This window comes from Anolis carolinensis, unplaced genomic scaffold (assembly GCF_035594765.1).
Source record: "Anolis carolinensis isolate JA03-04 unplaced genomic scaffold, rAnoCar3.1.pri scaffold_8, whole genome shotgun sequence".
NCBI lineage: Eukaryota > Metazoa > Chordata > Lepidosauria > Squamata > Dactyloidae > Anolis > Anolis carolinensis.
Genome location: NW_026943819.1, coordinates 3,435,745 through 3,684,397, shown reverse-complemented (window position 1 = coordinate 3,684,397; position 248,653 = coordinate 3,435,745). Strand labels below are relative to the sequence as shown.

General features: G+C 43.3%; 1 protein-coding gene across 1 annotated transcript; it reads left to right on the top strand.

Annotated features, from left to right (window-relative positions):
* The first annotated feature begins 27,890 nt into the window (after nucleotides 1-27,890).
* zbtb16 (zinc finger and BTB domain containing 16) lies at nucleotides 27,891-239,448 on the top strand. The gene is made up of 7 exons (XM_062961416.1): nucleotides 27,891-28,119; nucleotides 34,286-35,536; nucleotides 109,806-109,903; nucleotides 156,029-156,115; nucleotides 213,532-213,702; nucleotides 224,749-224,916; nucleotides 229,039-239,448. The coding sequence occupies exons 2-7, from the start codon at nucleotides 34,365-34,367 to the stop codon at nucleotides 229,266-229,268; spliced, it is 1,926 nt and encodes a 641-aa protein (XP_062817486.1). The 5' UTR covers nucleotides 27,891-28,119; nucleotides 34,286-34,364; the 3' UTR covers nucleotides 229,269-239,448.
* The last annotated feature ends 9,205 nt before the right edge of the window (nucleotides 239,449-248,653 follow it).

Below are 248,653 nucleotides of genomic sequence, written 5' to 3'. Positions count from 1 at the left end.
GGAATAGCGTCTAGATCCAGGGAAGTCCTGCTCCCCCTTATTCTATTCTGCCTTGGTCAGACCACACCTGGAATCACACTGCGTCCAATTCTGGGCACCACAGTTGAAGGGAGATGTTGACAAGCTGGAAAGCGTCCAGAGGAGGGCGACTAAAATGATTAAGGGTCTGGAGAACAAGCCCTATGAGGAGCGGCTTAAAGAGCTGGGCATGTTTAGCCTGCAGAAGAGAAGGCTGAGAGGAGACATGATAGCCATGGACAAATACGTGAAGGGAAGTCATAGGGAGGAGGGAGGGAGCTTGTTTTCTGCTGCCCTGCAGACTAGGACACGGAACAATGGCTTCAAACTACAGGAAAGGAGATTCCACCTGAACCTCAGGAAGAACTTCCTCACTGTGAGAGCTGTTCGACAGTGGAACTCTCTCCCCGGGCCGTGGTGGAGGCTCCTTCCTTGGAGGCTTTTAAGCAGAGGCTGGATGGCCATCTGTCGGGGGTGCTTTGAAAGCGATTTCCTGCTTCTTAGCAGGGGGTTGGACTAGATGGCCCATGTGGTCTCTTCCAACTCTACTATTCTATGATTCTATGATTCTATGATTCTATGAAGACTGGTGGCCTCTGGGCAGGAGGAGGTACCAGGGACGTAATGGTCAAGGCCTATGGAAAAGGGAAGAGAATTATGGTTACTAGGTATACATGAACAAAAATTAGAAAAGAATAAAGATAAACTTCTGTTCTTATTATCAACAGCAGCAAGAATATGTTACGCGAAGGTATGGAAAAGCAATGAAATCCCAAAGAAAGAAGACTGGCGGAAAAAAATTCAAGAAATTAAAAATATGGACAGGCTTACCTTCCTACTCGCAAAAAGTAAGGGAAAACCAATAAAGGAGACAGATTGGGACAGTGTAACAAAATACTTAGGAGGAGAACAGAAGATAAAGAAATAAATAAATAAGAAGAATAAAAAACAATAATAATAACAACAAAAATAAAGATTGGAAAAACAGTTGCTAAATAAAACAAATAAATAACAATAAAAATAATAACAATAATAACATATAGAGATAGGATAATATGAGGGAATAGAATAAAAAACAAATTGTAGGGAAAGAGAAGGGAAACTATCACCAGAAAAGGAAAAAGAGAAAGAAGACAAGGAGAAAGAGAAAGAGAGAAGAATGGAAGAAGGAAGAAAAGGAAGAAAACCTCCAGAAGATGCCCAGAAGTCAAAACTATACAAATCTTTTTTTTTAAATAGTGATTTTAAACCTCTTTTTTCTTTTTCTTTTTTCTTTTTCTTTTTTCTTCTTCTTCTTCCCCCCCCCCCCCCCCTTCTTTCCTGCCTGGACCACTCTTCTCCTATCCTTCTTTTTCGTCTAGTTTGTGCATTCTTTCTTTTCATTTTTTTTCTTCTCTTTCTTTTCTTTTCTTAGTATTTTAATATGTATATCGGAAAAAGCCTTAATAAAGATTATATTTAAAAGAAAAGAAAAGGGAAGAGATCGGATTTTGGCACTGCCCCGGTGAAAGAGGCCAGGATAAATAAAGGTCTTCAAGACATGTCCAACTTATGGTGACCCTCATATGAGGGCTTTCTCACCGAGGAACATGCAACTTATCATTACAATGGAATTATAAATACATTTGTTCTCTTATTTGTGTTCCTATTGACGTTATCTTTGGCTTGGCCAAACACGTCCATGGGTGATGAGTGTAAGTGCCTTTGAATTAAAGAACACTTACTTCAGAGTAGACATGGGAACTCTGGGCCTCAGCATCCCCTCCACATAGTGATGGTTCTCCCTCCCTTCCTCTCCCTCTCTTCCTTTCCTTTTCCTTCCTTCCTTCTCTCCCTCCCTCCTTTTTTCTTTCTCTCCTCCCTCCCTCCTCCCTTTTTCTTTCTTTATCTATCTTTCTTTCTTCTCTCCCTCCCTCCCTCCTTTTTTCTTTCTCTCCACCCTGCCTCCCTCCCTATCTATCTATCTATCTATCTATCTATCATCTATCTATCTTTCTTCACTCCCTTCCTTCCCTTTTTCTTTAACTCCTTCCTTCCCTCCCTCCCTCCTTTTTTCTTTCTCTCCTCCCTCCCTCCCTCCCTCCCTCCTTCCTTCCTTCCTTCCTTCCCTCCCTCCCTCCCTCCCTCCCTCCTTCCTTCCTTTCTTCTCTCCCTCCTTCCTTCCTTCCTTCCTTCCTTCCTTCCTTCCTTCCTTCCTTCCTTCCTTCCTTCCCTCCCTCCTTTTTTCTTTCTCTCCTCCCTCCCTTTCTCCCTTTTTCTTTCTTTCTTTCTTTCTTTCTTTCTTTCTTTCTTTCTTTCTTTCTTTCTTTTTCTTTCTTCTCTCCCTCCTTCCTTCCTTTTTCTTTCACACCTTCCTTCCTTCTTTCCCTTTCTCTCTTTCTTCCTTCCTTCCCACCCTCCCTCCCTCCTTTTTTCTTTCTCTCCTCCCTCCCTCCCTCCCTCCCTCCTTCCTTCCTTCCTTCCTTCCCTCCCTCCCTCCCTCCCTCCCTCCTTCCTTCCTTTCTTCTCTCCCTCCTTCCTTCCTTCCTTCCTTCCTTCCTTCCTTCCTTCCTTCCTTCCTTCCTTCCCTCCCTCCTTTTTTCTTTCTCTCCTCCCTCCCTTTCTCCCTTTTTCTTTCTTTCTTTCTTTCTTTCTTTCTTTCTTTCTTTCTTTCTTTCTTTTTCTTTCTTCTCTCCCTCCTTCCTTCCTTTTTCTTTCACACCTTCCTTCCTTCTTTCCCTTTCTCTCTTTCTTCCTTCCTTCCCACCCTCCCTCCCTCCTTTTTTCTTTCTCTCCTCCCTCCCTCCTTTCTCCCTCCTTTCTTTCTTTCTTTTTTATCTTTCTTCTCTCCCTCCTTCCTTTTTTCTTTCTCTCCTCCCTCCCTTTCTCCCTTTTTCTTTCTTTCTTTCTTTCTTTCTTTCTTTTTTATCTTTCTTCTCTCCCTCCTTCCTTTTTTCTTTCACTCCTTCCTTCCCTCCCTCCCTCCCTCCCTCCCTCCCTCCCTCCTTTTACCTCTCTCTCTTCCTTCCTTCCTTTACTTCCTTCCTTCCTTTTTGCTTTCTCTCCTCCCTCCCTCCTTTCTCTTTCTTTCTTTCTTTCTTTCTTTCTCTTTCTTCTTTCCCTCCTTCCTTTTTTCTTTCACTCCTTCCTTCCTTCACTGCCTCCCTCCTTTTACCTTTCTCTCTCTCTCTTCCTTCCTTTATTTCCTTCCTTCCTTTTTGCTTTCTCTCCTCCCTCCCTTCCCTTTCTTTCTCTTTCTTTCTTTCTGTCTTTATTTTTCTTCTCTCCCTCCTTCCTTTTTTTCTTTCACTCCTTCCTTCCTTCCCTCCCTCCCTCCTTTTACCTCTCTCTCTCTCTTCCTTCCTTTATTTCCTTCCTTCCTTTTTGCTTTCTCTCCTCCCTCCCTTCTCTTTCTTTCTCTTTCTTTCTTTCTGTCTTTCTTTATTTTTCTTCTCTCCCTCCTTCCTTTTTTCTTTCACTCCTTCCTTCCTTCCTTCGCTCCCTCCCTCCTTTTACCTTTCTCTCTCTCTTCCTTCCTTTATTTCCTTCCTTCCTTTTTGCTTTCTCTCCTCCCTCCCTTCTCTTTCTTTCTCTTTTTTTCTTTCTGTCTTTCTTTATTTTTCTTCTCTCCCTCCTTCCTTTTTTCTTTTACTCCTTCCTTCCTTCCTTCCTTCCCTCCCTCCCTCCTTTTACCTTTCTCTCTCTCTCTTCCTTCCTTCCTTTATTTCCTTCCTTCCTTCCTTCTTTCACTCCTTCCTTCCTTCCTTCCTTCCTTCCTTCCTTCCTTCCTTCCTTCCTTCCTGTCCTCAAAAAGGAAACAAGAAACCATGTCAATCCTTCCAGAACTGAAGGGCTTTTGGAGGGGTCGGATCAGAGTCCTAGAGACCTCATGGGCCACCCAGTCCAACCCCATTCTGCTAAGAAGCAGGAAAGTGACATTCAAAGCACCCCCGGCAGATGGCCGCCCAGCCTCTGTTTCAAAGGCTCTTTCCCTAAGACAAACTTGTCCTCAACCAATCCACACTCTTTACTCACCCAACACATTTTCAGGAGTCCTGTTCGTTCCAAACCTTTGTCTTCTCTATCCTTTCTTCTTCTTCTTCCCGGATTATTTTCCTTACTGTCTGCAGGGAGAAACGCGCAGAAAGTCTTCTCAACAGCAGCTGTATTTACCCAAGAAGTAGGTTGGGCCGAGGAAGCACATGGGATATTTTATTTGGGAGCCGAGCAAAGCTTAAGGTCATATGGCCATTGGCATGACTGCATGGAGCACTGTTACCTTCCCGCCGGAGTGGTACCTATTGATCTACTCACATTGGCATGTTTTCGAACTGCTAGGTTGGCAGAAGCTGGGGCTAACAGCAGGCGCTCATTCCGCTCCTGGGATTTGAACCTGGGACCTTTTGGTCCGCAAGTTCAGCAGCTCAGCGCTTTAACACACGGTCCCGCGGATACAGGGTCTCACTTATCCAACATTCACTTATCCAACATTCTCCAAAGCAGTTTGCCTTCCACCCCGATCCACAGCTGTTTCTCTAGGCAGCAAGTATTGAATTTTTATGGATTTAATTTCCAACAATGTGGCTACTGTAAGTCCATTTTATGCAATTCCTTCTTTACTTGTAGTCAATTTGTTGGTAGCCAATGTTTTTTAGGCAATGTTTTCAATATATTGCGATGTTTTGGTGGTAAATTCATAAATAGAGTAGAGTCTCACTTATCCAAGCTAAACGGGCTGGCAGAAGCTTGGATAAGTGAATATCTTGGATAATAAGGAGGGATTAAGGAAAAGCCTATTAAACATCAAATTAGGTTATGATTTTACAAATTAAGCACCAAAACATCATGTTATACAATAAATTTGACAGAAAAAGTAGTTGAATACACAGTAATGTTATGTTGTAATTACTGTATTTACGAATTTAGCACCAAAATATCATGATACATTGAAAACATTGACTACAAAAATGGCTTGGATAATCCAGAAGCTTGGGTAAGCGAGGCTTGGATAAGTGAGACTCTACTGTACAATGATTACTACGTAACGTTACCATCCCTTGGACTGCTTTTTCTGCCGATTTGTTGTAAAACACGATGTTTTTGGTGCTTAATTTGTAAAATCATAACATAATTTAACGTTTAATAGGCTTTTCCTTAATCCCTCCTTATTATCCAACACTTTCGCTTATCCAATGTTCTGCTGGCCTGTTTATGTGGGACAAGTGGGACTCTACTGTATTCCATAATGGATCAGTAAAGTAAGGGAACTAAGGCGGAGTTACTTACCTGTGCAACTAGATTGAATTAGATTATATGGCAGTGTAGGTAAAGGTAAAGTTTTCCCCTGACATTAAGTCTAGTAATGTCCGAGATTCCACCTGAACATTAGGAAGAACTTCCTCACAGTGAGGGCTGTTCGGCAGTGGAACTCTCTCCCCCGGACTGTGGTGGAGGCTCCTTCTTTGGAGGCTTTTAAACAGAGGCTGGATGGCCATCTGTCAGGGGTGCTTTGAATGCGACTTCCTGCTTCTTGGCAGGGGGTTGGACTGGATGGCCCATGAGGTCTCTTCCAACTCTACTATTCTATGATTCTATGACTCTGGGGGTTTGTGCTCATCTCCATTTCTAAGCCGAAGAGCCGGCGTTGTCCGTAGACACCTCCAAGGTCATGTGGCCACTGGCATGAATCCATGGAGTGTTGTTACTTTCCCACCGGAGCGGTACCTATCGATCTACTCACATTTGCATGTTTTCAAACTGCTAGGTTGGCAGAAGCTGGAGCTAACAGTGGGAGCTCACCCTGCACCCCGGATTTGAACCACTGACCAGCAAGTTCAGCAGCTCAGCAGTTTAACTCACTGCACCATCGAGGACTTCTTAAAAGAGTAGATCCACTTAAAAAGGGTTTTTCTGAAAAGTTCTTTTTTTCTCTGGCTCTACTTCAATTAAGATGCTTAGCTGTGCATATGGAAGGCAGGGTGTAACTGTCATGTTATGCCTTCACTGAGCACAAATCATTAACCCATCGCATGAGTGAGATGCAGGCATGCCTGATTTCATTTGTAATAAGGAAATGAAAACAGAACTCTGGTCCCAACCTGGGAGTGGCTCTGTACATAGAACAGGTTATTGTGCCTGTTGCAGGGACAATTTCGACTCTTTTATGCCTGCTTTTCACCTTGACGTGCCTATAAGAGAAACTGTGGAAGCAGATCACACCTCTTTTTATTGGGATCATGTATTCCCATAAAACTTCAGTATGGAATTATTGTAGTTCAACCTGCCATAAAAGTCACAGTTGTCTTTTGCAATGGCTCGCACTAGATGGTGCTAAAGGATAAACTCTGATTGGAGTGGTGTGCATTTGGAACAGCTGGAAAGCAAACTGTAGCAGGTCCGTTGATATCCCAGCGGCAAGTAGAGATGGCAAACCGGTCCTAGGATTTCAGGTATAGTAGTGATGGGACCCACTGGCTGTAGACTTGACTCACCTGCAAGGGCTATTTAGAGACCAAGAAAAGAACCCAATCTGACACTGAAGGACATTGAGAAAAGTTCTTCCAGGTCAAACAACAGCTTCCAGAAGTCCTCTAAAGCAATAGCTGGACATGACAAGTGGTGATCTGGCACCAAAGGACACTCAGGAAAGTTCTCCCAAGTCAAGCAACAGCTTCTGGAAGTCCTTCCAAAGCAATGGCTGGGCAAGTGGTGACTTGACACCAGAGGACATTCAACAAAGTTCTCCCAGGTCAAGCAATATTTTCTGGACATCCTCCAAAGCAATGGCTGGATAGGTGGTGATCTGGCACACGAGGACATTAAGGAAAGTTCTCCCAGGTCAATCAATAGTCTCAGACATCCTCCAAAGCAATGGTTAGACAATGAGCTACCAAGTGATTGTAGTTCTCCAAAGACTTATTTGGAAGAAGGGGATTTAAGCCAAGTCAGTCCTATATATTATGGGTGGAAACGTGTTGCTGAACTACAACTCTAACTTTTCTGCATACCACTTGCCATCTGAAGCTTCAACTATCCATTTGCCGCATTCCAAATACTTCCCATCCTTCTAAAACCCAACTGGAAAAAGGCAGGATATGAAACAGAGCCGGCCCTAGGTATTTTTCAAGTGTAGGCGAACAGAATTTTGGTGCCCCCCCCCCCCACAAGCAATCACTGAAAAATAAAAGCATTGGATAAGCGAAAATGTTGGATAATAAGGAGGGGTTAAGGAAAAGCCTATTAGACATCAAATTACATTAAGATTTTACAAATTAAGCACCAAAACATCATGTTTTACAACAAATCAACAGAAAAAAGTAGTTCAATACATGGTAATGTTATGTAGGAATTACTATATTTGCGAATTTAACACCAAACATTGAACAGGGATATAGGTTAGTGTGGACTTAGATAACCCAGATAGCCGCCGGTATTTAAAAAACTCTAAAATCAGGACAATAAATAAAGAACAACACTCTGAAAACAGGAGAAATCCAGACATTCGTTCTCGCCAGGAAGGCGTTCGGGGCTTTGGGGAGCAGAGAAGCAGCGCTTCTCTGCTCCCCAAACCGCCGAACGCCTTCCTGGCAAGGCCTTCCTGGCAAGGCCTCGCCAGGAAGGCCTTGCCAGGAAGGCGTTCAGCAGCTTCTCTGCTCTGCAAAGCCCTGAATATCTTCCTGGCAAGAAGGAAGGCCTTCGGGGCTTTGAGGAGCAGAGAAGAGCGCTGCTTCTCTGCTCCCCAAAGCGGCGACCTCAGCTCCTTCCTTGCGGAGGGAGGCGCGGCAACAGAAGCAGGCCGCAGGAGACAGGAGTTGCCTCAATGGCGCCCCCAACAAGATGGCGCCACAGGCAACTGCCTAGTTGGCCTGGTGGTTGAACCGCCTCTGATATGAAAGAACAACAACAACAGGATTTTGGACTCAGACCACATCATCCAGAATCCCCAAGAGACATTGTTACTACTGGTCACATTTGTAGAAAAGGGGATTCTGGAGACTATAGCTTCCCAAAGTAATATTTCCAAGCTCTGGTGCAAACCAAAGCTAAGTTATACAATGTGGTTGGGAGAAACCACCTTCCGCATCACAGCTGAAGTGCAGAAGAACTAAATGTGGTCTTGAGTTATTAATACTCATAAGTGTAGCTAAAAGTTTCTTTAAAATCCAACGTTTCCATTAATTTCACCTTGGGGAGAAAGAGGAGACAAGCGGCTCCTGAGTTGAGTACTCATGCTTAACTCGCTAAAAAAAACCAAAATGAGACAATGGAGCTTTTAAAGGCTGAAATCCATTTTATTTTCTCTCAAATTCTTCCTCAGGGATTTGACAAAAGCCTGTGGGTATCTAATGATAGGACCTGGTGGAGAGCAACGTGCATCCCTTTACTGTTTGCAGAGAGGCCTCTTTTTAAGAACAGAAGACTAATTTGGAGATACAAGTATTGGGCAACAATATTGAAGAATGCCAATGATTTAATGTGCAATTTAAGTTGTGGGTCCTATGGATGTGATGTATTCAGTAAATATAGTCCTGCACATTAAAAAAATACATACATCTACACTGAAGTTGACCAGCATTGAATTTTTAGCCTGTTTTTTTTTTTTGTCTCCACAATTTAGGTTTTCAAGGAGGAGGAGGAGAAAAAATAAGAGAAGAAAGAAGAAAAAGACAAGGAGTGAGGGCGGAGGAGGAAAGGAAAAAGGAAGAGGAGAAGAAAAGGAAGAGAACGAGGATGATGAGTACAAAGGTTGGAAGTAGGAACAGGAGAGAAAGAAGAAAAGGTAGAGAAGGAGGAGGCTTTGTTACATTACTGTTTTTCAAACCTGTCTCTGCAGTAACAATAAACCAATAATTTACTCTCAAGAGATGGGGTTTTTACTACGGCACGGAAGGAACCTTTTACCCACTCTGTTTCAAATCCCCCCTTTTCTCCTTTTTATTCCTAGTTTTCAGGAGTATAAAATTTTACCACGTTTGTTGCAAACCTCCCTACTTTGCTGTGGTGTTTACGACTCCCACAGCAGACATTGCTTACACAAAAACTAGAGTTTCATGTCTCGAGTGGCTCTGAGCAGTTTTGTGAACAGAACCGTGCCCATAAATTCTCCTGCCAGTCATATCACAGCTCAGGGTCTGTAAGATCTAGACCAGGCATGGGCAAACTTGGGTCCTCCGGATGTTTTGGACTTCAACTCCCACCATTCCTAACAGCCTCAGGCCCCTTCCTTTCCCCCGTCAGCCGCTTAAGCGGCTGACGGGGGAAAGGAAAGGGCCTGAGGCTGTTAGGAATGGTGGGAGTTGAAGTCCAAAACACCTGGAAGGAGGTCCCAAGTTTGCCCGTGCCCGGACTAGACAATGGAAGATGTTGGGGAGAAACTATGGTTGACACTTAGGGTTGACAGGTCTCAGTGCTGCCCAAGATCTGAGTAAACTGCCCTACTTTGCTAGGCACAGACCCCATAATGAGCCACCCTAAGCCCATCCTACCACTAGACTTGGAAGCTGAGTCCAGTGATGGGACAACATTGGACTAGCAAAACTATGCAGTTCAGGAATAATCCATCAGAAGACCCCTAAATGATCCAGCACGCAGTGGACTAAAGCCTCGTGACTTGAAGGTTGGGTTGCTGACCTGAAAGCTGCCAGGTTCGAATCCCACCCGAGGAGAGCGTGGATGAGCTCCCTCTATCAGCTCCAGCTCCATGCGGGGACATGAGAGAAGCCTCCCACAAGGATGGTAAAAACATCAAAACATCCGGGCGTCCCCTGGGCAACGTCCTTGCAGACGGCCAATTCTCTCACTCCAGAAGCGACTCAAGTTGCTCCTGACACGGAAAAAAAAAAGTGGTGAGTCCGTCGCTGTTGCAGAGCCCTCCCAGGAATAAACACTGACTGCAATCTTTCCCTTCACATTTACTGGGGAATAAGTGATACTGAACATCATAAGTATTCAGGATGCCTGTGACAGTCTTCGCATTGTAGGACACTGCCCATCTCCGACTGATAGATAACATTAATAATAATTTGCATGTTGAGGACGACTAATTAAAAAAAATTTTGGGGTTCTGGTCTATGGGCTTCTAATGGGCAGGTAAATTGCAGGGCAAGCAGAAGTGGAAAATATTTATGTTTTTGGCATGTGGGTGGCTGTAAAGCAGACATAGGCAAACTTGGACCTTCCAGGTGTTTTGGACTTCAACTCCCACAATTCCTAACAGCCAGTCAGTCCTGCTGTAAACTCTAGACAGTAGACACCCATTTCTATCCATTGATAGCTATTCAAAGTCAGAATTGTGATTCGTGCCCATTCTTTTGGCACAATGTGTACCTGCGGGGAGAGTGTGTCCTGAAGTTGCTGGGTTTTCTTAGGCAAGGCATCCTCAGAGGGATTTTTAACAGCCATTCCTCTGAAACAGAGCTTGGGGTTCTCTGGAAGTCCTTCCAGGCTTTCCCATGTGCCAAATTTGCTAGGCCAATTGCATTTCCAGAGACAACTGGAGAACGTGGAGAACCTGTCCCTTGGTGTCAGACCCCTGTCTTTGAAATCTCAGGGAATAGGATGATGTTGACTTGGTCACTTCTGCCCTAGGGACATCAATATTTGAGTTGCCATTTTTGTTTTTGTTTTAATCACCCTAAGAAAGCCTATATCCTTTCTTTGCAAGCCAAGTCTCTTCTTCTACTTATCTAGTATTCGTCATCAATTCAGCTGTGTTGACTGTGGCATTCAAAGAACTGTATTCCCTCCCCACAAAAAGGAAGTTCTCACTTTACCCATAGTTTGGGAAGTAGAGTGGGGAATGAACCTTTGGGACTCCAACTCCCAGTATCCTCCAGTCAACAAAGTCTTTGATAGGAGCACCTATTTTCTTTTCAGCCCCTTGAGAATAAAGGCTCGGACCACCTGCCATTGCTGCCAATGTCCTTCCTTTCCAAAGTGTGCTGCTTAGCTGACATGTTCCAAAGGCATTCTTCATTTACAGCATCCGCTCCAACAGCAGAGTATTGAGTTATAAGGCTGTGCTCATCCAACTATGCGAGGAGTAAGAACAGGTTGCACACCTACCTTTTCACTTAAAGCCTCCTGACACGGCCTTCTGGAAGGCGTCTCAACACACTCTCGGCTTTGTTTACCAAGAGGCAGACTCACTTCTCTCTCGCTTGGCAGAAGAAGTCAATATAAATTCCTACGGCTGCCTGATCCCAGGATAGAGCTGTTCACCTTGTTGCAACACAATTGGAGTTCTGAAAGCTGGACAGCAATCTGCCCCTCCCATTTTGCTCCCACACATCATGGAAAGACTTTGCTAACAATGACGGAGGTTTCACCAGGAGGAACAGGTAAGATCCAGAGGAAAGGAGGAAGCACGCGGCTCATGGAGATTTTTTTCCAGTGATCGACTCTCTAGATCAGGCATGGGTGAACTTTAGCTCTCCCGCCAGGTGGTTTGTGGACTTCAACTCCCACAATTCCCGTGGAGTCCAAAACACATGGAGTTGAAATCCAAAACACTTGGGGGGGGGGGCAAAGTTTGCCCATGCCTAGACTAGATGGTTATCTGTCAAGAGGGCTTTGATGGTATTTTCCTGCCTGGCAGAATGGGGTTAGGCTGGATGGCCCCTGGGGTCCCTTCTGACTCTTGCATTGTTCAAAACGTGTTGCATCCAAACTTGAATACAAAAACCTGGCGCTCCAGAGAATCCAAGCAATTGTTTGGAGACTTTGGCTCAATGACTGAGCGAAACAAACACTGACATCCAGAGGATTTCTCCACAGTATATTCTCTTTGTATTCCAATGTCTCAATGTGATATAGGGGGATTATTCTGCAGGGAAAAACATGTATGGTTTTTGCATTTTCTGCACAGAAAGCCCATATTCTGCAGAGAAAACAGTAGGACTTTGCACATGCACATTTCCTTCTGCTGATGATTCCTCAATAACAAGTCAGAAAATTTGAATATCAGCAGAACATTGCCCCACATTTCTTTCTGACCTTATATCCTTCCCAACAGAGTTTCCTTGTTATTTTTCAACCTGGGGAGGAATAATTACAAATGTTTGTTCCAATCCCTTTACCAGACACGTTTGCTAGGACTCCCAACTCCATGACCATCAGTCGCTTTGCAAGGCCAACAAATCAGCTTCTAAACCTTAGAATATACAACATCCAGGGTTATAGGGGGAGATGTGGGGAGAGTACACCCCTCTCTGGAAATTGCCTTGCTGCAAATATGAACCGTTCTGGCAAATGGGGTCCCAGGAAGATAAAACTCCAGCAGCCAGGATGTTGCCCAATGATCTTGCACAGATGGTGGAGAGATAAATGGTGCCGTCTTTTTACTGGAGAGCTTGAGCCATAATTCGCACCAGACATTTATGAGGCGCACTCTTCTCCCTCCCTCCCTCCATCACTGCTTTTTTGTGCACTTTTCTCTCTCTTTCTCTCCCTTTTTTGCAGAGAGCGAGGTAGGAAATGGGACCCCGCGTTAATAATGTGGCCCCGCACTTTGGCCCCTCTCCATTTCTCTCCTCCTAATTTCTCTCCAGCGGCAATTGATAGGTCAGTTTGATTCTCAAAGAGCTCGGTCTGTTTCGGTAATATGTATTCTCTGTAAGTATTCCCTGCTGTGGCGTATCCTAAGAGAACTCCATCAAATAATTATCTCTCCCCTCCTCCTTTTTTTTTATTCACAGCCTTTTCACTTGATCTGCATGACTATAAAATATTTCAATGGTCGCTCCCTCCTCCCTCTTGCAACTGCTCTGTCGTCGCACATAGCCTCCCTCTGATTGTAAAGAGTATTTATGTACAATGTTAAATCCACCCAATGCAATCCTTTATCTTGGCTCTTTCGGTCCTGCGATGCTTCAAGCCGGTCCTTCTTGGCTGTCTTCCATCTCAGCAGCAATGCTTGGTATGCTTAGTGCATGGGCATCACACATTTGGCTTCACAAAGACACAAGTTTGTACAATTTTGGGGCATGAAAAGGAGTTAGAGTGATATTTTCTTGTATTTTTTCAGCCCATAGTTTGCTGGCAGTACTTGTTGTGATTAGTTGTTAGGTCAGGACTATCCAAGGTCCAAAAATCTGACATTTCAGGACCATCCTTTGTGACGTCGCAAGGCAGGACCTCACAAAGGAAGATCTAAATTGAGTCCATTGCTTTTATTTACGTGATGACATACCATTCAACTGTTGATTGATTCCGTCTACTCAAGTTGAAAATAACCAACAGGTTGCCAACTGCTGGAGATGTCATTGAGGAGCATCCATTAAAAGTATCAACCATTGTTGAATTGCAACGGAGACAAATGTAAGGTACTACATTTAAGCAGGGAAAATAGAAACCTAATGGTAACCTAAAAGGCTAATGCAATTCTGGGGTGTATCAAGAGGTATATAATGCTCAGATTGAGGGAAGTTAGAGCTGTCAGTATGGTTAGCTTTGGTCAGATTTCACCTGGAATAATGTTTTTCCTATCTCTGAGCATTACCATTCAAGAAGGATATTGAAAAGCTGGAAAATGTCTATAGAAAAGCAACCAAGATGGTCAAAATCCTTGAAACCAAGCTTTTTGAGGAACAACTTAGAGAGTTGGAGAAGATGGACCAAACTTGCCTTCTACTGCTCCAGAGGCCCAAAAATATACCAATGTGTTAAAATTACAAGAAAAGGGATTCCACTGAAACATTGGGAATAATTGTTGTGGTCAGTGGAACAGATTGTCTCAGAGGGTTGTGGACTTCCATCTTTGGAGGTCTTTCAACAAAGCGTGGATGGGCATCTGGACATCTTTCAGGGGTGCTGTGTTTATATCTTCCTGAATGGCAGAAAGGGCTGAGTCTAGATGTCCCTTGAAGTCCTTTCCAATGCTGAGATTCTGTCATTCCAACCAGTCATTGAAGCCACACTTTGCCACCAGAACAGAAGAATATCTCTTGCTTTGGCGACTTGTCTCTGAGTCTGAGGTTGAGATTTGTGGGGCGATGAAATAAACACCCAATTCACCCCTGCGGAGAAGGCTCTAGCAAAGGGTTAACCGTGTGTATAAAATGGATTGCAATTTTTTAGTGATTCAGTATAATCACAGCCTAGCAGCAGGTTGCTTTTCCAGCAGGAGGGTTTGGAATTATTTTCTGGAGTTTGCAATATAGAACTTAAATTAAGCCTCAGAAGTCAGGGGAGCGCCCGCGCATCCCTGATGCGGTGCTAAATTCTCAGCAGCGCGGGGCTTTTGTGTTAAAGCCTTTCGCTGGCAATTAGGTTCATTAACTATCACAATACTTTATTTATGGCTCCGCGTGCCATATGGTTCCTCAGCTAAAGAATGGCGCCCGCTCTAGCGCAGACCATTTGGCATCATAAAAATGTGAACAAATAACGTTACAGCACTCTCTTGCTCTGGGGTTTTGGGGTGGGGGGGGGGAAGAGTCAAAAGGGCTCCTCAGGTTGGGGGTCAGGATCAAGGAGAAGAAGGAGACATTGCCCCCCCCTTTCTTTTCCATCTCCTTGTCTTCTAAGGAGGACACAGAGAGCTTCTCCAATGGGTGGGTGACTACAGTGGGTGACTATAATGGACCTAAATATCCTGAAGGCACCAATGGTCTGAAGACTGGCAAGGTCAAGGGCCACCAAAATGGCTTCAGAAGTCACTTGGGACCTCAACTCCACACTTTGGCCATCCCAATGGTCGGGGATGACTTCCTTCCTTGCCCGCTCCTTTTGTGGCCCATCCAAGGTGGCCTCCACAAGTACATTGTATACAAGTGCAGCATTTTTTATGAATGAAGCAGATTTTTTAAAGATTGGGACATTTGTAGGGATATCAAGATGCTAGTTTAAAGAACTGTTGTTCTTCCAAGTCTATTGTACAAAACATGGATTCGTTACAAACATCACTCTTGACTTCTGGAATTGTTCCATCAGTGTTGCCTTCAAAAAATCCTTCAAATCTCTGGGGAAGAAGACAGTTGGATAAACATCAGTGTCTGTTGCACCCCAAGATAGCGCGAGCACCCGAAAACCAGGCAGGAGCCAATATAACACACAAGCTGTTTATTGAAGCAGAGTATATATGTCTATGCGCATTTAAGGTGGAAAGTTAGAGTAAGAAATAGTCCATAATATATAATCTATTGCCATTCAGAAAGAGTTCATCAATGTCCAATTTGTAATCCACAAGTGAAGCTCGATATCTTCCTTTAAGAAATCAAAGTTTGTCCATGAAACAATAGCAGGAACAAGGCGCTACAAATCCACTTGAAAAGTCCCGTAGCAAAATCAAGGAAGCAAGGTAAACAAAGCATAGTCAATCTCGATTCAGGAACAAGGAAGTCGCGGTAACAAGGCAAGGTCTACTTGGGAGTCACGGCTCGACGTGGCTCACCTGGAACTGGGAACTCAACACGGATTCAGGAGACAAGGCAAGCAGCTGGAAACTGGAACCTCTTCCGAGGAAAGGCAAAGTTGACACCGTAATGGGAATAGAGTGAGAAGCACTTTTAACAGAAGCCCAAGTCTGCAAGAATTAGGGAGTACAGGACTCACAGAGTTCTCATGGGAAAATTAATCATTATCCAATTTGAGAGCGAGTCTCCGACTTCTTCTCATTCCCTGTTTCTTGCTCCTATCTTTTGTAACAAAATCTCTCCGATTAAAAGTTCCATTCTGTACCATCTGGTATGGGTAACACTGGAGAGATTTCAGAATGTTAGTCAATTAGCGGATCCTGTGATGCCACAATATCCGGCACCTGCAAGGCCATGGGGCCTGGAACTGAAGCAGAAATGTCCTCGAATTCCATCGCCTCATCTGTTTCTAAGTCTCGATGAAACCTGGGCCATGATGGCTGAGCCACAACAGTGTCCTGGAAGAAGAAGTAAAGACCACCAGGATTGAAGTGGTGCTCCTCCACCATCTACTTCGCCGGACTGAATGCCACATTGCCCAAATGCCTGATCTCCATCTTCCAAAACGTTTACTTTATTCTCAGTTCAAGAATGGAAAACGGAATGTTGGCGAACAGCAAAAGAGATTCAAAGATGGGCTTCAAGCAAAACGTTACAATGTGGAATAAACACTGAGAGAGAACTGGGAAGCTCTGGCCCTGGAATGTTGCAACTGAAGGTCAGCTGTGATCAAGAATGCTGTGGATTCTGAAGAGGCACAAATAGAGGGCGGAAGGCAGAAATAGGCCGAGAGGAAGAAGGCGCCACAAGCAAACCCTTGTCGGACTTCCTTCCATCTGGAAATCTATGTCCGTATTGTGATAGACCATAATGTGGATCCAGAATAGGCCTCTAGTCACTTAGAGACCCACTGCCAAGACTCTTCTTTTGGAATACAATCATATTATGATAGCCTATGATGCATGAATTAAAGGTTCTGGCTTCAGAAAGGAGTTCTGTCCTCTAGTGTACAGCTCAAAGAAGCCCTTGAGAAAGCCAGGAGAAGAACGCCTCCATGCCTCAAAGAGGTTGACCATCAAACGTGGCATGTGGTCCTCCTAAGTTCTCCAGAGGGACCACTAGAGGTCAGCAATGACCGTCTAGAAGGGAGCAATGGAGAGAAGCACACTCCAGAGTTTTCTCTTTGTTCTGTGCCTAACTTGGCATTTGGAAACCACAGGTTTCTTCACTTTGGCAAAGAGCCTCATGAGCAACTAGAGCTTTAGGCAGGAGGCCAAAAAGAATGGAGGGAAATTAGCTGCTGTTTCTTTTTGGGGGGTAAAGATGGATTTAAAAATAAAAGGACCCACTTTTATTATCCTTCCACTCCCCTCTAGTTTAAAAATAAGCAGGTGTTGGAAAGTCAGAAGAGTTCAGTTTGCAGAAGGAGTGCAGAAGCAAGAAGAATAGGGCCCATCTTGGGGGTTAAAGGCATCTGCCAAGGTCAGTTGAGATCACAGCAACAGAACCCAGCTGGGAACTGACCCAGGCTTGGCTGCGTTCCCTCCATTTATCCCTCCTTCTTTCTGGCTGCCAGCTTAAATGGGTGGAAGGAGTCGCTCCGAGGCACCCAAATTGCTCCGTTGCCATTTGCAAAAGTGTCCTCAGGTGTCGCTGGCCAAATGGGAGGCAGGGAACGGAGACTGAGAGCCACCTTTGCAACTGAAAAGGCTATTTTTAAACATCCCTTTAATCTGAGTACTCCTGTTCCATGCTCTGTTGTGGGATCCTGGGTTAGATGGAACTACAGTAGAGTCTCACTTATCCAAGCTAAACGGGCTGGCAGAACCTTGGATAATCGAATATCTTGGATAATGAGGGATTAAGGAAAAGCCTATTAAACATCAAATTAGGTTATGATTTTACAAATTAAGCACCAAAACATCATGTTATACAACAAATTTGATAGAAAAACGAGTTCAATACTCAGTAATGCTATGTAGTAATTACTGTGTTTACGAATTTAGCACCAAAATATCACGATATATTTAAAACATTGACTACAAGAATGCCTTGGATATTCCAGAACCTTGGATAAGTGAGTCTTGGATAAGTGAGACTCTATTGTAGTCCAATGCAAATTGGAGATAGTTCCATCTCAAAACCCTAAATAAGTTCAACAAGATCAAAACTCATTAAAGAAGGCAGTAGATAACATCACTCTGGAAGCTACAGCATCATGGGCTCATCCACATAACAGAATTATAGTGCTATTATTCCATTTTAACTGCTATGGTTCAGTCCATTGGGATTGTACAGGGAAAAGTACTTTGACTCCTAAAACAGAGAGTTCTAGTGCTTTGCCAAACTATTGATCCCAGTATTTCAGAAGATGGAGCCAGAGCAGTTAAAGTGCAATTTCGGCGCTGTAACTGTGTAGTGTGAATGGGCCACTTCTAATAATAATAATAATAATAATAATAATAATAACAATAATAATGCCTCAAGTACCACCTTTCAGCAGCAAATAACTGGTGGGATCACAAACCTGCAAAGGTCGTGGAAAATGAACACACAAAGATACTGTGGGACTTCCGAATCCAGACTGACAAAGTTCTGGAACACAACACACCAGACATCACAGTTGTGGAAAAGAACAAGGTTTGGATCATTGATGTTGCCATCCCAGGTGACAGTCACATTGACGAAAAACAACAGGAAAAACTCAGCCGCTATCAGGACCTCAAGATTGAACTGCAAAGACTCTGATAGAAACCAGTGCAGGTGGTCCCGGTGGTGATGGGCACACTGGGTGCCGTGCCAAAAGATCTCAGCCGGCATTTGGAAACAATAGACATTGACAAAATTACGATCTGCCAACTGCAAAAGGCCACCCGACTGGGATCTGCGCGCATCATCCGAAAATACATCACACAGTCCTAGACACTTGGGAAGTGTTCGACTTGTGGTTTTGTGAAACGAAATCCAGCATATCTATCTTGATTGCTGTGTCATACAACGTCGTTGTGTCGATAATAATAATAATAATAATAATAATAATAATAATAATAATAATAATAACTTCATTCTTATACCCCGCCCATCTCCCCAAAGGGACTCGGGGCGGCTTACATGGGGCCATGCCCAACACAACAATATAACAACAACAGCAAGACAATAAAACAAATATCCCAACAATAAAACATCAGCATCAATAAAACAGTCATAAAAATCAACATACAAAATAAAATGTTAAAAACAGGAGACGAATGCACGGATCTGGGCCAAAGTGCAGAATATTTCAGAATCGGGAAGAGGTAGTTTCACAGCTAAAATAGTCAATAAAGTGCTAATATAATACTGAGAAGGCATCACCGGTGGGGCTATTGTTAAGTAGGCAGATAAATCGAACCTACAACGATTAATCATCGAAGGCCTTTTGGAAGAGCCAGGTTTTCAGGCTCTTCTGCGTTTTGAAATGAGCCCAAGCCATGTTTGGACTTGGTGCCAGAAGGAAACCATTGTTGGCCCTTGTCACACTTTCAAGGGAAAGCCATTCTGCAATTGGAATGCTTTCTAAATTTTTGCACATTTTGTATTGCACATGGATAGACATTTGTCATGTGTGCGTCGTTACAATCCTCTATCTAGGAAGCAATGCGAAATTCTGTGAGAATCAAGTTATGCTCCATTGCCTTGGTGCAACAACTCAGCCAGTGTTACATAACAGAAGCTTAAGGTTTTTGGGGGCAGCAATGGAGGAGGAAGAGAGCTTGTGCTTCAGGCATCATGAATCCAAGTATCACGACATCCCTTTTCCATATATAAGCGTTGGATGGTCGGCACCTAGGAAAAGCCTGTAAGCAATAGGAAGCCAAGGCTTGGCTCACTTTAGCATTCAAGGCCAGCCGCCCTGCATTCCAGGACTTTATTTCATCCTCAGCTCAGGAGAAGAAAATAAGAAATATTATCCACAGTGACTCAGCGGCAAAATGGGCATCCGAGCAAGGAGCTGTCATGTTTTGTTCTCCTTCTGCTTCTCCTTCGCCCTGACAAGGCATGGTTTGGTCCTGTAATTGCATTAAAATGTCTCCTCTCACCATTTGTGATCTAATAATCTCTGCGGCGCCTATATTTAGACCCTCTCTCTTCTTCTACTCTGGAGCTCTTGATGTCTTAATGAACACAAGGAACACACACACACACTCTTTGTTTGTGTGTCTGTTGTTGGCCCGATTGCCTGCCCAACGATTTATTTTTCCACCTCTCCTTCCCCTTCCTTTACTTTCTCCTCTCTTAAAAGGTTGGCTGCTCTTGCCAAGAAGGTAACCGCGAACCTGATTCAGCCTCCATCTCACCTACGTTTTGGGGCAGCTTCCAATTTTAGGCGGTAAGAGGAGACGGCCGGCCTCGCGCGAAGTTGGCAGGGGAAAGTGGCATCAATTAGAAGCACAAGGATACATTAATTCAATTAAAAATAGCTCAGCGGCAGGGAGAAAGGAGGAGAGAGGGAGGAAGGGAGAAGAGATACTCCTGGTATATATGCTCCTCTCTCCCCCACTGACTTTTTGGGAGGAATAAATGATTGGTTTTAGGAAGAATTTCACTTCGGGGGGCCATATAGTGGGCATGGTTTTTTTGGGAAATGTGGGCAAACAAGGTAAGAAAGAGAAGATGGAGGAGGAGGAGAAGGAAGACGAGGAGGAGAAGAATGAAGAAGAGGAAGGAGAGATGGAGAAAGGAGGAGGAGAAGAAGGAAGAGGAGAAGAATGAAGAAGAGGAAGGAGAGAAGGAGAAAGAGGAGGTGAAGCAGAAGAAGGAAGAGGAGGAGGAAAAGAATGAAGAAGGAAGAGAAGAAGGAAGAGGAGGGGGAGAATGAAGAAGAGGAAGTAGAGAAGGAGGAGGGGGAGAAGAATGAAGAAGGGAAGGAGCGAAGGAAAAAGGAGGAGGAGGAGAGGAGGAGAATGAAGAAGAGGAAGATGAGAAAGGAGTAGGAGGAGAAGAAGGAAGAGGAGGAGGAGAATGAAGAAGAGGACGGAGAGAAGGAGAAAGGAGGAGGAGAAGGAAGAGGAGGAGGAGAGAAGGAGAAAGAGGAGGTGAAGCAGAAGAAGGAAGAGGAGGAAAAGAATGAAGAGAAGGAGGAAGAGAAGAAGGAAGAGGAGGAGAAGAATGAAGAAGCGGAAGGAGAGGAGGAGGAAGAGAATGAGAAAAAGGAAGAAGAGGAGGAATAAGAAGATGATCGGAAGAGGAAGAGGAAGAGGAGAAGAATGAAAAGGAGGAGAAGAAAGAGGACAAGAAGAGAAGGAGGAGGAAGAAGGAAACGAGGACAAGGAGAGAAGGAAGAGGAAGAAGAGGAAGAGGGATAAAAAGAAGAGAAAAGGAGAAGGAGAGGAGGAGAACAGGAGGAAGAAAAAAGTAAACGATAAGCTAAAGCATGACACTCCTGAATAACCCATCTTCATCAGTGTGGGCAACAATTTAGTCCATCTATATGCCAATTTTGCTAAAAGGAAGCTGAGGTTTTCCTTTCACGACACCTCTCTGGGGTAGGACAGGTTGACATGTAGGATCATTCCACACCCAAGCTAGTCACCAGCTCAGGACCACTGCTTCCTTCCTTGAATGAATCCACCTTCCCATTTCCCTGCTGACTTCTGATGTCAACCCATGACGCGTCCAAACTACGACAGCCTCAACTTGCCCATCTTGATTTCTAGAGAGATTTCCAACTTCCCTTGTTCTGGGGCCCATGGATTTGTCTCTTTGGGTCACTATCTGCACAGAGCTCTCCTCTAACACCATTTCAAATGAGTTCATCGTCTTCCTACCTGCATTCTTCACCTTCCACAATCAAACACTGAAACCAGAACCAGGTAAAATGGGGGCAGATTGCACTTTCTGTGCGGCCGATTCCTCAGTCTGTTCATTGGCCACAGGAGCCAAGGGCCAGCATTTGGATGGTGATCTAATAGCCGTTTCTTCCAGCTGAATGAACGTCATTATCATTTGGTCCCTGAATCCATTCAACCCCATTATAATTATCTGCACACTTTCCCTCCGCGGATTATACTCGCCCTGGGGCTGCTCTCGCCTTACTGAGTTTCCTCTATTTTAACAAAAAATAATATTGGGCTGTGGCTCATTTGGAGCTTATGAAGGAAAAGAGCAGAGAAGAGACGACTCTTTCTCTTTCACGGCTTTCCTCTCCTTCTCTCCATCCATCTATCCCTCTGTCTCTCTTTCTTTCTCTTCTTCCTTTCTCTTGGTCTTCCTTTCCACCCCCTTTCACTCCCTCTCCTTCTTTCTCTCTTTCGCTCCTTCCATTTCTTTCACCTTTTCCTCTTCCCCTCCTTCATTGTCTCCTTCTTTTCTTCTTTCTCTCATTTGCTTCCATCTTTCTCTTTCTCTTTTCCTCTCTCTTCCTCCCTCTCCTTCTTTCTCTCTTTCGCTCCTTCCATTTCTTTCACCTTTTCCTCTTCCCCTCCTTCATTGTCTCCTTCTTTTCTTCTTTCTCTCATTTGCTTCCATCTTTCTCTTTCTCTTTTCCTCTCTCTTCCTCCCTCTCCTTCTTTCTCTCTTTCGCTCCTTCCATTTCTTTCACCTTTTCCTCTTCCCCTCCTTCATTGTCTCCTTCTTTTCTTCTTTCTCTCATTTGCTTCCATCTTTCTCTTTCTCTTTTCCTCTCTCTTCCTCCCTCTCCTTCTTTCTCTCTTTCGCTCCTTCCATTTCTTTCACCTTTTCCTCTTCCCCTCCTTCATTGTCTCCTTCTTTTCTTCTTTCTCTCATTTGCTTCCATCTTTCTCTTTCTCTTTTCCTCTCTCTTCCTCCCTCTCCTTCTTTCTCTCTTTCGCTCCTTCCATTTCTTTCACCTTTTCCTCTTCCCCTCCTTCATTGTCTCCTTCTTTTCTTCTTTCTCTCATTTGCTTCCATCTTTCTCTTTTCCTCTCTCTTCCTCCCTCTCCTTCTTTCTTTGTTTCGCTCCTTCCATTTCTTTCACCTTTTCCTCTTCCCCTCCTTCATTGTCTCCTTCCTTCTTTCTCTCTCTCATTTGCTTCCACCCCTTCTCTTTTTCTCTCTCTTCCTCCCCTGCCTCTCCTATTTTCCTTCTCTCTTTCTCTCCATCCATCCATCTATCCCTCTCTTTCTTTCTCTTCTTCCTTTCTCTTTCACTCCCTCTCTCCTACTTCCTCATTTGCTCCATTTCTTTCTTCTTCTTTTCTCTCTTCCTCCCTTCTTCCTTCTGTTTCCTTCTTTTTCTATCTCTCCTTTTCTCTCTTCTTCCTTAATTCTCTCCCTTTCCTTCTTTCCTTCTCTTTTCCTCCCTCTTTTTCCGTCATTCCACCCCTCCTTCCCTTTCTTTCTGCCCTTCTCTTCTGCCTTTCCTTCTCTCTTTCTCTTTCCACCCCTCTTTCACTCCCTCTTTCTTTCTCTCACTCTCTTGCATCCCTCTCTCTTTCTCTCCTTTTCTCTCTTCCCCTCTGTTTCACTCCCTTACTCTCCTTCTTTCTCTTCTTCCTTTTCTCTCTTCCCCCCTCCTTCATTCCTGCCTCATCCTTTCCTTCTTTCTCTCCCTATCCATCTATCCCTCCCTCCCTCTTTTTCTCTTCTTCCTTTCTCTCACTCTTTCACTCCCTCTCCTTCTTTCTCTCTTTCATTCTCTCCTTTTCTCTCTTCCCCTCTGTTTCACTCCCTTACTCTCCTTCTTTCCTTCTTTCTCTCGCTCCCTTTCTCTCTTCCTCCCGCTCTCTTCCTCTTTCCTTCTCTTTCTCTCCCTCTTTCTGTCCATCCCTTTCTCCTTCTTCTCTTCTACCTTTCCCTCTTGCTTTCTCTTTTCGACCCTCTTTCACTCCCTCTCTTTCTTTCTCTTTCACTCTCTTGCACCCCTCTCTCTTTCTCTCCCTTTCTCTCTTCCTCTGTTTCACTCCCTGCCTCTCCTTCCTTCCTTCTTTCTCTCTTTCGCTTCCTCTCTTTCCCTTTCTTCTTCACCCTTCCTCTCTCCTTCATTCCCACCTCCTTCTTTCCTTCTTTCTTTCCCTATCCATCTATCCCTCCCTCCCTCCCTTTTTCTCTTCTTCTTTTCTCTCACTCTTTCTCTTTCACTCTCTCCCTTTTTCCTTCTCCTCCTCCTTTTTTCTGCCTTCCTCCTTCATTCTGTCTCCTTTCCTTCTTTCTCTCATTCCGTTTCTCTCTTCCTCTCTCGTTAATTCCCTCCCTTTCTTCCTCTTTCTCTGTCTTTCCATCCCTTTCTCCTTCTCTTCTGCCTTTCGCTCTTTCTCTTTCCACCGCTCCCTCGTTCTCTTTCTTTCCTTCTTTTTCCTCTCCTTTCTCCTTCTCTTTCTTCCCGCGTGGGGGCGCCCAAGAGCATTGCCAAAGTAGGTTCACCAGCCTATATACACAAACACGTGTATATTGGAGAGAGAATCCCGCGTGGGTCGGGAGCAGAGAAGGTGCCTCTGTTGCCATTGGGAAGGGTCTGTGCTGGGGAGGGGTCTCTCTTTTTATTCTTTCTCTTTTCTTCGGGGACTTTGGAGAAGCAGCAGCAGCAGCAGGTGCCTGTCGGGGGCGTGGCTGAGTCAGGAGGGGGCGTGGCTTCCCCTCCCTCCCGTCTATCAGCCGAAGCCGCCTCTGCCTCCATGTTGGATCCGGGCAGAAGCTGAAAAGCGCTGTCCAGCAGAGGACCACGCTTCTTCATCCCTTCAGTAGCTGAAACCATCAAGTTCTATACTCTGTGGAAAGTTCCCACTCAAGCAGAGACATAGAACTGGATGATACAATCCCACATCATCTTTGGAAGGAGATGGACCAGAGGAAGGCCACTCTTATGACCAAAGGCCTGGAGACCACGCATCATCCCTTCGAGGATCTGGAGATGTCCATCCTGCAGAAGAGAAGGCTGAGAACAGACATTAAGAATCATAGAATCATAGAACTGTAGAGTTAGAAGAGACCTCATGGGCCATCCAGTCCAACCCCATTCTGCCAAGAAGCAGGAAATCGCATTCAAAGCACCCCCGACAGAGGGCCATCCAGCCTATGCTTAAAAGCCTCCAAAGAAAGAGCCTCCACCACACTCCGCGGCAGAGAGTTCCACTGCTGAACAGCTCTCTCACACAGTTAGGAAGTTCTTCCTGATGTTCAGGTGGAATCTCCTTTCCTGGAGTTTGAAGCCCTTGTTCCCTTGCGTCTGCTCCCTCCTCCCTATGACTTCCCTTCACGTATTTGTACATGGCTATCATGCCTCCTCTCAGCCTTCTCTCCTGCAGGCTAAACATGCCCAGTTCTTTAAGCCGCTCCTCATGGGGCTTGTTCTCCAGACCTTTGATCATTTTATTTGCCCTCCTCTGGACGCTTTCCAGCTTGTCAACATCTCCCTTCAATTGTGGTGCCCAGAACTGGACACAGTGGGATTCCAGGTGTGGTCTGACCAAGGCATGACTTCCCTGGATCTAGACGCTATTCCCCTATTGATGCAGGCCAGAATCCCATTGGCTTTTTTCGCCACCGCATCACATTGTTGGCTCATGTTTAACTTGTTGTCCACAAGGACTCCAAGGTCTTTTTCACACGTCCTGCTGTCGAGCCAGGCATCGTCCCCCATTCTGTATCTTTGATTTCCATTTTTTCTGCCAAAGTGAAGTATCTTGCATTTGTCCCTGTTGAACTTCATTTTGTTAGTTTCGGCCCATCTCTCTAGTCTGTCAAGATTGTTTTGAATTCTGCTCCTGTCTTCTGGAGTGTTAGCTATCCCTCCCAGTTTGGTGTCATCTGCAAACTTGATGACCGTGTTTAAAGGATGTCCTAAGGAAGAGGGAGCAGGCCTTCCTTTCTGGAGGCTGGGACTCAATGGAGCCATGCTTTCGAATGACAAGAAAGGAGATCTCACCTGAAGATGGAGAACTTCCTGGCTGTAAGGCAGTGGTACTCAACCTGGGGTCCCCATATGTTTTTGGCCTACAACTCCCAGAAATCCCAGCCAGTTTACCCGCTGTTAGGATTTCTGGGAGTTGAAGGCCAATAACATCTGGGGACCCCAGGTTGAGAACACTGCTGTAAGGAGAGCTGTTCAACAGTGGAACTCTCTGCCTCAGAGTGAAGTGGAGGCTTCTTCTTTGGAAGTGTTTAAACAGAGGCTGTGTTGTGCTTTCCTTTATAGAATCATAGAATAATAGAGTTGGAAGAGACACCATGGGTCATCTAGTCCAACCCCATTCTGCCATGCAGGAAAAGCACCATCAAAACACCCCTGATGGATGGCCATCCAGCCTCAATAATAATAATAATAATAATAATAATAATAATAATAATAATAATAATACAGTAATAATAATACAGTTAGATGAGACTCCATTGGCTATCTAATCCAACCTCATTCCACCTGGCAAGAAAAGCACCATCAAAATACCCCTGACAGATGGCCATCAATCCTCAAGAACAGCAATAATAATAGAGTTGAAGAGACTCTACTGGCCAGCTAGTCCAACTCCTTTCTGTCTAGCAGGAAAAGCACCATCAAAGTACCCTCGACAGATGGCCATCCAGCCTCAATAATAGTAATAATAATAGAGTTGGAAGAGACCGCATGGGTGATCTAGTCCAACCACCTGCCATGCAAGAAAAGCACCATAAAACTACCCCTGACAGATGTCCATATAGTCTCTGAAAGCCTCCGAGGAAGGACTCTGAGGCAGAGTGTTCCACTGTTGAAGAGCTCTTCTTACAGTCAGGAGGTTCTTCCTCGTGTTCAGTTGGCAGAAGAGGGTTGGGATGGATAACCTCGATGAAGAGCTTCCTGACTGCAGGAAAGCACCCAGAGGCTGGACGTTCCTCTGTCAGGAGGGCTTAGATTGAGGAGGAGGAAGAAGAGGAGGAAGAGGAGGAGGAAGAAGACGAGGAGGAGGAGGAGAGGAGAGGAAGAAGAACGAAGTTCAACAGGGATAAATGCAAGATACTTCACTTTGGCAGAAAAAATGGAATGCAAAGATACAGAATGGGGGACACCTGGCTAGACAGCAGTACATGTGAAAAAGACCTTGGAGTCCTCGTGGACAACAAGTTAAACATGAGCCAGCAATGTGATGCGGCTGCTAAGAAAGCCAACGGGATTCTGGCCTGCATCAATAGGGGAATAGCGTCTAGATCCAGGGAAGTCCTGCTCCCCTTTATTCTATTCTGCCTTGGTCAGACCACACCTGGAATCACACTGTGTCCAATTCTGGGCACCACAGTTGAAGGGAGATGTTGACAAGCTGGAAAGCGTCCAGAGGAGGGCGACTAAAATGATCAAGGGTCTGGAGAACAAGCCCTATGAGGAGCGGCTTAAAGAACTGGGCATGTTTAGCCTGCAGAAGAGAAGGCTGAGAGGAGACATGATAGGGCCATGTACAAATATGTGAGGGGAAGTCATAGGGAGGAGGGAGGGAGCTTATTTTCTGCTGCCCTGCAGACTAGGACGCAAGGGAACAAGGGCTTCAAACTACAGGAAAGGAAGGAGATTCCACCTGAACATCAGGAAGAACTTCCTCACTGTGAGAAGAGCTGTTCAAAAGTGGAACTCTCTCCCCCGGACTGTGGTGGAGGCTCCTTCTTTGGAGGCTTTTAAACAGAGGCTGGATGGCCATCTGTCGGGGGTGCTTTGAATGCGATTTCCTGCTTCTTGGCAGAATGGGGTTGGACTGGATGGCCCATGAGGTCTCTTCCAACTCTACTATTCTATGATTCTATGATTCTTCTTTGGAAGTGTTTAAACCAAGGCTGTGTTGTGCTTTCCTTTATAGAATCACTAGCTGTGCCCGGCCACGCGTTGCTGTGGCGAAGTCTGGTGGTATGGGAAATAAAGTATTGAGGAATTGGTGGTAGTTAAGGTCAAGGGTAAAGGTTTTCCCCTGACATTAAGTTCATTATAAATGGCTTATATAGTTGTGTGGAAGGGCCTTGAGTCTACACTGCCATATAATCTAGTTAAAATCAGATAATCAGTATTTTATAGGCAGTGTGGAAGTGGCCTAAGTGAGGCCTAACTCTGCCTGTCCCCTGGGCTGAGTGGGTTGCTAGGAGACCAAGTGGGCAGAGCTTAGCCTTCTAACTGGCAGCAATTGGATAAAAATAATTCTTCCTCTCCCTCTAATTAGGACTTTATTTTTCTTTTCTTTTTGTTGTATGAACGTAGAGGCATGGATGAGGGGTTGTGCTGCCAGGTTTAGTGTTTCTGGGATGTGTAGTTTTGTTGTTTTGTCCTAGGCCGAAATTTCATTACCCTTTTATATATATAGATAGAGGAGGAGAGGCAGAGGAGGAAGAAGAAGAAGAAGAGGAGGAAGAAGAGGAAGAGGAGGAGGAGGGAAAACCAGAACAAGGCTGCATGGCAACTCAGGTCCCTTCCAAACTCTGGTCTGCTTCGCCTTCCCTTCGTGCCCAAAGTGAGTGCCAGGAGCCAAGATGGAGCCTGGGCTGGGCTTGGGAGGGGGCGTGTCGGGGGCGTGGCTTGGGAGGGGGCGTCTCCGCTGGGCTCGGTTCCTCGTCGGCGGCTGCTTGCCCTCCTCCCTCGCCGCCCGCCCGGCCAGAGACGCGCGGAGCCAGCCGGCGCTGCCAACTCGCGGGCGATGCTGCTCCTCCGCCCGCCGCCGCGTCTTCCTCTTCCTCCTCCTCCTCCTCCTCCTTCATCCTCCTCTTCCTCCGGTCCTTCCGAGACCCTCTCCAGCCTCCTCCGCCCGGGGGGCAGCTCCCCAAACCGGTGAGTCTCCGCCGAGCCGAGCCCGAAGCGAACTCTTACTCTGGGTGCTCTTGGTGCGTAATTACGCACGAGGCAGACCTAGCTCGCTCTCCTCTTTGCGCGCCTTCTTTCTTCCAAGGACCTGTTTGGTCTTTTCTCCTTCCACAACTGGCTTGAGTTGTTGCCTTGGGTCTTCCCTTCCCTTCAGAAGGCAGTTTTACAGGTTGTGTCCCCGGGAAAAGAGGGCAAAGAGCATGTGCAGAGGGCGAAGAGAGCAAGGAGAGCAAGGCGAGGCGCAGCGTTTGCTCCAAACGGGAGCGAATAGAGAGAACCCGAAAAGCAGGAATAGTCTTGGGAGAGTAGCAATGACAAGGACGGCGAGGGATAGTAAAATAGTCGGAGGAGTAGCAACAACAAGGACGGGGAGGATGGGATTTGTTCTCCTTGCAAAGAGAGGGAAAAGATTCACAAACACAGAGGAGGCGTTTGGAGCCTTTTCTTTCCCAAACAAGATGATGATAGTGAGAATAAAACGGCTTGTAAGGAGTGATATTCAGTCTCCCAATAGTAAGGATTCTGGGTGGGTTGCTGTGCCTTTTCCAGGCTGTATGAAGCATTCTCTCCCGACGTTTCGCCCACATCTGTGGCAGGCATCCTCTGAGGCTGTGAGGTCTGTTGGAAACGAGTCAAGCGGGAAATATGTTTATATCTCTGCGGAATGATGTCCTAGATGGGAAAAGGAAAGAACTCTTGTCTGCTTGAGGCAGGTGAGAATGTTTTAGTTCACCACCATGATTAGCATTGAATAGCCTTGCAGCTGCTTCCTTTTTAGGGGAATCCTTTGTTGGGAGGTGTTAGCTGAAACCTGATTGATTCATGTCTGGAATTGCCCCGTTTTCTCAGTGCTGCTCTTTATTTACTGTCCTGATTTTAGAGTTTTTTTAAAATACTGGTACAGTAGAGTCTCACTTATCCAACGTTCTGGATTATCCAACACATTTTTGTAGTCAATGTTTTCAAAACATCGTGATATTTTGGTGCTAAATTCATAAATACAGTAATGACTACATAGCATTATTGTGTATTGAACTACTTTTTCTGTAAAATTTGTTGTATAATATAATATAATGCGATTTCCTACTTCCTGGCAGGGGGTTGGACTGGATGGCCCATGAGGTCTCTTCCAACTCTACTATACTATGATTCTATTATGATGGTGCTTAATTTGTAAAATCATAACCTAATTTGATGTTTATAGCCTTTTCCTTAATCCCTCCTTATTATCCAACATATTCACTTATCCAAGCTTCTGCCGGCCCATTTATGTTGGATAAGTGAGACTCTACTGTAGTTTTTTTTTTCATGTCAGGAGCAACTTGAGTCGCTTCTAGAGTGAGAGAACTGGCCGTCTGCAAGGACGTTGCCCCGGGGGCACCTGGATGTTTTTGATGTTTTTACCACCCTTGTGGGAGGCTTCTCTCATGTCCCCCATGGAGCTGGAGCTGATCGAGGGAGCTCATCCACACTCTCCCCGGGTGGGATTCGAACCTGGCAGCTTTCAGATCAGCAACCCAACCTTCAAGTCACAAGACTTTAATCCACTACGCCACCGGGGGCTCCTAAATACTGGTAGTGCCAACTTAGCAGTTTGAAAACATGCAAATGTGAGTAGATCAATAGGTACCGCTCCGGCGGGAAAGTAATGGCACTCCATGCAGTCATGCCAGTGGCCACATGACCTTGGAGGTGTCTGTGGACAACGCCGGCTCTTCATCTTAGAAATGGAGATGAGCACCAACCCCCAGAGTCGGACACGACTGGAAAACCTTTACCTTTACGTTGCCACATTGTGTTCATTTTCATGGTTTCCTCCTTTCTGTTGAAATTGTCCCCACGCTTGTGGATTTCAGTGGCTTCTCTGTGTTGTCAGACATGGTGGTTGTCAGAGTAGTTCAGCATTTCTGTCTTCTCCGATAATATCTTGTGTCCAGGTTGGTCCATGAAGTGCTCGGCTATGGCTGACTTCTCTGGTTGGGTTAGTCTGCAGTGTCTTTCATGTTCCTTGATTCATAAAAATGAATATAATCTGGCTACCAGTATTTAAAAAATCCTCTAAAATCAGGACAGTAAATAAAGAATGACCTTCAGAAAGCAAAAAATTCCAGACATGAATCAATCAAGGCCAGCTAACACCTCCCAACAAAGGATTCCCCCAGGCAGTAAATAGACAGACCTTGAAACTGCAATGCTAATCAAGGAGGCCAATTGCAACATTCACAGACAAGAGTTCTTTCTTTCTCCCACCCTGGACATCATTCCACAGAGATATCAACCCCACTTGCCTCGTTTCCAACAGACCTCACAACCTCTGAGGATGCCTGCCATAGATGTGGGTGAAACGTCAGGAGAGAATGCTTCTGGAACATGGCCAGACTGCCCGGAAAACTCACAGCAACCCGGAGATGCCGCTGTTTGGCGCCTTTTCTTTCCCAAACAGTCAGGTTCAAGAGAAAGATCAGGACAACAGTACTGATGATAGTCAGGATAACGGGGCTTGTCAGGATGAGATTCAAGATACTAATAGTGAGGATGCTGGGTGGATTTGTTGGGAAGAGCTTTGGGCCTGAGGCTGTTAGGAATGGTGGGAGTTGGAGTCCAAAACACCTGAATGACCCAACTTTGCCTATGCCTGGTATAGAGCAATGTAAGGTGGCATTTTCAAAACACCTTTCTTGATTTTGTTAAGAAATCCATGCAAAGAGTGAAGCTCATAGATCCCAAACAACCCACAAATCGAGCCAAATCCCTAGGACCCTAAGTCATCGAGAAGGGGGATTTCTGGGACTGATTTTTTAAAGTGAAATGGAGTGGCCAAACCAATTCTGAGTGTCCCATATCCAATCCATGGAATTGAAAGAGTCTCCATAAGTCAAGCGCTGACTTGGAGGCAACCTACATGGCTTTGTAACTGTGCTTTTTAATAAGATCGGTTGCTTTCCTTCAAGTTTGGAGTTTTTGTGTCTTTCTCCCTTGCGTTTGTGAAAGTCGGATAGAGAAAGAGGCTGGGGAAAAAATCCTTCCCCTTCCTTAGTGCACCTTTCCAAGCGCAGTCCGATTTGAGAAGTGTTTATGTGTGGACAGAGGGAGCAAAAAGAGTCTGCGGTCCTGTTAGCTCCCCAAAAAGAACTGATTTAACTCTTTGGAGTCCTGCTTTTTGGAAGGAAGACGCTTGGAGCGGTGTTTGCAGATATGTTGTCTATCTTAAGCAGTGTCTCCATGTTCCCTTCATTGTTCTTGCAAAAATAAGGAGTGGAACAAAAGCACCCAATAATTCATTTCGGGGAGGTCTTTAAGGAAAGGGTGCCCTCCCCAAGGAACTGGAAATCTATGTTCTCTTAAAAAGGGAGTTATATATTTGTGCTTATATGTAACCTCAAACTTCTAAAAGCCCAGCAGACTGGTGCTTTGATCCCGAAAGGTATTTGTGCATGTGTTGTCTTGGCTGGAGGCAAGGAGGAGAGGAAGGACAAGATTGCACATTTGCCTCAGAATGAATTCAGTTTGCCACATCTTTAACTGCCATCATGGGATCTGGAGCATGGAGCGGCAAAATCCAAGGAGGCAGAAGGCCTGGCAAAACTTTGGCAACTCTGAGGATTCCATGCATTGAGCCACTGCAGTTAAAAGTGCATTCATTCCAGTGTAACACACCTTTCTTCAAACTACAGCTCACATGATTCCATAGCATTGAGCCATGGCAGTTCCAAGTTCCAGTTCCAACTGCATTTCAATGTATATTGGACAATCCATTTGACGTTGTTTGTTATTACTGTGAATTTAAACAGTATAACTAATTTGCCAGACATATTGTTTACTGAACTGGTTTATTTTCAATTGTGTATAGAGTAGGTCATTTGTGGTGAATTCCAAGTGGTAGCAAACTGCATGCATTTTAGTTGCCACGAGTTGGGGCAACTCTGCCTTGTCTCTCCTCAAATCGCTTTTTGGAGCCAGCATTGCTTTTGCTGCTTTCTCGCACCCATAGATTGTAAGCTTCCTCCAGTCACATTGGTGCATCTACACTCTAGAATTAATGCGGTGTGACACTAATTTAACCGCCATGGGATCCTAGGTGTTCACATCGATGAGACACCAGCACTCTTTGTCAGAGAAGGCTTAAGGCAATTTCATAACAGTTAAAGGGGTGTTAAAGCGCTGAGCTGCTGAACTTGTGGACTGAAAGGTCCCAGGTTCAAATCCCGGGAGCGGAATGAGCGCCCGCTGTTAGCTCCAGCTCCTGCCAACCTAGCAGTTCGAAAACATGCAAATGTGAGTAGATCAATAGGTACCGCTCTGGCGGGAAGGTAACGGTGCTCCATGCAGTCATGCCAGTGGCCACATGACCTTTGAGGTGTCTATGGACAACGCCGGCTCTTCAGCTTAGAAACTGAGATGAGCACCAACCCCCAGAGTCGGTCACGACTGGACTTAACGTCAGGGGAAAACCTTTACCTTTATAATATTAATGCCGGCTACATGATCTTGGAGGTGTCTACGGACAATGCCAGATCTTTGGCTTAGAAATGGAGATGAGCACCAACCTCCAGAGTCGGTCACAATTGGACTTAACGTCAGGGGAAAACCTTTACTTTTACTAAAGGGGTGTCGAACCATTCACGCTACAGTGGAAACGCAACCTGAGATTGCATGACCGGGAAAATGTGCAAAAGTGTGCTCTGGGGGTGCATTTGCCACCCTAGTTTTTGGAGGACCCAAATCTGAGGAAGGTCTACATATGGCCAGTGCTTGAACCTTCTTGGTGCTTGACTTCAACTCAAGCAGTGGCTTTTTCCCCGCTCCATGCACACAAAGAGGGAAAGCACAACTTCTCTTTGGCACGTGCATGGGAACACTTGGGGACCCGTTGTGCTCCAGTCTGTATTCTCCGTAGGTTGTGTGAGTCTTAGTTTAGAATCCCAGCTTCTTTTTCCTCCGTCTTTTTAAAGCAGCAGTGCCATGCTGTTTGGAAAACTGGGATGGAGGTGGTGGGAGGGTTTGCCATCTCTCTTTCACTCGGATTGCCTCTCCTTCCCCCATTTACAGCATGTCCAGTCTCACCAACTTCTCTGTCCCCATTCAGGTCCCCACTCCAGCCCTGGCTTCCATTGTCTCTGTCTGTCAAAGGGGGGTTTGTTGGACAGAGGTTGGAAGCAAAGGGTGGGAGGCCTCACCCTCCTGATCAACACTTCTCTTTCGAGTCCCTGGAGACAGCAACACACAGTCACACAGATACACACATGTCTAATCCACACATTACTGACATGTCTTTCTTGGACATACTTGTGATCATTTCATCATCTTGGGCTTTTAGAGGAGGAAAAAGCAGAATTGGAGAATTTCACCGGTTTGGCGTTTTCATGCCATTTTGTTTGGCTTGCGAAAGGCAGCTGTTTTGTTTAATTGACGGTTAGTCTTTCTTCCAGGATGGGACCCAAGGCGGGTCACGAAATAGGCACAAACAAACGATGGCAAACGACATTAAGAACCAACAGCATGCGTGAAATGAATTGTAAAATACTTGGGAAGTGTTTTAAACAGAACAGTGGGAATGAAAGTGTGGCAACCTTATTAAAAGACACTTTGTGACAACAGGGAGTGTGTTGTCGAAGGCTTTCATGGCCGGGATCACAGGGTTGTTGTATGTTTTCCGGGCTGTAAGGCCATGTTCTAGAAATATTGCTGAAATAATAATAAAAAGTGTATTGCTGAAATAATAATAAAAAGGTTTCTGGCATGGAATCAACCAGTTGGAGGGAGTTCCACAGCCTAGAAAGTGGTTATTCACTAGGATATTGATCAAGAGGACAGTTTAGTTGTGTAAAGTTGGTGCACAATATCCCAACCTATGGTGATCCTAAGGCAACCCTATCAAAAGATTTCTTCAGAGGGTTTTGCCATTACTTTCTGAGGCTGAGAAAGTGTGACTCAGTGGTGGGTTTCCAAGGCTTAGAAGGGATTGAAACCCTTCTCTCCAGAGTCTAATGCTCAAATCACTACATCATGCTGGCTCTCAATAATGTTGCTTAACTGACAATGTTCCCAATGCTTAATATACATGTGTAATGTATATATTCCTTAAGCCAACCAGGCATCAAAGACCCAACCTCTCTTTCCTTTTTTTGGACAGAGACCTGGTCCACGAAGACACTGGTTCCGTGTGGTGCACCGGACAGTCTCCCTGATGCCTACTAGACCTTGGGAGCGTTATGGATTTGACTAAGATGGGGACAATCCAGCTCCAGAACCCCAGCCATGCCACGGGGCTTCTGCAGAAGGCCAACCAGATGCGGCTGGCCGGGACCTTGTGCGACGTGGTCATCCTGGTGGACAGCCAGGAGTTCCACGCCCACCGGACCGTCTTGGCTTGCACCAGCAAGATGTTCGAGATCCTCTTCCACCGCAGCAGCCAGCATTACACCTTGGACTTCCTCTCGCCAAAGACCTTCCAGCAGATCCTGGAGTATGCCTACACGGCCACGTTGCAGGCGAAAGTGGAAGACCTGGATGACCTCCTTTACGCCGCCGAGATCTTGGAGATCGAGTATTTAGAGGAGCAGTGCTTGAAGATCCTGGAGACCATCCAGGCCTCGGAAGACAACGACGGAAGCGCGGCGGAAGAGGAAGAGGACCGGAAGGCCAAATACGCGAAAAATATCCTCATCTCCAAGCATTCCAGTGAAGAGAGCGGCTACTCCAGCCTGGCCGGACCTTTGGTGGAGCAAAGCCCTTCCGTCTCCACCTCCTTCGGCCTCTCCGCCATGAGTCCCACCAAGGCCGCGGTGGACAGCCTGATGACTATTGGCCAGTCGCTGCTCCAAGGAGCCTTGCAGCACGGCGTTTCTGAGGACTTGCAAGTTGGTGGCCACCACTCTTGTTCCACGGAAGCCATGCAAGTGGAGGAGGCCTCCAGCCATGAAAGCCCCCGGGCGTCCGATTCTGGCGGGGACCGAGCCGAGGACAAAGGCAAACAAGGGCCCGGCACCCCGACGCGCAACAGCGTCATCACCAGCGCCCGGGAGCTCCATTATCCCCGCGACGACAACCCCGACCAGCCCTCCGAGGCGGGCCACGGCACGCCCCCGTCCACGGGGGGCTCGGAGAAGCTGATGGGGGTCTATTCCATGTTGCCGAACCACAAGGCCGAGTCCATGCTGGGTCTCCCCTCCGCCATGGCCCCCTCCTTGCAGGTGCAGCCGGCCCTGGCCGTCTCCATGGACTTCGGGGCCTACGGGGGTCTCCTCCCGCAGGGCTTCATCCAGAGGGAGCTCTTCAGCAAACTCGGGGAACTGGCTGTGGGGATCAAGAGCGAGAGCCGGGCCGAGCAGTGCAGCGTCTGTGGGGCCGAGCTGCTGGACAACGAGGCGGTAGAGCAGCACCGGTAAGCAAGAGCAAAGCCTCCTTCTTCCTTTGGTCTCTGGGCTTCACAACCTGTCTATACCCTCTTCCATACTAGGCCAGGCATGCACAAATTTTGGCTCTCCCTCCAGGTGTTTTGGACTCCAACTCCCACAATTCCTAACAGCCGGTAGGCTGTTAGGAATTGTGGAAGTTGGAGTCCAAAACACCTGGAGGGAGAGCCAAAATTTGCCTGCGATTTCCTTGTATTTCTCCAAATGGGTTTATCTCCAACATCCTAGGGCTTTGTGGGTCATGTTTGCGTAGTCGTTATTATTTTTGGCAGCGGGCCATTTTGTAATTGAAATGCTGCTTCGCATGTGTGGGAGTCGGATTTCTCGATTATTATTATTTGTTTGCTTCTTCTAAGCGGCTTTCGGCCGGCGGAGGGGGATTTAATTTTGTGCCGTTTGCCTTTTGAGAAAATTCACGTTCTTCAGACTCATATCCGAGTCCCGGTAGAGTTGGTTGGTGACGCTTCTCAGAATTTTGGCATAATGCTTTTAATGATTCATATCCAGATGATGATGCTAGGTTTAATTCTACGTATACATTGATAGTCTTTAGGTTTTAATTTTGGATATTGCATTGTTTTGACCATTGTTTGCAACGTTGAGTCTAAGAGAGAAAAAGTGGTATATAAATAAATATAATAATAAGAAATATATAAAATTATATAAAATAATATACAATAATATTAGTATTATATTATACTGGCTGTGCCCGGCCACGTGTTGCTGCGACTTTATTTTTCTAGGTTTATTTTTGTTTGAATGACATGGATTGGATGACTATGTCTTTAGTGGCCAAATTTGGTGTGATTTGGTTCAGTAGTTTTGTTTTTTACTCAGTCCTACAAACATACATTACATTTTTATATATATATATATATATATATATATATATATATATATATATATAGTGTTAGAGAACTCATATATATACTAGCTGTGCCCGGCCACACGTTGCTGTGGCGAAGTCTGGTGGTATGGGAAATAAAGTATTGAGGAATTGGTGGTAGTTAAGGTAAAGGGTAAAGGTTTTCCCCTGACATTAAGTCCATTATAAATGGGTTATATAGCTGTGTGGAAGGGTCTTGAGACTACACTGCCATATAATCCAGTTCAAATCAGATAATCTGTATTTTATAGGCAGTGTGGAAGAGGCCTAAGTGAGGCCTAACTCCGCTTGTCCCCTGGGCTGAGTGGGTTGCTAGGAGACCAAGTGGGCGGAGCTTAGCCTTCTAACTGGCAGCAATTGGATAAAAACAATTATTCCCCTCCCTCTAATTAGGACTTAATTTTTCATTTCTTTTTGTTGTATGAACGTAGAGGCATGGATGAGGGGTTGTGCTGCCAGGTTTAGTGTTTCTGGAATGTGTAGTTTTGTTGTTTTGTGCTAGGCCGAAATTTCAATACCCTTTTATATATATAGATGTGTGTGTGTGTGTGTGTGTACTTACTTAGGCGATCCCTCGATGTCCGAGTATGATGGCCTTCTAAGTGTAGTGTCTTCGCCGTGGATACATAGGTGACAGTGGAGGATACATAGGTGACTATTCTTGACCTGCATGCTATTCCACAGTGTGTATGTGTATAAAAGGTAAAGGTTTTCCCCTGACGTATATGTGTATGTATATATGTATATGTATACACATATATAATATTGGGGGTATGGAAGAAAGTCAGAAAACTGAATGAAAACAGTAACAGAGTTCCGTATGAAGGAAAATGGCTTGCACAAATGACATCTATGTAAACTTCCATAGAAAACCTATATATCTAGGGAAGCGAAATGTACCTAAAAGGTTCACACATTTCCATGCAGGTCTTAGAAAAAGCGATAATGTGGGTTTGGGGGAATAAATGGGAAATAAGGAGAAACCCTGACGGGTGAGGTTGGGCCAAATCCGGATGAAAAACTCAATTAAAAACATGATTTCTTATGCTCCCTTGTGCTGCTTCCTTGCTTACAAATCCATTGTCTTTTTTGGACCTGTTGATTGCTTCTTGTTCCTCTGAAGACTAAAAAAGGGTCGGCGTTCCATTGAAAGAGATTAGTGCATTAAAAGTGCATTGAATTGTTAAGCATTTCAAGGCTGTCATCGAAGAGAGGTGGAAATGAGTGAAAATACGGTGATCTTTACTAATCACCCAATGCCATCAATCAGGATCAAGTCCCACTGAGTTCAGTGTGGCTTATTCCCTAATGAATAGGAAATATTCCAGTGGGTTGGTGTGAGTTTTACGGGCAGTCTGGCCATGTTCCAGAAGCATTCTCTCCTGACGTTTCACCCACATCTATGGCAGGCATCCTCAGAGGTTGGGAGTTCTTTTGGAAACTGGGCAAGTGGAATGTTAGGGTGGGAGAAAGAACTCTTGTTTGTTTGAGGCAAGTGTGAATGGTGCTATTGGTCAGCTTGAATAGCACTGAATAGCCTTGCAGCTTCAGAATCTGGCTGCTTCCTGCCTGGGGGAATCCTTTGTTGGAAGGTGTTAGCTGGCCCTGATCGTTTCCTGTCTTGATTTTTAAAATCAGGACAATAAATAAAGGAGAACACTCAGAAAACAGAGGGATAACAGACAGGAAACAATCAGGGCCAGCTAACACTCCCAACAAAGGATTCCCCCAGGTAGGAAGCAGCCAGGCTTGGAAGCTGCAAGGCTATTCAATGCTAATCAAGCTGGCCAATTGCAAGGGTTCTTTCTCCCACCTTGGACATCATTCTACAAATAGAATGTAGTTTCCAACAGACCTCACAACCTCTGAGGATGCCTGCCATAGATGTGGGTGAAACATTAGGACATGGCCATACAGCCCAGAAAACTCACAGCAAGTCAGTGACTCCCGCCATAAAAGCCCTTGACTACACAATGTTCCAATGGTTTTGGATCCATGTCAATATTATCCAGTTCCTTGAAACCAAGGCTTTTGTTTCCATTGTCCCTCCTTATGTTTCCTCTTTTCGGTGATTTAATTCTCCTGTAACAATTTTAGTGAATTAATGCTTCTAGACCTTTGCCCATAATTGATCTTTTGTGTTTCTTGAGCAAACGCAGAGGGACACCTTTGGGGACGGACCTCCGGAAATAAATCCTTGCAAAGCACAACACCTTTGTTGAGATGTCTTTTCTCCCCTTCTGGGTATTCGTGTCTCATTTTCTTGCAGACTGTGCGACACGGGACCCTAGGCGTTGTGCAAGAAAACCGAAACTTTTGCCTCTGGTTGAGCCTTGTGCAAACATTTGGCTTGGATCCTATGGAGGGAAGCGTATTCCTGGTCCGTCTTAACACTGTGTCAACATATTTACAGGGCTGCTCACTAATGGGATTCGGAGAAACATTACGGGATATGCTCTGGAGTGTTTTAATGAACCGAACAGCTTTCATAGCAATATCATGTATAGGATGGTCTCTCTCTTGTTCTTGTTTGCAATTTCTTGGAAGTCTTTGCAGTTGTTTTCATGCAATTTCCGGTCCCAAAAGCAACGTAAAAAAACAAAATGGGGCCAACCAGAGGTTGTGCGCATGTGCTCCTTTCTATCTAGAAGTGCATGTACACTCTTGAATTAAGGCACTTAAGTACCATGATTAAATGTTATGGAATGAAAGATTGGATATCAGACTCTGATGCCTTTTTTGGATATTACATCCCTTAGAGAGTTCTCAAGTCATTTGTGTTTCGTAAAGTACTCTAGTGGTTCCCAACCTATGGTCCGTGGACCACCAGTCCACGGACCATAGAATGAAAATATGGTCTACGACGGATAATAACGCGGCCCAACCAGAATAAAAACATTCTTGGTGTCTTTGTTTGTAGGTCTGTTCCTGTGATTATTTGGAGTGCTAATTCACAAAATTGCATTGAATAGACCATAAGGTAAAGGTAAAGGTTTCCCCTGACGTTAAGTCCAGTCGTGACCGACTCTGGGGGTTGGTGCTCATCTCCATTTTTAAGCCAAAGAGCCCGCGTTGTCCGTAGACGCCTCCAAGGTCATGTGGCCACTGGCATGACTGCCTGGAGCGCTGTTACCTTCCCGCCAGAGCGGTACCTATTGATCTACTCACATTTGCATGTTTTCAAATTGCTAGGTTGGCAGGAGCTGGGGCTAACAGCGGACGCTCATTCCGCTCCTGGGATTTGAACCTGGGACCTTTTGGTCCACAAGTTCAACATCTCAGCGCTTTAACACACTGTGCCATCAGGGGCCCCTGGATAGACCATGTCAACTCTAGATTATTAAATATGGTTTTCTGTGGATGAGCAGATGGTGACTACTGGGTGGCATGTTCTCTGTATCAGAAACCAGAGCTGATGTGGTCTAGCCAATGCCATTTTCTGAATAAGCACCCCAAGTAACCAAACCGAATCTGAAGTTGACTAAAAACTTATTCGTAACCCTTTTGGTAGTAATGCTGGAGAGTGGTCCTTGGTCAAAGTGAGCTTGGTCAAGTGGTCCCTGGTCAAAAAAAGGTTGGGAACCACTCTATTTTATTCCGTTCCAAACTCCCCATCTGAATTATCAAATGCTTTTTCTACATCTGTGAACACCAAGGCTGTTTTCTTTTCATTCTGTTTATCCAGCAGCATCCAGGACGAATTTCAAATTGTCCCGGATTTGCCTTTTTGAAGGTTGTTGCACCTTTTCCTGATCTAGAATTAATGCACTTTGGCATCGTGTGAAACTGCCGTGGTGGAATGCTATGGAATCCTGGGAGATGTAGGTCCCTATATCCAGGATCTGATCCCAGATTTTATGCTTTTCCCAGTATAGACTCATAGAATCCAGTTCAAAGTAGATAATCCAGGACCAGATCCTGGGATACAGGACTGTGTATGGTTTACTTTAGCCTTTTCTACCAATGTGTAGTGGCGCTTCACCAAACTATGTCTTTCATGATGCCCGGGCTGTGGCGCAGGCGGGAGAGCAAGCTAGTTGCAATTAACTGCAGTGAATCACTCTGACCGGGAGGTCATGAGTTCGAACCCCGCTCGGAGCCTATGTTTGTTTGTCTTTGTTCTATGTTAAAAGGCATTGAAGGTTTGCCTATATGTGTAATGTGATCCGCCCTGAGTCCCCTTCGGGGTGAGAAAGAAGGGCGGAATATAAATGCTGTAAATAAATAATAAATAATAAATACTTAGTATTGGACCATGGTGGTTAAAGTGGGACCAAACTGCATTCACTCTACAGTGTAGATCTGGCATGGGCAAGCTTGGGCCATCCGGGTGTTTTGGACTTCAACTCCCACAATTCCTAACAGTCTACCAGCTGTTAGGAATTGTGGGAGTTGGAGTCCAAAACACCCGGACGGCCCAAGTTTGCTCATGGGTGGTGTAGATGTAGCCATGCTTGCCCTTCAATGTCTCCAATTGCCTTCTGCTGGATCAGGCCCTTCACACTATGTAAGAAACGGCTGCATCTATCTGTCTTATGTGTATTTTTTTTTTGCCAAGGAAACCACCCAGGCTCTGTTAAGAGCTTCATGAATAAATAATCCTGACAGCTACAGTTGTTACTCCGATTGCGTCGAAAAGAACACAGAACAGAGAGCTTTTACCAAAAACTGGGGAGGAAGGGAGGCTTTTTAAGGCTGGAAATATTGCCACTTCACTCAGTCATTCACATTGAGTTTGGAGAAATGAAGACAATCTCGGCCGTAACGGTGAGGAGAAGAAAATCTATTACTGGACAGTTTTGGCCAGCTCTACGATTCGAATCTCTTAACCACAAACTTTGCCAAGTTCCCTAAGACAGGGCACGCTAGTCAAGGTAAATAAAAGCTCTTGAAATGAAAGGAAACAAAACAGAGACAAGGCGAGATGCTACTTAGCAACAAAGGGAAAGAGGCAGAGCTGCCATTAACATTCCAGGGAAGGTTCAAAGCATCACCTCTCCAAAAGCGACAACGTTCTCTTTTATCGCACCCAAGGCGTTCTTCATAATTTCCAGCACACTTTGAACCAATGCTTTTGCATTTTTTCTCTCTCCATTGAAGCTGGTTTTGTGTTTCCATTTCCACAATGGAGCAACTGGGTCCAAGGCGCATCCAGATGTTGGCATGTCCTAAACACGCATCCTATAGCGCAATACACAAGTGTCAACTGCATGTTGATGCATCCCTAGGGACAAGTCCAAGCACCTAATTTGTGTCAATGTTTCTGCAATGATATTGAACAGGATAAATATTCATACACACACATATATAAAGGAAGACAGAGCTGAACGAGACCCAACAATACAGTTGGCCAAAGAGTCAAGCCAAGCCTTGGCCATGGTTCAACCTTTTATGCCTGCTTGGTGATAAAGTGCTTGCTTAATTTCCTTCCCCTTAAATCAATTGGACTTAAAAGGTGCTCAGCATTGTCAGGATCAAGCCCTTGCTTCTGCATAATGCACCCATTAAGTTGCTTGGATTTACCGTATATACTCGAGTATAAGCCGACCTGAATATAAGCCGAGGCACCTAATTTTACCACGAAAAAACCTGGGAAAACATTGACTCCAGTATAAGCCGAGATACCAATAAAATTACATTAAATGAGGCATCAGTAGTTTAAATGTTTTTGAATCTTTCCTAGACAGTCCTAGACACTTGGCAAGTGTTCAACTTGTGATTTTGTGAAACGAAATCCAGCATGTCTATCTTGTTTGCTGTGTCATACAATAATAATAATAATAATAATAATAATAATAATAATAATAATAATAATAATAATAATAAATCACACAGTCCTAGACACTTGGCAAGTGTTCGACTTGTGATTTTGTGAAATGAAATCCAGCATATCTATCTTGTTTGCTGTGTCATACAATAATAATAATACAGTAGAGTCTCACTTATCCAAGCTAAACGGGCCGGCAGAAGCTTGGATAAGCGAATATCTTGGATAATAAGGAGGGATTAAGGAAAAGCCTATTAAACATCCAATTAGATTATGATTTTACAAATTAAGCACCAAAACATCATGTTATACAACAAATTTGACAGAAAAAGTAGTTCAATACGGAGTAATGTTATGTTGTAATTACTGTATTTACGAATTTAGCACCAAAATATCACGATATATTGAAAACATTTACTACAAAAATGGCTTGGATTATCCAGAAGCTTGGATAAGCGAAGCTTGGATAAGTGAGACTCTACTGTAATAATAATAATAATAATAATAATAATAATAATAATAATAATAATAATAATAAATCACACAGTCCTAGACACTTGGGAAGTGTTCGACTTGTGATTTTGTGATACGAAATCCAGTATATCTATCATGTTTGCTGTGTCATACAATAAAATAATAATAATAAACTGAGGATAAATGTGCATGCCATTCCTTTCCGTGGGACCAAAGCTGGAGGGTGTCGCTTTCACAGCAGGCGCAAAGTGAACCTGTGGATAAGCGGAAATGCCAATATCGGTTCTGTGGATACTGGAGTTGTAGTGTGCAATCAAGGCATCCTTTTGAGGAGGTTTGCAGGAGTCCGTTGCATTATCCCACCCAAGGCATGAATTCCTTGCAGCTTCAAACTTTGAGCTGAACTCTGAAGTCAGGAAGAAAAAAAAACCCCGATGGGAGCCCCTTTGGGGCCTGATTGCTTCCAGAGCCTGCTGCCCGCTTTTTCTTTTTTTTTTTGGGGGGGGTGGGGGTCTTATTAGTGGCACCTGGCATCGTAACCCGCTAATGGGAACCAGCCTCTCCGGGTGACAAGTCGCCCTGTCCAAGCCGGGGAAGTCCTGATTAGCTTTATGGCCCCCTTCCCTGCCAAATCCAGGAAATGAAGGCTGCCGAGAAGGTTGCCGGCCCTGACCCCAATCGGGTAACCTGTGGGACCCCTCCTCAGGAAGTGTGGCGGCCGAAAGGCCCTCTCTGGTTCTTGTCACCGGGGAGAAAGAAAGAAAGAAAGAAAGAAAGAAAGAAAGAAAGAAAGACAGAAAGAGGGAGCGAGGAGGGAGGGGGGAGGCTGCCTTGGACCTTTGGGGTGGACACATCCCCCCATGTGTGTTTGGGGGGGGCTTTAACCCTTTCCATGCATGGAACGGAGGGCTTTGTGGTCCTGTGACCACTTTAGTGTGGCATTCAAGGAGGTTTTGTCCTTCTGAGGAGGGGGAACAGGGCGAGAGTGCAAACCCTTTCCATCGTTGCCAATCAGTAACCTTAAAGATGCCATGCCTGATCTACACTGTGGAATGAATGCAGTTTTGCAACCACTTGAACCACCTCAGGAGCCCCGGTGGCGAAGTGCGTTAAAGCGCTGAGCTGCTGAACTTGCAAACCGAAAAGTCCCAGGTTCAAATCCCAGGAGCGGAAAGAGCGCCCGCTGTTAGTCCCAGCTTCTACCAACTTAACAGTTCGAAAACATGCAAATGTGAGTAGATCAATAGGTACCGCTCCGGCAGGAAGGTAACAACGCTCCATGCAGTCCTGCCAGTGGCCACGTGACCTTGGAGGTGTCTACGGACAACGCCGACTCTTTGGCTTAGAAATGGAGATGAGCACCAACCCCTAGAGTTGGACAAGACTGGACTTAACGTCAGGGGAAACCTTTACCTTTATAATATTAATGCCGGCCACATGATCTTGGAGGTGTCTACGGACAATGCCGGCTCTTTGGCTTAGAAATGGAGATGAGCACCAACCCCCAGAGTCGGTCACGACTGGACTTAACGTCAGGACTTTACCTTTACCTTTACCTTGAACCACCTTGGCTCAATGCTATGGAATCCTGGGAGGTGTAATTTCTCGATGTTGAAGACTTCGCAAAACTATAATTCCCAGGACTCCCTGGCATTGAAAATGGGGCCAAACTGCAAATGTTTGAATAATGCCAAATGCCAAATTTCCAAGCATAGTAAAGGTAAAGGTTTCCCCTGACGTTAAGTCCAGTCGTGATCGACTCCGGGGGTTGGTGCTCATCTCCATTTCTAAGCAAAAGAGCCAGCATTGTCTGTAGACACCACCAAGGTCATGTGGCCGGCATGACTGCATGGAGCACCGTTATCTTCCCACCAGAGCAGTACCTATTGATCTACTCACACTCTGAGGGCTGGTGCTCATCTCCATTTCTAAGCCAAAGAGCTGGTGTGGTCCGCAGACATCTCCAAGGTCATGTGGCCACTGGCATGACTGCATGGAGCACCGTTACCTTCCTGTCAGAGCAGTACCTATTGACCTACTCACATTCTGGGGGTTGGTACTCATCTCCATTTCTAAACCAAAGAGCCAGCGCTGTCCATAGACACCTCCAAGGTCATGTGGCTGGCATGACTGCATGGAGCACCGTTATCTTCCCAGCAGAGCAGTACCTATTGATCTACTCACACTCTGGAGGTGGTGCTCATCTCCATTTCTAAGCCGAAGAGCCGGCGTTGTCCGTAGACACTTCCAAGGTCATGTGGCCATAGGCATGACTGCATGGAGCACTGTTACCTTCCTGGTGGAGCAGTACCTATTGATCTACTCACACTCTGGAGGTGGTGCTCATCTCCATTTCTAAGCCGAAGAGCCGGCATTGTCCGTAGACACTTCCAAGGTCATGTGGCCATAGGCATGACTGCATGGAGCGCCGTTACCTTCCCGCTGGAGTGGTACCTATTAATCTACTCACATTTGCATATTTTCGAACTTCTAGGTTGGCAGAAGCTGGAGCTAACAGCAGGCGCTCGCGCCGCTCCCCGGATTTGAACCTGGGACCTTTCAGTCTGCAAGTTCAGCAGCTCAGTGCTTTAACACACTTCGGCTCCTATATCTTTCCAAGCATACCTGTATCTATATCTAGCCATTCATTCATTCTCTCAGGCTGTGAGTAGTTTTATTTGCAACGTGTAAGATGAGCAACAATCTCCTTTTTATTCTGCTTTGAACCCATCCAGAAATGACACCTGAAGAAGGAGTCATTGCTCAAGATTGCCCATCAATCAAACACAATGTGTGTTCATTTTTGTTTCGGCATTGCCTGCTTCTGAATGAATATATATATATATATATATATCTGTTTGGAGTTAATTTTAGTGGCACGCCGATCATGTTAACGGTGCGTAATTGCTTCCAGACACGGCTGAGGTTTTTGTGTGTCGGGGATGAAGGGTCTGGTAAGTGCCGACTTCCTGTGTAAATTAGCTTGTCCCATTTAGACCAACCAGACCTGGATTGTGTCACGGTTGCCACAATTGCGCTCTCAAGGCTAGGATTCCTCCTTTTTTTGGGTGTAATGTGTGCATTCTTGTGCATACATTGTGCGAATCCGGCTCCTGGTTTTGTGGGTGGCCTGGTCTAAATGATCTCTGGTGGACCCAATCTCAATGTGTATGGCCTCCTAATTCCCAATAATAATAATAATAATAATAATAATAATAATAATAATAATAATAATAATAATAATTTGTTACCCTCTTCTCCTCAAGGTGGGTTATAACCAAGTCTGTATACAATTTGAACTGCATTATATGACTATGTAAATCCAGTCACCATTTAAAAACATGTGTTAAAAGACATAGCCTGGATTTACACAGTTATATATTGCAGTCCAACAGTGTTAAACTATCTTATATGGTCCTATACTGATCATATAATACAGTTCCAAGTTGCATTATATGGCAGTATAGACCCAGCCATTGGCCACCTAGAATGAAAGCAGTTTGACACTACTTTCTCTGCCTTGGCTCAGTGCTATGGTATCCTGGGAGTTGTAGTTTGGTAAGGCCCTTTGGTCAAGAGGAAGTGGTGTCAAGCTGCATTCATTTGACTGTGTAAATCAGTGATTCTCAACCTTTTTTTTATTATCAGGGACCACTTTGACCAGGGACCACTTGGTGTTCATAGATGTAGAAAAAGCATTTGATAATTTAAATGGGGAGTTTGGGAGGGAACAGAATTTGGACCCAACATAATAACATTGAGTGGTTTCCAACTGTTTTTTTGATCAGGGACCACTTTGACCAGGGACCAGTTGGTGTTCATAGATGTAGAAAAAGCATTTGATAATTTAAATGGGGAGTTTGGGAGGGAACAGAATTTGGAACCAACATAATAACATTGAGTGGTTTCCAACTGTTTTTTTGATCAGGGACCACTTTGACCAGGGACCAGTTGGTGTTCATAGATGTAGAAAAAGCATTTGATAATTTAAATGGGGAGTTTGGGAGGGAACAGAATTTGGAACTAACATAATAACATTGAGTGTTTTCCAACTGTTTTTTTTAATCAGGGACCACTTTGACCAGGGACCAGTTGGTGTTCATAGATGTAGAAAAAGCATTTGATAATTTAAATGGGGAGTTTGGGAGGGAACAGAATTTGGAACTAACATAATAACATTGAGTGTTTTCCAACTGTTTTTTTAATCAGGGACCACTTTGACCAGGGACCACTTGGTGTTCATAGATGTAGAAAAAGCATTTGATAATGTAGATGGGGAGTTTGGTTGAGAACGGAATTTGGAACTAACGTAATAACATTGAGTGTTTTCCAACTGTTTTTTTTTTTATCAGGGACCACTTTGACCAGGGACCAGTTGGTGTTCATAGATGTAGAAAAAGCATTTGATAATTCAAATGGGGAATTTGGGAGGGAACAGAATTTGGAACTAACATAATAACATTGAGAGTTTTCCAACTGTTTTTTTTTAAATCAGGGACCACTTTGACCAGGGACCACTTGGTGTTCATAGATGTAGAAAAAGCATTTGATAATTTAAATGGGGAGTTTTGGGAGGGAACGGAATTTGGAACCAACGTAATAACACTGAGTGGTTTCCAACTGTTTTTTGATCAGGGACCACTGTCCAACATTAGTACCAAAACGGTTACGAATCAGTTTTTGGTCAACTTTAGATTTGGTTTGGTTATTTGGGGTACTGATTCAGAAAATTGCATTGGATAGACCACATCAGCTCTAATTTTTGATACAGAACATATTCCATCCAGTTGTCACCATCTGCTCGCTCAAGAAAACCATATTTAATAATCTAGAGCTGATGAAGTCTATCCAATGCAATTTTGTGAATCAGTACTCCAAATAATCCCAGGAACAGGACTAAAAAATGAAGACATCAAGAATTTTTTTTGGTTGGGCTGTGTTAATATTCATAGTAGTAATAATGAGGCCGTGGACCATATTTTAGTTCTTGTGGACTATTGGTGGTCCACTGACCACAGGTTGGGAACCCCTGGTGTAGATGCATCCCTCGTTTTGCTTTCCCCAAGCATTTTATTCCTGTTTTCCAGGGCAGAGATGAGAATATTTGGCTTATATTCAGCCACGATGTTTAGAGCAGGGGTTAGGGAGACATAGCACTCTTCCTGAATAGCGTGTCGGTACACGCGGTTTGCTGTTCTTATCGGCGTATATCTCAGTTGGACTGATAACCTTGCGGTCTGTTTAGCGATGTATGAGAAGGCGGTTATCTCTTTTCAAAACTTCTGATACACGGAGGCGAACCATCGGGCGGAGGCAGGGTTTGATTTCAGATAAAGGAAAATATTTGCAGATTGGCAGAACAGGCAAGAATTGGGCAAAACTTACTCAAAACTTATTGTCTGCCTAATAAATAAGTACGCAAAGCATCCTGTGTGTGACTTAGCGGAGCATTTCTCATCTGGAATTGATGTACTGCTCTGGCTCAATGCTATGGAATCCTGGAAGTTGTAGTTTTACAGGATCGTGACCCTTTTCTGCCAAAGAGAGCTGGTGCCTCCCTGCACTACAAATCCCAGGAATCCATAGCAATGAGCCAGGGAAATTCAATTATATATATTTATAGTAGAATATGTAACACACCTAAGGCATAGCAGAACACCGAACTCTAGTCTCATAGCATTGAAACCAAAGCTCATGCCCTTCTGGCATGTTAAACTACAACTCCCAATAACCCTAACCTTGATAGGTTCATCCAATTGAGTTATCCATTTATTTGAGTTATCCGTTTATTTTAGTGGACTAGCTGTGCCCGGCCACGTGTTGCTGTGGCAAAGTGGTGGTGGTATTGGTTAAAAATTGTTGTGTAATTTTTATTTGACGTTATTTGCATTTTTTAAAATTAATTTTATTGTAAGTTATATTTGTATTTATTATATTTTATTATTTTCTTGTATTATTTTTAGTTATTTTCTGTTATTATAGTATTTTATTGTATTAATTTTTAGTGTTTTTTATTATTTTTTATTGGGTTGCTAGGAGACCAAGTTGGAGGAGCTTAGCCTTCTAACTGGTAGCAATTGGATAAAAGCAATTATTCCTCTCTCTCTAATTAGGACTTTATTTTTCTTTTCTTTTTGTTGTATCAACCTAGATGGGTTGTGTTGTCAAATTTCGAGGTTGGGGGGCCTGTAGTTTTGTTGTTTTGTGGGTCGCCGTGATGCCATCACTCTTTTATATATATAGATAGTACTTTTGGGGAGAGATTATCTGGCTAACTTACAAGGCTTTGTGTGTATGTCTATCTAACTATCCATGCTGACTGGGGATGGTGGGACTTGTAGTTCAACATATCGAGACCACAACTTCCATATAGGTTGGGCTGATGGGTCTTGTAGTGTGTGTATAGATAGATAGATCAATAGATTGATAGATACATACTGTATATACTCGAGTATAAGCCTAGTTTTTCAGCCCTTTTTTTAAGACTGAAAAAGCCCCCCTCGGCTTATACTCGGGTGAGGGTCCTGGTTGGCTTATATTTGGGTCAGCTTATACTCGAAAATAATGGTACATTTATTTGTCTCTATTATTACTGGTATTATTACATTTATTATTTTTCTCTATTATTACTGGTATTATTACATTTATTATTTTTCTCTATTATTACTGGTATTATTACATTTATTATTTTTCTCTATTATTACTGGTATTATTACATTTATTATTTTTCTCTATTATTGTTGCTACTATTACATTTATTTTACTCTATTTTTATTATTATTAATACATTTATTATTTCACTCTGATATTATTATTATTACATTTATTATTTTACTCTATTTATTATTACTTGTATTTTCCTGTATTTTTATTATTATTATTATTATTATTATTATTATTATTATTACATGTACTATTTTACTCTATTATTATTAAAAGGATACATAAGCACATTTACATTGAAGAAGATGAGAATAATGATTTAATCAGATTTGGACAATCTTATCTTAAGTTAGAGTTTTATGTAAATATTCAAAAACATTTAACCTCCTGATGCCTCAATTAATGTAATTTTATTGGTATCTATTTTTATTTCTGAAATTTACCACTCTTGGCTTATACTTGAGCCAATGTTTTCCCAGTTTTTTTTGTGGTAAAATTAGGTGCCTCGGCTTATATTCAGGTCGGCTTATACTTGAGTATATACGGTATATATTCTGCAGTCAGTTTCTGTGATCGTTTTGGTGAGTCTTTCATTTGGGCCTTGTAGTTGGTGGCTTTACTCTTCCATATTTACAGAACTTAGCCAACTATTTAAAGAATTCTTTGGTATCTCCTTCGGGGCTTTATTGTACCAGGAAGCAAACAAGAAATGATACGAAGTCCAGCCTTTTGTTTGTAGTTGTCCCGAATGCAAAAAAGCGTTGGTGGTTTTGCATGGTCTTTTGTGTGTTTAAGTGAGAGCTTTTACAAACTGTATTCCTGACCTCCAGACCTTGGAAAAGAAATCAGCACCTTGGTATTTTTCTGGAGGTGAGCACTTTGTGTCGCAATTGAGAGATAAAAATTGGAAATTATTATTATTATTATTATTATTATTATTATTATTATTATTAATAATAATAATAATAATAATAATTTTTATTATGACACAGCAAACAAAATAGATATGCTGGATTTCGTATCACAAAATCACAAGTCGAAGACTTCCCAAGCGTCTAGGACTGTGTGATGTATTTTCGGATGATGTGCGCAGATCCCAGTAGGGTGGCCTTTTGCAGTTGGCAGATTCTAATTTTGTCAATGTCTATTGTTTCCAAATGCCAGCTGAGATCTTTTGGCACGGCACCCAGTGTGCCGATCACCACCAGGACCACCTGCACTGGTTTCTGCCAGAGTCTTTGCAGTTCAATCTTGAGGTCCTGATAGTGGCTGAGTTTTTCCTGTTGTTTTTCGTCAATGCGACTGTCACCTGGGATGGCAACATCAGTGATCCAAACCTTTTTCTTTTCCACAACTGTGATGTCTGGTGTGTTGTGTTCCAGAACTTTGTCAGTTTTGATTCAGAAATCCCACAGTATCTTTGCGTGCTCATTTTCCAATACTTTTGCAGGTTTGTGATCCCACCAGTTCTTTGCTGCTGGGAGGTGGCACTTGAGGCATAAGTTCCAATGAATCATTTGGGCCACATAGTTGTGCCTCTGTTTGTAGTCTGTCTGTGCAATTTTCTTACAGCAGCTGAGGATATAATCAATGGTTTCGTCAGCTTCCTTGCACAGTCTGCATTTTGGGTCATCAGCTGATTTTTCGATCTTGGCCTGAATTGCCTTTGTCCTGATGTCTTGCTCCTGGGCTGCAAGGATCAGGCCTTCTGTCTCCTTCTTCAGGGTCCCATTCGTGAGCCAGAGCCAGGTCTTCTCCTTCTCAGCTTTTCCTTCAATTTTGTCAAGGAACTTTCCATGCCATGTTTTGTTGTGCCAGCTGTCAGCTCTAGTTTGTAGTGTGGTATTCTTGTACTGATTTTTTGTCTGCTGTGCTTTGAGGAGTTTCTGATTTTTAATTATTATTATTATTATTATTATTATTATTATGACAATAATTTCACATCAATTGGTGGACTCCCAATGGTCGGTAGGGAGAACAATCTGAGCTTTAAAGGACCTAGCTAATGTTTGGGACCCATTTTGGGGAGCATCTACCCTTGTTTTTCTCCAAATGGTGCCTTCAAGGAGTGCTAGAAAGCACATCCTAAGGAGGCTGGGGATGATGGGACTTCTAGTCCAGCATATCGATTGCCATCCGCTTGCAGATTGCCCTTCGGGTCCAGGTGTTTTTCCAGGCTTCCCTTTTATGACTGTCTTTATAGTAAATAATCAAAAAGAAGAGCACCAAAGAAGAAGATGAATCACCTTTCTTGTAACCGTCAATGACAAAAAGGAAAGCCAAGCTACTTATTATTCTGTTATGTGGGTTCTTTTTGGCTTTTTTAAAGGACGGGTTTTGCTAATTTGGGACTTCAAAAGTGGAAATTTGTGAAACGAAAAGTACTGAAAGAAGAAAACTGATTGTAACCAGTGTGCATTTTTCAGTTTAGTAATAATTCAACCCTCCACGTTTTCTTGGAAGCATATATACTGTATATACTTGAGTATAAGCCTAGTTTTTCAGCCCTTTTTTAGGGCTGAAAAAGCTCCCATTGGCTTATACTCGAGTGAGGGTCCTGGCCAGCTTCTATTCAGGTCGGCTTATACTTGAGTATATAAGTATTCAGAGTTGGGCAGTATTATCTTATTAAAGTCTTATTATTATCTTAAATTACAGTTTTATATAAATACTAGCTGTGCCCGGCCACGTGTTGCTGTGGCAAAGTATGGTGGTATGAGAAATAAAGTATTGAGGAATTGGTGGTAGTTAAGGTAAAGGGTCAAGGTTTTCCCCTGACATTAAGTCCATTATAAATGGGTTATATAGCTGTGTGGAAGGGCCTTGAGTCTACACTGCCATATAAACCAGTTCAAATCAGATAATCTGTATTTTATAGGCAGTGTGGAAGAGGCCTAAGTGAGGCCTAACTCTGCCTGTCCCCTGGGCTGAGTGGGTTGCTCGGAGACCAAGTGGGCAGAGCTTAGCCTTCTAACTGGCAGCAATTGGATAAAAACAATTATTCCTCTCCCTCTAATTAGGACTTTATTTTTCTTTTCTTTTTGTTGCATGAATTTAGAGGCATGGATGAGGGGTTGTGCTGCCAAGTTTAGTGTTTCTGGGATGTGTAGTTTTGTTGTTTTGTCCTAGGCCGAAATTTCATTACCTTTTTATATATATAGATTCAAAAACATTTAATCTACTGATGCCTCAAATAATGCAATTTTATTAATATCTATTTTTATTTTTGAAATTGATCCGTAGCTGCTGCATTTTCCACCCTCGTCTTATACTCGAGTCAATAAGTTTCCCCCAGTTTTTGTGGTAAAATTAGGTGCCTCGGCTTATATTCGGGTCAGCTTATACTCGAGTATATATGGTAAAAAATGGACACATGAAGGGATGAAATCTTCACGAAGGGCAGCATCTACACTGTAGAATTAATGTTGTTTAACACTACTTTAACAGCCATGAGTTGTTGTTTAACAAAGTCTTGAAACTTCTCTGCCCAAAAGAAGGGCTACTTCATCAAACTACAAATTCCAGGAATGAATAGAATGGCACCATCACCGTTAGAATGGTGTCAAACTGCATTAATCCTATAGTATGGATGCATTCCTGGTTCTGTCAGGCTGGATATATATTTTTAAGGATTCATAGCTTCTATCTATAATAATAATAATAAAACTTTATTTATACGCCGCCACCATCTCCCCAACGGGGACTCGGGGTGGCTTACATGGGGCCATGCCCAAAACAATACAAAATAAAAATAAACAGCATATAAAAACAACACTTCAGAACACAATGAACAGTACAATAAATAAAATATCTAGAAGTGGGATTTGTAGTATAAAGGAGGCAGGTGAAGTTAAGAGATGCAATTCTTCACTAAGATTCTCCTCAAAGGAAACCATGAGTAATTTTAATTCAAACCCACAGTGAGAAAGTCTTTGAAAACCACATCATTTGTGGGGCCTAATTCTCAATATGACACTCCTCCCGTGCAAAATTTGCATGTGGTAGCTTTACACAGATAACAGCAATCGTCTTTTGGGCAGAAAGCAGAAATTTCTGTACAGAAAATAGTATTCTTACAAAGAGGAAATAATGCTGTTTTTATGTGAAAACCTGTTGTTTTCTGCGCAGGAGATGCTGCTTTCTGTACAAAACAATCCTGAGCGAATTTTGTGCCAAATACACCTCAAAGTGTGAAAATGTTCACGTTTTTCAACCATATTCCAATTGCAGTAGAGTCTCACTTATCCAAGCTAAACGGGCCAGCAGAACATTGGATAAGGGAATATGTTGGATAATAAGGAGGGATTAAGGAAAAGCCTATTAAACATCAAATTAGGTTATGATTTTACAAATTAAGCACCAAAACATCATGTTATACAACAAATTTGACAGAAAAACTAGTTCAATACTCAGTATTGCTATGTAGTAATTACTGTGTTTACGAATTTAGCACCAAAATATCACCATGTATTGAAAACATTGACTACAAAAATGCGTTGGATAATCCAGAACATTGGATAAGCGAGTGTTGGATAAGTGAGACTCTACTGTATATTGAAAACATTGACTACAAAAATGCCTTGGATAATCCAGGAGCTTGGATAAGCGAGTCTTTGATAAGCGGGACTCTACTGTATTATTATTGCATTTATTATTTTACTCTATTTATTATTACATGTATTATTTTTCTGTATTATTATTATTACATGTATTATTTTACTCTATTATTATTAAAAGGATACATAAGCACATTTACATGGAAGATGAGAATAATCTCATCTTCTTCCATGTAAATGTGCTTATGTATCCTTTCAATAGGCCCGGGCTGTGGCGCAGGCTGGTGAGCAGTCAGCTGCAGCCAGCTGCAACAAATCACTCTGACCAATCAAAATATCATGATTTATTGAAAACATTGACTACAAAAATGCGTTGGATAATCCAGAACGTTGGATAAATGAGTGTTGGATAAGTGAGACTCTACTGTAAATACTACATAGCATTACTGCACATGTTGGATAAGTGAGACTCTACTGTACTTTCAAATATTCATTGTCCCCCTTAGTGAAGTTCAGCTTAATTACGGAAACTACCCAGGATTCCATAGCACTGAGCTGTGGAAGTTAAAGTGGTTTGAAACAGGAACAATTCTACAGTGTAGATGCAGCCTTTGTCAGCTCTCCGTACATTTATTTAATCACGGTTGAAATGTACTATTATCGCTTGGCATTTGGCACCAAACCACAAGTGCAGAGAGGCACGGTTGAGGGAAACTCAGGCCAAGGATCTCTTGAAGCAATGCGGATGAGGCGGTCGCTTCAGGTTGAGCCACTTCGATAGAAACCCATCGGAGAAGAGCAGCAAACGGCTGGCAAGGCATCAGGACGACACACCTCTGAGCCTTATCTCACCTCTGCAAGAGTAGTTTCTGCATCCTGCAAGAAGAATGCTACAACCACAAAACCCTGAAGCCAGTGTCAGATAAGGTGCTGCCGGCATCCAGAAACGGGTGATGTCAACTCCCTAACAGTCAATCTCCTCGTACAAGAGGAAACCTCGAATGTATAATTGCAGCGACAATACGGTCACCAGTTCCGTTGGTTGTCTTCCTTCTTTGGTGCCGAAGAGCTGGGACGATCACTTTGGGTGCGTCTACAACAGGGGTCCCCAAACTAAGGCCTGGGGGCCGGATGTGGCCCATCGAAACCGTTTATCCGTCCCCCACGGCACAAGGGCAGAAGGGGGCTGGGCTAAATGACCCAAGGGGGACTCTTCTTCTCTTACAACCCTTATTATTATTCTTATTATTCTTATTATTATTATTATTTTATTATGACACAGCAAACAAGATAGACATGCTGGATTTCATATCACAAACTCACAAGTCGAACACTTCCCAAGCGTCTAGGACTGTGTGATGTATTTTCGGATGATGCCCGCAGATCCCAGCAGGGTGGCCTTTTGCAGTTGGCAGATCGTAATTTTGTCAATGTCTATTGTTTCCAAATGCCAGTTGAGATCTTTTGGCACGGCACCCAATGTGCCCATCACCACCGGGACCACCTGTACTGGTTTCTGCGAGAGTCTTTGAAGTTCAATCTTGAGGTCCTGATAGCGGCTGAGTTTTTCCTGTTGTTTTTCGTCAATGCGACTGTCACCTGGGATGGCAACATCAATGATTCAAACCTTTTTCTTTTCCACAACTGTGATGTCTGGTGTGTTGTGTTCCAGAACTTTGTTAGTCTGGATTCGGAAGTCCCACAGTATTTTTGCGTGCTCATTTTCCAAGACTGGTTTGTGATCCCACCAGTTCTTCTTTGCTGGGAGGTGGTACTTGAGGCATAAGTTCCAATGAATCATTTGGGCCACATAGTTGTGCCTCTGTTTGTAGTCTGTCTGTGCAATTTTCTTACAGCAGCTGAGGATATGATCAATGGTTTCGTCAGTTTCCTTGCAGAGTCTGCATTTTGGGTCATCAGCTGATTTTTCGATCTTGGCCTGAATTGCCTTTGTCCTGATGGCTTGCTCTTGGGCTGCAACTATCAGGCCTTCCGTCTCCTTCTTCCGGGTCCCATTCGTGAGCCAGAGCCAGGTCTTCTCCTTATCAGCTTATTATTATTATTATTATTATTATTATTATTATTATTATTATTATTAACATTGAGGCTGGGTGGCCATCTGTCAGGGGTGCTTTGCTTGTGCTTTTGGTGCACAAAGGCAGAAGGAGGTTGGACTCAATGGCCCAAAGGGTCTCTTCCAACCTTCTTTTTTATTATTACTGTTGTTGTTATTATTATTAATTATTATTGCTCGGTGGTCAACTATAGTCTGGCCCTCCAACGGTCCAAAGGATCATGAACTGGCCCCCTGTTTAAAAAGTTTGGGGACCCCTGATCTACACTGTAGAATTAATGCTCTTTGACTCCACTTTCTTGACTGAGCCAGGCCTGGATTTCCACCGTAAACGGAGCTGATGAATTGGCGAACCTGGCCATGGAACGGGCCGTTCTGATTTAAAGGATTCCGAGCCCGTTCGGCGTATCGATTTGGAGCTTATCTGGCCCTTTAGCTGGAGGCGGCTCTTCTCTCAAAGTGTCTAACCAGATGTAACTTAAAGCAACAGAGAAATGTATATCATCCTTCTCCTCACATTCATTAGGGCCTGCAAATGCATTATTTAGAGGGGTGAAAACCGCAGCAGCCTCCCCCCGGAGATAATTTAGAGACGGGAGGCTGGGACGTGCAGCCCGGGTGGCAGGAACCGCATGGAGGGCTGGTGGGTCGCGTGCCACGGTGCGAGTGGGGAGGAGAGCATGCTGTGCATCAAACGAGGATCCGACACTGAGCTTGGACAGAGATTGCCAGAAAATACTGAATACTGTAGTAGGCTCTACTTCAGAAGAAGGAGCTGGCAAAACCATTTATGAGGATTCCTTCTCCAAGAAAGGTGAAAGAGTCAGAAGTTTAGGAATAGGGTTTTTGGAGAAATATCGTGGGAACATTTGCCAAATGGTGCTTTGTTTTGTTAGACAAAGACAAAAGGCGAGACTTGGAGGTGTTACAATTTGGAAAAGTCTTTGTGTGTATGTGCCTTCAAGTTACCTGTAGACTTATGGAGACCCCATAGATTTAATAGGAAACCTCAGAGGTAGTTTTGCTCACTTCTACCTCTGAAATACAGCCCCCAACACCCAATATTTGTTCAAAGTCTCCCATCCAAGTACTGGGTAGGACTCATTTTGCTTAACTTCCAAGTCTAGATAGGATCTGATGCCTTGTGTGTTTCCTTCAAGTCACCTTTTGACTGCATCTGCAGTGATCTTCACGCCTAGAAATATAAAGTCTGTCACTGCCTCCACGTTTTCTCCTTCTATTTGCCAGTTATCAATAGGTGTAGTTGCCATGATCTTGGTTTTCTTGATGTTGTTTCGTGGTCTCTTCTGACTGTGGCTACTTGGTCTTTATACAGATTTCTCAGGGGACAGACAAGGTGACTTGGTCTCCCCATACCAATAAGAACATGCCATAGTTTATTATGATCCACACAGGCTTTAGAATAGTCAATAAAGCAGAAATAGTCAATGAAACAGAAATCTATCTCTGTATATAATAAAAGTGAATGTTTGTATGTTTGTATGTATGTATGCAAGTATGTTGGCCAACACTTTCACAGGCCACTGAGACCACCAGGAATGATGGACCTGGACCAGGTTTGCCACACTTAACCCCCATTACCCATTTTATGTCCTGCTGCCGTTGGGGGATGATGGGCCATGGATGATGGGATTTCCAATACTTTCAATCGCTTCGCCTCCCACAAACTACTGCGACGTCCACCAGTGAGGGATCAGGAACAAACTTGGCACAAATAACCACCATGACCCATTCTATTTCCTGGTGCCATTTGGGGCAGGCTGGACAATGGATGATGGGATTTGCAGTACTTTCAAACACTTCATCTCCCACAGACCACTGTTACTCTATTCAATGATGCATCAGGACCAAACTTGGTACACATATCTCCCATGACCCACTTTATGTCCTCCTGCAGTTTGGGGGACAACGGACCAAGAATGATGGGATTTACAGTATCCTCACTCACTTCCTGAGACCATGTCAACCCACAGCCATGACTAATCAAGACCAAACTTAACACATAGAGTCCCCATGACCTACTTTATATCCTGGCGGTGTTTGCAGGGGGATGGATCATGGACGATGGGACTTCCATATGGGAGTTGTAGTTCCCCACACCAACTGAACCCAACTGACACTGGATCTAGACTAAACTTGGAACACAGGCAAAAAAGGCCTTTCTCAAATGACCCGGGCACTGCCGGGTCCCCAAGCTAGTAGTCAATAAAGTAGAAATTGCTAGGCACAGGATTATTCCAGGTGAGGTCTGGCCAAAGCAGAATAGAATGGGACTTTGACTTTCCTCAATGTGGACACTATGTGTGCAGCTTAGAATTGTACTGGCCGCAATGGGTGGTGCCCTCCTCCCAAACCCAAGCCCCCCCCCCGCCCCCCAGTGCTGGTTGCCCTCCCCTCTTCCTCTGGAGGTGCCTCTGAAGGAGCCCTTTGTCCGGAGGCAGGCTCTGTTACAGTAGGCTGGAAGCGAAGGGTCAGGGCCGGAGACAATGCGGCGGGTCAGGAGGGCCCCTTTTATTTACAGTAGCCCCTTTCATTGGCCTGGGGGGACGGGGACTCCCCAGAGGCCATCTTGAAAGGCCCACTGTGTCTGCTCAGTCAGGCCTGCCCAGGGCCGGAGAGGACAGGGCACAAAGGTTGGTTGGTTGGGGAGAGAGGAGGAAGACGGGCCCCAAGAAAACCGACGCGGAGAGCAAAGGGAGCTCTATTGTGGACCCAACTGGCTTCTGCAGAAAAGGGGTGACAGCTTGAGAAGGTTGGCATGGTGCGATTGTTGCTCTTGGGTGGATTTTGCAGATCTTCCAGGCTTGCTTAAATATGGCCTTGCTGCATTTAATTTATGGGCTTCTTGAGGGTTTGTTTTGGGAGTTTGGAGTGGTTTCACATAAACACATGCACCCCCTTCCTCCACAGAAGAAAACAGAGAGAACTACAGTAGAGTCTCGCTTATCCAACATAACCAGGCCGGCAGAACGTTGGATAAGTGAATTATTGGATAACAAGGAGAGATGAAGGAGAAGCCTATTAAACATCAAATTAGGTTATGATTTTACAAATTAAGAACCAAAACATCATATTATACAACAAATTTGACAGAAAAAGTAGTTCAATAGGTAGTAATGCTACGTAGTAATTACTGTATTTATGAATTTAGCAACGAAATATCATGATGTATTGAAAACATTGACTATAAAAGGCTTTGGATAATCCAGAACGTTGGAACAGCGAGTGTTGGATAAGTGAGACTCTACTGTACACAATAACCGAAAAAACACAACGCGGTATTAAAACATCGAATTAAAAACAATGAGGTTGCAATAGTGGATAAGCAAGGTGCACATTATGAGTCTCAAATTTGTAAATAGATAATGTTCAATAAATTCATTTAAGGTCACATTAAGTAGGGAGGACTACATTGAAAGTACAACTCTTCAGCTGCCATGACTCCTTGGAATGAGTTCCACATCATCCCATATGAGTTTAATGTTCTTCAAGACCATCCAGACTACAGAATTGACCCAGTTTGATGCCACTTTAGATACCATGACCCCTTGGAAGGTCTGCATGGTCCCACAGGAGCTTCTCCGGACCTTTTCCAAGACCATCCACACTGCGCAATTAATAGAGTTTGATATTGGAGGGTTGTTGTATGTATTCCGGGCTGTATGGCCATGTTCTAGAAGTATTCTCCCCTGACGTTTCGCCCACATCTATGGCAGGCATCCTCAGAGGTTGTGAGGTATGGAGAAGCTTGGCAAGGAAGGTTAATATATATCTGTGGAGAGTCCAGGGTGTGAGAAGAGTTCTTTGTCAGATGGAAGTCAGCGTGAATGTTGCAGTTAATCACCTTAATTAGCATTGGAAAGGTTTGTCTCTTGCCTGGAGGGCATCCTTTGTTCAGAGTCATTAGCTGTCCCTGGAGCTCCTCTGCCCTCAGAGTGTTGCTTCCCATCTACTGTTCTGATTTTTGAGTTTTTTAATACTGATATTGCTGAGCTGATGTTGGTTTTTGTGTCCGTTGGACTTGCCCTGGTATGTTTCGGAAACCAAAAAGTAAACCTTTTGAATGGTGTCGTTGGGATTTAAAGCACACTCTTTCCCGCTCTCTTATCCTTATCAACATAGTACAACTGCTGCCAATTCTGTGATAACCCCAAGTCAGTACGTGTCCTCACTCACAGATGCAAGGAGATGGTTGTTTGAATGGAAGGGATTTCGGGACTGAAATCCTTATTTGCATCTCAGGCTGGATCTACACCATTGAATGCATGCCGTTTAACACTAGTAATGCTTCAAGGCTGGGAAATCTTGGGAACTGAGCCTTGTCTATCAAAGAGTGCTGGTGCTTTGCCAAACTACAACTCCCAGAAACCTGGGATTCGTAGTTTGGTGAGAAATGGGCCCTTCTCTGTCAGAGAACCACAAACTACAAATCCCAGGATTCCATAGAATAGTGTCAAACTCTATTAATTGCACAGTGTGGATGGTCTTGGAGAGGGTCTGGAGAAGCTCCTGTGGGATCATATAGACCTTCCAAGGAGTCATGGTAGCTAAAGTTGCATCAAACTGGGTTAATTCTGTAGTCTGGATGGTCTTGAAGAGAATTACACTCATATAGGATGATATGGAACTCCTTCCAAGGAGTCATGACAGCTGAAGAGTTGTCAAACTGGGTTAGTTCTGCAGTTCGGATGGTCTGTAGAGCATGAAGCTCATGTGGGACAATATGGATCTCCTTCCAAGGAGTCATCATGGCAACTAAAGTGGTGCCAATTTGGGTTAATTCTGTAGTGTGGATGGTCTTGAAGAGCATTAAACTATTATGGGATGACATGAAACTCCTTCTAAGGAGTCATGGCAGCTGAAGAGTTGCAGTGAGGATGGTCTGTAGAGTATGAAGATCATGTGGGACTATAGGGATCCCCTTCCAAGGAGTCATCATGGCAGCTAAAGTGGTGCCAATCTGGGTTAATTCTGTAGTGTGGATGGTCTGGAAGAGCATTGAACTCATATGGGATGATATGGAACTCCTTCCAAGGAGTCATGGTAGCTGAAGAATTGCAGTGCGGATGGTCTGTAGAGCATGAAGATCATGTGGGACGATAGGGATCTCCTTCCAAGGAGTCATAATGGCAGCTAAAGTGGTGTCAATCTGGGTTAATTCTATAGTCTGGATGGTCTTGAACAGCATTAAACTCATATGGGATGATATGGAACTCCTTCCAAGGAGTCACAACAGCTGAAGAGTTGTCAAACTGGGTTAATTCTGCAGTTCGGATGGTCTGCAGAGCATGAAGCTCATGTGGGACAATATGGATCTCCTTCCAAGGAATCATCATGGCAGCTAAAGTGGTGCCAATCTGGGTTAATTCTGTAGTGTGGATGGTCTTGAAGAGCATTAAACTCATATGGGATGATATGGAACTCCTTCCAAGGAGTCATGGCAGTTGAAGAGTTGTCAAACTGGGTTAGTTCTGCAGTTTGGATGGTCTGCAGAGCATGATGCTCATGTGGGACAATATGGATCTCCTTCCAAGGAATCATCATGGTAGCTAAAGTGGTGCCAATTTGGGTTATTTCTTTAGTGTGGATGCTCTGTAGAGCATGAAGCTCATGTGGGATGATGTGGAACTCCTTCCAAGGAGCCATGATGGCTGAAGAGTCGTCAAATTGGGTCAGTTCTGCAGTGCGGATGGCCTTGGAGAAGCTCCAATGGGAAGATATGGACCTGGACTTCAGCCATGCCTTCTGCTGGGAAGATCAGGCAGCCTTAAAGGGATCGGCCGGCTTAAAGCACCGTGGCTCCCGGCCACCTGCCTTGGCATTGCGGCATGTTTTCCGTGCAGCCTTGATAAGATTACGCTGCACATGCGTGATGCCACAATCGCGAACAATTTTCACTTAACGAATTACAGCCCTGGCGAAATCCATTTAACTTCCCGACGTCCCGTACCCTCCTAAGCGTTCCTAGTATATTTGCGTTGATAGGTTACCTTTTCCTTTTTTCCCCCCCTTCCCTTTCCTCGTTCCCCCGCAGGCTATAATTAGTGTCCCTTACACGGAATTGGCTTAGAATTGGATTTAAAGGAGATAAGAATCAAATTACCAGTATTTATCTTGTAAATTCCAAAAGATCTACTTAAGATGCTGCATGTATGTGTATATATGATGTCAGAGAGTGCAAAAAAGAACATTTACACTGTGGAAATGCCAGCTCTTAATGACTTGGAGCATCTGATAAATAATATAATGTTAGACTGCTATTGTGGGAGAGAAAGGGTAGATTGACCCAAACTTTTAATTTTTTTCAATAATGTCTATATCTGTCAATGATTTATTTCTACACTTGCTTGCGTCCAAAATGCATAAGGTTGTGGATTAACTACAACTGACATAGAATCATGCCAGGTGAATCCCGAGAAATTCTATCCATCTATATATATAAATGAGTGATAGCATCATGGCGACCGACAAAACAACAAAACTACAGGCCCTCCAACCTCGAAATTTGACAACACAACCCATCATCCACGCCCAATTTGTTTCTGTTGTCGCCATTGCTTTGCATTCGGTGAACGAAAGAAAAACACTTTGCACTTTCTCAGAGGAACCCTTTTTCTTCACTGACTCATTCAAACATATTTTTGGGCAGCTTTTGAGTCATCGAAAGGCTGAGCTTCGTTTTTTGAATGGGGATTGTTTTTAAAGTCCGCGATAGAAACCATAAACCGTGCGGCGCATGTTTTGATTGGGAAAATAAATAATCGCTCCGTTTCAAAGGCCCGGGAGGCCCAAATGCTCGTTTATCGCCTTATAATCCGCGTGGATTCCTGGAGCGCCGGCAAGGCAACGGTTCTCCCTCTTTTTCTTCCTCCCCTTCTGCCTCCACGAAGCGCATTATGCTCCAACGGCCGAGTCTTGTAACACTTTGGCCTCATAAAGGGCTCTGCTTGGTTAAAACATTAATTTCCCCATTAAACTGTTCGGCAAGATTTACCATACGCTACGAATCATTTATTACCACACGCTTCCGAGGTTGAACTCCAGTGAACCGTCGGCTTCCGAGGAGGGATTTCCAGCCCATGGCGGCTCAAGCTACAGACTTCTCTAAGTAGTTATTGCTCTGGCTTTGGTGCCATTTCTGGAATCAAGGCATTGGAAAGGGGCCATAAAGGCTCTCTAGTCCAACCCGCTTCGGACAATGTCTCGAATCCACAATTCTGAGTATTTGTGAAAGTTGGACATCCAACTAGCATGGGCAAACCTTCCAAAGAAACCAATGCCATAGTAGTTTTGGATTAATTAAAATTGACACTACTTTAACTGCCATAGAATCCTGGGAGACGTAGCTTCACAAGGTCTTGAGTCTTCTTTGCAAATAGGTGCCTCCCCATTCTGGATTATCCAACGCTTTTTTGTAGTCAATGTTTTCAAAACATCGTGCTATTTTGGTGCTAAATTCGTAAATACAGTAATTACTACGTAGCATTACTGTGTATTGAACTACTTTTTCTGCCAAATTTGTTGTCTAACATGATGTTTTGGTGCTTAATTTGTAAAATCATAACCTAATTTGATGTTTAATAGGCTTCTCCTTAATCTCTCCTTATTATCCAACATATTCGCTTATCCAACGTTCTGCCGGCCCGTTTAGCTTGGATAAGTGAGACTCTACTGTATTTACTTATTTCCTTCCTTCCATCATTGTATTGCCAGGACTCACCCTCCACTCTGCTCTGAACCCACTTTTCTGGCTAAAATCAATATGGCTAGATTAAAGTGTTCTTTATCCCACCCTCCAAAATAAGAAAGAAGGAATCACCCCATCACTCCAATGTAACATTTCGGTTTCAGAAAAAATCCAGTCCAGTCCCAGATGCATCAATCAAAAGAGTACAGTAGAGTCTCACTTATCCAACATTCTGGATTATCCAACACTTTTTTTGTAGTCAATGTTTTCAAAACATCATGATATTTTGATGCTAAATTCGTAAATACAGTAATTACTACGTAGCATTACTGTGTATTGAACTACTTTTTCTGCCAAATGTGTTGTATAACATGATGTTTTGGTGCTTAAATTGTAAAATCATAACCTAATTTGATGTTTAATAGGCTTCTCCTTAATCTCTCCTTATTATACAACGTTCGCTTATCCAACGTTCTGCCAGCCCGTTTAGCTTGGATAAGTGAAACTCTACTGTATTTATTTATTTCCTTCCTTCCACCATTGTATTGCCAGGACTTAACCTCCACTCTGCTCTGAATCCGCTTTTCTGGCTAAAATCAATATGGCTAGATTAAAGTGTTCTTTATCCCACCCTCCAAAATAAGAAAGAAGGAATCACCCCATCACTCCAATGTAACATTTCGGTTTCAGAAAAAATCCAGTCCAGCCCTAGATGCATCAATCAAAAGAGTAGTTTTAACTCAGCACCCAAAAGAGACTGATATTAACCACTAAGGAGAGGGCTTCCCACAAATAGAGGTCCGAAATCTGTAGCCGAAGCTCTGAATCAATGGGATTGACCAATGTGTTGACCCAATATCCGACAGTTGATTCAGTGAAGCTACTCTGCTTGGCACCCTATAGCCTTTCTTAGCTCTGCTATGAATTGTGAAAGGAGTGAGCAATGGCCAAAATCAGTAAATTCAGGACCCACTTCCTTGTTATGTTGTGATTGTGCAGGTGGGATGTTTGCGATTGCCTTGCCCACAAGTAGACAGCTCTGCTTCCTCTCCAGCTTCTACAGTAAATATTTCAAACACCCTCCTCCCTGTTTTCTCGCCTGGCAGTAAATTACATATTAAAGTAGCTTGGTAACTGAGCAGTGCTTGCTGCGAGATAAGGTTGAGGCAATCAATATGTTTGCCATGTGCCTGCTTGTTTATGACACTCGCCTCTCCAAGGCTCGAACCACCGAATGCACACGCTCTGTTTGTTAAGGCTCCCGTTCGGAAAGGCTGCCTCCTCCTCTTTGGAAAACAGAGTCATGATCTTCACCGGGAAAAGGTGCAATGCGTATTGATTTCTCCCCCTTGCCTAAGTATGGCGTTACGTTCTCGCAAGAGGGGTGTCTTGGCGTCATCGGAGGGGTCTGGCTCCTCTCTTTGACTCCCCGCTGGGGAACAGGCTGCACAAGATGCAACAGGAGTGACAGGATTTGGAGCACAACAGCATTTGGGGTACAATAGGAGGTGCAATAGGAGTGACAGGATCTGGGAGACAGTAGGATTTCGGGGTAAATAGTGGATGTAATAAGAGACAATTTTGTGTACAATAGGATTTGAGGTCCAATAGGAGGTGCAATAGGAGTGACAGGATTTGGGGCACAGTAGGATTTTGGGGTGCAATAGTGGGTGTAATGAGAGATACGATTTTGTGTACAACAGGATTTGGAGTCCAATAGGAGGTGAAATAGGAGTGACAGGATTTGGGGCACAGTAGGATTTTCGGGTATAATAGTGGGTGAAATAAGAGATATAATTTTGTGTACAACAGGATATGGGGTGGAATAGGATGTGCAATAGGAGTGACAGGATTTGGGGCACAGTAGGATTTTGGAATACAATAGTGGGTGCAATAAGAGATAGAATTTTGTTTGCAATAGGATTTGGGATCCAATAGGAGGTGCAATAGGAGTGACAGGATTTGGGGCACAGTCAGATTTTGGAGTGCAATAGGTGTGCAATAAGAGATATAATTTTTTGTGCAATAAGATTTGGGGTCCAATAGGTTGTGCAATAGGAGTGACAGGATTTGGGGCACAGTAGGATTTTGGGGTACAATAGTGGGTATAATAAGAGATAGAATTTTGTGTACAACAGGATTTGGGGTCCAATAGGATGTGCAATAGGAGTGACAGGATTTGGCGTCCAGTAGGATATGGGGTGAAATAGGAGATGCATTAGGAGTGACAGGATTTGGGGCACAGTAGGATTTTGGGGTACATTAGAGGGTGTAATAAGAGATACAATTTCGTGTACAACATGATTTGGGGTCCAATAGGAGGTGCAATAGGAGTGACAGGATTTGGCATCCGATAGGATATGGGGTTAAATAGGGGGTGCAATAGGAATGACTGGATTTGGGGGACAGTAGGATTTTGGGGTATAATAGTGGGTGCAATAAGAGATAGGATTTTGGGTGCAATAGGATTTGGGATCCAATAGGATGTGCAATAGGAGTGACAGGATTTGGAGTACAATAGCATTTGGGGTGCAATAAGGGTGCAATAAGAGATAGAATTTGGCATACAATAGGGTGTGAAATAGGTGTGACAGGATTTGGAGTCCAGTAGGATTTGGAGTCAAATAGGAGGTGCAATAGGAGTGACAGGATTTGGGGTGCAGTAGGGGTTGCAACTGGAGTGAAAGGATTTGAGGTCCAATAGGATTTGGAGGTCCAATAGAATATGGGGTCCAATAGGGTGTACAATAGGAGCGACAGGATTTGGGGTCAGATAGGATATGGGGTGCAATACGTCTGCAATAGGATTGACAGGATTTGGGGTACAATAGGATTTGGGGTACAGTAGTGGGTGAAATAAGACATAGAATTTGGGGTCCAGTAGGATTTGGGGCCCAATAGCGGGTGCAATAGGAATGACAGGATTTTGGGTCCTGTAGGATATCAGGTCTAATAGGGGGTGTAACAAGAGTGACAGGATTTGGTGTCCAATAAGATTTGGGGTTCAATAGTCGTGCAATAGGGGTGACAGGATTTGGTGTACAATAGGATATGGGGTTCAATAGGGGGTGCAATAGGAGAGACAGGATTTGGAGTCCAATAATCATTTTCCCAATTTCTCTTTCTTTCCAAATTGAGTGTTTCATGAGATGGATCTAAACGTTGGATAGGGAGCCTTTGGGCTTAATTTGCGTGAGTCAATGCTGGAGGTTGGGAATGCCACAAAGGCCATTGTAAATACCAGGAGAAACATTACTGTGATGGATTAGGCTGAAGGTCCATTGGTCCACTTTTGTATTTGCAAGACCAACTCTTGGGACACATGGCTCATCTATACAAGGCTTTCTTGAACTGGCGAGTCACCATTTAGGGCTGGGTTTGCTTAACCTACAATAGTGGCTGAGGTCTTCTTGGCAACATCTAAGGGTACTTTATGGGCCATTGAGCAATGCTGTGTTCACTTTGTGGTGGTGTAAGAAGTTTGGCCATTGCACAAGCAAAAGTATGTTCTTGGACTTGTTTGTTCATGAAGATTGTAGTCACGGCTGGTATGTATGCAACCCACAGCACACAATAGGACAATAAGCCAGCATGATGGCAGATAGGCAATCGGTTGCAGGGCTGTGTAGTGCAACCATTGTGTAACTCCATACGTTTTTATGTATAACTAGCTTTGCCCGGCCACACGTTGCTGTGGCTTATGCTTTCAGAGTGTTGTTCTTTATTTACTGTCCTGATTTTAAAGATTGTATTGTTCTGTATTATTATATCACAGTAATTATTTATAATCTTATATTATCTGCTTAGAACTGGATTATATGAGGCCCCTTCTACACAGCTGTATAAAATGCACACGGAAGTGGATTATATGGCAGTGTGGAGTCCAGATAATCCAGTTCAAAGCAGATAACTGGCAGCACTTTATAAAACCTGTCCCCACTGGGTTGCTTTTAATTACTCTGATTTTATCTGCTTGGATTTTAATGTATTTGTCCATTATTTTATTTTGTGTATTGTTGGAATGTTTTAAGTTTATGTTAAATATGTTGTCGTTGTTCGGGCTTGTCCCTGTTGTGAGCCGCCCTGAGTCCCTTCGGGGAGATGGGGAGGGGTATAAAAATAAAGTTTATTATTATTATTATTATATAAAATTATAAATGGGTTATATAGCTGTGTGGAAGGGCCATATACTGTAATCCAGTTAATATCAGATAATCTGTATCGTATAGGCAGTGTGGAAGAAGCCAAGTGAGGCCTAACTCTGCCTGTCCCCTGGCCTGAGTGGGTTGCTAGGAGAGCAAGTGGGCGGAGCTTAGCCTTCTAACTGGCAGCAATTGGATAAAAACAATTCTTCCTCTCCCTCTAATTAGGACTTTATTTTTGTTTTCTTTTTGTTGTATGAACGTAGAGGCATGGATGACAAGTTGTGCTGCCAAGTTTAGTGTTTCTGGGATGAGTAGTTTTGTTGTTTTGTCCTAGGCCGAAATTTCATTACCCTTTTATATATATAGACTAGCTGTGCCTAGCCACGCGTTGCTGTGGCGAAGTCTGGTGGTATGGGAAATAAAGTACTGAAGAATTGGTGGTAGTTAAGGTAAAGGGTAAAGATTTTCTCCTGACATTAAGTCCAGTTGTGTCCGACTGCACACTGAAGTGGATTATATGGCAGTTCAAATCTGATAATCTGTATTTTATAGGCAGTGTGGAAGATGCCTAAGTGAGGCCTAACTCTGCCTGTCCCCTGGCCTGAGTGGGTTGCTAGGAGAGCAAGTGGGCAGAGCTTAGCCTTCTAACTGGCAGCAATTGGATAAAAACAATTCTTCCTCTCCCTCTAATTAGGACTTGATTTTTCTTTTCTTTTTGTTGTATGAATGTAGAGGCATGGATGACGAGTTGTGCTGCCAAGTTTAGTGTTTCTGGGATGTGTAGTTTTGTTGTTTTGTCCTAGGCCGAAATTTCATTACCCTTTTATATATCTAGATGGAGGATCTTGAGCCCAAAGCAAACGGTGACATTCTCTTCTCACTTGGCTGTTCTTCCCAGTTTGTAACTTTTGTTATCTTGATGATATTCAGGTGTGGTTTTGGCCGTATATCTTCATCTCAGGAATATTGGGAAGCAACACCATTGGAGGAAATCCCAAGGATCTGGACTTCCCACTCTTGTTCATGGCTCTTGTGGGCCCATTCCCTTCCTTCCTGAGCATCTCAGCTCAGAAGAGATGCAAGATTTCCTTCTAGTGTAATGAGGCATTCATGTTGGTGAGCATGCACAAAGCCATGCTACTGATGCGCTGTTGATGGTTGGTGTGTGGCCGGCTACTTGTTTTCCTCCTGCTCTCCTCTCCCTATTCAACTGTCACAACCTGAAATGTATGAGCTTTGTCTCTCTCCCACCTCCCTAACTCATCTGCCTCCCCTTTGAAGGCCAAATGTGGAATATTTGGGGCCGGCTAAACATTCCTGCTCTGCACATCTATCATTAATCCAGGCTGAAAGGTTTCGGCCCTTTGGGGAAAGACTCGGGGCGGCTTAATCAGCTGCACTTTTGGTAATTCATGAAGCAGCCCCGGCAAAGTGAACTCAGAGATGCCCAAAACACCTTGGAGAGATCCCTGTTAATTGTGTCCAAGTTCTTCTGTTGTAGAGGCAAATGTCCTTAAAATTCCCTGCATAACATTCTCTGTGTGTGCAGTTGTCTTAAGATACAATATGGAGGCCCAAATATGGCAGTCAACCGGAAGCAAGCAAAGTTCAGATAAATTCAAGACCAAGCCATCATCCATAATATTGAGGTGGACATCAACGACAACTCCTAATTATATTCACATTGCTCCTAGTAAAACCCAATCCTATCTCAAATGACGATGGAAAGCAATTGTGCCATTCTGTCCTGCTTTGGTCAGACCTCACTTGTCATATGGACAAGTTGGAAGGTGTCCAAAGTGGTCAATGATCTGGAAACCACAAATCCTTCTGAGGAATGACTTTGGGAGCTGGTGATGTCTAGCTTGGAGAAGAAAGGCAAGGTGAAGAGGAGATTTGGTAGACATGTTTAAATATATGGAAAGAGGTCCTCTTGAAGATGGAGGCAGCTTGTTTTCTGGTTCTCCAGAGAATAGATAAATTCAAGACCAAGCCATCATCCATAATATTGAGGTGGACATCAACGACAACTCCTAATTATATGTACATTGCTCCTAGTAAAACCCAATCCCATCTCAAATGACGATGGGAAGCAATTCTGCCGTTCTGTCCTGCTTTGGTCAGACCTCACTTGTCATATGGACAAGTTGGAAGGTGTCCAAAGTGGTCAATGATCTGGAAACCACAAATCCTTCTGAGGAATGGCTTTGGGAGCTGGTGATGTCTAGCTTGGAGAAGAAAGGCAAGGTGAAGAGGAGACTTGGTATCTATGTTTAAATATGTGAAAGGAGATCCTCTTGAAGATGGAGGCAGCTTGTTTTCTGTTTCTCCAGAGAATAGGACACAATGGAGCCATGGATTCATGCTGTAGGAAAAGTTATTCCAACTTAACATTAGGAAGAACATTAGGAAGATCTTTGGAGGTCTTCAGAGGCTGAAGGACATCTATTGCGAAGACTTGGATTGCATTGATATGATTTCTTTCACACATATCAACTTGACTATCATTTCCCTCTTTGAACCTTCTCCTCTCCAAGCTCAACCTCTCCAACTTCCTCAGTTGGTTTCCAGATCGTTGATTATTTTGATCTCTTCCAACTCTTGGATTCTGAGATTCAGTTATTCCAGTAGGTTCTGAACAAGTTGAAGCACCGTTTCTAGAGCAAAGTTGACATAATACGCAACCCCGTGTCCTGCCAGATAAGGAATCAGAAGAGACAATCCTGGTGTTGACCACCTTGGTTGGAGCAACAAAAGGAATCCCGATAGTCTAAATCTGACCAGATTCCTTTGGATCCCATACTAGGGATGGGTGCTTGAAGCTCTGACCAGTCCAAGGCCAGTTGGGCCCAGTGCGAAGGCAGGCTCATCTGTTCCTGTGCAACCAAAGAAAGGCTGCTATGGAAACCTCAGATAAAGTGAGAAAACATTGTGTTCCCTTCTCATGAGACTCGGATAGGGGCATGCCATAAATCCAAAGGCGATAAGGCCGTGTAAGGAAGTCATGCTCCCATTTGAGTGACTCACGCTCCACGGTCTCTCTTTCTTGTTGTATCCCCTCTCCGAAGGATTCCTCCTCACTGGGTGCCAATCATTAACCTAAGGAACATTTTTAGAAGTTCTTTGAAGGCCATTTTTTTGGCTGTAAGCAAGAGTCATGTGGCTTAAGTGTTGGGCTGGGACTCTGGGAAACCAGGGTTCGAATCCATGGCTCAGTCATGGAAACCCAGAATCAAGGCACACTCTCTCAGCCTCAAAGGATGGCAACCCTCCTCAGATTAAACCCGGCAAAGGAGAAATTGGAGTGGACTTGAAGGCACATCAAAACCATTAGCTGTTTGTGTACTACTGATCCATGTAAAGATGGATTTTTGAAAACAAGAGCAATGTAAGATATACCATATATACTTGAGTATAAGCCGAACCGAATATAAGCCGAGGCACCTAATTTTACCACAAAAAAAACTGGGAAAACATTGATTCCAGTATAAGCCGAGGATGGTAAATTTCAGAAATAAAAATACGGTAGATACCAATAAAATTACTTTAATTGAGACATCAGTAGGTTAAATGTTTTTGAATATTTACATAAAGCTCAAATTTAAGATAAGACTGTCCAACTCTGATCCAATCATTATTCTCATCTTCTTCAATGTAAATGTGCTTATGTATCCTTTTAATAATAATAGAGTGAAATAATACATGTTATAATAATAATAATAATAATAATAATAATAAATACAGGAGAATAATACAAGTAATAATAAATAGAGTAAAATAATAAATGCAATAATAATAATAATAATATCAGAGTGAAATAATAAATGTATTAATAATAAAAATAGAGTAAAATAAATATAATAGTAGCAACAATAATAGAGAAAAATAATAAATGTAATAATACCAATAATAATAGAGAAAAATAATAAATGTAATAATACCAATAATAATAGAGAAAAATAATAAATGTAATAATACCAATAATAATAATAGAAAAAATAATAAATGTACCATATATTCTCGATTATAAGTTGACCCAAATATAAGCCAACCAGGACCCTCACCCGAGTATAAGCCAAGGGGGGCTTTTTCAGTCTTAAAAAAGGGCTGAAAAACTAGGCTTATACTTGAGCATATACAGTATATATTTATATGGGAAAATCATGGTCAGTGTGTCTAGCACTATTGAGACAAGAAAATGGGAAAACCAAGCAGTTGGGTTGCAATAGAAGAGCTTTTTGATGCTATAAAGTCTATTGAGATGGTCCTAAGTTCTGGCTGGCGTCCCATATCAAGTAAGTCGAGGGGATGTTGGAAAGCTTCCATCATTTGGAGCATTTAGTTACAATTAACTCAAGAGCAATCTGCAAAGCTCTCATTGACTCTGGCTTTTTTTTAAAAAAAAAATCATTAAGGATCGAGAGGTGGGGCCAAATCGAACCGAAGGACTCTTAATCTCATTATCGCTGATTACCAAAAAAGCACGACAAAACGCGGCATCCGGCAGGATTGATCTTTTGGGCCCTTTCCAAATATGAAGTTGGCGAGCAAGTGGGTCCTCTTTTGCAAAAATGCTTGACCTCTTCCCAAGACGACGTTGGCCAGATAATAGTAATTATGGGAAGATTATTGAATGGCCAGTCAATACTGAACTTTACCTCTTCCTCCGGCCAGAGGTCATGTTTTATTGGGTTAAGATAACAGGCGATGGTTTCTTGCGGCCTTCGGTGGAATGTGGACGGGGCAGCGCTTTACAGTATTTGTTGACATTGAGATAGGTGCCCATCTTATGGACGTTACCAAGATAATGAGCGAAAAGTAGGCTTTTCTCCACCTCTTTCTTCTGAAGATGGATTGGAAAGCTAACAAATTGGATAGGGTATAGGGAAATATGCATCGAGGTCTAGGGACCCAACAGAAGAAGAGTTCTGGGATGGGAATGAAACTCTGTTTTGGTTTCTTAAAAACAGGTGCATCATTTTTGAGCTCAATTCAGAGAAATACAACCCGAGAGAAATGGGGGGAAAATGATGAAGCACCATATTTGCAAAAGGCTTTTTCATCTTGCTGCTTTTTAGGGCCAGTGGACAACAGGTTTTGTGGTCAAGTGAAAGAGACCTGGAGGTTTCACAGCCAGCGATTACTCGGTATTGTGCACACGGAGGGGAAATCCCTTTTATTCTTTTCAAAGCTTCTGTTCCGTTTCCTGTTTTCTCTCTCATCGCTCCATTGGTGCTGATTGTGTGAAACAATTCCATCAGTTGCATCTACATGGTTGAAATAATGCATTTGGCACCACTTGAACTGCTGTGGCTCAATGCTGTGGCCTTCTGGGAGTTGTAGTTTGGTGAGATGAAATCATAGAATCAGTTATCGTTCCCACTTTCCATTTGTTTCTCTGTCTTTCCGTACCGGAGGAGGGTGTACCGTTTCATGCATTCCAAATAAATAATAATACAGTAGAGTCTCACTTATCCAACACTCGCTTATCCAACGTTCTGGATTATCCAACGCATTTTTGTAGTCAATGTTTTCAATATATCGTGATATTTTGTTGCTAAATTTGTAAATACAGTCATTACTACATAGCATTACTGCGTATTGAACTACTTTTTCTGCCAAATTTGTTGTCTAACATGATGTTTTGGTGCTTCATAAAATTATAACCTAATTTGATGTTTAATAGGCTTTTTCTTAATGCCTCCTTATTATCCAACATATTCACTTATCCAACATTCTGCCGGCCCGTTTATGTTGGATAAGTGAGACTCTACTGTAATAATAATAATACTTTATTTATACCCACCACCATCTCCCCACGGGGACTCAGGGTGGCTCACATGGGGCAAAGCCCGGTCAACATAGTTCACAGAAGTAACGACATAAATACATTGCACAATATACAAAAAATAAAACACAGTAAGACAATAAAACAGGAGTTAATACAGCGGTAATAATATCAACCAACCACCGAGTACAATTCGGTCGACTTCATTGGTGGGGGGGACTGCAGCAGCAACATAAAAATAACATCATCAGTTAAAATACCCGAATAAAAGGGACCTATTAAAATTCAGGATAGAGTTATAATGCCAAGTGATGGCTATCCAGTGCCTGTCTCACCAAAAGTAAAGGTAAAAGTTTCCCCTGACAAGTCCAGCCGTGGCTGACTCTGGGTTTTGGTGCTTATCTCCATTTCTAAGCCGAAGAGCCGGTGTTGTCCATAGACACCTCCAAGGTCATCACTGCATGAAGCGCCGTTACCTTCCCTCTGGAGCGGTACCTATTGATCTACTCACATTGGCATGTTTTCGACCTGCTAGGTTGGCAGGAGTTGAGGCTGACAGCGGGCACTCATTCCGCTCCCGGGATTTGAGCCTGGGACCTTTCGGGCAAGTTCAGCACCTCAGCACTTTTACACAATGTGCCACCAAAGGCCAACCTAAACATCCAGATCTTCAGTTGTTTCTTGAAGGAGGATAGAGAGGAAGCCAACCTAATCTCCCTAGGGAGGGAATTCCAGAGCCGGGGGGCCACGGACGAAAATGGTATGAAAACACCAATGAAACGGATAGAACAGTAACCGAGCCCATGTCTAGTCCAGAGCTGCTATAAACTCCGAAATCAATCAATAGTAACACTATGTAACACGATTTTTTCCCTGGGTTATACATTTGTGCATATTACAATGGATGGAGTCTTTGGATCGAGGAAATGTGATGCTAATAATAATGATGATGATGATAATCTAAAACTGGTCTCTACTCGAGGTCCGGCTGGCTGGCTCTTCTGTGCCTGAGTAAGTCTGTTTTTGCCGCATCTTATCTCCCAGGTAAATTTGGAGAGGAAATCGCTCCCTTTGCAACAATTAAAGGCCCCGTTTGGGCCGCCGTTGCTCCGCGGAGGCCTGCGCGTCTGCACGGAAGCCAATCGGAAGCGGAGGCACCGTCTCCCTCCGAAGCCACTTCTCGCTCTCTCTTTCGCTTTTAATTGCTTTCGCTCACTTTTTATGTGTAAAAGATTGTCCATTTAATTAACTCCACGAATGCAATTTCAAAACACGCTAACGTTTTTACACATGATGGCTCTTAAAATAAAAGTAGCGCTTCTAATACGGCGCGCGGCTTTGCCTGGTGCGCCACATTAACCTTTAGTTGGCAATTTTGGAGACGGCAAACGGGCGCAAGGGAGGAGGTTGCCATTCTCTGCTCAACCGGTGGAGAATTCGGGGTTTTCGGTGCGGTTCTTCTCCCAGTTGGAAAGGTGTTTTTTTTTTTCCCCCTCTTAAAAAAGTCCTGTAAAATTGGCTTCCGTTCCCTCCTGTGTTAGGAAAAGTTGTATGTCTGTTCCCAAAGAATCCTTGTTGCATCTTTTTCATTCTTGGTTCATTACAGTCCTCTTTGAGGTCCCACCATAAAAGTAACTATGGAAAAAGCAACTGTCAGTTACCCTTGGCAGACTGTTGGGTCAATGGCTTGAACATTTGTGGAGTTAGTTCAATGGGAAATGTACTGTTTTGGATTCCAACTCCCAGTATCCCCTATTCAGATCTTCTTTCTCATTGGAGCTTGGGAACGTTGCTCTTTTGGAGAATGGAAATTTAATGGAGTAACTTTTAGGTTCTAATCCCCATGGATAGACTATCCTTAAAGGTTTTCTGCTTTGTCTATTGACTACACCAAGCATGGGCAAACTTTAGCCTTCCTTCTAAGTGTTTTGGACTCCAATTCCCACCATTCCTAACAGCCTCAGGCTCCTTCCTTTTCCCCCTCAGCCGCTTAAGCGGCTGAGGGGGAAAAGGAAGGGGCCCGAGGCTGTTAGGAATGGTGGGAGTTGGAGTCCAAAACACCTAGAAGGAAAGCCGAAGTTTGCAAATGCGTAGCATTAATGCAGCTTGGCACAACCTGAACTGCTGTGGCTCAGCGCTATGGAAACTTGGAAGTTGTTGTTTTTACAAAGTCTTTAGCCTTCCCTGTCCAAGGATTCCGGTGTCTTAGCAATCTACACATGCAGATTCCATAGCACAAAGCCATGGCAGTTGAAGTGGCATCAAACTGCATTAATCCTGCAGCGCAGATGCACTCTCTGTGCGCCGTACCCACAAAAATTACTGGACACACAGCCCCTGTTTTGCCACAAGCGCAAGACCTTTAATGGCAGTTTGCTGTTTCCTTTTCATCTTGTTGTGGATCTCAGCTGTAAAATTCTCCACCGGAGAAGGAATTGAGCCAAATTTTGGAGACCAACAACAGGTTGTGATGGAAGAGATGGAATCACTTCAGCACTTTGGAGAGCTCCGAGGGACATCCGAAGTTGCATCAGAAAAGTCCAAAGGTCGCATGATGTTTCCTATGGATGGGGATTCTGGGAGCGATAGTCCAAGGCATAAAACTCTTGGTCCATCCAAGATACCATTGCCTAAATTTGGGCCACATAGTTGTGCCTCTGTTTGTAGTCTGTCTGTGCGATTTTCTTACAGCAGCTGAGGATATGATCAATGGTTTCGTCGGTTTCCTTGCACAGTCTGCATTTTGGGTCATCAGCTGATTTTTCGCTCTTGGCCTGAATTGCCTTTGTCCTGATGTCTTGCTCCTGGGCTGCAAGGATCAGGCCTTCTGTCTCCTTCTTCAGGGTCCCATTCGTGAGCCAGAGCCAGGTCTTCTCCTTATCAGCTTTTCCTTCAATTTTGTCAAGGAACTTTCCATGCAATGTTTTGTTGTGCCAGCTGTCAGCTTTAGTTTGTAGTGCGGTTTTCTTGTACTGGTTTTTTGTCTGCTGTGCTTTGAGGAGTTTCTGATTTTTGACTTCAATCAAAGCAGGTTCTTCACTTTGCTTTACATCTTCTGCCAGGGCATGTTCTTCTTCTTTGACTGCTTGTTTTACTTGTAAGAGTCCTCTGCCCCCTGATCTTCTAGGCAGATATAGCCGGTCAACATCACTGCGAGGGTGCAGGGAATGATGAATGGTCAGAAGTTTTCTTGTTTTTCTGTCCAAATTGTCCAGTTCCATCTGTGTCCAGTTTATAATGCCAGCAGTATATCTTATGACAGGTATGGCCCAGGTGTTTATGGCCTTGATGGTGTTGCCTCCATTGAGCTTGCTTTTGAGAATTTTTCTGACCCTTTGTGTGTATTCTTTGCTGACCACCGTCTTCACATGTTCATGCTTGATGTTGTCCAGCTGTAATATGCCCAGATATTTATAGGCCTCTGGCTGGTGACACCTTATTGTTTGGCCATTGGGCATATTGATGCCCTCACTTTCAATGATTTTTCCCTTCTTCAATGCCACTGTCGAACATTTGTCCAAACCAAACTCCATGTTGATATCAGTGCTAAAAATTCGGACAGTGTTAGTCAGAGACTGGATTTCAGTTATTATTATTATTATTATTATTATTATTATTATTATTATTATTATTATTATTATTGAGGCTGGGAGGCCATTTGTCAAAGGTGCTTTGCTTGTGCTTTTGGTCCATAAAGGCAGAAAGGGGTTGGGATTATTATTATTATTATTATTATTATTATTATTATTATTATTATTATTATTATTACTCAATGGCCACCTGGCCAACTATAGTCCGGCCCTCCAGTTTTAAAAGTTCGGGGACCCCTGGTCTAAACCATCCTTTTCAAACCAGGAAACAGAAGTTTTTCAAATTTTGTCACATAGTGTAATCCTCAACAACATCATCTTAGCTTCAGAGTCTGCTAGGTATTAAGGACTGGACCATTCATGATGTAACTTCTATCCAAACATCTAGAAACCAGTGAAGATGTTATTTTTGGAGTCCCCAATTCCGGGTTGAAATGTGTGACAGAAAGTCAGCGGCTTCATCTTGTGGGAACGTTGCCTTCTTGTTTGTACTCTTCACTACATGTGTGTGTGTGTGTGAAACCCGTCTCTCTTTCTCCTTCTCGTGCTTTGTACCTTGGGGAAACCGCGTCTCCCTTTCTCCCCCTTTCTCCTCTCTCTCTCTCTCCGCCACGGCAGAAGGCTTGAATGCGGCATCTGAGTTTGGGCAGCTGAGTGGGACCATACGGCCGCGTCCTTCATTAATTCCTGGGCCCATTCATCCTTCTATTTAAACGCCTCTGTAAAGACGGGAGCTACAGATGGTCTTTTGGTGCAGCCGGGAGACCCTGGCGCTGACAAAGGGGCTTCAGAGGGAGCAGCGGAGTGTACAAAATATTTTCCAGCCATTAGGGAAACCCGGGTCTCCTTTGCCAATTGCGCCCGACGCGGGGGTGAATGCAGAACGGGGGCTTCGCGTGATGTTTTAAAGACGGCTAATGGGATCACCGTTGCAAAAGCCTTTGCAAAGTTTGCAATCCAAGCACCGGATTGGCACAGATATTTATCTATTTACAAGTATTTATTGATTGCTTTTCTGCATCCTCTAGGAGCATGAAAATGATGAATGGTGTAGTATGTGCATTAGTGTTCAAGGCATGGGCAAACTTCGGACTTCTCTCCAGGTGTTTTGGACTTCAATTCCCATCATTCCTAACAGCCTCAGGCCCCTTCCTTTCCCCCCTCAGCCGCTTAAGCGGCTGAGGGGGAAAAGGAAAGGGCCTGAGGCTGTTAGGAATGATGGGAATTGAAGTCCAAAACACCTGGAGAGCCCAAGCTGGCCCATGCCTGATCTACACTGTCGAATGAATGCAGTTTGGTACCACTTAAACTGCAATTGCACAATGTTTGGCAAGAACTCAGCATTCTTTGGCTAAAGACCTTGCGAAACTACAACTTTGTTGGAGTTGCTGATACTTAATATAGCTTGGCACCACTTGTCATGGATCAATGCTATGTAATCCTGGAGGTTGTTGTTTGTGGAGCACTCTTGGGTTGAGAAGGCAAAAGGTCTTATAATACTACTAGCTTTGCCCAGCCACGCGTTGCTGTGGCTTATGGGAATCCTTTGTTGGCCAGGTGGAATAGCAGTGAATAGCCTTGCAGCCTCAAAGCCTGGCCATTTTCTGGAGTAGCTGGAGCTTTTTGTTGTATGAACGTAGAGGCATGGATGAGGGGTTGTGCTGCCAAGTTTAGTGTTTCTGGGATGTGTAGTTTTGTTGTTTTGTCCTAGGCCGAAATTTCATTACCCTTATATATATATATATATATATATATATATATATATATATATATAGCTCCCATGATTCCACCGCATTCATCCATGCCAGTGAAAGTGGTATTAAACTGCATTCATTCTATAGTATAGAAGATGCATCCTTACAAACCTTGCATGTTGGTTTGGCTTGACTTTGGATTTGTTCGAATAGCAAAGGCTAATGGTTCAATTCAGATGAAAGTTGACTTAATGGATGCTACAGATGTATATATTTTTTAAAATGCTCAGAAACAGATTGGAAATCCAGTTGGACAAACCAAAGGCCTTTAGAGATGCTAAAGCTGGATGCTTGACCCATTGGAAGCTCAACCAAACCGGAGCCATGTTTGACTTCCATTGGGATGGACTTCCATAACTGATGTTTCTAGAAGGCTTTGGAGGTTCCTAAGAAATGGAGAGATGTACAATCAGATACTTGTTAAACCTCTCATGGGAAACCCAGTTGGACAAACCAAAGACCTTTAGAGATGCTCAAGCTGGATGCTTCACCATTGGAAGTTCAACCAAGCCGGAGTCATGTTTGACTTCCATTAGGATGGACTTCCATAACTGATGTTTCTTAAAGGCTTTGGGGGCTCCTAAGAGATGTTAAACCTCTCATTGGAAACCTAGTTGGAAAACCAAAGGCTTTTAGAGATGGTCAACCTGGACGCTTGACCCATTGGAAGCTCAACCAAGCCAGAGTCATGTTTGACTACCATTGGGATGGACTTCCATAACTGATGTTTCTTGAAGGCTTTGGAAGCTCCTAGGAGATGGAGAGATGTATAATCAGATACTTGTTAAACCTCTCATTGGAAACCCAGTTGGACAAACCAACGGCCTTTAGAGATGCTCAAGCTGGACGCTTGACCATTGGAAGCTCAACCAAGCCGGAATCATGTTTGACTACCATTGGGATGGACTTCCATAACTGATGTTTCTTGAAGGCTTTGGAGGCTCCTAGGAGATGGAGAGATGTATAATCAGACACTTGTTAAACCTCTCATTGGAAACCCAGTTGGACAAATCAAAGGCCTTTAGAGATGCTAAAGCTTTATGCTTGACACATTGGAAACTCAACCAAGCCTGAGCCATGTTTGACTTCCATTGGGATGCACCTCCATAACTGACGTTTCTTGAAGGCTTTGGGGGCTCCTAGGAGATGGAGAGATGTACAATCAGACACTTGTTAAACCTCTAATTGGAAACCCAGTTGGACAAACCAAAGGCCTTTAGAGATGCTCAAGCTGGACGCTTGACCATTAGAAGCTCAACCATGCCTGAGCCATGTTTGACTTCCATTGGGATGGACCTCCATAACTGACATTTCTTGAAGGCTTTGGAGGCTCTCAAGCTTTTAGCCTTTGAGGATAGAGAGATGCACAATCAGACGCTTGTTGAATGTCTCCATTTTTGTTGTAAAGGAATCCTTAAAACAAAAAAGGGAACTTTAGTTGGAAAAGGCTCCCACTGACTTTGCAGGACCTGAGGATGGATATGTGAGAAATGCCAGAAACAACGTCCCTTAGTAATGCTGCGGAGCCAACGTTGCTAAATGTCTCTCAAAGCCCTGGATTTGGAGTGGTCTTATTATACAATCCGATTCCCAGCGTCTGAGTAAATGACCTCAAGGGCTTAGCTCTGGCGAAGGGAGGGGGAAGGGTTTCTCTCTTCTCTCGGACTGAAGGGACGGGTGCTTCTTCGCTGCGTTTTTCTACCCCAACCTTCCAGCGTCGGACAAAAGGCAAAGGAGTCCTCTTACTGTGACGGTGACAAAGAAATAATGACATTTGAGCGAGATGCACAGCTTTCCTTCCCAATCCAAAACCTGTTACCTTCTTTGCCAGGGAATGCACACCGCAAATATCCAAATGGCAATGTGTTGCTGTTGTTGTGTGCTTTCGAGTCCCGAAATTGTTGGATCGATGGAAGAGAGGAGGTTCATGCAAAAAGATTCAGTTTACCAAAACTCCATTACCTGATCCAGAGGGAGATGAAGGGGAAGCCACACACAGCCAGAGCTTCAAACGCATTTGATTTTTGTTTTCCTTTCAAGAAAAGGCTAAAAGTTTCTTTCTTTCCCCTCCCTCCTTCGTTTGGGGAGAGGAGGAACCATATCCTTGGATTCTGTGATCTTGTCTTTGCACATGCTGTGTTTAAATATTAACACCAATTGAGCAAATTGCCTTTTAACTGCTTTTATTTGCTTTCATTAACAGTATAATTTAAAAGCTCTAGCATTTGCATGGAACCTGTTGTGATGGGGGGTTGGGTGCTTACGGACACCCACAATGGGGCTTCATAAAGTCATTAATTTTAGGATGGATGGAAGAAATGGGGTTGGTAATGAATGGTTAAGGTTGGCTCCACGTCAGGAGCCATCACAAGGTGGTGGAGAACTCAGAGCCATGGAAGGAGGAGATCAATCAGAGAAAGTTGGGTTGGTGGTTGTGGCAAAAGTGGACAACTTGGTTGACCAGAGGAAAAGGATCTCCTGGACTTGGACAGCTGGGACCTTCCATTTGAAAACATGAGAAGAACTGTGGTGGATCAACCCAAAGGTCTTTCTAGTTCACCATTCACTTCCTGCAATAGGCAATCTTGTACTTATGGATTGAAAGCTTGCTCCATGTCTTTGGTAACTTCTGACATCACAAGGCCATGAAGATCTCATAGCCATTGAATTAGAAGGTCAACCAGGCAATGTTCGGTGACATCTCGGTTGACCAGAGGAAAGGAGTGTTTTGGATCTAATGCGGCAGAGACTTTCCATTTGAGAACATCAGAAGAACCATGGTGGATGGATCATCCAAAGGTCTTTCCAGTCCACCATTCATTTCCTGCACTAAAAGCTTGCTTCATGTCTTCAGTCATTTCATGTCATTACAAGGTGGAGATCTTGGAGCCATGGAAGGAGAAGGTCAACCCGACAATGTCGGATTATTGGTTGTGGCAAAGGTGGATTGACCCAAAGGTCTGTCTAGTCCACCCTTTGCTTCCTGCAATGGACAACCTGCATTTATGGTGGGGAAAATGGTTGGAAATGTACTTGTTGAGTACCAAGAGATCCCATTGAGAAGAAATCTGGTCATGGAGACCACTGATAGTGGTGTAGCATCGAAAACTATACAGGGAAAGCCTTTTCATTTCTTAGCTTCTGATTTCATGGCCCTTATTGTTTGTGTTTAGGAGTGGAAATCGGAAACCCATACCTCACTTCAGAGACTTGTAAATAACTTCCACCCCAACGTGAACCCGAGGAAGCTGTCCAAACTTCCCTGGCGGTTGCATATGTGGATCTTGTTTGAAAGGAAGGGAGTTTTGAGAAATTTGTTTACACTGTCACTAATTGTAAGCAATTTGTTTCTCACTCTCTCTCTTTCTCATTGCAATCCAAGAACTTTGAGGACAGAAAGAGAGAGGGACGGAGACTCTTGCATCACGAAGCTGGGTGCTGCCAAGGGCCTCCGTTGTTCAGGGCCAAGTTCCTTCTCCTTGTTTACTTGCTCGAGTGAGTGACCTGGTTTCTTACAACCAACTCTTTTGGAAACTTTGATTCAAGGCTTTTGAGTTACATTTGGAGGGTCTGATGTCCCATAAGATCCTTCAACAAGGAGAGAGACAGTAGGCTTGTGCTCACCAGCTTGTGCAATATCATGTCCTTAGTGAACTTCAACAGGGCTTGAGCTTCCCTTTAGTTTTGTCCCAAATCCTGGGAAATCTTGACCAGCTCTTTGGGGCCTATCTTTGCCTCGGCCTGTCTGCCGAAAGGCTTCCTAAAGACCAAGTATTAAGGTTTCATTAATCAAAGACACTTCCAGTGCCCCTTTACAGAAACACAACTGCTTGGGCTGTCTCCGCCTGACAGCTTGTTAATTTATCTTCCCGGGGAGGAGAACGGAGGAAGAAAAAGACTTGTCTTTACACCACTTCGGCTGCACAAACTTCACCGGCTGCTGAAGTTTCCCCACGGATGGATTGAACTGGTATTGTTTCGTGGACTGCAAAAGATAGCATTCAACAGAACCCAGGAATATCATTGAAACCAATAGATGTCTCAGAAATGAAATTGTCCGGTTAGATCAGTATGTGCTGTGCGATCCTGGGAGTTGCCGTTTTACAAGTTCTTTTGCCTCCTTTGCCAAAAAGTACTTGCAGTTTCATGACACCAAACCACAATATTTTTTTTCCCAAAATATTTATATCCCGCCCTTCTCACCCAACAGGGGACTCAGGGCAGCTTACAATAAAACGCATATATAAAAAATTATACAGTACAATATAAATCAGTTAAAAAATTATAACTAATAAAAACACTTTATAAAATGTACAGCGTAGATATGTGAGATTAGATTACACATTATAAAATAAAACACATTATAAAATATAGGTAGGCGTGTTCAGTTCAAAAAAAAAAACTGGGTCTGTCGACTGAGTTCAGCGTACATGATAATAATTAACACTGCCAATTATTATTCAAAAGCCTGGCCCCATAAGCAAGTTTTAACCTTCCTACAGAAGGATAGGAGCGAGGGAGCCTGGCTGACTTCAATTGCCAGGATTCCATAGCATTGAGCCATTGGCAGTGAAAGCGGGACCAAACTGCATTAATTCCACAGTGTAGATGCACCGTAATCTTCATAACCGCAACTAAAAACATATTGCTCTTGCAATTGCCTTTGAAGAAGGAAACCTTTGATATACAAGCAGGAAAGGCATTCGTTGAAAACATTTTGTTGGGATGGAGTTGACCCTGGTGCTCTTTGGATGCACGAACGCCTTAAACCCTCTTTCATTTTGCTCCCTTTGAACCCCTGTTTAGCCGACGCAAAAGGATCGGAGCGAGACGCCGAAATCTCCCTTTGGAAACAATGCACGGTTTGAACCTTTGAATCGCGGGCCGGGGAGGGCCACGTTGGCATCAAAGCCTGCCCTGCGCGCTCCGGCATCTGCGGAGCAAAGATAGATATACATTTCCTCCCCGTTCTCCGGCGAAGGCTGTACTTTCAACCCAGGAGTTCTTCCCTCGTTGTTAATTAATCCTTTGTAGTTCGGCGACTGATGAAAATCATAGCTGTATGAATTTTTAATCCGCGGGATGCGGCTGACGTTATCGGGAGGCCCCAGGTGGGAGCCCAGAAATCGGCCGGCGGGAAGCGCTTGTGCTTTTGCTTTTCTAAACAGGCAAGTGTGGATGGAGCATTGGGATCTGGTCCTCGCTCTTGTGTCCAGCATTTGGCTTCTGGATGGACTGGGACTTGGGTCTTTCCTTGTAGGATTGGAAACACATTAGACACTCCCAAACATTGGGTTGCTGTGAGTCTTTTGGGCTGTATGGCTATGTTCCAGAAGCTTTCTCTCCTGACATTTCACCCACATCTATGGCAGACATTTCACCCACATCTATGGTTACACCTCTGAAGATGCCTGCCATAGATGTGGGTGAAACGTCAGGAGAGAAAGCTTCTGGGACATGGCCATACAGCCGAAAAGACTCACAGCAACCCAGTGATTCTGGTCATGACAACACACTCCCAAGCATTTTTGGGAGTTTCATACAACAATTAGGGAGACTAACTCAACCAGAGAAATCAGCCATAGCAGAGCACTTGATGAACCAACCTGGACAAAGTATATTATTTGAGAAAACAGAAATGCTCGACCACTCCAACAACTATCATGTCAGACGACACAGAGAAGCCATTAAAATCCACAAGCATGTGGACAACTTCAACAGAAAGGAGGAAACCATGAAAATGAACAAAATCTGGCTACCAGTATTAAAAAACTCAAAAATCAGAACAGCAAATAAGAATCAACACTCTGAAAACAGAGGAGTCCCAGACATGGGAACCAGGGGCAGCTAACGACTCTGAACAAAGGATGCCCCCAGGCAGGAAGAATCCAGGATATGAAGCTATTCAATGCTAATTAAGGTGATTAACTACAAAATTCACACTGGCCTCCAACTGACAAAGAGTTCTTCTCTCACCCTGGACTTTCCAGAGATATATATAAACCTTCCTTGCTGAGTTTCTCCATACCTCACAACCTCTGAGGATGCCTGCCATAGATGTGGGCGAAACGTCAGGAGAGAATACTTCTAGAACATGGCCATACAGCCCAGGAAACATACAACAATCCTCTAATTGGTTTTTCTTTGCTTGTGGAAGATTCTAAAATATAGCATCAAAGAGCTCAACCCATATCCATATAGCATCGTAGCATCAACCTATAGCATCAAAGAGCTCAACCTATATCCATATAGCATCGTAGCATCAACCTATAGCATCAAAGAGCTCAACCCATATCCATATAGCATCGTAGCATCAACCTATAGCATCAAAGAGCTCAACCTATATCCATATAGCATCATAGCATCAACCTATAGCATCAAAGAGCTCAACCCATATCCATATAGCATCGTAGCATCAACCTATAGCATCAAAGAGCTCAACCCATATCCATATAGCATCATAGCATCAACCTATAGCATCAAAGAGCTCAACCTATATCCATATAGCATCATAGCATCAACCTATAGCATCAGAGCTCAACCCATATCCATATAGCATCGTAGCATCAACCTATAGCATCAAAGAGCTCAACCTATATCCATATAGCATCGTAGCATCAACCTATAGCATCAAAGAGCTCAACCCATATCCATATAGCATCATAGCATCAACCTATAGCATCAAAGAGCTCAACCCATATCCATATAGCATCGTAGCATCAACCTATAGCATCAAAGAGCTCAACCCATATCCATATAGCATCGTAGCATCAACCTATAGCATCAAAGAGCTGAACCTATATCCATATAGCATCATAGCATCAACCTATAGCATCAAAGAGCTCAACCTATATCCATATAGCATCATAGCATCAACCTATAGCATTAAAGAGCTCAACCTATATCCATATCTGTCTGATAAAGTATGTTTGTTTGTGCCGTAAAGGCTCCTATATGGCCCAGTGGATCGGGACCAAATATGGCACATAGATCCTTCTTTATCCAACTTAAAATAACTGAGGGGTTGGAACTAAAACAAACAACTTTTTCAGGCCCAGAGCACAAGAAAAGGAAAGGAACAAAATGGATTGGCTGTTTCTAGGTGAAGTGGCCCTTTCTGATGCCATTGGGAAGGAAAGGGAGTGAAGTGTATGAGGAGAAGGGAGAGGTTAGAGCAGGCATGGGCAAACTTCGTCCCTCCAGGTGTTTTGGACTCCAACTCCCACAATTCCTAACAGCCTACCGGCTGTTAGGAATTGTGGGAGTTGGAGTCCAAAACACCTGGAGGGACGAAGTTTGCCCATGCCTGCCCTAAAGGCACTAGATCCCATCTGATCTTGGAAGGTAAGGAACAAACTGGCAAAACAACAAGAACAACCACAACAAGGACATCTCTCCGACCCTTTGAGGCCGAACCGAAGGAGGAAAAGGCGTTGAGAACGGAGACGGATAACAGGACATCTCTAGTAACCGCAACACAAATCCAGGCTTAGCCAGATAAGAAGGCGTTGGTGTGGTTGTGCGCGCGGGGCGTGTGTATTTCTATATCTGCCGCAGCCTGGAAGAGTTGTCTCTCTCCTTGCAGACCTGAAAAGCAATTATTTACTACCAAACGGTGACATCAGCTATCAGGCGACCGAAATAGCTCCGGCTGTGTATCAAATATAATTTGTAACTGCCCCGTCACTGTTGCTTTCTCGCCTCTAAAGATAGACGATTAAAAATAGAGATGCAGGGAAAAAAGAAAAGAAAATGCAGGGCAATTCAGGGAAGCCAAAGCCAGTCCTATGGGTTTCTCCTGTACTAATATGGGGCATGTTTTTGAGTTCAGACAAGAAATAAAATGTTTGTTGACTTTATAGCTGAGTATGGACAAATTCCAAGCTCTGGCTTTGCCATATCAGTAGGGTGGTAAATACGCTCCATATTTTGGTCAGAACTGTAAAGAGGATCTGTAAACTGTATATAAGAGGGTCCTGAACCAAATGAGTTTTGACTAAAATTCAGAGCGGATACCAACAAAGGAGCGAATAGTCTGACATTGGATAAGTTACTGTATATACTTCAGTATACGCCTAGTTTTTCTGCCCATTTTTTAGGACTAAACAAACCCCCCTCGGCTTATACTCGGGTGAGGATCCTGGTTGGCTTATATTTGGGTCAGGTTATACTCAAGAATATATGGTACATTTATTATTTTTCTCTATTATTATTGGTATTATTAGATTTATTATTTTTCTTTATTATTACTACATTGATTATTGTACTCTATTATTGTTCCTACTATTACATTGATTTTACTCTATTTTTATTGTTATTATTAATACATTTGTTATTTCACTCTGATCTTATTATTACATGTATTATTTTCCTGTTTTTATTATTATGATTACATGTATTATTTTACTCTATTATTATTAAAAGGATACATAAGTACATTTACATTGAAGAAGATGAGAATAATGATTTAATCAGAGTTGGAAGTCCTATCTTAAGTTAGAGCTTGATGCAAATATTCAAAAGCATTTAACCTACTGATGCCTCAATTAATGTAATTTTTTGGTATCTATTTTTATTTCTGAAATTTCCCACCCTCGGCTTATACTGGAGTCAATGATTTCCCAGTTTTTTTGTGGTAAAATTAGATGCCTCGGCTTATATTTGGGTCGGCTTATATTCGAGTATATACGGTATTTTGGGGGCCTCAAGCATCAAGGTGCACTGGATGATGGATGATGGGAGATGTAGTCCCCAAAAGGTGGAGGATTTGCCCAAGCTCTGGCACAGTCCAGATCTCCAACACTGGCTACAACTATACTGTGGGCATAATAATAATAATAATAATAATAATAATAATAATAATAATAATAATAATAATAATAATAATAGGGAAGTGTTCAACTTGTGGTTGTTGTATGTCTTTCGGGCTGTGTGGCCATGTTCCAGAAGCATTCTCTCCTGACGTTTTGCCCACATCTATGGCAGGCATCCTCAGAGGTTGTGAGGATGCCTGCCATAGATGTGGGCGAAACGTCAGGAGAGAATGATTCTGGAACATGGCCACACAGCCCGAAAGACATACAACAACCCTGTGATCCCGGCCATGAAAGCCTTCGACAACACATTGTTCAACTTGTGATTTTGTAATACGAAATCCAGCATATCTATCTCGTTTGCTGTGTCATACTATGTCTTTGTGTCAATGATAATAGTAATAATAATAATAATAATAATAATAGGGAAGTGTTCAACATGTGATTTTGTAATACGAAATCCAGCATATATATCTCGTTTGCTGTGTCATACTATGTCTTTGTGTCGATGATAATAATAATAATAATGATAGGGAAGTGTTCAACTTGTGATTTTGTAATATGAAATCCAGCTTATATATCTCGTTTGCTGTGTCATACTATGTCTTTATGTCGATGATGATGATGATGATGATGATGATGATGATGATAATAATAATAATAATAGGGAAGTGTTCAACTTGTGATTTTGTAATACGAAATATATATCTCATTTGTTGTGTCATACTATGTCTTTGTGCCGATGATGATGATGATGATGATGATAATAATAATAATAATAATAATAATAATAATAATAATAATAATAATGTCTGCCCTGCAAAGTTTCTCAGTGGAATGGACATTGGCACTTCATTGTCAACTTATTTGAGCAAGCAAGGAATGTTGCCATTCATATCTAGATAGATGGATGGGAGGTAGGGGGTCCTGGGTTGCTTTGGGTGATATCTGGATGGATATCTATTTATTTATTTGCCATATATATACCCCGCCCTAAGGATAATGCTTGAGAAAGTGCAAGGCAGTAAGAAAAGTGGAAGATTGCATATTTTACAGTCCAAAAATCCATGGATGGCTTGAGTTTGCAAGACTGAGAATTTTGGAGGTCTCTCATTCATAGGGCTGCCATAAGTTGAAGTCAAAATGACAGCTAACAATGACAACAGCACTATTAGAGACAAAAATAGAGATCTTGGAGGTTTCCCATTCATGGAGTCATCATAAGTTGAAGTCAAATTGATGGCAAATAATAGTAACAATGCTATCAGAGATATAGCCTACATGCTTTTTTGAAAGGCTAGAGATCTTGGAGATCTCTCATTCATAGCATCACCATACGTCTAAGTCAACTTGATGGCAAACGATAGCAATGTCACCATCGATGATATAGTGTATAGACCAGGCATGGGCAAACGTTGGCCCTCCAGGTGTTTTGGACTTCAACTCCCACCATTCCTAACAGCCTCATTCCCCTTCCTTTGAGGAGAAGGAAGGGGCAAGAGGCTGCTAGGAATGGTGGGAATTGAAGTCCAAAACACCTGGAGGGCCAACGTTTGCTCATGGCTGATCTACAAGATGTGATAATGAATTTATTTCCTATATATACAGCGTGATGGTACTGTATGTGAAAAACAAAACAGAAAAAAGTCATTAAATAATGAACCCCCTTTGTGACTTTTGGCCCCAAATTTCTAAAAAGACGTGCCATTTAATTGGATCACCCAAGACCTTCCTTCCTTTCCATCTATTCATCCATCCATCCATCCAGATAGTTATTTATGTATCATCTCTATATCTATCTGTCTATCTATCTATCTATCTATCTATCTATCTATCTATCTATCTATCTATCATCTCTCTGTCTATCTATCTATCTATCTATCATCTCTCTGTCTATCTATCTATCTATCTATCTGTATATGTATCTCTCTATCTCTCTGTATATCTATCTATCTATCTATCATCCATCTGTCTGTCTATCTTTCTATCTGTATATGTATCTCTCTCTCTCTCTCTCTCTCTCTCTGTATATGTATCTCTCTCACTATCATCTATCTATCTATATATGTATCTCTCTATCATCTGTCTATCATCTATCTGTATATATCTCTATCATCTATCTATCATTTATCTATCTATCTGTATATGTATGTATCTCTTTATCTCTCTCTCTATCTATCTGTCTATCTATCTATATATCTATCTGTAGATGGCATTTTATGTAAGTTGGCACCCACAACTGGCACTTCTTGGATCTCCCTGCTCCTAATGTATTCTAATGCCCAGGTTCCAAAACAAATTTCTTTGTTCAATATTCATTAATTGCTCAGTTACCTTGAAATGAGAATTTTTTGGAGAGCCCGGAGGAATGCATTAAAAGGCCGAATCAATGGGGGAACGGAAAAGGAAAATCTTTGCTTCTATAAAGGGAAATAAGAAACCCCTAAAGTCCTTCATGCTACTTCTCCATGCTGCCTCTGTTACTGATTCCAACCCCAAATGCACAACTACATTGGTCCTGCGCATGAAACGAGGCATGCGCTTCATGCACAGGAAGTGATGCATAAAGGGGTGGGACTAAAATCCCATACATGTCCTCTCCTCATCAGCAAATCTTTCCATTTCTTAAGTGGCTGAGAAGGAAAAGAAAAGGGTCTGAGGCCAGGAATTGTGGGAGTTGAAGTCCAAAATACCTGGAGGGAGGGGAGAGGTGTGATCTCACCTACCACTTATCTCCTTATGTCCTAAACTTAGTACAGTATGCATTTCCTTCCATTATTCTCAACTGCAGCTCAGATATGGAATTCCATCAACTAGTTCAGGGATACAGAAACTCAAGAGTTTCTTTTGGGGCTATTAACGGATTAAGTTGGCTCTTCTCTGGATTCCCAGCTTTCTGAACACAATAGGCATGGAGTTCGATCCAGTTCTCTTAAGGGTTGAGTTTCTGAAAAGTTCTCTCTGTAAGGATGGACACAACATCCTGCCTTGTCTTGAGTGTCTTGTTACAAAACATCACAAGGCTCCGAGTACAACTCAGGCAAGCATCTATCAGGAGGCTGGAATGGCATTTATGGAGAGTCGGCATGGATTTGTGTGTATTGAACTCCATGACACAAGGCTTGGATGGACTCAGTGACACAAGGCTTTGAATCCTTGCTTGGACCTTGAAAGCCAAGTCTCACTCTCAAAACTCTGTGACAAGTTCATCAAAAGTATAAGATATTTGAAGAAACGCATCAACAGGGAATGGCGTGCATATGTGTATCCATGTGTCACGTTGAGGTTAACAAATCCCTTCCTCCACCGACCTTCTGATGGTTCATAACTCTGTTGACTGTCACAGATTTACGGGGAGGAGAAGAGTCCAGAATAGGTCCTGATGTTGACGTTTGGATGAACCCTAAGAGTCACCGCATGTAACCCAGCCCTCAAGGCCACCTTCAGGTTGGAACCCATCGGCATGTTATGAATAGCAGAGCGGTAGTTGAGAAGGGCTGACCTTTCCACTGGATCTTGGCACGTTGGCCCTGAGAGTGATGTCGCAATGCAACAAGCTGTGTGTGACTGACTCATCATACCCAGGGTCAACACAACCAGTGGGAAAACAACCGCTCAAGGTTTGGAAACATCCATAAAACTTGGATAGGAAAGAGGAAGGAGATCTGGAGCAGCACAGTGTCACTTTTCTACCTGTGGAATATATACTACTGTTGTCTTATTTAACATCTCCTGGGCTTACTCTTGAAGTACCCCATGGCTACCCATGGTTGGAGAAGAAAGTTGGGAGATGGGGCAAACATCTGGCCATGTCATTGTTGTTGCTGTTGTTGTTGTAGTGTGCCTTCAAGACGTTTCCAACTTATGGTGATCCTCAGGAGAAGCTATCATGGGGTTTTCATGGCTCCAGTAGACCACTTCTTAGAATCCTAGAATCCTATGTTGGAAGAGACCCCAAGGGCCATCCAGTCCAACCCTCTGCCATGCAGGAAAACACAATCAAAATACCCCCGATAGATGACCATATAACCATGTTCTAGAACACTAGTAGACCACTTCTTAGAATCCTAGAGTTGGAAGAGACCCCAAGGGCCATCCAGTCCAAACCATTGCCATGCCAGAAAACACAATCAAAGTACCCCCGATAGATGGCCATATAACGATGTTCTAGAACACCAGTAGACCACTTCTTAGAATCCTAAAGTTGGAAGAGACCCCAAGGGCCATCCAGTCCAAACCATTGCCATGCAGGAAAACACAATCAAAGTACCCCCAATAGATGGCCATATAACCATGTTCTAGACCACCAGTAGACCACTTCTTAGAATCCTAGAATCCTAGAGTTGGAAGAGAACCCAAGGGCCATCCAGTCCAAACCATTGCCATGCAGGAAAACACAATCAAAGTACCCCCAATAGATGGCCATATAACCATGTTCTAGAACACCAGTAGACCACTTCTTAGAATCCTAGAATCCTAGAGTTGGAAGAGAACCCAAGGGCCATCCAGTCCAAACCATTGCCATGCAGGAAAACACAATCAAAGTACCCCCGATAGATGGCCATGTAACCATGTTCTAGAACACCAGTAGACCACTTCTTAGAATCCTAAAGTTGGAAGAGACCCCAAGGGCCATCCAGTCCAAACCATTGCCATGCCAGAAAACACAATCAAAGTACCCCCAATAGATGGCCATATAACCATGTTCTAGAACACCAGTAGACCACTTCTTAGAATCCTAGAATCCTAGAGTTGGAAGAGACCCTAAGAGCCATCCAGTCCAAACCATTGCCATGCAGGAAAACACAATCAAAGTACCCCCGATAGATGGCCATGTAACCATGTTCTAGAACACCAGTAGACCACTTCTTAGAATCCTAAAGTTGGAAGAGACCCCAAGAGCCATCCAGTCCAAACCATTGCCATGCAGGAAAACACAATCAAAGTACCCTCGATAGATGGCCATATAACCATGTTCTAGAACACCAGAGGAGATGGCACATTATTCCTGGACAGAGTTTCGACCCAATTTTGTGTTGTTTAGTTTTTAAGACACGGGGAGCTCTAGGATGGGGAGTAAACCACCACATTTGTGGCTCGTTTTCAATCAGGTGAAGAACAACTCCCAAATGGCATGGGCATGTGGGAGTTTTGGGGGATATAGGAGTTTGGGGGTCTATAGATAAGTATCGGAGGGCTACTTTGGGTCATGTATGACCTCTTGACCATGCTGTACCCGCAACTGATACTTACTACTCCAAATGCAAGTCTCAGGAAGACTTGTCACTGCTAGGTTTTGGTAAGGTAAAGGTAAAGTCCTGACGTTAAGTCCAGTCATGTCTGACTCTGGGGGTTGGTGCTCATCTTCATTTCTAAGCCGAAGAGCCGGCGTTGTCCGTAGACACCTCCAAGGTCATGTGGCCGGCATGACTGCATGGAGCGCCGTTACCTTCCCGCTGGAGCGGTACCTATTGATCTACTCAACATTGGTTTTGGTAAACAGTTGGACAATGTCAGCTTTCCTCCTTACTCTATGGGGAATCGGCCACTTCCAAATGCAATGCTGCTAGGAATTGGACTCACTTCACCTTCTTATGCCCAATTCAGTGAGTACATGTCACTTTCCTCAGCAGACCCAGGAAGATGGCTCATAGGTCTTTGCAAAGGGATCAGCTCAGGGGGGGGGGGGGGAGGGTGAGATGTTCCTGCTAAACAGGAAGCCCGATTGCAAAGGGGGGTTCTTTGAAAAGTGGAGAGAAGGTTGAAGAGAGAAGGCTGGTGGGGAGGGAGGGAGAATTGCCACCGCCCACCTTGCCTTCCGAACAGGCCGCTGGAAAGAACAAATAATCAAAAGCCGGACTGGGCTGTGTAGGCCTCCCTGGCAAGCTGTGGGTAATTAAAAAGGCCTGTAAAATCTCTGGCAGAAAGCACTTCAAAGCGGGAGCCCTTTCCAGCGCGGACCGGTCGCGGTGTAAAAATTATGAGTTCTCTCGACGGGGTGCTTTCTGTGAAAGAGAGGAGGGATTGGTGGCAAACGATTTCGGCACCATTTGGGGAGAATTGGGGGTTTGTGTGCATACAATGGAGTGTGCAGAAGGCATTTGTCAAGGCAGTTTGAGTCCCTGGCGCAGAGGAAGGAGGGGCAGAAAGCCTCACTCGGGCACCCAGACCCCTCTCAAGGGGGTCTTTGTTCCAACGGAGCCAAAGGCCTCGGCAAGAAGTCACAGCTCTAGAATGGAGGCCTTGAATTAACCTTGTTGGAGCAGGACCTCAAGATACATCTCATCTAATCCAAGGTCCACTTTATACATTGTCCAGCTTAGAACTTGGTTGAAATTATCTTCATGGACTACAACTTCAGTTACAACCCCAACTACTACAACTACAATCCCAAGCAATCTGATGGTGGGAATCTGGGAGTTAGGTTACTTTCCTCAAGCTTTAGTCAACAACGTGTTGACTCTGGAAAGAACAAGACCAAGCCTGAAGGTGGCTGCTGCGTGCCTTCAAGTCCTTTCCAACTTATGGTGACCTTTAGGAGAACTCATCATGAAGTGGCTTCTCATGACTGAGCCACAGATTGAGCCTTGGTTTCTAGAGTTGTGATCCAAGCTCAAACCTTCCAATGCATGGGTCTTCAAAGATATAGGACCGCTCTTCATGGAGGGCCCAGTCTTTCTGTAGGAGGGTCCTACAGCTTTCTGTAGACTACTATTGTATGAATTCCAAAAGCAAGAATGCACTAGTTCCCTCAATCCAATAATCTCTTTATTCCAGGGGTGCCAATCATGTGTCTATCATGATTTCTATTCCCTTTGTCCAGTTCGCTTCTGCCCAAATTATCTCCGTTTTGCATCTCCAAAGCCAAATCTTTATTTTCTCCAATGGAGTCCCATACAGAATTATCCCTCTTTCCTAACCTCCAATAAAAGGGTAGAAATCTGGGATTAATACATCTTGCAACTACAGTAGAGTCTCACTTATCCAAGCTTCGCTTATCCAAGCCTCTGGATTATCCAAGCCATTTTTGTAGTCAATGTTTTCAATATATCGTGATATTTTGGTGCTAAATTTGTAAATAGAGTAATTACAACATAACATTACTGCGTATTGAACTACTTTTTCTATCACATTTGTTGTCTAACATGATGTTTTGGTGCTTAATTTGTAAAATCATAACCTAATTTGATGTTTAATAGGATTTTCCTTAATCCCTCCTTATTATCCAAGATATTCACTTATCCAAGTTTCTGCCGGCCCGTTTAGCTTGGATAAGTGAGACTCTACTGTAGTTTAAACCATATTTGTGTGTTTCTTAAGTTGACTTCATGTTGACCGAATGGATGTCACCCATTGAAATCAATAGGAACTCAATGAATAATAACTAACATATCTCACTGGCACCCACACATCTGTACTAAACAGGACTAAGTCTTGACCTAAACCCCAAAAAGAGTTTTGAGCGAAAGAAACCGAGACAATTTGGCCACCAAAACCCAACATCATAATCTACCCCAGTTCCATGCTGGAGCTGATGTCCTCCTTCCATGTTCATGGACCATTTCTCCATGTGCTTCTCCTCCTTCCTTTGTCCTCTTCCAACCTCCTCTTTGGACAGGGTCACCATTCCACCCCAGCCATATGTAGGAACCCGGTGAAAGTTTTATCTCACTGTAAATTAAACTGAACGCATTTGCAGCCCCCCAAGCTCTAAATCTCCTGCTTAAAACCCACACATAAAACTTCTTTTTATAGTATATTTATTTAATGAGCCCCCCTTTTCACCCCTCCCTCCTTTCCTTGTTTAATGAGAAAGGAAAAGGTGCTTTGCGGAGAATATTGTTGGGAGGAGAGAGAAAAGAGAGCGAGTAAATAGCTTAAGGCAAACGTTTTGCACACAAATCGGGCTGAAGACCATCTTCCTAAACGTCTGGATATATTTTTAAGGACATTTGCAGTATGATTTTTTTTTTTAAAAAGGAAGCCTGTGCATATAATTCCTCTCGCAACTCCTCAAATAGACTGAATACAATGGTTAGGAAATTTGACAGAAAACTATTCCCGGTCATTTATTGCCTTAATACGCACCTTTGTCCAACAGGCAGTTTTGACAAGAGCAATAAATTCCAAATTTATGTCAACAGAGCATATGTTGAACACCTCATTTCTGAGCTAAAACGGCATGCCGCCCCATAAATCACCGTTCTGTTTGAAATGAAAGTAGATTACAGGCCCGGGTTATTGAGCAGTTAGAGCTACAGTCATATAAATCAGAACTTTTAACTTTGGGCGATCCGTGGCGCAATTAACTAAAGGGTGCTTTGTCATTTCGAGGCTGGAGGAGAGAAGCAGAGAGGGAGAGAAAGAAAGAGGGGAAAGCATTTTGGGAGAAGGATGGATTTGGGGCTCTGCTGTTTTACTAAATTCCTATTAAACCAGCTAATTTTATGGCAGACCGACTCATGCTTTCCAACGATTGCCATTACAGATGGAAGATTGGCGGTGGAAGGGAGACGTGGGTTGTGATTGTGGACCTTGCAGTTGATATCAGGACAACCCAGATATGCAAGAAATCTCTAGGATTGGGAAGAAAGAAGGAGAAGTGGAAAGGGAAGAAGGAAAGGGAGGGAAGAGTCCATGAGGTACAAGTTGTGCATCTTTTCCAAGGAGTTGAATCTTTACTTATTTCATTCTTGTATGGAGGGACAGATACTTTCAAATTTTTTCTCCTCTATTTGGGGAGAGCACATACCAACGATGGGCAACCTTTTGCGCTTGGTGTGTCAAAATTCACCAAAAAACCTAGCATGACTTGGGTGGTGTGTCACTTCGAGAAAAAACCCATAATTTTGCAATATGTATAGTTTAAATAACAAAAATATATAATTGTAATATATAACTGTATTTAATAAATCAAAAACTATTTACTACCATTATTTCCATGTACAACAATCTATGGTACTTCTTGCCGTTTCCACACTGATTTCTCTCTATTCTAGTTTCAATGTAGTCATGAATAATGAATAATATAATAATAATATAATAGTAATAATATGATAATATATTATACAATAATACAGTTGATACAATAATAGAATAATAATAGAATGAGATTATATATCTATATATATAAAAGGATAAAGTTGTGGGGGCAGTGACTATAACAACAAAACTAAACATCCCAGAAATACGAAACTTGGCTACACAATGCAAAAGCCTTGGCTCCCGGTTACAACAACACAACCACACCACAAAACCACAATCCGGACCCACAAAACTCACAACGCATCGTGACTATAACAACACAACTAAATGCCCCAGAAATACAAAATTTGACGCCACCAGACTAAGCCACAGCAACGCGTGGCCAGGCACAGCTAGTAATTATATATAATGTGCATAATTCCCATGGAGTAAACAACAAAACCACTGGACCAAATCACACCAAATTTGGCCACAAAAGACATTAGTCATCCAATCAATCTTCATGCGGCAGCGTGTCAGCAAAAATGGCTAGGTGTGTCAGTGCTGACACGCGTGTCATAGGTGGACCATCACTGGCATATACGGTTCTGCACGTTTTCTGAATTTTGTCCTATTTTGGAGATTTTACGTGAAAAATTCATTTGGGCCAAAAAAGGGTGTTTTTGTGCCAGAAACTCACTGATTTGTGCGCAAAAGTGTTGGGGTTTTGTTTTTTTTATGAGGAAAGAATTCTGTTGGCAAAACTCACCCCTAAGAAGTCATGGACTTGTGATGGAGTTGTGTTGTGAGTGAATAATTGTAGCCTGGCATTTTCACCATTAGGAACTAGCATGGCTCAGTGATTCAGGCAATGGAATACAAGTACATAAAACAAGGTTCAAATCCCCTCTTGGTCATGAAAACCCACTGGGTAATCTTAGGCAAGTCATTCTTAGTTTCAAAAAACCTCATGATAAGTTTGCCTTGGGAAGGCCATGAGTCAGAAATGACTCAAAGGCACACAACAGCAACAGAACCCATGAAGTTGTCCACTACAAAAATTTGAATAATATACATCTTGACCAGGGGTGTCCAACCTTAGGTTCTTTGCATGTTTGGGTCTCCAACTCCCAGATGCCTTGGCCAGTTGTCCAGTGGTTAGGAATTCTGGGCCTTGGAAGTCCAACAAAACACCCGAAGGACCAAAGGTTGGACCCCACTGATCTAGACCATTTTTTCCATGGAGACTTTTGCAAACATTGTGCTATAAACCTGCAAATCTCAGCCACCTGGAAACTGCCTCTGTCGAGATGCAGAACCTGCTTTTTTGGCATCCAGTGGAGAAGGCATCTAATGAATATTCATAGAATCATAGAATCATAGAGTTGGAAGAGACCTCATGGGCCAGGAGATCTCATGGTTCTGTTGGTCAAATGTTTCAATGGCCAACCAGAAGGAGATCTCAAATATTGCCAGGAGTCAAATATTGCCAGGAGATCTCATGCTTCTGTTGGTCAAACGCTTCTATGGCCAACCAGAAGGAGATCTCACCTTCCCCACCATTTTGCCATCAATTCCTTAATGTAGTTTCCTGCCAGACCTTTGAAACATCAGCTGCATTTGCTGCTAGACTTCCATCTCCTGGAAGAAATCCTTGGCTGCCATTGGCTCTGTGCACCATTTGAACACCAAACTACTGGCTGCAATCATAATAGGATCGAAACCATAATAGAGTAGCAAGGTGGGAGATTTGGGAGCCAAAAGGAAGTGTTGCTTAAAGAGATCCAAAGTATGAATAAGAATCCGTGGAGAAGATGCAATAAGTCCGTCGCTGTTTTAACAGAGCGTTTGTTATTGCGCTGCCAGAGTGCGATCTGGAAGGTTACCAGCCACAGCAATGGGAGCACTATAAAAAGATTCAGACGCTAAGTATTTCCTTCCCTATAAAATATTCATTGCAGTACACGAAAACCAAAGGAGCTGGCATCTCGAGCCCTTTTTCGAACTCAGTGCTGCAGCAATAACAGCGTTTTATAGGGACCTTCTGATTTTATTTATATCGGGCTATAAATATGCTGTTCTATCGGAGATGCTCCGTAGCTCTGCAGGGTGTGGGGGGATGTGTATCAGAATGGGGAAATGAGCAGGAATTATGCACCCTGGCTTCGAATTTGGACTGGAAGATGAATAAATCAGGACACACATTTGCAAAAAAAAAAAAAAAAAGATTAAATCCCTGGTGCTTTTCATTTTTACCGCTATCCTTTTGTGATATGAGATGTAAACAACTGGTTCTTTGCTCAAGCTCAGATCTATCCTGATAAAAGTTTATAATGGAAGGACAGGTTAGACTTCTGGACTGTGTGGACATTGAAGAACATCTCTTTAATGCCTGGGTTCCAGAAAGAATGCACAAAAAGGATCTGTGTGGATAGTTATGGCCACAATTTCTTTTATTTCGGTTACATTTGGGATATTTCAGTTCATAGTTAATTGTCTGTAAGGAAAATAGTACAACTGAAGACCACACCTCTACTATTCTCCTTGTGTTGAGATGCCAAATTTAGAGCCTTTTTCTAATATAGTGGTTCTCAACCTGGGGGTTGGGACCCCTGGGGGGTTCACGAGGTGGGGTTTCGCCAAAGACCATTAGAAAACACATATTTCTGATGGTCTTAGGAATCCTTTTGGCAAAGAAGGCTGAAGATCTCTCTACTTGTGCCAAGTTTGGTCCAGATCCATCATTGTTTGAGTCCACAGTGCTCTCTGGATGTAAGTGAACTACAACTCCAAAACTCAATGCCCACCAAACCCTTCCAGTATTTTCTATTGGTCTTGGGAGTTCTGTGTGCCAAGTTTGGTTCAATTCCATCATTGGTGGAGTTCAGAATGCTCCTTGATTGTCCAGTGAATGAAAATACATCCTGCATATCAGATATTTACATTACGATTCATAACAGTAGGAAAGTTACAATTATGAAGTAGCAATGAAAGTAATTTTATGGTAATTTTATGAGGAGCTGTATTAAGGGGTCACGGCATTAGGAAGGTTGAGAACCACTGTTCTAATAGGAAGTATTAACATATACATATACATAACAATTATTATTATTATTATTATTAACTTCATTTCTATCCCACTCTTCTCACCCCGCAGGGGACTCAGGGCAGCATACAACATACATTGAGGCAAAAATTCAATGCCTCATTATACAAAGCAAATAAAGCATAACATAAAATCAATAGAAACAATCAACATATAAATACAATTTAAAACCATTAAAATTAAGACATTAAAACAAAAAAACAGCATCTAGATCAGTGATGGCCAACCTATGACACGCATGTCAGCACTGACACGCCTAGCCATTTTTGCTGACATGCTGCCGCCTGCAGATTGATTGGATGACTAATGTCTTTTGTGGCCAAATTTGGTGTGATTTGGTCCAGTGGTTTTGTTGTTTACTTATTATTCTATTATTATTGTAGTATATTATTAGAAAGGTAAAAAGGTTACCTTACCTATTATTCATTGCTCATGACTCCATTGAAACTACAGTAGAGGGAAATCAGCGTGGAAACTGCAAGAGGTGCCATAGATTGTTGTACATGGAAATAATGGCAGTAAATAGTTTTTGATTTATTGAATACAGTTATATATTACAATTATATATTTTTGTTATTTAAACTATATATATTGCGAAATTATGGTTTTTTTCTTGAAGTGACACACTACCCAAGTCATGCTAGATTTTTTGGTGAATTTTGACACACCAAGTGCAAAAGCTTGCCCATCATTGATCTAGATACTCCCTACTAGCCCCTCCCCGTCATGATCTTAAAATCTTATTTCACTCTCTTCACAATGAATTCATTATCCCCAGTCTGCATGTCAGGTAATCAAAACTGACGGTGATTGTTGTTCAATAACATCTGGGGACCAAAACTGGATAAAAACTAAAGAGCACTGACTATTGTGTAAAGATATAGAGATAGATGTACACTAGCTGTGCCCAGCCACGCGTTGCTGTGGCGAAGTATGGTGGGATGGGAAATAAAGTATTGAGGAATTGGTGGTAGTTAAGGTACAGGGTAAAGGCTTTACCTTACATTAAGTCCATTATAAATGGGTTATATAGCTGTGTGGAAGGGCCTTGAGTCTACACTGCCATATAATCCAGTTAAAATCAGATAATCTGTATTTTATAGGCAGTGTGGAAGAGGCCTAAGTGAGGCCTAACTCTGCCTGTCCCCTGGGCTGAGTGGGTTGCTAGGAGACCAATTAGGCGGAGCTTAGCCTTCTAACTGGCAGCAATTGGATAAAAACAATTATTGCTCTCCCACTAATTAGGACTTTATTTTTCTTTTCTTTTTGTTGTATGAATGTAGAGGCATGGATGAGGGGTTGTGCTGCCAAGTTTAGTGTTTCTGGGATGTGCAGTTTTGTTGTTTTGTCCTAGGCCGAAATTTCATTACCCTTTTATATAGATAGATATGACTCTGTGTATCCCCATATTCATCATCCATAGATCCAACAGTCCTTTGAAGGCAACCAACCCTAAGGCCGATGTGGCTCTCCATGAAAATGAGTTAAACATCCTCTTCTAGCTTGTGCATTCCTCCTCTTGAATATGTTTGACAACTGGACCACAATCTGATGTTTCTTGGTCCTTTCTGTCCTAGTTCTCATCTTTTGTGGCTTTAATTTCCTGATGGAAATGCTCTCTCCCTTTCTGAACCATTTGTGAGACATTCGGAATTACGTGGGTGATATACAGAATATTAAAGTACAGTCCATCTTTCCGCGGCCTGTGTTTGCGGGGAATATAATGGCGGATCGATCGCCGTGTTCTTCCAATGTCCTCCCCTCCCTTTTTCTCAAAAGCACAACTTTCGTGAAAAACGCCCGGCTTGTCTATTGATCTTTCTCTTTCAGATCTTAACACTGCGAGCGGCTATAATACCTTGCTTACATCTGCTAGGGTTTTTTCCCCCCCTCTTCCTGCCCTACTCCCTCCACCTCCCCGAACGTTGCCTTAATCCAGTGAGCATAAATAGAACATTTCAATCATATTTTGCTACCAGGAGCTCGGGAGATAAAGTGCTTTAAGACCTTGCTGAAAGAGACGGTCGGCGATTGGTAGCCGATAAGATCATCCCATAAGCAGGTGCCAAATGGAAAACTTTTGTTCCCGCTGAAATTTGTTGATAGAGATATTTCAAATAAATTACTTGCTCAAAGCCTCTGCGTTGTTATTTCTTCTTGAAAGGAGAGGAGAGAGAAAAAAAACAATGGCTTGGTTATGTAATGGATGGAAATGTTGAGGCTGTTGCAATTTGATGTAGATGTCGATCGGTAGGTGAGCTGTTGGGCAAGAGGAGATTAATGTCTTCTTTTGCCAAATCTGACACCCATTTGAGTGCTTGCTTGCGAGGTGGGATGGAGATGGGAAGAAAGAAGGAGCATTGGAGGTCCCATCATCTTCTTCAGAAACTGTGATAGGCTTTATAGCAGGGAGTCATTGCTATTATTTGCCATCAAGTCAACATTGACTTATGGCGATCATATGAATGAGAGGCCTCCAAGACCTCGATTCTTGCAACAAAGGTCTATACATGATATCTCTGATGGTGTTATTGTTATTATTTGCCATCAAGCTGGCTTCAACTTATGGCAGCCATATGAATGAGAGGCCTCCAAGACCTCGATTCTTGCAACAAAGGTCTATACACGATATCTCTGATGGTGTTGTTGTTATTATTTGCCATCAAGCTGGCTTCAACTTATGGCAGCCATATGAATGAGAGGCCTCCAAGACCTCGATTCTTGCAACAAAGGTCTATACATGATATCTCTGATGGTGTTATTGTTATTATTTGCCATCAAGCTGGCTTCAACTTATGGCAGCCATATGAATGAGAGGCCTCCAAAACCTCGATTCTTGCAACAAAGGTCTATACACGATATCTCTGATGGTGTTGTTGTTATTATTTGCCATCAAGCTGACTTCAACTTATGGCAGCCGTATGAATGAGAGCCTTCCATGATCCCTGGTCTTCCAAAAATGGTGTAGACTATATCTCCAATTGTGTTGTTGCTGTTGTTTTCCATCATGTTGACTTCAATTTATGGCAACTCTATGAATGAGACATCTCCGAGATTCCTAGTCTTCAAAAAGGTCTATACCAGGCATGGGCAAACCTTGGCCCTCCAAGTGTTTTGGAGTTCAACTCCCACCATTCCTAACAGCCACAGGTCCTTCTGCCCAAAGGAAGGGGCTTGAAGCTGTTAGGAATAGTGGGAGTTGAAGTTCAAAACACTTGGAGGGCCAAGATTTGCCAATGCCTGGTCTATACACTTTATTGCCGATGGCGTCATTGCTGTTGTTTGCCATCAAGTTGACTTAGACGTATGGTGACGCTATGTATGAGAGACCTCCAAGATTTCTAACCTTTCAAAAAAGTGTGTAGGCCATATCTCTGATAGCATTGTTACTATTATTTGCCATCAATTTGACTTTAACTTATGATGACCCTATGAATGGGAGACCTCAAAGATCTCTAGCTTTACCAAAAAAAGTATACACCGTGTCTCTAATGGCGTTGTTGTCATTGTTTGTTGACTTCAATTTATGGTTGCCCTATGAATGAGAGACCTCCAAGATTCCCCATCTTGCAAACTCAATGCATCAATGGATTTTTGGACTGTAAGAAATGCCAGCTTCCACTTTGCTTACTGTCTTGCACTTTCCCAAGCATTATCCCATTTTCCGCATCATGAAGTGTCCAAAGTATGACAGCCTCAATGTGGGATACATCACTTGCTTATATGGTTGAAGTAAAAGCACACACACATATATGTGTGTATAAGTATTTTCTAGGGGCTCCTGGTGGCACAGTGTGTTAAAGCGCTGAGCTGCTGAACTTGCGAACCAAAAGGTCCCAGGTTCAAATCCCGGGAGCGGAATGAGCGCCCGCTGTTAGCCCCAGCTCCTGCCAACCTAGCAGTTCGAAATCATGCAAATGTGAGTAGATCAATAGGTAACACTTCCGCGGGAAGGTAACGGCGCTCCATGCAGTCATGCTGGCTACATGACCTTGGAGGTGTCTCCGGACAATGCCGGCTCTTTGGCTTAGAAATGGAGATGAGCACCAACCCCCAGAGTCGGTCACGACTGGACTTAATATCAGGGGAAACCTTTACCTTTACCTATGAGTATTTTCTAGTCCTAGTCTGGTATTCAGATCAATACATCTGAAAGTGAAGAAGATGAAGATGAAGATGAAGAAGAAAGTGTTGGGCAGGGAAACAAATATATTCAGGTCCAAATTAGGTAGTAATTAGTTGTGGATTTTTAGTGAGCGCAACCCATTTTGTTTTAAAAGTTCCTGGTTGGAAATTGTTTCAGGCTGTCCTTGGGTGCATCTGCAGTGTACAATCAATGCAGTTTGAGAGCACTTGAGCTGCCGTAGCTCAATGCATTGGAGTCCTGGGAGTTACGGTTTTGACCAGCACTCTTCAGCAGATGACATGATTCCATAGTATTGGACTGTGGCAGTTAAAGTGGTGCCAAAGTGCATCAATTCTACTGTGTAGATGTGCCCATGGGGAAGAGTGAGATGGGTGGAAGGAAGGTGTGAGAAGCTTAGGAGCAAGGAATGTGAAAAGTTGGGAGTGAAGTGATGTGGGATCATGGGATGTCAGGGTTGCATGTCCGGATCTCCTTGGTCAGAGGTAGGAAAGAATTCGCCTGGAAGCCAATTGCAATTTTTCCTTCTCTCTCTCTCTCTCTTGGAGAGTTCTTCTTTGACTGCTTTTTCTCCATTAGCCAAATGCGCTGGTCTCAAATTATACATTCACGCCGCACACGCTCTTCTGTCTACATAATTACAAGACACTTCAGGATTTCAACCTGTTTGACTTTCCACTCCTGGCGCTCTGTTTGTTTTGCTCGGAGCTGGGAGGTAATAAGGGAAAGTTACAAATGCGCACCATATCTTTTTCACCTCCCTCTTTGGGGTAGAGCTTTGCAATCTGATTGGAATGGAAATGGTGATTTGGCTGGGCTTTTCCTGGAAGGATGTATTAATATATGTGTGAGTATGGAGGGAGATGGAGAGTCCATCTACAACAGGCATGGGCAAACTTGGGCCTTTTCTCCGGGTGTTTTGGACTTCAACTCCCACTATTCCTAACAGCATCAAAATGCATTAATTTGACAATGTACATGCACCTTCGTTTGACAATGTAGATGCACAGTAGATTTTTATATATATATATATATATATATATATATATATATATATATATATATATAAATAAAAGAGTGATGGCATCACGGCGACCCACAAAACAACAAAACTACAGGCCCCCCAACCTCGAAATTTGACAACACAACCCATCATCCACGCCTCTAGGTTGATACAACAAAAAGAAAAGAAAAATAAAGTCCTAATTAGAGAGAGAGGAATAATTGCTTTTATCCAATTGCTGCCAGTTAGAAGGCTAAGCTCCTCCAACTTGGTCTCCTAGCAACCCATTAAAAATAATAAAAACACTAAAAATAATTTAAAACACTAAAAAATTAATACAATAAAATACTATAATAACAGAAAATAACTAAAAATAATACAAGAAAATGATAAAATATAATAAATAAAAAGAGAACTTACAATAAAATTAATAAAAAAATACAAATAAAAATTACACAACAATTTTTAACCAATACCACCACCACTTTGCCACAGCAACGCGTGGCCGGGCACAGCTAGTATATATATAAAAGAGTGATGGCATCAGGGCAGCGGACAAAACAACAAAACTACAGGCCCCCCAACCTCGAAATTTGACAACACAACCCATCATTCACAGCTCTAGGTTGATACAACAAAAAGAAAAGAAAAATAAAGTCCTAATTACAGGGAGAGGAATAATAGTCTTTATCCAATTGCTGCCAGTTTGAAGGCTAAGCTCCACCCACTTGGTCTCCTAGCAACCTCCTCAGCCCAGGGGACAGGCACAGTTAGGCCTCACTTAGGCCTCTTCCACAGATTATCAGATTTTAACTGGATTATATGGCAGTGTAGACTCAAGGCCTTTCCAAACAGCTATATAACCCATTTAGAATCTTATATTATCTGCTTTGAACTGGATTATCTTGACTCCACACTGCCATATAATCCACTTCAGTGTGCATACTAAACATAAAGACAACCATACAACAGACATTCAATACCACCACTACCTCAACAATTTCTCACCAACACCACCAGACAATGCCACAGCAACGCGTGGCCGGGCACAGCTAGTATATATATAAAGTGAAAGTTTGTATGTATGTATGTGGGTATGCAGCGTAGTACTGTGTTTCCCCGAAAATAAGACAGTCTCTTATATTATTTTTTGCTCCCAAAGATGTGCTAGGTCTTATTTTCAGGGGATGTCTTATTTTTCCATGAAGAAGAATTCACATTTATTGTTGAACAAAAAAATGAACATTTACTATATACTGTACAGTAGTTGTCATCACAAACCAACATAACCAAACCAGACAAACTATGACTCCTGTCAAGAATTTCTTGTTACTACTGTATAAATATAAATAATATAACATTTTAATATATTATTACCATTATTTCCATGTACAACTGGTATGTACATTTACTGATCCTGCAAGTTCTGGTGTTTTGTTTGGCGGGCGCTGGGCATGCTTCCAAACAAAAACTTTGCTAGGTCTTACTTTCGGGGGAGGCCTTATATTTAGCAATTCAGCAAAACCTCTGCTAGGTCTTATTTTTTGGGGATGTCTTATTTTCGGGGAAACAGGGTATGTGGCAGCTTTCTGATTGGCTGACACTTTCACAGGCCACTGAGACCACCAGGAATGACTGATCTGGACCAAACCTGGCACACTTGATCCCCATGACGCACTTTACGCCCTGGTCCCGTTTGCGGGACAATGGACCATGGGTGATGGGATTTGTAGTACTTTCAATCGCAATGGCTCCCACAGGCCACTACAATGCCCACCAGTGATGGAACTGGAGCTAACTTGGCACAAAGAACCCCCATGAACCCCTTTCTGTCGTGAGGCAGATTGGGGGAGGATGGACCAAGTAGCTTCACTCACTTCTTGCTCTGGGAGTTGTAGTTCACCCTTATACAGACAGCACTGAACCCAGCCGACGACGGATCTGGATCATACTTGCCACAGAGAAGCCCCATGACCAACTAAACATATTGCAGGGGTTTAGGGGAATAGACCTTGGTTTTGTGAGTTATAGGTCACCTGTATCCAGCATGTACTGACCCCCGCTGACATCAGATGTGAACCACATTTGGCACACAGACCCAACATACAGGCCTGCTTTGGGGGTGATTGTCCTGGGAATCTGGAAGTTGTAGTTCACACTTATCCAGACAGCACTGGACCCAGCCAACGGCGGATCTGGACCAAACTTAAGTGATATTTCCTCACATCCCAAAACAACTTAATGCCCTCTACTAATAACCCGGGCACTGCCGGGTCCCCAAGCTAGTCGAATATATATTGCATTTTGATACCCCTTTAACTGAAGAAAGCCTAAGATGTCTAAGCTAATGTAAATACTAAGGATGTTAGGGAGCTCTAGTGTGCTCATTCGAACTGTAGTTTCCCAGAGAAAAGAGATTTAGGATTTAATCCCACATCCTTTGATAAATAAATCTGACAAATGTCCAAGAATACCTCCCAATTAATGACTCAATTTCGTCTTCTCTTGCATCATTTACCAATGCATTCCGATGGCTCTTTTAGTAACCAAGGCTTGCTGAACTATGGCCAGAAGAAAGTAGGAATTAATTGAAGGACTTTGGAGGATTTAATTGTATTTGAGCCAAAAGTGCTTAATGGTTTCTGACATTTTGCAGTGGCCTCTTAAAACGATAGAGAAGAAAGCCAACAATAATGCAAATTTACATAGACACATATACGGTGCATTTTTATAGTCTGGAATATTTACTAGCAAAAAGGGCTTCAACAGACAAATGTAAAATGTTCATAATGAGCAATAATTGCAATGGAAAGGACACTCAAGTTTTTTTTTTCTTGTCTGAGATACTTTGTTCAGAAAACAGTGAATCACGATGAAATTTTTCACAGTGATTCTTTTTTTTTTTTCTGGCGTAGAAGCAGCATGAGGTTGGAAAACAACATTTCCCCCATAAAAGAGTACATTTTGGGCAAAATATTTTGGGCTTGGATTTTAATGTATTTGTCCAGTATTTTATTTTGTGTATTGTTGGAATATTTTAAGTTTATGTTAAATATGTTGTTGTTGTTCGGGCTTGTCCCTGTTGTGAGCCGCCCCGAGTCCCTTCGGGGAGATGGGGCAGGATATAAAAATAAAGTTTATTATTATTACAGTAGAGTCTCACTTATCCAACACTCGCTTATCCAACATTCTGGATTATCCAACGCATTTTTGTAGTCAATGTTTTCAATGCATTGTGATATTTTGGTGCTAAATTCGTAAATACAGTAATTACTACATAGCATTAATGTGGAATGAACTACTTTTTCTGTCAAATGTGTTGTATAACATGATGTTTTGGTGCTTAAATTTGTAAAATCATAACCTAATTTGATGTTTAATAGGCATTTTCTTAATCTCTCCTTATTATCCAACATATTCGCTTATCCAACGTTCTGCTGGCCCGTTTATGTTGGATAAGTGAGACTCTACTATATTATTAAAATATGTGTTTCGTGCAATTTTGTTTTTTTGGTGAATGAATATTTTGCACAAAAAGTCTCAAAATGTAAAATATTTCGCTGAAATGATTGAAAACTTCCATAATGTGGCCTAAGAAAGACAGAACAAAATGGTTGATTATTAAATGTGAAAAATGATATTTTCTAAGCTCTGGGTTGCATGGAGCAGAGGAACTGTTCTTAACAGAGCTTGGAGAAGTTACCTTTCCAAAACCCCACCTTGTTTGCCTATGGTTGGCAGGTCTTGTGATCCTCCGAACCCTCCGAGATCTATCCAGGGTGATAATGTAGCTGCTGTTTTGTGTAGCTCTGGCCTTCCTTTATTGGCAGGGAATAGGGATGATAGGGTTGGGTATATTTCTCTTCCCTCCGTCCCTCTCTGCCCATCTTGAGAGTCTGCTCAATATCATTTGAACCTGACAAATGGCTCTGGACCTCCCCAATTCACTCTCCGGGAATGAGCTGCTTTCTGAAAGAGACAGCTGTCTCCTCCCAACCCAACAGACCCAGACTTTCATCACTTGGCTTGAGAAGTGTCTGGATTCACAGCCCCGGGTTAGCGGCAGAGATGGACGAAAGGAAATAAATCTCCCGAGGTGTTGATTATGGACCTTTTTCTGTCTTCGGGTTTTCTATCGTTTGGTTCATACCACTGCCCATCCCGAGCTCATATCTATAGAGAGAGATAGTCACACACAGAGAGAGGTATATATCGCAAGAGATGGGGGATTTCTTTTCTTTTTACTAGTCAAGGCTTTCTCAGTAGTCTCGGGAAAACACAGTTCGTGAGATTCTACACTGAGCTTGCATAGAGTGTTTTGATTCAGTGGGATTTACATGTGTGTTACATGCATGAGACACTTCTGAATGGTAACTCCAGTGCCTGGATGCTGATACAGTAGAGTCTCACTTATCCAACACTCGCTTATCCAACGTTCTGGATTATCCAACACATTTTTGTAGTCAATGTTTTCAATATATCATGATATTTTGGTGCTAAATTTGTAAATACAGTAATTACAACATAACATTACTGTGTATTGAACTACTTTTTCTGTCAAATTTGTTGTATAACATGATGTTTTGGTGCTTAATTTGTAAAATCATAACCTATTTTGATGTTTAATAGGCTTTTTCTTAATCTCTCCTTATTATCTAACATATTCGCTTATCCAACATTCTGCCGGCCCTTTTATGTTGGATAAGTGAGGCTCTACTGTATTATTGAAATATTCTCTCCAAACAACGCAAACTGGGGCTAGTTTTTTTCCTTCCTAATTTTCATTGTTTTCTTTTTCTTCAGGAAACTGCACAGTGGAATGAAGACGTACGGGTGCGAATTATGCGGGAAGCGGTTCCTGGACAGCTTACGCCTCCGGATGCACTTATTGGCTCATTCAGGTAAGTTTGAGGAGGCACTAGGCCTCTCTGTCTTAAGACATTTGTGGAAATGACCATTCAATCTCGCATCTTATTGTGTTGGAAGGCCAAATTGGGGCCTCGCTTGTGACGTTTCCACTACTTTATTTATATTGTCTGGAACCCTATTGATTTGTCACAACTGATGTATGGTCCAGTAAACTCCATAAGCCATATCTCAGTGAACCCATATTCAGATAAGCTGGGCATTGTGCCAGCCAGAAGAAGAGTCATGGAGATGGAAACGATTGTAATGTCCATCAAGTTCAATGGTCTACCATAAATATACTCATAATCAAAACACTTCTGAAAGAAACCCATCTAAACTTCAAAAAATAGGAAGTCCACCATGATCCAAGGCAGTCCATTTCACTGTCAAGCTGCTCTTTCTGGTAGGGCTCCTTTCTTGTAACTTGAATCCATTTGTTCATGTTGTAGTTTCTGAAGCTGCAGAAAGCAAGCTAACTCCATCTCCTACATGACTCCATCTTCTACATCTTCTTTTCAGATGGTCAACAAATTATTATTCCTTGTTTTGTTCTCCAGAATAAACATCTAGCTTGTTCTTGAAGTTAAACATCTCCAGCTCCCAAATCTATCCCTCATAGAGCTTGATTTCCAGACCTTTGGACATCTTGGTCTCCATCATAGAGCTTGATTTCCAGACCTTTGGACATCTTGGTCTCCATCATAGAGCTTGATTTCCAGACCTTTGGACATCTTGGTCTCCATCATAGAGCTTGATTTCCAGACCTTTGGACATCTTGGTCTCCATCATAGAGCTTGATTTTCAGACCTTTGGACATCTTGGTCTCCATCATAGAACTTGATTTCCAGACCTTTGGACATCTTGGTCTCCATCATAGAGCTTGATTTCCAGACCTTTGGACATCTTGGTCTCCATCATAGAGCTTGATTTCCAGACCTTTGGACATCTTGGTCTCCATCATAGAGCTTGATTTCCAGACCTTTGGACATCTTGGTCTCCATCATAGAGCTTGATTTCCAGACCTTTGGACATCTTAGTCTCCATCATAGAGCTTGATTTCCAGACCTTTGGACATCTTGGTCTCCATCATAGAGCTTGATTTTCAGACCTTTGGACATCTTGGTCTCCATCATAGAACTTGATTTCCAGACCTTTGGACATCTTGGTCTCCATCATAGAGCTTGATTTCCAGACCTTTGGACATCTTGGTCTCCATCATAGAGCTTGATTTCCAGACCTTTGGGCATCTTGGTCTCCATCATAGAGCTTGATTTCCAGACCTTTGGACATCTTGGTCTCCATCATAGAGCTTGATTTCCAGACCTTTGGACATCTTAATCTCCATCATAGAGCTTGATTTCCAGACCTTTGGACATCTTGGTCTCCATCATAGAGCTTGATTTCCAGACCTTTGGACATCTTAGTCTCCATCATAGAGCTTGATTTCCAGACCTTTGGACATCTTGGTCTCCATCATAGAGCTTGATTTCCAGACCTTTGGACATCTTGGTCTCCATCATAGAGCTTGATTTCCAGACCTTTGGACATCTTGGTCTCCATCATAGAGCTTGATTTCCAGACCTTTGGACATCTTGGTCTCCATCATAGAGCTTAATTTCCAGACCTTTGGACATCTTGGTCTCCATCATAGAGCTTGATTTCCAGACCTTTGGACATCTTGGTCTCCATCATAGAGCTTGATTTCCAGACCTTTGGACATCTTGGTCTCCATCATAGAGCTTGATTTCCAGACCTTTGGACATCTTGGTCTCCATCATAGAGCTTGATTTCCAGACCTTTGGACATCTTGGTCTCCATCATAGAGCTTGATTTCCAGACCTTTGGACATCTTGGTCTCCATCATAGAGCTTGATTTCCAGACCTTTGGACATCTTGGTCTCCATCATCTGGAGAACTTTCAACTAGACAATATCCTTCATGACATCCAGAACTAGACACAATATTCTCAAATTATAACCCGTTTTCCAGCTCATAAACCTGTTAGGTTGCCCATTTCTGGTATGTCTGGAAGCTTTTCAAGCAAAGGTTGTCCTTGTCTCCTGTCCCAGATTTTGAATTCCATGCACCTCGTTTCTGTTTTGACCCTATCTACCTCTTTAGAAATTGACGGGCATTTCTTCATTCTCCCTACACCACCTTCTTTAGCTTTTCCATATGTAAATACCTGATTTGCCATGTTTGAGCATCAACTGAAGTTTCATTAGTAAAACTCCTGCCGAATTAGGCATTTGCTACCTTTAATGAATCCCACTATTGGGTTCAAATTATGCAGACCCATTTTAATTAAATGTCTGTCGATAGGCTGGAATGCTAAGCTAGGGAGAGAATGAGACACACCGCAAGCTTATTTTGTGCCAAGCTTCCTCCCGCATGGGACTCCGGTTTGTGTATTACTTTAGTATTTCTTACCTGCCGTAGATCAATAGATCTGGTAGAAAGTGATTACAAGTATGTCCAAATTAAGGTGTGGACAATAAGGAAAGCAGATAGGAAAAGACTCCGGTCTCATATACACCGCCATATAACGCAGTTGCAAAATGGTCTGTATTGAACTGAATTATATGGCAAAGTAGACTCATATAATCTACTAGCTGTGCCCGGCCACGCGTTGCTGTGGCCAAGTATGGTGGTATGGGAAATAAACTATTGAGGAATTGGTGGTAGTTAAGGTAAAGGGTAAAGGTTTTTCCCTGACATTAAGTCCATTATAAATGGGTTATATAGCTGTGTGGAAGGGCCTTGAGTCTACACTGCCATATAATCCAGTGCAAATTAGATAATCTGTGGAAGAAGCCTAAGTGTGGCCTAAGTCTGCCTGTCCCCTGGGCTGAGTTGGTTGCTAGGAGACCAAGTGGGCAGAGATTAGTCCTCTAACTGGCAGCAATTGGATAAAAACAATTATTCCTTTCCCTCTAATTAGGTCTTTATTTTTCTTTTCTTTTTGTTGTATCAACCTAGAGGCATGGATGATGGATTGTGTTGTCACATTTCGAGGTTGGGGGGTCTGTAGTTTTGTTGTTTTGTTGATCGCCGTGATGCCATTACCCATTTATATATATAGGTAGATAGATAGATAGATAGATTTCAATGCACTTCTATCTGCATTATAAGTATAGTATAAGTAAGTATAGTACAGTTTGAACAGCATTATATGGCAGTGTAGATGTGAAATGTGTGCTAGAGGAGAGTGATGCAGATACAGTAGAGTCTCACTTATCCAACACTCGCTTATCCAACGTTCTGGATGATCCAACTCATTTTTGTAGTCAATGTTTTCAATATATCATGATATTTTGGTGCTAAATTCGTAAATACAGTAATTACTACATAGCATTACTGAGTATTGAACTACTTTTTCTGTCAAATTTGTTGTATAACCTGATGTTTTGGTGCTTCATTTGTAAAATCATAACCTAATTTGATGTTTAATAGGCTTTTCCTTAATCTCTCCTTATTATCCAACATATTCGCATATCCAACATTCTGCCGGCCCGTTTACGTTGGATAAGCGAGACTCTACTGTATTATGGAGTGCCAAAAAGAGATAAATATATACAAATCTAGTCTGGGGTTTCCCTAGAAACCAAAGCATAAGTTTTCATAGATTCAAAGTGCATCTACACAGTGGAATGAATGCAGTTTGGCAACACTTTGACTGCCACAACTCAATGCTATGGCATCCTGGGAATTGTAACCTGGTGAGGTGGAAGCACCTTTGAGCAGGGAAAGGTAAAACCCTTGTAAAACTACACCTCCAATGACTCCATAGCATTGAGCCATAGTAGTTAAAGCAGTTCAATGTGCATTAATGCTACAGATGAACCCTAATTCTACTTCCTCGACCACATTTTGTAGACTATGTAATCTGAGATGCATGTTGTAGATGTATCTCTCTGCTAAAGAGCGCTGGTGCCACACTACACATCCCATGATCCCATAGCATTAAGCCATGGCTGTTAAGGGGGGGTCAAACCGCATTGGTAATTGAATGTTTTCTCTACACTGGAAACTGCACTGAGTCCCTTCGGGGAGATAGAGTGATATACAAATAAAATGTATTATTATTATTATTTTATTATGACACAGCAAACAAGATAGATATGCTGGATTTCGTATCACAAAACCACAAGTGGAACACTTCCCGAGTGTCTAGGACTGTGTGATGTATTTTCGGATGATGCGTGCAGATCCCAGTAGGGTGACCTTTTGCAATTGGCATATCGTAATTTTGTCAATGTCTATTGTTTCCAAATGCCGGCTGAGATCTTTTGGCACGGCACCCAATGTGCCGATCACCACCGGGACCACCTGCACTGGTTTCTGCCAGAGTCTTTGAAGTTCAATCTTGAGGTCCTGATAGCGGCTGAGTTTTTCCTGTTGTTGTTGTTGTTGTTGTTGTTGTTGTTGTTGTTGTTATTAGATTCATCTTGTGGCTGTTCTCATAGCCTATGAGCTGATGCTACCAACTTTGTTATATTTGTTAGTCTCTAAGCTGCAACAGGATCCCTTTGCCTACTAATGTTCTTTAAAATCTGAACATGAAATCCATTTATGTCCTATTTGAACCTTATGGCATGCAAGAGCCCAAAGGCAATCTATATTCATGTGCAATAGTTGTGCATGAAGCAAAGTACCGTAGAGTCTCACTTATCCAACACTATTATTATTATTATTATTATTATTATTATTATTATTATTATTATTATTATTATTTTATTATGACACAGCAAACAAGATAGATATGCTAGATTTCACATCACAAAATCACAAGTCGAACACTTCCCAAGTGTCTAGGACTGTGTGATGTATTTTTGGATGATGCGTGCAGATCCCAGTCAGGTGGCCTTTTGCAGCTGGCAGATCGTAATTTTGTCAATGTCTATTGTTTCCAAATGCCGGCTGAGATCTTTTGGCACGGCACCCAATGTGCCCATCACCACCGGGACCACCTGCACTGGTTTCTGCCAGAGTCTTTGAAGTTCAATCTTGAGGTCCTGATAGTGGCTGAGTTTTTTCTGTTGTTATTATTATTATTAGATTCATCTTGTGGCTACTCTCATAGCCTATGACAGTGATGGCCAACCTATGACATGCATGTCAGCACTAACACATCTAGCCATTTTTGCTGAAACGCTGCCGCATACAGATTGATTGGATGACTATGTCTTTTGTGGCCAAATTGGATGCGATTTGATCCAGTGGTTTTGTTGTTTAGTCCATGGGAATTATGCCCATTACATTTATATATACATACATACATACATACATACATATATATAATTATTATATCATTCTATTATTATTGTAATATATTATCATATTATTACTATTATATTATTATTCATTATTCATGACTACATGAAACTAGAATAGAGAGAAATCAGCGTGGAAATTGCAAGAACTACCATAGATTGTTGTACATGTAAATAATTGTAGTAAATAGTTTTTGATTTATTAAATGCAGTTATATATTACAATTATATATTTTTGTTATTTAAACTATACATATTGCGAAATTATGGTTTTTCTCTCGAAGTGACACACCACCCAAGTCATGCTAGGTTTTTTTGGTGAATTTTGACACACCAAGCAGAAAAGCTTGCCCATCATTGGCCTATGAGCTGATGCTACCAACTTTGTTATCTTTGTTAGTCTCTAAGCTGCAACAGGATCCCTTTGCCTACTAATGTTCTTTAAAATCTGAACATGAAATCCATTTATGTCCTATTTGCACCTTATGGCATGCAAGAGCCCATAGGCAATCTATATTCATGTGCAATAGTTGTGCATGAAGCTAAGTATGTGCACATTGAGCCAGGGGAACCCAAAGCATCCCTCTCTTAACCACTCAGGTGGAGAATTCCAGTTGTTTGGGAGCATTTCCGGATAAGGGAGGCTCAACGTGCATAAGACAGCTGTGTTCAGTAGAGACTTTTGGAGAAAAACATGATGTGATGTGCATATCAGAGAGAGTGGGGTGGAGGTGCAGAAAAGGGACCTGCATTTGAGAGTGCAGAGTATTATTTTCACCATGTTTTTGCCAGTGGGCCTCTCCAAACAGCCATCCTTGGCCCTGTTCATGGCTGTATCCCTCGCCCAGGGGGATCAAAGGGTGCCTGAATCCCATCCGTGCGGTGTGTTTTGCCCTCCCTTCTTCCCTCCTTCGTTCGCTGGCGCACGCTGCCTCTGTTTGTTGTTGTAGTTTTGGCCCGGTGCCATCCGCACGCCTGGCTGCCTGCCTGCGTTGCGGGTACAGTATGTACAGTCAACGCCGAGCCAAGTTTGTCATCATGAAAGATTAATATATTTTTTCTCCTTCCTTCCCTCTCCCTGCCTGCCTGCCTGGGAGAGAGGAGCGGCTCCGATGCTCAAAAACAGCCGCTTCGGTCTCCTTTAGGAAAACAACCCTCTCCTCCTGCCACCTCCTCTGTAGTAGACCTTTGGATGTTATTATATTTCCCTTTCTTCCCCGTGGGCTTTTAATCCCACAAACATCTACGGCTGAGCATATATTGGAGTCTATGTGCGAAGTAAGGGCATTGCTTTCCAAACAGAAAGTCTCCTGCTCCTATGTCCAAATTGTATTTATTTTATTTATTCACAGCAGGGGTCCCCAAACTTTTTAAACAGGGGGCCAGTTCACGATCCTTCGGACCGTTGGAGGGCCAGACTGTAGTTGGACACCGAGCAATAATAATAATAATAATAATAATAATAATAATAATAATAATAATAATAATAATAAGGGTTGGAAGAGACTCCTTGGGCCATTTAGTCCAATCCCCTTCTGCCTTTGTGCACCGAAAGCACAAGCAAAGCACCCCTGACAGATGGCCATCCAGCCTCAATGTTTATTATTATTATTATTATTATTATTATTATTATTATTATTATTATTATTAAAGAGGGTTGGAAGAGACCCCTTGGACCATTTAGTCCAATCCCCTTCTGCCTTTGTGCACCAAAAGCACAAACAAAGCACCCCTGACAGATGGCAACCTAGCCTCAGTGTTAATAATAATAATAATAATGTGATTTTTGTGATACGAAATCCAGCATATCTATTTTGTTTGCTGAGTCATACAATATAATAATAATAGCAATAATAATAAGGGTTGTAAGAGAAGAAGAGACCCCTTGGGTCATTTAGTCCAACCCCCTTCTGCCCTTGTGCCATGGGGGCCGGATAAATAGCTTCGATGGGCCGCATCCGGCCCCCGGGCCTTATTTTGGGGACCCCTGATTTACAGTATTTATATTCCACCCTTCTTTCTCACCCCGAAGGGGACTCAAGGCGGATCACATTGCACACATATAAGGCAAACATTCAATGCCATATAACATAGAACAGAGATAAACGCAGGCATGGACTGGCCTCGAACTCATGACCTCTTGGTCAGAGTGATTTGTTGCAGCTGGCTGCTAACCAGCCTGCGCCATAGCCCGGCCTAGCGTTGCATCCTTTACCAATTCAGTTGAGAATTTGGAGACAGAGTTTAGGCATCAAAAGAGACTGGGGCAGGTAAAGGGACCAAGGGAATGCAAACATGGAAAATTAAGCTGGCATTGCAAAGGGATTGGTTAGTGACTCCTGGAAGAGCATTTTGGTTTCCTCGATGTTCAATGAGAGGCCAAACTTCTCGTTTGCTTCTGCAAAGGTGTTTAGCGTGGCTTGTAGGCCTTCTTCTGATTGCGAACAGACTACATTGTCATCGGCATATTGGAGTTAAAATATCAAGAGTGGGAATTGCTTTCCATTTTCTCATTCTCTGCATTCTTTTGTCCAGTTCATTTTATGATTTCATTGTTGTATTTTAACCTGTGTTTTATTAATGATAATGATTTTATGGGTTTTTTTAAATTTACATTTGCGCGTTTTTCATTACTTGATTTTATTGTATGTTCGTTTTGTATTTGTAAGCCGCCCCGAATCCCCCCGGGGAGATGGAGACGGGATATAAAAATATAATTATTACAGTAGAGTCTCATTTATCCAACACTTGCTTATCCAACGTTCTGGATTATCCAATGCATTCTTGTAGTCGAGGTTTTCAATGCATCGTGATATTTTGGTGCTAAATTCGTAAATACAGCAATTGCTACATAGCATTACTGCATATTGAACTACAGTAGAGTCTCACTTATCCAAGCTAAACGGGCCGGCAGAATGTTGGCTAAGCGAATATGTTGGATAATATGGAGAGATTATGGAAAAGCCTATTAAACATTAAATTAGGTTATGATTTTACAAATTAAGCACCAAAACATCATGTTATACAACAAATTTTACAGAAAAAGTAGTTCAATACACAGTAATGCTATGTAGTAATTATGTAGTAATATGTAGTAATTACTGTATTTACGAATTTAGCACCAAAATATCATGATATATTGAAAACATTGACTACAAAAATGCGTTGAATAATCCAGAATGTTGGATAAGTGAGACTCTACTGTACTTTCTCTGTCAAATTTGTTGTATAACATGATGTTTTGGTGCTTAATTTGTAAAATCATCACCTAATTTGATGTTTAATAGGCTTTTCCTTTATCCGTCCTTATTATCCAACATATTCGCTTATCCAACATTCTGCTGGCCCGTTTATGTTGGATAAGTGAGACTCTACTGTATTATTATTATGCTAGAAATTTGGATATTGAAATTGGACTTCCTTGATGGACAAGCCAGCTCTCTTGTGTCTTCTGTGGTCCATATTTTTTTAATACAATTCTGTGTTTGGATGCTGAAATATTTCTGCTCGTAGCTGTTTCACACTGAGGTTTAGTGGGAAGCATTTTGTTTTCCAAATTTTATTGGCACATTAAGTGTTTATAAGTGATTTAGTAGAGTCTCACTTATCCAACACTCGCTTATCCAATGTTCTGGATTATCCAACTCATTTTTGTAGTCAATGTTTTCAATATATTATGATATTTTGGTGCTAAATTTGTAAATACAGTAATTACTACATAGCATTACTGCATACTGAGCTACTTTTTCTGTCAATTTTTTTGTTTAACATGATGTTTTGGTGCTTAATTTGTAAAATCATAACCTAATTTGATGTTTAATAGGCTTTTCTTTAATCTCTCCTTATTATCCAACATATTCGCTTATCCAACATTCTGCCGGCCCGTTTACGTTGGATAAGCGAGACTCTACTGTACTTGGTGACTAAGATATATTTTCATGTATGAGCCTTCAAGTTTCCTGCGGACCTATGGGGACCTCATGAATTGAATTGGATTTTCTCCAGCAAGGAATTCCCAGAGATAGTTCTGCCAGTTCCTTCCTCTGAAATAGAGCCTACGGCACCCAGGATTCATTTGGGGGTCTCCCATCTGAGTACTAACCAGGGCTGACCATGCTCAGCACCACAGACCGGATGAGATCTGCTGGCTTTGGCGTATTTCGGGCCCTCTTTCCATGTATACCCAGACCGATTAAAGGAAAGGATTGATCAGGGCAGCTCATGTGCTATTGAGGTCAGCGTACTATCATTAGAAGTATGTGCAGGGCGTGTGCGTGTCAGGAGGGGCTGTGTGCGTGTGGGAGGAGAGCCGGATCGATGCTTGTCTTTGTAATGTGCAGTTGAACGCTCCGATCCGTGTCGCAAGCCTTCTTGTCCTGATACTTCAGATGCCACCTCCATGGGATGAAGCACACCGGCCATGAGATTTTGTATTGGCATTGGTGAAATTTCCCACCAGGATTCTCAAGGAACCTCCCAGGAACAACCTGTTCAGTGTTCCCTTTGGAAGAATATTTGGTTCATTCTTGGGTTCTGAATCTTCTCTTCTTTCCAGCTCCTCCAGCTGGTCAGCTGAGGATGTCATTTTCCAAATGAACAAAGAGTAATGCAGACATGGGGGAAACTGTGGCCTGTGTTAGTTCTGTCTCCATAAAATATGTCTGGGACCAAGCTCCAGAAGATGTCCACAGTTCAATCTTTCAAGTAATATACTGGAGCAGAAGCCACAACAGGTCTTCTCTTGACAATGAGAGACCTCTACGACTTCCTGTGATCCATAGCTTAGCAAACTCAAAGCAATTGTGGCTTACTTAAGTTAAGCCACTCCATCTGTCCAGAGGTCTTCTTCTTTGACTCCATTTTGCTGAGTGTTATCATGCTTTCCAAAGAGTCCAGTCATCTTACAAGATGTCCCAAAACTCTGTTGACTCACTAAGACTTCTTGAGGAGGTTCAAGCTTGGCTCAGGACCCACGGACCACCAAAAAGACAAAAATGGAGAGTTTCTACAGCTACTATGGACCACCAAAAAGATGGAGTTGGAGAGTCGCAACAGATACCACGGACCACCAAAAAGATGGAGATGAAAAGTCCCTACAGATACCATGGACTACTAAAAAGATGGAGATAGAAAGTCCCTACAGATACCACGGACCACCAAAAAGATGGAAATAGAGAGTCTCTACAACTACCATGGACCACCAAAAAGATGGAGATAGAAAGTCCCTACAGATACCATGGACCACCAAAATGATGGAGATAGAGAGTCCCAACAGATACCATGAACCACCAAAAAGATGGGGATGGAGAGTCCCTACAGATACCATGGACCACCAGAAAGATGGAGATAGAAAGCCCCTACAGATACCACGGACCACCAAAAAGATGGAGATAGAAAGTCCCCACAGATACCACAGACCACCAAAAAGATGGAAAGTCTCTACAGCTACCATGGACCACCAAAAAGATGGAGATAGAAAGTCCCCACAGATACCACGGACCACCAAAAAGATGGAAAGTCTCTACAGCTACCATGGACCACCAGAAAGATGGAGATAGAAAGTCCATACAGATACCATGGACCACCAGAAAGATGGCGATAGAAAGTCCATACAGATACCATGGACCATCAAAAAGGTGAAGACAGAGAGTTCCTACAGCCACCATGGACCACCAAAAAGATGTCTTGTCAAAGATCTTTATCTTTTTGGTGATCCATGGTAGCCATAAGAATTCTCCACTAACACAACTGAGACATCTTGATAGAATAACAGTACTGGGCAACATTCATAGTATTCAAACACAGTAAGAGTGACACTTGGGTAGCTCTTATTAGCACTGTATGGAAGACATCAGCATTAAACCACTTCTGAATGACTTTTCCTATGAAGACCCAATGAAGAGACATGCTTGTCCCCGCCATAGAACCAATTTCCGCTGTCTGTCTTCCACTCCGCATGTCACCTGCCTCTCTCCGGCTTCTCTTTTCAATGCACACGGCTGCATTTCAGAGCAGCAAAGTGTCCAGAAAGACATCTCTTTCCCCCCAGGAATGTGCATGTGTCTCGTTTTCCCCCAAGAAAAGCAAATAACTGAAAAAAACGAGTCCCTCTTCCTTGGCTCTTTGGAGCCATGTGCTTCAAGCATGGTTCTGGCTTTGTTTTTGGAAGGCAGGCTAGCGATCATGCGTTCTTTGGGCATGGCACGGAGCGTGGAAACTATCTTGGGCAATGGGTTAAGGAATGAGTGGAGAAATGCCTTGGAACGCCGCCGCTCTCCAATAACCTCCTTGCATTCTTGTCTTTACATCTCCAGTTTGCGTAGGCGTGTTTGTAGCGGTGGTTTCGTGTATGCGCGGAATAATTACAGCCGTCCGATGCACATGCACCCAGTTGCACATGCGTACACCTGTTTGTTTATGAACCTGGGCACATGGCATATGGTCTATCCTTCTTGGGAAAAATAGATTGCTCGTGGAGCCAAAAGCGGCCATATGTTTTGGCTGGAAACTCATCTGTGAACTTCTAATGAGAAGATAAGACTCTCTGAACCCAAACTAGAGGACTTTGGGCTTCTGGGCCAATTCTGGACCTCTTGGGATTCCAGTTGTCCCTTTTGGGCTTATCTAGGTGGACATCCCACCTTGGATGGTTAAAATGCCCCTTCTAATGCCCAGGCTGCATCTACATTTTGCATTTTGATGCCACTTTAATTGCCATGGCTCAAAGGTATCTCCACTGCCCATGTGCAGAGTGTCTTTTCTTTCCTCACTGCAACATATTTCTAAGTGGGCTTGAAAAGTCAAATGTTGTTGGGTTGCTGTGAGATTTCCGGGCTGTATTGCCACCGTTCCAGAAGCATTCTCCCCTGACGTTTCACCCAGGCATCCTCAGAGGTTGGCAACTAGGCAAGTAGGGGTTTATATATCTGTGGAATGATGTGCAGGGTGGGAGAATGAAAGAACCCGTGTCTGTTGGAGGCAAGTGTGAATGTTGGATCGCCCCCAGGCAGGAAGCAGCCAGGCTTTGAAACTGCAAGGCCTTTCAATGCCAATCAAGATGGCCAATTGCAACATTCACACTTACCTCTCCCACCCTGGACATCATTCCACAGATATATAAACCCCACTCGCCTAGTTTCCAACAGACCTCACCACCTCTGAGGATGCCTGCCATAGATGTGGGTGAAACGTCAGGAGAGAATGCTTCTGGAACATGGCAATACAGTCCGGAAAATTCACAGCAACCCAACAACATTGGAGTCTTCAAGCCCACTTAGAAATATGTTGCAGTGAGGAGAGAAAAGGCACTCTGCACATGAGCCATGGCAATTAAAGTGGCATCAAAATGCATTCATTCTGCAGTGTAGATGCACACTGAGCATTAGAAGGGGCATTTTAACCATCCAAGGTGGGATGTTCACCTAGAAAAGCCCAAAGGGGCAAACTGGAATCTCAAGAGGTCCAGTATTGACTCAGAAACCCAAAGTCCTCTAGTTTGGGTTCAGAGAGTCCTATCTTCTCATTAGAAGTTCACAGGTGAATTTTCAGCCAAAACATATGGCCAGTTTTGACTCCACGAGCAATCTATTTTCCCCTCAAGAAGGATAGCCCATATGTCATGTGCCCAGGTTCATAAACAAACAGGTGTATGCATGTGCGACTTGCCTAGTTTCCAAAGACCTCACAACCTCCGAGGATGCCTGCCATAGATGTGGGTGAAACGTCAGGAGAGAATGCTTCTGGAACATGGCCATACAGCCTGGAAAACTCACAGCAACCCAATGAGAGCTGTAGTTTGCCTTTCTGTGGCAGAGAGGGCTGAAGGCCTTGTCAAACTAGAGCTACGAGGACCCCATTGCATTGCATTGCAAAGCACATCCATTCCACAATGTAGATGCACCCAGAGGTTGTATTTGGATCCCTTGTAGGTGGGCTGCTCGCCCTTTGCCCACTCCCTGACTTTGCAATTTGTTTTGTGTTGTTACCTCGGCTGTTTTGGGTTAAAAGAGGAAAAGGAAGCGTGCGCTGGCTATTTAGAAAGCCTCCTCCTCCTCCTCCTCTTGCCGCTTCTCTCTTGTGTTGGCCCCCGTCCCGACTTTATTCCCCGAGTGATGTCATGGGCTTGCTGGCGGGTCTGGATGTTCTGCCAGCATTCCAGAGAGTTTATGATCACTGGCAGATGCGCATCCAAGAACACACTGTACCCAGAGCAGAAATTAATGCAGGCTTGAGCGCCGGCCAAGCCTCCAACACAGCCGAGGAGGCAAAGGGAAGGAAAACACAAACTGTTTAATGCTGTTTATAAATTATACACTTGCCGCGGGAGGAGGAAAAAAATACATTTCTTTCGGCTCTACCCTCCCGCCCCCTCGCTCTGTTTTTCCTGCCTGGCCTTGAGAGTTTAAACTGGAGTAACATGGCTTTGCTCTCGGCTCCTGTTCTGGATCAGGTCCATCTCCAGGATGTTTCTCTTCTCTCCCCAATCTCTATAAGCTTTGCAGAACGAAATGTATTTTATTTGGGAACGGGATTTATTTCCTTCTCCCTTTGGAAAAGTATATCCTAGATGATTCTGGTTTTATGTTTCTGGATGCTCCCAAAGATGCATGTCCTTTCTCTTCCCACCAATCCTTGGGTACGTCTACACTATGGATGGGCAAACCTGGGCTCTCCAGGTGTTTTGGACTCCAACTCCCACCATTCCAAACAGCCTCAGGCCCCTTCCTTTTCCCCTTCAGCCGCTTAAGCAGAATATGTAAAACAAAGTGAAGAACCTGCTTTGATTGAAGTCAAAAATCAAAAACTCGTCAAAGCATAGCAGACAAAAAACCAGTACAAGAAAGCCGCACTACAAACTAGAGCTGACAGCTGGCACAACAAAACATTGCATGGAAAGTTCCTTGACAAAATTGAAGGAAAAGCTGATAAGGAGAAGACCTGGCTCTGGCTCACGAATGGGACCCTGAAGAAGGAGACAGAAGGCCTGATCCTTGCAGCCCAGGAGCAAGACATCAGGACAAAGGCAATTCAGGCCAAGATCGAAAAATCAGATGATGACCCAAAATGCGGACTGTGCAAGGAAACCGATGAAACCATTGATCATCTCCTCAGCTGCTGTAAGAAAATCGCACAGACAGACTACGAACAGAGGCACAACTATGTGGCCCAAATGATCCATTGGAACTTATGCCTCAAGTACCACCTCCCAGCAGCAAAGAACTGGTGGGATCACAAACCTGCAAAAGTATTGGAAAATGAGCACGCAAAGATACTGTGGGACTTCCGAATCCAGACTGACAAAGTTCTGGAACACAACACACCAGACATCACAGTTGTGGAAAAGAAAAAGGTTTGGATCATTGATGTCGCCATCCCAGGTGACAGTCGCAATGATGAAAAACAACAGGAAAAACTCAGCCGCTCTCAGGACCTCAAGATTGGACTTCAAAGACTCTGGCAGAAACCAGTGCAGGTGGTCCCGGTGGTGATGGGCACATTGGGTGCCGTACCAAAAGATCTCAGCTGGCATTTGGAAACAATAGACATTGACAAAATCACGATCTGCCAACTGCAAAAGGCCACCCTACTGGGATCTGCACGCATCATCTGAAAATACATCACACAGTCCTAGACACTTGGGAAGTGTTCGACTTGTGATTTTGTGATACGAAATCCAGCATATCTTTCTTGTTTGCTGTGTCATAATAAAATAATAATAATACTTTATTTTTATACCCTTCCCCCATCTCCCCGAAGGGAGTGAAAAGGTGCATCTACACCATTGAGCTAATGCAGTTTGGCACTGCCTTAACTGCCATTTCTCAAAGCTATAGAATCCTGGGAGTTGCAGTTTGACGTGGTTTTCAGCCTTCTCTTCCAGCGAGTGCTAGCAATCCATAGCATTGATTCAAAGGGTGCATCTACACCATTGAGTAAGTTCAGTTTGACACACCTTGACTATGTCTCAAAGCTATAGCAGTTTATCAACTGCCATGGCGTGTGGCTATAGAATCCTAGGAGTTGTAGTTTGATGTGGTTTTCAGCCTTCTCTTCCAGCGAGTGCTAGCAATCCATAGCATTGAGTCAAAGGGTGCATCTACACCATTGAGTTAGTGCAGTTTGACACCACCTTAACTGCCATGGCTCAAAGGTATAGAATCCTGGGAGTTGTCGTTTTATGATGTTGGGACTTTGGCCTTCTCTCCCAAAGAAGGCTGGTGCCTCCTCCAAATACAATCCCAGGACTCCATGGCAGTTAAAGCAGTCTCAAACTGCATTAATTCTACAGCGTAGATGCACCCGAAGATTCATATTCTCCAGAGCGCTGGGCTCTACAACATTACCAATTAGAGACAATAGAATTCGGCTGTTTTTTGTGATTTATTCTGGACCTCTTCTCTGCCTTCTCTCTTCCAAACCCAGCTCGTGATGCCAATTTCGAAGCCTTTTTACATAGCCTTCTCCTTCTCCCCCAAACGCCCAAATCATGCCATTGCCATGTCCATTTTTTGCATGGCCTTTGCATCTCCCACCCAGCATAAATGAAATAAAATCCCACCCAACCCGGACCCCTCCTCTTTCCCCACCCGTCCCCCCGCCGCTAATGTTTATCATTTGCCCAACAGGCTCGACAGATTTCAGATTTCCTGCATCCCGTGGCTGCTGCGCCGCCGCTGCGCCTGGGCTCCAAAGCCCCCTCGTTGCTAAGTAGCAACCTCCCCGCTACTGTAATGGGCTGCTTGTGTATTCCGTTCAGCGCCGGATCTTATTTTTGTATGCAAGGCAAAGTGTTTTGATGGAGGACGATTGCAGGAGTGTCTGGAGGCTGTTTGGGAGTTTTATAGGCCGTACAGTACACCGTGTGCCTTCCGAAACGGAACGCCGGGCTGTTGGGTTTCGGAGCGGGTTTGTCATTTTTTCCCCTCTGAGCTCAAGCTGTCGAAAGAGAACATTACTTGGAAGAAGGGAAGCGGGGAGGGTTATGTAATGACTTTGCTTCTCCCCCTCCCGTCCCTAGCGTTCTATTATTATTATTTTTCATGCTCCACCAAAAATAATACACTGCACCCGAAATAGATCTTCTTTGCTCTCGGTTGGGTTCGGGCCTCCTCAGAGTCCGATCCTGTGCAACACAACATGGGAGTTGTCCAACATGTGGATATTGGGATCCACTTTGTGTCTCATTGTGAACTCCAAAAGCTGGTCTGCTAACTCCCTTCTGCCTTCCCCGCTTCCCATTGTGGCTGTGAATTTTTCCTTGGTTTAGTTTGGTTCTCCAAAGAATGTGATTTTGTGCAACACAACATGGGAGTTGGCCTAGTTCAGATCGCCTTTGCTCCTTGCTTCTAACTCCCTTCTTTTGTGGCATGCCTTCCTCGCGTCCCATTGTGGCTGTGAATTTTTCCTTGGTTTAGTTTGGTTCTCCAACGAATGTGATTTTGTGCAACACAACATGAGAGTTGGCCATAGTTCAGATCGCCTTTGCTCCTCACTTCTAACTCCCTTTTGTGGCATGCCTTCCTCGCGTCCCATTGTGGCTGTGAATTTTTCCTTGGTTTAGTTTGGTTCTCCAACGAATGCGATTTTGTGCAACACAACATGGGAGTTGGCCATAGTTCAGATCGCCTTTGCTCCTCGTTTCTAACTCCCTTCTTTTATGGCATGCCTTCTCCGCGTCCCATTGTGGTTGTGAATTTTTCCTTGGTTTAGTTTGGTTCTCCAAAGAATGTGATTTTGTGCAACACAACATGGGAGTTGGCCTAGTTCAGATCACCTTTGCTCCTCGCTTCTAACTCCCTTATTTTATGGCATGCCTTCCTCGCTTCCTAATTTTTAGTTGTGTTTGTTGAAAGATGTTCTCCGTGTGTTGTTGTGAGTATATGTACCCAAGGGCCCTTCTACACAGCTATATAACCCAGAATATAAAGACAGATAATCCACAATATCAGCTTTGAACTGCGTTATCTGAGTCCACACCGCCATATAATTCAGTTCAGTGTGGATTTTATACAGCTGTGTGAAAGAGGCCTCAGACTCCTCTCTGCCCACCTGAAGGAAATCAAGGGGCAGAATTGATGTCTCAACGGCATGGCAGAGAAGCTCTCCACTTCCTTCCTTGACTGCTGAGAGAATGGAAGGAAGGATGAGAGTTAGAAGCCATATTATCAGCATTCATCTTCCATAGGTTGATAGGTCCATCAGAAGTAGGCTGGAGCACACCATCACAGCCATGGAGCAAAGCTTCTCCAGAGAAGAACCATTGAGGTTGACCATCCAAGGTACAGATTCCAGTGGCTCCTAGTATTTAGATCAATGGTTCCCAACCTTTGGGCCTCCAGGTGTTTTGGACTTCAACTCCCAGAAATCCCAGCCAGCTTACCAGCTGTTAGGAACTGTGGGAGATGCTTCCATGCTCTATGTTTCCATACTTTGATTTTCCCATTGCTCTGGACGTCAACTCATAGAAGGTCCTCATGGAAGCTGAAATCCAAACCATCTCTTTGACTAAAGTTTGGGGACCAGTGCTCTACCCAACTTCCATGGAGTGTTGCTATCAATGTCTATCTTTCTGGCAGAACACTGTATTTTGGATCAACTCATAGAGTAGTCCAATGTATTTTGCATGGTTGATCCAAACTACGGTGTTCTGCCAGAGAGATGGACATTGATAGCAACACTTGATGGAAGTTGGGTAGATTGCATGGCTAATCCTAGATAAGATGTCCTATCAGAGAGGTGGACATTGATAGCAACACTCCATGGAAGTTGGATAGACATGTCCTTCAAGGTTGCAGGTCCAAGAAGGGAAATAATATGCCTTCAATGGTGCATTGTGTTTTGCATGGTTGATCCTAGATAGTTGTCATATCCAATAAATGGACATTGAGAGCAACGCTTCTTGGAAGATAGGTACATGGTTCCATCAAGGTTCCAAGCCTAAGAAGAGAAATAATATGCCTTTAATGGTCAGTTGTGTTTTGCATGGTTGTCCTACCCAAGAGATGGACATGGATAGCAATGCTTCTTGGAAGATAGGTAGATAGGTCCTTCAAGGTTTCAAGTCCAGGCGGGGAGATAATATACCTTTAATGGTCCAGAGTGGTCCTTTGTGTTTTGCATGATTCATCCTAGATAAGTTGAATTACCCAAGAGATGGGCATTGATAACAACACTTCTTGGAAGATAGGTAGATAGGTCATTCAAGGTTGCAAGCCCAAGAGAGGGAAATATACCTATAATGGTCCAGATTGGACCATTTTCTTGTGGTCTGAAACATAAAATAAAAGTCCAGGTGCAAAACCCACTCTCTCCTGTTGCCCAGATGTAGGGTCTTCTTGCTCAACCATACACATCAACACCAGCCACCCCTATAACGTCCTTTTGATGCCCACTTTCAGGAGGATCTTCGAGGTGTTGAACTGTAAGCAAAACAACGAAAAAGAAGAATCTCCTTTTATCTTGGGCGAAACAATTTGGATGCGAAGCCGAGGGTCTGGCAGAGAACAAACCCAGCTCAACCCAGTGGCTTTTTCTGGGCAGGAGAAGAAAACGAGGGAATGGGGGTAGAGAACAGGCTAAATTTAAAATTGTAATTGGCTGACTTCCACAAGCTTGCGGGTGTTTTAATGACTCATAATAACTTCATTTAAAACCAGCTGAGCAGAAAATAGATTGGAGAGGAGCCTCGGGCCATTATGGATTTCTGTGGGTTTTTTTCCTTTTGCTTTCCTCTTCTCCCTCCTCCTCCTTTTTCTTCTTCTTCTTCTTTTCTGTTTTTTTGACATGCCGTTTTCGGCAGCCGGCAAAAGCGCTCCGAAGGAAGACTTGGCCGCTTCTCTCCTTTCGGGTTGGTGGTCTGACCGAGAGAGAGATTTGTATTGTATAGAATCCAGGGTTTTGTATGTGTGTGTGTTTGTGTGTGTGTATTTCTTTTTTTGCACCAAACAACCCCCCACTGATTAAAAATAGATGCCTTGAGGTATTATTTTAGCATCAGCATGTGGGGAGAAGAGGGGTGTTTTTTTGTCTTGTTGTGTTGGGTTTTTTTCCTCCGTGTCTCTCTCTTCCTTTGCACTTTTGATGTGGTAAATGGAACATAAATAAAATTGTTTTTGAAATGACTGAATTAATTAGGTAGTAAAGTGACGGCAATGCATAAATTTGCTTTGCCACGTCGTTCCCGGCTTATTTTTTCTTCTCTCTCTCTCTCTTTTTTGCAAATCCATATTTGTTCTCGCCTCCCCCCGTTCCCTCCCTTTCTCTGTTATTTCTCATCAGCTTCAACGCTCCTCATGATCCAAATCACATTTCAAGAATTTCTATTTTAACGAAAGGCACATGGTTAGCTCTGACTCGCAGGGAAGAGGGATATGGGGATTGTAACGTCAGGAGATATGCCAGTTATGAAACCGCGGCTGAGGAGAAGGATCGGGCTTTGGCGTCTTTGCCCGCCTGTGACTCGGCAACCGAGGGCCGGTGCCAAAAACGTGACTCTTCGGTTCCATGTCCCTCTAGATGTAAACAGGCTAAATATATTGGGGAAAGGGGAGAGAAGGAGAGGGTGCATTCGGACAAGCCCTTCGCCCTTCGCTTCTGATCCATCTACATATCCCATTAAGAAAACGCTTGTCGGTATAATGCATTGGTTCTCAACCTGTGGGTTCCCAGGTGTTTTGGCCTACAACTCCCAGAAATCCCAGCTAGGATTTCTGGGAGTTGAAGGCCAAAACATCTGGGGACCCACAGGTTGAGAATTTATTTATTTATTTACAGTATTTATATTCCACCCTTCTTTCTCACCCCGAAGGGGACTCAGAGCGGATCACATTGTACACATATAAGGCAAACGTTCAATACCATATGAACATAGAACACAGACAGAGACAGACACAGAGGCAATTTACACCTTCTCCAGTTTTCCGGAGGGTATGCTTGATTCCGGCCACAGGGGGAGCAGCTGCTTCATCATCCACTGCGATGGGAACTTCCTCATTCCAACGGCGGCTGGATTATTTTTATGGTGTCGTAAATTAGCCTCCCCACATATAAGTGGTACCTAAATTTCCTACTTGATGGATGCAACTATCTTTAGGGTTGCTTAGGTCAGCAATGAGCAGGGGCTATATTTTATTTTTAATTGTCGGGTGCTCACCCTGACACGGGCTGGCCTTGGTCAGAGTGATTTATTGCAGCTGGCTACTAACCAGCCTGTGCCACAGCCCGGCCCACTGGTATACCACTGGTATAATGAATAACAAGAGGAGAATGATGTGTGAACACCGAGGAGGGTGTCCATCCAAATGGGGCATTCACTTCAGTTTTGGTCTGAAGCTGTCCAAGGTACTAAAGAGATTGGACATCTTTGATAACTCTTCTAGTATTCAGACTAAATGATGGACCCAGTCCCTGCTCCAAGTTCCAGCTAGAGCAGGCACGAGCAAACTTCAGGCCTCCAGATGTTTTGGACTCCAACTCCCACCATTCCTGACAGCCTCAGGCCCTTTCCTTTCCCCTCTCAGCCGCTTAAGCGGCTGAGAGGGGAAAGGAAAGGGCCTGAGGCTGTCAGGAATGGTGGGAGTTGGAGTCCAAAACATCTGGAGAACCCAAGTTGGCCCATGCCGGATCTACACTGTCAAATGAATGCAGTTTGGTACCACTTAAACTGCCATTGCACAATGCCATGGGATTCTGGGGTTTGGAGTTTGGTGAGAACCCAGCATTCCTTGGCTAAAGACCTTGTTGAAGTTGCTAATACTTAATATTGCTTGGCACCACTTGAACTGTCATGGATGAGTGCCATGGAATCCTGGAAAATGTAGTTTGTGGAGCACTCTGAGCTAAAGTCAATGAATTAATAGGATTTACCTCTCTGTTGACTTGCTCTTGTGTGCCTTCAGGTCATTTCCAGCCCTAAGACAAACGTATTATGGGTTTTTCTTGGGGAGATTTCGTTATTGGCTTCTTCAGGGTGTGACTTGTTGGAGGTCACCCAGTGTCAAAGTAGGAGACGTTCATACCCACAGTAGAATCATAGTCCAAACCCCTTTCTTCCTTCCAGGCAGGAGAAGCACAATCAGAGCACTCCCAACTTCTGTTTAAAAACCTCCAAAGAAGGGTCCTTCACTGGACTTCAAGACAGAGAGTTCCACTGTTGAACAGCTTTTCTTATGGTCAAGAAGTTCTTCCTAATGTTCAGGTGGACATTTGAACCCATAACTCCATTGAGTTCTAGACTCCAAGGCTAGGAAGGAAGTTCTGCTCTGTCTTCCTTAGGACATCCTTTCCAATATTTAAACATAGTCCTTCATGGTTGGTTGATCAGTCCACTCATAATAGGAAAGGAGCAAGTCTGGATGAATGAGGAAGACCAGCCTCAAGGCAGTGGCTCTTCTAAGACTTCCATTGATGTATCAGTCTGTTGTCACCTCAGTTAAGATTTGGCTTTTCCTTGTATACTATGAGCTTGCAAAGACCAAGAAGATGGACCAGCAGTGGTACTTTTGAATGACATCAGAGCATAGCTTTGGATGTTCTCAAACCTGTCTTTCAAACAAACATAATGACCACAAAAGCGGACACTGAAATAGTTAAAAGATGTCTTATATTTTGGGCCCATCATTGATCCAAATGAAGACAGCCGTCAGAAAATCAGAAGGAGGCTAAGACTTTGAGGGACATCTATGGATGAACAAGATAAGATCTTCAAGCATAAAGATATGCCATTGAATTCCAAAGTCAGGCACACCCATGCCATAGTATTTCTGATATCTATCTATGGTTGTGAAAGTTGGATAATAAAGATAGCTGATAGAAAGAGATTGAGCTCACATGAAATGTGCTGCTGGAAGAGAGTTCCATGGAACTATCAAAAAGAGAAATAAATGGGTCAGAGAGCCCGCAAAGCCTGAGGTCTCCTTAGAAGACATTGGACGTTGGATGATGGAGACATCTTGAGATGGCATCACTTATAGACGTTAATACTCAGGTGGAAAAAAGGAGGACCACGTCATCGATGGATTGGCTCCATAAAGGTAGCCATGGATTTGCAAGACCCGAGCAGCGTGGCCAATGATGAAGTCTTATAGATAATCTTTCATTGGGAGGATCACTAGAAGTTTGTGTCCACCTACCAATAACAACAGATGTCTTGATAGGATCCTACTGTTCTGTGTAGGAGGTTAATATGCATTTCTCTCATTCCTGGAACACAAAGTGTACAGCTTAAGGGTGTAGTTGGAGACGGTCTTTTCTCCATTCCAATGCACCTGCTATTGATTTTTCCTAAAACCCGGAGTGGATGAAATTCTCAACTCCTTCCTTTGAAGCCTCCCGTCATTCCTCTTTCCCTTCCTTCTTTTTATTCCCCCGTTTTCCACCCCTTTACCCACCCGCCTCCTCATAAAACTTTACCACTGTTAGCAACACTTCAGCGGGCACAAGGAAACCAGCTCTGACCGAATTGTAAAATGAGTAGGTTTGGAAAGTTAATGGGCCACATCTTATCCGAAAGAACTGGGAAAGAACTGGTTTATGGAGGGCGTTTGAACACTCTTGCAAAGGGTAGAAACAGCATCGAGGCCGTGCCGATGTTCGGACAGATGTCCTTTGATTATTTTCTTGATCAGACGATAACTTAGGGTTGAATTCTTTTCCCAAATGTAGTAATGTTTTGGTGTGTCCTGTGGATGGTGTCTTGGTTGACGTTGGACTGGGTTGTTGTGTGTTTTCTGGGCTGTACAGCCATGTTCCAGAAGTATTCTCTCCTGACGTTTCACCCACATCTATGGCAGGCATCCTCAGAGGTTGTGACATTGGACTCCTTTTTCCCACATGCTGGAATGATGCCTTGACGACACTTCTGACGGGTGATTCAAGCCCATTCTCCTCCCAAACCCAGCTTTCAAATCCAAACCTTTCTATGGAAGTTAATCACCGGGTGTGCGTTCAAATATTAGCCATTTTCAGCGCCTCTATTACAGTCCAAATCGTTCCACTCGCACAAGTGGCAATTTGGATGTCATTTTTTAAGTTGTCAGGCACGGCTTAATAATGCTTAGGTAATAATATAGCAAAAGTCCTCGAGCACGCAGGCTTCTGGCATGGCATAAAACCAAAGTTGGGAACAAGTTAAAGAAAACCAGAGCCTTTGACGTTTCCATTTTTGTGTTGATGAAGGCTTTCATGGCCGGAATCACCAGGTTGCCATGAGTTTTCCAGTCTGTATGGCAGTATGGAACATGGAAAACTCACAGCAACCCAGTTTCCATTTTTGCCTGGTGAATTTAGATATATTCCAAAATGTAATGCCTCTCTTTGGAATCAAAGCAAGGAGGAAAACAAACCATCACATCTCTTTACCTCCAAAAGCCTTCACTGGGTGCAATTAAGGCCGCAGACACACCAAAGGCAATTCAGCGAGTGTCATTTTTAGCCAGTTAGAACATTTTTACAACTTCCTCACATCAGAAGCAGCCACAAACTAGAAAGCCCCAGTAAAGCCATTAAGCGTAATGGGAAGAGAGGGGGGATCCGTGTTTGGTGTCTAAAAATAGCAATGGTGTGTTGTTGTGTCTCTCTAGGAGAGGCTTAGACACAAGTCCCCGGATTGCTTCCCAGCTTGGTGCCATATTTACACAGGATCTTGGCCATATTTTGCCACCCGTGGAAGAGATATTCAAGGCTCAGGCCTGGGTTTTTTTTCCTAAGGGGTTGACATAGACAGCTGGGAGGTTGATCAATGGTTTTTGGCAAGTTTCAGGGGAAAAGCCCAAGGGAGGCAGAAAAGAAGCTATACTCTTCAGCCCACTTTGAACGCATGCAAAACAGGGAAGAGTTTGCAGAAGGATTTGTGGGTGGCCAGGTGCTAACCTTTTTTTCCTAAGGAAAAAGTGGCAGATGGAGTTTCGGCGGGTTGATAGTCAAAATCCTTCCGATTTAAAATCAGAAGATAGTATCCTCCTTCACACACATAGATAGAGTATATTACCTCTGGGTTGTTGTATGTTTTCCAGGCTGTAAGGCCATGTTCCAGAAGTCTTCTCTCCTGACGTTTCACCCACATCTGTGGCAGGCATCCTCAGAGGTTGTGGGTGAAACGTCAGGAGAGAATACTTCTGGAACATGGCCAGACAGCCCAGAAAACACACAACAACCCCGAGGTAATATACTCCTTCTATGTGTGTGAAGGAGGATACTATCTTCTGATTTTAAGATAGTGATTCCGGCCATGAAAGTCTTCGACCACACATATACAGTAGAGTCTCACTTATCCAAGACTCACTTATCCAAGGTTCTGGATTAACCAATGCATTTTTGTAGTCAATGTTTTCAATATATCGTGATATTTTGGTTTTAAATTTGTAAATACAGCAATTACAACATAACATTACTGCGTATTGAACTACTTTTTCTGTCAAATTTGTTGTATAACGTGAAGTTTTGGTGCTTAATTTGTAAAATCATAACCTAATTTGATGTTTAATAGGCTTTTCCTTAATCCCTCCTTATTATCCAAGATATTCGCTTATCCAAGCTTCTGCCGGTCCATTTAGCTTGGATAAGTGAGACCCTATTGTATTACCTCCATTTCCTTTTTCATTATCTATCTATTTATCTATTATATAAACAGATACAGTAGAGTCTCACTTATCCAAGCTAAACGGGCCAGCAGAAGTGATGTCTGACTCTGGGGGTTGGTGCTCATCTCCATTTCTAAGCCGAAGAGCCAGCGTTGTCTGTAGACACCTCCAAGGTCATGTGGCCGGCATGACTGCATGGAGCGCCGTTACCTTCCCACCAGAGCTGTACCTATTGATCTACTCACATTCGCATGTTTTCGAACTGCTAGGTTGGCAGAAGTTGGAGCAACAGCGGGTGTTCACTCCGCTCCCGGAATTTGAACCTGGGACCTTTTGGTCTTGTGGACTTGGACTTGCATTGTTTTCAGCCCTTTCTGTTTGGGGATGATGGCTGTTGGTGGTTTGACACATCCAGGAGGCAGCGGGTTGGAGGAAAAACCTGAACGAGAGACAAGCAAATCACTGAGGGGCGGAAAGGGGGAACGCAACCACATCAGAGCAACAACCCTTGCTGTTGAAGTTTGTAAGATGTGGTTGGAACGGTGAGGTTGCCTCTCGCAATGTTCCCCATAGTTGTTCCACCGTTGTGGAGCACATCCTGCCTTGGAGGCTCACCGGAGGTTAAAACTCATGCGTGATGTGACAAGACAGGTTCAGCCAGGCTTGCATCTCTCTTGGTTTTGGGGGGATTGCAAAGGGAACTGTGGAGAGCACCTCTTCAAGCAACAGAAATGAGAAAGAGAGAGCATTTCGTAGGGGAGCTAAAGCCCCAACAGATAGAGATGTGACATCTCATGTGACATCTCAATGATGGTTCTCTTTGGCAGAGAAGGTTAAAAACCTTGTAATGCTACAGCTCCAAGGAGTCCATAGCACTGAGCTTTGGCCAGTTCAAGTGGTATTATACTGTCTTAATTCAACAGTGCAGATGCACCCCAAGACTCTTGGGCATCTCTCATTATTGGGTCAACATGCATTGACATCAGTTGGATAATAAATCATGCCAGATTAATCTTATCTCTTTTTTCGATAGACTTACAAGCTTCGTAGATACAGGGAATGTTGTGGATGTAGTTTATCTTGATTTTAGGAAGGCTTTCAGCAAAGTCTTCCATGACCTAGTTAGATGTGGGATAGAGGAGACATGAGAGACATGTGAAAGGAGGCCATAAGGAAGAGGGAGAGACTTGTTCTGTGCTGCTCTGGAAACTAGGACTTGGAGCAATGGGCTCAAATTGCAGGAAAGGAGATTGTATTGAACATGAGGAAGAAAATAATAATAATAATAATAATAATAATAATAATAATAATAATAATAATAATAATAATAATAATACCGCACTACAAACTAGAGCTGATAGCTGGCACAACAAAACATTGCATGGAAAGTTCCTTGACAAAATTGAAGGAGAAGACCTGGCTATGGCTCACGAATGAGACCCTGAAGAAGGAGACAGAAGGCCTGATCCTTGCAGCCCAGGAGCAAGACATCAGGACAAAGGCCATTCAGGCCAAGATCGAAAAATCAGCTGATGACCCAAAATGCAGACTGTGCAAGGAAACTGACGAAACCATTGATCATATCCTCAGCTGCTGTAAGAAAATTGCACAGACAGACTACAAACAGAGGCACAACTATGTGGCCCAAATGATTCATTGGAACTTATGCCTCAAGTACCACCTGCCAGCAGCAAAGAACTGGTGGGATCACAAACCTGCAAAAGTATTGGAAAATGAGCACGCAAAGAGACTGTGGGACTTCCGAATCCAGACTGACAAAGTTCTGGAACACAACACACCAGACATCACAGTTGTGGAAAAGAAAAAGGTTTGGATCATTGATGTTGCCATCCCAGGTGACAGTCGCATTGAAGAAAAACAACAGGAAAAACTCAGCCGCTATCAGGACCTCAAGATTGAACTTCAAAGACTCTGGCAGAAACCAGTGCAGGTGGTCCCGGTGGTGATCGACACATTGGGTGCCGTGCCAAAAGATCTCAGCCGGCATTTGGCAACAATAGACATTGACAAAATTACGATCCGCCAACTGCAAAAGGCCACCCGACTGGGATCTGCGCACATCATCCGAAAATACATCACACAGTCCTAGACACTTGGGAAGTGTTCGACTTGTGATTTTGTGATATGAAATCCAGCTTATCTATCTTGTTTGCTGTGTCATAATGAAATAATAATAATAATAATAATAATAATAATAATAATAATAATAATACTTTATTTTTATACCCCGCCTCCATCTCCCCGAACGGACTCGGGGCGGCTTACATGTGGCCAAGCCCAGACAAAACAATAACGCATAAAGCATAGAGAAACATCAAAATACAAACACAGTTATTAAAATCCAACATTCCAAAACAAAACAAAAGAAATATTAACCATGTTAAAAACATATTAAAACATGGATTTGGCACCCAAGTAAAAGGATACAAATGAGCTGGGTAAAGTGCAGTGTGTAAATATTGAGTCACAAGGTAGTTGAATGAATACAATCATTGACAATGGGGCAACTTTCGGACTGTAAGCGCTGTTCAACAGTGGAACTCCCTGCCTCAGGTCCATCATTGGAAGTTTTTAAACAGAGGCTGGATGGCTATTCTAAAGGGGTACTTTGTGCTTTTCTTGCATGGCAGGGGGTTGGACTAGATGGCCCATGTGGTCTCTTCCGACGCTATTATTCTTTGATTCTAATAATGACCAAAAATGCCACAAAGAAGGACTCTTGAATTTCACGGTTGGGGTTATTTTTCCCCCTTCTCGTCCAGAAACCATAGACACGAAAAAGGGTCCTGTTCTCGTGGTCCTGCAGGCCAAGGCGGAAGGGGTTTGGGTGCGAGGCGAACTAGGTCTCCTTCCCAGGAGGAGCATCAGTGACTCGGCAGAAACCTCGCATGCCTTTGGGAGCAGCCGCTGCCTGTTTCTGTTCCAACCAAGTTGAGCAAGTGTCTTTATTAAGCCCCCAAATGTTCCTGTGCAAACTCCGGCGGAGGAGCTGTGCCAAGGATGAGGCATGTTTTTCGGCCGGACGGCGTGAATCTTGGCAGCACACCGGGTCCCATCCGTCCCCGGTCAACTGAGATATCTTTATACTGTAAGCGAGTCGAAACAAACTCGCTAAAAATACCTCTTGTTCTTGTTTAGTTTTTTTTGCCCTTGCCTCCATTTCTTACGGATCAAGCATTTATTCTTTTCTAAAAGGGAAGAACATTCCCGTTTTCATGGAATCAGTTGAATCAGGAAAGAAACTTCGACTTTGGAGTAATACTATGCTCCAAGCATGGGCAAACCTTGGCCCTCCAGGTGTATTGGACTTCAACACCCATCATTCCTAACAGCCTCAGGTCCCTTTCTTTCCCCCCTCAGCCACTTAAGGTGTTAGCTGGCCCTGATTGTTTCATTATATGAAAAATATGCAACCATGATAAAGATTCAAAACATGAAACACAATATGTATATTAGAGCATCATATACAATATTTATATATACATATACAAAACATGGAACACAATATGTATATTAGAGCCCTTTTCTTTTCCCCCTCAGCCACTTAAGGTGTTAGCTGGCCCTGATTGTTTCATTATATGAAAAATATGCAACCATGATAAAGATTCAAAACATGAAACACAATATGTATATTAGAGCATCATATACAATATTTATATATACATATACAAAACATGGAACACAATATGTATATTAGAGCCCTTTTCTTTTCCCCCTCAGCCACTTAAGGTGTTAGCTGGCCCTGATTGTTTCATTATATGAAAAATATGCAACCATGATAAAGATTCAAAACATGAAACACAATATGTATATTAGAGCATCATATACAATATTTATATATACATATACAAAACATGGAACACAATATGTATATTAGAGCCCTTTTCTTTTCCCCCTCAGCCACTTAAGGTGTTAGCTGGCCCTGATTGTTTCATTATATGAAAAATATGCAACCATGATAAAGATTCAAAACATGAAACACAATATGTATATTAGAGCATCATATACAATATTTATATATACATATACAAAACATGGAACACAATATGTATATTAGAGCCCTTTTCTTTTCCCCCTCAGCCACTTAAGGTGTTAGCTGGCCCTGATTGTTTCATTATATGAAAAATATGCAACCATGATAAAGATTCAAAACATGAAACACAATATGTATATTAGAGCATCATATACAATATTTATATATACATATACAAAACATGGAACACAATATGTATATTAGAGCCCTTATCTTTCCCCCCTCAGCCACTTAAGGTGTTAGCTGGCCCTGATTGTTTCATTATATGAAAAATATGCAACCATGATAAAGATTCAAAACATGAAACACAATATGTATATTAGAGCATCATATACAATATTTATATATACATATACAAAACATGGAACACAATATGTATATTAGAGCCCTTTTCTTTTCCCCCTCAGCCACTTAAGGTGTTAGCTGGCCCTGATTGTTTCATTATATGAAAAATATGCAACCATGATAAAGATTCAAAACATGAAACACAATATGTATATTAGAGCATCATATACAATATTTATATATACATATACAAAACATGGAACACAATATGTATATTAGAGCCCTTATCTTTCCCCCCTCAGCCACTTAAGGTGTTAGCTGGCCCTGATTGTTTCATTATATGAAAAATATGCAACCATGATAAAGATTCAAAACATGAAACACAATATGTATATTAGAGCATCATATACAATATTTATATATACATATACAAAACATGGAACACAATATGTATATTAGAGCCCTTTTCTTTTCCCCCTCAGCCACTTAAGGTGTTAGCTGGCCCTGATTGTTTCATTATATGAAAAATATGCAACCATGATAAAGATTCAAAACATGAAACACAATATGTATATTAGAGCATCATATACAATATTTATATATACATATACAAAACATGGAACACAATATGTATATTAGAGCCCTTTTCTTTTCCCCCTCAGCCACTTAAGGTGTTAGCTGGCCCTGATTGTTTCATTATATGAAAAATATACAACCACGATAAAGGTTCAAAACATGAAACACAATATGTATATTAGAGCATCGTATACAACACACACACACATATACAAAACATGAAACACAATATGTATATTAGAGCCCCTTTCTTTTTCCCCTCAGCCACTTAAGATGTTAGCTGGCCCTGATTGTTTCATACCTGGAATTCCCCCCCCCCCTTTTTTTTTTTACACCCGGAGGATAAGTGTTCATACCATACATCAAGGGAACCACTGACCACATAGGAAAGCTGATGAAGAAACATAACCTAAAAAATATCAACTCTCAAAAAAGCAGGGGAATTCCATACAGGAAACAATCAGGGCCAGCTTACACCTCCCAACAAAGGATTCTCCACTGCCCATGTGCGGAGTGCCTTTGATCTCCACACTGCAACATATTTCTAAGTAGGCCTGAAGAGTCAAATGTTGTTGGGTTGCTGTGAATTTTCCGGGCTGTCTGGCCATGTTCCGGAAACATTTGTTGTGCCAGCTGTCAGCTCTAGTTTGTAGTGCGGCTTTCTTGTACTGGTTTTTTGTCTGCTGTGCTTTGAGGAGTTTCTGATTATTATTATTATTATTATTATTATTATTATTATTATTATTATTATTATTATAATTTAACCCCACTTGCCTAGTTTCCAACATACCTCACAACCTCTGAGGATGCCTGCCATAGATGTGGGCGAAACGTCAGGAGAGAATGCTGCTGGAACATGACCATGCAGAACCGAAAACTCGCAACAACCCAGTGATTCTGGTCATAAAAGACCCTTCCCTGAGGACATGATATATTTGCACTTTTAGCACTTTGGCCTAGATCCTTTTAACCCAATTCATGATTTTATCATTTTATCTTGTATGTGGTTTTCTATGATTTGCTTTTATTGTCTGATTGATCTGTTTTATTGTTTGTTTTTATATTGTTCTGTCCGGGCTTGGCCCCATGAAAGCCACCCCGAGTCCCTTCGGGGAGATGGGGCGGGGTATAAGAATAAAATAATAATAATAATAATAATAATAATAATAATAATAATAATAATAATAATAATAATAATTGTGCGGTTTTCTGGCATTGTGTATTTCTGCCGCTTCTGTGACTGTTCATTTGGGGTTTGATGATTCCGTAGCCCACTTGTCAATGGATGTCCAGAATCAGCAGCATCCACCGCGGTCCTTTTTATCCTGGGCGACGACCGAGCCAGTATAGACTTCGTTTGGGTTTGTTTCTCCATAATGCTAATGGGTTCGGTGCTCTTAGTCCTGCTCCTCAGCTGAGGCCTCTCTGGCTTGGTTGGACCTGCCGGTAGTTACACTACCGCTAGCACAGCCCTCAGTCATCATTGGAGCAGCTAAGCCCCCCACCACCACCACCATGTCAAGGTGTCACCTGCGGGGGGGGGGGGGACTGTGCAGACTGGGCAAGGAAACCGATGAAACCATTGATCATATCCTCAGCTGCTGTAAGAAAATTGCACAGACAGACTACAAACAGAGGCACAACTATGTAGCCCAAATGATTCATTGGAACCTATGCCTCAAGTATCACCTCCCTGCAGTTAAGAACTGGTGGGATCACAAACCTGCAAAGGTTGTGGAAAATGAACACGCAAAGATACTGTGGGACTTCCGAATCCAGACTGACAAAGTTCTGGAGCACAACACACCAGACATCACAGTTGTGGAAAAGAACAAGGTTTGGATCATTGATGTTGCCATCCCAGGTGACAGTCGCATTGAAGAAAAACAACAGGAAAAACTCAGCCGCTATCAGGACCTCAAGATTGACCTTCAAAGACTCTGGCAGAAACCAGTGCAGGTGGTCCCAGTGGTGATGGGCACACTGGGTGCCGTGCCAAAAGATCTCAGCCGGCATTTGGAAACAATAGACATTGACAAAATTACGATCTGCCAACTGCAAAAGGCCACCTTACTGGGATCTGCGCGCATCATCCGAAAATACATCACACAGTCCTAGACACTTGGAAAGTGTTCGACTTGTGATTTTGTGAAACGAAATCCAGCATGTCTATCTTGTTTGCTGTGTCATACAGTAATAATAATAATAATAATAATAATAATAATAATAATAATACATCACACAGTCCTAGACACTTGGGAAGTGTTCGACTTGTGATGTTGTGATACGAAATCCAGCATGTCTATCTTGTTTGCTGTATCATACAGTAATAATAATAATAATAATAATAATAATAATAATAATAATAATACATCACACAGTCCTAGACACTTGGGAAGTGTTCGACTTGTGATTTTGTGAAACGAAATCCAGCATATCTATCTTGTTTGCTGTGTCATACAACGTCGTTGTGTCAATAATAATAATAATAATAATAATTATTATTATTATTATTATAAAAGCCTTCGACAACACATTAATGTTGAACTCTTTGCATGTTTATGAACACATCCTATCCTTTCCATCCATTTGCATGGTTTATACTCTCTCTTTTTTTCTGTTTGGAATGACTTCATTGAGCAAGAGGAGGAGGCGGATAATAATAATAATAATAATAGTAATAATAATAATAAATGCCTGGCACCCGTTCCCACTTCAGAGCCGAGCGAAAGAACAGCCAGTCCTGTCCTTTGGAAATTGGCAAGCAGCACACTGTTCCCTGACTGATAAGAGCTACTGTAAATAAAACTGTACGCAGCCGTAAGATGCTGCCGCCCCGTGTCTCGGCTCTCATTGTTCTGACAGCCTTTGCTATTTTCCTCCCCCCCCCCCCCTTTGCTTTTTTGCCGGTCGGCTGTTTTCGGTACATGCTGTACTTCCCTTATGTAACCAAGCATGCGTATCTCGCTTGGAACAGTCAAGATGTTTATTTTAACGTCTCCAGCGCGTTCCCTCCTCCTTTCGTATGATTCCTTTGCAAATAAATGATGGGCTTGTTTTGTGAAATGTTTCCAAAAAAGCGCTTTCCAAAAAAAGCCTTGTTGACTTTCTTCACCTGATCCGCAGAGGTGCAAAGCTTGGACCAACTTTGGGCTTCCTCGAAATGTTTTGGACTCCAACTCCCACCATTCCTAACAGCCTCAGGCCCCTTCCTTTTCCCCCTCAGCCGCTTAAGCGGCTGAGGGGGAAAAGGAAAGGGCCTGAGGCTGTTAGGAATGGTGGGAGTTGGAGTCCAAAACATTTGGAAGAAATTCCCAAGTTGGTCCATGCTGGATCTACACTACACTACACTTTGGCACTGCGTAAACAACTAAAACTCAAGGTGGTGGGATGATGGGAGTTGTAGTTTTGATACTGCTTTGAGCCTTCGACGGAACGGTGCGAGCGGATCAGCAAACTGCAAATCCCATTGAGTTTTGGGAGATTGGAAGCCATCGCTGAGAAGGCTTTTGGGATATGCAGTCCTCTCCCAACCTCAGCCAGCATGGACAGTGTTGTCGAAGGCTTTCATGGCCAGAATCCACTGGGTTGCTGTGAGTTTACTTCATGTCCCAGAAGCATCCTTTCCTGAGGCCATAAGCAGACAGGCCTTGAAGCTGCAAGGCTATGCGATGCTAATCAAGCTGGCCAATTGCAACATTCACACTTCCTCAAATAGACCAGAGTTCTTTCTCCCGCCCTGGGCATAGATAGATAGATAGATAGATAAAGCGAGCAGCCAGGCTTTGAAGCTGAAAGGCTATTCGATGCTAATCAAGCTGGCCAATTGCAACATTCACACTTCCTCAAATAGACCAGAGTTCTTTCTCCCGCCCTGTGCATAGATAGATAGATAGATAGATAGATAAAGCGAGCAGCCAGGCTTTGAAGCTGAAAGGCTATTCGATGCTAATCAAGCTCACCAATTGCAACATTCACACTTGCCTCAAACAGACAAGAGTTCTTTTTCCCACCCTGGGCATCATTCCACAGACAGACAGACAGACAGACAGACAGATAGATAGAGCAGCCAGGCTTTGAAGCTGCAAGGCTATTCGATGCTAATCAAGCTGGCCAGTTGCAACATTCACACTTGCCTCAAACAGACAAGAGTTCTTTCTCCCACCCTGGACATCATTCCACAGCCAGATAGATAGATAGATAGATAGATAGATAGATAGATAGATAGATAGATAGATAGAGCAGCCAGGCTTTGAAGCTGCAAGGCCATTCAGTGCTAATCAAGCTGGCCAGTTGCAACATTCACACTTGCCTCAAGCAGGCAAGAGTTCTTTCTCCCACCCTGGGCATCATTCCACAGATAGATAGATAGATAGATAGATAGATAGATAGATAGAGCAGCCAGGCTTTGAAGCTGCAAGGCCATTCAGTGCTAATCAAGCTGGCCAGTTGCAACATTCACACTTGCCTCAAGCAGGCAAGAGTTCTTTCTCCCACCCTGGGCATCATTCCACAGATAGATAGATAGATAGATAGATAGATAGATAGATAGATAGATAGGGCAGCCAGGCTTTGAAGCTGCAAGGCCATTCAGTGCTAATCAAGCTGGCCAGTTGCAACATTCACACTTGCCTCAAGCAGGCAAGAGTTCTTTCTCCCACCCTGAGTATCATTCCACAGATAGATAGATAGATAGATAGATAGATAGATAGATAGAGCAGCCAGGCTTTGAAGCTGCAAGGCCATTCAGTGCTAATCAAGCTGGCCAGTTGCAAGATTCACACTTGCCTCAAGCAGGCAAGAGTTCTTTCTCCCACCCTGGGCATCATTCCACAGATAGATAGATGGATAGATAGATAGAGCAGCCAGGCTTTGAAGCTGCAAGGCCATTCAGTGCTAATCAAGCTGGCCAGTTGCAACATTCACACTTGCCTCAAGCAGGCAAGAGTTCCTTCTCCCACCCTGGGCATCATTCCACAGATAGATAGATAGATAGATAGATAGATAGATAGATAGAGCAGCCAGGCTTTGAAGCTGCAAGGCTTTACAATTCTAATCAAGCTGGCCAATTGCAACATTCACACTTGCCTCAAACAGACAAGAGTTCTTTCTCCCACCCTGGGCATCATTCCACAGATATATAAACCTGACTTGCCTAGTTTGCAACAGACCTCGCAACCCCTGAACATGCCTGCCATAGATGCAGGTGAAACATCAGGAGAGAATGCTGCTAGAACATGGCCATGCAGCCCGGAGAACTCAGAGCAACCTTATTATTATTATTATTATTATTATTATTATTATTATTATTATTATTATTATATTATGACACAGCAAACAAGATAGATATGCTGGATTTCGTATCACAAAATCACAAGTCGAACATTTCCCAAGTGTCTAGGACTGTGTGATGTATTTATTATTATTATTATTATTATTATTATTATTATTATTATTATTATTATTTTATTACAACACATCAAACAAGATAGATATGCTGGAGTTCGTATCACAAAATCACAAGTCGAACACTTACCAAGTGTCTAGGACTATGTGATATATTATTATTATTATTATTATTATTATTATTATTACGACACAGCAAACAAGATAGACATGCTGGATTTCGTATCACAAAATCACAAGTCGAACACTTCCCAAGTGTCTAGGACTGTGTGATGTATTTATTATTATTATTATTATTATTATTATTATTATTATTATTATTATTATTATTTTATTACAACACAGCAAACAAGATAGATATGCTGGATTTCATATCACAAAATCACAAGTCGAACACTTACCAAGTGTCTAGGACTATGTGATATATTATTATTATTATTATTATTATTATTATTATTATTATTATTATTATTACGACACAGCAAACAAGATAGATATGCTGGATTTCGTATCACAAAATCACAAGTCGAACACTTCCCAAGTGTCTAGGACTGTGTGATGTATTTTCGGATGATGCATGCAGATCCAGGTGAAACGTCAGGAGAGAATGCTTCCGGAACATAGCCATACAGCCTGGAAAACAGACAGCATCCCAGTGATTCTGGCCATGAAAGCCTTCAACAACACATCACATGTTGTTGCATGCTGCTTCTCCGGAACACCGAAACCTGTCCTGCTTTGGGGTCTTTTCTGCCCCTGTTTTTGTCTCCAAAACAGCCCATGAATGGCAAGACTGGATAGCGCTCTTTTCTTCTACCCGGGACTCTTTTCTATGGAGGCCGGCCTCTTAGGTCAATGATTCTGGAACAAAACATTCCCTGAGCAGCTTCTGGCATGACAGAGCCGTAATGGTTCTCAAATAGAACTGACCTTTCTAATTATGTGGGTAATAAAGCCCTGTTTATTATTTAAGCGGAGCTTGGTTGTGAGAAGGACGAGGCAGGGAGAGGAGAAAGGCAAGGGGACGAGCAGAAGAGCCAATGCAGTGAAATCTTTTCTACTTGGGTTCGAATCTGTGCTCAGCCTTGGAAACCTACTCGGTGGTCTTCATCAAGTCCTGTTTGTTGGAGCGAAGATACAGAGTCAAAGCTCCTCTGAAAACCCTACGATGAGGGTCACAACGTTATAGTAGTCGGATGAGGAGAGAGCATATGTGGGCGTCCAGGTGACTTGTTCCTTATAGTGACCCTATGGATTTTATAGACAAAGACTTGGTTTGAGTCTCCAAAACTTCTATTGCTATGCGGTCTCCCATCCAAGTCCTAACCAGGGCTGACCCTACTTAGCTTTCAAGATCAGACAAACTGAAATCCTTATTCACTGATAGAAACCCACTGTGACCAGGGACATCTTCTCAGCCTCAAAGGGAGGCAATGATTGGGCCTGGGCTGTGGCGCAGGCTGGTGAGCAGCCAGCTGCAACAAATCACTCTGACCAAGAGGTCATGAGTTCGAGGCCAGCTCGGAGCCTGCGTTTGTTTCTGTCTTTGTTCTATGTTAAGGCATTGAATGTTTGCCTTATATGTGTAATGTGATCCGCCCTGAGTCCCCTTCAGGGTGAGTATATAAATACTATAAATAAATAAAAATGATGATGGCAAAGCTCCATGGAATAAACGTTGCTAATAAAAGGGGATAAGTAACCATTAGGCAGAGATCACGTGAAGGACAACAACACTTTTCTTCTTCCTTTGTGCTTTGTTCTTTCCCCCTTTCTGGCCGTTCTGGGTGGGTTTCGTATTGATTCCACGTTCTACAAACCCCGCTAAAAACCTGCAATGTACAAAACGGACTATTTGCATGTGATCCGAGGAAACATGGCCCATCTTCTCGAATCTATCAGCCTGGTTTGTGATGTTGTTACTCAGCCTCTTTTCTCTCCTCCTCCTCCTCCGTTTTGCTCTGTTTTCTCTTCTCCTTTTCCGGGGCTTGGCCATTTGGTTTAGGCACACTTGAATTGTTTTGAATGCAAACTTGACATCGGCCCCGAAAGCAGCCGCGGACGGCGTATGCACAGTAAACAGGCAGACTGTCTTATTGATTAACAGATGAGACCTCTATTATCGATCAAAGACTGGCGAGGAAAATTTATCACTTTTAATTTCAGCGCTGCCAAATATTTCTGCCTGTGAGCCAGCCGTTAGGGAGACGATTTAAAGGCAGAGGGAGTCTCGGGGAAAGTGCGGCGGGGGCCAGGAGGGAAGCCGGACCCAAGCATCTCCTGCTGTGGGTCCAGGCCTTGCCATGGGGCAGAATCACAGGAGGGCATGGGATACTTTTGGGGAGAAATGGTAGGGACGTGGAAGAACGGCAGGTATGATACCCTGGACATATTGGGTTGCACCTTCAAGATGTTATGGGCACCTTGGGACCTTGAAGAGTGAAGATATATGAGGCTCTCTTAGCTCTCCATGTTGGGTCTTCATATGGTTGAGTGCAACCCAGCATGCCTATGGCATCTTCAAGGTGTTCCCCGACTATTCTCTTCTGCTTCCACACAATTGTGCAGCACCTGAGGGACAGCTTGAAGATGCCATGGACATGTTGGGATAAAGAGATCTCAAAGGACCTTGAAGTCTGAGGATATATGAGGTTTTCTTAGCTCTCCATGTTGGGTCTTCATATGATTGAGTGCAACCGAGCATGCCTATGGCATCTTCAAGGTGTTCCCTCACTGTTCTCTTCTGCTTCCACACAATTGTGCAGCACTTGAGGGACAGCTTGAAGAAAATTGTGTTAAAGCAGAAGAGCGAGAGTTGAGGAACAGCTTGAAGATGCCATGTGTTGGGAATCATCCTGGACTACTCAAGTCTAAATGTAGTCAGATAGGTGATAGAGTTAGATTGAGGGAATCCTTTCCCTGTTTCCAAAGCATGCCTAGACAGGCTTTATACTGTGTTTCACTCTATCCTGTGTACGTCACATCCCTTACTTTGAAGTTAGTAGAAATGTGAATCTCCAGGGACACTAACTTCTCATTGGTCAGAATGTCTTTTATGGCCCCAATAAACTGGACCATGAGGTTGGAACCATTTTGGTTCAGTCTCTTCTCCCTTTGTCCTTCAAGCTAACAACACGTCCTGCCATCTCTCCTGGCAAGATGTAACTATTTAGATGTTTGTTATTTTTCCTTTCTTATTTTTTCTTTGAAACCAGTCTAGAGTAGACTAGATAGCTCCCAAGCCTTTCTATCTACAGTGGAGTTCTTTTTATCTGAATAAATACTTTTTGAACTTTTATTGAGACTCTGCAGTCCATTACAATCCTAAATGGTCAAAGGCTTCTCTTTGCTCGCCCCGTGTAAGTAACTGTTGCATTTGAAAGCTTTTGCTTTTGCTACTCTGCTGATTTTTGGTGGAATCTCCCCCAGAGAGGGTTAAATTGAGTCTAACCGCTCAGAGATTACCACAACACCATGGATATGTTGGGACAAATATATGGGGATAGATCAGACACCCTTGACTCTCCACATTTTCCTTGGCTTCCCCCTAAATAATTTTGGAAACAGAAGTGAAGTTGGAGGATCCCTTGAAGATGCCATGGACATTTTGGGTTGCACTCAACATTCCTCTTCTGCTAGAGGAAAGATTTGGGATCAGAGTTGCTTTCCTTTCCACTACACGCAACAGCTTATTAGGATTGAAATCGACACAAAGAAGTCTGAGGGCCTTGATGTGTGGGGTACATCAGGCTCCCTTGACCCTCTTTGTTGGTTTTTCATGGGGTTCCTGTAGGAAAGAATGGGAGAAAGTATACTTCTGCTGTTCCAGTTGGCTGTAGCACTGATCTAGATGCAATGTTTTGACTTTGTCTTAAGATTGGCAAAGGGAGCTTCATATCCTGGGCCAGATCAGGCTCACTGGGCTTCCTGAGATGCTCACAACCTTTGGTTTTGCAGACAGGGGCTGATGGGCATGCCAGTCCACCCCCTCCAGGTCCCAACTGTGGCCTCCCATCTCCAAAACAGCTCTCCAAACCCTCTTCCTTCCCTTCTGACCCATATTTAAGTGTCTGTTCTTTTCCGTCTCCTTTTCCTCCTCCCTGGCTCTCTCCTTCCTCGGAGGACGTTCAAGGTGACTTTCAATCCGCCTGCTTTTCACAGTTTCTTGGAACAGATGAATCAAACTTCCGAAATCTTAACAATTCCGTTCGCAGCTTTGGCCTAACAGCATATGCTCAGAAGACGGTGTTGCGGGGTCTATTTTTATCTCGCCAAGCAACTTATCTGCTGTTTAGACATCCGGTGCAACACGCTTGTTTCCCTCATTATAACCGGAGCCTGTGACCCCACAGACGCCAAAGTTTTCTAAGAAATGCCACAAATACCACATCGCTGCAAGCCTCTTGCTGCCGTTCCTGTCCCCTTTTTTCTTATCTGATGGTGTCGTCGTCCTCCCGTGTTTATTCTTTGGCACAGAGACGGGTGGAGATGACAATTAGCGGAACGTGTTGCGGTGGGGCGGGAGGCAATTAAATGGAGATTCGTTACCACGCCGATAAGGCACTGGCACTATCACTCACTTCCTTTTTTAAAAATAATAATAAACTGATTTCGTTTTGGAAAAGCAACCTTCATTTGTAGTCTTATATGGAAACAAGATTGATCTAATCGCAGCTTTTGTGGTTCTGTAGAAACTCCTGATTCTTCCCGGTGAAGTCAGTGAAGGAACCCTTTTAGTTACCTTTGAGAAATAGGAATTGTTCTTTTTTTAAGGTAAATGTGGCATTTGCCAATTTGGAGAGCTTTTGTGCTGGAATGGATTACCTTTTTGAAGTGACCTCCCAAGCCCTGCTTATGAAGGATGCATCTGCTCGAAGGAAGAAGTCACTTTTGTCCCATGCACATCATCGGCAGCATGAAAACAGGGCACCCATGTGTGTTTGGTCGTTCACCTGATTTCTTGTTGCACAATGTTGCCTTTCGACACAAGTGTCGTGTTGCAAAATGAACACCTAACTCCATGTGCAGTGGCACAAACAATGCAGCCAAAATGTGGGATGCCAATCAATACGTTTCCATTGGGTGCTTAAGTATCACTTGCCTTGTGCATGCTAGAACCATGAGTGGCCTCCACCTTGTTGTTGTTGTTGTCATTGTTGTTAATTTCCTTAGTGAATGAAAGACCTCCAAGTCTCCCTATTCTCATCACTCTTGCTCAGGACTCTGAACCATGTGACTTCCTTGGTCAACTCCATCCATGCTAGAACCATGAGTGGCCTTCACCTTGTTTTTGTTGTTGTTGTTGTTGTTGTTAATTTCCTTAGTGAATGAAAGACCTCCAAGTCCCCCTATCCTCATCACCCTTGCTCAGGACTCTGAACCATGTGACTTCCTTGGTTAACTCCATCCATGCTAGAACCATGAGTGGCTTCCACCCTGTTGTTGTTGTTGTTGTTGTTGTTGTTGTTGTTGTTGTTAATTTCCTTAGTGAGTGAAGGACCCAAGTCCCCCTATCCTCATCACCCTTGCTCAGGACTCTAAACCATGTGACTTCCTTGGTCAACACCATCCATGCTAGAACCATGAGTGGCCTCCACCTTGTTGTTGTTGTTGTTAATTTCCTTAGTGAATGAAAGACCTCCAAGTCCCCCTATCCTCATCACCCTTGCTCAGGACTCTGAACCATGTGACTTCCTTGGTTAACTCCATCCATCTAGAACGTGGTCTTCATCTACAGCCTTGCTGTCTGTTCTAGTGAGTCATCTCATGATGGGTCCAAAGTATGACAGCCTCAGTTTTGTCATCTTGGCTTCTAAGGACCTCATCAGATGAAGGGTGCCCCCCATTTTTATACACCTTAAAAGCAGTTTGGAGTCCCACAGAGCCCATCATACAATGGAAAACGACTTCCGCGTTAAAATTATTGCATCGTCTGCATACAGGTTCAATTTCAACTCCTCCTTCCTCCCAATCTTACACCCTTCCCATGTTTCATCCATCCTTATTTTATATGCTAGGGGTTCTATTGCCAGAGCAAATAACATTGGAGATAACGGACACCCTTGTTTGGTCCCATTCTCAATTTGAATGTTTTCTGTTCTTTGTCCATTCACTCTAATACAAGCCGTACTCTCCCTATATACTTTTTAAATCATTTCACAAAAATTATTCCCCAGATTTAGTTCTTTACATAATCTATACAGATATTCACCTCGTGTTTACAATATTTATATCATGCACCTTACCCAGTCTACTTTTACAACCTCTCCATTTTAATCCATGTTTTTATTAGCTCTTGTCATTTGTTTTTACTGGCTAATGTTTAAATTTTTATAATTGTGCATTTTTTTGGTCTATTGTTGTGTTTTATATTGCTATTGTTTTTATTCGGGCTTGGCCCCATGTAAGCCGCTCTGAGTCCCCTTTGGGGAGATAGAGGCGGGGTATAAAAATAAAGTTATTATTCATGGTTTACTTTGTCGAAAGCTTTATACACATCTAACTTTAGAATTGACATGATCAATTTTACTTATCAACAGAATTGAATGATATATTGTGGTCAGAAGACTATTCCCTCTGCTATCGCCATGAAATGATGTTGTAAGATGGGTTGAGTCTTGATTTGCTCTTAGGCCCATCTTGGATCTTTTTAGCATTTCAGATTGGTTGACTTTCTTCGTATCAACTTTCTTCATTATCCATCACAACCATACATAGAAATGGAAACTATGCTGGCATGAATCATCCTAATGATCTTCCTTGAGACCTCAGTGTCTCCACAGCTACCGTTTCAAGTGCTGGTCTTGATCTCCAACTACCCACCTAATTTAGGACCAAACCTTTCTATTTGAGATGTATCCCTCCATTGACCGATCTTCATCTCCTCTCTCCTTCCAACGTCCCCATTTCTGAACTATATTATGATCCAATTTGGTTCCACTTTTTGGAGAAATCCAAGCTCCCTCTCCATATCGATGTGTTCTTGGCCACCACTGCCAACATACGCTATAGCTCCCAAATTCCCTTGGGTTAGAGTCAACTTTTTCTTCTTCTCCTTCTTTGCATTTCCAAAAAAAAAAAAAAGTCATCCTTTTCCTTTGAACATCTGTGCTTTGAACACCCCTTAATTGCCAGAAAACCTCACAGCAATCATCCAAATTAGTTTCTGAATCCTTTGACGCTTTCTCTCTCTTTTTTCTAAGCTGCAGAGCTATAGTTTAGAGATTTCTCAAGTTGGCCGTTGTATTAATTAATAGGCTATTCGTGGAGAGACGTTCCTTGGGCTGAATACTAACCATGCTTGAGAAAGATATAGGCTTTTTATATATAAAGGGAGGAATTTGGAAAGTTATCCTTTGGACCTCAGAAGAAATCTGAAAGACAGGATCAAGAGTTGCTTTGGGTGTCCATCAAGCAAATAATAATAATAATAATAATAATAATAATAATAATAATAATAATAATAATGCTTTGAATACGATTTCCTGCTTCTCGGCAGGGGGTTGGACTGGATGGCCCATGAGGTCTCTTCCAACTCTACTATTCTATGATTCTATTATTATTATTATTATTATTATTATTATTATTATTATTATTATTGGGTTGCTGTGATTTTTCCGGTCTATCTGGCTATGTTCCAGAAGCATTCTCTCCTGACGTTTCACCCACATCTATGGCAGACATCCTCAGAGGTTGCGAGGTCTGTTGGAAACTAGGCAAGTGGCGTATATATACATATACATATACGTGGAACAATGTCCAGGGTGCGAGAGAGAACTCTTGTCTGTTGGAGGCAAGTGTGAATGAACTGAACTTTTATATATTTAAATACTTTTGCATCTCTGTAATTAGTGGATACTGGCCTTTCTAGTTTCAAGGGACCCATTTTCTTTTCCAAGTGTGAATGTTGCCATTGACCAGCTTGGTTAGCCTTGAATAGCCTTGCAGCTTCAAAGCCTGCTTGCTTCCTGCCTGGGGGAATCCTTTGTTCGGAGGTGTTAGCTGGCCCTGATTGTTTTCCTGCCTGGAATTCCTCTGTTTTCTGAGTGTGGTACTTTATTTATTGTCCAGATTTTAGTGTTTTTAAAATGCTGGTAGCCAGATTTTGTTCATTTTCACGTTGAAATTGTCCACCTCTTGATTTCTTTAATAATAGTTCCCAGTTGTCTTTATCGATTTTAACTGGCGTCGTATCGATTCTGCTCAGAGAATGCTCCTAGACCCTTTGACATAGAGCGAGACACAAATATTTTAATACACGGATGAATGGATAAAATGATGGGACGGTGAGACTTTCTCTCTGCTGCAAGAATAATAATAATAATAATCAGAAATCAGAGAGGTAAATGGATGAAATGATGTGCTTTCTATGCAGGAATAGGTTCCGAAACTCTCCGTATGGCGATTTACACTTTGTCGTTTTAACATAGGCTTGTAACTTGTAACAAAAATAGGAAATAAAAACCCTATCATTGCTTGCATGATCCCAAATCAGTTGAGCATGTGATATGGGAACGTCTTGCATCAGCCGTATCCTTCTCCTTTGGACCACCCCAATCGAATTAAAGGACAAGATTGGTGCCAAAAAAAAAAAAAAACTTCCCGACGAGGAGCTCGTAAAGCGCGTGAAGTGCTTTGAACGTTCCCTGGCATTATATAACCGCTAATTAAAAGTATGATGATTGGGAAATGTTAAAGAGAAGCGATTGCCTCTTTGCTAATTGCTTCATCTTGAAAAGGCTTCAACCCTCAAAGGAGGAAGGGCCAATTCCTTGCGAAACGGGGGCCATGTGAGGAGAGCATGGAGTGTGTCTACACTGTAGAAATAATGCAGTTTGATGCCACCTCAACCACTACGTGTTCCCGGGAGTTGCAATTTTGCAAGGTCTTGAGCAGGGATGGACAAACTTGGGACTTCCAGGTGTTTTGGACTGCAACTCCCACCATTCCTAACAGCCTCAGGCCCCTTCCTTTTCCCCCTCAGCCGCTTAAGCGGCTGAGGGGGAAAAGGAAAGGGCCTGAGGCTGTTAGGAATGGTGGGAGTTGGAGTCCAAAACACCTGGAGGGAGAGCCAAAGTTGGCCCAGGTGCCAAAGGGATGACTTCATGAGTTCTTGGTCAGGCCTGAGACTGTTAGGAATGGTGGGAGTTGGAGTCCAAAACACCTGGAGGGAGAGCCAAAGTTGGCCCAGGTGCCAAAGGGATGACTTCATGAGTTCTTGGTCAGGCCTGAGACTGTTAGGAATGGTGGGAGTTGGAGTCCAAAACACCTGGAGGGAGAGCCAAAGTTGGCCCAGGTGCCAAAGGGATGACTTCATGAGTTCTTGGTCGGGCCTGAGGCTGTTAGGAATGGTGGGAGTTGGAGTCCAAAACACCTGGAGGGAGAGCCAAAGTTGGCCCAGGTGCCAAAGGGATAACTTCATGAGTTCTTGGTCAGGCCTGAGACTGTTAGGAATGGTGGGAGTTGGAGTCCAAAACACCTGGAGCGAGAGCCAAAGTTGGCCCAGGTGCCAAAGGGATGACTTCATGAGTTCTTGGTCGGGCCCGAGGCTGTTAGGAATGGTGGGAGTTGGAGTCCAAAACACCTGGAGGGAGAGTCAAAGTTGGCCCAGGTGCCAAAGGGATGACTTCATGAGTTTTTGGTCGGGCCTGAGGCTGTTAGGAATGGTGGGAGTTGGAGTCCAAAACACCTGGAGGGAGAGTCAAAGTTGGCCCAGGTGCCAAAGGGATGACTTCATGAGTTTTTGGTCGGGCCTGAGGCTGTTCGGAATGGTGGGAGTTGGAGTCCAAAACACCTGGAGGGAGAGCCAAAGTTGGCCCAGGTGCCAAAGGGATGACTTCATGAGTTTTTGGTCGGGCCTGAGGCTGTTAGGAATGGTGGGAGTTGGAGTCCAAAACACCTGGAGGGAGAGTCAAAGTTGGCCCAGGTGCCAAAGGGATGACTTCATGAGTTTTTGGTCGGGCCTGAGGCTGTTAGGAATGGTGGGAGTTGGAGTCCAAAACACCTAGAGGGAGAGTCAAAGTTGGCCCAGGTGCCAAAGGGATGACTTCATGAGTTTTTGGTCTGGCCTGAGGCTGTTAGAAATGGTGGGAGTTGGAGTCCAAAACACCTGGAGGGAGAGCCAATTTTGGCCCAGGTGCCAAAGGGATGACTTCATGAGTTTTTGGTCTGGCCTGAGGCTGTTCGGAATGGTGGGAGTTGGAGTCCAAAACACCTGGAGGGAGAGCCAATTTTGGCCCAGGTGCCAAAGGGATGACTTCATAAGTTTTTGGTCGGGCCTGAGGCTGTTAGAAATGGTGGGAGTTGGAGTCCAAAACACCAGCAGGACCGATACTCACACTGAGTCACACAGGAGAGAGAAAGAGGGATTCTTTCATCCTCCACTTAAGAAGCTGAAGGGGAAAATTTATTTATTTTATCTATTTCCAATATTTCTATCTTGCCCTTCTCACCCAAAGGGACTTAGGGCGGCATATAATTGGTAGCAATTCTATGCCGACACATGATCAAAATCAAACAGCGTATAAAATCTATTACAAACAATTGAATACAGTATAAAATATAAAACATATGGTTAAAATCCGTTCATCCAATATCCTCGTGCTTTATCCATACATCAGTCCAGGTCGTCTTTGTCGTTTATTCATAGCCATGTTTTTAAGGATTTTCTAACACTCAAAAGGGTTGGGGCTTGCCGTATATCTCTGGGGAGGCAATGTTAGGAATGGTGGGAGTTGGAGTCCAAAATACCTGGAGGACCCAAGTTTGCCCATACCTGGTCTTCAGCCTTCTTTGCCCAAGAGCGCTGGTTCCTCACCAAACTACGCATCTCAAGATCCCATCTCGTTGAACCATGGCAGTTGAAGTGATCTATTCTTGCAAAGAGAGTAAAAGTTTTACTATTCTTGGCCCATAAATATGTCTTCTCTCTCTCTTTTGTTTCTCCAGCGGGTGCCAAAGCCTACGTCTGCGATCACTGTGGTGCACAGTTCTCTAAAGAAGACGCCCTTGAAACTCACCGGCAGACACACACTGGTAAATTATTGCTGTTGTTGTTATTTATACCCCACTTTTTTTTGCTCCAAAGCAGCTCCTTTCCATTGGAACCTATGCCCTGTTTTTCAAAACAGGGCCCTATTCCTACGGAAAAAGTGTCATTCCATGATCTCAGGTGGTTTTGATTTTGTGATGTGCCCCCCAAACTCTGTTATTAGCACCTATAAATCAATGGCATTGCAAGTTTCAGCCATGAAGTCCCATCTGAAAGAGGAGGAGGTGGTTTTGGAGAGGTCTCCAGTCTTCCAAATACCTCCTCCTCCTTGTCCCTGTCTCCAGAACGTTCCTTCACAAAAGGTCAAACTGGAGAAGGTCTAATGACCACTTTCATGCACTGAGCAGGTTGCCTCTTGCTACCTTGAGCAAAAGTGGTGTTGGAGCCAAATAGGACAATGCAAGGATGCTGAAATAAAGAGAGAGCATTGTTGTCTCCCAATTGAGAGCTCACGTGTGGCTTGTATATATGTCAAAGGGTGGGACTTCTGATAAAGACTTTGCTCAACGCCTCTTGCTCAAGGCAGTTGCTCAATTTCTGATGCCATCCTTGATCGATCGGATGATTTAATCTCACTCCCTGAGTTGCCACAATGTTCCCACCAGAAGGAGGCTTGGGTAGAGTTGCTTCACATCAGAGCGAGAGAAGAAGGAAGGAAGACTCACCTTCCTTGTACCATACTTTGTGAGTGGGCTCTCCTTGTTTGATGGCACCATCATTATCCTTTGTGGAAATGCAGTTATGCATGGTACAAATGTGTTAGTACGGTCTGCACCATAGGGAACTTATCCCCAAGGCCACCTGATCTTCTCAAGCAATGGGTGGAGAACCTCAACCATTGTGCCTGAATCTGACCCTCCTGGGTTTCCAAACTTTGTCTTCAAAGAGTAGCCTTTTTCTACTGTGGGAGTTTTCATAGTATACTTACTCGGTTATTTGCTTGCTTTATATCCTATCAATTGTGTACGGCCATTGGTGGCTTCCATGCCAATCCAGAACTGAATGTTCTCCACCTTGGAGTGTGAACTTTAAAGCTGGACTCCTACCTCCTCTTTTTGGAGATAGGATTTCAGCACCTCAAACAGCTCCTTTAAAGTTTGGGCCTGAACTAAAATCAGGTTGTTCTTGCCTTGATGACATGGAAACCAGTCAACACCATGGATACTTCAAGGAGATCTTGAATGTTTGCCTAGCCCTAAATGTTGCCTCCAGCTTCCTTTGCCCACTCGGAAGACAGCAAAGACTGAATGAGGAAGGAATGAGCGAGTTCCCTCCTGCACTGTATTAGGCCGAGCAAATCTCTTTAGTACTGATGAACCAATAAATGTCATTAAGGATGGAAGGTATGCATCCGCAGGTTGAAATTTAACACACTGGATGCTATCTCTGCTTTCAAGTGTTCAGCAGCTGTTTCGGCACTAGAGGATCTGACGGTAACTTGTATGCATGCTTACAGTGGATATTGGGGGCAACGTTCGAACCGGTGGGCAAAAGGGCAGGTGATGAATTGTGGAAAGATTTGTGACCTTCCTTCTCTTGAGCTGTTTGAGACCCGGAGCAGATAAAATGGCTTGTTACTAATACAAGTGGTAGCGTTTTGGTGAAGAGAAAGGTCTCTGAGATGTCGTCTCCCACAATGGCAAGAGATTAGTCCAATGACAGAGTCTGTGAGTTGCATGAAAACCCCTTCCAGATTTCAGTCCATAGCATCTCCCATAAAAACGACCTGGTGGCAGATGATGGGGAAGTCCTCCTTCCTTGTTCTTCTGGAGCCCATTGAGAACCTTTGTCAATCAGAGTCAACACTGTTTGGCTAGATGGACAAATAGGTTAAGCTAATACTTTTGTGCTCATGGTCAAGAGCCCATGAAGACGACATTGACATTTTGGCAGAAGAGGTGTCTAGCAAACGAGGAGGCACCTATTAGATGGGGGTGGCTCCAGAAGAGGGGCGGGGCTTCTTCCCATGTGCCGGAGACAGGGCTGAGCACCTGAGGCACCTATTAGGACACACAGGGGGCGGAGCTAGAGGAGTGGGCGTGGCTTCTTCCCAAGAGCCCGAGACAGGGCTGAGCATCTATACCTCTTCTGAGGTGCTTGTTGGGACACAGAGGGCGGAGCTAGTGAAGGGGGCGGGGCCTCCTTCCAAGAGCCTGAGACAGGGCTGAGCCTCTATACTTCTCCTGAGAGGCCTTTTAGGACTAAAGGGCGGGGCTAGGGGTGGGGGCGGGGCCTCTTCCCAAGAGCGTGAGACAGGGCTGAGCCTCTATTTTTCTCCTGAGAGGCCTTTTGGGACTAAAGGGTGGGGCTAGGGGTGGGGCCTCTTCCCAAGAGCCTCTGTATACCTCCCCTGAAGTGCTTGTTAGAACACGGGGGCGGGGTATAGAGGTTCAGCCCTGTCAGGCACTTGGGAAGAGGCCCCACCCCCTCCTCTAGCCCCGCCCCCTGTGTCCTGGCAGGCACTGCAGGACAGAGATAGAAGCTCAGCCCTGCCTCAGAGCTCGTAACTGCCCCCATCCCAGTCCTGGCCTCCCATTTGTGGCCCTGCCCACCTCCCCTCGCAGCCCTGCATCTTGGACTAGGGAGAGGCTCGGCCCTGCCCTCTTGAGCAGGAGCCACGCCCATCCCTCTAAGCCACACACCCCTTCCAGGGGGTGCTGAGTCATATTTTTTCTGGAAAGGGGGTGGCAGGCCAAGTAGTTTGGGAACCACTGGGCTAGATGGACAAATAGGTTAAGATAATACTTCTGTGCTCATAGTCAAGAACCCATAAAGACAACATTGACATTTTGGGAGAAGAGGTGTCTAGCAAGCAAGGAGGCTGCCCATTCTTTGAGGGCAAATTAGCATGGTGTTGGGTTCCTCCAGATATCTCAGGAACAATGACACATTTGCACAGGAATCACATTGTTAATGTGGGATTTGTGTATTGATAGTATTTAAATGCAATTTGTGCCATGCTTGTATTGCAACTGATTGCATCATCCAGAATGTACCATAGTGTGGAAAGAGTTAATTGCCAAGAAGCTATGGTGACCTTGATGTGTGGCTGGAACTAGGGAGTATCCAGACACAAGTGTTTGTGCATAACGATTGCGTTAGTTCAATTGAGTTCTGTCTGCCTAGAGTTTGAGTCAAGTTCTGTTGGAGAACAGAACAGTCCTGTGTTCGTCTGTCGTCTGCAAGTCTGTTTGTGTTAATTACTGCTGCATACAGTAAAACTTTGTAAATAGTTTTACCAACGTCTCCGAGTGTCTCTTCGTTCTGCGCTCCACTGCTTCCATCCGACTATTGCTGCGCTGCAAATACTCTGACACCCATGACATGTTAGGTGTGGAGAAAGGAATGCCCCCCTTCATAGTTACTCATCCCATTGTAAGTAGGCAATTTTGGAACAAATAAGAAGATCTTGGGCAAATGTAAACAACGGAGGGAGCAATAAATGAAGGGAGCAAAAGGGAAAGAAGCCACCTGGGAAATGTTGTGCATTTGTATCATTCAGCAAGGACTCGGCTCCTGGAAATAAAGTTGGAGAGCGTTTCTACTTATTGGATTTCAATGATGACCTTGGTTGGCAGGAGATGGGGAGGACGGCAGGTCAGGTGGGACCCCCGAGACAGATTAAGTATGTTTTGATTTAAAACTTTGGGACAGGAATGCCATCCGCCTGCCAAGAGGGCCGTGCCGGTGCCAGAGCTCCAAGGGTGACAGGAAAACGCCGGAATGGAGGGACCAAAATAGGTGGCTCTGGGTCAGCCTGACCCGAACGGAGCAGGTTTATCATTGCCTCCCCGAGTTGTAAACAAGGGCTTCTCAGTTTACATCTCATAAGAGTGTTGGATGGCCAAAAAGGGCCTCCCATTTGCCAAGAAATGGATAGCTTCCTCTGGCTGAGCGGGGCTGGAAATAGCCAAGAACAGCAAAACAGAGGAAGAAAATCCAGGCTTGCAGGCATTTTGGATGGAATACACCTGGAGGAAAACATAAGAGACCATGAGAATGCAATCTCCATATTTAAGATAACCAGATTTTTCCATGGGGAGCTAGCACAACTTCTGTGTAGGTTTTCGAGATTGGGAGAGATCTTGGATTTGTCTGGCTCGACAATGCTATTGTTGGATGGATTTGTAACTTGTTGAGAGATCAGACCCATGGGATGTTCTGTGACTATCTATATATATAAAAGGGTAATGAAATTTCAGCCTAGGACACAACAACAAAACTACACATCCCAGAAACACTAAACTTGGCAGCACAACCCCTCATCCATGCCTCTACGTTCATACAACAAAAAGAAAAGAAAAATAAAGTCCTAATTAGAGGTAGAGTAATAATTGTTTTTATCCAATTGCTGCCAGTTAGAAGGCTAAGCTCCACCCACTTGGTCTCCTAGCAACCCACTCAGCCCAGAGGACAGGCAGAGTTAGGCCTCACTTAGGCCTCTTCCACACTGCTTATAAAATACAGATTATCTGATTTTAACTGGATTATATGGCAGTGTAGACTCAAGGCCCTTCCACACAGCTATATAACCCATTTATAATGGACTTAATGTCAGGGGAAAACCTTTACCCTTTACCTTAACTACCACCAATTCCTCAATACTTTATTTCCCATACCACCAGACTTCGCCACAGCAATGCGTGGCCGGGCACAGCTAGTATTTACATAAAGCTCAAATTTAAGATAAGACTCTCCAACTCTGATCAAATCATTATTCTCATCTTCTTCAATGTCAATGTGCTTATGTATCCTTTTTATAATAATAGAGTGCAATAATACATGCAATAATAATAATAATAAATACAGGAAAATAATACAAGTAATAATAAATAGCGTAAAATAATAAATGCAATAATAATAATAATAAGATCAGAGTGAAATAATAAATGTATTAATAATAATAATAATAAAATAGAGTAAAATAAATGTAATAGTAGCAACAATAATAGAGAAAAATAATAAATGTAATACAGTAGAGTCTCACTTATCCAACATTCGCTTATCCAACGTTCTGGATTATCCAACTCATTTTTGTAGCCAATGTTTTCAATATACCATGATATTTTGGTGCAAAATTCGTAATACAGTAATTACTACGTAGCATTACTGCATATTGAACTAATTTTTCTTTCAAATTTGTTGTATAACATGATGTTTTTGGTGCTTAATTTGTAAAATCATAACCTAATTTGATGTTTAATAGGCTTCTCCTTAATCTCTCCTTATTATCTAACATATTCACTTATCCAACGTTCTGCTGGCCCGTTTATGTTGGATAAGTGAGACTCTACTGTAATACCAATAATAATAGAGAAGAATGATAAATGTACCATATATTCTCGAGTATAAGCTGACCCAAATATAAGCCAACCAGAGTATAAGCCGAGGGGGGCTTTTTCAGTCTTAAAAAAAGGGCTGAAAAACTAGGCAGTTTACAGTACTTTTTGCTACTTTAAGCAACAGTTGTCATAATATACCTCCCTAATGTTTTGGAGAGAGCTTTGACTCTGTAGGATCCACGCTGGTTGCCTTGGCTTTTCTCTTACCGAGAAGAGAGTATTGGCACCATACCTTGCCTGGAGTGGGAAGGGAAGGAGTAAAAAAAAAGGGAATGTATTATTTTCAAATTAAAAAGCAATGAATTCTGTCACTGCTGGCTGCTGGAAGCGTGCCTCTTGGTGTTGCATTTATACAGAGGTCGTATGTGCTCGTTTCTTTCTCTTGCCTTTTTCTGTAATAGCTGTTGACTTTCTTAAAGATATCAGAGGTGATGGGTGTAGGATTTCCTTGGCCGGGCCAAAGTATTTCACATGAGCCGGCGACTTATAGCAGAATGCTGCGTAAGGCCGGCCCCTCTCCCTTCTCCGCCGCTGTGCGCTTCTGTTTGTACAGTCAATACCCTGGCATGGATTTGCTCCTGACCTAATTTCACTCCCTGCTACGGCAGGGGCATGTGGGACGCCTAATATAGAGTTTATTTTCTTAGCCCATGGCTTCCTTGCCATGACACGGTTTGATTAGGAGGCTGAGCGGTTTGTGGATCTGGGCAAGTGGTTCTGAGGCACATTTAGTCAAGCCCAGCGAAGGAAAAGGACATTATAGGGAGCAGAACGTGGCATCGGAAGAGGCACAAGTTGGTCACCTTAAGCCCTGTTACTTCTGACCCAAACTGACCAGCATACTCACATCTAAGTCTAGAATTTCGTAGTTGAAATATTGATATACTCGTGCATAGGTAAAGGTAAAGGTTTCCCCTGACATTAAGTCCAGTTGTGACCGACTCTAGGGGTTGATGCTCATCTCCATTTCTAAGCCGGAGAGCCGGCGTTGTCCGTAGACACCTCCAAGTTCATGTGGCCATAGGCATGACTGCATGGAGCGCTGTTGCCTTCCCGCCAGAGCGGTACCTAATGATCTACTCACATTTGCATGTTTTCTTATATATATATATATATATATATATATATATATATAGAAAGGTAAAGGTTTCCCCTGACATTAAGTCCAGTTGTGACCGACTCTAGGGGTTGATGCTCATCTCCATTTCTAAGCCGAAGAGCTGGCGTTGTCCGTAGACACCTCCAAGTTCATGTGGCCATAGGCATGACTGCATGGAGCGCTGTTGCCTTCCCGCCAGAGCGGTACCTATTGATCTACTCACATTTGCATGTTTTCTTATATATATATATATATAGAGGGAAAGGTAAAGGTTTCCCCTGACATTAAGTCCAGTTGTGACCGATTCTGGGGATTGGTGCTCATCTCCATTTCTAAGCCGAAGAGCCGGCGTTGTCCGTAGACACCTCCAAGTTCATGTGGCCATAGGCATGACTGCATGGAGTGCTGTTGCCTTCCCGCCAGAGCGGTACCTATTGATCTACTCACATTTGCATGTTTTCTTATATATCTATATATATAAAAGGATAATGGTGTCGTTCCACCGGGCAAAACAACAAAACTAAAAGCCCCCCAACCTAGAAAATTGACAACACAACCCCTCGTCCACGTCTCTATGTTCTTACGCTCAACAAAGGATCCCCCCCCCCTCAAACAGGGAAACACCCACTCTTTGAAGGTCCAACCCCGTTCGGTAATCATCACTCTCTCATCTCAAAATGCAAAATAAAGAGCAAAGGAATTCCATCCAGGAAACTATCAGGGCCACCTAACACCTCCCAACAAAGGATCCCCCCCCCCCAACACACGGAACCACCTAAAAAAAGCCACAGCAACACATGGCCGGGCACAGCTAGTATATATATATATATATAGAGGTAAAGGTAAAGGTTTCCCCTGACATTAAGTCCAGTTGTGACCGATTCTGGGGATTGGTGCTCATCTCTATTTCTAAGCCGAAGAGCCGGCGTTGTCCATAGACATCTCCAGGTCACATGGCTGGCATGACTGCATGAATGGGAAATAGAAAACTGTGCAAAGATATTGCGGTAAAATGTGTGCTTTTACGAATTTGAAAGCTCTATGTGCTTTGAAGGAACTACGCACTTTGATCAGCTATTAAGGGAAGGAGATCAAAGTACAGTAGACTCTCAGTTAACTGGCACTCTGTAAAATGGTAAATGTAAAGGTTTTCCCCTGACGTTAAGTCCAGTTGTGACCGACTCTGGGGGTTGGTGCTCATCTCCATTTCTAAGCCGAAGAGCCGGCGTTATCTGTAGACACCTCCAAGGTCATGTGGCCACTGGCATGACTGCATGGAGCGCCGTTACCTTCCCGCCGGAGCGGTACCTATTGATCTACTCACATTTGCATGTTTTCGAACTGCCCCACTTCCCATCTTTCCACCTAATGAGCCTGAGAGGAACAGATAGGAGATGATCGTAGAACTTCAAGGAACTCAAAAAGTGAGATATGTTTCTCCAAATAGCTCGGACCCAAGCCATGTTGGGCTTTATAGACCACCCTAAGATCCTTGAAGGAGCTCTCCAAGGTGCTAGATCCAGCACCTTGGACATCTCATTTGTAGTCTGGACTCATGTGTAACTATGCACACAGATGAGAGATGGAAGAAGGCACCCTTAGAATGGAAATTGCAGGTGATATCTCCCAAAAAGACCAAAGTTGAGGTTGTGTCCAGACTATCAACCTCAACTTTGGTCATTCTGGGAAGGAACTGTCTGCATGATCTCATTCTGTCTTTATGAAACGGATTCAAGCTCTGGAAACTGGAAGGCAACTTTGTATTTTCTCTTTCTTTTGGAGCTCCGACGCTTTCGGCACGGCCATTTGACTTCCTTCTGGCCTCCTAACTGCACCCAAACAGCAGAGAGGACTTAATAAAAGCGATGCGTAACCGCGACATGAAAAGCTATCAATTGTCTTCTGTTTCGCCCTCCCCTCCCCTCCTTTCCTGGGATGTTGGTAGCGTTTTGATTTAAGAGTTGGCCAAACACAAGGGTCTATTTTATCCAGCGTTTACAGGCCTCGGGGCTGTTATTCTTCCAAATTTAATAGCATTGAAATTGCAGGGTTTGTGATAATTTGCTCATCACTTTCGGCGCTCCCATTGATGTTTATTGTCAGCGGGATGGAATCTCGATCGGATTCACTTAGATAACATGTCTGTTAAACATTTAGATAATTGTGGCATCATTAAGTTGTCACATTATTTTAGAGATTCAAAACAGTATTGTGGTAAGTGGAGGTAAAGGGAGGGGAAAGGCACCGGAAGGGAGGAAGGAGGAGAGAGAAAGAGTCCTTATCCACTTTATAGTGGTTGCAAGATATTGTACATACCGTATATACTCAAGTATAAGCCGACCCGAATATAAGCCGAGGCACCTAATTTTACCATAAAAAACTGGGAAAACTTTGACTCCAGTATAAGCCGAGGGTGGTAAATTTCAGAAATAAAAACCAATAAAATTACATTAATTGAGGCATCAGTAGGTTAAATGCTTTTGAATATTTACATCAAGCTCTAATTTCAGATAAGACTGTCCAACTCTGATTAAATCATTCTTCTCATCTTCTTCAATGTAAATGTGCTTATGTATCCTTTTAATAATAATAGAGTAAAATAACACATGCAATAATAATAATAATAATAAATACAGGAAAATAATACATGTAATAATACAGTAGAGTCTCGCTTATCCAACGTAAACGGGCCGGCACAAGGTTGGATAAGCGAATGTGTGGGATAATAAGGAGAGATTAAGGGAAAGCCTATTAAACATCAAATTAGGTTATGATTTTACAAATTAAGCACCAAAACATCATGTTATACAACAAATTTGACAGAAAAAGTAGTTCAACACACAGCAATGCTATGTAGTAATTACTATAATTTATCACCAAAATATCATGATGTATTGAAAATATTGACTACAAAAATGCATTGGATAATCCAGAACGTTGTATAAGTGAGTGTTGGATAAGTGAGACTCTTATACAAAAATAAAGTTATTATTATTATTATTATTATTATTATTATTATTATTATTATTATTATGCAAGTTATGCAATCACAACACTGTTATTCCGAGTTCCGAGTCCCTTTGGAGAGATGGGGTGGGATACAAAAATAAAGTTGCTGCTATTATTATTATTATTATTATTATTATTATTATTATTATTATTATTATGCAAGTTATGCAATCACAACACTGTTATTCCGAGTTCCGAGTCCCTTCGGAGAGATGGGGTGGGATACAAAAATAAAGTTGTTGTTGTTGTTGTTGTTATTATTATTATTATTATTATTATGCAAGTTATGCAATCGCAACACTGTTATTCCGAGTTCCGAGTCCCTTTGGAGAGATGGGGTGGGATACAAAAATAAAGTTGCTGCTATTATTATTATTATTATTATTATTATTATTATTATTATTATTATTATGCAAGTTATGCAATCACAACACTGTTATTCCGAGTTCCGAGTCCCTTCGGAGAGATGGGGTGGGATACAAAAATAAAGTTGCTGCTATTATTATTATTATTATTATTATTATTATTATTATTATGCAAGTTATGCAATTGCAACACCGTTATTCCACTTTAACTGCCACGGTCGCATGGTCGGGAATTCTAATTTTCAATCCCAGTTTCTCCATTTGTATAGGAAACAGGGAGCGCAACTCATAGGAAGCTCTTTGTTCTAATAATCTCAGAAATGGAGAGGCTGGAAAAGTTTCCTTTTGGGGAACATGGCTGTTCTGTTGAGAAAAAGTAACTTTTGGAGGGGGGAAGGGGGGGGGGAGGAAAACCAAAAGGACATCCCGGCCTCCACATCCTGCTGGAGCTAATTCCATATTTTAATGATGTGTTGCGTGAAGACGCATTTCCTCTCCATCTGCCTCGTATCTCCTGAGGCTCCGTTCGGCCACAGAATTGTGGCAATAAAAGGGAAAACTTCTCACTCAGTCCACTTTCTCCGCAAAACGTCCAGTTCGAAAGGCTTCTGCTTTGTTTCTGCCCCACTGCAATCCAGGACCATCATCCCTGGTTGTTTATCTTTTCTCAAATTTTCTTTTCCCCCCTTAACCCCAAAAGCTTTAATAGGGACAGAAAAAACATTAAATATTTGAAAGGTGAGAAACAGGTTTCCTGATAGCTATCATTCCTTTGGAAGGATAACAGACAAATGAGAATTTTGTACAAATTGCAGATGAATTGTTGTTTTTTGGTGGCAGAGATATTAGGATAGTCATAGCGTAGTATTACTGTATATACTCGAGTATAAGCCTAGTTTTTCAGCCCTTTTTTAAGACTGAAAAAGTCCCCCTCGGCTTATACTCGGGTGCGGGTCCTGGTTGGCTTGTATTTGGGTCAGCTTATACTCGAGAATATATGGTACATTTATTATTTTTCCCTATTATTATTGGTATTATTACATTTATTATTTTACTCTATTATTATTACATTTATTATTTTTCTCTGCAACGGATGGGTTTCCTACTCAGGCATTTAGTCTGATCTGTACCAAATTTCCAAAATGCGGAAGTTTCCAACACAGGAAGCCCAATGGGTTCAGCACCTTGGATAGTTCCAATAATGTTCATACTGAAATCTGGAGTATATTCACCGTCGTATTATAAGCAACTGCAAAGGATTCCCAAAATACCTCACAATCTTGAGGGTGCCTGCCACAGATGTGGGCGAAACGTCAGGAGAGAATGCTTCTGGAACATGGCCATACTGTTCAGCCCCTTGGAGAGTTCCAATAATGTTCATACTGAAATCTGGAGTATATTCACCGTCGTATTATAAGCAACTGCAAAGGATTCCCAAAATACCTCACAATCTTGAGGGTGCCTGCCACAGATGTGGGCGAAACGTCAGGAGAGAATGCTTCTGGAACATGGCCATACTGTTCAGCCCCTTGGAGAGTTCCAATAAGGTTCATACTGAAATCTGGAGTACATTCACCGTCTTATTATAAGCAACTGCAAAGGATTCCCAAAATACCTCACAACCTCTGAGGATGCCTGCCACAGATGTGGGTGAAACATCAGGAGAGAATGCTTCTGGAACATGGCCATATGGTTCAGCACCTTGGAGAGTTCCGATAAGGTTCATACTGAAATCGGGAATATATTCACCATCATATTATAAGCAACTGCAAAGGATTCCCAAAATACGTCACAACCTCTGAGGATGCCTGCCACAGATGTGGGTAAAACGTCAGGAGAGAATGCTTCTGGAACATGGCCATATGGTTCAGCACCTTGGAGAGTTCCGATAAGGTTCATACTGAAATCTGGAGTATATTCACTTTCATATTATAAGCAACTGCAAAGGATTCCCAAAATACCTCACAATCTCTGAGGATGCCTGCCACAGATGTGGGTGAAACGTCAGGAGAGAATGCTTCTGGAACATGGCCATACTGCTCGGAAAACATACAACAACCTTGTGATCCCAGCCATGAAAGCTTTCGACAACATAATTCCCAAAATACTGAGATTTCCAACATGCTGAACCCTCTCCGTCCGACTCAATAGGTTCAGCACCTTGGAGAGTTCTGATAAGGTTCGTACTAAAACCCGAAGCAAGTTCTTCTCCTCCTCTCTTTGTTTCCCTGCCTTCTCCTTCTCTCTTTTTTCCCTTTTTCTCTAACCATCCTCCTCACCCAAACACAACAAACGGCAGTTCCCTTCCCCAAAGCAACCTCCGACTTTCTATTATGGCTTCACAGGGCTCTGGAGAGTTTTAAGATAGCAGCTTGATTAAGCTTGTGGGGAAAATACTATCAGCATGCAACTCCGCAGACGGAGATAATGTACTGTTGGCATTAAGTATGTTTAAGGGTAATTATCGCTCTCCCTATTCATTCCGGTTGCAGGGAATGCTGTGCTTTGCTGATCCTATAAAGCAGGGATCCTCAAACTTTTTAAGTGGAGGGCCGGTTCATGGTCCCTCGGGCTGTTGAGGGGCCAAATTATCATTTGAAAAAAAATATGAACAAATTCCTATGCACACTGCACATGTCTTATTTGTAGTTAAAAAAAAAACTCACAACAACAACTATTTATTTATTTACTACATTTATACCCCACCCTCTCTCACCCTGAAGGGGACTCAGAGCAACTTACAAGTTGTATGTACATACAATCTATATATATAAAAGAGTGATGGCATCACGGCGACCCACAAAACAACAAAACTACAGGCCCCCCAACCTCGACATTTGACAACACAACCCATCATCCACGGCTCTAGGTTGATACAACAAAAAGAAAAGAAAAATAAAGTCCTAATTAGAGAGAGAGGAATAATTGTTTTTATCCAATTGCTGCCAGTTACAAGGCTAAGTTCCGCCCACTTGGTATCCTAGCAACCTACTCAGCCCAGGGGACAGGCACAGTTAGGCCTCACTTAGGCCTTTTCCACAGATTATCTGATTTTCACTGGATTATATGACAGTGTAGACTCAAGGCCCTTCCACACAGCTATATTACCCATTTATAATCTTATATTATCTGCTTTGCACTGGATTATCTTGACTCCACACTACCATATAATCCACTTCAGTGTGGATTGTATACAGCTGTGAAGAAGGGGCCTCATATAATCCAGTTCTAAGCAGATAATATAATATTATAAATATATGTACATACAATATATTATATTATTGGCATAGCACAATATTAACATTATATATTACTATATTGTCCTATACCACTACCATAATATTATTAGTAATATTACATTTAATATATAATGTATAATTAATATTATTATATTGCATAATTATTAGTATTTTTATATTGTATGACATTATAATATTAGTATCAATATTATATGTATACACAATATATTCAATTATTACCATAGCACAATATTAATAAATGATAGAACAATACAATATTTAAAAATAAAAACAATTTTAACCAACATAAACCTATCAGGAATTCAATGGGAAGTGTGGTCCTGCTTCTGGCCAATGAGATAGTCAAGTTAAGTAGGATTGTTGGTATTGTGTGCCTTCAAGTCATTTCAGACTTTGGGCAAGGCGAAGTCTAAAACTGAGGGTCTTAGTTTGGGGACTCCTGCTATAAAGTGAAGGAAGAAAAGGTTGGGAATCCAGAGCAAAAGGCAGGATGAAACATCATTGTGTATCCATCTCCCACCTCTCAGTTACCTATGGATTTAGGAGGCAGTCCTTAGACATTTAATCACTCTGTATATGGATGATCCAAGCCTTGGCCATCCTTTTATTTCCCTTCAAGCGGGTACAGTGTCAACCCTGCCGCCTTGTAACAGAACCTTCCCAACATACTTGAACTTGGGCCATCGATGTGTTTACCGAGGAACAGAAAGTACCCGAGCGAGTGTCTCTTTTTGGAAAGCCTCCGTTCCATAATCGGAACCGTATGACTTGCCGCTGAAATATGTTGCTGTGTGTTTTGGCTGCGGATCGGGAAGCGGAATGCTTTGCGAGCTTTTCTCCTCCGGCCCAAGAAAACACGGCCCCTCGGATAAAAGGCCAAAGCGGCCCGCTGGCGTCTCTTTTTGCCTGTCAGCCTCAAGTGCCAAATTCCAGGCCTTCCATTTGCGGCTTGAAAGCTTCCTGGGGAAAATAGGGTTTAGATGTCGGCACCAAGCAAAGGGGTTCTGGGCTCCGTATTGACATCGTGGCCAAATGTAAACAGCTACACCATTGGCATAAGGAGGGTTCAAAATGTCCTGGTTCCTGATCTCTGTGCCCAACTGGAATGCAATGGGAAGAATATACCGTATATACTCGAGTATAAGCCGACCCGAATATAAGCCGAGGCACCTAATTTTACCACAAAAAAAAACTGGGAAAACATTGACTCCAGTATAAGCCGAGGGTGGTACATTTCAGAAATAAAAATAGATACCAATAAAATTACATGAATTGAGGCATCAGTAGGTTAAATGTTTTTGAATATTTACATAAAGCTCAAATTTGAGATAAGACTGTCCAACTCTGATCAAATCATTATTCTCATCTTCTTCAATGTAAATATGCTTATGTATCCTTTTAATAATAATAGAGTAAAATAATACATGTAATAATAATAATACATACATACATACAGGAAAATAATACAAGTAATAACCAGTGGCGAAGTGTGTTAAAGCACTGAGCTGCTGAACTTGCGGACTGAAAGGTGCCAGGTTCAAATCCTGGGAGCGGAATGAGCACCCGCTGTTAGCCCCAGCTCCTGCCAACCTAGCAGTTCAAAAACATGCCAATGTGAGTAGATCAATAGGTACTGCTCTGGCGGGAAGGTAACGGCATGCCATGCAGTCATGCCGGCCACATGAACTGGAGATGACTATGGACAACGGGCCCCTGGTGGCACAGTGTGTTAAAGTCCTGAGCTGCTGAACTTGCGGACCAAAAGGTCCCAGATTCAAATCCCGGGAGCGGAATGAGCGCCCGCTGTTAGCCCCAGCTCCTGCCAACCTAGCAGTTCGAAAACATGCCAATGTGAGTAGATTAATAGATACTGCTCCAGCGGGAAGGTAACGGTGCTCCATGCAGTCATGCTGGCCACATGACCTTGGAGGTGTCTACGGACAACGCAGGCTCTTTGGCTTAGAAATGGAGATGAGCACCAACCCCCAGAGTTGGACACGACTGGACTTAACATCAGGGGAAACCTTTACCTTTACCTAATAATAAATAGAGTAAAATAATAAATGCAATAATAATAAGACCAGTGTGAAATAATAAATGTATTATTATTAATAATAAAAATAGAGTAAAATATATGTAATAGTAGCAATAATAATAGAGAAAAATAATAAATGTACCATATCTTCTCGAGTATACGCTGACCCAAATATAAGCCAACCAGGTCCCTCACCCGAGTATAAGCCGAGGGGGGCTTTTTCAGTCTTAAAAAAGGGCTGAAAAACTAGGCTTATACTCGAGTATATACAGTAACACCTTGGGCTGATTGTCAGTCATTTCTATCAGGGTTGGGAGGTCTACATTTGGAGATGTTGGGATGCATTGGCCAAAAGCTTGTGTTACTGTCCTGGGAAAAACTGAAGCTACAAATCCAATTGAAATGAGGAAGGTGCCTTATGGGGAGTCTGGTCTGTTTAGCTGTGGTATGGGCAAAGTCCCCAAGTGTTTTGGACTTCAACTCCCACCATTCTTAACAGCCTCAGACCCTTTCCTTTCAGTGATTCTCAACCTGGGGGTTGGGACCCCTTGGGGGAGTCAAGTGGGGGCTTCAGAAGGGTTGATGAAGACCATCATGGTCTTAGGCAGCCCCTTGGCAGACAAGGCTGAAGATTTCTCCACCTGTCCTTCGGACCAATTCTGTCGTTGGTGGGCTTCAAGGGGCTCTTTGATTGTAGGTGAACTGTAAATCCTAACTACAACTCCCAAAGGTCAAAGTCTATTTCTCCCCAAAGTCCACCAGTGGACACATTTGGGCATATTGAGTATTTGAGCCAAGTTCGGTCCAGATCCATCATTGTTTTGAGTCCACAGTGCTTTCTGAATGTAGGTGAACTACAACTCCTAAACTCAAGGTCAATGAGTTTAACCCTTCCAATAATTTTCGGTTGTCATGGGAATTCTGTGAGAGTTCTAGTTTGGTTCAATTCGTTGTCGAAGGCTTTCATGACCGGGATTTTTTTTTCTCGTGTCAGGAGCAACCGGAGTTGCGTCTGGAGTGAAAGAATTGGCCGTCTGCAAGGACGTTGCCCAGGGGACATTGCCCGGATGTTTTGATGTTTTACCATCCTTGTGGGAGGCTTCTCTCATGTCCCCCCCATGGAGCTGGAGCTGAAAGAGGGAGCTCATCCGCGCTCTCCCCGGGTGGGATTCGAACCTGGCAGCTTTCAGGTCAGCAACCCAACCTTCAAGTCACAAGGCTTTTATCCCCTAGGCCACCGGAGGCTCCATGGCCGGGATCACAGGGTTGTTGTATGTTGCCAATGCTATTTTGCACTTTATTGTCCATTTCTACCAGCACATTCTGTTCTGGATTTTATGAATTAGTCTCCTGTTTTAATATTGTATGTTTTTCGTATGCTTCTTGCCGATTTTAACTATTGTTTTATTGCTATTGATGTTTTACTGGTATAATTGTTTTATAGTCGTGTTACTGATATTGATTGTTTTATCAGGCTAGGCCCCATGTAAGCCGCCCCGAGTCGCTTCGGGGAGATGGGGCGGGGTATAAAAATAAAGTTATTATTATTTTATTGTGACACAGCAAACAAGATAGATATGCTGGATTTCATATCACAAAATCACAAGTCGAACACTTCCCAAGTGTCTAGGATTGTGTGATGTATTTTCGGATGATGCGCGCAGATCCCAGCAGGGTGGCCTTTTGCAGTTGGCAGATCGTAATTTTGTCAGTGTCTATTGTTTCCAAATGCCGGCTGAGATCTTTTGGCACGGCACCCAGTGTGCCCATCACCATCGGGACCACCTGCACTGGTTTCTGCCAGAGTCTTTGAAGTTCAATCTTGAGGTCTTGATAGCGGCTGAGTTTTTCCTGTTGTTTTTCGTCAATAATAATAATAATAATAATAATAATAATAATAATAATAATAGTTATTATTATTATTTTCCGAGCTGTATGGCCATGTTCCAGAAGCATTCTCTCCTAATGTTTCGCCCACATCTATGGCAGGCATCCTCAAAACCTCACAACCTCTGAGGATGCCTGCCATAGATGTGGGCGAAACGTCAGGAGAGAATACTTCTAGAACATGGCCATACAGCCCGGAAAACAAACCACAACCCTTGGTTCAATTCCATCGCTGGTGGAGTCCAGAATGCTCTTTGATTGTAGGTGAACTATAAATCCCAGCAACTACAGCTCCCAACCCCAGCAGTATTCAAATTTGGGCGTATCGGGTATTTGTGCCAAATTTGGGGCAGTGAGTGAAAATACATCCCGCATGTCAGATATTATTTACATTACGATCCAGGAGCAAAATGTCAGTTAGGAAGTTAGGAAGTCGCAACGAAAATAATTTTATAGTTGGGGGTCATCACAACATGAGGAAAGTTGGGAGCTACTCTTCTAGTGTCGATGCATCCTAGGACTCTTCGGGTTTCCTAGGAAATGCCACATTTTCGCTCCTTTCCATCTTTGGGAGCCTTTGGCCATTTTCCGCCGTCAGCGGCTCCGGAGCAAGTTGTCTCTCTCAAGCTGTGTTTGCATTGCATTGCCGGGGTGAGTTAAGGTTATCCCTTCCATCCCTGAGCATTTCTTGGCTCTTGCGGGTTTCAAAGCATCCTCCGCCGCCGCGCGTTCCCCCTCCTCCCCAATTCCAGGATATCTAAACACAGAGTTCCTTTGTGTGACTGTAATGTTGTGTGACAGCATTTGAAATCTGAATCCGAGCACACATTCCCAAAACGGTGGAATCTCCCCGGCTTTGAGAAAGAGAGAGAGAGACATCGCAACCTTATACATTTTTTAACGTTAGCTGCTTCCAAGACCTCATGTTTCAGGGCTGGAGTAAGTGTGGGATTGCATGTTTTCCTTGCAAAATAAATAAGAAGGGGGAGAAAAAATGTGCAAGATCTCCGAATCTATATTTAAAACGCACACACCAACCCAGGGCTGGGGTTTAATTTCTCCTTTTGCAAATACTATTTAGACGAGGAGGAGAAAAGCCCTCTCGCGCTAAGCTACAGAAAACCTTTCTTGTCCTTTAATTCTAGATGAAGGGGATTAGTGTGAACATATTTAGCCTCTGACCTTCAGACAAAGGCATTATCAAATTTAGTGGCCAAGTGGGTCTCCATTTAACTGAACCGGTTCAGGATCTCGGCATACTTTTTCTTCCCAGCTTTCTGAAGGATGGGGCAAAGTTCAGAAATCCATTGTTGGCACAGGAGGCCTGTCTTCAGGTTTAGATTCAGATTTGAAATGGCTGTCGAGGGTTTTTTTTTTTTTGGAGGGGGACATCATTGGGGTGAAAGAGGGTTTTGTGTTGTTGTTGCAGGGTCGGAGGGCCAAGAATCGTGAGATTTGGGGAAGCAAGTCCAGCAAAACCAAGCCATTGTGGCCTTCGGAGATCAGGCTCCTGTATTGGGTCTTCTCCCACACAATGCGTCCGTTGTTTGTCGATGTGATTCCGCCATTGCAATTGTGCCTCCTCACATTTATTTTGGGTGTCATGATTTGAGCCATTTATTTATTTATGTACAGTATTTATATCCCGCCCTTCTTTCTCACCCCGAAAGGGACTCAGGGCGGATCATAATGCACATATACATGGCAAACATTCAATGCCATTAGACACACGACATATAGACACAAAGGCAATTTAACATGAGGGTCCGCTAGATTCCTGCCACAGGGAGAGCTGCCGCTTCACTGTCCACTTGTGACACCGAGTCCTTGGTGGAGTACTTCCTCATTCTTGGAGATTTTATGGTGTTGTAAATTAGTTAAATTAGCCTCCCTGCATAAAGTGGTACCTACATTTCCTACTTGACTGACACAACTGTTCTTCGGCCGCATAGGTCAACAGCAAGCTAGACTATTAATGGTCGAGAGCTTACTCTGACCCGGGCTGGCTCGAACTCATGACCTCTCATGATTCCTGCGACAGGAAGAGCTGCCGCTTCACTGTCCACTTGTGACACTGAGTCCTTGATGGAGTACTTCCTCATTCTTGAAGATTTTATGGTGTTATAAATTAGTTAAATTAGCCTCCCTGCATAAAGCAGTACCTACATTTCCTACTTGACTGCTACAACTGTTCTTTGGCTGCATAGGTCAACAGCAAGCTAGACTATTAATGGTCGGGAGCTTACTCCGACCCAGGCTGACTCGAACTCATGATCTCTCCGTCAGTAGTGATTTATTGCAGCTGCGCCACAGCCTGGTCCCAGCCATCCAAGTGGAAGCAAGGAATTGGCAGTGTGGCGCCTTAGCGCAATTGTGCAATAGAGTAACTGATCCACAAAAGCATAGCCAACGTGTTGTGTGCCATCATACTGGGCTCACATTGTAGAGAGTGGCATGAGTGTGGTCTTAGTGTATCTATCCAACAAGAGCATAGCCATCATGCACTGTGACACCTAGACCAAGGTTTAGCCTTGCCAAACTCTTTGGTCCATCTTTTAGTTTCCTTCTTGGCTTCTTGACATTACCAAAACACAGGGTCACATTGTAGAAAGTGACATGGCACAATTCAGCGATGGCACCAGTGTGCTCTTAACGTATCCAACTGGCACCATCCGCTGCACCAAGACACATCCCATCCTTTGGGGAACTTTCTTAGCTTAATGTTAGCAAATTCTGCAGACCGTAGTTTTGCTTTCAGGTGAGAGCAGCATAGCTCCAGAACGCAATTGTACTCATAGCATACCCAACCTGCAAGACAGTAGTCACCATGTACTTTGCCGTTTGGGTTAAGACATACACAGTCTTTTGGAGACATTATTAGCTCACTTTAAGCAAACTCTTCATACTATCTGTTTATTTCTGAGTTATAGCCGTGTGATGCCATAATGCAGTTGCGCTCTTAAGTGTATCTGACCCACAAAAGCTTAGCCAACCTGTGCCGAGAGATGCCCATCACTGTTATTATTAGCTCACTTTTAGCAAACTCTTTGGACCGTTGTGTCAGAACTCCAGGATTGCAACACAATTGTGTTTGGAATGTACAAGGGCAAACTTGGGTCCTCCAGGTGTTTTGGACTCCAACTCCCACAATTCCTAACAGCCTACCGGCTGTTAGGAATTGTGGGAGTTGGAGTCCAAAACACCTGGAGGACCCAAATTTGCTCATGACTGCTTTAGATCATGTTTTGCTTCCTTCTTGGCTTCTTTAGTTTACTTTGAGCAAACTCTTCGGACCGTCTTTTGCTTCCTTCGTGCCAAAACTCCAGGATTGCAACACAATTAAAATGCACAAGGGCAAACTTGGGCCCTCCAGGTGTTTTGGACTCCAACTCCCACAATTCCTAACAGTCAAGGTTTGCTCATGGCTGCTTTAGATCATGTTTTGCTTCCTTCTTGGCTTCTTTAGTTTACTTTGAGTAAACTCTTCAGACCGTCTTTTGCTTCCTTTGTGCCAAAACTCCAGGATTGCAACACAATTAAAATGCACAAGGGCAAACTTGGGCCCTCCAGGTGTTTTGGACTCCAACTCCCACAATTCTGCGTTGGATAATCCAGAACATTGGATAACCGAATGTTGGATAACTGAGGTTCTACTGTAATATGAAATAATTACTATGGTAGAATAATACAGAACAATGGAATCTCTAAATCCAGGACAGTAAGTAAAGAGCAACATTCTGAAAGCAGGGAAATTGGGAATTCCACAAAGGAAAGAATCAGGGCCAGCTAATACCTCCCAAAAAAGGATTCTTCCAAAGCCATGTTCCAGAAGTATTTTCTCCTGACGTTTCGCCCACATCTATGGCAGGCATCCTCAGAGGTTGTGAGGTATGGAGAAACTAAGCAAGGAAGGTTTATATATATCTATGGAAAGTCCAGGGCAGGGGTCCCCAAACTAAGGCCCGGGGGCCGGATGAGGCCCTCCAAGGTCATTTACCTGGCCCCCGCCCTCAGTTTTATAATATAATATTTTATATCAGTTTTAATAATATAATATAATGTATATACATATAATATTGATAATAATCTTAATATTATCTTACAATATAATACTAATAGTAATACCATATAATAATATTAATTATATGGTATATATTACATATTATATAATAGTATAGTGGTATAGTTCAATATAGTAATATATAATGCTAATATTGTGTTATGCTAATAATATAATATATTGTTTGTACATACAGCTGCTCTGAGTCCCCTTCGGAGTGAGAAGGGTGGGATATAAATGTAGTAAATAAATGCAGTAAATAAATAAATAATTTTAGACTTAGGCTCGGCCAAAGTTTGACATGACTTGAAGGCACACAACAACAACAACAACAACAATCCTAATTAACTTGACTATCTCATTGGCCAGTAGCAGGACCACACTTTTCATTGAAATCCTAATAGGTTTATGTTGGTTAAAATTGTTTTCATTTTAAAATATTGTATTCTTTTGTTGTTGTTGTTGTTGTTGTTGCACTACAAATAAGACATGTGCAGTATGCATAGGAATGTGTTTGTATTTTTTTTTTCAAATGATAATTTGGCCCCTCAACAGTCTGAAGGATTGTGGACCGGCCCTCTGCTTAAAAAGTTTGGGGACCCCTGGTCCAGGGTGTCTTTGGACCACTTTTTGCTGAAACAGAGGTTCACGTTGCAGGGAGAGGGAAGGGGCACAAAGACCATCCGGAGATCCAAAGCCGGCCTCTCTATAGAAAAGAGCGGTGAGAAAGAGGCAGTGGTCAAGGGCCCCTCTCCCTCCCCGGCCATTCTCTCCTCCTCCCTGTCCATCGTAAACTATTCCAACAACTGACCGTCCGCTGGAATGCCCGAGAGGGGCCTCTCTTAAGCCGGTGTCCACTTACAGTTCATCTCGCACAAACCCCGACCGCGGGGCCAAAGGCAGCCAGCTCCGGCCTCCTGGTATGTGATTGATTATCTGGTATTTATGCCATTGAGGAGTTTTCAGCGGCTGAAGGTCAAAGGGTCATCTCGTGTGTCCTGCTGCAAATCCGCTTCCTTTTGTACAGTGAGGGCTGGGTGAGCAGGCACACAAAAACCACCTTTTTTCTCCTCCTTGGGAAACCGGGGAGGGGGCCGCGGGGGACGAGGGGGACGGGGCCGTGTCAATGATTTTCTTCTTGTTCTCTCCCCCACCCAGCCCTCCTTGAATGGTGTCCTTTTAAGACAACCTAAAGAACTTTTAATTAAAAGTAGCAGGTTCGGCTTACCTTTGCTGGGGCTCAACCCGCCCGGACCCTTGAAACTTAAGTTTTAATTTTTCTTCTTCTCTTCCTCCTCCTCTTCCTCCAACCCATCTCCTCCATAATGAACGAGTTTGGTTTTAATTAAAGCTCGGCCTCAAACATATATCTATGGAAGTATACAGCTGGAAGTGTTTAACGGAAGGTGCCATGGCTCGGCCCATAAGAAGGAGATTTGCAGCCCTGGCATCTCTTGGTTTTACAGGGTTTTTTTGTGTCAGGAGCAACCTGAGTTGCTTCTGGAGTGAGAGAATTGGCCATCTGCAAGGACGTTGCCCAGGGCACGCCCGGATGTTTTTTTTGATGTTTTACCATCCTTGTGGGAGGCTTCTCTCATGTCCCCGCATGGAGCTGGAGCTGATCGAGGGAGCTCATCCGCGCTCTCCCCGGGTGGGATTCGAACCTGGTTTTACAGTGAAACGTAAAAAGGAAAGTATGCCATATAATATAGTATAAAGTAATAGATATATAAGTTCTATATTTGTAATGTAATATCTATATTTACAAAAATGTAACGTGTGTATTTCCCATGGAGTAAACAACAAAACCACTGAACCAAATCACACCAAATTTGGCCACAAAAGACATAGTCATCCAATCTATGTCTTTCAATCAAAAAAATCTAGAAAAATAAAGTCAAAATAATAGAAAAACCCCAATTGCTTACCAACTTGAATACCGCTGAACAGCCTTGCAGCTTCAAAGCCAGGCTGCTTCCTAACCAGAGGGATCCTCCATTGACCAGCTTGATTAGCACTGAACAGCCTTGCTAAAGAAGCGGATTATGGTATCATACTAACATCAGTCTAAACTGGATTTGGATGGAATTGGAGGTAGATCATAGCCCCGTCCCTGTAAAATCTCTCACGTCTACTAGTAGTATAAGTAGCAATGTATACTCTACTTAAGGTGTACAATTTGGCAACACTTACAAAGGTGTTACAGAAAAACTAATCCAGTTTCTAGTTTTAGTTCCAGGTTTGACGAATAGAAATCTTATTGTCGACAATAATAATCTCACCGTTGAATCGAGTTAATTAACAGTTCTTAACATACAAATGTACAATTTGGCAATCATTCACATAAGTCTTAAAGTAAAACTGTTACAGTCTCTAGTTCAGTTGCAGTTTTGCCAAATCGAATAAATGAAAACCAAACAAAATTTTACTGCCGCCTCGATAATGTTCTCAAGTGTTACTGGATGGCTTATGTTCTGCATCAGAAACTAGATACTAGATGATGTGTTCTATCCAATGCAGTTTTCTGAATCACTCTCTCAAATAACCAAACTGAATCTAAAGTTGACCAAAAACTGATTTTTTTTGGTAGCAATGTTGGAGAGTGGTCCCTGGTCAAAAAAAGGTTGGGAACCTCTGAGTTACACAAACAAAGACAAAGGCTGCGGAATGAGAACCAATGCCAGCAAGCCTACTCCCATTGTCCCATTGGGTGCATTTCCGCAGTGGAATGGATGCCGTTAGACTCCACTTTGGGATCCTATGGGATTCTGGGATCTGTAGTTTGGTGAGGCAGCATTACCAGTTCGATTATAGAATCATAGAGTTGGAAGAGACCTCGTGGGCCATCCAGTCCAACCCCATTCTACCAAGAAGGAGGAAAATCACATTCAAAGCACTCCCAACAGAGGGCCATCCAGCGTCTGCTTAAAAGCCTCCAAAGAAGGAGCCTCCAACACACTCCGAGGCAGAGAGTTCCACTGCTGAACAGTGAGGAAGTTTTTCCTCATGTTCAGGTGGAAACTCTTTTTTTCCTGTAGTTTGAAACCGTTGTTCCGCATCCTAGTCTCTAGGGCAGCAGAAAACACTTCCCCTCATATATGTATACAAAGCTATCATGTCTCCTTTCTCTCAGCCTTCTCTTCTGCAGGCTAAATGGGCCCAGCTCTTTAAGCCGCTCCTCATAGGGATTGTTCTCCAGACCCTTGATCATTTTAGTTGCCCTCCTCCGGACACGTTCCAGCTTGTCAACATCTCCCTTCAATTGCAGTGCCCAGAATTGGACGCAGTGTGATTCCTGGTGTGGTCTGACCACAGTCCTTGAGAAACTGCATCTCCCAGGGTCCCGTAGCATTGAGTTAAACTCAAGCTGCCTTGTTAGTAGAGCCGTAGATGCCTCTAGGAAGCAAAGAGCGCTTCCTTCCCCCCCCCTCCCTTCAAGGTCAAGCTCAGACCTTTTTAAATCAACACATATCAAAGGCTCATTAGCAAAGCATGGCTGTTAAATTGAGATATTAACTTTTGTCAAGCGCACACACTTCTTCCTTCGGGGAGGGGAGGGGGTGTCGACGGGATGCGGGGATGTTCTGTAACTCTCTTTCCCCGTTTTTATTGTTATTATTATTATTATTGAGGCCCAAGGCGGCCGCATCTGCCTGCCGTAGAGACTGTAAAAATTAAAAAGCAACACAAATCACAGGGAGAGAATAGCCGTAAATCCAGCAATAAGAATTTGAAATTAAAATGTTTTCAGGGGGCTTTTTATATTCCGCCGAACATGAAAGGAGCGCGTTTGCGGGCCGGCTGCAATAAAGCGCCTGCTCCTAATCGCCTCTCCGTTCCCGTCTCCCTCTCTTTCCAACTCCTTCTTCATCATAATCGTTCTTCCTTGGGCGATGGCCCCCAAAAAGCACAATAAAGCATCAGTAAACTGATGATCGGAGGCAATGATGGCGGAAGAGGCTTCTGGGAAGGCAGTGTGCGACTCGGAGAGAATAAATGGGAGTTGGCATCCTGGAACGAACCCTTTGAACCACTGGTTCCCAATCTTTTTTGACCAGGGACCACTTTGACAATGGACTACTTGTCCAGGGACAGCTTTGACCAGGAACCACTTCGATCTTGGACTACTTGACCAGGGACCACTTTGATCAGGGACTATTCTGACCAGGGACCACTTGGCCAGGGACTGGGAGTTTACAATTCTATGGTCCAGTTGTTCCTAAACTTGGTCTTCTGTGTGTTTTGGACCTCGGCTCCTGGAATCCGTGGTTGCTTCTCAAGGCAGTTGAGTTGGTTGGGTCCAAAACACCTGGAAGACTAGTTTGAGGATCACTGTAGTAGACGGAGGGCACAGATGGCCATCCAACTTGGTCTTCTGTGTGTTTTGGACCTCGGCTCCTGGAATCCTTGGTCGCTGCTCTATGCAGTTGAGGCTGTTGGGAGTTGAAGTCCAAAACTCTTGGAAGATTAGAGTTTGAGGATCACTGTGGTAGATGGAGGGCACAAAGTGGAGTGGAAGAAGAAATCTTTGGAGATAACTCCATCTTTTGCACCTATCTCCGTAAATCCAAAACTAATAGCGATGATATTCGTGTATCCTTTTAGTGGCTTGTTTTGTGGCCTTTCCTTTCACCAGGGACAGCTTTCACTAGGGACCACTTTGACCATGGACCACTTGACCAGGGACAGCTTTGACCAAGGACCACTTTGAGCATGGACCACTTGATCAGGAACCACTTTGATCATGGACCACTTGACCAGGGACAGCTTTGACGATGGATCACTTTGATCATGGACCACTTGATTAGGGACCACTTTGACTAGGAACCACTTTGATCATGGACCACTTGACAGGGACAGCTTTGACCAGGGACCACTCTGACCAGGGACCACTTGACCAGGGACAGCTTTGACCAAGGACCACTTTGACCATGGACCACTTGACCAGGGACAGCTTTGACCAAGGACCACTTTGAGCATGGACCACTTGATCAGGAACCACTTTGATCATGGACCACTTGACCAGGGACAGCTTTGACGATGGATCACTTTGATCATGGACCACTTGATTAGGGACCACTTTGACTAGGAACCACTTTGATCATGGACCACTTGACAGGGACAGCTTTGACCAAGGACCACTTTGATCATGGACCACTTGATTAGGGACCACTTTGACTAGGAACCACTTTGATCATGGACCACTTGACAGGGACAGCTTTGACCAGGGACCACTCTGACCAGGGACCACTTGACCAGGGACAGCTTTCACCAGTGATAGCTTTCACCAGGGACAGCTTTGACCAAGGACCACTTTGACCAGTGGCCACTTTGACCAGGGACCACTTGATCACGGACCACTCTGACCATGGACCACTTTGACCAGGGACAGCTTTCACCAGGAACCACTTTGACCAAGGACCACTTTGACTAGGGACCACTGGTACTACCGGCTGTTAGGAATTGTGGAAGTTCAAGTCCAAAATACCTGGAGTGCTGAAGTTTGTCCATATCTGATCTACACTGTAGGATTAATGCACTTTGGCACCACTTGGACTGCCATAACTCATGGCTACGAATCAAGGGATCTGGAGCAACCAAGTGGTGCCAAAATGCATTAATCCTAGAGTGTAGATGCATTCTCAGGCAGGCCTAAGACACCAAAACAGGAGGTTTTGGGAAGAAGAGCCTGGGCTGGGAACTTGTCCTGCCCGGTCCCTTTGGAGGAGCCAACCGGGCTGGCTCTAATCCCATATGTCATTTTTATGTCTCCCTGATGAGCGGAGAAGAGGCCGGGTCCCTTTGTCCGCACTGGGCAGCCCTCGGAGAGGTGAGAAAGGGATCCGGCCCTTTTGCCGGGGCTCAAAGGCAGCGCCGAAGATTAGGGACGCAGAGGTCGAGGGAAGAGAGTGTGACTAACGCGGCCGGTCATTCAGATACGGGACCACATTGTTCCCCAAAGTCCAGATGGCCCTTGGAATAAATCAGCCGAGACAGAAACAGCCGTCCAGTTGGGGAGAATGTTTGTTCAAGCGCCTTCGGAGAAAGACATAACCCAGGGCCCGGCTTTGAGTAATGACCATCAGCCTGGATTCGGGAACGATGCCTGCCTCTCCGATACCTCTTCATCCTGAGATGGGATCCAACTTTCAGGGCTTCTTGATTCATAGAAACGAAAGTTCATCCAAAGAAGCCGAGGGGCCAAATCTCACTTGCTCTGTTAACGGATCCGTTTGCCTCTGGCTGTTTGAACGCGCTGGGATATCTCTGAGAAAAATCATCCTCATCAAACAAATCTGTATGGCTTCCCAGAGACGCTAATTGCTGCCCGGATCAATGCCGTCTTTTGGAAAGAGCCTTTGAAGCCGGTATGGAATGACGGGCGGGTCCAAGAAAAGACCCGAGACAAATGGTGGATTCATTAGTCTTGTGCAAAACTCTCTAATTTTTCGTTCTTCGGCTCTTCGCTCTCTCTTTTATGGATCCGACTCCAATGACTACGCAGATCCCTACCCTTACAGCACTTCATAAGATGCCTCTATACCAGGACTGAGCAAACTTGGGCCTTCGATGTGTTTTGGACTCCAACTCCCACCATTCCTAATAGCCTCAGGCCCTTTTCTTTTCCCCCTCAGCCGCTTAAGCGGCTGAGGGGGAAAAGGAAGGGGCCTGAGGCTGTTAGGAATGGTGGGAGTTGGAGTCCAAAACACCTCGAAGGCCCAAGTTTGCCCATCCCTGCTCAAGACCTTGCAAAATTGCAACTCCCAGGAATACGAGCTGCTGACTGAAAGGTTTATGGTTCAAATCCAAGGAGCGGGGTCAGCTCCCGTTGTTAGCCCCGGCTTCTGCCAACCTAGCAGTTCGAAAACATGCAAATGTGAGTAGATCAATAGATACAGGGCCGGGCTGTGGCGCAGGCTGGTTAGCAGCCAGCTGCAATAAATCACTCTGACCATGACATCATGAGTTCAAGGCCAGCCCACGTCTTTAAAATAATATATAGCCCCTGCTCGTTGCTGACCTAAGTAACCCGAAAGATAGTTGCATCTATAAAGTAGGAAATTTAGGTACCTCTTATATGTGGGGAGGCTAATTGACGACACCATAAAAATCACCCAGCTGCCGTTGGAATGAGGAAGTTTCAGTCACAGTGGATGATGAAGCAACTGCTCCCCCTGTGGCCGGAATCAAGCATACCCTCAGGAAGCTGGAGAAGGTTTAAATTGCCTCTGCGTCTGTCTCTGTCTCTGTTCTATGTGTATATGGCATTGAATGTTTGCCTTGTATGTGTACAATGTGACTGGAAGCTGGAGAAGTTTTAAATTGCCTCTGCGTCTGTCTCTGTCTCTGTTCTATGTGTATATGGCATTGAATGTTTACCTTGTATGTGTACAATGTGACTGGAAGCTGGAGAAGGTTTAAATTGCCTCTGCGTCTGTCTCTGTCTCTGTTCTATGTGTATATGGAATTGAATGTTTGCCTTGTATGTGTACAATGTGACTGGAAGCTGGAGAAGGTTTAAATTGCCTCTGTGTCTGTCTCTGTCTCTGTTCTATGTGTATATGGCATTGAATGTTTGCCTTATATGTGTACAATGTGATCCGCCCTTCGGGGTAAGAAGGGTGGAATATAAATACTGTAAACAAACAAACAAATAAATAAATGCGGCTCCAGTAGGAAGGTAATGGTAGCGGGAAGGTCCTCTATAAGGAGCTCTCGACGGCACAGTGTGTATTAAAGCCCTGAGCTGCTGAACTTGCAGACTGAAAGGTCACAGGTTCAAATCTGGGGAGTGGAGTAAGCGCCCGCTGTTAGCCCCAGCTTCTGCCAACCTAGTAGTTCGAAAACATGCAAATGTGAGTAGATCAATAGGTACCGTTCCGGCGGGAAGGTGACGGCTCTCCATGCAGTCATGACCTTGGAGGTGTCTATGGACAACGCCGGCTCTTCGGCTTGGAAATGGAGATGAGCACCAACCACAAAGTCAGGCATGACTAAACTTAAATGTCTATAGCTAGCCAGGTTTATGGACCACAATATATGGTGAGAGTTGCCCCAGGATACTGGAGCAGAAAAACCCACCAGCCTTGAATCTCACAAATCCTCTTCTTTACAAACCACTTTTGCAGGAATCGGCTCCTTTTTGTCAGTCGCAGCAGTGCGCACATCAACTTGTGTGTGTGACTTATGGGGGGGAAACCACACATTTTACCACACAATGCGGCATTTGAAAGCCTCTCTGTCTTCCCCGTTCCCTTTGGAGAGACTCTTTAAATACAGTATCGTTTCTAAAAGTGTGCTTTTAGCATTCCGGGGCTGCTGTACGAAGAACAGCAAACAGCAATCATCGCTCAATAGCGTCATTGTTTCATGCCGACGCGGAGCAGCCGAGTGACATGAGATGGGAGGAAATGTGGGGTTTTTTTTAAAAGGATTTTTTTTCTTTTTTGCCCAAGCTGCGACAACGACGACAACGGCTGGCAGGGTGGCATTGTGTGCGCGCGAGCGAGGGTGCGTGTGTTTGCACATATTTTAGGGAGGCCTTGAAAGAGTCTTCGGAAAAACAGCAATTACCCAAGGTTTCCTTCCCGGGGTCGGCTTGGGTGGTGCCACGCAAGGGACGGGGCACGTTTGCATCTTTGTGGTGGATGAGAGCGCATAAGCGCAGCCCTGAAACCAGGTTAATCTGCTTACGTGTAGCCGGGCACGATCGCTGCCTTTGCAGGGTGGCTTCAAGCCCCTGTCCTGATGACAAGAAGCATTCAAGAAAGCTGAGTTGGAAATACTTTCTTATCGAGATAACAGTGGCCTTCTATTCTACTTTTGGAGACGAAATCCCTTTGGAGTCATTGGTAGCATCAGATTGAAATGGTGGCATCTCGGTTTCCAATTCCAATCCCTTGCAAAAACTAGAAATATTCCACTACTGTAATACCGTGTTTCCCCAAAAATAAGACAGTGTCTTATATTAATTTTTGCTCCCAAAGATGCACTAGGTCTTATTTTCAGGGGATGTCTTATTTTTCCATGAAGAAGAATTCACATTTATTGTTGAACAAAAAAATGAGCATTTATTCTATACTGTACAGTAGTTGTCATCACAAACCAGCATAACCAGACAAACTGTGAATCCTATCAAGAATTTCTTGTTCCTACTGTTATTTCCATGTACAACTGGTATGTACATTTACCAATCCAGAATGCTCTGGTGTTCTGTTTGGCAGGCGCTGGGCATGCTTCCAAACAAAAACTTTGCTAGGTCTTACTTTCGGAGGAGGCCTTATATTTAGCAATTCAGCAAAACTTCTACTAGGTCTTATTTTTCGGGGAAACAGGGTAGTAACAGTAAATTAGTAACTGTTACTGTTACTAATGTAGGAAAGGGCTCATCTTGGAAAAGGACTGTTTTGTGCCATTCATGATCCCAAGGACCAGTAGTAACTTTGCATTGAGGGCACATAAGGGCTGGAATTACTGTATATACTTGAGTATAAGCTGACCCAAATATAAGCCGAGAAACCTAATTTTACCACCAAAAAAACTGGGAAAACATTGACTCAAGTATGTGTGTTAAAGCGCTGAGCTGCTGAACTTGCGGACCAAAAGGTCCCAGGTTCAAATCCCGGGAGCGGAATGAGTGCCCGCTGTTAGCCCCAGCTCATGCCAACCTAGCAGTTCGAAAACATGCAAATGTGAGTAGATCAATAGGTACCGCTCTGGCGGGAAGATAACGGCGCTCCATGCAGTCATGCCGGCCACGTGACCTTGGAGGTGTCTACGGACAATGCCGCCTCTTTGACTTAGAAATGGAGATGAGCACCAACCCTCAGAGTTGGTCACGACTGGACTTATCGTCAGGGGAAAACCTTTACCTTATAATTCGAGAGTGGTAAATTTCAGAAATGAAAATAGATACCAATAAAATTACATTAAATGAAGCATCAGTAGGTTCATAGAATCATAGAATAGTAGAGTTGGAAGAGACCTCATGGGCCATTCAGTCCAACCCCCTGCCAAGAAGCAGGAAATCGCATTCAAAGGTTTAATGTTTTTGAATTTTTACATAAAGCTCAAATTTAAGATAAGACTGTCCAACTCTGATTAACAGCCGGTAGGCTGTTAGGAATTGTGGGAGTTGAAGTCCAAAACACCCGGAGGGCTGAAGTTGCTGAAGCAGGGTGGCCTTTTGCAGTTGGCAGATCGTAATTTTGTCAATATCTATTGTTTCCAAATGCTGGCTGAGATCTTTTGGCATGGCACCCAGTGTGCCCATCACCACCGGGACCACCTGCACTGGTTTCTGCCAGAGTCTTTGAAGTTCAGTCTTGAGGTCCTGATAGCGGCTGAGTTTTTCCTGTTGTTTTTCATCAATGCGACTGTCACCTGGGATGGCAACATCAATGATCCAAACCTTTTTCTTTTCCACAACTGTGATGTCTGGTGTGTTGTGTTCCAGAACTTTGTCAGTCTGGATTCGGAAGTCCCACAGTATCTTTGCGTGCTCATTTTCCAATACTTTTGCAGGTTTGTGATCCCACCAGTTCTTTACTGCTGGGAGGTGGTACTTGAGGCATAAGTTCCAATGAATCATTTGGGCCACATAGTTGTGCCTCTGTTTGTAGTCTGTCTGTGCGATTTTCTTACAGCAGCTGAGGATACGATCAATGGTTTCGTCAGCTTCCTTGCAGAGTCTGCATATTATTATTATTATTATTATTATTATTATTATTATTATTATTATTATTATTATTATTATTATTATTATGACACAGCAAACTAGGTAGATATGCTGGATTTCGTATCACAAAATTACAAATCGAACACTTCCCAAGTGTCTAGGACTGTGTGATGTATTTTCGGATGATGCGTGCAGATCCCAGTCGGGTGGCCTTTTGCAGTTGGCAGATTGTGATTTTGTCAATGTCTATTGTTTCCAAATGCCAGCTGAGATCTTTTGGCACGGCACCGTATTATTATTATTATTATTATTATTATTATTATTATTATTATTATTATTATTATTTACACATGGCATTATGTACACTATACCATGCAACTTTATGGATGTCCCAAGCCATTTGGACCTTTGAATATCATCACTGAACACCTTAAATATTTCTATCATCTGTCCAGCAATCTTCCTGCAGCAATATTGCACTAGTTGTAGTACAAGGGCAGCCCCACAGACAGCACATTACAGTAGTCTAATTGGGACATTACAGAGAGCTCGGTTATTGAGAGATTAGTCCATGATTCCACGAATTTGAATTTATTCTCCTTCTCCTGAATGCAAGGTCTCAGCCAGAGGTTGCAAAGACATTTTGGAAGGACTAATTCTGCCATTCTTCATACAGTAGAATCTCCACGGACCCTCTCTCCCCAAGACTGAAGATGGCATCTTTGTTTAATGGGACCCCTTGGCGTTCGGAGTGGAAACCAACCTCGGTCCCATTAGCCCCCGGGCGGTGCCCAAACTGCGAAACCCAATGGGCCCTGAACCCACGGAGGGTATTGCCAAATTGCCCTTTAAGCAAGAGCCGCTCTGCACGTAGATTCGCTTACATTTGCCGCACTCTCCGGAAAGGGAGCCAGCCTGAAACTCCCAGGAATCAGATGTTTAAGCCTCCTAATCTCCTACTGCTATTGTTAATTTGGTGGAGCGTTTTCTATGTTAATTCGTTCTGCATCGTACCATTAAGAGCCAACCACCCCGTGCTTCGCTACCATGGGAAACCACCATCCAAGCCTGTGCATGAGCCTATGTTCGAAAGTGCAATGCAAAACTCGTCAGGGCCAGGGGTGGTTCAAAGGTATTTCAGGAAACGGTGTTAAAAACACACACCAACTCCATGCAGAAGCAAGACCTTTCACTCCAACCTTTCCGTATATTGATTGGCTGTGTGTTTCCACATTGATAACCTGAGATACAAACATGTTGAGGAAATGTCACCTTTGTGCTTACAAAGACACACTCAATTGTCTGCATCCAGATTCCCCCAATCTGTGGTTTGGCTAAGAGTAATGGGAGATGTAGTTCTGCAACTCTACATCTCATGGTCTTCCTCTATTGGGAGACCACCATTAGCTCCTCCAGGTCTTCCCAGTGTAGTTGTAGAATGGCTTCATCTTAAACATAGACTATCTTTCACAGAGAAGGTCCAGGACCAATGACTGGAAGGGCTGGGAAGGTCTGAGATAACAAAACATAAATCCCCAACCATGGTTGGTGTTGATGCTACCAACCTAAATAGAGTGTCCTGGCTTGGTTTCTGTCCATTTCCTCCAAGTAACAGAGACTTAAGTGTTGAGCAAATCTGCTTTGAGCACGTTCCTGAACTTCCTTCCAAGCCACAGATTGTTTTTGAGTGGTCAAGGCAAGTGGTGTCATGCAAAAGATGGGTCTGGAAGCAAGAAAGGAAGGTGGCCATGTTGCAAGGAGAACATGGGGTGGAATTGCTGCAGAACTTTCTGCTATCTTGGGGGAGCTTCCATCGTACCAAAGGTTCTTACACTTAGGTAAAAGATGAGTATTGAGGGACCAAATCAAGTATCTTCAAGGAGAAGGTTGGGTTGGAAGGCAGCCATGTTGCGAGGAGAACATTGGGCAGGATATTCTTAGAATGAGAAGGGTCAGAAAAGGAGTGAAAGTGGAGCAATCTCTAGGACTATGGAAGGTTCTTACACTTCCTTCCAGACCAGGGATGAATGTTGAAGGACCAAGCCAAGTATCTTCATGGAGAAGGTTGGGTTGGAAGGTGGCCATGTTGCAAGGAGAACATTGGGCAGGATATTCTTGGAATGAGGAGAGTCAGAAAAGGAGTGAAAATGGGGCAATCTCTAGGACTATGGAAGGTTCTTACACTTCCTTCCAGACCAAGGATGAGTGTTGAGGGACCAAGCCAAGTGTCTTCATGGAGAAGGTTGGGTTGGAAGCTGGCCATGTTGCAAGGAGAACATTGGGCAGGATATTCTTGGAATGAGGAGAGTCAGAAAAGGAGTGAAAGTGGAACCATCTCTAGGACAATGGAAAGTTCTTACACACCCTTCCAGACCAGGGATGTGTGTTGAGGGACCAAGCAAAGTATCTTCAAGGAGAAGGTTAGTTTGGAAGGCAGCCATGTTGCAAGGAGAACATTGGGCAGGATATTCTTGGAATGAGAAGGGTCAGAAAAGGAAGGAAAGTGGAACAATCTCTAGAATTATGGTAGGTTCTTCACTTCCTTCCAGACCAGGGATGAGTGTTGAGGGACCAAGTCAAGTATCTTCATGGAGAAGGTTGGGTTGGAAAGCAGCCATGTTTCAAGGAGACATTGGGAGGATATTCTTGGAATAAGAAGGGTCAGAAAAGGAGGGAAAGTGGAACCATTTCTAGGACTATGGAAGGTTCTTACACTTCCTTCCAGACCAGGGATGAGTGTTGAGGGACCAAGCAAAGTATCTTCAAGGAGAAGGTTGAGTTGGAAACAAGAAAGGAAGATGGCAAAGTTTCAAGGAGAACATCGGGCAGGGTTTTCTGCTATCTTGGAATGAGAAGGGTCTGAAAAGGAGTAAAGGAGAGGCAATCTCCAGGCCTATGTTCCTATCAGGATAACCTTTGATGGACGCCCATCACTGAAGTCCTCCCATCCCTCCCATACATATTCCCCCCGCAAACACACATCTATAGTATATATAGACATACGGTTGTGTGTCTCTGTGTATATATATGTGTTTTTCCAGGAGGCACAAGAAGCCTTGAAGTCAAATGTCTCAAAGTCAGATCCCTTTTTAGTATGAATTTGCTGTATCTCATTCCGAGCACTAATTCCAATTTAATTGCAAGTGGCCCGAAGCCTCTTCAATAGGAGTAACAAATGGTTTGATTTTGTAAACTTCATCAGACTGCATTTTAAATGCGACACAGTCGCCTGGCTCGAATGCCAATGAAGCACTGAAGGAGCTCCTCTGTTTACTAATTATCCGTTTTTACTTCTAGCCACGCTGGCTGGCTTGTCTGATTACATCGGATTTGTGGGATACAGAGCCGCTCGCCGCGTTTTCTCCATAGTAAACGAGATTGGAACTATGGAGCGCCTGGCTGCACACTGTAAATTATATTTCCTTTTAAAGGGGACGTGTCTCTTTTATGCCTTCGCCCTGCCTGCTGCATATTAAACATGACGCCGAGGCTGTGCTCCGGTCTGGCCTCACTTTTAATGGGGTGTGTGTCTCCAGGCGTGTTTATGCCACACTCACATGGACACTCACTAAAACCAAGGAAGGGCATGGTTTGGGGAAAGAAGCCAGTGTGCCTTGAAAAGGCAGGCGAATGGATATGGATGGATGGATAGATGGATGGGGAGAGAGAGGGGTGGGTGGGTGGATAGATAGATAGATAGATAGATAGATAGATAGATAGATAGATAGATAGATAGATGATAGTTACTTAATGTGTTGTCAAAGGCTTTCATGGCCGGGATCACAGGGTTGTTGTATGTCTTTCGGGCTGTATGGCCATGTTCCAGAAGTATTCTCTCCTGACGTTTCGCCCACATCTATGGCAGGCATCCTCACAACCTCTGTTGTGGGCGAAACATGAGGAGATAATACTTCTGGAACATGGCCACACAGCCCGAAAGACATACAACAACCCCGATAGTTACTTACTTACTTACTTACTTACTTAGACGATCCCTCGTAGTTCAAGGATGATAGCCCTCCATCTCTGGTGAATTGGGGGTGGGTTCTTAGGTGGCTGAAGAGACCTATTCTTGATCTGCACGTTCTCCCGCAGTGAGGACATTGGTTTCCAGGTGGAAGGCAGTCCCGGTCAGGGTTGGCTTGACGCTCCTTCCTCTTGGCACGTTTCTCCCTTAAGCCCTCCATTCGTGCCTCTTCGAACTCCGCAGCACTGCTGGTCACAGCTGACCTCCAATTAGAGCGCTCAAGGGCTTCCCAGTTCTCGGCTTCTATACCACCGTTTTTAAGGTTCGCATTGCTGTGGCGAAGTCTGGTGGTATGGGAAATAAAGTATTGAGGAATTGGTGGTAGTTAAGGTAAAGGGTAAAGGTTTTCCCCTGACATTAATAATAATAATAAATAATAATAAATTTATTCTTATATCCCGCCCCATCTCCCCGAGGGGACTCGGGGCGGCTCACAACAATAATAAAAACAGTGACAAATTACACATTGTAAAATCAAACATGAAAAGCAGTCATACAATCAATACATACATCACATGTTAAAAACAAGGAGATAAAACAGTTCTAGGCCGAAATAGAGGGCTTCTGTAGCTTCGTGGCAGAAGTACTCAGCAAGGTATCAATAATCATGGTAGAACACTCTCTAATTAAATTAAATGGGCAGACAAGTCAACCCCCAAAAATTAGTCGTCGAAGGCCCTCTGGAAAAGCCAGGTTTTAAGGCTTTTTCGAAAGGCAAGGAGGGTGGGGGCCTGTCTAATCTCCCTCGGGAGTGAGTTCCAGAGGCGGGATGGGGGCCACAGCGGAGAAGGCCCTCTCTCTCTCTCTCTCGTCCCCACCAGCCGCAACTGCGAAGGTGGTGGGAGCGAGAGGAGGGCCTCCCCCGAAGAGCGAAGAGATCGTGCAGGTTCATAGGGGGAGATGCGGTCTCTAAGGTAGGTGGGTCCCAAACCGTTTAGGGCTTTGTAGGTGATAACCTGCACCTTGAATTGGGCCCGGAAAACAAACGGCAGCCAATGGAGCTCCTTAAACAGAGGCGTGGAACGCGCCCTGTAGTTTGCTCCTGTTAGAAGCCTGGCTGCCGAGCGCTGAACTAATTGCAATTTCCGGGCCGTCTTCAAAGGCAGCCCCACGTAGAGCGCATTGCAATAGTCCAGTCTAGAGGTAACTTAAGGCGTGGACCACCGTAGTCAGATCAGACTTCTCGAGGTATGGTCGCAGCTGGCGCACAAGTTTTAGTTAAGTCCAATCATGTCTGACTCTGGGGATTGGTGCTCATCTTGAGTCTACACTGCCATATAATCCAGTTGAAATCAGATAATCTGTATTTTATAGGCAGTGTGGAAGAGGCCTGATTGAGGTGGCCCTGGGCTGAGTGGGTTGCTAGGAGACCAAGTGGGTGGAGCTTAGCCTTCTAACTGGCAGCAATTGGATAAAAACAATTATTTCTCTCCCTCTAATTAGGACTTTATTTTTCTTTTTGTTGTATGAACGTAGAGGCATGGATGAGGGGTTGTGCTGCCAAGTTTAGTGTTTCTGGGATGTGTAGTTTTGTTGTTTTGTCCTAGGCCGAAATTTCATTACCCTTTTATATATATAGATAGTCACAGAACATCCCATGTACAGACAAGGATGATAGAGATTCAAAATGTACTAAATGCTTCAAAATACACGTCTCTAAACCAAAATATAACCAATGTGTTACAAACACACATACATTCATAGAAAGCAGAACTCTTATCTTCAGGGTTTGTGAGTCCAATGACAACTAGAGTTCGTGTTCCATATGGAGGACTGTGTAAATCACTAATTGTAAACCCAAACCTATATGTCCAAGTTAGTAATCCTTTTAGAATCCAATGTTTTAAACAAAGCCATCCATGGCCGGTTTTGACTGTGTAGTCTTCCTCAGGTGGTAGTTTATGAAGGTACAGAAAACCTAGAATACAGTAGAGTCTCGCTTATCCAACATTCTCTTATCCAACGTTCTGGATTATGCAATGCATTTTTGTAGTCAATGTTTTCAATACATCGTGATATTTTGGTGCTAAATGTGTAAATACAGTAATTACTAAGTAGCATTACTGCATATTGAACTACTTTTTCTGCCAAATTTGTTGTCTAATATGATGTTTTGGTGCTTCATTTGTAAAATCATAACCTAATTTGATGTTTAATAGGCTTTTCCTTAATCTCTTCTTATTATCCAACATATTCGCTTATCCAACGATATGCCGGTCTGTTTATATTGGATAACTGAGACTCTACTGTAGTCGATTTTCCAATGTAGCACATTCTTCAAGTAAATAAATTCAATGTATAAGTAAATTTTGCATTTGGACAACAATTCCCAACTTCTTCTATAGCTTATAACTTTCTCAAAATCAATATAAGCATGTTATAGTCATTTCCCAAGAATTGATAGTTTCCCAAAAATTTCACAACTGCTGTGAGTTTTCCTTGGCTTCATGGCCATGTTCCGGAAGCATTCTCTCCTGACGTTTCGCCCACATCTGTGGATGCCTCTGGAACATGGCCATACAGCCCAGAAAACTCACAACAACCCAGTAACCCCACCGTCTTTCTTGTTGCCCTTTCTTGCGGAAACGCTCCACGAATGAACGTTCTCGCTCAGATATTTGCACGTTGAAAGAGAAATTAGCGGAGGATGAAAAGCCGCCGAACAATTGGAAATACCCCCGAAGGGATGGATCAAAACGAGAAAAGGGAAAAGTGAGGGGGGGGGGGGAGGGGGCACGCAAGTATGAGAAAGAGAAGTGGACGTATTCATTACGTTGACGTTTTAATGGCGTTTCTCCCTCTCTCGCCTTTTGCTCCTCCAGCAGATGATTACAAATTAAGCAGCATTTAAATGCTTTTGACTGTCAACAATTAAAAGGGGAGAATACGGTCGGGGTGGGGAGGGGGAAAGAAAGAGAAAAGTGCTGCAGCCATTCATTTCCACGGAAACGGCACTATCGGAAAACACCACGGGGCCTGTACAGTATGCCGAACGGCACAATGGCCGAAAGGGAGGGGAAAGCATGCCATTAATTTTGCAGGAGGCTCAAAAAGCATAATATATATATATATATATATATATATATATATATATATATATATAAAAGAGTGATGGCATCAGGGCAGCGGACAAAACAACAAAACTACAGGCCCCCCAACCTCGAAATTTGACAACACAACCCATCATCCTCGCCTGTAGGTTGATACAACAAAAAGAAAAGAAAAATAAAGTCCTAATTACAGGAAGAGGATTAATAGTTTTTATCCAATTGCTGCCAGTTAGAACGCTAAGCTCCACCCACTTGGTCTCCTAGCAACCCACTCAGCCCAGGGCCACTTCAACCAGGCCTCTTCCACACTGCCTATAAAATACAGATTATCTGATTTCAACTGGATTATATGGCAGTGTAGACTCAAGATGAGCACCAACCCCCAGAGTCAGACATGACTGGACTTAATGTCAGGGGAAAACCTTTACCCTTGACCTTAACTACCACCAATTCCTCAATACTTTATTTCCCAGACCACCAGACTTCGCCACAGCAATGCGTGGCCGGGCACAGCTCGTAGCATATGAAGGAAATACTGTCTTATAGTTTATATTATTAGATTACGTTTCTGGTTATAGTGGCCTCTTGCCTTTGCATTTCAGGGAATCCTTTCTCTGTATTCCAAATGCAAAATTTCCATCTTCAGGTTATAGAAGTGAAGTTGCACAAAGAGGACCATTGCTATGGGATGAGTTGCTGCGCATTGGAGTGCAACTTAACAAGTTGGCATCGCATAACTCTGCGGATGTAAAGTTGCACTTGAGAAAATTCCCAACCTTTCGACGTCCGGATGGTTTGGACTACAACTCCCAGATATCCCAGCTCTTAGGAATCGTGGGAGCTGAAGTCCAAAACACCTGGAGACTCAAAGGTTGGGAACCACCGATCTACAATCCGGTCGCCCATTCAAATTCTGTTAAATGTTTCTTCATTACAGTAGAGTCTCGCTTATCCAAGCCTCGCTTATCCAAGCTTTTGGATTATCCAAGCCATTTTTGTAGTCAATGTTTTCAATAAATCGTGATATTTTAGTGCTAAATTCATAAATATAGGAATTACAACATAACATTAATGCGTATTGAACTACTTTTTCTGCCAAATTTGTTGTCTAACATGATGTTTTGGTGCTTAATTTGTAAAATCATAACCTAATTTGATGTTTAATAGGCTTTTCCTTAATGTCTCCTTATTATCCAACATATTTGCGTATCCAAGCTTCTGCCGGCCCGTTTAGCTTGGATAAGCAAGACTCTACTGTATTTCCATTTTCTTCATTATCTCCTTCATTGTTATCAATGTGTCGTCTGCAAATAAGCTAATTTTTCCCAACTTTGTTCCTATGCCTTCTAATTCCTTGTCTTTTCTTATTACTTTAGCCAGTAATTCTATTACCGTTACCATGTAACATTGCAACTGCCAGGATTCCTTAGCAACGAAGTGGTGTCAAAGTGGGTTAATTCTGCAGTGTAGATGCACCCAAGTAGGAGCAAACTTGGGCCCTCCAGGTGTTTTGGACTTCAACTCCCACAATTCCTAACAGCCTACCGGCTGTTAGGAATTGTGGGAGTTGAAGTCCAAAACACCTGGAGGGCCAAAGTTTGCCCAGGCCTGCTCTTGACCATAATGGACATAACAGTTTGAAACAATGGTTCCTGTTTTTCAGAAGGGGAGGGATGCATTGCATATGGCAACGGTCACACTTTCTTTCTTTCTTTCTTTCTTTCTTTCTTTCTTTCTTTCGAATGCGCTCAGGTTGATGAGGGTTAACCAAAAGCCCCCCTTGATGCCACGTGGCGGCTCTAGTGTCTGCTCCGGGGGACGATGCCACCCAGGGCACGGTGCCAGCGGCTGGAAAGGCTGCGAAAGTCTAGACAAACCATCTTGGCGGTTGCCATGATTTGGGTCAAGCCCCTGCGCCACCTCCGCCTGGCTTCGCTCAAGAAAGAAAGAAAGAGGAGAGAAAAAGAGAAGGCTTTTTAGTTCCTGGAGGGATGCCAGCCAGACCCTCCAAACCTCTCTCTTTCTCTCTCTGAGCCGAGCTGAGCATCTGCCAAAAGCTGGGCCAGGGGAGCCAAGCGGGGAGAGGATGCCGCCTCCTTTGTTCCTTCCACAATATCCTCCCCATTTGCAAGGAAAACATCTTTTATTTACCTGCTCCTTTCTCCCTTCCCTCCTGCTCCATGAGACCTAGAAACTTTGCAAAACCAAAATTCAGAGAATACAAAATAAGCAGCTTTTAAAAAGCCCATTCTTTAAAAAATAAAAGAACAGAAAGTTAATGTGTTATCGAAGGCTTTCATAGCCAGAATCACTGGGTTGCTGTGAGTTTTCTGGACTGTATGGCCATGTTCCAGAAGCATTCTCTCCTGACATTTCACCCACATCTATGGCAGGCATTCTCAGAGCTTGTCATGTTATACTTTTGATATTAATGAAGAAATTGTGGCATTGAATGTTTGCCGTTTATATGTATGTTAACTGTCCTGAGTCCCTCTGTGGAGAGAAGGTGGTCTAGAAATGTCATAGACAGAACGCCACCAAATAGAGTACAACACAGTTTATTGAGGTTACAGAACTAAAAAAATGCCCGTAGGAAACAAAGGACTAGGCAAACACTTGTCTTCAGTGTGAAAAGTAACAGAAACAGCTTCATTTGAATTAAAACGGTTCGAAAGAATAAACCGGATTAAACAGGAGTTTAATCCGGATTAAATCAAAAGTGCTTACTTCAGCCTGGCAATTTAAACAAACAAAAGTTGGTAAACAGAGGTCAAAATGAACAAAAAAAACTGGCAGCAGATTCCTCTCTGCTACTCAAAAGCTACAGATGAGTAACTCAGGCTGTTTACTCCTCCGTGCAATGAGCGAAATCCAGGTCCAGGCACATCAATCAGGGTAACGGCGGTCAGCAGGGTCCCAATCCGGTCCAAGGTCGAAAGCCAAGCGCAGACGTCTAAAGTTCCACAAGTTCCACCGATAGCCACAGAAGGGATAGTCCAAGGTCGTAGTCAGTCAGTCAGTCCAGCGTCAATCCAGAGTAGGTAATTAATGTCCGTCAAAAAGACGACGGAGGTCCAAGCTATCAAGATTAAACACAGGTTGCACAGCAAAAGCCCACACAGTTCCTCCCGCCGTCTATGCCCAGTGTCCTTGGTAACTTACGTATCCAGCAACGAATCACACCCGTCTTCAGGAAGTTCCCCAACAAGAGCCCAAGCGTTCGTCCAGATTACCTTGCCCAACGCAATTAGCCATTGATCCTAAACCCCATTTTATGCCAGTTCATAACTCCTCATCACTATCAGCTGCTATCCTAATTCCAGGTGCCTCCTCATCATCATCCTCATCAGAGCTAAAACACCTTTGACTACGCCCCACAGCATCCCCAGCTGTGGATCCCGCTCCATCCCTCCAGCCTGTCCATGGGTCTGATCCTGCAACCCGCCAATCGCCTCCCATGCTATCAGTGCCGGTGACACCCAAATCCTCCCTCACATGAGTCCATTCCATGTCATCCTCCTCTGAGCTAACCATCTCTTCCTCCATTCCCTCGGTAAAACCTTCAAATGAGTCTTCATCTGTTGGTTCTGCAAATAAGTCCCGGAGCCGTTTCCTTTCGCGCTCCTCAAAAGAGTCTGACTCTCGAGGAGTCTTACGACCCCGTCTCCTAGTATCGGAGCCAGAAGGCTCAACCATAACAAGAAATAAAGTTTTTGTTGTTGTTGTTGTTGTTGTTGTTGTTGTTGTTGTCTGTTGGAAACAAGGCAAGTGGAGTGAATATCTATCTATCATCTATCTATCTATCTATTTATCTATCTGGAATGATGTCCAGGGTGGGAGAAAGAACTCTTGTCTGTTTGTAGCAAGTTTGAATGTTGCCATTGGCCAACTTGATTAGCATTGAAAAGCCTTGCAGCTGCAGAGTCTACCTGCTTCCTGCCTGGGGGAATAAAAAACAACACTCACAAAACGGGAATTCCAGACAGGAAACAATCATGGCCAGCTAACATCTCCCATAATAAGGATTCCCCCAGGTAGGAGTCAACAGGGCAGTCAACAGGCAACTTGAAGCCACAGAAATATACAGTCCTTGTGACAATCTTGGGGCATGAAAGGCTTCCATTATTGGGCCAATGGGAGCCAACCACCAGCCACCCCATTCCTCAGTCGGATCTGCTTCTCGTGGGGCTTTGCAAGAGGCCTTCCTTCTGCCCCGGGGAGACCCATCTGCTTAAATGGAATGGAGCACGCTCTTTAATTTATACAAAGACACGCCGCCGGTTTGTCTTTTCAGCCCCTGGTTTTCTGGTGACAGTGAAAAACTACGCCGACAGAAAACAAAGTGTTCTCTCTCGGAAAGGAGCAAAACACTTTGTTTTTTTGTGAGTGAGCATAACGTGGCCAGAAATGAAGAGCAGTCCAGGGAGGGAAAGGAAAGGCGCGATGGGTGGAAAAAGCAAGAAAGAGGCAGCGCCTTTTGGTGCAGTCCTGGGAGTTGCAGTTCCACAAGGTCTTCAGCCTTCTCGCCTTGCCCAGGATCCTATAGCACTGAGCGATGGCAGTTCAAGGAATGTCAAATTGAATCGATTCTGCAGCGTTGGCTTCTCTTGGACTTGCTGGGGTGATCCAGGGCCCAGATATGGAATTCTGGGTTTTGTAGTATCATGATGATGATAGTAGTAATAATAATAATAATAATAATAATAATAATAATAATAATAAGAATAAGAAGAAGAAGAAGAAGAAGAAGAAGAAGAAGAAGAAGAAGAAGAAGAAGAAGAAGATTGCACTTCAAAGACTCTGGCAGAAACCAGTGCAGGTGGTCCCGGTGGTGATCGGCACATTGGGTGTCGTGCCAAAAGATCTCAGCCGGCATTTGAAAACAATAGACATTGACAAAATTACGATCTGCCGACTGCAAAAGGCCACCCAACTGGGATCTGAGCGCATCACCAGAAAATACATCACACAGTACTAGACACTTCGGAAGTGTTCGACTTGTGATTTTGTGAAACGAAATCCGGCATATCTATCAATAATGATGATGATGATGATGATGATGATGATGAATTACTTAGAGTTGTCCACCAGTGAGCTCTGTTTCCTGACCAAGTTCAAATTCCAGGCTTCTCAAGAATGGAGCCACGGCATCTAAAGTAGAATCCAATCTAAAACGGAGTAACAGGTGACACCAGTTAGATCATTATGGTCCAAAGTCTTATTGGGAAAGAGGTGGCTCAAGTTGGGTCCCCAGAGCCCAGAGACTGGGACACCAGGGAGTAATGGATTCAACTAACAGGAGAAGAGATTCCACCTAAACATTAGGAAGAACCTGCTGGAGTAAGAGTTGTTCCAACAGAAGAACCTGCTGCCTTGGATTGTGGTGGAGTCTCCTTCTCTGGAGGTTTCTAAGCATGGACTAGATGTCCATCTGTTGGGAGATCTTTGATTGTGTGTTCCTGCATGGCCAGGGATTGGACTGGGTGGTCCTTCGGGTTTCTGCCAACTCTAGGAGTCTACAATTCTATGGTCCAGTTGTTCCCAAACGTGGTCTTCTGTGTGTTTTGGACCTTGGCTCCTGGAATCTGTGGTTGCTTCTCAAGGCAGTTGAGTCGGTTGGGTCCAAAACCCCTGGAAGACTAGTTTGACGATCACTGTAGTAGACGGAGGGCACATATGGCCATCCAACCTCTGCTTAGAAACCTCCAGAGAAGGAGACTCCACCACAATCGAAGGCAACATGTTCTTCTGCTGGAACAAGAAGGTCTTCCTAATGTTTAGGTGAAATCTCTTCTCCTGCAATTTGAATCCATTGCTCCATTGTGTCCCAGTCTCTGGGCTCTGGGGACCCACCTTGAGCCACCCCTTTCCCAAGAAGACTTTGGACCATTTTGATCTAACTTGGGCTGGGCAAACTTGGGCCCTCCAGGTGTTTTGGACTTCAACCCCCACATCTGTTGGGAATTCATTGACTGAGTGGCCCTGGGTGGCCCTTGGGGTCTCTTCCAGTTCCGTGATTCTACGATTCTGTGGTCCAGTGGTTCCCAGACTTGGTCTTCTGTGTGTTTTGGACCTCGAATCCTGGAATCCGTGGTTGCTACTCAAGGCAGCTGAGTCAGTTGGGCCCAAAACACCTGGAAGATTAGTTTGAGGATCACTGTAGTAGACAGAGGGCACAGATGGTCATCCAACTTGGTCTTCTGTGTGTTTTGGACCTCGACTCCTGGAATCCGTGGTTGCTTCTCAAGCCAGTTGAGTCGGTTGGATCCAAAACACCTGGAAGACTAGTTTGAGGATCTCTGTAGTAGACGGAGGGCACAGATGGCCATGCAACTTGGTCTTCTGTGTGTTTTGGACCTCAACTCCCGGAATCCTTGGTCGCTGCTCTATGCAGTTGAGACTGTTGGGAGTTGAAGTCCAAAACTCTTAGAGATTAGAGTTTGGGGATCACTGTGGTAGATGGAGGGTGCAAAGTGGAGCAGAAGCAGAAATCTTTGGAGATAACACCATCCCTTGTACCTATCTCCGTAAATCCAAAACCAATAGCGATGATATTTGTGCGTCCTTTTAGTGGCTTATTTTGTGGCCATTCCTGCTCTCTGGACACTTGAAACGGGTCCGGTTTGCGTGCTCCTCTCCTCGCCTCTCCCCCCATGCCTTTTCGATCGGAGGGCCAATTAGTTTCACAAATGAGGGCCCCGGGTGCCAGGGTGGATTTGTTCCGGGCCTGTGGTCCGGCCGAGGGGCATTGTCCGCGTCCTCCCCTCCCGCTGGCCACCTTTCTTCTCGGCCGCAGCGGGGGCGACTTAGGGGAGACTTCGGTGCCCACTCCCCAGCTGGCCCGGGGGCAGCCGGGGCCTCAGACCCCTGACCTTTGCCCTGATCCTGCTGGCGTTTTGAAAGTTACAGACCAGAGGGTTGCATACCGAGCGGGATTTGCCTCCCTTTGTGGGCAGGGACACTTTTGTTGCCGGCAGGTTTTGGGAACCGGGGAGAGAGCGGGACATCGGTGGGCTTGAATGGGGGGAGCTGGGGGGAGCGTTGCTTTTTTGTTGCTGTTCCCACCAAGACGGAGAATGAGATAAGAAGAGACTCTGCGTGGAGAGCAGGGCTTGCCTCTCTCAATGGGTGCTTCCCATTCTTCCATCATTCTTCCTGGAGGGTTCTTTCGGACTCCCGTTTCCACCGTCCCGTTTTGTTGTGTTCGTCTTTCCAACCATTAATCTCCTCCTTTCATTGTTGATTATTAGATTTGCCTCTGGATTTTGGAGGAAGGAGGGAGAGCACTGGATTTTATTTCATTTATCGTGTCAGAAGCGAATTGAGAATACAATTATAATGCACTAGCTGTGCCTGGCCACGCGTTGCTGTGGCGAAGTATGGTGGTATGGGAAATAAAGTATTGAGGAATTGCTGGTGTTGGATAAGTGAGACTCTACTGTATATTGATAATCTTATATTATCTGCTTAGAACTGGATTATATGAGGCCCCTTCTTCACAGCTGTATAAAATGCTCACTGAAGTGGATTATATGGCAGTGTGGAGTCAAGATAATCCAATGCCAAGCTGATAATATAAGATTATAAATGGGTTATATAGCTGTGTGGAAGGGCCTTGAGTCTACACTGCCATATAATCCAGTGCAAATTAGATAATCTGTGGAAGAGGCCTGAGGCCTAAATTTGCCTGTCCCCTGGGCTGAGTTGGTTGCTAGGAGACCAAGTGGGCAGAGATTAGTTCCCTAACTGGCAGCAATTGGATAGAAACAATTATTCCTTTCCCTCTAATTAGGACTTTATTTTTCTTTTCTTTTTGTTGTATCAACCTAGAGGCGTGGATGATGGGTTGTGTTGTCAAATTTTGAAGTTGGGGGGCCTGTAGTTTTGTTGTTTTGTCTGCTGCCCTGATGCCATCACTCTTTTATACAGTAGAGTCTCACTTATCCAACACTCACTTATCCAACGTTCTGGATTATCCAACGCATTTTTGTAGTCAATGTTTTCAATACATCGTGATATTTTGGTGCTAAATTGGTAAATACAGTAATTACTACATAGCATTACTGTGTATTGAACTACTTTTTCTGTCAAATTTGTTGTATAACATAATGTTTTGGTGCTTAATTTGTAAAATCATAACCTAATTTAATGTTTAATAGGCTTTTCCTTAATCTCTCCTTATTATCCAACATATTCGCTTATCCAACGTTCTGCCGGCCCGTTTACGTTGGATAAGCGAGACTCTACTGTATATATAGATATAACTGTAGCTTGGCAGGAGCTGGGGCTAACAGCAGGCGCTCATTCCACTCCCGGGATTTGAACCTGGGACCTTTTGGTCCGCAAGTTCAGCAGCTCAGCGCTTTAACGCACTGTGCCACCAGGGTGGCATCTACACTGCAGAATTAACCCACTTTGGCACCACTTCCCCTACCACAGCTCATTGTTCAGTAAAAGTCAGGGTCTCAGTTCTCTCCAACTTCCCAAGATATACAGATAAGACATCAGAACCAAAATGGGCTCTCAGTGCTCTCCCTGCAAGTCGCTTCTGGTTTGGAGAGCACCGAAACCCCATTGTTGTTCTGATATCACCTGACATCCGTCAGGAAGTCACAGCCACTAATGAAAGGACCAAGGCATGGACATCTGCAGCTCATCCTCTGTTCAGATATCAGCCAGTAACCAATGCCTTAAATCAAGAAACAGCTTCCTAAGATCTACAGAGATATTCACAGGAAAATCTCAGCAAGCAAGAGTCCAAAAGTCCAAAAATCCCGGGAGTGGAATGAGCACCTGCTGTTAGCCCCAGCTCCTGCCAACCTAGCAGTTCGAAAACATGCAAATGTGAGTAGATCAATAGGTAATCAGGGAGGAAACAGCTAGGCTTTAAAGCTGCAAGGCCATTACATCCTAATTATTTTTCCTAATTTCAGCATTCATACTTGCCTCCAACAGACAAAAAAACCAATCCGAAATATTGTATATTCACAACCTTTAGGAAATAATATCCCCTGATGGCGCAGTGTGTTAAAGCGCTGAGCTGCTGAACTTCTGGACCGAAAGGCCACAAGTTTGAATTGGGGGAGCGGAAAGAGCCCCCACTGTTAGCCCCAGCTTCTGCCAACCCAGAAGTTCGAAAACATGCAAATGTGAGTAGATCAATAGGTACCGCTCTGGTGGGAAGGTAACGGCGCTCCATGCAGTCATGCCAGCCACATGACCTTGGAGATGTCTACGGACAACGCCGGCTCTTCGGCTTAGAAATGGAGATGAGCACCAACCCCAGAGACTTAACGTCAGAGGAAAACCTTTACCTTTAAATGCAACCAGTGCCTCTTGACCAGGTGTGAGCAAACTTCGGCCCTCCACTTGCCTAGTTTCCAACAAACTTCACAACCTCTGAGGATGCTTGCAATACAGCCTGAAAAACTCCCAGCAAGCCAGAGACATAAACAGGAACACTGCATTTTAGTTCTTATCCTGATTCTTGTTTCGCATTTTCATTCCCCCGTCGCAAGTCTCTCCTCGGAAACTTTATTTCCCTCTGCCTTCTTTCCAATTGATTGACAAAATTAGCAAATCCATTCATGTTCTTTTCATTATGCGGCTCCCAATAAATCCCACCCTGGACAGAGGCGGGGAGGGGAGAGAAAAGGGTGGAATGAGTAAGAGAGAGAAAGAAAGAAAGACAGAGGGAGCGCATGGAGCTTAATGAGCAAGTGAGCTGACAAATTTGTTTACTGTAGGTGGAGACGCTCTATAACGAAAGGCATTTGCGTCTGCTCCATACAAAGCAACCCTGGGGCTTTTCTCTCTCTTTATTTTTACGGGAGGGGGTGGAAAAAAAGCACGGAGTGGGATATAAATTGAGCCGGAGAAGTAAGCAGAGCTGACAGCTGAGGAGCACGATTCCCTCCTCCTCGCCTCCAACTTTTCGTTCCGTAACTATTTTGTGCAAAGTACAATTTTCAATCCGGTTCATCCGAAGTGCAAGAACTTTTCCGACTCCGCCGTTTTGCTCTTCTGCAAATGGCTTTGGTGGAACCTGCAAGGAGATGGGGTTTGGCATGGATTTTGCAAAACGGTGTATCATTTGAGAAACCCTAAAACTTAACTTGCTTTCTGAAACGGCATTACCGTATATACTCGAGTAAAGCCGACCCAAATATAAGCCGAGGCACCTAATTTTACAACAAAAAAACTGGGAAAACATTGACTCCAGTATAAGCCGAGAGGTGGTAAGTTTCAGAAATAAAAATAGATACCAATAAAATTACATTAATCGAGGCATCGGTAGGTTAAATGTTTTTGAATGTTTACATAAAGCTCTAATTTAAGATAAGACTGTCCAACTCTGATTAAATCATTACTCTCATCTTCTTTAATGTAACTGCCCTTATGTATCCTTTTAATAATAATAGAGTAAAATAATAAATGTACAGTAGAGTCTCACTTATCCAAGCCTCGCTTATCCAAGCCTCTGGATTATCCAAGCCATTTTTGTAGTCAATGTTTTCAATATATTGTGATATTTTGGTGCTATGTACTTTCGGATGATGCGTGCAGATCCCAATAGGGTGGCCTTTTGCAGTTGGCAGATCGTGATTTTGTCAATGTCTGTTGTTTCCAAATGCCGGCTGAGATCTTTTGGCATGGCACCCAATGTGCCGATCAACACCTTATTATTATTATTATTATTATTATTATTATTATTATTATTATTATTATTATTACAGGTATTATTTTACTCTGTTATTATTAAAAGTATACATAAGCACATTTACATTGAAGAAGATGAGAATAATGATTTGATCAGAGCTGGACAGTCTTATCTTAAATTTGAGCTTTATGTAAATACAGTAGAGTCTCACTTATCCAATCCTCGCTTATCCAAGCCTCTGGATTATCCAAGCCATTTTTGTAGTCAATGTTTTCAATATATCGTGATATTTTGGTGCTAAATTCGTAGATACAGTAATTACAACATAACATTACTGCATATTGAACTACTTTTTCTTTCAAATTTGTTGTATAACATGATGTTTTGGTGCTTAATTTGTAAAATCGTAACCTAATTTGATGTTTAATAGGCTTTTCCTTGATCCCTCCTTATTATCCAAGTTATTCGCTTATCCAAGCTTCTGCCGGCCCGTTTAGCTTGGATAAGTGAGACTCTACTGTAATACTAACATAACTAAATTAATAATAAAGAGTGAAATAATAAATGTATTATTAATAATAAAAATAGAGCAAAATAAATGTAATGCTAACAATAATAATAGAGTAAAATAATAAATGTAATAATACCAATAAAAATAGAGAAAAATAATAAATGTACCATATATACTCAAGTATAAGCCAGCCAGGACCCTCACTCGAGTATAAGCCGAGGGGGGCTTTTTCAGTCCAAAAAAAGGGCTGAAAAACTAGGCTTATACTCGAGTATATACAGTACCTGTTAGTGTTTAAAAAGAATTGATTGTGCACCATGGACATGCCCCGATATTGGGCATGGGTAAGCTTGGCCCTTCCAGGTGTTTTGGATTCTGACTATGAAAAAGCACCGATTGCACCCCAGAATGAGAAAGCTGCGTGGTACGTTGTGTACTCAACCCAATGCCTTTTGCATCCTCTTAAGATGCAGACAGAGACCTGTCTCCCACGGAGCTGCTGCCGTGCTGCAGGGTTTCGCATGAGGAGAGAGCGAGGCAGGCACTTCTTGAATGAAAAACAGAGTTGCTTGTGTCACGGAGACACAAGAAAGCTGCTTGCATTAATGAGAGCTCCTCTATACAAAGATATGGGTTGGATTGGTTCAGAGCCCGCTGTTCATGGTGTAAAGTTGTTTGTTTCTATATTGGGGACTCAGAGGCTCATCTCCATTGTGGGTCCATCTGATGGAAGAGGTTGCCATTTTGGACTAGCCCAAAGACTTACTTACTTTACTTAGGCGATCCCTTGTAATTCGAGGATGATGGTCTTCCAGTTGAAGGGTTCTTAGGTGGCTGAAGAGCTGAAGAGACCTATTCTTGATCTGCATGTTCTCCCACGGTGAGGACATCGGTTTCCAGGTGGTCAGGGTTGACTTGATGGGCCTTCCTCTTGGCATGTTTCTCCCTTAAGCGCTCCATTCGTGCCTCTTCGAACTCCAGCACTGCTGGTCACAGCTGACCTCCAATTAGAGTGCTCAAGGGCCAGAGACAATGTCATGTTCATGTCAGGATGGAGGTGAACTTGCTCCAGGTTTCAGTCCAAGCCTGAAAGGAGCTGTCCAAGGTTTTGAGTCTGTTCCTTATCTTATCCAGTACCTTGGAGAGCTCCTTTAAAGGCATGAGACAACCTATGAGAAATCCACAGGCCCAATGGCATGAACTTCCAACAGCCACAGCTACTCAGATGTGGCCTGGTCCGAAAACCTAAAGGGACGATCAATGTCCATCTGTGGAGACCAGGCCAGTAGTTTCCCAAAGTTGCTCACTAATGGAGGCAAACTTGGGTCAGAGTCTTGCTCATTTGTATCATGTCAAGATTTGTTCAGAAGGGGTTTCCTTTTGTCTTCTTCTGAGGCTGAGAGAGATGGGTCTCCATGACCAAGCCAGGATTCAAACTTTGGTCTGCAAAATCGTATTTACATCATTTTTATCCCGCCCTTCTCAACCGGAGGGACTCAGGGCGGCTTACAACAGTCGGCAAATTACATTGCCCAAAATACATTCAATAAAACAATGACATATCCGTAGATAATAAAATAGTACCACATCTATTAAACCATGAATTTATGAATGAAATTTAAAATGCATGTATAGTTAAATTCGTCCACTAACACCTTCGTATGCACCTTGAAAATCGTAGTCCAATGCTCACACGAAGATGGCTCTCAGATCTTTCCATCCTACCTTGAATTTCTTTGCTGATCCATCTATTGTTCTCCTTGATTTTTCCTCCCTATTTAGTGGCCAACGCTAAAGCCCTTCGAGGACCAGTGTTGGTCCTAGTCATGCTTGAAGACACTTCATACCATCTTGAATGGAGCTTGCGGTTCTGCGAGAGAGAAAGCAGCCCAGATGGGCTTCTCTTGACTTGCTTGGTCTGATCCAGAGCACAAATGGTTCTTGGGCTTGGTAGTTTCACAAAAACAGAGACTCAATTGCTTGGATTCTTTAGAATGGAGAAGTAGAATCCAAGTGCTGTAATGGAGTCGTATGAACAAGATTCAAGTGCCACCCGTCATTGTGATCCGAAGTCTTCCTGGGAATGGAGAGGCTCAACTTGGCTCCCCATTGCCCAGAATCCTCTCCATCTTGCAAAAATGAGCAGTGGACCAATGGATGATATTGGGAGCCCAGTTCCATATTACGATCAATAGATGCCACAAAGCAGTCAGGTGCTACAAAGCCCTTGGAGATGACACCTTTCCTTGTGTCCATCTCCTTGGCATTGCAATGCTTCGATCTCTTTGACTCCATGCTCCAAATTTGATGTCTTCTTTTTTTGCAAGGCACCTACGATCCAAAGTAGAAATGTGGTCTCCAAAACTGGCATTTGGATGCCCTCCTGCAGAAACCCACATTGAACATTAGCCAAATTTGGGCTTTTTGCGGCGGCGGCCCTTGGCAACGCTCCCAGCGCCTTGCAGACATCTTCCATTTCTGGCAGGAAAACGAGGAGCGAATTGCATGTGGTTTCATTTCTTTTTGCATCCCCTTAAGAGCCCGACGGGTCTTATGATTGCCTTGGAAGAGCTAACAAATTGCTAATATAATTTTCTCAATTATTTTATGCTCCCGTTGCCTATGTTATAAAGGGAGGGAGTCTGTTTTGTTTTGTTTTTTTAAAGCCCCACGTTCTGCTCACTTAAATCTTCCCAGGACTAATGCAATTTGTACTGACTCATAACGTTTTTTTTTTCTTCCCAGAGCAATCAAGAATGCATAAACAAAAGCAAATTGTTTAATAGCGCAAAGGTCACCGGCTATTTGTTATTGACGACGTGTAAATATTGGGTTTGAGATGGAAAGGGGGAGATTTACCGCCTCCATTGGTGGTTCCCTGGGTTTTTGCAAAGATATAACTATGGAAAGGGAGGACAACATGAACGCATTGCCACCTTTGAACACAAAAGTCTTCTTAGAAAAAAAACTCAGCCTTTCCTATTGTTTTTTTATGAATGCTCCCATTAGAAAATGTGTTAGGATATAGGTGAACTACAATTTCCAAAAATCTTGGGTCAAGCCTCCTAAAACTCCCCCAGTATTCACAGTTATCCATGTTGAGTCTGTGTGCCAAGTGTGGTCTAGATCCATCATCTACTGGATTCAGTAGTCTCTGAATACAGGTGAACTATAACTCTCTGATACCAAGATCAATCACTCACAAAGCCTGCCAGTATTCACAGTTGGTCATGTTGGGTCTGTGTGCCAAGTGTGGTCGAGATCCCTTATCTGCTGGACTCAGTAGTCTCTGAATACGGGTGAACTATAACTCTCTGATGCCAAGGTCAATCACCCACAAAGCCTGCCAGTATTCACAGTTGGGCATGCTGGGTCTGTGTGCCAAGTGTGGTCGAGATCTCTCATCTGCTGGACTCACTAGTCTCTGAATACAGGTGAACTATAACTCTCTGATGCCAAGGTCAGTCACCCACAAAGCCTGCCAGTATTCACAGTTGGGTATGTTGGGTCTGTGGTCCAAGTGTGGTCTAGATCCATCATCTGCTGGACTCAGTAGTCTCTGAATACGGGTGAACTATAACTCTCTGATGCCAAGGTCAATCACCTACAAAGCCTTCCAGTATTCACAGTTGGTCATGTTGGGTTTGTGTGCCAAGTGTGGTTGAGATCCCTCATCTGCTGGACTCACTAGTCTCTGAATACAGGTGAACTATAACTCTCTGATGCCAAGGTCAGTCACCCACAAAGCCTGCTAGTATTCACAGTTGGGTCTGTGTGCCAAGTGAGTTCCAGATCCATTGTTGGTGAGGTTCAGAGGGCTCTTAGATTGAAAGTGAACTATACATCCCAGTCCCTACAACGCCTATAAATCCTGGTGAATTCTCCCCAAACCTCTCCAGTCTGTTCAGTTGGTGATCAATTCCTCTGTTTGCTGTGTGCCATAGGGAAGTGTACGAAAGGGTTAAGGGAGAGCCAGTGGGCGGGGTTATGCAAATGGAGAGAGAAAGGAACACTGGGATGTGCTCGCTGTAACCTGCAATGTACTTGGAGGGAGTGACTTGGTGGCTCCTCAGCATTGGGAACTACAACCGTGCCACATACACACATATAGATTTTCACTTTTATTATGTGTATAGATTATTATTATTCATAGAATCATAAAGTCAGAAGATAACACAAGGGCCATTCATTCTTTGTAGTAAAATATAGGCCTAAATTCATAGTCTGAAGTTGATCTGCTGGAAGAGATTGGTCTTAACTGTTGTCACAAACTCAAGATAAAACCTGGAGTCAGTGGCTTTTTTCTCCATTCTTCTGCAATCATTAATATTTTTAATTTTGCCTATATATATATGAAGATAATCTGCGAATACCTTAGTAGAGTTTTCCTCCCAGTTTTATCTGATGAAGGTTAAGTGCCGACGTCGCGCTCAAAATGCTTCTCCCTTGACTTTAAACTCGCCGTCTCCTTTTTTAATTTGCCTCTTATTTTATTTTATTCTAATTTCCTTCTTAACTGCGACGGTTGGGTTTCATTAGCAAAGGAAACGCTTGGCTAAGATGGCCTTTTTGGCATAACTGCTTTTTTGATATTACGCTCCGTCTTGAAAGTCTCTGCATTAGTACCTATTTCTTGGAAGGAGGGGCTCTGGGGATGATGGGCCCATTTTGCCGATTGAAGGGAATAAAAAGCAGCAATTAAGCTCGGATTTGCCTTTTGCAGAATCCGCTTTTTGGCTGGAAATTGTACCTAGAAAGAGCCACATTAGGGTTTGCGGAGTCAATTGACGAACAGTGCTCTCCGTTTGATGTTTTGGAGATATTGTTTCATAATATGTTCTTTTAAAAAGTTACTCATCCCTTTGGTCACAAAAATAGCAATCTCAGAAAGACAGGAAAGGACCGGAATGAGATCTCGGCATTCTGCTTCAGCCTCTCCATGATGAGACAAATCAAAGGCAGTGCGGCTCAAAATGGTGCAATAATTTGCAAAATTTTGATCCACTGATTCTTTGTGCATCTACACTGCAGAGTTAATGCAGTTCAACACTGCTTTAGCTGCCATGGCTCAGTGAAATCATGGGAGTTGTAGATTTGCAATGTCTTTAGCTTTCTCTGACTTTTTGGAATCTCTAGGATTGAGCCATGACACCTAAAGTGGAGTCAAACTGCATTTATTCAACAGTGCAGAATGGGTGAACCCTTCGTTTCCAACCCTGAATGAATCTAGATGCTGGAAATGTTCTTTGCGTGGTTTAGCAGCCGTTGACAATTCATTTCTGTCTTTTCAAGCAAGCAGACCAGGAAGCTGTGTTGTCATTTAAGCTGAAATCCTCACCAAGCCTGGATCTACACTGTCATATAATGAATGCAGTCCGGACTGCATTATATGGTAGTATAGTATGGTAGTTTGAACTTCATTGAGCTATGGGTCTGCAGTGCCCATATAATGTAGTTGCATTGTGCTATGGGTCTACACTGCCCATATAATGCAGTTTCAAATTGCATTGTATGGTAGTATAGATCCAGCCCAAGCTGATCTTCCACGTCTAGTTCCACTTTTGTCCCTCAGCTGGAACTGTGACTTGTTCTGGAGTGTGCAGAGGAGCAGTCACAATAATAATAATAATAATAATAATCATCATCATCATCATCATCATCATCACCATCGGCACACTGGGTGCCGTGCCAAAAGATCTCAGCCGGCATTTGGAAACAACAGACATTGACAAAATCACGATCTGCCAACTGCAAAAGGCCACCTGACTGGGATCTGTACACATCATCCGAAAATACATCACACAGTCCTAAACACTTGGGAAGTGTTCGACTTGTGATTTTATGATACAAAATCCAGCATATAGATCTTGTTTGCTGTGTCATGCCCTGTCTTTGTGTCAAGTAGTAGTAGTAGTAGTAGTAGTAGTAGTAGTAGTAGTAGCAGCAGCAATGGGATCACAAACCTGAAAAGGTTGTGGAAAATGAACACGCAAAGATACTGTGGGACTTCCGAATCCAGACTGACAAAGTTCTGGAACACAACACACCAGACATCACAGTTGTGGAAAAGAAAAAGGTTTGGATCATTGATGCCGCCATCCCAGGTGACAGTCGCATTGACAAAAAACAACAGGAAAAACTCAGCCGCTCTCAGGACCTCAAGATTGAACTGCAAAGACTCTGGCAGAAACCAGTGCAGGTGGTCCCGGTGGTGATGGGCACACTGGGTGCCGTGCCAAAAGATCTCAGCCGGCATTTGGAAACAATAGACATTGACAAAATTACGATCTGACAACTGCAAAAGGCCACCCTACTGGGATCTGCACGCATCATCCGAAAATACATCACACAGTCCTAGACACTTGGGAAGTGTTCAACTTGTGATTTTGTGATATGAAATCCAGCATATCTATCTTGTTTGCTGTGTCATACAATAAAATAATAATACAGTAGAGTCTCACTTATCCAACATAAATGGGCCGGTAGAACGTTGGATAAGCAAATATGTTGGATAATAAGGAGGGATTAAGGAAAAGCCTATTAAAAATCAAGTTAGATTATGATTTTACAAACTAAGCACCAAAACATCATGTTATACAACAAATTTGACAGAAAAAGTAGTTCAGTACGCAGTAATGTTATGTTGTAATTACTGTATTTACGAATTTAGCACCAAAATATCAGGATATATTGAAAACATTGACTACAAAAATGCCTTGGATAATCCAGAAACTTGGATAAGTGAGACTCTAGTGTATATAGGCATTAACCCCTTGCAAGCTTTTGCCATCTCTATGTACCTTTATATGTTTATCTATCTATATACATTAATTTTATATTTGAATTTCCCCTCATATGTTTGCAGGTCTTTGCAAATCCTTTATACATATAGATCCATGTACCTGTTTATCTGTAGCCATACATATACATTATTTTTATATATGAATTTATCCTCATATGTTTGCAAGTCTCTGCAAATGTTATACAACAAATTTGACAGAAAAAGTAGTTCAATGCGCAGTAATGTTATGTTGTAATTACTGTATTTACAAATTTATCACCAAAATATCAGGATATATTGAAAACATGGACTACAAAAATGTGTTGGATAATCCAGAACGTTGGATAAGCGAGTGTTGGATAAGTGAGACTCTACTGTAATAATACATCACACAGCCCTAGACACTTGGGAAGTGTTCAACTTGGGATTTTGTGAAACAAAATCCAGCATATCTATCTTGTTTGCTGTGACATAATAAAATAATAATAATAAGTATAAGTAGTAGTAGTGGTGGTGGTGGTGGTAGTATTGTTTGTTTGTTACCCTCCCCTCCTCAAGGCTCAAGGGGAAGTAGAGAGAAACTGCTTAGGAGACTCAACATCCTAGGTCTGATGGCCACCCTTCCTCTTCTTTCAGGCTCCGACATGGCGGTCTTCTGCCTTCTCTGCGGGAAACGGTTCCAGACCCAAACGGCCTTGCAGCAGCACATGGAGGTGCATGCCGGAGTGCGCAGCTACATTTGCAGCGAGTGCAACCGCACTTTCCCCAGCCACACCGCCCTCAAGAGGCACCTGCGCTCCCATACAGGTAAGACGGCAGAAGCAGAGGGAGGAGAAGTCGGGGCCGTACTTCAAGCCCTGTTTTGGGTAGTTAACATTGGGGAGGAGAGTGAATTGGAAGCAATTTGGGCGGGGAAGGAACCGGCGGTCTTGGCTCCAAAGAGGATGAAACAAGAGAGAGATGGAGAGATGGGCAGAAACTAACAAACTACTACTAGAGAGATGGCCCGAAACTAACAAAATGAAGTTCAACAGGAACAAATGCAAGATACTTCACTTCGGCAGAAAAAATGGAAATCAAAGATACAGAATGGGGGACGATGCCTGGCTTGACAGCAGTGTGTGCGAAAAAGACCTTGGAGTCCTCGTGGACAACAAGTTAAACATGAGCCAACAATGTGATGTGGCTGCTAAAAAAGCCAATGGGATTCTGGCCTCATCAATAGGGGAATAGCGTCTAGATCCAGGGAAGTCCTGCTCCCCTCTATTCTGCCTTGGTCAGACCACACCTGGAATACTGTGTCCAATTTTGGGCACCACAGTTGAAGGGAGATGTTGACAAGCTGGAAAGCGTCCAGAGGAGGGCGACTAAAATGATGAAGGGTCTGGAGAACAAGCCCTATGAGGAGCGGCTTAAAGAGCTGGGCATGTTTAGCCTGCAGAAGAGAAGGCTGAGAGGAGACATGATAGCCATGTACAAATACGTGAAGGGAAGTCATAGGGAGGAGGGAGCAAGCTTGTTTTCTGCTGCCCTGCAGACTAGGACACGGAACAATGGCTTCAAACTACAGGAAAGGAGATTCCACTTGAACATCAGGAAGAACTTCCTCACAGTGAGAGCTGTTCGGCAGTGGAACTCTCTCCCCAGGGCCGTGGTGGAGGCTCCTTCCTTGGAGGCTTTTAAGCAGAGGCTGGATGGCCATCTGTCGGGGGTGCTTTGAATGCGATTTCCTGCTTCTTAGCAGGGGGTTGGACTGGATGGCCCATGTGGTCTCTTCCAACTCTACTATTCTATGATTCTATGATTCTATGATTCTAAGAGTGTGTTTACAAAGGGGACATGCCCTCTTCTTCCTTCCCTTTGGAGCCCAGACCAACTGCATTTCCATTATTGGCAGCTGCTGGGATGGAAGGCTTTGGATAAGTCCTTTCCCGCATCCAAATGTGCATCCTGAGAGGATGGCATCCCTCAAGTTCCTATAAAAAGTAGATGGTGGCACCAGTTTTAGCGTGGCTCCTTTGGTGACCAGAGCATGTTGTCCATGAAAGGGAACACGATGGGAAAAAAAATCCTTTCTGTCCCTCTCTCTCTTCAACATTCAATGTTTCTCATGCTCAGTAATGCTGTGCATTTCCTTTCCATGTCAGTTGGAATGGTGAACCCATTGCAGGTACCGTGTTTCTCCGAAAATAAGACAGTGTCTTATATTAATTTTTGCTCCCAAAGATGCGCTAGGTCTTATTTTTAGGGGATGTCTTATTTTTCTATGAAGAAGAATTTACATTTATTGTTGAACAAAAAATGAACATTATTTATTTATTTATTTATTTATCACAATATTTATATCCCACCCTTCTCACCCAACAGGGGACTCAGGGCGGCTTACAATAAAACGCATATATAAAAATTATACAGTACAATATAAATCAGTTAAAATTATTATTAACTTACCTCAGTATTCATAAAACACATTATAAAATACAGGTATACTGTACAGTAGTTGTCATCACAAACCAACATAACCAGACAAACTCTGAATCCTATCAAGAATTTCTTGTTACTATCATTATTTCCATGTACAACTGGTATGTACATTTACCAATTCTGCATGCTCTGGTGTTCTGTTTGTCAGGCTCTGGGCATGCTTCCAAACAAAAACTTTGCTAGGTCTTACTTTAGGGGGAGGCCTTATATTTAGCAATTCAGCAAAACTTCTACTAGGTCTTATTTTTCGGGGATGTCGTATTTTCAGGGAAACAGGGTATTTGCCCAGTTTGTAAAGGAGCTAGCCAAGGTGCTGAATCCTTCCCTCCATGTGCTCAGCACCCTGGACAGCTCCATTGCCCCACTCATGTGGATCCCAGCAGCCACTCCAAGTGCTGGTCCCTCACTCACAATACGAACGGTATGTTATGTTCTGAACATTAGCTTCCCTTGATCTCCAACCAGACGAGAAGCAGAGAGATTAGGACAAGCAGGTCCGTCTCAAACGTGTCTCAAACTGGCTCATAAGGAATCCAAAGTCATCTCAATCTGGGGTGCGGAATCGTCCTTTCTCCAAGTTCTAGTCCTTAGTCTTGTTGTTTTGAGATGTAATTTAATTCCTCCCTGAAAAATTAGTGTCGGAAGAGAGGCTGTGCGAGGTGCTCCGTCATATGACCTTAATAAGTGGCCATGCGGTCGCAATTCATCTGCTTAAAGTATGGGTTGCCAGGCCACCCCGGTGCCCCCCACCCTCCTGGCCGCCTTTAATGGGATTGCGCAAACCTGTGTGCTACATGTGTGTGGGATTAAGATTGCATGAGGAAGGCGGCATGTGAGGAGAGGAGGGCTAACGCTGGCACGTCTGCCTTCCCTCTCCGCTCCTTTAAGGACCAGATGCTCAGAGCCTGGGAAAGTTATCCAGTCCTATCGTCCCCTGACACACAAGTGGGAAATTGGGTAGATAGTCTAAACCAGAAGTTTTCAAACTTTTATAGCCACAGAGCTTTTTTTTAATTAGTTAAATTTTTATTGATATATATAAGAATTAAGTACCACGAAAGAGTGAGAACAATGGTTGTTGACAGAAAGCGAAGAGAAAAAAATAGAAAGTCTATTTTAGAAAAAGGTGAGAAAGAAGAAGTGTGGGAGTGGGAAAAGAAGATAAAAAAGGGAATAAAAAAGGGAGAAGAGGGGGAAAAAATATAAACAACAATAAACAAAAACAACAACAAAAACTATAAATACGTATAAAAATGACTTCCAACTTCGCCTTTGCATTTCCAATTCTAAAAAAAGAAGAGGATGATAAAGAAAAAATAAATAAATCAGCCTTTTTTTTCTAAAATAATAAGGACAAACACGAAAAAGAATGTTGTCCTTTATGTTGGCTGAGTCAATGATTCTTTGCTTTTCATAAAATGATAAGAAGAGGGACACAAAAAGAATTGTCCTTCTGTTATTTAATTGATATACTTCAGCTTCTTTTCCTTTCAAATTCTTCTACTTTAGACCAGTCTGTGTATTTTATCGGGTTTCCTGTGTTTTTCTTTAGTAAAAAAAGTTAATTTATCCATGTCCTTTGTCTCTCTCACTTTCTGTAACCATTCTTCCATATTCGGTATTTCCTTTTGCTTCCACCTTTTAGCTAAGCTAATTCTGGCGGCTGTCGTTTTTTTTTTTTAAGCAAAAAAACATTAATATATTATACTAGCTTGGGGACTCGGTGATGCCCGGCTTATTTGAAAAAGCATTGGGTTGTTGTATGTATTCCGGGCTGTATGGCCATGTTCTAGAAGTATTCTCTCCTGACGTTTCGCCCAAATCTATGGCAGGCATGCTCAGAGGTTGTGAGCATAGATGTGGGCGAAATGTCAGGAGAGAATGCTTCTAGAACATGGCTATACAGCCCGGAAAACATACAACAACCCTGTGATCCCGGCCATGAAAGCCTTCGACAATACATTGAAAAAGCATTGTTTGTTTTTCAATGTTAGGTATTCTCAGTTTGGTGTGGGTGAACTACAATTCCCAAAATCGTGGGTCATGTCAGAGTAATTTGCAGCGCAGCAGTAGTTGGATGGAATCAGTGGAACGCAGAACGAAGAGACATCAGAGACGTTGGTAAAACTATATACAAAGTTTTACTGACTTCAGTAATAATCAAATCAAAAAGGCTTGCAGACAATAGATAAACACAGACTTGACTCAACTCAGAACAGAACTGAACTGAACTGATGCAATCAGTAATGCATACACACTTGTGTCTGGACACTCCCCAGTTCCAGCCACACATCAAGGACATCACAGCTTCTTAGTAATTAACTCTTTCCAGACTATAGTACACTCTGGATGATGCAATCACTATGCAATACAGGCAAGACACAAATTTCATTTAAACACTACCAATACACAAATCCCACATTAACAGGTCAGTCCTCCCCGAACCATGCCAGTATTCAGAGTTGGCCATTTTGGGTCTGTGTGCCAAGTGCAGTGCTCTCTGGATGCGGGTAAACTACTACAACTCCCAGATACCCAGGGCAATCTTCCAAAAATGCCTGTCAGTATTCACAGTAGGCCATGTTGAGTCTGTGTGCCAAGTTTGGTCCAGATGTGTCATTGGCTGGGTTCATGTTCTTTGGATGCAGGTGAACTACAACATTGTTTGTGAGCTGCCATTGTGTAGAGGAGCCTCCTTGCCCATTCGCAGTCTATCTCTGGATCTCGGGGACTAAGGAGAGGCAGCAAGGGAGATGTGTTGCCTCAGTGCCCTCTTTCTTTGAGCTCCTCAGGGGTATCTTGCTTCACTGGGAGATTAACCTTTGAGCCGATCCAACAAAGATCTTCTTATGTGCTTATAACCTAATGCCACAAGATTCCTCTAAATTCTGGATGGCACACTGCGGCCTCGCAAAGTTGCTGACATCAAAAGACTCAACGGGAACTGGGCTGCAAAAAGGCAGCTTTTCCAAGTGGAGAGTTGAAACCCCAGTCGTTGTATATAATGTAAAAAAAGGTAACAAGGACAGACAATACATAGATAGAGGTAAAGGCTTTCCCCGTTTTTTCCATTTCCAGCATCTAGAAGCTGTGCTTGACTTCAGTGATGTGGAAGTGATGTCGCTCCATCTTCCATGCCGAGGAGCTTTGTCATCCTTAGACATCTTTCAGATTGAATTGCCTTATGGGTGCCTTTTTATAACCTCCCCGCTTTTTAAAGTGGTACCTATTTATCTACTCACATTTCTGTTAGGTGGGCAGGGAGCTGGGGCTGATAGTGGGAGCTCACCCCAACCTGGGCTTGAACTGACAACCTTTCGATCGACAGGATTTTCTGCAGCTAGCCGTTTAGCCCACTGACCTAAGCCTGGACCCATAATAATAACAGTAGTAATACTAATAGTAGTAGGTAAACGTAAAGGTTTCCCCTGATGTTAAGTCCAGTCGTGTCCGACTCTGGGGATTGGTGCTCATCTCTATGTCTAAGCCGAAGAGTCGGCATTGTCCGTAGACACCTCCAAGGTCATGTGGCCACTGGCATGACTGCATGGAACGCTGTTACCTTCCCACCAGAGCGGTACCTATTGATCTACCCACATTGGCATGTTTTCGAACTGCTAGGTTGGCAGGAGTTGGGGCTAACAGTGGGCGCTCACTCCGCTCCCTGGATTTGAACCTGGTACCTTTCGGTCTGCAAGTTCAGCAGCTCAGCGCTTTAACAGACTTTGCGTCAGAAGGCTCCCCAAATAAATATTGGAAACACTCAATTTTTGGACCATCTCCATGTTTTTCCAGGGCCACCTGCATCCTAGTGAGTTTGCACTGTTTCCAGTGGCTTGCATCAACCCCTCCTGTGCGCATGGACCTCTCAGCTCCGCCTCATTAATATTCCATCGTTTTCATCCAGGGCAACATGTTTAGCCTCCGCAGCTGTGGAGTGGCTGGTGATAATGGGACCCTGATTTACTTAATGGCTGGCTAATACAACCCTCGGCTGGGCCGATCAGGTGGCTTGGCGGCCTTTGGATTGGCCTAACGAAGGCGCTAGGTAACGATAGGCTGGGTCACAGGTGCTGGCGGGCTTTAATTAGTCCCGTTTGTCCTAGACCTAATGTCAAACTCATTAAGAGGCCTTGCAAAGTGAATCAACGGGCTGTAAACTGGATGCGCACATGGTGCATTTTTAAAGGTCTGGCAGCTGGGTTTGGTGCAAAGAGAATAAAGTGTCCTCTCCAGTTTGGTTGTCCAGCTCCGCCTTGCCAAGCGGGTGACGTTGGTGCACCTTTCTGGAGATCCTGGAGATGGTGTCCTTTCACATTACAGAGTCTTCTTTGACTTGCGTGATTCCATCCTATGGAATCCTAGAACTTCGGGAGGCCTGGAGACTGTGGTCCTAAATTGGTTGGCTTCAATGTATGGCAACCTCTAAGTGCCCTGGTGACCACCAGAACATCTCAGTTGAATCTGTCCACTTCTAATGCCGTCTCTCTTTTTCATACTGCCTTCCACCTTACTGAGAATGATAATTTCCTCCAGTGAGACAGTTCATATTTGAGTCCAAACTACAACAGCTTTAGTTGATTTGTCTTTGCTTGAAGAGTCCTCTCGTAGCCGCATTCCCCAAAGGACACATTCAGGTGCATCTGCTGGTAGAGTGGCTCTTGAGCACAGAAGAGAGCCCAGTAGCATCTTGTATGATGTTTCAAAGAGCACAATCCCTCAGACCAGCTGTGCGCATTGCACCGTGACATATTGGCCCTCAAAGTGACTACTAGCCTTCCTGTCTACATGGACTGCATGGCAGGGAGTTGGTCCAGATGGCCCATGTTGTCTCTTCCAACTCTTGGATTCTATGGTTCTAAGTGGTGAGGGATCAACTCACTTCCAGTACCTCACATCCTTTCCAGTTAGTAGGCATCATATCTGTTAGTATGGGATGGTGACTCTACTCCCAGATTTAAGATTGTGAGTCCTCCAGATATTTATGGGAGCTATCCATATTTGGAACTTCCATTGGGAATATTTTGGGAATAGGTATCGATGTTTAGGCAGCTCCATTAGCACCCAGAATAGTTTTGGAGGAGGAGACCATGAAAACCAAGGCTGGTGTCCCTGCCTTTCCATAACAATTCCTGTCCTGAAAGTAAGTCTACGTTGCTACAGGGTCCAAGTAAGATCCTCTTTGTGGAGGTTCCCCTAATCTCCATTGAGTTGCGTTGGGAAGGCAATAAGCCTGGGGAAAAACTCCACTACTTTTGGACCACCGTCTTTGGTTGGCCTCCAAGTTTTGGCTGAAATATATGAGTCAAGATCCTCTTATCAGGGTTGTGCAGCCTCCGTCTCTGCCTAGCGAATTGCTCATTCATTGTGCAGCATTCGCCTTGAAAGGCACCAAATGTCCAACCGAAGGAGCAGCCAATGATACTTATGCGCAGGGATGTCCATGAATTCACAGTTTGCATGGGCGCAACATGTACAGCTCTCCTTTCCATGGCCTTGAATTGAATGCGCAGCGTTTTCGTGCCGCACAAAAATATCCAGCTGTTTTCATGTGGGATTGACTCATGTGTAAGACAACAATCCAGCTCCCGCTTTGGATTCCACATGCCCAGCCCTTCTGATTTCTATTCCCATCCCTGAAGCCAAAGACGTATGATGTGTGCTAGGCATGTCCGATCGATGAAAAAAATGTTTCAATTCTCGTTTCTAAAGTAGGGGGTGCTGGCGCTTCGATATAGAAAGTATTTCCGAATTTTTCACCCAAAAATTTTGGATATTTCCAAAAATTTGTAATGATTCTAAATGTTTCTAAAATGGCGGACGCGCATGCGCAATCGCTGCACACTGGGCTTGTATGGCAATCTTCCATGTGGACGCAGAGGACGTTAGCCCCCACCTTTGTGTCCATCGTGGAAGCTTCTGATTGGCCGGGGAGCGGCAGCCATGTTAGGTTGCGCTAAGCTCCCATTCAAGGTAGGTTGCAGAAACAAATTTTTAAAAAATATATTTTTAAAAATATATTTTAAAAATTTTTATGGGGGGGGGGGAAATTAACGAAACATTAAGAGACAATTAGAGAATGGTCCAACAATGGTTCGAATTACATTACTGGTTGCGCTGTGAGACAATGTCTCGGAATGCGTATCAAAAAGCGAGAACAATCCAAAATAATTCCGATATACAATTCAAAACGATTTTTTGGACATGTCTAATGTTATGGTTGAGCCTTCGGGCTCCGGTAATAGAAGAAGGGGTCATACTTATCACACTGAAGTCAAGTGTTTGCCCTGTTCTTTGTTTCCTACGGGCGTTTTTAGTTCTGTAACCTCAATAAACTGAGTTTTGTTTTACTCGCTGGCGTTCTGTCTGTGACATCTAATGTGTGCATATTTAATGCTACGCGGTGGGCTTTATTTTTCGGGATTGAAACCGAAGTGTTGCGGTCCCTCAATTTAGGAATGAAGGCGGAGAAAAGGGAGGAACGGAACAGTGGGGGGCAGAGAGGAGAGAAACACGGGAGTAAAAATATCATTGTGAAAAAGGAAGTGGAGGCGGCAGGCTGCGAGTCTATAACAAGAAGAACAATTTATGCTCAGGCACGAGTTGGGTTTGACATGGGGATAATGAAAAAGCGTAGGTCATTGTGGATGACTTAAGCCTTCAGCAGCTGAGGAAAATGTATGAAATGCGAGCGGCATTACACGCTTGGCGGCTCCGCACATCTGCAACGGGACAAGTGAAATACAGTGGGGCCATTCTTTACCATAAACTTGCGGCCGCCGGATCCGCCGAGCCCGGAGAAGATTGTAATTACACTGACAAGACAAATCAGCGATATTTAAATATTCATGAACAAAGTCTTGGGCGATCAATCTATCTTTATTGTCCTTCCATTCAGCTTCTGTAATAAATATAAAAAAGAGGGGGTTCGGAGATGAAAGGCCCTAACGTCCTGCCCCCCTTTCCCACTATCCTTAAAAGAAATGCTGCCCTTTGGGGGCAAAAGCTAAAATAAAATACAGGCTGAGCCAATTGTCAACCTTGCCGCTGGCGTGCTCCAGTTGAAAGCTTTTGCTTTGCCAGCCCTGTTAACACGAATGAGACAGGTATGATGTCACCTGGTGCCTCGGTTTCACTGCTCGTGAAGTGGCAATTGTGCAAGCAGGCAGAGACAACGCCGAAATCCTATTGGATAATCCCAACTTCGATAGACCTGTGAAATCTATGGGATCTGCCTCCTTGTTGAGTCTCCATTCAACAAGTGAGTCCATGGATCTATTTTTAATATAGTTTAGAGCTGGGGTCCTCAAACTGCCGATTCACAGACTGTTGGGGGGCCAGACTAGGATGAAATAGTCCAAAGTTAGGATTGTTGTTGTTGTGTACCTTCAAGTCATTTTAGACTTAGGTCAACCCTAAGTCTAAAGTTGAGGCCAGAGGCCAGGTCAATGACCTTGGAGGGCCTTAGTTTAGGGACCCCTGATCTAGACAATCTCCTAAGACCATAGGTAAGCAAGGAGGCCTCCAAAGACCATCTAGATGGTCTCATAAGAACATCGGTAGGAAAGGGGCCCTCAAAGGCCATCTAGATGATCTCATCAGACCATCAGAAGACCATAGATAAGGAAAGGGACCCTCAAAGACCACTTAGATGGCTTCATAAGACCATAGGTTAAGAAAGGGGCTCCCAAAGACTATCTAGATGGTTTCATAAGACCGTAAGTAAGCAAAGAGACCTCCAAAGACCATAGGTAAGGAAAGGGACCCTCAAAGACCACTTAGATGGTTTCATAAGACCATAGATAAAGAAAGGGGCTCCCAAAGGCCATCTAGATTGTTTCATAAGACCATAAGTAAGCAAAGAGACCTCCATAGACCATCTAGATGGTCTCATAAGACCATAGGTAAGGAAAGAGACCCTCAAAGACCATCTAGATGATCTCATAAGGCCATCAGAAGACCATAGATAAGGAAAGGGACCCTTAAAGGCCATCTAGATGTTTTCATAAGACCATAGGTAAGGAAAGTGACCTCCAAAAGCCATCTAGATGGTTTCATAAGGCCATAAGTAAGCAAAGAGACCTCCAAAGGCCAGGTAGACTTAGGTCAACCCTAAGTCTAAAGTTTAGGACAGGGACCAGGTCAATGACCTTGGAGGGCCGCATCCAACCACGGGCTTTAGTTTCGGGACCCCTGGTTTAGAGCATAGTGCCAGGAGGGTCTTCAACACATGGATCATGCACAAGATCGCATTTAGCACCGATTCCCCAAAATTGGTTTCTTAGTCTGCGAGATCAGCTCAGCAATTGAGATATGTAGCAAAACAATATAGGTTGTCCTAGCCATGCTTTAGAATTTGGATGTGATTTCGCAGAACCAAGTATTGCGTAAATATTGTATAGATGGGACTATGCCAGGGTCCTGTCCCAATACACAGACTTGTGTTGTGATATTGCCAACCCTGCACAGCCAAGGAGTCTTCTGCCTTTGACCCATGGCCACCATCCATCAAGATTGGCTGAGGTCCTCCGGAGGTCTTGGCAAGTGATGTCGTTGTTCTGTATCCCATTAAGAGGACCTGGCCAAGTGCTGGTGGCCCACCAGTCTCACCAAGCACTGAACAGATAGGGAAAGGCTATTGCAATGAAGCAATGACCCAACACCAGATGTTTGCAAGTGCAAAGTTGGCTTACCCTTGTATCAAATCCTGTCTGGTCTTGCAATCTAAATTGAGTCAGCCCTGGTTAGTACTTAGATTGGAAGCCACCAATAAATACCAGGAGCTTAAGCTTGGAGGAAGGAACTAACAAACCACCTCTGAGCATTCCTTGTCATAAATATCTATGGGGTCGGCATACGGTGATAGACAACTGGATGGCTTTCTTTGTTTTGAGCTCTTCCACATGACCAGAAGCAATGGTTGTGCAAAATCACATGGAGGGAACTGATGGATCATGACAGACTGTGTCCTTATAGAGCTTTCCTTTGAATTTATGTGGCACTGGGCATCACTTGGACCTTCAGGATGGGTTCAAGAACCAGGGTCCAGTTCCCTCTCTATGGGAAGCTTTTGAAAGCTTGAAAAGTGTGCTCATCAGAGTAACAGCTCTGCTTGGTGCTCTCCAAGGTCCTGCAATGATGCCATTAATACTGTGTACACTAAGAATGAGCAAAGTGTAGTTCTCCAGATGTTGTAGGTTGAAGTTCTCATCAGCCCTAGCCATGATGGCTGATGGTGAGCATTTTAGTCCAAGTGTTTCTATGCCATAAGCTCTTTCATGTGTTCTAGGATAAACCTGGGTGTCAACTTCTGGATTTGTTCTATGATATATATTCGATGTGCCTCTGACTGTGGTGTCTCCCTTGCAGGGGACCACCCGTACGAGTGTGAGTTCTGTGGCAGCTGCTTCCGGGACGAGAGCACTTTGAAAGGCCACAAGCGCATCCACACTGGAGAGAAGCCCTACGAATGCAACGGCTGTGGCAAGAAGTTCAGCCTCAAGCATCAGCTGGAGACTCACTATAGGGTCCACACAGGTAAGGACACTTCTTCCCTTGAATCTTGATCTCAGGGTGAATCACACTGAAAAAACCTACCGTATATACTCGAGTATAAGCCAACCCGAATATAAGACGAGGCACCTAATTTTACCACAAAAAACCTGGGAAAACATTGACTCCAGTATAAGCCAAGGGTGATAAATTTCAGAAATAAAAATAGATACCAATAAAATTACATTCATTGAGGCATCAGTAGGTTAAATGTTTTTGAATATTTACATCAAGCTCATATTTAAGAGAAGACTCTCCAACTCTGATCAAATCATTATTCTCATCTTCTTCAATGTAAATGTGCTTATGTATCATTTTAATAATAATAGAATAAAATAATACACGTAATAATAATAATAAATACAGGAAAATAATACATGTAATAATAAATAGAGTAAAATAATAAATGCAATAATAATAAAAAGATCAGAGTGAAATAATAAATGTAATAATAATAATAATAATAATAATAATAATAATAATAATAATCACAAACATGCAAAAGTATTGGAAAATGAACACACAAAGATACTGTGGGACTTCCGAATCCAGACTGACAAAGTTCTGGAACACAACACACCAGACATCACAGTTGTGGAAAAGAAAAAGGTTTGGATCATTGATGTTGCCATCCCAGGTGACAGTCGCATTGACGAAAAACAACAGAAAAAACTCAGCCGCTATCACGACCTCAAGATTGAACTTCAAAGACTCTGGCAGAAACCAGTGCAGGTGGTCCTGGTGGTGATGGGCACACTGGGTGCCGTGCCAAAAGATCTCAGCCGGCATTTGGAAACAATAGACATTGACAAAATTACAATCTGCCAACTGCAAAAGGCCACCCGACTGGGATCTGCGCGCATCATCCGAAAATACATCACACAGTCCTAGACACTTGGGAAGTGTTCGACTTGTGATTTTGTGATATGAAATCCAGCATATATAATAGAATAAAATTAATGTGATATTAGCAACAATAATAGAGTAAAATAATAAATGTACCATATATTCTCGAGTATAAGCTTATCCAAATATAAGCCAACCAGGATCTTCACCCAAGTATAAGCTGAAGGGGGCTTTTTCAGTCTTAAAAAAAGGGCTGAAAAACTAGGCTTATACTCGAGTATATACAGTATATTTTGTCAGACATGGGCAAATGAAACCATGGATGCTAGCAAAATTGGAGAACATTGTTGCCATGTTTTGATCCGCTTTTAGGTCTAGAAGAAGACTTGGTCTCCAAATTCCTATCTGAATTTTTTGAGAAATGCCACATTGATGGCTGGTGGCTTCCATGTCAATGAGTTGACAAATCCACTGCAGGTTATCTTCTGAGCTTTCAAAGTGGCTCGATCCTAGTCCCAAAACAGGATCAGAAACTTAGATAGCTCCTCCACATTTGAAAGACATCTCAAAACTCCCCGGAGACCGAAGTCGAGGATGGCAATGAACTATATCTGCCATGGCTTGTGGAGAGTCCTCTTTGTAGGCATTTATTCAATCCCACTGCAGTGTTTTTTCAGAGGGAGTGGCTGTTGAAGTCTTCATGCTGGGAACATTTGGGTAAATTCGTTGCCAGTCGAAGATGGAGATAGGTCTTGGTCCCATGCGGCCTCCAGGTTTTTCTCCGGCAACGTGCGAATCCCTGGGTGCGCCGGCTCCTGGCATGCAACTATTGTAAATAGGCAGGTCGATATTTAGATCACTTTTGCTGTTCATTACTTCATTATTCGCTCTGCCTGTGCACAGAGCAGGTATCAATATTGCAAAGAGCGAGGCAGTTAATTACAACGTCGAAACAAACCCCCTTGGCTTTCGGCCACGGCTGCTGTGTACAGTATCAAAAATCGTTCTCCAGGAGAGCTGGTTCACTCGGGGGAAGGTCACGGCTCGCAGGTGAATGTGATGGAGAAACTGAATTCAAGAGGACAGAACAACTCCAAGGCCAGGCGGCACAATATTTGCAAGTCTTTGCAGTCCTCTTTCGGTTGCATTTTAGCCAAGGCTGCCTCTATACTCTAGGATTAATGCAGTTTGATACCACTTTAATTGCCATGTCTCGATGCTAGTTGGTAGTTTGGTGAGACATGAGTGTTCTACACCATCTGTGGTTCCATAGCATTGAGACACAGCAGTTCAAGTGGTGTCAAACTGCATTTATTCTACAGTGTGGTATGAGAAGTAGTTTGAGTTGACATAGTAGCCAAGATATGGGCAAACTTGGGTCTGCCAAGTGTTTTGGACTCCAACTCCCACCATTCCTAAGCTAAAGGGGAAAAGGAAGGCCAGGTGCATGAGGTATGATTTCATGGCTTCTTGGTCAGGCTATTATATTCATACTTTGGACCAGGGGTCCCCAAACTAAGGCCCGGGGGCCGGATGCGGCCCTCCAAGGTCATTTACCTGGCCCCCGCCCTCATTTATAATATAATATTTTATATCAGTTTTAATAATATAATATATTGTATATACATATGATATTGATAATAATATTATCATTTTATACAATATAATACTAATAATAATACCATACAATAATATTAATTATATATGTTATATATTACATATAATATTACAATATAATGGTATAGTTCAATATAGTAATATACTGTATAATGCTAATATTGTGCTATGCTAATAATATAATATATTGTATGTACATACAGCTGCTTTTGAGTCCCCTTCGGGGTGAGAAGGGCAGGATATAAATGTAGTAAATAAATGTAGTAAATGAATAAATAAATAATTTTAGACTTAGGCTCGCTCAGAGTCTGAAATGACTTAAAGGCACACCACAACAATCCTAATCAACCTGACTATCTCATAGGCCTGAAGCAGGCCCACACTTCCTATTGAAATCCTGATAGGTTTATGTTGGTTAAAATTGTTTTCATTTTTAAATATTGCATTATTCTTTCATTGTTATTGTTGTTTTGCACTATAAATAAGACATGTGCAGTGTGCATAGGAATTTGTTCGTTTTTCCCCCCCCAAATGATAATTCGGCCCCTCAACCATCTAAAGGATTGTGGACTGGCCCTCTGCTTTAAAAGTTTGAGGATCCCTGCTTTGGACTCTAACTCCCACCATTCCTAACGGCCTCAGGCTCCTTCCTTTTCCCCCTCAGCCACTTAAGGAAAGGGCCTGAGGCTATTAGGAATGGTGGGAGTTAGAGTCCAAAGCAGGGATCCTCAAACTTTTAAAGCAGAGGGCCAGTCCACAAACACCTGGAAGGCTGAAGTTTGCCCATGCCTTCAGTAGCCTCAGTGGAGATTCATTAGAATAACCTATAGTTATTGAACTCTATTTTCCAAGGAGCGCCTTTCAGAGTTCCAGATCTTGGCAGAAGAAGAAATATATTGTCATCAGGACAGAGCAGGCAGTGGTTGAGATACCACTACAATGACATGGTAGCTACCATCCCTGAATGGATCCAAGCACTTGTCCCCAACTGTTGGGAATCTATGAGAGGTTAGACTCAAAAAATAACCCTCTTTCTCAGGGTGATTCCCTAAAATATAGCAGAGTGGCAGAAGCACACTTCCAAACAGCAGAAACTTACGTGAGGTGAGTTTAGGGAAGCCTTTCTTCTTAGGATGGCAAAGGATTGCAAAGTCAGCTTAAAAGTTCAAAAAAGGTATTTATTGAGGTAAAAAGAAATCCATTGTAGATAGGAAAAGGTTTTGGAGCTAACTAGCTGTCCAAGCTAGCACTAAGGTAGGTAAGCAGGTAAAAAATAACAAAAATATCTAAATAGCTACATTTTGCCATGGCTACCACCGCATGGTCAGAGCCTTCTTTGGGGCAATAAAAATTCCAATCTAAATAGAGGAAGTTACCTCATTCCTGAAGAGATCACATTGCTAAAACAACAAGGTGTAGGGAGTGGATGTAAACAGGATAGGAACAGAGGGAAATCGGCAAAGCCTGTCTAGGCATGCATGGGATTATAGAGGGGTTTCCCTGAGTCTTATCTATCCACTACATATCTAATACATGAGACTTGTGTAGTCCAGGATGATTTCCAACACCAACGTTGGTGTTTAGTATCGTTCCTGCTCTTGCTCACCTTGCTAACACTCTTCCTTTGCTCCTTCCACGATGTAGGCGAGAAGCCCTTCGAGTGCAAGCTCTGCCACCAGCGCTCCCGCGATTACTCGGCCATGATCAAGCATCTCAGAACCCACAACGGGGCCTCGCCCTACCAATGCACCATCTGCCTGGAGTACTGCCCCAGTCTTTCCGCCATGCAGAAACACATGAAAGGCCACAAGCCGGAGGAGATCCCCACTGACTGGAGGATAGAGAAGACCTACCTGTACCTTTGCTATGTCTAAAAGGGACAGCCGGAGGGATCGAGGGATGCAGGCAGGAAGGAAAGGAGGAAGGATTGGGCAAAAAACAAAAACAAACCAACATCCCTGAAATAGTCCTTGGCTTCTCTCCTCTCCTTCTTCTCCCTTCCTTTGTTTCCCTTCTCCTTGTTCCTTGTGCTCTTTCTATCCATTATAATTTGCCAGTTGAGAGCAAGAGAGGGCAGCAGGGAACTCCAGCCAAAACCCAACAAAGGGAAACACGGAAATAAATCAGTATTCAGACTGAGCCATAAATGTTCATGTCTCCATGGGGATAGGGGTCGAAACATTCTTTCGGGATGGCCAGATTTTAAGGGCAGGATATTCCATGTTGTGTTCCCACTTTGTTCTCCTGGTCCCCAACCATCCGCATCCCGAAAGGAAGCTTAGGAAATGTAATGTTACCAAACACACAGTATTTCTCTGCTAGATGTATCTGCATCACCATCCTGCATCGCTTCTCCTTGGATCTGCTGATTCGGAAGCATTCCCTTTGAGCATTTGGGGGAGGGATTTGGGTACCAAGGAAGCAAGGAGTTTCCCAGGAGAACATGGAGTCTGGAAATGTCAGACTTTCGAGATGTGATTCCTAAGAGGCAGAATATTCGGAGCCAAACATGGCCAGGGAAATATAGAAGCAGGTATATGGAGGCATCTCTGTCACATCATTGTTCTCTTTTCCTTGAGGGAACTTGGAAAGGAGTTTAAAGCCTTCATCCATAGGGCTCTTGTGCTTCATCCAACTACCAACTTTAGAAATATGTATGATATCCACAAAGGTTCAGGCGAATGCAGCTCCAACGTTGACATCTCTGAGGATATGTGCTCCTTGGTGGTGATCAGCACCAACGTTTAGATGGGTTGTCTCGAGTAGAGAGAGGAGGTGAACTGTCAGGGACACCACTACCAAGACTTAGGTTGGTTTCTCTCTGAGCCACACAATCTCAGGACCTTATCATGTTTGGAAATACTCCGTTTTAGTCAGTATGTATGCACCTTTTAGGACTGGATGCATACTGTATTCAAACCCCACATCACACCTGATTACTATGATTCTTTGAAAATACTTTGAGTCAACTCATCGCAGAAGGCTGGCTTCTCCCAATCCATTTGAATGCCGCCTACGTAAGTAATATTGCGCAGTGACGTAGCCTGGAAGTCTCAAACTACCATTCTCATGAAATTTTAGCTGACAGAAGATGTACTGATTTTCCAATCACACATGAAAACAGTAAATAAAAAACACGGTTAGACTCCCGTGTGCAATTTCTCCATTTTTGCAACACTTCGCAGACGGATTCCAATGGATTACTGATGAAACAGGACATGTGATAGGACCTCTTCGGAATCATTTTCAGGACCGTACAATATGCCTTTATTACAGACAACAAATCATAAGGCAATGCAATGATTATATATATCTTAAACACATGTAAAAGAGGTGTGCACACACAAATAATAGGAACGGAGATTCCACCTGAACATTAGAAAGAACTTGCTAACTGTGAGAGCTGTTCAGCAGTGGAACTCTCTGCCCCAAAGTGTGGTGGAGGCTCCTTCTTTGGAGGTTTTTAAACAAAGGCTGGATGGCCATCTGTTGGGGGTGCTTTGAATACGATTTTCCTTCTTCTTGGCAGGGGGTTGGACTGGATGGCCCACCAGGTCTCTTCCGAGTCTAGGATTCTATAATTTGATATTGGGAAACATAACGAAGGGTCACAGAAACGGAGTGTTTCCCAATGTGATAAGGTCCTCAATCTCTCTTATTCGCATCTCTTTCAGCTCACTCCTCCCTTGACCTTAGCAGTGCTCTTTCCTTCTCTGTTGCCCCATCCGTCCCTTAACTGTGGGGCCCGTCCTGCCCAAAGGAAGAGGCTATTGTCCTCCAGAAGAAGAGAAGCTATAGTCTTCTCCTCGGCCTCTTTGGACCCAACTCTTCTGCCCAGGACTCTGTCTCCACGACGGAGCCGAACGATAAGAGACGCTCTTCCTTTGGCTTTGCTTTCTTAATTTGATGGGTTTTTTTAATTTGTATTCTTTTTGTGTTTTGCATTTAGCACATTGTACTTGAAATTACCTCGGTTTCTTGTGACCTCATGAGCTTGTTTGCATCGGCTGTTTTTTGGGTGGGGAAAGGGGAAGGGAAGGTTAGGATGGTGGAAAAGGCTGCTGGAGAGGGAGAGCGTGTCTGGGTTTGCATAAAGCCTGGGTGTGGGTTTGCAGAACCCCCGGGTCTGGGTTTGTAGAATGCCTGGGTGTGGGTTTGCAGAACGCCCGGGTCTGGGTTTGCATAAAGCCCAGGTCTGGGTTTGCAAAACACTTGGGTCTGGGTTTGCATAAAGCCTGGGTCTGGGTTTGCATTATGCCTGGGTCTGGGTTTACATTAAAAGCTGCTGGAGAGAAAGAGTGTGTCTGGGTTTGTAGAACGCCTGGGTCTGGGTCTGCAGAACATTCGGGTGTGGGTTTGCAGAATGCCCAGGTGTGGGTTTGCATCACGCCTGGGTCTGGGTTTGCATAAAGCCTGGGTCTGGGTTTGCAGACCACCTGGGTCTGGGTTTGCAGACCACCTGGGTCTGGGTTTGCAGAACTCCTGGATTTGGGTTTGCAACTCGCCTGGGTCTGGGTTTGCATCTTGCCTGGGTCTGGGTTTAAATCACGCGTGGGTATGGGTTTGCAGAACGCCCAAGTCTGAGTTTGCATCTCGCCTGGGTCTGGGTTTGCAGAACTCCTGGATTTGAGTTTGCATCTCACCTGGGTCTGGGTTTGCATCTCGCCTGGGTCTGGGTTTTTTGGAACACCCGGGTCTGGGTTTGCATCACGCCTGGGTTTGCATAAAGTCTGGGTCTGGATTTGCATCACGCCTGGGTTTGCATAAAGTCTGGGTCTGGGTTTGCATCACGCCTGGGTTTGCATAAAGTCTGGGTCTGGGTTTGCATAATTCCTGGGTCTGGGTTTGCAGACCACCTGAGTCTGGGTTTGCAGAACTCCTGGATTTGAGTTTACATCTCACCTGGGTCTGGGTTTGCATCTCATGTGGGTCTGGGTTTGCAGAACACCCAGGTTTGCATCACGCCTGGGTTTGCATAAAGTCTGGGTCTGATTTTGCATAATGCCTGGGTCTGGGTTTGCACCATGCCTGGATCTATCTGTGGCCCAAATGCAGCCGCACCGAAGACCCTCTGTCTCCGGTTTCCCATCCGTCAGCCTTATCACTTTTGTTTTGCATCGTGCATTATTCTTACCAAAATGGGTGGTTTTTTTTAAAATGTTTTCGTGACCCATAACTCCCTTTGAGGGAAACTGGGTCACAATATTATCTCGAAAGCTACCTCTTTTTTAAGTTGGGTTTTGGGGCGGGTAGGCGGGCGGGCGTTGTGTCGGTTTGTTTTGCAGTTACGCAAGCACAGTTTTGCAATACGGGAGTGTCGTCCTTTCTTTTTTCTTTTTGGGTTGGCTTGGTGATGTCCGTTTCAACATTCTCATCTCATGCTTTTATATTTTGCCAATGTGTAGAAAAATTATTTTTATTTCGTAACTGAGCTGCATCTCTATACGGGGTGGAAGTAGGGAACGTGAATGTTTTTTGGGAAGCCTTGTGTCACGATATAGCAGGCATGGGCGAACTTGGGCCCTCCGGGTGTTTTGGACTTCAATTCCCATCATTCCTAACAGCCTCAGGCTCTTTCCTTTTCCTTCCCAGCCGCTTAAGCGGCTGGGAAGGAAAAGGAAGGAGCCTGAGGCTGTTAGGAATGGTGGGAATTGAAGTCCAAAACACCCGGAGGGACCAAGTTGGCCCATGCCTGGTCTAGATGGACAAAAAGGGATTTTTTAAATGTCTGTATTGCTGTCTCCTCGACTCGCACCCCGAAATCCCACTTGGATCCTGTCGCAAATGGTCGCAAAATCCTGGAAGGCCTTAAACTGGGGAATATATATGTCTGTATAGCCATGGAGAGCATTTTAAGTGGGTGGAAAAAGACAAAAAAAAAACAATTAAACTTGAATATATGGATCTTGAATATATGGTGTTCATGGAAAAGAGAAATATGCAGTAAGCGTACCAATGTCCCGTTCGGCACAGCAAATGTTGGTGGGTTTTGTGATTGTCGGTTGTTTATTTTGAAACAATGGTGTGTCGTCGAAGGCTTTCATGGCCGATATCATTGGGTTGCTGTGAGTTTTCCAGGCTTGTATGGCCATGTTCCAGAAGCATTCTCTCCTGACGTTTCACCCACATCTAGGGCAGGCATCCTCCTAGGTTGTGAGGTCTGTTGGAAACTGGGCAAGTGGTGTTTATATATCTCTGGAATAAAGTTTGGGTTGCTGTGAGTTTTCCAGGCTGTCTGGCCATGTTCCAGAAGCATTCTCTCCTGACGTTTCGCCCACATCTATGGCAGGCATCCTCAGAGCTTGTGAGGTCTGTTGGAAACTGGGCAAGTGGTGTTTATATATCTCTGGAATAAAGTTTGGGTTGCTGTGAGTTTTCCAGGCTGTCTGGCCATGTTCCAGAAGCATTTTCTCCTGACGTTTTGCCCACATCTATGACAGGCATCCTCAGAGCTTGTGAGGTCTGTTGGAAACTAGGTAAGTGGGGTTTATATATCTGTGGAAGGCTTTCATGGCCAGAATCACTGGGTTGCTGTGAGTTTTCCAGGGCTGTCTGGCCATGTTCCAGAAGCATTCTCTCCTGACGTTTCGCCCACATCTATGACAGGCATCCTCAGTGGTTGTGAGGTCTGTTGGAAACTAGGCAAGTGAGGTTTATATATTCAGGATGGGAGAAAGAACTCTTGCCTGTTGGAGGCAAGTGTGAATGTTTCAATCGGCCTCCTTGATTAGCATTGAATAGCCTAGCAGCTTCAAAGCCTGGCTGCTTCCTGCCTGGGGGAATCCTTTTTCATGGTGTCTCCTTGAAAGGCCTTCCCTTCCTCGGTCCCATCCCATTCGCCAAGCGCAAAAGTGTCGGACTGATAAATTATTTGCAAAGTATGATATTTTTGTAACATTTGTGTTCGTATTTTTTTTGGCAAGACATGGTCCCTTTTCCTTTTGTGACGTGGATGAGAATCTATGTGTGAGAGAGAGAGAGAGAAAGAGGGAGACATAGTATTAAATAAGTCATGCAGTATTGCCGTAACCCAGTGCCGGGTTACAAAGGCACTGGGAAATGTATTGGATCTACTGGTTGGTGTGTGTGAGCTTTTCCATTTGCAGGAGTTGTATTGTTTATATATATTACTAGCTGTGCCCGGCCACGTGTTGCTATGGCTAGGACTTAATTTTTCTTTTCTTTTTGTTGTATGAACGTAGAGGCGTGGATGAGAGGTTGTGCTGTCAATTTTCGAGGTTGTGGGGCATTTAGTTTAGTTGTTTTGTCCGGTGCCGTGATTCCATTACCCTTTTATATATATATATAGATTTTGCAAATTAGCTTAGCGCCACATATGAAGCATTCCTTGTGGAGTCACGTTTCTATGGGTGCATCTACACTGCAGAATGGATGCCGTTTGATTCCACTTTAACTGCCCTGGTTCAGTGCTATGGAATCCTGGGAAATTTTTGCACTCTTTGGGCAGAAAAGGCTCAAGACCTTGCCAAACTTCAACTCGAATAGATTCCATGACATTGGATCGTGCCAGTCCAAGTGGCACCAAACTGCATTCCTTTCCAAAGTGTAGATAGATACATCTTGTCTTGCCAATGCGACTTCAGCCAAACAATGTTGTTCTTCTCTGATCGGAAACGTTTTGATTTTTTTTGGAATGGGGTTTGCTTGAGAGAAATCTCCTTTTCACGTCATGAATGTTGGTGTTGTAGACAGGTGCTTTGCATGTGATCTGATGAACACGTTGAGATTGTAAAAGGGAGCGCATGGTTTGGCTGCGCAAAGTGGATTTTAAGTATAGATTCATCACCAGAATAAGTGACTGTTGCATTTTTCCCATTTGTTTCATTCGTTCCCCACAAATCAACCCATTCTTTTCATGGGTGTTCATAGTACAAATGCCTTACCGGATTATAGTCAAATCCACATACATATTGTCTGTCCTTATGGGCGTATAGATCCTGGTCTGATTGCGATTGCTGTGTTGGGAATAAACTTCAGAAACCGAAAGGCAGTAAGAATATGTAAACATGTGCATGCAAGTGCAATTGACATGTCTCTGTGCGAGGAAAAAAGGGAAAGAACTCTTTTAGTTTTCCTTTTGCTGCTTTAGGGGTGAGGCAGGCTCTGTTTTCATACCTTGGGAAAAGTGGATTCTCGGACACTTTGTGTGGATTCTCGGATGCTTTGTGCCTGCAGAAAAAGGGAGAGCAATGTATGTGCATTTGGGTTTTTGACATTTGAAAGAGGAAGGAAATAATGCCATCATGCTTAGTCAATTATTTGGTACCATGGCGGAATGGGTTGGACTTTCTAGCTGAAGCTATGGTATGATTTGCAAAGATCTTCTAGTTCAAAATCTTTGGTTTCCTATTCGTTTTATAAACTTGAGCCTTTTTACAGCAAGAGGAGTGCAATCACAGCAAATCTTGTGCAATGAGTCCATCTTTGCTGCTATGGTTCTGGAGTCACATGTCTGTGGTGCATCTACACTATGGAATTAATGCAGTGTGACTTTAACTGCCATGGCTCTATGTGATGGAAATTGTAGTTTGGCGAAACACCAGCACTCTTTGGAAGAGAAGACTAAAAGCCTTGCAAAACTGCAACGTCCAGGATTCCATAGCCTTAACTGGTGTCAAACGGCATTCGTTTTACAAGGTTCCTGCAATTGATGCTCGGCACCAAGTTGTAGGAAAATAAGAATGGAATTCGATTGTTGCAGTAATGGATTGGGCCTCTGTGAAAACCCAAAACGTGAGTTACGATCGCATCCAAGTTGCATCAACAGGATGCCAGTTGGAGTGTTTTTGAATGGAGATTCCAACCAAAAAACAGAGGAATTTTTCCAATCTTGCAAGGACAATTTTACTTCAAGGAATATTTCACAAAAGCTATAAGAACTGTAAGAATAAGTGAGAGTGGCAGCTCTTATGGACTGTCCAAAATCCTTCAAAGGGCTGTATGTGGCTTGCGAGTTGTATCTTGTGCAGGTTCGACCTACATTTTCAAATTAATTCTGTTTGACCCCCCACTTGAACTGCCATGGCTCAATGCAGTTGAATCATTTTAGTATCCACTAAGACCGTGGGTCCAGGGCCCAGCACGCTATGCTATATCAATGGTCAAAACAGGACTCGAACCGAGTGGAAAGCAAAAAGAACAGAGGTTCATTCTTTCGTGCCTGAAAGGATGTCGGAATAGAGTCTGTGCTCCCAAAGATCTGATATATTTCATTTGGAAATTTAGAGAATGTTTATTTTTTGATAGCCATTTGGAATACCCACGCTAGCCATTTTTAGCCATTTGGCTGACAAACAGCTATGATCTGAGTTCCCATTTTCTGGGGATTTGTGGTTGGAGTTCCCTTGTGGCGGGAAAAATAAACAGCTGAAAAAAGTTTTGGTCCATTCATTTTTCCACGTCTCAAGAGGGATGCGAACCCTAGGAATGTAGTTTGTCAACATGTAAATGAGTTCTTGATTATCTTAACAATTTAGCTTGAATACATGTAAAGGAAAGGGTCTGGTAAACACAATAATAAATTATGATAAATAGTATTATAGGCAAAACCTTTCCTGCAACTTGTGTGCTGATTCTCATCAGCAGATCTCAGTGGAAAGATGGGGAAAATCCTCAATGACAGCAGAAAATATGTTGATGAAATGATGATTTTTCAATGGAAGGGGGTTTTAGATAATGGGGTTAATATGGACTATGTGAATGGGCTTTGTGTGTGTGCCTTGAGCACCTTCTGCAACCCTGTCCTATTGTGACAAGATTAGGTGCATTGAATATACACATCCAGGTGTGGCTAAACAGATATTCCAGGAATTAATGGAGTTATAGTTTGGGGAGGTGCCAGTGCTCTTTGGCAGAGAACGCCGAAGACCTTGTCAAACTACAAGTCCCATGATTCCAGAGTATTGAGCCACGGCGGTTCAAGTGGGGTCAAACAGCATGAACTCCACATCTTTTGTTGACCGTGCCATGACATCCTCCAGTTCTTGGTCACCCATTGAGTTTGGCAGAGAAAGCCAAAGACCTTGTCAAACTACAAGTCCCATGATTCCAGAGTATTAAGCCATAGCGGTTCAAGTGGAGTCAAACGGCATTAACTCCACATCGCTTGTTGACCATGCCATGACATCCTCCAACCCTTGGTTGCCCATTGAGTTTGGCAGAGAAAGCTGAAGACCTTGTCAAACTACAAGTCCCATGATTCCAGAGTATTGAGCTATGGCAGTTCAAATGGAGTTGAACAGCATGAACTCCGCAACTTTTGTTGACCGTGCCATGACATCCCCTAGCCCTTAGTCACCCATTGAGTTTGACAGAGAAAGCCAAAGGCCTTGTCGAACTACAAATCCCACGATTCCACAGCATTGAGCTATGGCAGTTCAAATGGAGTTGAACAGCATGTACTCCGCATCCTTTGTTGACCATGCCATGACATCCTCCAACCCTTGGTCACCCATTGAGTTTGGCAGAGAAAGCTGAAGACCTTGTCAAACTACAAGTCCCATGATTCAGCATTGAGCTATGACAGTTCAAATGGGATCGAACAGCATGAACTTCGCATCCTTTGTTGACCGTGCCATGACATCCTCCAGTTCTTGGTCACCTATTGAGTTTGAAAGAGAAAGCTGAAGACCTTGTCAAATTACAAGTCCCATGATTCCACAGCATTGAGCCATGGCAGTTCAAGTGGGATCAAATTGCATCATCTCCGCATCCATAGTTGACCATGCCATGACATCCTCCAACCCTTCGTTGCCCATTGAGTTTGGCAAAGAAAGCCAAAGGCCTTGTCAAACTACAAGTCCCATGATTCAGCATTGAGCCATGGTGGTTCAAATGGGGTTGAACAGTATGAACTTTATTGACCGTGCCATGACATCCTCCAGCTCTTGGTTGCCCATTGAGTTGCCGTTGACATCTCTGGGTTCAGTTTTGCTTAGTATCCGAGAATAGCGCGTGGCCTCCGGATTCCGTCTTTCCGTGTAACATCCCTATAAATGAATTCTAAAAGTATATATAAATATAGAGGTATATCTAATAGCACTGAGGACCAATTTTGTCATCCTTCCGAGGACCAAGCGGAATTTAAAAGCTTACGGTTGCATTTGTTTCTATGGTTTCGCGTTTTCGCTCGTCTCTTAAGTGTCGTGACAGCACAAGTGCCGGTTTGATCGCTATGTATTATATATATAAAAAAAGTTTTAAAAATAGTGGTTTTAATTGCTGTCCTGGCTCAGTCTACCTCAGCACCTCCTCTTAGCCTAATTTTAGAAGGTGCCCATTCTTTATTTTTATTTTTTGCGGGGTTGTGTGGGGGGATTGGCGGGAGAATTATTTTTATTATTTGATTTTATTATTATTTTCGAGTATCTCCATGATGTCTTTCTCTTCTTGTATAAAGATGATATACCGCTTTGGATTTTTTTTATTATTATTATTCTCCTTTTTTTGCTGTGCTGCTTGTGAGTCTTGTTGTGTGTCCCTCTAGAATCACAGGTGCAGTTTAGCGTAATAAATGAATTAAAGAAATACACAAACGTACACGCAAACACACACATACATATGTTCAGATTTCCTACCCATCCACCCTTCCGAAATAAAAATAAAAGTTGTGACGTTTCTCTCTTTCTTCTTCTTCTAGTCGCTGTTTTCCAGTTCTGCATCTGTTCTATGTTTGGGTGCAGGTGACCGTCCTTTGTAAACTTTCAGTGTTTCTGGCGAGGAATTGAAAAAAAAAAGTTTTTTAAAATAAAATAAAATAAATAATAATAAGAAAGAAAGAAAGGATTTTACTGCTGCAGGTTTTTTTTTCTCTCTCCATTTGTCACGAAGTGAAGTTTGTGCCTTCTTATAGCAAAGAGAATATTTTTTACATCCTACTAACAGTAGATTTTTTTGTAGTCGACATTTTTTGTATTTTTATTTATAAGTCTCATAAGGAAACGAAAATAGCAAAACTGTTCAGTTGTATACCTTGAATCTGCAGTTAGGAAAATAAAAAAACGGAAAATAAATAAAAGTTGATTCAGTCGTTGACGGCCCGCGTGTCCCTGTTGCATTTCTTTCGCGTGGGGTTATTCGGGGAGGAAATGAATTACTTTTCCAATAATGATGCCTGCGGTAGAAAACAGCTGGAAAATTTAGGTATTTATTTATTTATTTCCAATATTTATATCCCGCCCTTCTCACCCGAAGGGACTCAGGGCGGCTTACAACACTAGCACAATGAGATGCCTATACAAAATCAATCAACAGTACATAAAATCAGTTAAAAACAATTAAATGCAATATAAAATTACAGTATATAAATTTTAAAAATATATATGCTCAGATCTGTTCATCCGAAAACCTCGTGCAGAATATTTGGGAAATGAATTCTGCGTGTTTCAATAGGTTTTTAAGGCTTTTAATTATGCATTAATTCATTGTACAGTAGAGTCTCACTTATCCAAGCCTCGCTTATCCAAGCCTCTGGATAATCCAAGCCATTTTTGTAGTCAATGTTTTCAATATATCGTGATATTTTGGTGCTAAATTCGTAAATGCAGTAATTACAACATAACATTACTGTGTATTGAACTACTTTTTCTGTCAAATTTGTTGTATAACATGAAGTTTAGATGTTTAATTTGTAAAATCATAACCTAATTTGATGTTTAATAGGCTTTTCCTTAATCCCTCCTTATTATCCAAGATATTTGCTTATCCAAGCTTCTGCCGGCCTGTTTAGCTTGGATAAGTGAGACTCTACTGTATTTATCTTTATTTATTTGTTTAATTTAATAATTACTTAATTTGTGGAGACCCTGTTGACACAGTGGGTTAAAACACTAAGCTGCTGAACTTGCTGACTGAAAGGCTGGTGGTTTGAATCCAGGGAGCAGAGTGAGCTCCCGCTGTTAGCCCCAGCTTCTGCCAACCTAGCAGTTCGAAAACATGCAAATGTGAGTAGATCAATACGTACCACTCCGGCGGGAAGGTAACGGCGCTACATGCAGTCATGCCAGTGTCTACATGACCTTGGAGGTGTCTGCGGACAACGCTGGCTCTTTGGCTTAGAAATGGAGGTTTTAAATTGTTCGTCGTATTGTTTATAATACTCACTGCCGCTATTATTCTCCTCTGGGAGAGAAAAAGTATATTATTATTATTATTATTATTATTATTATTATTATTATTATTATTATTATTATTTTATTATTATTTTATTATGACACAGCAAACAAGATAGATATGCTGGATTTCATATCACAAGTTGAACACTTCCCAAGTGTCTAGGACTGTATTATTATTTACTTATAATATACTGGTGGCACAGTGTGTTAAAGCGCTGAGCTGCTGAACTTGCGGACCAAGTCATGTCTGACTCTGGGGGTTGGTACTCATGTTCATTTCTAAGCCGAAGAGCCGGCGTTGTCCGTAGACACCTCCAAGGTCATGTGGCCACTGGCATGACTGCATGGAGCGCCGTTACCTTCCTGCCAGAGTGGTACCTATTGATCTACTCACATTGGCATGTTTTCGAACTTCTAGGTTGGCAGGAGCTGGGGCTAACAACGGGCACTCATTCCGCTCCCGGGATTTGAACCTGGGACCTTTTGGTTCAGCAGCTCAGCGCTTTAACACACTGTGCCACCAGGGGCCCCATAATAATAGTAATAATAATAATAATAGTAATAATAATAATAATAATAATAATGGAAAATACATCACACAGTCCTAGACACTTGGGAAGTGTTCGACTTGTGATTTTGTGATATGAAATCCAGCGTATCTATCTTGTTTGCTGTGTCATAAAATAAAATAATAATAATAATAGTAATAATAATAATCGAAAATACATCACACAATCCTAGACACTTGGGAAGTGTTCGACTTGTGATTTTGTGATACGAAATCCAGCATATCTATCTTGTTTGCTGTGTTATAAAATAAAATAATAATAATAATAGTAATAATAATAATCAAAATACATCACACAGTCCTAGACACTTGTGTTTTATTGTACAATGTTTTATGCTGATTTTAGAGTAGAGTCTCACTAATCCAAGCCTCACTTATCCAAGCCTCTGGATAATCCAAGCCATTTTTGTAGTCAATGTTTTCAATGTATCGTGATATTTTGGTGCTAAATTCGTAAATACAGTAATTACAACATAACATGACTGCGTATTGAACTACTTTTTCTGTCAAATTTGTTGTATAACATGAAGTTTTGGTGCTTAATTTGTAAAATCATAACCTAATTTGATGTTTAATAGGCTTTTTTTAATCCTTCCTTCTTATCCAAGTTATTCGCTTATCCAAGCTTCTGCCGGCCCGTTTAGCTTGGATTAGTGAGACTCTACTGTATATTGGAAACCGCCCTGAGTCCCTTTTGGGTGAGAGGATGGTAAACAAATAAACTTTTACTTACTTACTTACTTACTTGGGAAGAGTTCGACTTGTGATTTTGTGATATGAAATCCAGCATATCTATCTTGTTTGCTGTGTCATACAACGTCATTGTGTCAATAATAATAATAATAATAGTCACAAATAGCAGCATCTGACCTTTCTAATGAAATGTTATATTAAATTCCTAGCATTGCAATAACTAATAATTTTGCCCATTGAGAAATGCATGCCCATATCCTGCCTCACTCCCTGTGCCTCCTTTCTGAATGGCATAGTTCCATCAAGCGTCGCCATATGTTCCTCCCGACAATCTCTGGACAAAGTCTTTGGGGTTTTCCTCCTCTTTGCCCCCCTTTTCACCCCTTCTTTGCCTCGACCAAACTGTTCTTGTGCATGAGCGACTTCCATCCAAGCTTCCTTTGGAGCACAATCCCGCAAACGACATTTAATTGCCGTTTTCTGCCCACGGACATCAAAAGGTAGGGGCTTAGGCATCAACAACAACGGGGCGAAATCACGTGGTCCTGGCCTTTGGGGTCAGGAGTGCCCATGAATAGGGGCCGGGGCTGAATAGGCCTTCTATGGCGGGGGGCTTCTGTGCTCTTTGACCCAGATATGATCTAATGGATAGAAAGGGGACCCGGACAATGCCGGCTCCGAGGAGCTTTGTGGTCCCTTGAAATCCTGTATTTATCGAGAAGGCTCAGCTGCCTTGTTTGTCTCCGTTGCAGAAGGAACTGGCTTTCCTAGCCATGGGGCAAATGGACCCCGATGTTTTATTTATTTTATTTTATTTTATTTTATTTACAGTATTTATATTCCGCCCTTTTTTCTCACCTCGAAGGGGATTCAGGGCGGATCACATTATACACATATAGGGCAAACATTCCATGCCCATATACACATAGAACCGAGACAGAGACAGACGCAGAGGCAATTTAACCTTCTCCTGAGGGGATGTTCGATTCTGGCCACAGGGGGGAGCAGCTGCTTCATCATCCGGCACTGTGACGGCACTTCCTCATTCCAATGTTGTAAATGAGTTAAATTTGCCTCCCCACTTTATAAGTGGTACCTTATTTCCTACTTGATAGATGCAACTATCTTTTGGGTTGTACAGGTTTGAGTAGGTGAAGTTGAGTCACATAACATTGAGAAGGAACTGTGATGGGAAGAGTTCAGTTTGACAGCAGGTGAAGCGAAAGATCTTCTAAAATCCCATTGGTGACACATTCCGGTCTGGTGGTTGCACTCTTTTAAGGGTTGCAACCACAGAAGAGGACTTCTATCTAAATGTTGCACACCTTGGTTGTCATTCTCAATGCATCACCAGGAACGTTTTATGGAGGAACGGAACTATCAACCAGAATTGTAAGGTTGGAAGAGACCACAAGGGCCATCCAATCTAATTGTGTAATACAAGTGTACATTGGTACAACGCTCGGTTGTGTAGTGCATCCACAAAGCAGCAACAACCACATATAACTTTACACTCAACAACTCCGGATCTTGGCCAGAGTTAGCTTGAGGTTGCATTCCAAATGGTGAGGAACTCCCTGAAACATAAGGATTCTAGAGCCTTCGACAACACATCTTCACATTCTGCTTTGGATGAAATATCACTCACTTTTTGAGAGGAATTGTGCCCAAAGAAGATCTGGGTTCCAGAGGGGAAGGAGGTGGTTCGATGGGCCTACGGCTGTTCTATGTTGTTGCTGGCTCTCTGGGTGAGGTTGTGAGTTGGGTTTTCTTTTTGTTGTTGTTGCTTTGCTCCCCGGAGAGCTGAGCAAGTTTGCCTGAATGAAAGTGAACTCGTTCATTTAAACCTGACTATAGGCTGCTCCGGCCCCCCGCTGGGTTAATTATCCTGTAGTTCTAAACTGATTGCTGTACACTAAGCTTAAGCCCTCCTTTATTTATTTACTGACTACATTAACAGCAGCGCTGGGGCGGCTTGGCTTCCAGGGCAGACTGTACGCAACGCATAGCAGGACGGAGGGCTTGCAGGGCCGGGATAATAATAATAATAATAATAATAATAATAATAATAATAATAATACTAACCCTCGCAGTGATATTGACCAGCTATATCTGCCTAGAAGGTCAGGGGGCAGAGGACTCTTACAAGTCAAACAAGCCGTCAAAGAAGAAGAACATCCCCTGGCAAAATATGTCAAGCAAAGTGAAGAACCTGCTTTGATTGAAGTCAAAAATCAGAAACTCCTCAAAGCACAGCAGACAAAAAAAATCAGTACAAGAAAACCGCACTACAAACTAGAGCTGAGAGCTGGCACAACAAAACATTGCATGGAAAGTTCCTTGACAAAATTGAAGGAAAAGCTGACAAGGAGAAGACCTGGCTCTGGCTCACGAATGGGACCCTGAAGAAGGAGACAGAAGGCCTGATCCTTGCAGCCCAGGAGCAAGACATCAGGACAAAGGCAATTCAGGCCAAGATCGAAAAATCAGCTGATGACCCAAAATGCAGACTCTGCAAGGAAACCAATGAAACCATTGATCATATCCTCAGCTGCTGTAAGAAAATTGCACAGACAGACTACAAACAGAGGCACAACTATGTGGCCCAAATGATTCATTGGAACTTATGCCTCAAGTACCATCTCCCAGCAGTAAAGAACTGGTGGGATCACAAACCTGCAAAAGTATTGGAAAATGAGCACGCAAAGATACTGTGGGACTTCCGAATCCAGACTGACAAAGTTCTGGAACACAACACACCAGACATCACAGTTGTGGAAAAGAAAAAGGTTTGGCTCATTGATGTTGCCATCCCAGGTGACAGTCGCATTGATGAAAAACAACAGGAAAAACTCAGCCGCTCTCAGGACCTCAAGATTGAACTTCAAAGACTCTGGCAGAAACCAGTGCAGGTGGTCCCGGTGGTGATGGGCACACTGGGTGCCGTGCCAAAAGATCTCAGCTGGCATTTGGAAACAATAGACATTGACAAAATTACGATCTGCCAACTGCAAAAGGCCACCCGACTGGGATCTGCACGCATCATCCGAAAATACATCACACAGTCCTAGACTGCATTTAAACACTATCAATACACAAATCCAACATTAACAGGCCATACAGCCCAGAAAACTCACAGTAACCCAGTGATTCCAGCCATGAAAGCCTTCGACAACAGTTTGGGGTTCATCTGCACTCAGGTCCATTCATTTGTCTGACCACTTTCCATCTCCAAAATGTTGATAAGCTACTAAATGCGGTGTTTTGAGGATCGGATCCTTAAAAGCAGAAGGGCTCCATTCCTTGCTGTGAGCGTTTCTCTAAGAGGAAGGACCCAGAGGGCTTTGGGATAATATTTGCTTTGCTTTGATCGAGGGGTGGGCGGGCAGAAGGAGTCACCACGGAGGTCTGAAAAATCCCATAAAAATTAAAAAGCACTTAAACATTAATTTTCATGGAATCTGCGGGAGTAATTAGTGTCACGTAATGTAAAGAGTTGTTTGTACTTGACATTATTGATGAGTGGGGATGGAGCCATGATCAGCTGCTGCGTCCAAGTGAGAAGTAAGGAGAAACAAAGACGAAAAACAAGCCATGAAAACCCCCCCCGAGGTCTTTGCTGAACTGCCACAGAAAAGAGGGAGCGATATAATTTATTTTGGCATCATTTGCACCTTAATCACATCTTCTTACCTTGGAGATGGAACTTAGCTTCCTTGCTTTGACATCACCTTTGCTTGCTCTTATTCTTAGTCTTTACGTCAACCCAAGAGACAGGGTCTCACAATCTCAATACTTTCACCACTTTGTTGTGTGCCTTCAAGTTATTTCCAACTTATAGTGAACCTCAGGTGAATCCATCATGGCAATATTTATTCTGAGGCGGAGAGGGTCTGACTTGGCCAAGGATGCTATGGGTGAGTGAGGATTCGGAATCTGGTCGGGATCTGGTCTCCAAGTCTGAGTTGAAGCACTACAACCCATTGACTCTCTCCTCCCATCTTTCCCCTTTCTCTAGGGCAGTGATGGCCAACCTATGACACGCGGGTCAGCATTGACACACCATTTTTGCTGCCACGCTGCTGCCTGCAGATTGATTGGATGACTAATGTCTTTTGTGGCCAAATTTGGTGTGATTTGGTCCAGTGGTTTTGTTGTTTACTCCATGGGAATTATGCACATTACATATATTATCTATATATATAAAAGAGTGATGGCATCAGGGCAGCAGACAAAACAACAAAACTACAGGCCCCCCAACCTCGAAATTTGACAACACAACCCATCATCCACGCCTCTAGGTTGATACAACAAAAAGAAAAGAAAAATAAAGTCCTAATTAGAGGGAGAGAAATCATTGTTTTTATCCATTTGCTGCCAGTTAGAAGGCTAAGCTCCGCCCACTTGGTCTCCTAGCAACCGACTCAGCCCAGGGGACAGGCAGAGTTAGGCTTCACTTAGACCTCTTCCACAGATTATCTAAAGCCCCAGCTTCTGCCAACCCAGAAGTTCGAAAACATGCAAATGAGAGTAGATGAATAGGTACTGCTCCGGCAAGAAGGTAACGGTGCTCCATGCAGTCATGTCGGCCACATGACCTTGGAGGAGTCTACGGACAACGCTGGCTCTTTGGCTTAGAAATGGAGATGAGCACCAACCCCCAGAGTCAGACACGACTGGACTTAATGTCACGGAAAAACCTTGACCCTTTACCTTAACTCCCACCAATTCCTCAATACTTTATTTCCCATACCACCAGACTTTGCCACAGCAACGCGTGGCCAGGCACAGCTAGTGTGTGTGAGTGTGTGTGTGTGTGTGTGTGTGTGTGTGTGTGTGTGTGTGTGTATATATATATATATATATATATATATATATATATATATATATTATTGTAGGATATTATTATATTATTACTATTATATTATTATTATATTATTCATTATTCATGACTACATTGAAACTACAATAGAGAGAAATCAGCGTGGAAACTGCAAGAGGTACCATAGATTGTTGTCTATGGAAATAATGGCAGTAAATAGTTTTTGATTTATTAAATACAGTTATATATTACAATTATATATTTTTGTTATTTAAACTATATATATTGTGAAATTATGGTTTTTTTCTCTCGAAGTGACACACTACCCAAGTCATGCTAGGTTTTTTGGTGAATTTTGACACACCAAGCGCAAAAGGTTGCCTATCATTGCTCTAGGGTGAATATGCGAGAAGATCCAACCGCTGTGAAAGATCCAAACACCGGATTGACTTGCATGGCAGGGAACCTCTGGGCGACACTGCCATCGTGTGGGCAATGTGTTGTCGAAGGCTTTCATGGCCGGGATCACTGCTGCTGCTCAGTCGTTTTGTCGTCTCCAACTCTTGGTGACCTCATGGACCAGTCCATCCATCTCGCCCTTGGTCGGCCTCTCTTCCTTTTTCCTTCCATTTTCCCCACCATCGTGATCTTCTCCAAGCTTTCCTGTCTCCTCATGATGTGGCCAAAATACTTCAGCTTTGCCTCCAATATCCTTCCCTCCAGTGAGCAGACATTGGGCATTATTTCCTGGAGGATGGACTGGTTGGATCTTCTTGCCAAGGTCCAAGGCACGCTCAGGATTTTCCTTCAAAAACATCTCTCTTCCTTCGCTCAGCCTTCCTTATGGTCCAGCTCTCGCATCCATAGGTCACTATGGGGAATACCATGGCTTTCACTATGCAGACCTACCTTCGTTGCCAGTGTGATGTCTCTGCTGTTCACTATTTTGTCAAGGTTGGCTATTGCTCTCCTCCCAAGAAGGAAACGTCTTCTGATTTCCTGGCATCTGCAGTGATCTTCGCACCTAGAAATATAAAGTCTGTCCCTCCCTCCACGTTTTCTCCCTTTATCTGCCAGTTATCAATAGGTGTCGTTGCCATGATCTTGGTTTTCTTGATGTTTAACTACAGCCAAGCTTTTGCACTTCGTTCTTTCACCTTGGTGATAAGGCTCCTCAGCTCCTCCTCACTTTCGGCCATCAGAGTGGTATCATCTGCATACCTAAGGTATGTTTCTTCCAGAAATTTTAACTCCGGCCTTGGATTCCTCAAGCCCCGCATGTCGCATGATGTGTTCTGCGTACAAGTTGAATAGGTATGGCAATAGTATAGTTTCCCAATCTTGAACCAGTCTCCTGTTCCCTGGTCTGTTCTGACTGTGGCTACTTGGTCTTTATACAGATTTCTCAGGAGACAGACAAGGTGACTTGGTCTCCCCAGACCACCAAGAACATGCCACAGTTTATTATGATCCACACAGTCAGAGGCTTTAGAATAGTCAATAAAGCAGAAGTAGATGTTTTTCTGAAACTCCCTGGCTTCCTCTATTATCCAGTGGATATTGGCAATTTGGTCTCTCGTTCCTCTGCCTTTTCTGAACCCAGCTTGGACATTTGACAGCTCTCACTCCATGTCTTGCTGGAGTCTGCCTTGCAGGCCAGGATCATAGGGTTGTTGTATGTTTTCCGGGAAACATACAACAACCCAGTCCATGCTCACATCAGAGAACCATTCACTCGGGGACATCTTCAGAGCTCCTCTTTTAGCCAGAACAGAGTTGGCTCTTGTTCTTTCATATCCTCTTCTCGCAACCTTCTCTCCTAGAAGCTCAACCTTCCCAGCTTCTCAAACCGTTCCTTAGTGGGATTCATTGTTTCTAAACCATTTTGGTCACCCTTCTCCGGACACTTTTTCGCTTCTCAAGATACTGGAATACCTGAGCTGTGCTGCATCCAAGGAAGTTGTGCCGAAGTGTGTCTCAACATACCCATCCACTCCTTTCTACCTTCAGACTGGCAATGAAGATTAGGTTTGACAAATCAAT

Bases quoted from the DNA above. Each gene is read 5' to 3' on its own strand.
- zbtb16 (XM_062961416.1), top strand. From the start codon at position 34,365: ATGGATTTGACTAAGATGGGGACAATCCAGCTCCAGAACCCCAGCCAT. The intron at 213,703-224,748 runs GTAAGACGGCAG...TCTCCCTTGCAG, and splicing joins GCACCTGCGCTCCCATACAG to GGGACCACCCGTACGAGTGT. The intron at 224,917-229,038 runs GTAAGGACACTT...TCCACGATGTAG, and splicing joins TCACTATAGGGTCCACACAG to GCGAGAAGCCCTTCGAGTGC.